The sequence below is a fragment of the Chelonia mydas genome, chromosome 13 (genome assembly GCF_015237465.2).
Source record: "Chelonia mydas isolate rCheMyd1 chromosome 13, rCheMyd1.pri.v2, whole genome shotgun sequence".
NCBI classification, from domain to species: Eukaryota; Metazoa; Chordata; order Testudines; family Cheloniidae; genus Chelonia; species Chelonia mydas.
The window spans coordinates 14736058-15024415 of NC_051253.2; the positions used below are offsets into that span (position 1 = coordinate 14736058).

The 288358-nt window shown below is 40.6% G+C and overlaps 1 protein-coding gene and 1 long non-coding RNA gene across 3 annotated transcripts; both read left to right on the forward strand.

Moving 5' to 3' along the window:
* Window positions 1-12383: 12383 nt before the first annotated feature.
* Window positions 12384-205402, forward strand: LOC122462650. Its single transcript, XR_006285343.1, has 5 exons — window positions 12384-12678; window positions 149292-149437; window positions 156748-156920; window positions 189065-189111; window positions 203790-205402. It is a non-coding gene; the product is annotated as an uncharacterized LOC122462650 (long non-coding RNA).
* A 23243-nt stretch (window positions 205403-228645) lies between these two features.
* On the forward strand, window positions 228646-243437 carry ZFP64 (ZFP64 zinc finger protein). Of its 2 annotated transcripts, none has more exons than XM_037915830.2 (6): window positions 228646-228829; window positions 230626-230862; window positions 232261-232422; window positions 233618-233680; window positions 234375-234626; window positions 239971-243437. In XM_037915830.2, exons 1-6 carry the CDS (start codon window positions 228781-228783, stop codon window positions 241269-241271), a joined length of 2064 nt encoding a protein of 687 aa, XP_037771758.1. In that variant the 5' UTR covers window positions 228646-228780; the 3' UTR covers window positions 241272-243437. The 2 variants fall into 2 exon arrangements, with proteins under 2 accessions (XP_037771758.1, XP_037771760.1); XM_037915832.2 differs by lacking the exon at window positions 228646-228829 and adding an exon at window positions 228851-230087.
* The last annotated feature ends 44921 nt before the right edge of the window (window positions 243438-288358 follow it).

Consider the following 288358-nt stretch of genomic DNA (forward strand, 5'->3'; position numbering starts at 1 on the left):
GCTGACCTTGTTAGTGAAAACAGAGGCAAAAAAAGCATTGAGTACATTAGCTTTTTCCACATCCTCTGTCACTAGGTTGCCTCCCTCATTCAGTAAGGGGCCCACACTTTCCTTGGCTTTCTTCTTGTTGCCAACATACCTGAAGAAACCCTTCTTGTTACTCTTGACATCTCTTGCTAGCTGCAGCTCCAGGTGCGATTTGGCCCTCCTCATATCTTTCCTACATGCCCGAGCAATATTTTTATACTCTTCCCTGGTCATATGTCCAACCTTCCACTTCTTGTAAGCTTCTTTTTTATGTTTAAGATCCGCTAGGAGTTCACCATTAAGCCAAGCTGGTCGCCTGCCATATTTACTATTCTTTCGACTCATCGGGATGGTTTGTCCCTGTAACCTCAACAGGGATTCCTTGAAATACAGCCAGCTCTCCTGGACTCCCTTCCCCTTCATGTTAGTCCCCCAGGGGATCCTGGCCATCTGTTCCCTGAGGGAGTCAAAGTCTGCTTTCCTGAAGTCCAGGGTCCGTATCCTGCTGCTTACCTTTCTTCCCTGCGTCAGGATCCTGAACTCAACCAACTCATGGTCACTGCCTCCCAGATTCCCATCCACTTTTGCTTCCCCCACTAATTCTACCTGGTTTGTAGCCTGAAAAGTGCTCTAATTTATGGTGTCTACTAACAGAATTGTTACAGCAGCCAGGGATCAACTAAGCATAGGGATGGCCAGCTATTTCCCATTTTCCATGGCCACATTTCCTATGTCTGTGGCTATGAACAGGTACAGCAGCAGTGCATCACCTAAGGATTTCCTAATACAAACTGGGGTGGGTCTCGGTGACAAGATTCTCTATAGTCCTAGCAGCATAAAGTAGCCCTGGTTATCAGAGAGTTGTGGTCTATGTCTTTTGGGGGGTTACTGAAATTAACTGCTGAATGTTGTTTGAATTATATTTTTTAAAAATTGGCTCTCTTCTAATTTTTTGTCTGCACGTGTAACTCACACATGTGTTCTGTCCCATCTAGTGGCACCGAGACCACTTAGAGAGAGAGAGAGAGATTAATGAGTCTGCTCTACAGCCTTAGCTAAGGATTTTATATGGATTTTAGCTTATGCAGTAGAGGCTCATGCACTAAGCTCCAGACCAGGGTCTGTTGGCGTTACAAGTGGGACCGAACCTAGGACCTCTGGATCTTGGTGCATGAGCCTCTATTGCATGAGCGAAAAGCCATATGGCCCTTAGCTAGCACTGTAGAGCAGACTCATTAATCTCTCTCTAAGTGGTCTTGATGCCACTAGATGGGACAGAACACCACACCCAACAGGTGTGTGGGTTACACGCATACGTGTGTGTGTGTGTGTGTGTGCGCGTAGGGAGAAGAAGGGTCAGACACTTTTTTACAAAGTAAACAACACATCCTCTCTGGAGTACAGCACTATTCAGGCTCTAACACTGGATACTGTGATTAGCGTCCCCGTTTTACACATTCTTACATCTCACAGCCTACATTTAGCCTAATTCAGTAAGTAGCCTTTTTGTGACGCTCCCCAAACTCTTTGATAGCTATGTGGGAATCACGATTAGCTCCCTTTAAAACTTAAATAGCTTCCCAAAGAGGCGAATGGGCCAGGGATGTGTCAATTGAGATTTTGATAAAAACCCAGTAGGAAATCTGTCTGTGAGTCAACTTATACGAGCTAGAAACACTGTAATGTGAACAAAGCTCAGCAAAGCTCCTCCGGTTGCCCTGAAGTATGAAGTGTTTCATTTGTGAAATCCCTAAAGCCTGCCAATACTTGAAGGCTTTGCATGATGCTGAAGGTGCACTGCAAAGTCAGGGTTAGTGCAGATGGATGCCAAAGGACCGAGATCATTTTTTGTATCCATCTGACAATTCTTAAAGCTTAATTTCCTATCTTACCGGCAGATTAAAAATAAGATACCAAGTGGTATGTTTAGGAAATTTAAAGCAACTGTACAATGTTTCTCTCCAGGAAGTTCATGTAACTCCAAAATGGTTAACTTTTCAGAAAGAAATCACTGGACCATATATCATATAACTCCATTATAGTCACCCTACAGCAAACTACTTTGGCTGCTGACGAGATACCCCAAGTCCCTGCTGGATATTGTGATGTACAGTAATGAAAGGCCACTCATGTTGTGTGCACTCCAGAACATATCACATAGATTGAATGATGTTCATGAGACAAAAAAACCAAGACACCAGTAAGGCATCCAGCTAAGCAGTATGGCTCTCAATTAGTTAAAATAGGAAACACCAAGAGGAAATATAGTTTGAAATGAACATGCTGAGTTTAAAAGCATGATGATTATTTCTCAAACAGAGAAAAACATGTTGTTTCAACATGTACAGTATCACTTTATTGGAGTCACAGAAAAATGTCTCCTTTTTAACATCAGCTGAGTTGTTATCTTTGTTAGAAAGAGTTTGAAAAGCTAGGGTGCCATCTATTTTGTGTGGGTGAGGTTTTTATATGTGGGAGAACCCCCAAAGTCTAATAAAAACCTTTTTAAGTAAATCTCACATAGCTCTAATCTCTCAAAAGCTCCCATGTTCTTCTCTGCTGTTCTTATTTAATTTTTAATAGGAACAATTCCATGCAGCTCTGAAGCATGGCTCAATTAAGAAATATTCCTACCAGGCAGCTTGTAAATCCTGGGAGGCTTTTTTTTTTCCCCCTACAACTCTCAATTTTGGTTTGTTCAGATTTAGAAAAGGAGTTTATTTTTAATTGCATGTTCCATTTCACGCTGTTATTTACAAGTAGACAAAACAGCTTTCAAAGGCTCATGTATTTTATGCTAGAAGGAGACCATAGACACCTTGCTATCATAGTCTGAAATTACAAAGGGGATCTTTGATCTAATTCCCCAGATATTAGCTGCCCACCAAGTATCTCTAGGTTTTGGGAAGTAATTAAAAAAAACCCCATGTCTGAATCAAAACTCCAAACCCAGGTATTTTAAAGTAATCAAACCTTAACTCCTTTATGATTCACTTTTATTCTTATAGTTTATGGCACTGTTCTTGCTGCTCTAGTTAAGTTGTATCAGCATTTCCATTATAAAATGCTGCTTTCAGGGGTTTATAACTTAACCGCAAAAATTTGCTCTAGGTTGAAGCTAGCATATAAAATTTGTGTCTGAAGGAGCCATCATGTCTTGCTTGGAAAATCATGTTTGTATCAGATATATATGATATATCTGTCAAAATGCAGCATTTTTGAGAATCCCATTGTGTGATCTTACAGTGGATCACAATGCTGTTGTTGTGTCTGAATGAATGTGTGCTGTTAATTAAGAGAGAAATAAATTGTACTTTCAGCTATACCACTTTGGACAGTGGTCACGGCAGATTTCATTTGCTGATCCAGAGTTTACTGCTGTCTATCAGAGTCTTTGCATTTACATCAGTGGATTTGGATCAGGTCCTAAGGAGGGCTGGGTCAGCATTTGGGTGGGAGACCTCCAAAGAAAACCCAGATTGCTAAAACAATGGTATTTGTAGGTCAGTAGATGGTGTTCTTCACTCTGAGTCCCTACTGAGCTAATGATATGGTGCTACTTGACATGCCATTTTAGATGGGATGTAAAACTGGACAGCTTGACTGCTTATACTTATTAAAATTCCCATCACGTTTGCGGTAGTTTTAGCCTAACTGGCTGGCCAAATTCCAACTTAGGTAATGATATTCTACCTACTTAAAGGTCCCCTGCTTTTTTCAATGGGATGTAATGTCTGCCTTCACTTCCTAAACTTTTGGGTGGATAAAGTTGAGACCAGTTGCTACTTTCCACACCACTTGTCTGTGTTGGCCCAATACCTATAAAAATGCCTCTCTCTATATAGAGAGATAGCTAATAAGGTATCCAACAATATTTACATATCGGTAAATATTAGAGCTGGCCAGAGGATGACAATTCCATTTCATGACAACTTCTGAGGTTCCAAAATTTGTTTTTGTTTTCGTTCCACATTAGAACAAAAACAAAACCTTTCAGATGTTTTCACAAAATGGAATTGTGTCAAAAAAGTTATGGCTGAGATGTCCATCATTATCTTTTATGGGACTCTCACCCATAACACTGAGTTAGGGGACTGAAGCATTGGTCTAAACTATGAAATTATTGGCTTTGGTTACTTGGTATCACATTATTTCACCATCATAGTTTTTATTTTCTGCTATTCTTGAGTACTTGAAGGCAAATGGCAAAAGGCCACCAACCAAACAGATTTATTTTTCTGCATTCCATTTTTATACACTTTTTGTATTTTAATGAAAAGCAGTTACACACATTATCTCCACAATCCTCGATCTTCTCAGAGACAAGATGTGCCAAACCTCATTCTTTCGATCAGATCCTTTGCTTACGTAACTCGGTGTCACTCCTTTGAAGGCAACTACCGGTTTACAATATCTGAGGACCTCACCCTTTTATTTTATATCCGACAAATCACCATGTGATAAGTGCCATTAAATAGCATCTATTGACTAAGAAAATTCAATGCATGTTTCAGGAGATTTCATACTGCAGACTGTGTGGCAATGGATCTGTGAATTGCTTACAAATTTCCAGAGTCATTATCAAGATCTGGCCAAATTCAAAACAGAATTGTTGTTTCCCAGCCAGACTTTGTATAAATCAATAGATTTACACCATATTTCCCCATCACTGGAAGCACATTTCCCCATCAAAGCACATTTCCCCAGTATGTAATAGGGCATCCCTAAAATGCTTTGGAATAATCACACTTCCCTCAAGATATGACTAGGAAACTATTTATACATGAAAAATATGCAATTTGAGAACTGCGAACCTCATGTTTTGCCATCTATTTCAATTTCCCTACCCACCAGCCACCCTTGCATGGATATGTCCAGGGAACAGGGCTGGAGGCATGGGGTCTTTTTTTTTTTTTAGGGACACCCCATCAGTTCCACCTTGTGAATCAATCTGTAGAGAATAATAGGTCCCCAGTCTCACCTCAATGATATTTTAGCCACCCTTGCTGAAGAAGCAGGAGTCAGTCACATGGTTATACACGAACCCAAGTTCTACATGCAGCAAGCACCCAGTTAGGCACATTTGGTAATTCTATCATTTTTCTTGCAATGTTAGTGCTGATGCCAGGTGCTGGACTGACAGCCCTGGTAAATGAAACCCTAACTTTATTCCAAACTAAGGGCAGTGATGGTGCAAGAATCCCCACACTGCCTAAGTGTGCTTCATGCCTAACCTGGAGAATCTGCCACCGCAGGGACAAGGAGAGCTGAGACTCCATCACCTGTTCAAACCTTAGTACCTCTTCTGAGACTGAGAACAAAGATTCCATTTGTGACTCTGGTTTCTATCTTCTGAACACTTCTTCACTAGGAGCTGGCCTGAAATCAAGTTCACTTCACATAGGCCCACCAGACAATAAACGTGGCTCCAAGGCTGGATTCTTCAGCCTTGACCCAGGAGGCATATTTGATTTATTGCCATTTCAAAAGGTTTGATTAAATTTAACTCTTACCATGCCACTAATACTAAGTTCAGTCTGTTATGGAAGGAACTGAAAATTGCTTACATTATTTTATATACTTAAAAAACAGTTTGTCCACTTTAAAATGATGCTTATTTACCAAGAAAGGAAGCCAGCAACTGTTCTGTCATTGGTGAATAACGCCATATGAGTCCCAATTATGCAATGCTAGGAAAATTATTGTCTCTAAATATAGCCTTGTTTGATATGGAAGTGTCTTTGGAATAACAAATTTTCTCTTATGGATGTTAATATTATACTTTAATAAAACCAAAATCACTGCTACAAATCTCAAATTTAGCTAAAGGGCATGCATTGTAAATTCAAATTTGTTACCCTCACTTTCATAATTCACAAGAGCCAGTCCACTTGGTGACTCTGATTTACTTATTCCTGTCTTACTAGAGGTGCTGGTAGAACAAATACATTGTAGTATTTTGTACTGAACTGACAGGAAAACCATGCTTAGCGCTGTGGAAAACCTTCCCATTGTTTAATGCTTTCTGTCATGCTATCACATTCTCTCTACATAATAGAAACAGCACCCACAGCTAGTGGGCTGCAAATTATAAAATAGTTCATCATTCAAGGCTCCCCAGCATATGATAGTATTGCAAATATTTATATTAGCAGCTTTTGTGCTTGACTGCAAGACTGGAGGTTTTTCTGAAAGTCTTATGGAGAATATAGTAATAACTACAACTCCGTGCACAAACACTGACCTCAAAAAACAGAGCGGGTGATGGAACTGCTGAAGTTCCAGCCTTTTACAAACTTGTTTTTCCTTTCAGGGCAGAAACGCAAGTCAGTATTTGCAAGTAGTTCCTACTACACAAATGCCCATGCTTCCTTGTGAAAATAGTGGATGATTTGCCCTGCAGTAAATTTACAGTCATGACAGATTAGGTGGATTTAGATGGAATTTAACAGAGTTTCTATACTTCAAAAGTTGTGTTTCCTGGCTAAAGTTTTGAATGTTGTCCTTGAATAAAATAGATGGAATTCCAGTGGGGAAAGAAATGGTGTTTTGTCACACATACACAAACAACTAATATCATCCACTATTGTCAGGACTAGAATGAAGATCTGTTTTCACCAGGGAGATAACCTAGCTTTAAAAGAACCACTTGGGCTCAGTTTTGCATTACCTTGACCACACCAGTGTGGGAAACTCTGGCAGGAATTCTGCCTCAGAAGTCAACCAACAGCTCCCAGCATACAGGAAGAACTCACCTGCTACTGCACCTCTTCAGGAGGGCAGGATACTCATTCCACAATCTGATGCAGAGAGCCCTAGACCATGGTCTCTGCTCTACCCTTCCTAGTCCCTTGAGGGATGTGTGTTCCTCTGACCAAATGGACTTCATTCATTTGTGACAGATCCTTATACGGGCCAGACAATGGGCTGGGCTCCTGCACATTCTCCCACGCTCACACTCCTGTCCACTCACAGAAATGTCTCTCACTACCTGAGATACAAGGTCTTACTATGGGAGAGACCAATGTATTTCCTTGCCCCATTTTGGGATGTTCCATTCATATGGATGCTTTTGTTATCAAAGTGCACAAAGAAGAGAAAAGGCTTCCTTTACATTTTCACAACTTGCCAATGATTGATTTTAAGAATGAAACACTGTGCTAAATTATGCAGAATGTTGGCCTTTTAATATCATATGTTTTTGGTGTGGTGTTTGAGAAAATACCAGAGTTACATCTGGAACTTACTACATCACAAGTACAGAAATGTTTTTTCTATTTCCTTGGTAATGCTCGCTTCCTCGTTGACATCATACAGGGGGTGCCTTGATTACAATACATACAAAACTGACTTTCAGTGGGACTTCCCCCTGCCCCCCAAAATCCATTAGGTACTTTTGAAAAATCTCTCCCATAATGTTCTAGGCGCCTCAAAAAATTGTAACTACTTGGCAGAATTGCACTGGCAAAATTTCAAAATAACACTCCCCCCACCCTCCGAAATCCCAACATCATCCTTTCAGTGATATAACCCAAACAGACAACACACACTGACATCAGGAGGGTTACATCTCCCTAAAAACTGGTAGGTGTCTGATAGGTAGCTCATGGTGGGTGTTGCAGTATCACAAGCCAATCAGACTCTGTCTGGGTTACTTGACTGGAATGGACTCTACTAAAAAGAATCAGAACTTTGACTGCAAGTATCCTGTCCTTATAATACGCTAATAGGCTTACACCTGGAAAGTGCAGTAAGAAAATTGCAAGTGTAAAATGTTATGCATGTACAAGTGGAAGCTGGACAGAAGCCTAGTTGAAAATATATCCTTTTATTTCACAGTATGGCCACAATCCTGCAGTCTTTAAAATAAATACCTTTTGAAAGGGAGAAGTCTATAGTCAGTTACTGTAGCCTTCTGTGTAATTATCACTTTAAACTAAACACCCTGGGTTTTTTTGTTTGTTTGTTTGTTTTTGTGAACCAAGCTGCATTTGGTCCTTTGAGAAAACATTTTGAGATGGATAAATGTTAGAGTGGAGCGGTGAGACGTCACTTCTGTCTGCAAATCTGGGGCTGTCATTGAATTCTTGACTTTGTACACTAGTTCATTTCTTATAGCCATTCATGAATCATTCGTTAGTGATACAATGGTTATCAGATGCCACAGGAGCATGAAAAATTTCCACTCTAATAAACGCTATCGTAACTATCACTTCTTTATGATGTGCAAGAGGATATGTACCTGGGATTGCCAACTTTTCATCAGCGCAAAGTCGGACACCTTTTCTTGGGAATTCAGTTCCTCATCAAACTGTCCTTCTCAGAAGTTAACTTGGTGTAGTCAAGACAGGTACAGCCTCCCATGTGCACACCTACATGCCTGCTTGCCCCTGCATCAGGGAAGTTGATCACGGATCAAGGATAACATGCTTGGGGCGGTGGGGGGAGGTTGATGATCACATCTAGGGCTTCTAAGAGAATAGGAGAGCAAATGAAGTTAGAAGAGAAAGAGACAAGCAAGGAGGATGTCATAGGACACAGGACAGGGGATGTAGGCAAGGACATAATCATGGTAAGCCATGAAGGTGAAAACAAGGAGGAAGTGACATGTTCATACTGATGGGACAGAAGATCTGTTTTAGTAGTAACACGCTGAATAGCCTGTTTTTCACTCCTGTGCTGACAGTAGTAGGCACAATGGGCCTGATTCAAGCCACTTTACAACGTCAGTAACATAAAGGGGCCTCCTTAAAATGGGCTTAAATGTAATTTACACTCATTTTAAGGTCTACCTAGACCAGTGAAAAAAGTAGCCTTAATGTAAATGAGAATCAGGCCCAGAACTTTTATTGTGTCAAATGTGTTTGAGTTCTTGCCCCACTATGTTCAAGGCTCCTGCTCCTCTCAGTACAGGGTTACCAATGACCGGATTTTGAAAGAATGCCTCCAATTTTCTCAGCACAAAATTATACCCACAACTTATTTACGGATGTAAATCAGAGGACGTGTAGGCAACTATCAGATTGTGCCCACCTACTGTGCAGCTGGACAGCTATGGTAAATACTGTCATTTGTGCTCACAATTAAATGAGGGTGCAGGGTCTAACCAGAAAAGAAAAGAAAAAGCCACGTTGAGGCCTCGTTAAACTTTGAACCTTAATTATACTTTGTAGAAATCCTCAATAATATATTGAAGGTTCTGAAGACTATAATGAGAGTTTAAAGGACTGAACAGTCCCTCATTTTATATTGTTCCATAATATGGGAACAACAAGGTGTCACTCCATATAGTGAATGGCAGGTAACAAAATACCAGAGTTGCCTATGTATCAAATGTTTCGCCAGTTTTCCAGATCAGCCTGAGGCCCAAGGGCAATCCCTACACTCTCATGACTGTTTCCCTCCTTCATCTGCCCTTTTCTTTATCACAACTGATCAATTCACTTCCCACCACCATCACCACCTCCCATAGAGTCATAGATTCAAAGGGGAGAGGGAGCCACTGTGACCATCTGTTTGAGTCTGACCTATATAACACGGGCCATAGAACTCCCCCCAAATAATTTCTTTTGAACTAGAGCATATCTTTAAAAAAAATCCAATCTTGATTTAAAAATTGCGAAACCACTTGAATCCCCTTGTTCAAGTGATTAATTACCCTCACAGTTACAAATCTATGCCTTATTTCCAGTCTGAATTTGTTTAGCTGTAGCCATTGGATCATGTTATACTGTACTTTTCTCTGCTATATTGAAGTGCCCACTGTCAAATATTTGTTCCTTATATAGGTAGTAGTAGACTGTAATCAAATCTCCCCTTAACCTTCTCCTTGGTTAGGCTAAATAGATTGGGAAATAGATTCCCATTTTTAATTGTTCTTGTGGCTCTTCTCTGATTCATCTCAAATTTATCAACATCCTTCTTTAATTGTGGACACCAAAACTGGACACAGGATTCCAGCAGCGGTTGCACCAGCGCCAAATACAAGGTTAAAATAACCTCTCTACTTCTAGTAGAGATTCCCCTTTTTATACATCCCAGGATCGCATCAGCCCTCTTGGCTACAGCATTCCACTGGGAGCTCATGTTCAGCTCATTATCCAGCCTGGCCCCCAAATCTTATTCAGAGACACTGCTTCGTGAGATAGTCCCCAGGCTGTCTTCTAACTGCCTCCATTCATCTCATCCATCTGGCTCCTTGCAGCTCCTTCTGTCCTTTCTCTATGACTTCTCTGCCCCCAGCACGTGAATGAGCCCCCTTTCCTACTCCCTACAAAGTGCCCTGGCACCTGCTGTTGCTGAGGAAAGATGAGCAGCTAAAGATCAGGGAAGAGAGGGGAAACTGACCTGCCAGGTGAGGAGCAGCTTAGAGAAGATGTAGCTGCTCCTCAGACTGGACTTTTGGAAACCTAGGCTTGTCACAGACAAACTGGAGCCATTGCCTTCTGTATTTCGTGATTCATTTCTGAATGCATATGATGAGCCTCAGGAAGGTCGGGCTTAAACACTGTGGGGAAGATCTTCAGCTGGTGTAAATCAGCTTAAGTCAGCTGTAGTCGTTGGAACTATGCTGATTTACACCAGCTGAAGATCTGGGCCAGAAGCTGGATATTAAAATTATGCCTGGTAACTTTACAACCTATAATAACTTCTGTAATTATGGACATTAAAATAGGGCAACCTCTTCCCATGCTTCTGAATGTTGGAAGGGCATCAGAGAGAAATTCTCTCCCCTTTCTATAGCATTGCATGCCTAGGTCCATTACATGGGGTTGGGGTGGTATCTTGCTACTATTGCCAAACTCAGTGTGATAGAGTGATGGTCTGATGCTATATAATAAGGGTAAGTGTCTGTATTAATGCATATGGCAGAGTATGCATCATATTAGATAAGAATGGCATTTCACCAGCCATATAGTTGTAAAGTAGAGCTGACTCTGAGCAATGGAGAGGTGAGGACTATTTTAGGTTATAATATAGTGTTCCAAGTGAATATGAAACTATTTGGGATTATCATTACATTTTTAATTTAAACAAATCAAATTATACCAAATTAAAGATGTATTTAGCCAACATTGTAATATTAAATGCTTAAAAATTTTAGCTGTCCGAGATAAACATAATAAAATGGCTCTTGTTTAATCTACAAATTAATCCCAAAAAATAAATTGCATTTTCATTACCTTGATAATGATCAAGCCAAAGCATGACTGGCATATCCCTTTCAAGAGACAGCCAAGCAGCAGAGAAAAGCAACCACTATGGGTCAGATTCAGCTGTCATTTACACCCTTGAAAATGTTGAGTAACTCCATTAAATTCAATGAGTTTATTCCAGTTTGCAATGGTCTAACTGAGAACAGAATTTGGCTCCGTACCTGAAGTTAGCCCAACACATTCCTACTCTGTAGATGGCTCTAGTAATGAAAACTTATCTTGCAAATGACTCATTGTGAGAAGACTGTGCTGAAGATGTTGAAAATCAGGATGATGCATTTGAAAATGAAATTAATCAATATGAAGATGAGGATCAGCAGTCTATCAGAGCAGAGCTGTTTGATAATAATGAAACCTGAGGAAACAGCCAGCACTAGGGAAACACATGAAATTGCAGGAAATGTCAGTGATAATAATGAATTAGTAACTATTTCAAGACACAGAAGAGACAGAGTTTGCAGACAAAGAAAGGTGAACTAGAAAGTTATGGCACTTGTGAGAGGCCAGATTTTTTGAAAACTTGGCTGTATAAATGTGTATGCAAAATATATGTCTAATTTCCTTCTGCAATTACCCTAATTGTGTATTCAAATTAAACAATTGTCCATGCAAATAAATTTTATTCATAATTTATATGCTGAGCTGCTCAATCTGCAATGCAATGGTGGGAGCTGCATGTGCAAACTGGGTTATTCAGTTACCCCAGTACTTCCCCTCCCCTGGGACAAAATGTTTATCCAAAATTAGGAAATAAATTGAAAGGATTAAAAGGTGGAACAAATGCTCATCAGTTAACATCACTAATTGGTTAAAACAACAAATTATTGACACAATCAGTAATCCTATCTTGCAAGATCTTCTTTCTTAGAAATAGGTTTCAGAGTAGCAACCATGTTAGTCTATATCAGCAAAAAGAAAAGGAGTACTTGTGGCACCTTAGAGACTAACAAATTTATTTGAGCATAAGCTTTCGTGGACTCCTGTTCTCTCAGAGATAGTGGCTACTCCCCAGCACATAGCAGCTTTAACAACCACCATCCCCATTAGTGCCTCTGGCCAGTACACAGCAGGTTGTCATGTGGCAGGTCTTGCTGCAGTCACATGATATCTATATTCATTGACTGCACTAGCTGGCTGGCTACTGACTTGCATGCAGAGTGTCAATTTTGACCTATAAAGCCCTAAATGGGTTGAGAGCTGCCTGTTTAAGTAGCTACTCTCCTTTTGGCATTCAGCAGCTGAGGTTAACAGAGATATTGGAGAACCCTGCTTTCGAAGAGAGCAAGAGAGAGCTGCTCTTGGAGAATTCACCTGGAAGGAGACCTTAACTTTGGAACTCGCTCCTCATGACTCCTTCTCAGTAGCCTAAATCTGTTGACCTACAGGATGCACTACAAACTTGTCTACTCCCCCACCGGTTCTGAGAGTGGGAAAGGTGAGTGGAGTCTTGATCTCTGTGCATCAATGGCTGGGATTTGTTAGTGTTTTAATTCCCCTTTGTGGATTTTGAGAAGGCTGCTTCACTTAGTTTTGTTGTATTGGTGGTGTTGTATTGTTTTGTGTATTTAATATATGGCACAGGCTCCTAGAGGCCCAGGATAGGCACTTTTTTATGCTTTGTATAAACCTAAAGAAATGTATATCATGAGGAGCACAGATAAGTAACTGATGGAAGGGCTCAGAGTTGAATTAAAATATGATTTCAACTGACATTCATCTGATAAACCTGCAAGGGAAAAAATCCCAAACAGGAATAAAAAGACAAATTATGAGACACAAATACTTGGAGAAGTAACCTAAGGTCACCACTCCATGTTCCAATCTTTCCACATGGCATGAAATCACTGTTTGTTTGTTTTTTAATCGACTGCTTTGAGGTAGATACAGTTAACTTAATAAATGACGGACGTTAGCAGCTCTAAGCTGATCTTAATCGCCACAACAGGCGCTAAGAGGGGGAATTCTCCATTGCCAGTGATGGTAAAGAAACTGGTAGTAAGAAGCATGAGATCTGTTTCCTGTCCTAAATGGCTGCCTATGTGGCAGCCATTACTGTAGTATCTGAGCGCCTTACAGTTGTTAACGTATTTATTCTCAGAGCAGCACTGTGAGGTAGGGAAGTGCTGTTATTCCTGTTTCAAAGTTGCGGAACTGAGGAAGAGAAAGACTAAGGCCCAGATTCTCAAAGGCCCTTAGGTGCCTAATTCCCTTTAGGTACCTAACTTCCACTGAAGTCACACTAGGTGCCTAGCTGCACCTTTACGCACCTAAGAACTTTTTAAAATCTGGCCCTAAGTGACTTGTGTGAAATCACATAAGAAGTTTGAGGTGAAGCAAGTAGCTGAACTCAGGTTCACTAAGTCCTACTCGAGCTGCCTAACAACTGGGCCAACCTTCCTTCTAGGGTCTTGTTGTTAGGGTGCAATATGTGATATGCTGTTCTGGGTGGCGGGGGCTTGGCCAAGAAAGGGGATCCACTTTTGGAGTATAGTAGGACTAGCTCTTGGTGTCAATGATTTCAGCAGGAGTTCTGACAACTAATACTTTAGGATTTGGCCATCATTTTGCAAGATGTTGGCTGGAAGTTTTTATTTATTTATTTTTAAACATTTAACAGTCAACAGTGGAGTTTGAAGGATACCCTTCAAAATGTAATCCTAGTCAGTTACTCTAGCGTAATATGTAAAATGCAGCAAGTTCATGGGAATTACACTGAGACTAACTGCCACAGAAGCCACAATCTAGATTTGGATAGATGTTTATTATATATTTATTAGATCATACTCCTAAATCAAGAAGTTAGACATCTTCATGGGAACTGATGCTCGTTTACGCTATTGGTATTGTAAAGGGGCCTTAAAGTGAATGTGTAACATTTTCAGAAGCACCTAAGTGAGCACTTTGACTTTCAGTGTAACTGAGGACCCGAAGTCCTATTCAGGCATTTTTGAAAATGTTACGTAGTGTAAATGTAATTTTCACACGCTTTAAAGCTACTTCATGTGCCAGGAAGGTACAAGTGGCCTTAGTGTAAAGGAAAATCAGGCCCCTAAATTTTAGTATTTTTGCTCACAGTTAATTGTTCCTTCAAAGACCTAGATCGCTTAGAGGCTCCTTTCAAAATCTTGCCTCTTAGGAACACAAGTGCATTAATTGGCTTTAAGTGTATCAGCCTCTGTGAAGGGGTTGATGAAATGACTAGTCCCAGCCTGTCTTATGCCTTTAGGTTGTTTGAGAGTTTAAAAAAAAATTCCTAATGATTATGTAATTTGAACAAAATAAAAAGTTCTCTGTGTGTTTTGATTTCCTAAATCTCTTTTGACTGCCTCATAGAGAACTAAAACAGTTTGTTTACCAAATCAGTGTCGCTGGAATATTTGCCTGTGAGATCAAGAAAAGAAACTCCACCACTATAAATTCTTTTTTGCCTTGATAATTCTTTAAATGATCTCCAACTTTTTCCTCGTTTGTTGCTTATCCAGTATCACAAAAACATAACTGCAAAAAGTGGACAATACAGATTAGACAGGCAGGATGAGATTCAAGCTCATGCTTTAAGTTAAACGTGCTTAAATATTGTCCTCGTAGGATAGACTTATCACAGTGCTTGGGGCCCTAGTCATTGATGGGGAGCCTATTGTGCTAGGTGCTGCACAAACAAAAATGGTTTGTGGTTCAAGGGTCTTACAATCTAAAACATACACTTAACTGTTGTTCTTGAATTAGAGCCTTGATTATTAATTAATGCATGTGAAGTATTTTGAGATCCTTGGATGAAAGCTGTTTTATGAATGTTAAGGTAAAGTGTGATTATAAGACACAATAGGACTTCTCAATGTATATTTTTCTGGTCTTTCTTCCTTTTAATCAATACATTGCATTTCTATTTGTTTAAAATAAGTAGCAAATAGTTTTAGTGACCACCATTGCATACTTATATTTCTAGAAAAATCCCTCACATTTTCTTTAAGGGAAAAAACTGCAGAAGTCATCCCCGTCCTCAGTTCACTAACATAGAACATTTTTCTTATTATATCTTAAAGTCAAGTTTTCAAAAATTATTTGCATGATCAAAAGTCCCCAAGTCAGTATGCAAACAGAATACATTTTAACTGCTTGTTTCCAAGTGCCAGTTGCACAAACATATTTGTGCTTTTGTATTCAGAAATGATTGTGCTTGCAGAACTGCAGGTTCAAATCTGCAGAGCAGTTTGTCCTTGAATTTGAAATAGAAAATATTTCTTGAGACATTTTTGAGGTATTTATCCAGATTTAATGTATCAAATAATTAACCATATGTTTAAATCACAACAACACTTTGGCCCCTCTCCTGCGAGCCTTTGCTCATGTGAATAACTTCACAAACAACTGGCTTCATTGGGACTGTTCTCATGTGGGTGTTTTCAGGATTAGGGGCTAACAGAATTTTAAGTAACATTTACTTGTATGATCTTTAAAATAGTGCTTCTAAAGATTAAATGAAATTCCGTGGAATTGTAATGCAACAGTGTTTACTGCTGCCCACGTTCTGGCAGCAGTATTGCCGATGCACAACTATATTGCAGAATCCTATTTTAATGTCCTAATAGCAGAATATTTTCCTGGTAAACTGGGATAACTGGGTATTGCCTTTTATCTTGGGTTTGTATTTAAAGGGTTAGTCTGAACTACACATCAAACTGAGAATGGGTTTTAAAACCCCTTTATTGGAAGAATTCAACCAATATAGCCTATTTATTTTTTTATATTTTTCATTTTTATTGAGTACTTTTAGCACCTCTGATGACAAAGGGGGGGAAACAAACAAAAATATTGCTTTCAGCCTATTGTAATAAATAATTTGCCTCAAGTTCCAAGTCTGTTGTTTAAATGAAATTTGAGGTAATCTTCTAAGCAGAGCTTCAGGGCACCTGTGACTTTTAAATGGAACAAATCTGTTGCTAGGGAAATACACAGTTTTAAAAATTAAGCTTGAGGCTAAAAGCCTCAAACAGTAAATCTCTTCCAGCACACTTCTCTGGGGATAAATGTACTATGCAATCTACAAGCAGGGCACCTGGCCTACCTTTGAGTCTCAGTGAAGCAAAAGTCCCTTTGTCCTTCCTTATAGTACGGATTCTAGCGGGAGATCCTCTGTGCCTTGTTGAGTTTTCAAAGACTCCAAAACATCTCCTGAAATTACTCCAACTGTTGAATTGGCAGATGATCTCTAAACAACTAGAGCGGGTTAGAAAAATTTTCATCCAAACACTTTTTGTCAGAAAATGCCATTTTTTTGAAACTTTTTTTTTTTAAAAAAAGTCAATTCCAAGAAAAATTTCTGTCGGGGAGAAAAGTATTTCAAAATGACACTCTTTCATTTATAAAGAAATAAAATTCCAAAATTTTCTGATTTGGGGGGAATTTTGTTTTGAATTTTATTGGGGTTTTTCACTTTTATATCTTTATATTATGACCTGCCAGGAACAGTAGTGCATACTACGCTCTACTACTGACATGTCATATTATGACATAACGTAACAGTTAAAATAGACTAGTTTAGTTTTACTTTAAAATCATTAAGGGCAATTTCTGCTTAGTACTGATTGGTCTAGAAAAGAAGAGATGATATTTCCAAGTGTCTTCTGTTTCTGTTTGTAATGAGGACATGTGATCTCATGGATAGAGCCCTGGCCTGGAACTTAATTGTGCGCACACTTTTGCACATGCAATTGCATGTACAATTTCCTGAGACTTAAAGCCACTGAGTTGAATAGAAACTCTGGTTAATTTGGGGCCATTTCAAATATATTACAGCAAATGTGACGGCTCATGTATCTAGAGCAATAGGTGCAGCATTACTAGATCTCTGTTATAGGTGACTTGTATCTTCACATATTCTTCAGGTTGTCTGACAGTCATTTAAAACTTTATGAAGTTTAATCATTTGGGCTGCAATTACCCATGCCAGGAGTGAGGTTAGGGAAAAATAAGGTGGGTTGGTTTGTCTTCCCAGTGTTAAAAAATAATTCTGCTCACCTTTCACTTGAGAAACTCTGGCACCCCCATGCATTGGGTAGGGACTTGAATTTTATCAATGAAGAGAGGAAACTGGAAGAGGAAAGGTACGGGAACTGGGAACTAGTTTGGAAGGGAGGAGGGATGGGTCTAACAAAGAAGCAGGGTGTGGAGAGAGAACTGGCACCGTCTAGGCAAAGACACTGGAACAAGGAACTAAACAAGGAGGCAACTGAGACAAGGAGCTGGTGAAAGGGTGGAGGGGAGATGGAGATCGGAACCCAAGCCAGGGATGGATATGGGGATTGGGAGCCAGTAGGAGTGGAGGGAGAGACTGATTGGATGAGTTGGGAGGGGGAAAATGAGGTTTGCTGGGCAAGGAGACTGAGATGGGGGGCGGGGCGGGGGTTGGAAGTCAGGGAGAATTTGGGACTCTTACAAGGAGCCCAGAAAGGGAGACTGCGGCTTGTTGGTCATAAAGACTGGGACTGGGATGAGAAGTAGAGACTGAGGCTAGTTGGCAAGGAGAATGGGACTGGCAAAAGGAGCTAGGGGTGGCAGAGGGACAAGAGTAGCACAAAGACTGGCTGGAGGCGATGGGGTAACAGACAGAAGGGTCTGTGACCATTAGACTGCTGTCCTCCAGAGTCTAGAATGGATCCCAAGAGTCCTGAGTCTTACCATTTCTCCGCTGACAGCAATTATCTGTGAAACCCACTGACAAAGCGTGCATGTTATCCTTCTGTCCTGCTGGTCCACGTAGCAATAGTAAGTTATCATCATCTATTACTTAGTCCGTTAACTCAACTGATAGAGATCTGTGTGGTGGATTTAAAGGTCCCAAGCCAACTGATGAACCATGTGGGTGTCAAAATGATGCCATATGAAGGAATTTGGGGGGGGTTTCAATTCGCTACAAAATTACACACAAAAACCACATTAAAAGAACATTGAGGTTTGAAAAAGAAGCACTCAAAAATAGGAATTAAAGTTGCCTGTGCAATGGGCCCCCAATAGGCATTATGATATAGTCTTTAATTACAAGGTCACATTTTTTCTGTGGGACCCCTGCCTCATTCACTGCACAAGATGGACCTGCTCTTTGAATGAATCAGGGTTCACAAGGGAAGGAGGGAGAGAAGGAAGGAATCTGTTGTCCATAGGACCCCTCCCTCATTTGTTGCGGAATTTTGAAGGTGTATGTAGTGAATGAGGCAGATGATTGCAGGAAGAGAAAGGATAATCTCACGTTTAAGGTACTTGAATGCTGCCCTGAAAAATTGGATTCTATCCCTGCCTCTGCCCACAGAGTTCATATGTGGTGCTGGGCAAGTCACTTTAACCAAATTTTCACTGGTAGTCACTAATTGTATGTTCCTCATTTGTTCTGATATCTGACTTGAGACCCTGGGGTATGAACTGCAGGAGTGCTGAGCACTCACAACTGTAGCTGAAATCGGTGGGAGCTGGGCTTGGATATACTAAGTACTTTTAAAAATCAAGTTCTAGACATCTCAGGTTAGACACCAAAATTAGTAGAGACTTCCAGGTAAATCTCTCTGTGCTTCAGTTTTTCTTCTTCTGTAAAATGGGGATGATGATATTCCCTCATCTGATTTGGATGTTGTACAGATAAAATTTGTCAAGCACTGAGATACTATCATGATGGCTGCCAGAAAAAAGCCCAAAAAGAAATGAATAATTCTGTCTTCAGAGCAAGGTCTGAATAGTGTGCAGTCAATATGGCAGGGGCCACACACTGAAGAAAGAATTAAACGAGTTATTGAATAGATGCTCATTAGTAAAGTACCATTCATTCTGAGCACTGTCTGAGGCAGAGGTCCTACAGGAAAAAATAGCTACCATGATGCATAGACACAAGGGGGGATGAATAAAGTTCCCCAGGCATCTGCATATAGGATATAGATTTTTTTTTTAATACACCCCATGATAGTGCAATCTTTCTATGAGGCCATTCTTATGATCTACTACCTTGTATTATGTTTCTGAATGTTACATATTAGAAACATAGAGTAATTATTTTTGCTCATGTATCATAAATGTTACAATAGCTGGCTAAATTGTAGTGTATTTTGCAGCATCCCCAGACAAATGAATAACACTTTGGTTTCTATCTCATTCTGTATTTATACATTATTGACTTACGTAGAGGCTGACTGATCTAGCTGTTCTCAGCTTACTTTCCAATGCATTATGACTTTGGTATTTTGGTCAATACGTTGATCATTTGTATGACGCCCCATCTTAAACTGTTTAATAAAATGTAAATAACAGGAAGGTATATCCAAAGTCAAAATAACTCATTATTGCTGGTTATACACTTGTCAAAATCCTAAAGGGGCCATGACCTGATTGTAATTTTCCCCTAGAGCCATACAATAATTTTAGCCGTGAAAGGAAATTTTATGGCATGTAAGATTAGCCCACACTAATGCAAGGTCAAAAATAATAGAATCAATAAGCAAACTCAATACTGCTAACATTTTGAGAAAATTACTACCAGAAAACAATGTCAACAATGGATTGAAACAGGTCTCCAAAGTTGTCTTATTGATTTCCTTTCAGTTTCATGACAATCCAACTCTTTTTTCCTTTGCAATATGGCATTCTTTTTTTCTGCCCCACCCCCAGATCTGCAAATTATAACTGTAGAATATTTTTTACAATGTTTACTATTATGAGTATGGCAAAATGAATGTGATTATGCCTACATTATGGAATAGGAGAGAGCCTCTGATGCCATCAGATACATGCCTAAAAAGCCATAGACTGGTTTTAACGGTTTCATTTTGTTTGTGATGAATGAAAACACCAGCACAAAATAGAAAATAAAGTGAAAGCAACTTTTGAGTTCTGTCTGGAACTGTCAGAATCAGGAATATTAAGATAGAGACAAATTCAGTGCTTAACGCATACTTGTTAAGTATTACATTTCATACAGTTAATACTTTATGCTATGGTACAACCCCAAACCGCACATGTTATGTCCATGAAATGAATGAGTTGCAGCCTTAACTTTAAAATGGAGAATGTGTGGTCTAGTGCTTTGAGCCAGGAGCTGACTTCCTGTTCTCCACACCAATCTGATGTGATTGTGAGCAAGCCGTGTAATTTCTGTGTGCGTGTGTTAGTCTAGCCTCCTTTAATAAGGGTATAATACATCTCTCCTGTAGGTTGTTTGCAATGTGTTAATGTTTGTACAGTGCTTTGAGATCTTGGATGAAAGGCTCCAAATAAAAACAAAGCAGTAGCATTATCACTCTTTTTTGCTTTAATTCTTATTAAAATCCACCCAAAGGTTGAGTACACCACTTCTACTCTTTCCCTTTACATGGGTGACTGGATGTTTCTGGTTGTTTGTATATTTCACGTGAAGCATGCCTGGTACATAGAGCTGAATGAATAGTGGGAGAAAATGCTGCGAATATTCACTTGAATTAAAAAGTGTATTTTGATTCAGCCCTTGTCCGTGACCCTTTCATGTTCCTTTTCAATGAACATTGGAGTATTTCAGCTTTGCTGACACACATACTCGTGGAAAAATATTTTAAGTTCAAATGCTTGAATATTCATCAAAAGCAAAATTGCAATTGGATTTTCAAATGTAGTAGAGAGACAGTAACATATGATCTGCATAACAAACCAACATATGGTGGGTGAACTGTGACTATTCACAATGAACTGTTCATAAACAATCTGCAGGGCAAAAATAAGGAGTAAACTTGAGAATTTTATGATATGTTTGCAGACCATTATAATCATGAAAAATAGAATTAATCCAATCTATTATTTATTGCTTATCATGTCTTCAGCTCTCCTTTAAAGTATCCTTCACTAAATTGGACAGCTTGCTTTTAGATGGCAAAAAGACAACATTTCCTCAGAGATCAAATTTCCACCATTCTACCAGTCTAGACTCCTCACCACTATGGTCTCGATTTAGGAGAGTCTCTGTACGCCCATGCTGAAATGATGCCTACCCTTGTAAAACAAAATGTCCTGTTTCAATGCAGGCTTCAGTGCATCAGGCCACTTGCTCTAAGGAATAGGAAACAACAATATAAGACTCTTCAGGCAGGTGATGTATTATAATTCTATGACCTCATCAGGCAGAACAGTACAAAAACTAATAGTCCAATAAGGTGAGTTGCACCACTGTTGATTTGTGTGCATTTAGGGCTAGTCGTTATAGTGTTTGTTTATAGGAGCCCAATCGAATTTTTTTTTTTGCTTTCCCTTCCTCCCCCATCCCCTCCTAGTTTAATACTTTGACCATGCAAATATATTTTCGGTTGAGGCTTAATAATCTTCACACCTACCTGAGATTTGGTGTAAGTAGGATCAACTCAGCTGATGTTGCTGGAGTTATGTCCTATGCACCATGTCATACCCTTAGCACTTGAGCAAAATTAATTTATATTTGTCAGTGGTCATTGTTGATGGGTTCAGCTGCATTTTCTTTTCTTTTAAAAAATGTATTTTGAGTGAGAGATGAATGGGTCACATTTGGTGTAACTCCACTGAAGTCTCTCTCAGGTATTTCTAGAGCACCCTTGTCCAAAATCGCTAAGTGCTATATACAGTAAATAGGGTTTCCATAGTGTTGTCCATAGTGGACTCTGCTCTGGGCTTCTCCAACATTCAGCAGCTTTGCATCTGTCTTGGGTACAACACAACTCCCTTCCTCCCCCAAACATAATGCTGCTTCTTGGCTTTCTTGTTGTAATAGTTATATCAATTATTATTAGGGGCAGATGTATTATGCAGTCCTGATGTAGTCATTGCTGTAGCAACATCTGTGTTTTGCAACAAAAGCAAGCGCTGTGTTCCTTATAAATAGGGCTTAGCTTGTCATAAGGGCAGGCTATCAAAAGTTCATTTGAACAAGATGATTTTCTGTGAGCCTGATGCCACCAGCAGGAACAGCTGTTTGGACAAAGCCAGTATTGGCGACTACTCGGTAGGCAAGATTTAGCCAACAAATAACGGTGGAGTTTGTGAATCTAATCAAACTTTGACAGTCACCCAGAACTTGTTTGGAATGCATTTGTCACTGTCATTTTAAAAAAGCCTCCAAAGGGAGTTGTCACATAAAAGTGTGTGGTATGAACTCAGGGACCTAAAAAATCAATCATGGCAATTATTTTACTAAATTATTTTAAACAGTAGTGTGTCCAGAAATCTCTCCGTTAAATGTCTGCTGTCACAGCAACAAGCTGTGCTGTTTCCATCTCTGACCTTTTTCATGTTAAAATGTGTGTCAGTATGTAAAACAGAAATGCTCCATAGGAAGATAACTGCAGCGCTGCTTTGCTTTCCTGAACCAAAGGTCCTGAAGATACATATTTTGCAGGAAATGAGTATAATGGGACAATTCACCATTTTGTAAGGGGCGGGGGGGGCAGAAAATCTCAACAACAAGCAAAGGTTGCTTTTTTTAATGGTTGTTTTGTCATGTTCATTTTCACTGTAATATGTTTGAGGGAACAGAATGAAAGACTTAAATGGCACATGTGGTGAACAGATGACTTGATGATCAAGTGTGAAATGACCATTAAAACACTGACTATTTATCCTTAATACTTCATTCAGACCCGAGATCCTAAGTGAAATGAGTTTAGTGGTTTCAGATCAGTACCAAGTGGACAGGAGTCCCTATGTCACAGAAATCTAAATCAGCCTGTGCAACTGAACATCAGTAAAGCATTGCCTTAGAACAGACACGGATCAGATTCATGGTTGATGACAATGAGGATGTGAGTAGTTCCCCCAAAGTGGGTTTTGAGAAACATTTTAGAATGTTTTGGAAATGTCCATAACTTTTTTGTAAAGGGTGTTTTAGGGTTGGTTGATTTGCTTGTATTGTTATGTTTTTGTGTTTCTCCTATGAGGAAATTATGGCCTAATAATTTTCCTAAAATTGGATGCAACCAACACCCTCCCCCGCAAAACATACAAACAAACAAAAAAACACTACCACACCAGCAGCTCACTGTGGACACTTGGGAATTGTGCCTTCATGTGACCACAACTAGTCATTTCAATGCAATTCCTGGATTCACCTGTGAAATTGTGGTAAGTGCACGTGCCATTTCCATGCACACAATTAACACACAACTTACTTCAAAATTAGGCCTCAATGTTTCATATCTACACAGTAGTCTTCAGGCTGAATAACACCAAAAGGAGGTGGTTGGTGTAAGTCACAATAACTTCATTTACTCTACTGAAGCTATGCCAATTTACACCAACTGAGAATCTGCCCCACCATTCCTTAGGGATTTCAGTCAATAGATGGAATCTGTGTGTCATAACAGGAGTGTTTTTAAAGCTACATTAAAATACATTTGTAAGGCACTTTGTCATGCCTGGATGAAGATGCTAAGTGTGAATTTATTATATTTATGTATTTATTTATATGTACTATGGCAATATCTGGTCATGATTGGGGTCCTACCGTGCAAGATGCTGTACAACCACAGAATGAAAAACTTGACAATGTAACTTAGATATTATTACGAACTTTATATACAGAAATCACATCCATCATCTTTGGCATGAAAGAAACCCACTCTTCTCTTCTTTGCCTAGGAAATCATAAGTGTATTTGGTTGATTAAATTTAACACACCAATAATATCTGCATACTGCTGTACCTCAGAACTTTATAAAATCAGCCTCTGGGATACCTATTACTGTAGTTCTCTGTAAATATATAAATCTGGTACAGACAAGTAAAGGAAATCTTCATCATCTGGACCCATGAAAAAGAAGCCCTTGAGGAATTCCACCATTAACCTCAGCCTGGACCAGTCCACACAAGAGATCCACTTCCTGGACATTACAGTGCTAATAAGCCATGGTTACATAAACACCACCCTATACCGGAAACCTACTGACCGCTATACTTACCTACATGCCTCCAGGTTTCATCCAGACCACACCACACAATCCATTGTCTACAGCCAAGCTCTATGATACAACCGCATTTGCTCCAACCCCTCAGACAGAGACAAACACCTACAAGATCTCTATCAAGCATTCTTACAACTACAATACCCACCTGCTGAAGTGAAGAAACAGATTGACAGAGCCAGAAGAGTACCCAGAAGTTACCTACTACAGGACAGGCCCAACAAAGAAAATAACAGAACGCCACTAGCCATCACCTTCCTCCCAACGAAAACCTCTCCAATGCATCATCAAGGATCTCCAACCTATCCTGAAGGATGACCCATCACTCTCACAGATCTTGGGAGACAGGCCAGTCCCCCAACCTGAAGCAAATACTCACCAGCAACCACACAACAAAAACACTAACCCAGGAGCCTATCCTTGCAACAAAGCCTGTTGCCAACTGTGTCCACATATCTATTCAGGGGACACCATCATAGGGCCTAATCACATCAGCCACACTATCAGAGGCTCGTTCACCTGCACATCTACCAATGTGATATATGCCATCATGTGCCAGCAATGCCCCTCTGCCATGTACATTGGCCAAACTGGACAGTCTCTACGTAAAAGAATAAATGGACACAAATCAGATGTGAAGAATTATAACATCCAAAAACCAGTCAGAGAACACTTCAATCTCTCTGGTCACTCGATTACAGACCTAAAAGTGGCAATTCTTCAACAGAAAAACTTCAAAAACAGAATCCAACGAGAGACTGCTGAATTGGAATTAATTTGCAAACTGGATACAATTAACTTAGGCTTGAATAAAGACTGGGAGTGGATGTGTCATTACACAAAGTAAAACTATTTTCCCCCCTCCCCCCCACTGTTCCTCAGACATTCTTGTCAACTGCTGGAAATTGCCCACCTTGATTATCTTGATTATCTCATCCCCTCCCCCTCCACCCCCCCTGCTCTCCTGCTGGTAATAGCTCATCTTGCCTGGTCATTCTCCTTACAGTGTGTATGGTAACACCCATTGTTTCATGTTCTCTGTGTATATAAATCTCCCCACTGTATTTTTCCACTGCATGCATTCGATGAAGTGAGCTGTAGCTCACGAAAGCTTATGCTCAAATAAATTTGTTAGTCTCTAAGGTGCCACAAGTCCTCCTTTTTCTTTTTGCGGATACAGACTAACATGGCTGCTACTCTGAAAACAGATCTAAGATTGTGTCGTTCAGCCAAGTAGTTATAGGAAGGAACTGAATCCTGAGTTTAAATGTGATCTAATTGCTAAGGCATGGAGACTGAATGTCAGGAAATCTGAGTTCTATCCCAACTCTACCCTCCGACTTCATTTCTGATCCCTTTTGTGACATTAAGTAAATTACTAAACTGTATATGTGTTATCATCTAGACTATAACGAGGAGTCCTTGTGGCACCTCAGAGACTCACAAATTTATTTGGACATAAGCTTTTTTGGGCTGAAACCCACTTCATCAGATGCATGGAGTGGAAAATACAGTAGGAAGATCGACCGACACACACACACACCATGAAAAGATGGGAGTTGCCTTACCAAGTGGGGGGGTCAGGTCTAATGAGACAATTCAATTAAAGTGGGCTATTCTCAACAGAAGGAAAAATCACTTTTGTAGTGGTAATCAGGGTGCCCCCTTTCAAACAGTTGACAAGAAAGTGTGAGTAACAGTAGGGGAAAATTAGCCTGGGGAAATTAGTTTTTGTAGTGACCCATCTAGACTATATCTTCCCCGAGGAACAGATAAGAACCACAGAAGAAAGAGGGCTATTTATGTTTAAACACAGAAAATGGTTCAATTTTTGTCAGCTACCCTTATGACTTAGTCTGATTACAACTGCAGCACAGTCCCAGACCAGATGTGAACTGTTAGCTCTTCATGCTCTAAGCCACAGTAGACAGCTCCTCCCATCTGACCAGCCACTGTAAATCTGCTCCATGGTTTGAAAATAGAACAACAATATTCTTTTCAGAGAAACTGTAACATATGGAAATGAGGCTTGGTGCTGTAGATTCTCCCATTTGAGATTATTTGACTTTGCTAAGTAATGAAGAATTGCAGGAAGGTTATATTCATTCTCTCCCAGAAGAGGGTAGTATGAGAATTTCCTGGAAAATAATAGAGCCCCACAGTGGGTGAGATAACATATTTTTTCTTATTGGACCAACTTCTCTTGAAGAAAGAGACAAGCCGTTGAGCTACACAGAGCTCTTCTTCAGGGCATTAATAGTATTGTATATCTGGCATAATACTGGCATTTTCTTCAGGACCAAAAGAAGAGCTCCGTGTAGCTCAAAAGCTTGCCTCTTTCACCAACAGCAGTTGGTCCGATAAAAGTTTTACTTCACCCACCTTCTCTCTCTAATACCTTTTTCCTGCGAGCTGAACCTTAACAACTGCCGACATGTATGCAGAAATAGGAGCCATTTTGTTCTCAAAGTTACTGTTGCGTTGTACATATACAAACTCGGAGTGCTCTCTCCTGGAGAATATTTTTTAACATGATTATTGTTGGCATTGGTTTATAAAATAATAGTAATTCTGACCCAGTGCTACAGTTGCAGTTGAAGTACAACAAAAGAAAATGTAGCTATAGTCTTCATGGGGGAGAGAGCATATGTATATTTCCTCTGTGCCAGCTGCAGTAACTTCCCCTCATGCCATAGCAGCTACCCCTGAAGACAGGCAGACTCTAGGGGGCCATATTTTCTGAAGAGCTCAGCTATCATTTAGGCACCTATATTAAGTGGCTGCGTTTTTCAAACGTGTTCACCCAGGAGCTACTGGGTACTGAGGGCTTATTAAAATCTGACTCTAGCATTTTAAATGTGCAGGAAAGAGGAAACAAAGCACAGCTGGTATAGAGTTACATACTTCCATTGTATTCTTGCCTGTGTTATATGCCAGATGTTTTATGTAGCTAAACTTGCAGCCAGCTTACTTCACTGGGGTTATGTGACATTTTAGATGACAGAAGTCCAAACTGGACCCTGAAATAGCAACTGCTATTTAGCTAACTGCGAACATGCTCTCAGGCTTTGAAGGGAAAAGACAAAAATTATTCTTCCAAAACATGATTCCATAATAGCTCCTGCACTGAAGATGGTGGAGGGTGGGAGATGGGGAATCTTCCTTCTAAACTAGTTTCTTCATATTAGCCATATACATATCAACTTGAAAAAAATAGTGCAATATGAGTAGTGATCACTGCTTATTTGGCACTCATCTTCTAAACCAAATGGCACATTGAAGCTATCACATGCATGATCAGTTTTGCATGTAGACTGAGCACATATGCTTCTTAGTAAAAATATATCATTTTTGTGATCATGCCATTCCATTATTCCCATTATGGGTCTTAATGTAATCACAAAGTTTTCAAGGAGATATTAATTCAAGGTGTTGGAGATGACATTTATTCCCTAAGTCCACAAATGCATATGCATGCATACTTTGCACTTGCAATATGGCTTACATGTATTCAAATTTCTCAAGTGCAATTACTGTATAGATGGCTAAATATGTGCAAAGTGGGGGTATCTGCCTCCATGCATGTGTAAGGTAGTTATACAGATTCACCGAGACCTCAGGGCCGAGAATCTGTTGTCCGACTGGGTTGTAAGGAAAGCAAACACTCAGCCCAAGCTTATGGGGATGATGCTGTGTTAAAGAGGGGGATGCAACCTTTGGTGCAAACTTAAGGAAACAATCTGAAGAAAGGTAGAGAATGAAGTAAAATTCAGTGCAAGCCTGGGGCAATGGTATTACTATATGAGGCAAAACCATGGATACTCAGTTTAAGAAAACATGGTGGGCACCATTCACCCCCTCTACTCTGCTAGTGGAAACCAGCAGAAACTTGGGTAAGGAGTCCCAGAGTCAAATGTCTACCCAAAGCAGGACTTAGAGCAGCACAAGGCATCCTCATTATGTTTGTGGGTTCCAGACATGGCTGATGCAGCCTGAAAGAAAGTAGGAGTGGCATTAAATTCACTAGGACAGGAAGTATGGTGCAGCGGTTAGGATACCAGCTTCGGCTGTGGGAAACGAGAGTTCAATTCTCTTCACCACCACAGATTTCCTGTGTGATGCTGGCAAATCACCTAGTCTCTCTGTCCCTGAGATCACCTTTTTTTAAAAAAAATGGGGATAGTGGTATTAACCTACCTCAAAGGGGTGTTGTCAGGATAAATACATTAAAAGATTGTGAGCCATTACACTAATGAGGGCCACATAAGTAACTAAAATAGATACATAATGACTCGAGGATCTGACACATGGCACATTGTTCTAATCTATTTTTTTTCTAGCTAGAAACACTTTCCCATAGGAAAAAGTCTGTGCATTTAACCTGCATGATCTGTAGCTATATAAGTAAAGGGTGTGTGTGTAATATCATAATGGGATACTGCCATGTGTGCCATAAAATCTAAAGTTAGTAATACATAATGCAAGAGCAGATTTTCTCACTTTATTTCTGTATCTGGAAAGTTTCAGCACTGACACCATATCAATATTTATTAATGCATTGTGAACTAGAACCTGTGATTATTACTCATACTATCTCTTACTTTACAAGCTTCAGCTCAGAAGAATAAAACCACATCTGCTTTTACTCTCCCCATATTTTATTCAATGTTTTAACAGCTTTGCCATAAATATCTTATCCATTATGATTCAGTTGTGACTGTATCAACGTCACATCTCCTGTTTTATTGCTGTCATTACAGTTAAACAACACACTTGTTAATTCTGTTAACTAAGTTCATTGTTCTCACTAGTCAGCAATCTCCATTTGTTGAGTCCACAGCATTATTGGTTGTAAATCAAAACCAGCAACTGATTGAAGCATTTTCCTTCATTGAAAAATGACAATAAGTTCTACATTAAGACTACTTAATAAAAAACCTATTTGAGAGGCCAGGTAATTACTGATTTAGTGAAAGCAGAAATACTGGTATTTGTTCTCTGCAAGTCCCATCACATCAACCAGATGAAAGAGGTATGAGTATACACTAAGTTGGGGTGAACTACTCAATACGTGTACTTGATACTATCAATAAAAACAAGATCAGTGAAATGAAGGGGAAGAAGAAATGTTAGAGAAACAGTCAGATGGAAAATATCTTGCTCAGTTTTATAACTGCTTACCTTCAGTACTAGTTTGAATGCTCACTACTTCTCCTTGAAGTGGGCAAGCCACATGACCCTTGTCATAATCCCTAAGCTTCCCTGCTCCCTCATGGTAATAGCTTCGTTTGGCAGGAAAGTGTTAGGTGAAACTGTCCTAAAGATGCCTTGACAAAACTCTCTTGCTCAGGACTTCTGAGTTCTGGGAAATATTCTTTGTGCCATAAGCAATAGTATTCAGAGAGCATTCGAATGTACTGAGATTAAACTGTGCTGTCCATTCCAAAATAATGTATCAAACTCTTCTCCCAACTACTTAGACACCAAGATCTCTCTCTCACATGCGTGCGCACCTATGACAGAGAATGGTTTGATCCATCCTTCCTGTGGGAAATATTTAGAAGAACTATTTTAACTTTGAAAACTCCACTGGGTCACTGCTTCTTGGATCCAAACTGCACCGGAGGGCTATGTGCCCACCCTGACCTCTGCCAGCTCTCACTTTGACAAAGTGCTAAGTGTGGTATCTTCTTTGTGTGTAATCACTTTCCCTTGGGAGCTCCCAGCAGTGATTGCCCTTTACCTAACGAGCACCATTTCCAATATTTTTAAACAAAACTGGGTTTATTTGACACTGAAAACAGGATAATCAAGAGTAAATCCAAGTTAAGGAAAACATAACATGCTCATCACAGAGTTATACTAACTATGAAGGAAACTACAGAGGCTAGATCATATAATTTAAAATCCATTCATTAATCAGGATTAAAAATCTGTACAATTAGTCTATTTGCCTCTGTACTAATCACAATCTTGCTCCCAGTCTCCTCACTGCAGCAGGGAGTAGTTCTGTACCTGTGGCTGCTAATGCTCCCTAGTGGACCAGATGGGTACATTGAAAGAGCAGAGTCAAGACTCCATTCACCTGCACAAGAGGGTATGTAGCAGTTCTGTGAAGCCTGCAACGTCCCACGCGCAGGAAGTGTCAGCATGGTAAGCTGGTGTAAGGGGTTAAAGAGGCATAAATCCCTTGTACTGGCACACAAATGGGTCACAACTTGGTCCTAAACAATTCCAAGTACAATTCCTTGGTCCTAAACAATTCCAAGTAAAAAATCAGTTCTCTTGCCTCCAGTAACTATGCACCTACATCTAGGATTGATAGAAACTGAGATTTGTTGAGCTGCTGTATCTTGGCCCGTTTCAAACTGACTTTTGTGCAAAAAATAGAATCTGCCCTTTTAAGGATATGTGAGTCAATTGATTTCACAACATGAGTAAGCCTGTCTTATTTTTCAAAATATGTAGTCATTAGATCTAATTTTTTTAAGTACAATTCCTAAAGGAAAATATACCTAGCTTATGATTTGAAAGCTGTCTCTTGAGAAATCTTCTATGCCTGGTGATCATTTGAATTCCTTGCAGTCCTTAACTTGCTGGCTGTGTGTTAGAAATCATTTTAAATGAATTGAATAGAATTCACAAGTGTTATGTGCCAGCATATGATGAACTCTCAGGAAATATGACTCAAATCTAGCTTTTCTTCTTTTTTATTGTAATAAATAGGAATGGACAAATATGATTTTAATGACACATGTCTGAGTGAGATCTTTTCTTGGCCTGTTATCAGTTGGAAGCATGTAATGTGTTTAAGTCAGCTGGTTCAAGATATTCACAAGATGGAAAATTTTTATTTTGCTATATTTCATTGACATTTCCTATAGATACATAATAGGATGGAACCTCTACGAACCAAATAGAGCCTGGGGTATGCATGGGTGCAGCTGCTATTGATGCTAATTAGGCCCAATTCTGTAAATTAAAATACAATTAAATGTTGTTGTTTTTTCCTGAGATATATGTATATTCCCATTTTTTTAACCTACAATAGCCATTTCCCCCTCCCCCCCCGTCCATAGATGAAAGGTTTGTTCACCCTAACGAACTGTTGAGGTCAGTACTAGGGTATACCAAGCAGGCAGCCCTGTCAATGGAACCAGCTCAGATTCAGAGTTCCAAAGATCAGGCAGTGTGGCATAGCAGAGCCGTATGGTCTACTAGAGGGACTAAGGAGACCTTGATTCTATTCCCAGCTTAACCATCAGACTGCTGGGTGATCTTGGGTAAGTCATTTTAACCTCTCCATGCCTCTGTTTCCTCATCTGTAGAATGGGGATAATGATACTTAACTATGCTGTAAAGTGCTTTGAGATCCATGGATGAAAAGCATTACATAAGACTAGAAATCCTAATTAAATCTGCCTGCCCACCTTTTGGGGGAATTTGAACTATAGGGGGCAGATTTTCAAGTGCTTTGGACCCACAGTCTGGATCAAATTTCCCAAAGGGCTCTCCTCCGATTTAGACAAACAAATAATTATCAAAAATGCTCAGCACCTAGCTGCTCCCTTTGTGACACTCCTGTCTAGATTTTTCAGAAGATGATACAAAATTGTTCAAAATAGTTAAGTCAAAGCAGACTGTGAAGAGTTACAAAGGGATCTCACAAAACTGGATGACTGGGCAACAAAATGGCAGATGAAATTCAGTGCTGATAAGTGCAAAGTAATGCACATGGGGGGGAAAAATAATCCCATTATACATATATAATGTTAGTTGTTAACTAGCCAAGAAAGAGATCTTAGAGTCAAGCGGTCAAAAAGGCTAACAATATGTTAGGAGAAAAGGAGTACTTGTGGCACCTTTAGAGACGAATAAATTTATTTGAGCACGAAAACTTATGCTCAAATAAATTTGTTAGTCTCTAAGGTGCCACAAGTACTCCTTTTCTTTTTGCGAATACAGACTAACACGGCTGCTACTCTGAACCCTGTCAATATGTTAGGGGCTATTAGAAAAGGGTTAGAAAATAAGATGGAAAATATCATAAAGCCAATATATAAATCCATGGTGCACCCACACATTGAATAGTTTCCAGTTCTGGTTGCCTCATCTCAGAAAGGGCATAATGGAACTGGAGAAGGACAACAAAGACGATCAAGGGTATGGAATGGTTGCCATTTGAGGAGAGACTACAAATATTAGGGCTGTTCAGTTTAGAAAAGAGACAACTTGTAAGGATTTGATAGAAGCCTGTAAAATCATGAAATGGTGTGTGGAAAAATTAACAGAGAAGTGTAATTTAGCCATTCACACAATTTAAAAAAAAAACTAGGGGTCACCCAATGAAGTAACATGCTGTAGCTTTAATACAAATAAGAGGAAGCACTTTTTCACACAACACACAGTTAACCTGTGGAACTTATTGCCATGGGATATTGTAATGGCCAAAAGTATAACTGGGTTCAAAAAAGAATTACATAAATTCCCAGGGGATAGGTCCATTAATGGCTATTAGCCAAGATGGTCAGGGATGCAACCCATGCTCGGGGTGACCTGAAACTTCTGACTACCAGAAGCTGGGAGTGAAAGACAGGGGTATGGATCACTCCATAATTGCCCTGTTCTGTCCATTCCTCCTGCAGCTCTGGTATGGGCCACCATTGGAAACAGGATACTGGGCAAGATGGACCATAGTTTGATCCAGTCTAGCAACTCTTATGTTCTTAAGAGCTCAACATCCCATGTGTGGGCTGAACGTCTGGCCACTTATGTTAGTACATCAATGGCAGCTGAACTCAGTCTATGTCTGTTTTGGCTAGAGTTACACTAGATGGTTGTGTTGAGCTCAGGTGCTTATAATTAGACACAGGCTTAAGTACCTTGCTGAATTGCATACAGAAAGATGCACCTCATCAGGGGCCCATGAAGGTAAGATACATCCCACCTACACTAGAGTAAGAGACTCCTAAGGCAGGGTAGTCTTTGTTTAAGCTAGGGTAGGATAGCTACAGTATCGATACAGTATGATCTTTCTTCATTCCCTGTAGCCTGACAGCATATTTTTGTATCACTTTTTTGCTTAACCACCTTTTGCTATGATCAGCCTCCACTCAGACAGCAGTAATGACTGAGATAAGCAATATGCTTAGTGTAGTAATGCACTGCATACTGTAAAGTAGTCAGTGGTAGAACAAATCCTAGTGAGGTACGAGAGTGGAAAGCGATCACAGGATGGGGTCTGCTTCTCCCCTCACCCATGATTGCCCTGTGGGATGGGCTGTTCTCCTGGACCCGTCCCTCCCTTACCGATCTTAGGTGACATCTCCATTTCAGTGCTGTGGTCCAATTCTAATGCCTCTGGTTGGGTCACATCCTTAGCCCCCTATTTCTTTTTTTTAGCCGTCATTCCGCTTGGGAGAGCCAACTTCTGAAACCGAGAACATGTGGGAGACACTCTCTCTGGTATCACTCCCATGTCTAGGGGGCAATAACAGAGACCACCTCTTGGGTGTGGTGCACAGTGGGGTAGTGCTGCTGTGGGGCAGTTGCCAAACTATGGCTGAGGAGAACCTCCCTGGTCAGCACTGGAGCAGCATTCAAAGGGAAGGGAGACAGGAGTCAGAGCCTGTCTGGGCAGTGAGGCTCTGGCAGGGTTCTGTGTCCCCACTGTGCCAAGTTCAGGGTTTGGCCCAGTGTTACGTCTATAAGCTTTGCCTCAAGAATGTATCAAGCTGAAAAGAAAACTGTTTCTTCAGTTGTAAAGAGCTGTGTGTATAAATGGGACACCACTCACATGACTGCACAAAATTATGCTTCAAATTATGTCACTTTAAACTGGGCATTGTTCTTATGCTGTTGCGTTGTGGCGGGTTGTTGTTTTTCTTTTAACAATCAATTATTAAATTTATTGACCAAGAAATGAAAGAACTTGAGGGTACAGTGGAAAAACAAAGGCCTGCTTTATTCTGAATATCCTCTCAACTATTAAGTCTGTTTGTTTATAAGAAGCCTGAGAGCGGCTGCTGTGTCCCTTTGCTGAGATGTTTGTGTTTCTGAAGAATTAGTAATTGGAGAGGGAGTGCCACTAATTCCCATTTCCCCATTTGAAACTTACTGCTAGGTAGTGTATCAAATTGAACACAATGTGTAGCTCAGCTCAGTGACAATCAGTTTACCCATTTGTTGGTATTTTTAATTGAATTTAATAATGGAACTAAAGCTGTGTGGAGCAGGGTGGCAATTGATTCACAGGGGCCTGTTGGAACCTGTTCTGCGCATGGGTTTTGTTTTGACATTCAGATCTGAATCAACTCCAAAATTACAAGTGAAACTCAGAGAAAACACAGCCCAAAAGCAACTTCAATCAGCCCAGGCTTGCTGTCATCTTGAAATTTGAGCCAGGATGGCTCAGAACTCGATTCAGTCTCTCTAAAAGGCTCTCGGACCTCAACTGACCTGGTTGCCCTATGATTAAGGCATAGGACTGAGAGATCTGGTTTCAGTTTCTCACTTGTGCGTAACCTTAGGCAAGTAATGTAATCTCAGTTTCCCTATTTGCAAAATGGAATGAATAGTACTTTCCTATAAGGGGTTATTTTTGAGCCTTTAATTCAATCATATTTATAATTTGTAAAGAACTGAGTTCCTCCGATGGAAGACGCTAAGGAGGGGCACTTTAAAGGAAAAAAAAAAAAGCTGGGCGTAATTCTGAAGGGGACTTCTTTACCCTAAACTTTGCTTTCAGCACTTTAACTATATTCCATATGGACCTTTAATTCAGCTTCGTTTCCTTTCTATAAAATTTTGTTCCAAGGAATTCTAGGGAGGACTGATCTTTTCAGTAGGAAGCATAGTTCTGAAAAGAAGTGATTAGAATGAGGGAGGGATTAAATAATACTTAGCATTTATATAGGGCTTTACAACACCAGAGTTTTCTACTGTACAAATATTAAGGGTTGTAACCCTGATCTTGAGAGGTACTCGGCTCTTATCAACTCACTGAAATCATTGTGTTTGTATCTCTTGATCACACAGGACCTGATTCTGCAAGCCTTGCTCACAATGAGTAGTACTTATGCATGCAAGTAATTCCATGGGTTCAATGGGGTTCATGTATTAATAGGCTGAAAGGTGAGAGAATTGGACTGTATCTCTCTACTTTACAGCACTTACTGATAAGGGCATTTGGTGATAACTGTGATACCCACTATGTTGGATGTTCTTGTTTTGATTTTGAGTGGTTGAAATCCATGGGATTACTCAGCATGAGTCCTACTGGAAGGGTTGCAGAACTGGAAGATGATGCACCATGGTGATCCTCAAAGGTTAATTCAAGTTGCCACTTCCCTTACTAGCTTTTGGGTACTGACAGTGGGTACAACATGGTGTGTTAACTTATATGCCATTTCCATGGCAGCGAGGAAAATAAATGTGCATCAGTCCTGAAGCTCAGGCCGACCTGAAAGAGAGGCTTCCTGACTGAAAATTTCAGTAGCCAAGTCTCCGTTCTAGACAGGCATTTGCCAGCTGGATGACCTCTAACTTGGCAACTGAATTTGTATTTGAGAATGTTATTAATCTGTGCCAAATATATGATCTCATGTGAAGCTTGTACTTGGTATTATTTAATTTCGTTCCAATTATTCCAGAAAAAACAATTAAGAAAATGAATAATTATAAAAGTAAGGTCAACTCAATTTTCTCTACTAATGTTTTTAGTTACTAAACTCATTATTGCTAATTCATTTCATAATCTTTGCCATCTAACCTAATTTGTTTCATTTATAAGTGGCAAGAAGGGAGCATCATAAAACTTCAGTGAAAACAAAGCAGCAAAACCATAAAAAGAAAGGGAGTATTTGTGGCACCTTAGAGACTAACAAATTTATTTGAGCATAAGCTTTCATGAGCTACAGCTCACTTCATCGGATGCATGCAGTGGAAAATACAGAGGGGAGATTGTTTCATGTTCTCTGTGTATATACAATGGGTGTTACCATACACACTGTAACAAGAGTGATCAGGTAAGGTGAGCTATTACCAGCAGGAGAGAGGGGGGAAAAAAAACCTTTTGTAGTATAATCAAGTGCCACACACTCTCTCAAAGAAACTGCGGAACCACCTGATCAACATCCTATACAGCAAACAGGGAAAGATTAAGAATGAGCTCTCAAAACTGGATACTCTCATAAAAACCAACCTTCTACACAAACTTCCTCGTGGCTGGACTTTACAAAAACTAGACAAGCCATTTACAACACACACTTTGCTTCTCTACAAAAGAAAAAGGACACTAAACTATCTAAACTACTACATGCCACAAGGGGCCACAACAGTGGTTCCTTTAACCCACCCAGCAATATTGTTAATCTATCCAGCTATACTCTTAAGACAGATTTTTCTGCTGGGCTATCTCGGGGCCTTTCCTTCTGCCCCTCCACCCCCACGAACATGAAACAGTTCTGTGGTGACTCAGAATCCTATTTTTGACATCTCTGACTCAAGGAATATTTCCAACACACCTCTGAACAACATACTAAACCCACAGAGACCTTCCTACCAAGACTACAGAAAGAAGGATTCTGGGTGGACTCCTCCTGAAGGTTGAAACAACAGACTGGACTTCTACATAGAGTGCTTCCGCCAATATGCACGGGCTGAAATTGTGGAAAAGCAGCATCACTTGCCCCATAACCTCAGCCGTGCAGAACACAATGCCATCCACAGCCTCAGAAACAACTCTGACATCGTAATCAAAAAGGCTGACAAAGGAGGTGCTGTCATAATCATGAATAGGTTGGAATATGAACAAGAGGCTGCTCGGCAGCTCTCCAACACCACATTCTACAAGCCATTACCCTCTGATCCCACTGAGGGTTACCAAAAGAAACTACACCATCTGCTCAAGAAACTCCCTGAAAAAGCACAAGAACAAATCCGCAAAGACACACCCCTAGAACTCCGACCAGGGGTATTCTATCTGCTACCCAAGATCCATAAACCTGGAAATCCTGGATGCCCCATCATCTCAGGCATTGGCAACCTGACAGCAGGATTGTCTGGCTATGTAGACTCCCGCTTCAGGCCCTACGCTATCAGCACTCCCAGCTATTTTCGAGACACCACTGACTTCCTGAGGAAACTACAATCCATCGGTGATCTTCCTGAAAACACCATCCTGGCCACTATAGATGTAGAAGCCCTGTACACCAACATTCCACACAAAGATGGACTACAAGTCATCAGGAACAGTATCCCCGATAATATCACGGCAAACCTGGTGGCTGAACTTTGTGACTTTGTCCTCACCCATAACTATTTCACATTTGGGGACAATGTATACCTTCAAATCAGCGGAACTGCTATGGGTACTCGCATGTATGCCAACATTTTTATGGCTGACTTCCTCAGCTCTCGCCTCCTAATGCCCCTACTCTACTTGTGCTACATTGACGACATCTTCATCATCTGGACCCATGGAAAAGAAGCCCTTGAGGAATTCCATCATCAACCTCAGCCTGGACCAGTCCACACAAGAGATCCACTTCCTGGACATTACAATGCTAATAAGCCGTGGTTACATAAACACCACCCTATACTGGAAACCTACTGACTGCTATACTTACCTACATGCCTCCAGCTTTCATCCAGACCACACCACACAATCCATTGTCTACAGCCAAGCTCTACGATACAACCGCATTTGCTCCAACCCCTCAGATAGAGACAAACTCCTACAAGATCTCATCAAGCGTTCTTACAACTACAATACCCAACTGCTGAAGTGAAGAAACACACTGACAGAGCCAGAAGAGTACCCAGAAATTACCTACTACAGGACAGGCCTAACAAAGAAAATAACAGAACGCCACTAGCCATCACCTTCAGCCCCCAACTAAAACCTCTCCAATGCATCATCAAGGATCTCCAACCTATCCTGAAGGACGACCCATCACTCTCACAGATCTTGGGAGACAGGCCAGTCCTTGCTTACAGACAGCCCCCCAACCTGAAGCAAATACTCACCAGCAACCACACAACAAAAACACTAACCCAGGAACCTATCCTTGCAACAAAGCCCGTTGCCAACTGTGCCCACATATCTATTCAGGGGACACCATCATAGGGCCTAATCACATCAGCCACCCTATCAGAGGCTCGTTCACCTGCACATTTACCAATGTGATATATGCCATCATGTGCCAGCAATACCCCTCTGCCATGTACATTGGCCAAACTGGACAGTCTCTACGTAAAAGAATAAATGGACACAAATCAGACGTGAAGAATTATAACATCCAAAAAACAGTCGGAGAACACTTCCATCTCTCTGGTCACTCGATTACAGACCTAAAAGTGGCAATTCTTCAACAGAAAAACTTCAGAAACAGAATCCAACGAGAGACTGCTGAATTGGAATTAATTTGCAAACTGGATACAATTAATTTAGGCTTGAATAAAGACTGGGAGTGGATGGGTCATTACACAAAGTAAAACTATTTCCCCCCTCCCCCCCACTACTGTTCCTCAGACATTCTTGTCAACTGCTGGAAATTGCCCACCTTGATTATCACTACAAAAGGTTCCCCCCCCTTCCCCCGCTCTCCTGGTGGTAATAGCTCACCTTACCTGATCACTCTCATTACAGTGTGTATGGTAACACCCATTGTTTCATGTTCTCTGTGTATATAAAATCTCCCCACTGTATTTTTCCACTGCATGCGTCCGATGAAGTGAGCTGTAGCTCACGAAAGCTTATGCTCAAATAAATTCGTTAGTCTCTAAGGTGCCACAAGTACTCCTTTTTCTTTTTGCAGATACAGACTAACATGGCTGGTACTCTGAAATCAGCAAAACCATGTCATTTTAGTGATTTCCTGAGCAAGTAATTATCCATTGTTAACCTTTATGGGAAGAACTTTTCTGATTCAACCACAATATAGTTGTTAAATTTATCAAACAGAAATTTCTCTCCTTCTATTTGTAACTGCAACTCCCTAAAGTAAAACAAAAATTTAATAATTGTATTATATATTTTATAAATGAAATATATATCTGTTTTCTAATGCTTAGAAGCAAGCCATTTTGCCACTTTACTACATAATCAAAACTAAGAACTTATAAGTGAATTTCAAGTAGTTTTTTGCTGAATCTGAATCCTGGGCCTGCAAATCTACCCTGGAAATCTTTTAAGAGCTGGTTCTCTCACAGTATGTAAGACCTGGGCTAAGATCCATTGAAATCAATGGGAGTCATTTTATTAATTTCACTGGACATCAGCTCAGGCCTTTTCACTTTAATCTTGCAAGATTAATGTATTGGCAGATCCCTGCACAGTTTACTCCTGGGGGAACTTTGTGCCACTGCGCATGCGCAGAATTCATTCCTTCCATGCAGAAAAATTGCTTTCTGACAGGGAAGCAAAGGGAAGCCTCAAGAGTGGTCACGCACCCCTCCCCAGCATAGCGGGTGCATTATTTCAGGCACCCAGAGCAACTGGCAGAGAGGTAAATCACAGCAGGGGGTGGGGCTGGGGATACTTCAGCCAGTGGCTACTTCCCTGTGCCAGGCCCAGCTGCTAATCCTGGCTGGACTGGGGATGGGGAAGGACGGGACCACCTCTTCCCCTAGGATTGGCAAGCGTCCGGTTTTCAACTGGAATGCCCAGTTGAAAAGGGACCCTTGTGGCTCTAGTCAGCACTGCTGACCAGGCAGCTAAAAGTCTCGTTGGCAGGGCTGGCAGGCTCCCTACCTGGCTCCGTGCCACTCCCAGGAAACAGTGACATGTTCCTAGGCGAAGGGACGACGATTGGGGCTCCGTGTGCTGACCCCGCCCCAAGCGCTGGCTCCGCAGTACCCATTGATCGAGAATTGTAGCCAGTGGGAGCTGCAGGGGTGGCATCTGCAGGCAGAGGCAGTGTGCAGAGCCGCCTGGCCACGCCTCCATCTAGGAGCAGAGCGACATGTCACTGTTTCCAGGGAGCTGCCCAAGGTGAGTGCCACTCGGAGCCCACTCCCCTCTCACATCACAACCCCTGCCCCAGCCCTGAGCCCTCTCTTGCATCTCAAACCCCACCATAGCTCAGAACCCCCCCTCCCGCACTCTGAACCCCTTGGTCCCAGCTGGAGCCCTCTCCTGCACCCCAAACCTCTCATTCCCAGCCCGGTGAAAATGAGCGAGTGAGTGAGGGTTGGGGAGAGTGAGCGACAGAGGGAGGGGATGCAGTGAGCAGGAGGATGGAGCCTTGGAGAAGGAGCAGGGCAAGGGATGGGGCCTTTTTGGCAGGGGTGGGGAAGGAGCGGGGCAAGGGTGTTCAGTTTTGTGCAATTAGAAAGTTGGCAACCCTATCTTCCACTGCAAGGAGCAGACCCAGGAAATCTTCCCAGGCTGCAGGATGCTCCACACCCTCCCCCTGCTTCCTGCCCCATTGCTCCTCAGCTGTGCGGGGAGGAGTCACTGTATGGGGAGCTGCTTCCTCTGTCTGCCACCCATGCATCTGGACCCCCCCATTGAACCTTCCTCCCGCCCCTGCACCCGGAACGTCCCCACTGAGCTCCCCACATCCTAACTCCCACTGCACTGAGCCTCCTGCATCCAGACCCCCACCCCTGCACCTACACTACCGCTTGCTGAGCCCCTGCACTTGAACCCGCACCCCAATGAGTCCCACCCCCTTGCACTTGGACCACACCTCATTGAACCCCTGCACACCCGACTCTCCCCCCTCCTCTGCTGAGCGCCATCCCCTCATATCCAGACCCCCTCCCGCTGAGCAACCCGCACCCCAATGAGTCCCACCCCCCTGCACTTGGACCACGCCTCACTGAACCCTTGCACACCCGACTCTCCCCCCCCCTCCACTGAGCGCCATCCCCTCATATCCAGACCCCCCTCCCACTGAGCCCCAACCACCTTCACCTGGACCCCTCTGCAGAATCCCATTACCCCTGCACCCAGAACCCCCAATGACCCCCTGTGCATCCAGATCTCCCCCCCGCCCCACTAAGCCGCTGTACACAGATTGCCCCACATAGAATCCTCATCCCACACCTGGATCCCTCTACACTTGGATCCTGCTGAGATGAACCTGCCTGTCCCACACCTGGTGCACCTGGCATGGAGGGGCAGGGCCCTGGGGTGTTTCTTGAGCAGGCCTGGCCCTTGCACTGTCAGGGTCAGGTGCAGCCAAGTTTGTGTCCTGGGGGTGGGTCACAGGGGGATCTCCCACGTCTGTGCAGCCAGTGGCCTGTGCTCCCCGCTGCTATGTTGGAGCCTCCGTATATATTTATTGACAAATAAAATTTGCCAAATTTTAAAATATTGTGTTCAGAAAAAAAATTTTGTGCAGAAATTTTAATTTTTTGGTGCAGAATTCCCTCAGGACTAACAGTTGTGATACCTGCTGACGTCAATGAGTCTCTATCTTCTTGCAAGAGGAGTGGGTCTCTTTTCTTGCGTTACTAGCCAAAACCAAAAAACAGGAGGAGGTGACTGTTTTTTTTTTTTTTTTTTTTTAAAATGCATATGGGAGAGAAGGTAAGGGTTGGGTTCTGATCCCAGTTATGCTAGCATTAATTAATCTATTAAAATGAGTGGAGTTGCCTCTTATTTACTGTACACTGGTTTAAGATCCAAAAATGGCCTTAATGGAACTTTTTTAAAACACTAAACATGGCTGTTTGCTTTGAGCTTTAGATGAAAGTTCTTATTTTATTTGAAGAGTGATCCCCCATTATGACAAATAATGAAATAATTGTACTAGCTATAGAAAAATACTCCTATTTCAAAATCAAACTTATAGTAAAATCCTTTGAGCTATATTGATATGTAGGGATAGTAAATTTAACAATGACATGTTGATGGGAGCCTTCATAATTCCTTAATTGTAGGGAAATCATTATACAAGAATGTTAAGGTGAAAAGGAAACCTTTGTAGATGTTTAAAGGAGCATATCCACTTCAAGAAGCCTAAATTAAAAGGGGGGGGACAAAGGTCATGGGCAGTCTTTCACTGGTGATGGGTTTATTGAGAGGGAAGCCAGTAGAAGAATAAACTGCTATGTAAATTTTCTCAGTATGATGTTACCAAGAAAAGGGAACATTTAAACTGAGAATTTGAAAAAAATAAATAAATGAAGATTGAGGTATTCCCCCCGCCCAGTAGGGCTTCTGCTGATATTTTGGTAGCAGCAGGATATCTTATTGTCTCTTCTTGAAGAGCTATCAGTGCTCTTTGTGAGAAGAGGAGTGGATACTGTGTAACTGCCACATCACAAGTGCAAGTGAAAACAAAGACAGACGATGTTATGAACCGCTTAATAGCATTACACATGGTGAGACTGGTAAGAAGAATTCTACAGATGAAAGCAGCTCATGTCTGGGGCTTGAGGTCTTCTATCTCTCTTTTCTTACCTTTCTCTCTATCATAGCATTCATTCTTTCATCCAGGCTCCTCTTTCCTTCTGATCTCCTCATTCTTTTTCCACCAATTCCGCTGGTAGCCCCAGTTGTCCCCCTGAGAAGAATCAACTCTCTAGATGACAGGTTTCAGAGTAACAGCCATGTTAGTCTGTATTCGCAAAAAGAAAAGGAGTACTTGTGGCACCTTAGAGACTAACCAATTTATAATCTCTAGATGATTTCCCACCACTCCTATATCAAAAGTGAGATCAGTGTGGATGTGGATGACCCAAACAAGCAGTAACAAATTAAGCCAATTGTTGTATTAGAAACCCTTAAAAGATCCTGATTTTCAGAGGGGGTCTGTTTAAAACTTTCTGAAAATTGGGTTCCTTAAGAGATTTCTCAAGTTGGGCATCTAAAATCCGTAGTCACTTTTGAAAATCGTGGCCTAAGTGACCAATGTGACACTAGCAGACCCGGTGCCAGCTCTTGCCAAGACTTGAGACATTCACTAAGAACTGACAAACTCACAACTGGAGACCAGACCAGTTTATATGTGTGTTAGATTTGCTGAAAATAGATATTAATCTTATAAGAATGTTTTTACTGTTTAGACTCTATGAAATGCTTGTAAATTGTTGCATGCATTAATCTCGCTTGTAATGTCTGTGTTTCATGCTATACAAAAATTACGTAGATTTTGCTTTATAACTTTGACAGTTTTTTGCACTGAAGTTGTGAACCCAGGGACAAGAATTGTCATTCCCACCCCCTGCCCACCCAGGAGGACTATCGATATTTAAGTGGGCTGTTATAAGACAAAAACGTTGTTAGTTGCCCCACCCGTGCAGGAGGCCTTGTCCCATTGCTTTGAAGGCTGGAACAGGGAAATGAAAAAAATCTTCACATCAACTATTTTTATCTCTTGACCCTGTGAGAATTCAAACAGCAAACATGCCAAACTAGACCTAGCGATCCCCAGTGGCTGCTTCCTGGATCCGGTCTGAAAGACGCTTTGAATTGATGGATCACTATAACTCTGTCACTCTTAGGGTTTAGATTGCAGCTCATTTGTTCAAATGTTTCCTTGCTTTAACCTGTAAACAACTCTCTTATTTCTCTTTCCTAGTTAATAAACCTTTAGATAGTTTATTACAGGATTGGTTATAGGTACTGTCTTTGGTGTAAGATCTGGGGTAGAGGGCTGGCCTCTTGGGATGGGAAGTAACCTAAGTGTTGTGTGATTATTATTTTTATTTTTGTGTAAGTGACCATTTATCACATAGTCAAGTTTGTCTCGTGGCAAGATAGACCTGTGCTTTTTAACCTCTGCAGTCTAAGGGGTCGATCTGTCTGACTCCATGGCAAGACCGTTATAATGATCCAGGAGTTCCCATTTGTTACTGACTTGGTAAAACCTAACTTCAAACGTACCACAACTTGGAGGGATCTACCCTGTTTCTGACAGTCTGTCCTGAGGTAGGAAGTCAGTTTTGTGAGCCACTCCAGACACTGTGACACTCTATAGGTATGTATCTTTTGGAGGAGGGGGCAGGAAATCTCACTGAAACATTATCTGAAATGAAACTACTCAGGTTGGCAACAACTGCATGTCTCTAGCACCTCTGTGGAAATTACACTAAACTAGACCCATAAAGCCTTGGATTACTTAGGTCACAAGATTATAACTGTTGAATTTATAAGCATAAATTTTAAAAAGTGCCAAAATGGTTGCTTTTTTTCCTCAAGTAAAATATTGTGAGACCTCCACAAGGATCTTTCTATTCAAACTTTTGGCTAAAACCGAGTGTGGGAACAGTTCAGTATTTGATATATCCTCTGCCAGAGATAATATCCTGCCTTGGAAGGGAGGTGGATTTGAAGAACTAATAGGTCTTTTCCATCTGTAACTACTGCCAGTATTCTCATATTTTTGATCAGGAAAATGTGTTGCTGAAAACTACAGAGAATAACCATCCCAATTGCCTGTACCAAAGGCAAATTTTGTTGGATGAGTAGAGATGTTGATGAATGACATGATTTGAAATGTTTTCATCCCAATGGCTTCCTCTGCTGGTGTGTTTTGTGTTTTTTGTCTTTGATTTTTCAGTTGCCAAAACACTTGATGAGCAGATTTGTGGATAATGACACTCTTACTTGGGGGTTTAAATAAAAATCTGTTCCATTTGCAACTGAAAAGACCTGGAATTAAATTTTAAGCAAACTGGGCTGGAATTTGATCTCACACCAGTAAAATAAATCAACTGAAGTCAATAGAGTTACACTATAAAAAGCTATAAAACTGTGTAGTAAGTGAGCTCCAAACCACAGGCCTGTTGTTTCTTCCTTGGGGAAGGTTAGGGTCAGAAATGACTGATATTGACAAAATATTATCTTGCAGTAAATTTTCACTATCCACTAGAATGGGCTTTTAATATGCAGAAGTTCCCACTTTCCTGGAGAGGAACCATTGGAAGAAAAAGCAAAATGAATTAAGCATTGCAAATTTCTTACTTTATAAAACAAATACCTACATTTTGTAATCAGTCCCTCTGTCTAGTATTCACTGTGAGTCATCACACTTGGGGGGGGAGAGGGGGGTCAGAAACAGGGCAAAAATGAAGACTTTTGTCCAGACAGACCTTGGGGTGGAGAGTCACACACAGGTTAGACTTGAGCAGAAATGAACTAGGGAAAAGGTTGTTTGGGAGTTGTTTGTTAGAAGTATTCTTATTCCTTGTGAACAATTAAACAAGAAGAGTGGAGAGCTGACTAGTTTATATTTCTTTTTTCACGTGTAACTAAGAGCAAATATTCAACATCTTTTAAATCCAACATTAGAACAGAAAGATGCAGGAACCTCTAGTTCATAAAAAGATTCATAGAGCCTTAGGCCAGATCCCCAGCTAATGTATATCTGCATAGTTTCATTGAAGTCACTGGAGGCTGTGCCACATCATATCACCCAAGGGTCTGGCCCTATATCTTTTATTTGTATAAATGTGTGAGCCTTGTTGATGTCACCTGTACAACTCAGTTGACAGTCCAGTGGAATGAAAACCTCTTTGTTAGGAGATTAAGTACTGAGAAATGAAATCTTATTCTGTAGAATAAACTGGAAACCTTAAAATGTAACGGTTCAATTTTCATCCTCCCAGTCAACATGCCACTGAAAATGCCCTGACATAGCTAAAGCACAACCATTGTGATGTGAAAAATCTACATTTTCACATGAAAAAAAAAAATTTATGCACGCAAGGCCTAGCGAGGGATTTTTGCAAGTCCACCCATTTTAGTGTGCAAGTATGGCATGTGCATCCAATGATACATCTACACTGCAAAAAAAGTGTTCTTATTTTGGGTTAGCTAATCCAGGTTAAAATAACAATGAAGACATGGCAACTCTGGCTGGCAGCTCATGTTCAACCCCAAACTCCCTTATAGGCTTTAACTCAAGCTACTAACATGTGTTAAAAGCCGAGTTGTATGTCTTCATGACTATTTTTTTTGTAGTGTAAACAAACCACTAGGAGGCCTTTAAAAACGTGGCCCATTATCGATCTTTCCAGCCAGCAGCATTTATGATGTATGGGATTTTTGCATGGCATGTTTCTACATGTAACTAGAAAAGGCCACTATCCTGGAAGCATGAACTTCTGTAATATCATGGGAATGTATTTGTATCATCTCCTAATAATACCAAAGTTAACTTTTATGTCTCACTTTTCAAGGAGATGCCCACAAAGCCCCCTTTGCTGTTTAATCCTTGTAGGATGTCCAGATCTCATTGCAAACATCTCTAGTAGGTGCTAAATATGCCAGCATCTGCCTCTTCAGAATGCTCCTCCAAAACCGTTATACAAAACATTGCAATATTTTAGTCTGTAAACACACATTTTCTTTTTCTTAAAAGTAGGTTGGAGAGAAGCGTAAATTAGAATCCTTAAATCATAAGGTGACATCCTGGCCTCATTTAAATCAGTGGCAAAACTCCAATTGACTTATAGAGCCAGCATTTCACCTATAATATTTAGGATATAAAAAAAGATCTTTAAGGTCCTACCTACACTATTATCAGGACAGTGAAAGGTTGTTTCCTGTAATATATTTTCTGGTGTTTGTTTTCCAGCCTGCTTTTAAACAATGGGGTTTCTACCACTTTCCTCAGGATATTATTCCACAATCTAATAGATCCTGTTCATGCTGGACTTCGAATCAGCTTTCAAATACCCAGTAGTTTCTTCAAAGCCTTCTGAAAAAGAATTGTTTTCAAGGATATATTTGCTTTGCCAGTATTATGATTTGTTGTTCATCTTGTGGATTTTTAAAGATCTCTGTACTTGGTTTTCAAATTAATGGCCTTGCTGTATTTGGCTGGATAAAACACGTTCAGTACAATGTACATAATACTTACATTTCTCTGATATGCATACTTGGTAAAAGCTTTCTCAGTTTCATCATTTAGACAGGTAGGATCCAATAAATCATGCACTGCACTCACAGTGGGATGACAGTGGGGTTGGGGGTAGAGGAAAATATCAGGCAACTGCTGCAGGAGACCTATCCAAAAGCCTTGAGCCAATGTTTAAACCTGAAAGGTGTGAAGTGGTTTGAAATGCATTAAACTGATATTCTTTTTCTTTCTCCACTTGCAAATGCCTTGTTAGATGTTTCAGTAGAAGCTTATGTTTCTTATATATGGTCTGCTCTTGTTTCCAAGCCCATATGTAACCAAAGTATCATTCTAAATGCATTCTGCCACTGGCCAGTTGTGCACCCTTGCACATAGCACTTAGTTCTAGATTTTCAAAAATGTCCGTAATTTCTCTGATTCCGTTTCTCAGTGTATAAAATGGGAAAGTGCCAATCTGGATTCAGCACTGTGCTATTCCAGCTCTTACAGAGGGATGTTGTGATGGTAACAGATCATCCATAGCCTCAGCTCCAGTGGGTCACCCCACCTCTTGCACATTTTTGAGCCTAGATTTATCAGGGAAGACCTCATTGCATGCTGCAGAAATCCATTTGTCCATTGTATGGTAGTGGCAGCAGCAAAGTAGAATGGGTCCCCTGGTAATCTGTCAGTAGAATAAAAATACATTCTTGATCTCAACAGTCTGGGAAGTCAATAGCTGAAGGAAAGTCTCTGAGCTTGATTCTCCTCTCACTTTTATACTAGTTTCAAACCCTGTCTTGGAAACTGACTATTCAGCAGTTAAAGTACAGTAGCTAGGGGACATCTCCTACAGTATATACAGTGGACAATGGAGAAATACTACCTGAGGGCCAAATTCTGTTCCCTTGGAGGGGTAAATTCAACATAACTCCATTGACTTACATCTAGTCAGTCCAGACTTGCACTGATGTAAATGAAAGAGGAATTTAGCCCTTGGCTAGAATTTCTCCACTTGAAACTCTCCATTCTCCACAGTATGCTATACAGATATATGCCCCCATTATAACTTTAGCAACTGTAAGCTTAACTGCTGAATAGTCAGTTTGCAATACAGGTTTTGCTATTCATAATTATTGTCTGGAGGAAAAACATCAGTAGACTGTGTGCATAAACAGGCCAAGTATCCTTGTTAGATGAATGCAATGGTAATTTAATGGAAAGGATCAACAGAAAGGCAAATCTATTGCATCTCATCATTTTCCCCTAAGCTTTCACTTAATTTCCTCCTAACACACATTGTCATGACTTTTTTTAATTTCACACCAGCTTTTGTGAAGGTTAGAACATCTAATCAGTGAGAACAGAACATTTGTCTTTTTTTTTTCTTTAATTTAAATTCACTGCTTGCTAGTCTACTCCCTTAAACGCACAAGAACACAAACTGTCTTCACAAACCTATATACACACTGTCTCTCATTATCTCACATCCTTGTGTATGTATGCACATGCTCTTTCTCTGCTTCTCTCACTCACGCACAATCACAGTTTTCTTCTTCAGCTTCTCCAGTTTTACTTCATAACTATAACGTCTCACTGGATCCCCCTTCCATGGCAATTATCCTGTTTTTTAAAAAATGAGGAAAATAAACCTTTTGCTTATCTTGAAGCCTAAAACAATAGGTGTTTAACTGAGTGTCAGAGAGAGAAAATTAAAAGAATCAATGTAATTTTCAGTCTAGTCAATGTAATTGGTATTAATTTACCACTCCTCTCAACTGATCAGAATCCTTTTACCCTTTCCGCTACTTGGTAGCGTCTCAGCAAAAATTACCAGCATCACCCCACTTCTTGCTGTAGGCTGTGAAAACGCAACCTACTATAGGTTTATCCATGCACATTTTAAAAGAAAAGGTCCTACATTTCTCCTTCAGATTTCTAAGCCTCGTGTTTGTGCTAGCCATATAAGTATTATGAATAAGAATATAAATTCCTGATTGTTTTCACCCAGACTTTAAAAATTCTAAGGTCTATTCCAGAAATACAATTTAGGTATTTTTCGCCTCACATTAATTGATGATCATGTTGCTGCCATAATGATGGAGTTTCCCAATAGCCTGGACATGTCTGTTCTTTAGCTGAGGTCATGATGATAACAAATTGCACATTTAATAGTCTAATGGGGGGCGGGGATGTCAGGTTATCTATCAAGGGATCACTTTGATCCATGACTTTTATGAAGCTCATATCCCCAAAAGAAATTCTCTTGTACCTGTCCCATTGGGATTGGAAGCTCTTATATATAAGGAGTCAAAGGTAATGGAGCCCCCACTAATCCACAATCCCATAATACTGGTCACCATGAAACATGGAGGTTTATGACCAAACTTGTTTTAATAACAAATCTTTCAAATTGGTTTTTAAAGGGATATGCTTCACTACCTTTACTAGTTGCTAATTCCATATTTATCTAGCCATTATTGGTAAAATCTGCTTAGCTTGAAAACATAAAGTTTTCCCCTGTTTTTTAATTCAGTGATTCCTGAGTTGTTTTTTTCCCTCCACTGGATTCCTAAAAGCAGCAAAACCAGAGTTCTTGTTTACTTCATTGTTTGTGCATTGGTATAATCAAACATCCATAAGAATGTGAACAGATCTGAGATGAGTTAATGCTTGTTCGCTTACAAAGTAGAACTGTACAAAACTAGAGGGTTTAAGATTTCATTATAAACCCCCAAACCTGGGTCAGACTCACTGAAATTATTTTTGGTAATCTTGGGTTGACTCTCCATGGTACCAAATCCATCCACTATCTAGTTATTTATACCATTCTTACTTTTATTATTTGTTGTTGTTTAAGTAATCCCTAGAGGCCCCAATCAAGATCAAGGGCACACTGTAGACACCTAGTAAGAGACCTTGTCTGCTCCAAAAAATTTACAATCTAAATAGGAAAGACATACAAAAGGTAGGAGACAAGAAGTATAATTAACTCCATTTTACAAAGGGTAAACTAAGGGTCTGTCTACACTTTGAGCTGGAGAAGTAACTTCTAACTTGAGGAGATATGCCCATGCTGCCTCTTGTGGAGCAAGTGTGCTAAAAATAGAAGTGTAGCTGCAGTGGCACGAGTGGCAGTGCAAGCAGTGGGGAGGGTGAGCTGCTCTGAGAATACACCTAGCACCATGGATGGGATTGTACTCATGGTGGCTAGCTCCTCCCACCATTCACATCACCATGGCTACACTTCTGTTTTTAGTACACTAGCTCTATCAGAGCTAGAGTGGGTATGTCTCCTTGAGCTGGAAGCTGTACCTCCAACTGAAAGTGTACACTTACGCTCAGATGCAGGGAGATTAAGTGAATTGTCCAAGGTCACATGGGAATCCTACATTAGAGACAAGCAATTAATGCAGCTCTCCCGATTCTCATCCTAGTTCAATAACCACAAAATCAATTATTCCATATTATTATGGCCAGATCTTGGGACAAGTTTCAAGCAAACCTGGGTTGACGGTGTTTGAGCCTGAAATCAGGTGAAACTTTTCAGTTATGGCTGAGTTTTGCTTTGAGCGTGGGGAGCGCTCACAGGGTATAAATGTATGCAAAGTTCATGAAATTTAAAAAGATGTTTGCAGGGAGAGGTGAGTCTCAGAGTCCAGGTTCCAGCCTGAGTAGGAATGCCTATGCTGCTATTTTTAGCCATGTAGTACAAGCAGGAGTCAATTGACCCAGGGTCTGAGAGTCACGGGAGGAAGGGAGGTTGTTTTGGTGGTTTTTGCCAGGTAGATGTTCCCATGGCTTATTGTGTTTCTTGCATAAATGGTGGCTATTTATTTTAAACTATTGCTTTCTATAAACAGGATAGGTTTTTGGAATCGGAAGAATAATCTCTACCAACGTATAGCCACTTCTTAATGTGATCAAGCATTAGGTCCTTTAACTGAGATTCTATCATTCTCTAAGGTCTTGATGCTATTAAGGACACTCACGTTACTGTATCTGCATCAGTCCAGTTACTATAGTCCATATTGCCCAGTACAATTTAGTTAGTGTCAGTGCAGTGGTATCATCTGGTGTAGCTACGTTAATGTAGTTACACCAGGTTGAATTTTCTTAATGGAGACCGCACCTGATGTTCACTTCCTGACAGTTTTCTGGGGCTTGGAATCTGCATTTCAGCCAAATCCTTGCCCTAGCATTTTCTGACGAAGGTACAGCACCCTACATTCCTTCTCTTTCATACATTTTAAATTCATGTCACTTGGCAATTCATATGAACAACCCTTTCCTTTATTTTTCATAATGTCTAAAGCACTAGGAGAAAAGCTTTGGGAGTGCACTAGGAGAAAGATGTAGATAATTATGGTTTTAAAGTTTTAAGAGGCTTTGTGCATCATATGAAGATTTATACTTCACCAATAACTTTAAAAAAATTAAATTGATTTATCTACAATTATGGTATATTTAAGACTTTTAAAACGCCATGGCACATGTGGCTTTCCCTGCATGATCTGAAGTATTTTCAAAATACTTTAGAATACGTTAATGTGTGACGTGTCTACAGGCTATTAAAAATTATCAGAGGCGTAATTAACTCTTTAGGTTGTCTGCTTAATGAACGCAGCAGATATACTAAGGCATTATATATCACTTAGTCTTAGTTGTGCTAAATTGCTCAGCCTTTAGTCACAACAATTGTAACGAAGCTTGGAATAAATCATGCGGAGTGTGCTCATAATGCTAAACCTATGGCTTTTTTTGTGCTTTTGCGAGCATGAATTCTTTCTCATTTCAACAATGCAATAGAAACAGGAAGAGTTTCTAGTTTATTCTTTTCATGTTTGATTTAAATCTGTGCTCGGGTGTAGATTCTCTTTATTGTTTCATAGTCAAACCCTTTTTGTTTTTGTTTTTCCTGTCTGCAATTAGTTTATATCAAAGAATTTCAGCCTCATTAATGAGTTACTTTGAATTATTTTACTGGTCACTAGCTGACTGACTAGCTAGAGTTTGTGATCACCTTTCAGCTCCCCCACCCCACCCCACCAACCTCTCCCCCTCATGGGGTGGGGAGGTCAAATTTACCTACCTGTTCATTAGAGATGGTCAAAACACAGAATTTCCAATCTGCACAGAAGGCCAACATTTTGAAACTTCCTTTCATCCTTAATCAGAACAAAAAAATTAAATTTCAAAATTTCTGGCAAAACAAAAATTCTGAAAAACATTGTTTTGGAAATATAGAAATGACCTTATTGAAGCACTTGGTTTCAGACCACAAGTCCTCAATATTTTGGTATCGCTTCTCCTGCCATGGAAGTGCAGCCACCACTTGGGATGCAGAAGCTGTTTCCTATCTCAGAGCAGTACTAAACATTGCACAAATAGGAAGATGAAGGAATACCACATCCAACAAAACTGCAGAGGACATTTATCAATCGAGGTACATATTTGGCCACATCCCTATAGTAGCTTGAGTGCCTGACAATCATTGAGTGAAATAATCATCACATGCCCTTGTGAATTAGGAAAATATTTCCATTTTGCAGATGAGGAACTGACATTGGATCCTAAGATCACAAGGGGAAGTGTGTGACAGAGGAACAGAATTGAGATCTGCTGAACCCTAATCCAGTAGCAAGACCATCTTTCCTTGCTCAAAGATAGGCAAGATGTTGGACATGGCTGTTAGGCTAGCACCCTTATTAATTTTTCATAGATCCAAAAATATTGCCCATCCTTTTAAAAAAAAAAAATGAATGCACTACAGCTTATTTCCTAAATGAACTGTACGCTGGAATTTTACCTTCACCCCTGAGTTGAGAGATCACATAATGCAACTGCAGTCAATATTTACATTTCATGTATTCATATTTAAAATAGAAAACAGGAAATTGTATGTAATAAAACTGACATTTGTGATGACCCCTTATCACTTTTTTTCAACCGTGGTTCTTTCACAGTCTGTACTCCCGGCAGGGTAGAACCTCATTCTGTCTTTGAAATAGCTTGAAACAGAATCTCCTCAGAGCACTTTTTCTAGCACATCAGAGGCACTTCACCCTTAACTTTTCAGTGATAGGTGAAAAGGGCCTTTTGTCCACTCACAAACGGAGCTGAAAATTATTTCTGCTTCTCTGATGACAGATCCTGTCTGTCAGAAATGATAGATGGGCATTTCCTTAAAGGAAAGGGGAAAAAAAAAACCACACTTGACATGAAATTTGAAAAATGGTGTGGTTGCTCCTGACCAGACTTTTTAAAGAAAAGTTGACAGAAAATTTGAAATATGGTGGCTAAGCCCATTCTATCATCTTTTTTTCCCGATAAAGAGTCAGCTGGTCTCCATTATCAGTATGCCATTTGGGCCAGTGACTTAAATATTAGGATCTAGCACTGCACAAAAGTCTGAATGTTTTTACCATATTTACATTGTATTGGCATTTTTCTGATGAGTTGAACATTTAGCCTCTCTTGGTTACTAAAGAGTGATAAGATCTTCCCAGATCTTCAGAATTGAATGTGTGTGCATTTGCACACCTAACATGCTTGCATATATATGACCCGGTCCATCTGTCACTGAAGTCCATAGGAGTATCTCCATTGACTCTAATGGGAGTTGATTTGGCCCTCACGGCACTGCATGTGTGTGTGCTTACCTGAAGGCAGAATTAATCCAATATGTATTCCCACTAGTGTAATGCTGTTAGGTACTGATTCCATTCTCGCTTCATGCTGGTGTAAATCAAGAGTAATTCCAAATGAAATCAGTGGCTAAAATGTTTTCCTGCTCCCAGATCCAATTTGAAAGGTGGGATGGGTCAGCCCTTTCCTTCTCAGGACCAATGTTTGTTGGCCCTGGTATAGATTAAAATAGCCTTGGGGCTGCTCTAACTTGTGACTGCTGGCAATGCAGTGCCTAAGGGATTATACGTCATATGGAGATGTCCAGATCACATTGTATTCAGGCTTTTCTCTTTCTCCATCTCTAGTAACATGAACACCTCTCTGCACACTGCTCATGAATGGCAGAGTGGCACAGAAGCTAGGTACATAGGCTCTGTAACAGATAAGAAATTCCCTGTGAAAGGGGAGTTCTCAGCTGACCAGATCCACTTCCTATCTTGAGTAGTGCAAAGAGGCTGGAATGCAGTAGAGATTCCAGCTCGGTGGTGTTATTCAGATGCAACACGTCTATGTGTGAGATCAGAATCATGTCATAGGTATCAAGGAAAATGAACATCTATAACAGGTCGTGTATGGCAAGTTAGAAAGGAACTGGGAAACTGCAAAGCAAAGGGGTAAAATTGCACTTAGCCCAAGTAAAAGTGGTGCACGTTCTTGGAAGCCCAAGTTCAGCATCTAAAGTTAATGAAGTTATAGTCTTAAGGGTTGAACCTTTGATAAAGCAAAACATTTTGTAACACACACACTGTGCAAGTGCTATTGCCATTTAAAACTTGCTCGTATCTTTTGCTGCATTAAAGTAATGGTTCCTCCAAGATATCCAAAGGCCCCAGTCCACCTGAAGGAGGGACGTGTCTTCAGGACTCAATACATTTAGTGATGACAGGCCTTTTTGTTTCTTTTGAAAATAATAGTGGGAGTAAAAAGCTATTTAACTAACAAACGTTGTTACCTTCCTCTAACAGAAATAAATTCCCAAACTGACTGTCTTCATATTTTCTAGGGCAAAATGTGTTGCCATATAAAACCTCTGTGAGTGCCAATTTCTAGTCTAGAATGAAAATTTCACCACAATGTAAGCCTCTGATAGTAGGAATTTATACTAGACATAAGTTATTGAATGTAAAATTGATACAGAAAAGGTTTAAAAGCAACTGCCAAAAGAGGTTGGTTGGTTGTTTTTTTTACATTGGTTTGCAAAGAATATACAATATTGATTTATTTTTTAAATGTAAAACAAAGCCTTAACTGTCATGGAAGGCTCCTAAATAACAGGTGATAAGCATAGTATACATGCTTAGATTGTTGGTTAGGAATGTTTGTTTAGCTAAAATAAATCAATCCCATCACCCCAACTTTCTTGAGCAACCCTTCAATAACAAACCATTGCATAACATTGTAGTGTTCCTGAGCAACAGGAAAGTGAGGCCAGTGTGCAGAGTCCAGTACCTATAAGCAATATTACAATAACGAAGAAGGTTGGAGCAATCCAGTATCCATACCCAGTGCTTATGAATAGCATTACTGTTAACAATCCATTGTGTCTAAAACACAACAGTCCTAAATACCTTTATAAATATGAACCAACAAGTATGTGAAATACAGGGAGGGGGGAATTTGCAAAGGAACAGATTTCTGCTTCAATTTTCCAATGGTTTTTATTTTAAACTACACTGAGGGGAAAAAAATTGTTAGAACTTATGAAAAATAACTTGACATTGCCTTTTTAAATTGTCTATTGATATCCTAACGCATACTGGCATTTGTTCATCCAGATCTCTCTACACACATATATTCATAATGATCCATCCTTCAAATGGCACAGTTCTTCTGTGGTTGCTACCTGTCAGTGCTTGTACTCGAAAACCTTGAATATCAGTGACTCACTAATGTTTTATGATATTTTACCTTACTTTATGGTAGTCATTTATGACAAGACCAAAATGACATAAACTGCCATAAAGCAAAGCAGTGCAATCATACAAATGACCATAAATCAAGGTAGCAACAGAAAAAGGTCATAAAAAGAAAGAAAATGGAAGAAAACAACATTTGAGCTTAGATTCAGAAGTCTGGAGTTAGCAGCCCCAAAGTTGAGGACAGATGGATGTGAATAAAAGCAAATTCAGTGTCCCAGTGTTACTAATAATTTCGTGTGTGCATGGATGCATCGACAGATTGATACATTGTTAAATCTTCTTTACTTGTAAGACTGTTATGATGCATATATTAGTCTACGTACAGTGTGCCCAGTTCTTTCTGGTGACACCGTAGCTTCTGTTTGTCTCAGTTTGCTCTTGAAGTTGTCCCCAGTGCAAATAACTTTTAAGGAAGTTTCCCCATAGCCTTTACATATTTGTTCAGAGACCATTTTACTGTCCTATTGCATTGTAAAATAGTCAGGATAGGTATAGAGCCTTCCTAGAAAGATGATACATCTTTTGGCTGGGGACGAGGCTGCCTAGTCTGATCAAGAGAGAAAACTGGATGTTGCTTGGAAAGAGGATAAAAATGGAGCTCCAGGCAGTTGTGAACTGGGGTGGGTGGATCAGGTTGGAAGTAGTAGTTTATTCCTCTGTATGAGGTCAGAAATAATTGAAGGGCTCTGTCCTGTGTGGAGGTCGGTGTGCCATGGGAAGGAGTGAATCAATCGGAATGGAGGCCCCAGCATCTCACCATATTGGAGGCTAAAAGGGAGAAGGGGGAACTATATGGAATGAAGTAGAACTGTATGTACACCATACCTTAAAGTTATACTATCATAAAAATGAGAAACTGCTAGTTGTAGAGATAACAGCATTTATGAGGAGGATTTATGGGCAGTTCATGGGATATGAATATATACAGTACAAAACACCAGTGGGGATAAATTCCAGTGGACAACTCTCTGTTGTTTTAACAGTAACCTTGAAAGTATTGTTGCGATCATCATTTGACTAAAGAAAGTGTTAATGGAATAATATATATTTCACCTCTTTTTCCACCCTGTGCCAATCACCTCTATATTAACAGCTACTGGTGCTTAACAAAAATGTGTACTGAGATAAACATTGAAGTTTAATTACATTTATTTTAACACCGCATCCTTGCTCATCCTTGTACCCCCCACCCTACTTGCAAAGCTATTTTCAGTGGAGTCTGTTTTCTTTTAACATTATAAATAAATATTTGTATTCCCATTCTTTAAGTCCTCTGCTTATCACCCTATAACTCTGCTTCTCCGTTTCTAAAAGCCAGTCTCTTTCCCCTTTTGTTGGTACAGTGGTAGCGTTTGCATTAGTTACTGATGTAAACTATGCCAATCATATTTTATACATGTATGGCCATTTCATTCCAAAGCACTTAATAAATTTATGTACATCCAACCCTTTGAAATGTAACTGGTTCTGGGGTGGAGGGTGGCAGCCAAGCAGGCAACTGTTCCTGGGAGGTGCTGAGCATTCACAACTCCCATTGTCTTCAGCTCGTGCTGTATAAAATTCCTGAGTCAAGAAATTAGACGGGATAAACTGATCAGGTATTCTAGTGCATCCCTATTTAGTGCCGGATTGCTCGCTATGATACATTTTCTACAGTAGATTGTAAGGATGGGAATGAAAGTGATGGTAAAGAACATCCTGACTAGTGCTGGGTGACATTTTTCGTACAAAACTTTTTTCACCAAAAATTACAGATTCAGGTTGACCCAAACACTTCACAGATTTGTGTTGAACGTGTCAAATTGTTTTGGTTGAAAACAACAAAAACAAATTCAGAAAAAAATCAGTGTTTCATTTTGACTTTTTTGAAATGAAACATTTTTATTTTTTAATTTGAAATGGCTTTTTTCCAAAATTTCACTTTATTTTTATTTAAAAAATCTAGAAAACAAAACCAAGTTTGACCAGACCAGAAAATCAGTTATTCTCACAGCTCTAATCCTGACTTCCCCAAAACACAACAAGGAGGCCTTATGGACTAGAGTAAACGAGCTAGAAAAACACTTGAACTCCCAGGAAGCCCATGTGAATGGAAAACTACTAGGATCTGTTCTTTTTAAATGATATAAGGCTTGATCTACTGCCACTGGCTCAGACGGATTAGGGAATGGGGGATGAAAATGCAAGTAAGGAGAGGTCTTTGTACCATGGGGAAAGACAGGCAGAATTTGCATCCAACTTCCTGGGGGTTCTGCCAGTTCTACTGGGGCGTCACTGAAATGCTGCCTGTGGAAGCTGCCCAAGGATGCCCTGAATCAGTGAATCCCACAGTCCCCATGGCCAGTAACCCCACTTTGGGGGTTGTGCAGACCTCTGTTTCCTCCGTCCAATGAAGAAAGAGATTTGGGGTGCCTTGCACAACTGCAGTCTACTTCTGGATGAACTTTATGCAGTTTGGGGCTCTATGGGCTGGGAGTCCTAGGATATTAATCCATGGGAAGAGCAGTGGACAAGCCTTTTAAATATCTTAAAAGTGAAATGAGCTCAATAAAGAAGGGTGATCTTGTGGAGTAGGAGCTAGGAGTTCATTTCCTGGCTCTGCCATAGACTAATTGTGTGACCTTGGGCAAGCAATTTAATCTTTCTATGCCTCAGCTCATGCCCTGTAAAATGGGGAGGATGCTACTTCCATATCTAACTGGGGGCATTTTGAACATAAATTAATGAATGTCTATGAAAAGCTCAGAAACTGTGTGGTAATGGGGAGCATATAAGTACTTAGATAAATGAAATAATTATAGGCATTCCATTACCCACATATCACAGTTGTGACCAGACACCGTGGCAACTGGATGCTTTATTGATGGGTCATATTAATACAAGATTATTAGATATGCCCTCCTTCATTGCATCTGTATGTCCTACAGTAAGAGCAATGATTAAATTAATCCAATTCAATCTGAACAGGCATAGGGCCTGCTTTTGTTCCTATTCTAGTCAATGACAAAACTCGCATTGAGTTCAGTGGGGTAGGAATGCCTTTGTTCCTTGTGGGTCATCAGCATTCTCTTGCACTTAAAGATCAGGACCAGACACCAAGAGCAGAATACAGTGCTTCTTACTTGCAAGAGCAATGTAATCTGCACAGAAATCAGCAGGATAACTCACATGAGGAAATGGTTTGCAGAATCAGTGCCCTAGATCCAATTCTTCAGCCATGCCACATATACCAAGAGAAATTTCATTTGCCTTTAAAAAGACTTTTTGCAGGACTGAGTAACCCTGCTCAAAGGAGCACTCTTTTACCTCTTTTCACTGACATAGAACTTTTATTTATTACAATGGAGCTTCTGCTGTTACTCTACTCAAGAAAATAAAACAGGACAAATTAACAGAGGGAGCCAAGAGTAAAAAAGAAGCTGGTATCTGCATTTTTGATGCAGTCTATGCATTCTCATTATTACATTGTCTTTTTGTATTACTTTTGATTTATAATGTAATTGGGGAACTATGGAAATGTTAATGGGAATGATGCTGTTTTGAAAATGACAAAGTTGTTTACTAATTAGTGCCTTTAACTTAGGCTAATTTTTGTAGTATTAAAACACTTTAGAAATACCCTTTTTTGAGGGTTGCCTTGAAATTGTTGTCTAGTTTGAACTCCGTCTTCAGTTAACTGAGTTTTCCCCCTTAAAACTAAGGACACGTAAATTAAAAATTTGCTACACTGGAGTTCAATCTCAAACCTATTCATTTAGTTAAATATTTAGATGAGAAATTGTTGCTTGTATGTTTATTTATTTATTTTTGTAACATCCAGTGTGCTGCTCATTATCTTAGGGGAGATGGAGAATATTGCAATGATTATTAGTGAGCTTGGTAATGAGATTACTGAACCATTTGGAGTTGACTTTTTTGTGATGCATAATTACAGGGGTTTATTTACAGTGTGATTTTTTTTTTAAATGATTCACATTTGTATTCTTTGTTCTTTGTCTGAAGGATTCAGTTCTTTAACTCTGTGGATGCTTTGTAATTCCCCTGAAATGGAAATGGAAAAAGAATGTTAAACAATAAAATATAAACAAAGATTTTAAACAGCTCTGTAGGCCTGATCCTTCAAACTCATGTATATAAGAGTAGTTTCACTGAGGTCAAATGGGACTATGCATGTAGGTAAAGTTACACCAAAGAGTAAGCATTTGGTCTAGGTTACTGTTCCAGTGTCCATTGAAGTCAATGAAAAGATTCATACTGATTTCCATTGGCACTGACTGGGACCCTAAATATATGATATTCTGATAGCGTATGAACAGAAAGGAAAAGCCACCATGCAGGTTCAGATATCTAGCAAACATAATATGGACATTTATATTGTTTTATTTCTTGCTTCTCTGTATGACCTGGTCCGAAGCCCATCAAAGTTGATATAAAGACTCTCATTGACTTCAGTGGACTTCCTCCTGTCTTCCTCCTTTTCCCGCAGTGCTGTTAATATGTACTTTCATATGCTTCCTTTAAACCAGGGATAGTTGATAGGCAGACCAAGGGCCAAATCTAGACCACCAGATGCTTTTGAATGAACCCCAAAATCGTATTTACTTATTATTAGTATCGTTATTGTTGTTTTCTCTGGAGTCTGAACCTTGTCTATACCTTGACCAAGAAATTTGGACATTGACAAAAAATAATTGACTACCCCTGCTTTAAACCAAGGCTCATGTGATCCAACGGATATACCTGTTGCACTGTATTTTTCCTTTAAAGGAAATGAGTTCTTACATCATAAACACTTGTGTGCTATGAAAAGCAGTGGCAGACATCATAAATACAGCACATTTCTGAGACTACACAGCAAAGTTGTTCCTTCTCATCACAGAGTGACAGAGAACCTGATTAGAGTATCCCTGCCATGAGGAAAAAAACAGACAAAAGATATTGTATGTTCTGGGTAAATTTTACTCTTCAAATTACAGATTCAGCTAAACTGCTATCCCCCTCATTGTGATAACTCGTCACACTGTCAGAATTTAAGCACCTTACCGATCTTCTGGGAGTAAATGTCCTTATGTATATGTCTTAGAAACCCCAGGGTAGCTATCTTTTATCAAGCTTACATGACCATATATTGATGCTAGGCTTATTTATTTCAGTGGTTCCGAAGTACAGTTAATCATTTTACTAAGGTGTCCTGTGTGGTACATAATTAATAAAACATGTTGGCTTTGGAAGAGAGCTGTGCGTGAGATTCAGGTGAACCAAGAGAAATATTGTAGCTTCTTTATATTCAACAGAGATCCTAGACTGTAAAGGTTGAGATCCTCCATCGACAGAAATGAGGAACAATGTTAATTTTTTTTCATATACCCCCCCTTCCCATATCACTTTCCACAATCACTCAACTTAAACACTGATCAACTGCTAAATGTTTGCCGAGAGAGAGAGAGAGTAAAATCATTAATTCAACTTCTCACTGTTTTGCCTCTGGTGATTGCTGTCACTTCAGGTAATAGCTTGTCTGTGGTTCTGACCCAATTCCAAAACCTGTTTTACCATACTCAACCAATTAATCTAATGGTTCGTTAATTGCAAACATCTGAAATCATTAGAACCTGATTGAGCACAAAAGCATCAAACCCTGGGAAGCTGTGACTGCTTAGCCAGCAAATGGTCTCATTGCAAAGGAATGTCAATGTTTATAGTAAATGTAACCTAAACTGGGGTGTTCATTGACATATCCCTCCATTTGTATACAACGACTCTGACATCTATCAGTTCAAGAGTGCATGATTTATCCACTGCTATATCCTGGAACTGACAAGCCAAAGATTACAGCTTAACCTACATGAAAGCAGAGGCTGTATGTGTTCCTAAAATAAATATTTAGTAACTGACAAGCTCTGGTTAATATTAATTCATGATAGAAAGCAGTCAATTTAAGCTTACTTCATGCCAAAATCTATTTGTATTTTGTAAATCATTTTTCATGGATGTGGTCTAGAGAGGTTCAAGAAAATATTGGAGGGGGTGGGGTTACCCAGCTGTATTAAAAGAGAACCTTCCACTGATACATTCTTTTCCAGTTCTAAATAGTAATTTTCATCTAAACAGCACTATGAGAGTAACTAGTGATGTAGTTTATTTTTTTAAGTGAATTTAGTGTGTGTGTGTGTGTGTGAAAGATCTCAAATGGACAGCATCAGAGAACGAAACCCTGTATTTACGCAGAGAATGTATACAGCATGGATAGTCGTACTGCTAGCACACAGCTCCTTCTTCACTGTGCCTCAACCGTGAACCTGAGGGTGAACTCCAAGAATGAGATGGGAGGTCCGTCTCTCTGACCTGGACAATCTTTGACTTTCTGTTTTTAAAAGAGTCTGTAAATGGTGCCAATTGTGCTGATGTTTTTGACAATGGGTAAAAATGGGGGGGAAAGGAATGGGGGTGGGGATTCCACAAAAATGTTTCCGAATTTTCACATTTTCTGACATAGTTTTTGAGAAGTTTTGTTGACATAGTCTTCTCCACTATAGTATAACAGTCTAAGACCATAAATTAATGTTCTACTGGCCAAGGTTAATTTATGCATAGAAAGAAAGGGAGATATTGAGCTTGTTAGTTCAAAGTTACTGAGAAGAAAGATTTGAATATGTGTGCAATAGGAAAAATAATGTTGTTGCCCTTTTTGACCTGAGCAGTTAGCCAATATTCATGGTCTTCCAGGTTGTTTCTGTTAGAAGCAGATGATAGTCGGGTATTTCTTTGATGCAATCCTGTATATTTAGAAGAATTTACATAAAGTACTCTTTCCCTGAACACAGCAGGACTCAAACAGCAAGACGCAGTTTCTTTGTACACAGTTCCCAGCCTCTTTCCAGCCAACACTCTACCCAAAAAGCTCTCTCACCTACCTTTTTCCCAAAGTCACACTACAGGTGCTTCCCTGGCAGCCTCTGGGGCTACTTTGCTGCCTCGACTGCAAGCTTTTGTCATGTTCCTTGGCCGCTTTACTCACTCACTCACGCCTCCATCCAACAATACACAGCCTCTTGCACTTCCATTCAGTTCACAGCAACCCTCTGTCCACGTAGCTCAGATTTCTGACCAGTATTGCATGTGGCCTGTGATTCGGGCAGTGGCTCCAATTGTTTTAGCTGTCTTAGCCCATAAACGAGTATGACCACTTCTTACATTTATTCTGAATGAAGAGTGGCTGTTACACCCACCAGATTCAACCAGGTTTCACCCAACGCTCGGCAAAATAATATTGCCCCTTTTTGATCTGAGTGGCTAGTCAAAAGTTTGGGGTCCTGGGGATGCTCCAGATGGAAGTAGAAATTGGTGGTCTTTCTTTTTTTAATGCAATCTTGTTTATTTACAAGGAAGGTACGAAGTCCTGCTCCTCTGAACACAGGAGGAACCGAGAACTAGAGGATATTAGCTTAGAACACCACGCTCTTTAGCCAACAGACCAAGAAGCTCTCTTTGGCTTTTTCCAGAATCTCACTGGCTCGCCAGCTACTGCTTGACTTTCTTAATTTTTGCTTCTGCGTCTTTTCCTGTTCTTGTCTGTTCTCTAGTCCTCTGTGTTCTGCCTATGTGTGCGCGCGCGCGCTCGCGCTCTGCTCTCAACATTCAAAACTGCTGGGTGGATTCACCTAACTCTGTTGTCTTAGGCTGGGGCTTGTGATTAATTTGTCCTTACAGTTATGAGAACAGAAGGGTAAGTTCACACCCATTAATCTCAGTGAGATTTTTAACTCGACCCATAACAAGGTTGTAGCTAGTTCATAACAATAACACTGTAGGCATAATAGGCCTGAACCAAAATTTCCTATTCAAAAACCATCCAAATTTTGGAGGTGGCTTGTAATCTGACCTTTATGCTCATCTTTTTATTTTCTGCTCAGTCCCATCTCGTGTGTGTGTGTGTGTGTACATATGCGCAATCTAGTATTGTAATCAGACCTGGGTGAATTGTGGGGGGCAAAAGATCTGGCTAGTGGAGGGGACTATCACCCACTTCAACATCCATCCAATAAAGGGCTCCATAATCACTAAAGTACAGGAAAAAGAAGGGCTGAAAAGGGGCCCAAGAGAGAGCCAGCACTTGGCAGTGGAAGCAGACAGCTGGAGACAGCAGCTTAGGAGTTGGCTGTGGAGATGCCTGTGGAGACTCTGGGGGTATTTTTACATTGCATAGTAAATTTTGGGTCTGTGGGACTCATGCCTGCAGGTCCATTCTTTCCCAACTCACGCTTGAGCATCCCCACACTGCATTGCTATGCAAGCCTCGTACCCATGCCGTCACGTCCATACTGCGCTACCAGACCTGAGTCAGATGATGATGGCTCTGTATGTTATCTCAGGGTTCTTAGTGCCCTTGTTAGCTTTAGCCACTCTAGAACTTGGTTCATGATGTACTGTGGGAGAGCTTGTCTGTCCATCCCATGGCACTTGACCAGAAGTGATTTTAGCCCCCGAACAAATCCAGCCAAGCTATTTTTGAGTCTGCACGCTCCCTACAACTGAACACGTATCCTGCACTGGCAGATGAATTTCTCCTGCTCACGCTTTCACTCCTGTTTAATGTTTCAGGCAGACATCTTTGAGATGCTGGGGGGATATTTTGGTGGCAGAATTTTTCCTATTGAAGACACCTCCTAAATGGAGGTACAGATATGGACAGCCGTGACCCACCTGATGCTTCTCATGCCTGTTGAGATAACTGCAGATTCCCCATATATAGATTGGTGCTTCTGGAACAGGGCCATGATCACAGACCAGTGGAATCACACTGTCATGCAGACTTGGGATGACCAGCAGTGGCTGCAGAATTTTCACATGAAGAGGTAGATGTTCCTGGAGCTGTGTGAACAGCTTGCTTGGATCCTCCAGCATCAGGACACAAGCCTGAGGGAGGGCATGCTGGTCTGGAATCTGGTCGCTGTAGTCATCTGATAGCTTACTAAAGGTTCCTGGCTAACCAGTTTGATGCCTGGAAGTGAACTGTGGGGGTGGAGTTTTGTGAGGAAATCAGCACTGTGATTTATCTGAAGGTGGTAGGCATAAGCAATGTTCCTGAAATAACTGCTGGCTTTGAGAGAAAGGGCTTTCTGAACTGCTTTGGATCTATCAGTGGTACTCATGTGCCTATAGTTTGACCTCCACTAGGAGCATATGAGTACATAAACCACAGACTCCATCATTCTGCAAGCCCTGGTTGACTAAAAGGCAGGTTCATAGGTACCAGCATGGGGTGTACTGGTGAGATGCATGATGCTAGGGTTTTCTGGAAATTGGGACCTCTTCATGGACTGCCTTTTGGGACTGAGTGAGGATCCGTTGGTTTGATCTTCTGTATTGTTCCTAGGGCAGGGATTCTCAAACTGGGGGGTCGTGACCCTTCAGGGGGTCACGAGCTGTCAGCCTCCATCCCAAACCCCATTTTGCATTTATAATAGTGCTAAATGTTTTAAAAAGTGTTTTTTTTTCAATTGTAAGGGGGGGGTTGCACTCAGAGGCTTGCTGCATGAAAGGGGTCACCAATACAAAAGTTTGACAACCACCGAGGGTAATTGCATCTTTTGCATTTCAGGCAGTCGTAGTAAAGCAATTCTCTGTTTGAGTGTGGGAATGTTTATGGGAATTCACTACGGGATAGATCTTAGTGCTTGGAGCACCAATAGTCCTTGACCCTGAGCATATGGTATATGGACCTCGCTACCAAACATCTAGCAAGGACGTATATACACATATAAGCACTCACAATGACACACTGCATTGTGATCAGTGATGATGTAAATATCATTATAAACCAGATTTTCAAAAGAGCTTAGCATCCATGATTGGTGTGTACCCAGTGCATATATGTGTTCATAAATATATGTGTATATATACTTAATATCTCCTATATACAGTTGCGATTTCTGGCATATTACAATTCTATTGTTCAGTAGATTAAATTATTCTGGAGTGACATTTTAAATTCCTTGGCAATTTTTTTTAATGGAAATATGGTTCACAATATTCAATGAAAACATTACATTCCTCTGTCATTAGGGTGGATTTTGTTTGCATGCTCTCTTCCTGGAATACTGATGTTAATTTTTACTTCACTTTAACCTTGCAAGGTATGAAGCAATTTAACTGACTAAGTAACCTTTCATTAAAGTTCAGTGCAGTACTTAGGGGTGTTGGGTGCATTAATTGTTAGCTGACAGCTATTATTTCTGTGAAACCTTTTTATAGTAAAATTTCTGTTTGATGAATTGGAATTTACCAAATTTGCATTTCACTGAGCCACACTCAACTTGTGCTTTGAGTTACTGTAGATATTTAACTGGAAAACCAATAATTCTATAAAGTATTAAATATTTATTCAAAAATTTAAAAAAACCTTTCACTTAGATAGAGTTCATTAAAGATTGAACTTGGATCTTGACAGTGTTGACTTTGTATGCAGGGAATCATAATAGTACATTATTAGAATAAGAGCACTTTTTCATATAGACATGATTTAATATCCAAGGCCAAATCCGGGACTGGACCCTGCTGTGTGTGTGGCATGAAGCCTACTGGAGCTGTACTGACCAGCCTGGCTCCACAGCTGCAGAGGCTTAATGGAAACCTGAGGGAGAAATGCTCACCAAAAGGGTTGTGACTTGCTAAGCCTCTGCTGTGCCTAGGGATGAAGTCACAGACTCTGCCCCACCCAGGCAATGGGGGATGTTATTGGATCTCATAGTGCGTGGGCAGAAATTCCATGGGATTCCTCCTGCTAGTAGACTTAGAAAGGTTAAATTAAGCAAACCCTGTTCTTCTGGCTGAGGCCCCTTTCAGCCCTTAAGCTGAACCAAATACCTGTCCCCTTCTTTCCCCCACACCCCAATACTATAACAATCAAAGAGAAGGGCAGCAGTGCTGATGGTGGCAGGGAGGGCAGAGAAAGAAAGCGAGATAGGAGTTGAGAACTACACCAAGGTTGTGAGCCTGAAGAGGAATAAGCATGGTGGCATTACCAACAGTGACAGAGAAGGTGGATTTTGAAGGTAATTAGAAGTTTGAATTATAGTCAGTTGGTGGGAAAACATCCTGGAAGTGATGTGAGTCTGAATGAAGGGTGAAAGCTAACGGGCAGAGAGAGAAATCTGAGAGCATTAGAGATGGTAGCTGAAGCTGTGTAACAGACTGAATGTGGTTGTCCAGGGAGGAGGTGTAGATGGAGAAGGGGAGAGGACCAATGGTAAAACCCTGAGGGATGACATTAGGAAGGAAAAAGGAGCAGCAGGAGGAGAAACCAAAGGAGAGAGGAGTTGTAGCAGTAGAATGAGAACCAAGAGAGTACCAAGTCTTTGAAATCCAGAACACTAAGAGTGCCCCAGGGGAAGGGGATGGTCAGCCGTGTTGACAGTGGCAGAAAGGGCGAGGATTGAAAACAGGCCACGTGACTTTTATGCCCTTTATGTGCTTTGGACTTGTCAATAGCATGACCAGATGTCCTGATTTTATAGGGACAGTCCCAATTTTGGGGTCTTTTTCTTATATAGGCTCCTATTACCCCCCCCCACCCCCTGTCCTGATTTTTCACACTTGCTGTCTGGTCACCCTGCTTGTCAATGATACACTACGACTATGACTGGTCAGAGCTTGATTTAAAGGGAAACCACTCAAACTTCTCTTTCAGACTTCCTTATGTAAGCCTTTCCTTGCTCACTGACCATGACTCTCTCTGCTTTCACCCTTGTTCCTCATCCTTAGATTGCTTATACTGCAACCATCCAGTGTGAGCTTACTGGGACAGGGACCGGTGTATGTGTTTCTGTGAAATGTTGCACATTATCAGTATATAAATAATAATGAAAATATCCTGTACGTGTTTCTCTCTCATTCAGTAATTTAAAATGAAGCACTATTGACTTATTGGTTGATGGCAGACTGGAATCCCATCTCTAAAGCAATCAAAGAGGTGAACCGAAGTTGAAATATGCGTCATCGGTAACAACAACTGGCCTAACCTGACAATTACCTGCAAAATGTTGGGTTCAGCGTTGCTTACTTATGAACTACATAGAATCATAGAATATCAGGGTTGGAAGGGACCCCAGAAGGTCATCTAGTCCAACCCCCTGCTCGAAGCAGGACCAATTCCCAGTTAAATCATCCCAGCCAGGGCTTTGTCAAGCCTGACCTTAAAAACCTCTAAGGAAGGAGATTCTACCACCTCCCTAGGTAACGCATTCCAGTGTTTCACCACCCTCTTAGTGAAAAAGTTTTTCCTAATATCCAATCTAAACCTCCCCCATTGCAACTTGAGACCATTACTCCTCGTTCTGTCATCTACTACCATTGAGAACAGTCTAGAGCCATCCTCTTTGGAACCCCCTTTCAGGTAGTTGAAAGCAGCTATCAAATCCCCCCTCATTCTTCTCTTCTGCAGACTAAACAATCCCAGCTCCCTCAGCCTCTCCTCATAAGTCATGTGTTCTAGACCCCTAATCATTTTTGTTGCCCTTCGCTGGACTCTCTCCAATTTATCCACATCCTTCTTGTAGTGTGGGGCCCAAAACTGGACACAGTACTCCAGATGAGGCCTCACCAGTGTCGAATAGAGGGGAACGATCACGTCCCTCGATCTGCTCGCTATGCCCCTACTTATACATCCCAAAATGCCATTGGCCTTCTTGGCAACAAGGGCACACTGCTGACTCATATCCAGCTTCTCGTCCACTGTCACCCCTAGGTCCTTTTCCGCAGAACTGCTGCCTAGCCATTCGGTCCCTAGTCTGTAGCGGTGCATTGGATTCTTCCGTCCTAAGTGCAGGACCCTGCACTTATCCTTATTGAACCTCATCAGATTTCTTTTGGCCCAATCCTCCAATTTGTCTAGGTCCTTCTGTATCCTATCCCTCCCCTCCAGCGTATCTACCACTCCTCCCAGTTTAGTATCATCCGCAAATTTGCTGAGAGTGCAATCCACACCATCCTCCAGATCATTTATGAAGATATTGAACAAAACCGGCCCCAGGACCGACCCCAATTTGATCTCAATCAGTCAAAAAATGACTGATTGAGAACTCATGGTGTATTGTCTCATCGGCAGTGGGAGGGAAATACTGTGTGATTCAGCCCTCCCATATCCCAGAAACATGACCAGGAGAGAAGAAAACAGAGCGGTGAGGAGAAATGCATGTCTTCTAATTGTGATGAGGACTACTTCTCTATAGAATCCATCTCCTGACTCACTCTGTCGAAGATCGGTTTAATTAAATAGTGAAAAAACATTAAGTGTAAAATTATTGGATTAATCACACTTAAGAGACAAACAGAAGAAATGCAGAACCTCGGGTGTGGGAACAGCCTTTTCCAGAAGAAAGGATGGAGGAGAAATGGAGTTGTCTACGGTATATGCCCTAGTCAGAAACCTAATAGAATTCATAGTAGTTAGTGACCAGACTGCTCTGGGAACCTTGAACGTTTTCAAAGATACTAATTGAAATTCCCCATGTTTGCACTTCACGCAGAGGTGATCCACATAGGGAAAAAGACTTTCCAATACATAAGCTATATGAGGCTCTGAAATAAGTAAGAGCAGAGCGCAGCACCATTATGGAAAACGTCAGTGTCCCACTATGTGGGGTACCTCATCCAGTGCATAAATGCCGCAATAACTATATAGGTGAAACCAGACAATCACTACAATCTCCGGTGAATTCACACAGAAAAATGATAAAAGAAAAAACACGCGATCACCTGTGGGTGAACACTTTTTACAAAGAGGTCAGATATGGAGTGATCAATCAGTCCTCGTGCTCAAAGGAAACCTGCACAATACCTTCAAAAGACAAGCATGGGAACTTAAGTGCATAACTCTGTTAGACACTTAAAATAATGGGTTCAGAGACACTGGTTTTATGACTTTTTACAACAGTTTGTAACTACGAACAGTACAACAGAAGAAGAGACAAACATTCAGTTTGTTGGAAGCAGAGAAATGGACATAGGACATTCTTTTAACAAGAACTAGTCATGAATGTGTTCTAATGGTTCCACAAAGAAGAAAAAAGATTTAAATAGATTGGGGGAGACATCTCAATGGGATGTCAATGCTAAGCAGAGTACATTAGAAATTGACAGCGGGATGTTTGAAATATACCAAGCTAAGAGCAAAGGCAGGCTGACAGCTGGTGTGCTGCTGCATGTCCCTGGTGTGTGGGACAAACAACATTTCAGGTTAGGCCCATGTTCAAGATAGCACATTTTAAAATAACTACACAGAAATGCCACATCACGGCCTCTACACAGAAGCTTCTACCAAAAAAACAGTAGTGAAGGATTTTGAGAGAGTGAGTGCTAATCAGACAGCAGGAAAAATTGTTCACAGAAATTTTCAGTTTTTCTGTTTCCGTTAGAAACCATTTTGATAGAAATTTTCTGACTTTTTGTTCTCATATTGAGGTGAAATGGCTAGTGAATCTGAAAAAGTTCTGTTTGAGAAGATGAAAAAAATTCTTCTGGAAGAGACTTGAGTTCATGTTGGGGACATTTCGGAAAGTGCCTATGCTGAACCTGCCGCCAAGTTCCACATCCTCCTCCCCAAAACGTCCTATGAGGCGGTGGGGAGTTTGGTATCCCTTGTACTCAGCACCAGTGGAGGGTACAAGGACCAGAAGGCGCCCATTCCCACACCTTTGATTTTTACTGCAGTGTAGTTGTAAGCAAGCTGTCCTCGTTGCTCTTCTCTTCTTCACCCCCGCCCCCCCGCCCCGGGTTGTTAGTCCTTCTGCCCCAGCTAATCTTACTTTTCATTGCTGTTTGTGTGCATAAGAAAACGTTATGGATTGAGGAGAAAAGGCTCTTTATTCATTCAGCCCACTGTGGCTAGTGGGGTGTGGAGTTTACAGGAGAGAAAATGCAATGAAAGGGACAGCTTGGTAAGGAACAATACAGATAACTGTCACATTACTGTGGATCATTGCTAAAACTGGTCTTCAAAGACTCATGAAGACACACAGCCCCTCGATGTGCTCTTCTTATTGCCCTGGTGTCTGCCTGGCAGCCAGTTTTGTGCAGCCAATTTGCCTCAACCCCCCACCCCACCAGAAACTTTTCTCTCTTTGTTTCACAGATAGTATGAAGCATATAGCAGGCAGCAATAACAATGGGGATATTGATTTCACTGAGGTCTAACCTAGTAAGCAAACAACACCAGCGGCCTTTTAAACATCCAAAGGCACATTCCACCACCATTCTGCACTTGCTTAGCTTATAGTTGAACTGGTCCTTACTGCTGTCCAGGCTGCCTGTGTACGGCTTCATGAGCCATGGGACCAAGGGGTAGGCTAGGTCTCCCAGGATCATGATTCGCATTTCAACATCACCAGGGATTATTTTGCAGTCTGAAAAGAAAGTCCCTGTTTGCAGCTTTCTGAACAAACCGGAGTTCCTAAAGATGCTCGTGTCATGCACCTTTCCCAACCATCCCACGCTGATGCCGGTGAAATGGTCCCTGTGATCCACCAGCGCTTGCAACACCCTTGAGAAGTACCCCTTTCAGTTTATGTACTCTTTGGCAAGGTGGTCTCGTGCTAAGATAGGGATATGCATTCCCTCTGTAGTCCCACCACAGTTAGGGAACCCCATCCTGGCAAAATCATCCACTGGGCATGTTGCCCAGAGTCACTTCCTTCTTAGCAGAAGTCTGATTGCCCTTCAAACTTGGATGACAGAAGATCCCATAGTTGATTTACTCACTCCGAATTGATTCCCCACTGACCGGTAGCAGTCTGGCGTTGTGAGCTTCCACTCGCTTCTCCACTGTCAGAGCGGCTCTCATTTTAGTATTGCTGCACTTCCAGGCTGGGGAAAGCTTTTCACACAGTTCCTGGAAAGTTGCCTTATGTATTCGAAAGTTCTGCAGTCACTGCTCATCATCCCATAGCTGCATAATAAGGTGGTCCCACCAGTAAGTTCTTGTTTCCCAGGCCCAGAAATGGCACTCACCCATGTCAAGGTGATGCGTGACTGTCACCATAAACTGCAAATTGTTCTGCTCCATGGCTTCCAGCAGGGCTGCTTGCGGGGCATCACATAGTTCTGTGCAGCGGCTCCTGTATCGGCTGAGTAAATACTGCAGGATAATGTGTGAAGTGTTTGTAATACTAACAACAACAGTGTACAGCTGAGTGGGGTCTATGCTTACCATGCTATGGCATCTGAGTGGGTAACCCAGGCTTACAAAAAAGACTTAATTTGTTTTTCGTTGATTGGAGGGAGGGAGGTAAGTGCATCATGGGAGGCTAACGCCATGTTCCCTTAACCACCCGCACAATTGTTTTGGTACCATAAGGCATTGCAAGCCCAACCCAAAATTCCACTCAGCTACATGCACTGTGGGACAGCTACCCATAGTGCAGCACTCCATGCGTTGATGCAAGCCCTGCTAGTGGGGATGCACTCCGCCAACACAATGAACATAGTGGGAACACGCAAGACCGACTTGCTTAAATCGGAAGCTCGATGTCAACATACATAAAATCAACTTAACTTTGTAGTGTAGATAGGACCTTAGTCTACCGCCTTGTGAATAAAGTCATTGGAGTCAATTTGCATCAGTGACATTCTAGGCCATGTTGTCACAATCATTTAACTCTGCTACTGTTTTGATAACATGGGGCAAGTTTTCAAACCAACCTCCCAAATTATGCCTGAAAATTTTCCATTCCTATTGGTTTCCCCCAATAAAAAAAATTAATATTTACATACTCGGGCAGTTACCCAAACGAATTACATTGGTAAGTACAAAATTCATTTTCTAAGTTGCATGAATAAATGGCCTTTCTGCATGCAAAAAGATGCGCAGGCAAGATTTGCATAGTCCTCTTCTGAAGTTGTGTTTGGAAATTTTGATCATTCCTTTTTAAATTCTCTCTGGCTTCAGAAAACCAAACTTATGTATTTACATGTGTTTTGGGCTTGTGGAAGGGTTTGAGGGGTTTTTTTTTCCTCCTCCATCTTTTTTCTTGAGATTACATTCTTGTCTCCTTTATTTGAAAATGATCTCTGCATGTGTGTTTTCTATTGAAACAGTGAATCTTAAGTATGTCAACAGCTGCTATAGTGAGCAACTTCTTTGTGATGTATGCTAAAAAGAATCTTTCGTGGAAAGACGTATTTGGCACAGAGTGATAACTTCAGCGGTGGAAACAAACCTGACTGTTGCTTAGTTTCTAGCAACTAGGTCACAGCATTCTTGACTGTTAGCATCATTCATTGGCAAGGATAATGCACTTCCTGCTTTCCTAACTGAACAGGATATTTTTAATTTTGCACAAAAAGAAAATCAGTGAGATAGAGAGGGAAAGGACAATGTGTTTACAGTGTCCTAAGGGAAGGTTTCTCTGTGGGGTAAGTTTTCTAAGGGGCTGACCCAACCTCACCTGTTTTTGGTGCAGCTTACACCTGCAAAAATTGCACCTGCAGTTTTGTACATGCAAAATGAATTACAGGTGCAAATCAGAGCACTTGGACATCTAACCATATAATTTACACTTGTAATCACAAAGTTAGAGGTGCAGAGCTGTTCTGTAATTCAGGTGCAGGTGCAAACATATGGGTGCAACTGAGCCTACAAAAAGAAGGCTGCCTTTCTGAAAATCCTGTCCCATATTATCCTTTGAGATCTGATTCCAGTACAGGATAGCATGAGTTGAGACCTATGTGACAGTCTTTATTCAGAATGTTCTTGTTAGATGTGTTTAGTTTTACAATGAACATTAGTGCTGCTTATTGCACCTATTATGTACACACTGATTGAACTAGGATCCTTGCTTTTCTAGGCAATGTGATCTGCTTTGCTATAACTGGACAGCAAGAATTCAATTGCCTTAACCCATTTTAGAGCTGATTGAAAATGTCCTATCTTAAGCAGTTTTGAACAGAAAATGGTATCTCAATGTTGCCTCTGGAAAAGGTTAAAAAATATGGAAGCAAATGGGAAAGAAAAGGAAACAAAAACCGGGGAGGGGAAAAAGGTAGAGAAAAGGGGGAAATTTAAAAAAAAAAAAAAAGAAAGCAATTTTAAAAATCCAAAACCGAATGTTTATTGGGTTTTGGTTTTGTGGTGACTACAGCAATGTTAAAGCAAATTAACTTCCCAGACCTTAGGATGTGTGATGGCCAGATATATTGATACAAAATGTTATGAAGTTGCCATTAAGGTTTTGTGTTAGAATTTGATAAAGCTGGGGGGTGTATTGCTTTATGGTATGTGTTGGAGATGGAAGCCAAAGCCTCATGGAGTTTTGGTATCTGCAGGTTGCAAAGAATGCAGAAGACTTCTTGCTTCATTTGAGATTTTTATGTTTTTGACACTTTGAGTGACTGCGGCTTATCTTGATGCAACCTTAACTGTCACTCAATATAGGTTTTTTGTTTTTTATTAATATAATTGTATCTACATACATTAATAGTATGGCTAGATTTTCAAACATGGCAGGCATGCATGGACATACATCATTGGCACATGCAATTGTGACAAGTGGATATCGGGTAATGGCTTGCAAAAATGACAGTAAACAGTCATTTGCATGCACTATTTAACATTTTGTATGTGTAATTGTGATACTTGTGCACTTGATCTAGGCATCCAAGTGCACGTCTAATGTGTTAGAAAATCTGTTTCACAATCTGTATATTAATATAACACTTTGGGATACCCTGTGAGAACAGGTGTTATATAAAATTTAAGAGTATAATTGCTGTCATATGCAAAATGCTCTTAATAGAATGATGCCTTCATGTCAAGAAGCAAGCAAACTTGAATGTTTATCAAATGTAGCAGATATGGCTATTTTAGAGAAATGGAAAGGGGGAAGAGGGAGAGAGAGGCTGTGTTTAAAGTTTGTATTTTTTATTTTTTTTTTACAAAAATCAGAGCTTTCTCGGCAGCAAGGAAACAAGTGTCTGAATCCTTTCGCGCTAATTTTTCATCTACCTCAAAGTCAAAACAACACTACAACCTTCCATTTCTTCTTTTATAAGTGAGCTCATAATAAGTCACTCAGAGATGAATGTAATCATACTACAATGCACAGTTAGGATAATGTACAACTGAGACTCTCTAAAATATATGCATCTTGAGGAATCATGGTATGCCTTGGAGGAATGCATTAAATGTTATGGTTAATTAACTAATTTACTTAATCAAGTTTAACTGTGGTTTTAACTTTAATGGCACCATTACATTTTAATATGAAAATAACAGGCTGTATTCCTAGCGTTCCCTCCAGTCCGCCTCCTCTTTACCATCCACTTTACAGTTTGATTCTGATTTGTGAAGCCTTATACCTGTTTATAACATCAAGCATGTGTAACACAATATGTCTGGTGTACATTACACATACACACCTCACAAAAAGGATTGCTGAAGTTGTATCTTCTGACAGACACAACGTGCATTCTTCAGGAATTGCACAGATTTTACATGTCCTTCTAGGGTAACCAGATAGCAAGTGTAAAAAAATCGGGACGGGGGTTGGAGTTGGCGGGGGGGGGGGGGCGGGGGTAATAGGTGCCTATATAAGAGAGAGCCCCAAAATCAGGACTGTCCCTATAAAATCAGGACATCTGGTCACCCTATGGCCTTCATGCATGTAAACATTTGAATGAAAATACAATGCAAGGACACTTAGGGCCCAATCCAGCAAAATTTTAAGCACATGCATAAATTTAAGCCATTGAAGTCAAGTGAGACATGAGGCATGTGTACCACTTAAGTCCAACTTAAGCCCTCTTGCACAAAGGATTTACTTTTTTGGAGAACTTTTACTTTCAAAGGTACAGGAGACTACTGTAGAGATTAAACTAGGAAAAGTTGTACAAGACAGTGGAGATAATGAATCATGAATTCTGTAAGGGTGAACCTACCATGCTGAATCAAAGTACAGCTGTCTCAAATTTGCTCTGTGTGCATTTTGCAACCAGTAATTTTGTCATCAATTTTCATATTTTTTGTTTAAACATATTTGTCTTTTGGACAAGATAGGTCATATTTCATACATTTGATGAATTTTCTCCTTGGTCCAGTTTTACAGAATTTGCACTTAATTAATTGCACAACCTTTAATTCTACAGACTGTTTTTAATGTCCATGTAGTTTCAAATGCACATACATAAAACAATTTCCAGAAGTAATTGTTTTTGTCACTGCCATTGAAAGTGCACTTATTAAAATGTATAGAAAATGGCACACATTTCCACAGTCGTCTGCACTAAATTGCATGTATGTTGTTTGCATGTCCTTTGCAGTGCCTGTGTTGAAGTTGGAATAGGTACATGCATATACAATGACTGACTTCTGAGAGTGCATTGAGCATTGCCTGTGTACAGTTCTGGGCTTGCCAGAAACGCCCACTGTTTTGCACGTGCGCTTTTGCAAATGTGGGTCATTTTTCATGTGTGTACTAATTAGAAAGAAATCCAATTATATGTTGATGTATCATTTCAATTTGGCATTCACTAGAAATATTTCATTTTTAAAATGCAGAAGAAATCCTGTGCGTCCAAATGTTATATAAGCCTGGCTATGAAAAAAACTGCTTTTCATTATTACAAGAGCTAAGCACTGAAGGCTGAGGCAGTTTTAAAAGCCTCCTTAGTTCTTAGCAGATTCACAAAGTACAACTTCTTCACCCATCCAGACAGTACACTGTCTGGAAATGTGCCCATCAAATCTGTCTGTCAAGCCACCAGGCTTTTCCATGCCTGGTAAAAGGCAGACAGGAAAGAGAAGACAAAGGTCAATCCTTGTCAGTTTCTTTGTAAATGTAATTGTGCTGCCAGTTTGCAAAGCACTGGCTTGTATCCTAGCAACTTTGTGTATATGCGGAAGAGTTAAATACATATTTTTGCTTGTGTTATTTTCACCAGGGTGGTTTTGTATTGTGGTGTTTTTTGCTTTGCGTAGTTTTGTTTTTTGTGTGTACATATAAAATGCAACCTGACATAAGCAGTCATGCTGGGCACTGAAAAAAAATATTTTACTTAATAATAATGGTACAGGGGAACTATACTCATCAGGCCTGATTCTGATTCCATTTAAACAGACATGAAACTGGAGTAACTCCATGGAATTAAAGAGATTTGCTTCAGATTGATATTAGTGAACTGAGATCAGAATCTCTGTATATTTAGGGATGCTTTGGAGTAGTCTCTTATAATGGGAGATGTTTTACAAGGATTTTTTTCAAGTATAGTTTTCACTGTTTCATAAGTTACTCCTGTTTTGGACAAAGACTAATAGAAAGGACAATTATTTTATTGGTGAGTTTGGTGTGGATTTGAGGTTTGGGAGAAGATTCATATTTGTAGGGACAAATTCAGTCCTTGAGTAACGGAGTACAACTTCCCGGTATTAGTGGAAGTTACACCCACTTACACCAAAGATAAATTAGGCACAGTCAAAGCATTCAAACTTCAGACAAAACTGTGGGGCCCAAATTCTCTGCTGGTGTACATTTGCATAGTTCCATTGACTCTTTGAATGAGTTGGCCCAGAACACACATTTGATGTTGAGAGAGACATTTTTTGCAGGAGCAATTTGTGCCTATAAAATTGGTGCCAGCAATTCTGATTCCCCAAAATAAATTACAGGTGGACATGTGCCTTTAACTATCTGAGCAGCACCTGCAGTCAGATAGCTAGAGGTATAAGTACCCTGGTTGGTGCCCTCAACTCAACTGCAAGTGCAAATATGTGGGTGCAAATTTTGCAAGTCCAAACAATACTCACAAAAAGAGAAACCTATCTTTTTTGAAAATTTTTGCCCTGATTACAATCAGAGATGCTACAATTGGAGATGGAGATGGTGCCATAATACTATAAAAGAAAAGGAGGACTTGTGGCACCTTAGAGCATAAGCTTTCGTGAGCTACAGCTCACTAATAAATTTGTTAGTCTCCAAGGTGCCACAAGTACTCCTTTTCTTTTTGTGAATACAGACTAACACAGCTGCTACTCTGAAACCTGCCATAATACTATGTTAATCCAGTTTTAATTTAATGGACCAAATTCTCTGCTGATGTAATTCTTTTGATTTCAGTGAAGTTACACCAGCAGAAAATTTGGTCCAATGATCTTTATAGTTGTACTGACTCTTGGGAATTTATCATTATAGACATGTACCACCTTAACTGATTAAAAACTACGAAGAAGGATGTCTTGGTGTGACTTGCTCTCTCTCAGCATAGATAGTAATGACTCATGCTTTGCACATAGTGTTTTTCCCCCCTCATCTGTAGATCTCAAAGTGCTTTATAAATGTAGCGCCCAAGCTGTGCCTGTTAAGGCAATCGGACATTTTAGGGTTCCAGAAGAAGCCTCCTGGAACACTGTGGTGCATGGGGGGGGGGGTGTACTTGTGGTGATGCCTCCTTAGTAGGTTGTAGCATGCATTGCCTTCTGTGGCTGGCCAGTTCTGCCAGCCCTACATGGTGGGGGCAAGGGTAAGCCACGTCCTGCTCTAACTCTTCCTCACCCCAGTTCCTGCATGGGGAGCCAAAAGGGGGGGGGCAGTTGCCAGGGAGCTTCTTTTGCTCTCTTCCCTCTCCAATTCCCTTTACACCTCTTGCAATGTGAGGAACAGTCTGCTTGTTAGCTAATAATTCTCCTTATAGGAAAACTAAGGCACTCAGAGGTTAAAGGGTAAGTTTTTAAAAGGTTTGGTCTCCCTTTCTATGAGCAGGTAATGCACCTGAAAAATGTGTATTTTTGCACCTGGAAAATGAATAATGGTCACACATCTGGGTTCTGGCTCCTAAAGTACCAGATCTGGATGTGTAGTGAGAGGCTCAACTAGTTAGGTTGATGCCCACGGTTGAATCTCAGCCATTAAAATGCAAGTGCAATTTTTGCCTTTTGAAATATGGTCATAAGTGATTTGGCCACACAAGGAGTTTGTGGTAGTCAGGAGCAGAGGTCTCCTCACTCTCATCCATACCATAGCCACTGAATGCCACTACCTCTCTGCATACGAACCGGATAACTGGGCAATATTAGGTAGCTGACATTTTAGGCTGACAGGTTTTTCATTTCATACTGGCATCAGCATGTGCCAACGTCAGCTAGGTCATTTGCTGCTGCTGCTGTTTTATTATTTGCTCATTTGAAACAGCTCCATATTGTCACATTAGAATCTTGGCTCATTTGTAACAGTTTCATTTTGCATCATACTGAGGTTTCTCCTACTTGTTCATTGCAGTTTCTAAATCACTGCTGGACATAAAGCTCTTCTCAGAGAGGTGGTTTCTTTTGGCATGGAAGGATAATTGCCGGAAATTACCTGTTAATGCCTCCTTTTTTTGGACAGGCCAGACATGCATACTACACTCCTCCTCCCTGCGCTCCAACAGGTATCAGCTGTACTAATTGAAACATTAGAACTGGTTTTAAATCTAGGTTCCAATCCTGCAGCCAGATTCTCAGCCCTTCTGTGGCACCCTTGTTCCTTTCCAGCAGCACAAAGAGACCATCAAGCCAATTTAACTGGCTAGCTGGGATTCCCTCATGGGGAGAATTCTTGTGTGGTAGCATGACCAGGGAAAGGGGACACACCTGGATCACCCTCCCCCCATGTTTCAGGGATCATTGGCTGAAGGTATTATTGGCCCCTTGATATTCTAGACAGCGGGCACAATTTAGAGTGGTCCTGCTGGCCTAATAAAAACTGGTAAAATCCAGGATATTCAAGGGGTAAGACTGCCAGTCCACCCATATCTCACCCTGTGGGCCTCCAGCGTTGAAGGAGTCAGATCACTGCTAATGATTGCTCTTTAAATAAATAAATAAAATGGAAAAAATCCAGGTTTGTGGGGCAAAGAAGCTGACTGAACTAACTAGAAACAAATAAGAAAGGTCTGACCAGGCTGTTATAATAAATCACAAACAACTTGTTCTTTGTTTTTTAATGTTCCTGGTTGTAATGGGGTCAGCTGCATCCTGAGCACCCCTTCCTGGCCAGAGGTCACTCTGCAACACCCTGCCTCTGTTTCCCCCACTTCTGACACCCCCCCCAAGAACTTCACACAGGATTTCCTGTGCGCTCCCACCCTCATTGCCCCCCGCACCCCTGATTGGGGTTGATTTGATAACAGAAACTGTTCAAAATAATCCTTAGGATCCCAAAATAGAGCCCGTTACCACAACACAAACATTCATACTTAGCTCTAACATCACAAGTGTCCCAGTCTGTTCTCACAGCCAGTCTTCCTCCCTGGAGCTTAGCCTTTTGACTCTGACCTCCAGGCCCAAACCCAGTGAGGGTTTCCTACAAGAGCCTCTTACTCGTTGGACTTTGACCTCCAAACTCCCCTGAGGTCCGGATTTTTCCTGCAGCAGCCTTTCCCACTTCCTCTTGCTCTTGATAGTGGACTCACCTGATCCAACTCAGGTGTGCCTCTTCAGGGTTGGCTAGGGTGATGCCCTCTAGCCTTTAAGAGGCAAGCTACTTGGTTACACTGAACTAATAGGGTCTTAGCGTAGTGAGAAAGGTGTGGAGGTTCCTTTTGATTTTTATTCACCTGTAACTTTTCTAATTAACATTGTAATTGCTCCTTAGAAGCAGACACAAAAGCTCTCAGTGCAAAGGAATAATGTTCTTACACTCATGTTATTTTCGGTTCCAGTGGTTCTTTGGACATTATTATTATTATTTATTATGTTATATTGTTTTATGTATTTCAGCTGGTGACAGGAGATTGTCCATAGTTTTGAATTGAGGTTGGGAGAAGTTTCGATGCTGAACTGAACTATGCAGCCACCTTGTCTGTTTGGTTAGAAATGGCATAAAATCAGGTTCTCTCAGGTATTTCCTTCTGCTTCCTCCAGCCTGAACCAGAAATCTTGACATAATGCAAAGTGGTGGGGAAATAAAAAGGTTACTGAATATTTCTGACCATTGGAAAGGTTCAACGTGGGTGTTGTAACATACTAGTGAATGCATCCAATGAAGTGAGCTGTAGCTCACGAAAGCTTATGCTCAAATAAATTTGTTAGTCTCTAAGGTGCCACAAGTCCTCCTTTTCTTTATACTAGTGAAGGACTCTTATAGTGCAGATAACAAGGCTGTGAAAAATGCAGTGGGTGTATATGGGAGGCTCTACTGTCTAGGTAGGAAGGACTGGCTCTGGCATTCAAGTCTCGGGCACTTGCCATTGGTAAGTCACCTGTCAGTCCTTTTGTTTTTTCATTCTGCTCAATATGTAATACTTAGCTTTCCCCCTGAAAGGCTAAGTCTGATCCAAGATCCACTGAAGTCAACGGGAGTCTTTCAATGGACTGTAGTTCAGGCCCTTAATGAATTAGTATTTACGAAACACTGTGAGACCCTTGCTGGCTCTACACTAATAATACATAATGTCAATAGTAATTATGGATGGCAGTGATGGGGACCTCAAAAATACCTAAAGTAGGTAGACCTTATATCTTACGGACATAAGAGCTATGTGTTCTTGTTATTTTGTTACATAAACAATAGCTGCCATTCAGTCTTAAAATATCTTACTTTACTTTGCTGCTTAATACCTAAAGACAAGGACAGATCCTCAGCAGGTGTAAATTGGCATAAACCCATCTAGCACCATCGTCTACACGATCCACAAGGTTCCTGCAAAATTAAGCCATTTTTAGTTAGATAAGAGCAGGTGTGTGGGGAGGAATACAGAAAATTACTTTAAAAACCCTTGTCTTTGAGCTGTTTTACTTTATTGCTTTTAAAGTAATCTTTTAGTCAAAACAATTGTATCCAAGCTAAAAATTCACATGCCATGTTACACCCTCATGAAATGCAAACTGATTGAATTATAAACCTATAGAAAACTGATTTTTATTATGGAAATGTAAACTGTCCCCTAAGCATAGTATGGGGAGATGATGCTATAACAACATTCCAGTAAGTAATAAACAACCCCCAATATTACATCGTGTGACTGCATACAGCTAGAAATGTATCTGTTTGGGTGTTGAATTATCCCCAAATTTGAATTATGGGTATAAAATTCAAATTATCCCTTTCTAGTAGTATAAAGCCTGACAGACATATTTTTTTAATAAACCTCTTGTGCTGCTTTGCATTATGTCGCATCCTCCTGAGTTAAAGCCACAGTTTTCCTACCATGATTCATCAGAAATCAAGGGGTGGGGGGGGGAAGTAGTTGAGATCTGATATACTGAGCACTCTTAAATTACATAGCAGCTTCAAGTATAGTGTCTGAGGAGACAGAAGCAGAGTGAATAAGTACGTCTCAGGCTGTCATGTCCATGAACTGGGAAACTCACTGGCTCATTTAATCATTTTCTGGTACTTCGGCTCATCCATCGATACAGTAGGCAACCAGACCAGGTTTACAGAGATGAAAGCTAGAGTAATTCACAGCCAGCTGTAATTCTTTATAAAACATACAGTAAGTATTTTTGTTGACTCCTACACGACATTTCCAAGGTGGTTGGGAAACCAGGCCATTTGTTACATGGCATCCAGATCAATAGAAAGCACAGAGGAAAGCAAGTAAAGTTAAAATCCAGTGGAAAGAAGGGCAGAACAACTTCGAAGCTTGAACACATATGGTTTAAATGGAGAGTTCACAAATGCATCCAATTTCTTCAGCAGGTGATACGGGGCCTAAGGATGATATTCAACAATATGCGGTGTCTCGAAAATCTACTCTGGGATCACTACGTGCAGTTCTTGCATGCTTCTGTACCTGAGTGTAAAATAAGTGCATTCGCACAGTTATCCAGTTTGTGTGCAACTGCAGTAATTGCATATGCCCATTTATACTCACGTGTGTACTCATTCTTTGCACACTCTTGCATGAGTGAATCTCGGTTCGGTTACACTAATTTTACACTAATGAATCTCTATGGATGTCACTGCAAGTTACATATTTCTATCAGCATAAGTGAGATTAAAATCAGTCTCCTAATGTTTTGGTAAATATGTGTTTTCCTAGAGTTAATCTATAAAAGATGCAAATAAAAAAATCATACTAATCATGCTTGTTATACAATATGGATATCAAAGGGCCTAATCCAAAGCCCACAGGAAGGACTCCCTCCCCTTGATTTCACTGGTCTTTGTTAGATAATTCTTATTATTTCCACTTTTATAGGGGAAGAAACTGAGGCAAGGAATGGTTCAATGACTCACCCAAGGTCAGAGGAAGTTTGTACCTGAGCTGGGTCATAGTCTTACACTTTAAACACAAGAGCATCCTTCCTTAACCTTTAGATTTTGTAAACAAGTTATACTATATAGAGAAGGGGCTTGTTCTTTGAAAATCTGGATCTGAATGCAAATTTTGAACATCCCTAGTTTGGACTCAGGGTTTCCTTCATAACATTATAAAGATTGGGCCTATTTCAGCTTATGTTTTGAATGCTCATTATTCAGGAGCGTTTGCTTCCAGGTTTTTTGTTGGTGTGTTTCCCCTCCCTTACAATATGGAAACAAATCCATGATTTTCTTCCTCTTAGGGTTTCTAGTCTCTAGTCACACCTCAGTGTCTGAAAAATTAACACATCACCTGGACTTTACATGTAGAGATTTAACTTTTGATAAACAACAAAGTCAGCTACTGCTGCGCTAGCTATTTTTAACCCACCTTGTGAGTGTGCTTTTTTTATTGCTTTATACAGCATATCTGATTCTCTCTAAAGCACAAACTAAAAAATCTATCCGGCTGTCATTTGCTGCATAGTGCCATCTATCATCATGCAGCTTGGCAGCTCTAGTGCATGACAGAGAGAGAGAGAGAGGGGAGCTAAAACAGGAGGCATAGTCAAGGACTTTCACATGTAACAAAAAAAAACTTGTCACAGTTATTTATGACTCTTGCTAGGGCACATAATAGGACACATAAAACCTCTGTTTCAGTTTCAAGCACCTTCACATCCCTGCTCCCTTGTCGAAGTTGGTCGCAGGCAGTTTTGCTTTACACATACAATTTCCTGAACAATGCCGAGCACTTGTGAAGTGACAGTGACAAATACTAGAGATGCTGGCTGCAGCTCTGCAGGCAGCTACAGGAGCAGCGGTGTCAATAATCCAGCCCGGCTGCCAACGATACCAAAACACCAATGTGAAATTCTGCTTCTCTGGCTAACTGCCTTTAATGTTATTGTTCTGAAGTTGTAAGAAGCTTCCTATGGCCCTATGTGATCCCAAACCCTATAGGAAACAGAGTGACTCCTGTCTTAATTTGTCAGAGGAAACTGCCAGGAATCAGATTCTCTGATCTTCAGTGTAGTTTGGTTTTGTGATGGCTGAATATCCCTGTTCCAGAATGAATGGTTCAATTAGTTTGTTTTACCTCTTTGCTGGCCTAGAGTAAGGTCATTTTTGTCAGGTTCTATCATCTCAGCCTTGTGCTGTGGTATTCTTGACTTTGCTGATCATAAAGTAACCTTTGCTTCAGGTCCCAGCTGAGGAATTTCACAGACACTCTGTCTACGAGCTCTCTAGATGACAGGCTATGCAGAGCTGTGCTGCTAAGGGTACCTTGCTAATTAAACATCAAACTTGGGTCCAGTCCAATAAATGATCTTTTCTGAAGTCCGGAGTAAGAGCACAGATAGATATTAACCTTGATGTCCCCATTAAAGTCCTCTGATGCACTTTTTTGTTTCCCTTATCTCTTTAGTGTTTCTGAGCTCCAGTGTTAAATAGCAGACTATACATATCTTTAATCAAATTAGCAATAGAGGGCCAGGATATACTTGCTGCCATGAAGCAACTCAAGTTGAATATAAGGTCCACAAAAATGCCAGGAATAGGAACTAAGCAGAAACAGTTGAAAACTAAACATACTAACTTTGAACTTAACTAAAACAAACCAGAATTTCTCTGCTCCTAAGACAACTGCAAACTAGCTCCAGTATGAAAACCCTCATTCCATCTCTATACTTCTGCTAATACCTTTTAGTATTACCAATGCAAGACCATGTTTATCCAACCAGAATGCATGTGAACTCTTCCTTAACCTACCATAACAAAAAACATGCAGGCCTGGTAGGAAAACAGCTAGAACTAATTCAAGTACAATATTTCTAGAAAGGAATTTTGAGGTTTTTCACTGTTTTGAAAGAGCAGTTTAAAAAAAAAAAAAAAGCACACCAGGCCATGACCTCAAGATCTTTTCTTGTACCTGCCAGTTGATTCTCTGGTATGTTGTTTCCTTGTTTCAGGTATGTTGGAATGAGTGTGCAGGCTACATGCTGAGTGGTGCATTTCAACTTGGTTCTGCCGCAATTATAACCATCTTGTCATGACCGTTCCAACAGGTTAGAAGAGTGGAAAGAAGTGTTTAGAGGGTGTTCTGACTTGGTCCTGATATATTAGTGATAGTCATTTTTCAACCTACTTATCACCGATAAGAGGAAGAGCTATGAGAAATGTATTTTACATATGGTAAAATCTGTCTCTGCCCGTTTCTCAGCAGTCCACCTCCCAAACCTCTCTGCAATTCAATAAGAGACTTCCTAGCAAACAGGACTTACTGCCGGCTAGTTGCATAAAAACTTGTTTGCCAATACATTTTGTTTACCAACTCATAAATGTTAGGCATAGCATACACACCATTAATGGATATTACATGCGCTGTGTGTGTGTGTGTGTGTGTGTGTTGGGAAGCTATGTTAACCTTTTCCCACAATTCTGTTCAGCCATGTCAAGTATCCCTCAGCACATTGCATAGTTGAAGTTGACTTTGGCATTAGAAAATGGGAAGAATGCAAAAGTCAAGATACATGAATGGTATGTCCTAGCTCAGGTTTGGATGTACTTCTGTGCCTAAATGGTTTGGAATGTAGCATCCAAAACAGAGATAGGAAAAGTACAGAACAAAACAAGAAGTTAAGGAACTGTTATGAACTGGTGCTGGATGTTAGTGATGTGCAAAGAGTTCTGTAACTTGTAGAATTATGCTACAAATGCTCCTAGCTGCAATGCATACCTTGGAAGTACACCTTCTGTGCAAGGTGAACATGCTGTGAGAATATGCTTCCCAGCAGGAAGGTATGTGTATGTCTCCTTTTCATATTGTGCTGCTTTGTCTTCAGAGAATAAATTTGGCTAATTTCAGGTCTTTGGTCTATTGAACATTTAAGAACAAACTGTAAGTGTAGTCACTACAAATATAAACTGAAGCAGCTGTTTGTTCTTCACTACATCTGGACTGGAAATCACATGCTGTTTTCTGTTTGCTTCCTTCTTCCCAGTCTTTCCAGGTTAAATACATACAGACACACACACTTCTATAACTTTCATTTTATTTCCTCTCTTTATGTTTTGGATTCTTTTTTTTCCACCTTAGTGAAAATAGTAGAGGGATCAAACTTTAAGAAGAAATAGTACCTGTTTCCACCAACACTAATAATTGAGGATGTTTTCTTTACATAGCAAGTATCTAGTTGGCAGTACCTGCTTTAGTTGGATAGTAACTGGTTCTTGTAGAAGGTACTTGGACAGGTCATTTATGTGGATGTCCATAACTATCCTTAAAACAACAACAAAGGTGAATCTTCTTACTTTAACTGATATTTTGGCATGTTCTTTACCTGCTGCATGTGAGCCAGGGCTTTTGTTGACTTTACTAAGCAAAGCGGCTACAGTGAATTGCAGTGTTGTAGCCATGTTCGTCCCAGGATATTAGAGAGACAAGGTGGGTGAGGTAATTTGATGTGGACACAGTGGCAAAATGAGGCCAGACACGTGCGTGGAATTAAGTGGTGGGTCACAATCTTTATTAAACTTCAGCACAGGAGAGGGGAACTACCCACCCATCACCCATATTCTCCTATACCAGGCATTTAATTGGTTCTGGTGTGGAGATTACAGGGCACATTACCATATAAACCTGACTCAGTTCTTTCTGAGTCCTAGCACCTCTGAGTCCAAACCCCCTGTGTGGGGCACAGAGGGTGCATAAAAGTGGGGACCTTGGCCTATGAGGTCTGATCGTGGCCTGTGAAGGCCACAAGGTCTCACCTTCTCCCATGAGCCCAAGGCCCATCACCAAAATCCCATGTCTGTTACCTCTCCTTAAGCACTGGGATCTTACAGACCCCCTTTTTTATACTGCCCTGTTGGAACAGTGCTTTACTCCCATAACAGTGCATTATGCTGACCCTCCTAAATTGCTGTTTATACCTGCATTGGGAGTGAAAACATTTCCCATCAATAAATGCAAAGCACACATTGGCGCTTTTTTTTTTTTAATGAGGTTTTGGCACTGGCAACCTGCTGTCTGTGAATGCTTGCTGGGCAGGCCGATAAGGAGTCATGCACTCGAGCCAAGTTCCTGGTCTATTTTACCTCAGGGTAAATCAGGTTGCTGTGCTGCCCTCTGTCTAAATTCTCTGTCAACCTTATGACCTAGGGCCTGACTCCTGCCGCCTCGCCCTAAGGCAGCAGGAGGACTGAGCATTCTGCCCTGATCCCTCAGAGTGGCTCCTGGAGTTGGCACCTGCAGGCCATATCCCTGGCTGAAGCCCCCAAGCCATTCCCTGCCACCCACCAGAAGCCTGAAGTGGGGAGAGGCATAGCAGGACACAAGGAGCAGTGCATTCCTGAGGCTTCTGCAGCGTGCCCCTGGCCTCTCCCCTGCATGCAACAGAGGCAGTGGGGGCCAAGGCAACAAACCTGGCTCCAACAGTGCCACTGAGATACACGCCCCCCCACCCCAGCTGCTGTAGTGACACTATATACCCTCCTCCCCCATCCCCAGCAAGTAGTGGGGGGAGGGGGTGCAGCAACAAATCCAGCTCCACCAGGGCCACCGCTGGTCCCATCAAGTTTCCCCACCAGTTGAGGCAGGTGAGTCGCATATCTTTTATTGAACCTGAAAAAGAGCTCTGTGCAAGCTTGATCGCTTGTCTCTTTCACCAACAAAAGTTGGTCCACCCGCCTCATCCCCTTGTCTAGCTAAAGTGAACATTATTATGTATCATGTAATAGTTCAACACACTGTGCAAATGTGTTCCCTGATACAAAGTCTGGGACTATGGTGTTCAAGCACGGTTGTTTTTTCCTATAGCTGCTCACTTAAAGTGATGTCAAAAATCATAAGGGAGATTGAACATAGCTGACTTACATAGTTCTAACAATATGTTTGCAAAGTGTTTTTCCTTTCCAAGTCATTAATAGAGAGTGCATTAGTTCTTTCACCACAGCCTTGGATATGGTAGTTGAAATGTTTGACTTACGTATTGCCCAGTGGTACCGTTATGACTGTATGAATTACTCTTGCACTGTTGACCCATGTGCAATGAATGATGAGAATCTGTTGTCCTCTTGTTAATTTCTGTCGTCCTCGTACTTTTCCTACATACTTACAGCATCTTCTAACTGTGCAACATTCTGTGGAGTGGAAAAACATTTCTGATAGGAGTATGAAGCCTTCGATTTAGGACTGGCATGAATTTCTGGAAAAATCTGCAAGGAACCACTACCAGTGGTAACTATATAATCCATGCAGTGGAAGTTTTATATGGTTTTACGCTTTAATGCTCTACATTTTACTTTGGGTTTGCTGCTCAGGTAGATACAAGTTTACATTTTCATATGTGATTTCAAGTGTTTTGGGAAGCTGTGGAATTGTAAATCCTTGGAGATAGGGGCTGTTTCTTCTTTAAATTTAGAAAGAATGTGGCATATTTTGGATGCTACCACAATGTAAATAATGAATAATGATATGAATGCCTGGCTATGTGACTGCAAAATTCAGAGGTCATTGCAATTTAATTAGCTTCATTTTTTGCTTCTTTTTTGGTCCTTTCTTACTCCAAATTGTATTTATTTTGAATACAAAGATATTCGCTCTCCCTCCTCGTGCTATATTTTTACAAGGCTATAGAAATGCTGCAATAAAGTCGGTTGCCATAGTCTGGGTGTGTTGAACCTGAGCCTTGATGAGGCAAAATAATTACCCAGAAAGTGGGTGAATGTAAAAATTTTTGATTGGTGTGTGTTTTTAGAATTGGAGTATGACTAAGAATAACTGTAGGACAGATGTTGGTATTCCTCACTCCTTTGTTTACATTTTTCAGCTCTCTCCTTCTCATATAAAATGAAGGTTTCAACTTGTTCCTCAGTAGTATCCATTGGATTTGTTTAATAATCAAACATATCTGATTTGCTTGGCTGACGCTTTGGAAATATAAACTCCAATTAAAAGAGTAAAGGTATGTGCTAAATTCAATGGCCTTTGCACATGAAAATTAACCACATTTTGTAATCTTTCCCCCTTAAAAATAAAATCTGGCCCAGAATGTCCTTATCTTGGGCCAGTTTTTTTAAAAAATTGGCATTGCAAACATATGCCTAATTGGAAAGGGGAGGCTGTAGACACAGATGAGCATAAATGATGGGGTCTAAATTAGCTGTTACCAACTCAAGGAAGATCTTGGAGTCAGTGTGAATAGTTCTCTGAAAACATCCACTTAATGTGCAGCAGCAGTCAAAAAAGCGAACAGAATGCTGGGACTAATTAAGAAAGGGATAGATAATAGGATAGAAAAATATCATGTTGCCTCTATATAAATCCATGGTATGCCCACATCTGGAATACTGTGTGCAGATGTGGTCGCCCCATCTCAAAACAGGTATATTAGAATTGGGAAAGGCTCAGAAAAGGGCAACAAAAAATAATTAGGGATATGGAAAGGCTTCCATATGAGGAGGGATTAATAAGACTGGGACTTTTCAGCTTGGAAAAGAGATGGCTAAGGGGAGATATGATTGAGGTCTATAAAATCATGACTGGTGTAGAGAAAGTAGATAAGGAAGTGTTGGTTACTGCTTCTCAGAACACAAGAACTAAGGGTCACCAAATGAAATTAATAGGCAGTAGGTTTAAAACAAATAAAAGGAAGTATTTCTTCACACAATGCACAGTCAATCTGTGTCAGAGGATGTTGTGAAGGTGAAGACCATAACAGGGTTCAAAAAAAGAACTAGATAAATTCATGGAGGATAGGTCCATCAATGGCTATTAGCCAGAATGGGCAGGCATGGTGTCCCTAGCCTCTGTTTGCCAGAAGCTGGGAATGAGCGACAGAGGATGGATCACTTGATTACCTGTTCTGTTCATTCCCTCTGGGGCACGTGGCACTGGCCACTGTCAGAAGACAGCATACTGGGCTAGATTCATATTGGTCTGACTCAGTAGGGCCATTCTTATGTTCTTACGTTGTGCACACAATTATCTGATTTGCCCACACAAACCTGGGAAATTGTGCACAAAAACTAGGGATGCAGTTACATGCACATTTTGTGTGTGCATTTGCATGCCTAACATTTTTTAAAATCTCTGCTCATAATACGTTTTCCCCTACATTGTAGATTAACATATAGTGAAAGATCAACAAGCAGAAATAAGACATGCCTTTTATCCTAATAGAAAAAGGAAATCCCACCACCATATTCCCTGTCTCATAGTCATTTACGCAAACCATGTTGTCTGTCACATGAGTGCATTGAGACACATTTCCAACGTGGAAAAAGTGGACTATTGTTCAAGGGTGCCTATCCAAGTTTTAGATATGGCTTTAGAGATGTTTCTGCACTAAAAAATGTACCAAATTTACACATTCTTTATTAAGTTTTAGAGTAGCAGCCGTGCTAGTCTATATTCTCAAAAAGAAAAGGAGTACTTGTGGCACCTTAGAGGCTAACAAATTTATTGAAAGCTTATGCTCAAATAAATTTGTCATTCTTTATTAGGCAGCCAATGAACCATTGTTCCAAGGTAAAAGGGTTTAAAGGATTTTTTTTTTAAATCAAGCTCTTAATTGAGTTCAGAATTTTAAATTATTAAATATTTAGCCCTATTTGGGATTTTATTTCCTCTGATGGCACACTGCATTGTTCTTTACTTGAGATTCTGACACCAATTTAGCAAGATGTGGCAAACATACAGCTACCAAGGAAATAGTTTCCTTAGCAACAAGGAACCTATTGACAACTCTCAACACAGAACCCACTTTAGCCCCAATCTGTGGTGTTTCTATTTTTCTGTTTTCTACTGTTCTTTGCAGCAAATGTGACTTTAGAGGATCAAATTCTGCTCTCCATATACACACAGGCAACATCGGATCCAATGGCAATTGCACATGTGTGTAAAAGAAGGAGTTGGTGAGCTGTGGTTTGTGCCATTAAAACCTGCATATTTATCCCCGCATATTAATACTTACCTCAAATGGCATGCAGGTTTTATTTCCCATTCTAAGTAAGACTGCAGTAAAATCCAGGGGTAAGCTAAGTATCACGTTTTCACTAATACCCATTGTAAAGTAGGAGAAATAGGAACATGACTTTTGCTAACTATAGCCAGAAGACATTCTGGACAATGAATATTTACATGTAGTCAATGCAAGAAACCTGCGTAAATACAACATTAAGTGTAAGACTGAAAACCAAAAACATTCAGGAAATTCAAGATAAAAGAGAGAGAAACGGTTAACCAATATAAGACTTGAGAACTGGCCCCTGGCCGCACTTATAATGTCAAAAATAGAATAATGTATTTTCCTCTTTTGATACTAATCAAAGAAAGGAACTGATCCTGCTTTCATGGAAGTGTGGTTACTAATTTTGATGGGAGAAGATCCAATACACCTAGAGGGTTACCTATTCATTACAAGGCTCCCGCATTACTCCAAACCACTTCCTTATTGATTCTATCAGTGTATTTAGACACGTGTCTCCCATTTAGATCGCAATCCTGCAGGTGATTCCATAGAGAAGAAAGATCGGCCAGTGGTTCAGGCAATAGCCGAGGAGTTGGTTGGGAGATCTGGGTTAAAGTTCCTGCTCTGTTTAACCTTTGGAAAATCACTTAGGCTTAAGATTTTCAGAAGTGATTTAATGATTTGGAGCATTTCAGTCTTTGGATGCCCAACTTGAGACGCATTAAAGGGACCTGACTTTCAAAAAGTGCTGGGCATCTACCCTCAGAAAAACAAGCCTCTCCAAATTGCCTCAAGGGGAGGACCCCAAAATTGAGGCACTCGATCTGTCATGGAACATTTCTGAAAATCTTGGCCTCAGTCTCTGTACCTCAATTTCCCTCTGTAAAATAGTCCCTTACAGAGGGATTGTGCCGATAAATACATAGAAGGTATGCACATACTATAGTAATGCATAGATTCATAGATTCCAATGCCAGAAGGAACCATTATCTGTCATCTAGTCTGATCTCCGGTATAAGACAGTCCAAAGAACATCCCCAAAATAATTCTTAAGTGTATTTTTTTAGAACGCCATCCAACCTTGATTTTAAAATTGTCAGAGAATCCACCACGCTCCTTAGTAAATTGTTCCAATTGTTAATTACCCTCAATGGCAAAAATTTACACCTCATTTTCAGACTGAATTTGTCTCGCTTTAACTTCCAGCCATTGGATCCTGTTATAACATTCTGTGCTAGACTGAATAGCCAATTATTAAATATTTGTTTCCCATGTGGATATTTATAAACTGTAATCAAGTTACCCCAAACCTTCTCTTTGTTAAATTGAAAGATCTCCATCTTTTTAGCTTATCACTATAAGGCAGGTTTTCTAATCCTTTAATCATTCTTGTGACTTTTCCCTGAACCCTGTCTAATTTATTAACATCCTTCTTGAATTGTGGGCAACAAAATGGGACACAGCATTCCAGCAGTGGCCCAGTGATAAATACAGAGGTAAAATTGGCTCTGTACTACTCGAGATTCCCCTGTTTATGCATGCCAGGATCACATTAGATCTTTTGAGCAGAGCTTCACATTGGGAGCTCATGTTCAGCTGGTTATCCACCATGACTCCCATATGTTTCTCAGAGACACTACTTACCAGGATGAAGTCCCCCATTCTGTAAGTATGTCCCACAGTATTTGTTCCTAGATGTCTACATTTATGTATAGCCATATTAAAATGCATATTGTTTACTTGCGCCCAATCTACCAAGTGATTCAAATTACTCTGAATCAGTTACCTATCCTCTTTATTATTTACCAGCACCACCCCAATTTTTGTGTCATCTGCAAACTTCATCAGAGATTATTTTATGGTTTCTTCCAGGTCATTGCTCAAAATGTCAAATAGCACAGGGCCAAAAACCAGTCCCTGCAGAACTCCACGAGAAACACACCTTCTTGCTGACAATTCTCCATTTGCAATTACATTTTGAGACCTATCATTAAGCCAGCTTTTAATCCATTCAATGTGTGCCATGTTAATTTTATATTGTTCGAGTTTTTAAATCAAAATGTCGGGCAATATCAAGTCAATGCCTTACAGTAGTTTATTATGTGAGCACTATGACCTTTAACAAACCAACTTGTAATCTCATCAAAAAAGGGTATCAAGTTAATTTTGGGGACCATAGTAATGGAGTACCTAAGATACTCGTTGACTTTAGCGGGCCTCAGTGTAGACACAGAGGCTGGCTGCATGGAGCAGTTTGCAGCACCAGATCCTCAAATTGTAATCTCCTTGGGTTAAGGAAAGTCTTTTTGCACCTTGTGTAGCACCAAGCATGTCACTGGCACACAGCAAATAACAAACTATTGTTATTGATTTAATTAATACTGAAGTGATAATCCTTCCTTCAAAAATGAAACTGGGAATGAATTAGTTAAATTTTATGCCATGCTTTGGAATTACAAAGCACTATATAAATGTTAAGTATTAACATTATTATTATATCCAGCCAGCTGCTATTTGGAACTCAGTGTTTTGTTTCTGTCAGCGTTAAGGACTTGGGGCCAAATTTTCAATAAGGTCTCCAAAGCCTACAAAGTGTGCAATCACAACCATGTGCTCATACAAGAACATGTGTCATATTCATTTTCACCCTAACTGTTGCACAATCTTAACACTGTATACAATTAAAGGAGAAGGAGGCAGAGAATGATGAAGATACATCATTTGGGCTGAGAGACAAAGAGCCTGATTCAAACCCCTTTTAAGTCAATAAGAGTCTTTCAGTTGACTTTGGTGGGATTATGAGTCTGGCTCTTGGAGAGACCTATTTCTCCTGAGTGCAAATGAATACAGAAATTGTGACCTAGTATATTTTGGGGGAGCATCTTGTAACCCCATATTCCTCATCTGTATATAATTGTGATATTGCGTATAAAGCATGCCATGTGAGGTATCCGGGAAAAGGTTATGATAGTCTGAAAGATACTGTTCTATTTAAATATGTATATCTTTTGTGCATATGAAGTTATGAGATTGTGTTGCATGGTTATCACTAAAACATGCTGTAAGTTGGGGAATCAGCCAGATATTAGTTCCCCACAGACAGCAGCAAGGAAAGTAACCAATGCCCGGGTGGGGTGTCCAACAGCCATTGTCCAGCAAGGGAGCTACAATTCAATGACTCACCGGCATAAGGTCACACCAGGGGAATTGCTCAACCTTGCCTGGGGACTCAACAACGCCTACCAGATATGCCGGGACTTGTGTTCTCCGAGCACATGGGACTGAGGGTATAAAACAGAACACGGAGGCCCCATGGTTGGCCTTTCTCCTGCCCCCACCTATGCTGCAAGCAACAAGGACAGTAAGAAGATTTAAGACTCCAGCAGAGAAGACTGGGCCAGGTTTCAAGGGTGAAATCTGTGTACTATGAACTGCAATATCCAATGGGGTGAGAAAAACTGCTTAATCTAGATGTTGCCCAGTCTAATAGGGTTGAGAGTTTAGACTGCATGCTTACATTTTCCTTTCGTAACTAACTTATAATCACTTAAAATCTATCTTTTGTATTCAATAATTTTGTTTAATTGTTTATCTTTACCAGTGAGTTTGCCTGAAGTGTTTGGTAAGGATGCTTGCTCAGGTTGCAAAGGCTGGTGTATATCCACTTTCCATTGATGGAAGTGGTGAACCAGTTAATACATTTGCACTGCCCATCTTGAGCAGTGCAAGACAGTATATTCCTGCGGTACAAGTCTGGGAGCTGGGGAGATTTGGCTGGTGCCTTTCTTTCTGATTCAAGAGTGGGTCTGGGAGTATTCATGCAACCTAGCTGAGTGTGGGGCTCCACATGTGGTTGTGCTGAGTGATAACAGGGCCTGGAGGGGTTTGCTGCTTGTCACTAGCAAAGCATTGTGAGAGACAGCCCAGGCTGGAGAGTTGAGGAGGCACAGCAGTTCCCTCAACTCTCACCCCGGGGATCCAGTCACAGAAATAACTTCAGAAATCCCTCCAGAAGCAAGTATGTGAGGAGAAAATGAGCTAAGTGTAGTGCACCATTTTGCAGTCACTACTACTGTCTTGATTTTTTTCAGCTGAAACTATTTGCCAAATTTGCCCTATATTCATGAATAGTTTCCATTGACCCAAAACTATATATTTTTGGCTAATAAACGATTCATCTGAAAAATTTCGCCCATCTCTAGTAGATTGTGCTGCTGAATAGAACTTATGTCAATTATTTTTCCCTACCCAGACCTGAATGACCCAATTCACTTCTTTTGTTTGCACTCTTTTCTTGTAGAAAAAGATCACAAATGTTCAAATTCTTGAACCTGTGGCAGCTCTTTAAGAACTCTACTTTCTTGCTGCTAAACTGCTTTAATTAAATTGCTGTATCAGCAATTCCACATTGAACAATTCTTTTATTCTGAATGGTTGTGATTTGATTATCTCTTCCATGAACCCTTGCAATTGTGTGGATATGCTTTTGTATAATTAGATGAAGTGTGTTCTGAACACCAACAATATTTCCTAGCCATTGGTTTTAGAAAACCTTGCCAGAGAACATGCTAGTAATAAACTGAAGGTTTTTTTATTTTTATGCAAATAGAAGTATTATAATCACCATATACTTTAGCATTACTTGTTCTCCAATCTGAGGAAATGCTAATTTAAAACATAACTTGATACAAATTATTCAGTGGAGCATAATAAAAAAACATGAAACTTCCTTCCATAAAATTTTTACAGGCATTTGGGCAAGGACAGTAATAGTCTAGTAGAATTTTTGTTAAAAACTGCTAGCTAAGATGCTCTTGTAAGAAGTCTAATGCAGTGTGCAAGCATGCACCCGTGTAAACATACACAGTATGGGGCCAAACAATTGGATTATGCAGGCATAATGGAGAGCATAATTTGGTCCATAATCTTTAACTAATTTCTCTGAAACTGTACTCTGAAATATCTCCTCAAAAGTGCAAGGTGTGCAGTTGATTGCCGTCTGACAGTTGAAGGTAATAGTGATTGCAATGGGCAGACTGGCGTCATCTCGACTTATCTATAGAACATGTACAGGAGATAGAGCTGAGCAAATCATTGATTTTTTTTTTTTTGGTTCAGTGGCCAAACTGGAAAAAAATTCATTTCATGTTAAGCAAAACATTTTGTTCAACTCAAAATATCTTTTTAAATTTGGTTTGGGGGTGTTTTTTTCTTTTGTTAATTAAAAAAAAATCTAGCTAAATTTCAGAATTTCAAAATGAAAAGCTGAAATGTTCCAGGAGAGGCATCACAACATTCTCCAAACTATCCTGTAAACTTGCTTCAATCCTTTGGCTCATCCACTTTTAGGGATGAGATGGAAGTCCAGTTTCTAGTCCCATGTAATCCTTGGCCTCACCCCAGAGACTGCCAGCCCAGATACAGGGTATGATGAATCTGAGCACTCAGGTGGTGATCTTGCTGATGAGGCTGCCTCAAAATGGCTTTGCAAGCTGTGTGTCTGATAAGAAGACCATTACTCATGGATTGCCCAATGTATCATGTCTTCTTTATCTCTCTCCCTTTTAGACTGTAAGCACTAAGGAGTGGGGTCTCTCTTTATTTTGTGTGTGGTACAGTGCTGGCCACAGTGTCAATGCTAGACATACTAAATAACAATGTGGACACTTCTCATGAACCAACAACTTACTTTGTTGGCAATTCATTTCCAGAGGCAACTAAAAGCCTGTTTGAAAATGTATCCCTCTGTGTATATTAAATAGTGATGATTTTCTGTTGACCTCTCCTGGATTTGAGCAAGTGACCTGGAAGAGATTTAACCTCTATATCTTAATGCCAGCTCCCTGAGCCATCCAGTCCCTCACACTCAACGTAGATGTAATTTTTGTTTTTGTGTGCGGGAACAGACATTTCTTGCTTTCATCTCTGGTGCATAATGATGCCAAAGAGTAACATTAGGGATATGCTATTGCTTCCGTTTTTCTGACACTTATAAAAACTCCATATGAATACACCGCCTGTTGAGGTCACTCATGCTGAAACTCCGTGTTACATAGATATTGAATGCTGTGGATTTACCATTGCTGAACTTATGTAACCAGCCCCCTATGCCTCTTTGGCTATAGATTATCCAGAATTATGCCAGGGGAGGCAGGATCTTGAGAGTGGAGATTCCCCAGGGCAAGAAATAGTGGCTGCAAACTCCAGTCTGCGAGCAGCAAGTGCAGCCCAAGAAAGGCCAGGTGTGGGAAGTGTATTGTCATGACATCTAATCAGCTTCAGAGCTTTTGTGAAGCCCTGCTGAAAACTAGAGTTATCTTAATTCCCCTCCTCCTGGGGTTCACAGGAAGTAGTTGGTCTCTGCCCAGCCATCAATGAATCTGGCCCACGTAGCTTGGGCTGTATTTTGTGTGTTTAAAAAAAATAAGTGTGAGGCTGTGAGAGCTGTGAGTTTATCAAAAAGAATTTAGTGAGTCCAGAGAGTTCAGAAATAGACTGAGCCAATTCTGTACTGTCGCTGCTCAGTGGCCTGTATGTCATCTTGAGAGTCTTCATGTTTTTACAGATGGCTGCATTGAGTTAGAGGCTCATAGGAAAAGGAGCTGGAAAGGTTGTCTGCAAGATGTCAAACACCACATTTCTTTTTGAATTTTCATGACCCTGGATTTATATTTGCTGTAATAAATATAATGCATATACCAGCAAATCTCTCTGTAAATATACAAATTATTCCATATCTAAAAATGAAGAAAAAATCTGACAGAATAAGAATTTCATGGGTTTGTTTTTGTTTATTGTTATGTAGAGTTTCGTTATACTCACTAAGATGATTTATAGTTCATTCAGACCTGAAACTTTCAAATTCCACCACCAGTTCTGGATGAAGGGAACAGGGGTTTGTTTGTTTGAACAGGAACACAATGATGTTCCAGCAAATTCACATGGGAAAGGTGGAATTTAAAGGCCCTGCATATGAAATATACAGAAACAGTAGATAATAGAGACGAACAGTACAGAGGTCAACTAAATATGTATAGGTAATCATGCTATTCAATTACATTATATAGTACCTAGAGAAACTACCATTGGCAATAACAAGGAATTGGATCACGCATTCCCCTATCAACACTGGGCATCACTGGCATATCATAAAGAGGCTGAAACATGGGAACATGACTAAGTTAACAGAACAGAGATACCAAGAAACAACACAAATATCCATGATCAGGCTGTGGAAAATGAATATGTAGGAGGACTCAATGACACAGTGGGGCCTGGCAGGTAGTGAGTGTGGAGGAGACTGGGACTTTCTGAGCAAGGAGCTGTGGGGTCAGTGAGACCAAAAATCTGGGGAGTCCAACCTTAATTCACCACCCCTTGTGTGTATGCACAGTCATTTATTCCATGATCACATATTATTTTTTACTTAGGACCCTGGCCACATTCAGTACATAGGATTGACCTGCTTTGGGGATGAATCAGGGCTGGGTACTGATGGATCTGACAGACAATTGTCTCCCTGCTTCATTTGTTGCAGAAGTTGAAAGGTGTGTAGTAAATGAGGCAGGGGTTGCAAAAGACAGGAGATTTAATCAGAATGCCACTCTGGAGGACTGAATTCTATACCTGCCTCAGCCACAGAGTTTTTATATGTGGTGCCAGAGAAGTCACTAAAACCAAACTTTTCACAGATGGTCACTATTGTATGTTCCTCACATTATGGGTGTCCAACATGAGACCCTGGGCTAATCAGTCACAGCTGTAACTGAAGTCAATGGGAACTCAGCTCTGAAAATATAAACTGATATGTAATATTAGGTACTCTGAAAAATCAGGTCCCAGGTGTCTCAAATTGGGCACCCAAAATTTGTGGATACTTTTGATCTTTATCTCTGCCTCAGTTTCCCATCTGTAAAATGGAGATAATAGCCTCTCATCTCAGAGGGGTGTTGTGAAAATTAATTAATTAATGTTTGGGAAGCACTGTAGGGCCAGATTTTTAAAGATATGGAAGTACATAAAGATTAGTGTTGGGCAACCTTTTTTTGGGGGGGGGGGGGGGGAGGGGGGTCAAAACTTTTCTGCAAAAAATGCAAATTTGGTGGCATGAAACATTTTATGAATTCATGTCAGTTTTGCCAAATAATTCATCTAAAAAAACTCAGAAAACTCCACAAAATTCTGAAAAATCAAAACAACAGTTTGCATTGAAATTAACTTTTTTTCTTTTTCTTTTCTTTAAATGCAAACACAGAAAAGAAAAGTGCTTGAAATTGAAATGAACTGTTTGGTTCCAGGTCAAATTAAATGTTTTGTTCAATCTGAAATTAATTTTTCTTTTTATTTTCACTGAAAATTTTTAAAATATTTCACCTTCTGGTCAATCCAAAACCATTTTTTTTTCCAGAATTGCCAGTGAATCAGAAATGCTGCTGTTTGTGCAGCTCTACTAAAGATGCAGACAGGTGCTTGGTGGGCTTTGAAAAAGCACTTAGTTACCTAAATTCTATTGATTTCACTTTGGAAAATCCCATTAGGCATCATTCAGCACCTTTAGCTACCTAAATACTTTTAAAAATCTGGCTCTCAGATACTATAGTGATAAATGCCATGGAAAGCACCAGGAGAAAATTAATTATTCTGTATTCAGAACAAGGTTTGACTAGTGTGCAGTAAATAAAGCATGAGGCCACATTAAACAATAAGAATAAAAAATAATGTTGAAGAGCTTCTCATTCAGTGAGCACTGTCCAGCCTGTGCACTGAATGAGGCTAGGGTCCGGTGAGAAAATAGTATGTGACCATGTAATTAAAGACACATGCACAAGGGGAGTGAATTAAGGTTGCACATATAACCGTAATTTTGGCATTTCCTAATGTTTGGAGTGTTTGACTTTGCAACCTTAATATTTTTAGCATATTTTTGTTTGTAATATATACAAGCTGACATTTTTTTCAAAGCCACCTTGAAGAGTTGGTGTCCAAATTCATACTAACGTCAATGGGAATTGTTTGTCCAGATCCCTTAAGTGTCTTTGAAAATCTCATCCACAGTAGATAGTTCAATTTGTTGGCAGTTCCAAAAAGAAAAACCTGTTTGACCCAAAACAAAACAGAAAATTCTGAAAAATGTCAGTGAATCATTTCAGGGCACTTTTTAAAAATAAAAGCAAAGGAAATGAAGGGCTAGATTCACAAACGAGCTGGAGGAGGAGTGGCAATAGTGGTGCTGCCCACCTTATCACTTTAAGGGTTTGTCTGTTCAGTAGCTGGGAGCATGTTGCCTCGCAGGGATAGGCAGACGTGCTAGCGTTACTCAAGCTAGCTCCATAAAAATAGCAGCGTGACCACAACTGCCCAAGTACGTGCCCAGGCCAGGTAGGATTGTACTCAGGCAGTTAGCCCAACCCACCACAACCACAATGCTATTTTTAGCATGCTAATTGGAGCAGGGCTAATGGGTGTCTTGTCTACCCATGCTGCAATATACCCTTGCAGTGGTTGTGTAGCCATACTTTCAGTCCAGTGGTAAAAGCACTCACATGGAGACATGGGTTCAATTTCCCACCTCTTCCTGATGTGAACTTGAGTCTCCAGCAATGCAGGAGGGTGCCCTGGGCTATGGGATATTTTGCTGGGGGTGTCCCTCTATCGCTTTCCCCCACTGCCTTCATTTTTGTGACTAGCACCTAAATCCCAAGAAAAAAAAAGAATTGGCCAAAACTGTTTGGTGAATTTGTGTCATATTTGTGAATCGTTTCAGGTCAATCAAAACTGCACTTCCGGGTGAATAAACGATCTGTCCAAAAAATATTGCCCAGTGCTCATCCACAGTATTTGATTAGCAAACAAGAGGGTAACAACCTTTGGCTAAATTACAGTGCTAATTTCCAATATTCTATTATTCAGAAAAGTCATGCAGAATATACTGGGAGGTTTTCTTCATGGACCTTCAATACACATCTTTGTAACTTTCTATTTCCCTGGTAAAAATATCCAAATACAAGTGTTCTGCTGTAAAACTGCAAATATATAAACACTTCAATAATGAAAATGTAGCCAAATCAGCAAATGATGCTACACAAGCTACCTTTTAGATCTCTCTGTGAATACACTGGGGACACACAATCCAAAAGTTTTGGTGACCGTCAGATTTTGGGCATTCGGTATTGGACTAAGCTACCAATTTTTACTAATGATTTGAAAGGCAGAGAAATAATCCAGTAACTATGTAGAAGGCTGAATTGACTACAAATTACTACATGTTTCGAAGGTTAATGAGAGAGGAATTGAACACGTTCATACACGTGGATAGCTCTGTTTCTGTAAGAGCTGTTAATTTAGGATAGCAGTAATAAACCTATAAATTAAAGGTTCTTAATTGTCACTAGAAAATATTGCTATCTTTAAATGCAAATGTAAACTGGGGGGGGGGACCTTTCTTTTTTTAAAATGAGCATGAGTTAAGCAAAAAAAAACAACAACTAGGATTTTATTTTCCTTTTAGCTTTAACTGGGGAAATGCTGAATATGCAGTGAATTTTTTGTTTCATTAATAATAATAGGAAATGGTAGATAGTGGCATCTCAGCACAATTCTAATTTAATGAGAAACAATAAAATAGTTTTCCAAAGGGGCCTATTTAGGCCCAAGAAAAGGGGATATTAAAGTTTCAAGATTTATTTTACTTTCATTAAGGTATGCTGATGTGCATTTTCTATGGCTATATTCTATCTGTTGATTAGATCTTTTATAATTTCCTTATTTGGGAGAGAACTGGACTGGTATTCTTCAGACCAGATCATTTAGAAAAGTTGTTCAACCAGGTCATTTTATTATAGTTAACAGTTGTTGATCTACATTGCAAAACATTTGCTTTTGCATATGTATAAGACAGTTTTGTGCAATAAAAAGAAGTGCAGATTCCAAATTCAGTTGCACAAATCTGGATCTTAAATGTTTGGGAAATTGAGGAGATAATTACTGATCAAAGCCTGGGGAAATGCTATGGAAGCCTCTCTAAGCAACTGTGCCTGTGCAAATCGGTTATGTGCAACGACCCTACTTTAGGGTCAGAGTCCTACATCTCTCTGCAATAAACAGGGCAAACATGGTGGTGGTTTGTGGTGTGGATGAATATCTGGTAGAAACCGGAGAGAATCCACTTAATGTCAATGAGTATTGTACAAATATATCCAAAGGAGAAATTTGGTCCATAGCTTTAGCTACTTGCTAAAGCTGGTCAAAAATATTTTTCCACCACAGGAAATTAAACTTTTCGTCTGAAAAGCTAAATTTTAAATCCAAAAATGATGACTTGGTGCATGGAGTTGAAGTTAGTACACCTTTTGTCCCCATTCTCCACGAGAGACTGGGCTCACTGCCCTGGACTACATTTCCCATGATGTACTATGGTCTCCTCTCTAACTGAGCCATGGTAGTTCATAATGGGAGATCGTAAGAAAGATGTTGCCAGACTGGGGAACCCATCACTAATGGATGAAAATATGGGCACAAGGGATCTGACTGACAGCTCCCATGATGCACGATGGTGGCATTTCTAGATGGATTTTTTTCTTTTTAGTTTTTACTAGGGCTGTCAATCACAGTTAACTAACATGATTAACAAAAAATTAATCGCGATTAATCGCACGGTTAAACAATAGAATACCAATTGAAATTTATTAAATATTTTGGATGTTTTTTCTACATTTCCAAACATCTTGATTTCTATTACAACACCGAATACAAAGTGTACAGTGTTCACTTTATATTTTTTATTACAAATATTTGCACTGTAAAAATGATACATTTTTCAATTCACATCGTACAAGTGCAATCTCTTGAAATCATGAAAATGTAACTTAAATTACATTTTTCAACCAGCCTTGCTACTTGCCTATACCATCTTGGACTCAGCCAAGCAGTAGGCCACATTTTCACATGGAGTACACCATCAAAAATGGACACGCATCTGAAAAAGAACCATATCTGTGCATGCAAATCTGATAGGCTAAAAAAATTCCATGTACAGGTAAAAATGTCTATCTGAACATTACAGTGTTGAGTCACAATTGTGTTGTCATGCATTTTTGTGAGTGCATCTGTAGCATTTAGGAATAGCATAGTATCCTTTTAAATATTTTGTGAGTACTGTTTGCTGTGTTCCATGTTTCAGAAGCTGTCAGATAACAGCAGGCGGTATGTAGCTAGGCCTTACGTGTTTGTGTATACTTCGTAAAACTGGTTATTTGGGGACCAACTGTGCCCATGTGTTTTCTTAATATTATTTTTGTCGTGTGAAAAGACACAACACCACCTTTGGCTGGAAATGTATTTCTCTTTGTCTTAAGGATAAGTTAAAGGTGACCTGCAAAAGGTCTTGCATCATTTATCCATTATACTTATCCAGATCTGCAGCCCTTCTTAAGTCCCCTTTATGCTGTACTATTGGTTAAAAGAGGTCTTAAAATTGTCTTTAGGTAGCACATGTGGATTTCCTTAGCACATGGGAACCTTCATCTATTGTAGGGTTGACATATAACCAGCCCTACACAAGTTCTTCTGGGATCATTTGTACTAAGGAGTAATCTGGGACAGAGAGAGGGAGAGGAACAGAATGTGATGTAACACATTTCGTAACATGGTTGGGTTCTTTTATTGAAAACAAAACAAAAAATCATGTGAACTTAGTGCTGGTAAAAGGCAAATATCCTAAAAACTATAATGACATTAAGGATTGGATTCTACCATTAGTAAATATGTATAGATGGGAAAGGAGGACTTGTGGCACCTGAGAGACTAACAAATTTATTAGAGCATAAGCTTTCGTGAGCTACAGCTCAGTTCATCGGGTGCATACAGTGGAAAATACAGTGGGGAGATTTTATATACACAGAGAACATGAAACAATGGGTGTTACCATACACACTGTAACAAGAGTGATCAGGTAAGGTGAGCTATTACCAGCTGGGGGAGAACCTTTTGTAGTGATAATCAAGGTGGGCCATTTCCAGCACTTTACAAGAACAGTAGGAGGGGAAATAAACAAGGGGAAATAGTTTTATTTTGTGTAATGACCCATCCACTCCCAGTCTTTATTCAAGCCTAAATTAATTGTATCCAGTTTGCAAATTAATTCCAGTTCATCAGTGTCTAGTTGGATTCTGTTTTTGAAGTTTTTTTGTTGAAGAATTGCCACTTTTAGGTCTGTAATCGAGTGACCAGAGAGATTGAAGTGTTCTCCGACTGGTTTTTGAATGTTATAATTCTTCACGTCTGATTTGGGTCCATTTATTCTTTTACGTAGAGACTGTCCAGTATGGCGAATGTACATGGCAGAGGGGTATTGCTGGCACATGATGGCATATATCACATTGGTAGATGTGCAGGTGAATGAGCCTCTGATAGTGTGGCTGATGTGATTAGGCCCTATGATGGTGTCCCCTGAATAGATATGTGGACACAGTTGGCAATGGGCTTTGTTGCAAGGATAGGTTCCTGGGTTAGTGTTTTTGTTGTGCGGTGTGTGGTTGCTGGAGAGTATTTGCTTCAGGTTGGGGGGCTGTCTCTAAGCAAGGACTGGCCTGTCTCCCAAGATCTGTGAGAGTGATGGGTTGTCCTTCAGGATAGGTTGGAGATCCTTGATGATGCGTTGGAGAGGTTTTAGTTGGGGGCTGAAGGTGATGGCTAGTGGCGTTCTGTTATTTTCTTTGTTGGGCCTGTCCTGTAGTAGGTAATTTCTGGGTACCCTTCTGGCTCTGTCAGTGTGTTTCTTCACTTCAGCAGGTGGGTATTGTAGTTGTAAGAATGCTTGATAGAGATCTTGTAGGTATTTGTCTCTGTCTGAGGGGTTGGAGCAAATGCGGTTGTATCGTAGAGCTTGGCTGTAGACAATGGATTGTGTGGTGTGGTCTGGATGAAAGCTGGAGGCATGTAGGTAAGTATAGCGGTCAGTAGGTTTCCGGTATAGGGTGGTGTTTATGTGACCATCGCTTATTAGCACTGTAGCGTCCAGGAAGTGGATCTCTTGTGTGGACTGGTCTAGGCTGAGGTTGATGGTGGGATGGAAATTGTTGAAATCAAGGTGGAATTCCTCAAGGGCTTCTTTTCCATGGGTCCAGATGATGATGATGTCATCAGTGTAGTGCAAGTAGAGTAGGGGCATTAGGGGACGAGAGCTGAGGAAGCGTTCTTCTAAGTCAGCCATAAAAATGTTGGCATACTGTGGGGCCATGCGAGTACCCATAGCAGTTCCACTAATTTGAAGGTATACATTGTCCCCAAATGTGAAATAGTTATGGGTGAGGACAAAGTCACAAAGTTCAGCCACCAGGTTTGCCGTGACATTATCGGGGATACTGTTCCTGATGGCTTGTAGTCCATCTTTGTGTGGAATGTTGGTGTAGAGGGCTTCTACATCCATAGTGGCCAGGATGGTGTTTTCAGGAAGATCACCGATGGATTGTAGTTTCCTCAGGAAGTCAGTGGTGTCTCGAAGATTGCTGGGAGTGCTGGTAGCGTAGGGCCTGATGAGGGAGTCTACATAGCCAGACAATCCTGCTGTTAGGGTGCCAATGGCTGAGATGATGGGGCGTCCAGAATTTCCAGGTTTATGGATCTTGGGTAGCAGGTAGAATACCCCTGGTCGGGGTTTTAGGGGTGTGTCTGTGTGGATTTGTTCTTGTGCTTTTTCAGGGAGTTTCTTGAGCAGATGGTGTAGTTTCTTTTGGTAACCCTCAGTGGGATCAGAGGGTAATGGCTTGTAGAATGTGGTGTTGGAGAGCTGCTGAGCAGCCTCTTGTTCATATTCCAACCTATTCATGATTATGACAGCACCTCCTTTGTCAGCCTTTCTGATTACGATGTCAGAGTTGTTTCTGAGGCTGTGGATGGCATTGTGTTCTGCACGGCTGAGGTTATGGGGCAAGTGATGCTGCTTTTCCACAATTTCAGCCCGTGCACGTTGGTGGAAGCGCTCTATGTAGAAATCCAGTCTGTTTTGACCTTCAGGAGGAGTCCACCCAGAATCCTTCTTTTTGTAGTGTTGGTAGGAAGAATGGGAGTAACTGGGGGAGATGTACTTTTCAGAACAATTCTCTGTTACAGAACTATTCTCTTCTTTAGTTGATCTTTCACTTATCTCTGAATTTCTTCATATTTGATTTGTGAATTATAGATTTTCTGGGCTAATTTACCTTCCTCATGCTAAATTGACTGTGTCTTGATGATAGGAAGAGCTTTAGTTTCTGATCATACAACCCCATCCATTTTCAGCTGTTATGTTCTATGTAACATCACAGTATCCTCTCTTCAGTCCATTACAATTATTTTTCTATAATTGGGCTTCAAAACTTGTTGTTTCTCCTTCCTTTAAAAATGTACATGAGTATAGTCCTAGGATATTTGACTAGTCTAAGACAATAAAGAAAATAAAGAAAGTGACATTTTCAGAACAGTAACAATTTAGCTTTTAGAACATCCATCCACTGCTTTGTTTTAGGTGCTCATTTCTAACCCAGATGTCTTGAGACACCTTCTTGGGCAAATTTCAGTAGATACCAATATGATCATGAGTGACAGTATATTTGCATTATAGTCCCATAATTAAGTGTTGGGATGTGGATTTAAAACATCATTTACTAGTTCCTCACTCTATAATAGCTGTTTGGAAATTGGTAGGAGTAAACTCTGTCTCCTTTTCATTACAAACTTCTATGCTTAAAAAAAAAGTCTCTTTTCTGAAGGACACTTCCTGTATAATCACCGTATCATAGACTTTAAGGTCAGAAGGGACCATTATGATAGTCTAGTCTGACCTCCTGCACAACGAAGGCCACGGAATTTCACCCACCAACTCCTGTAACAAACCCCTAATTTCTGTCTGAGCTATTGAAGTAAAAACCGCAATTTGAGGACTTAAACGTGCAGAGAATCCTCCAGCAAGCGACCTGTGCCCCATGCTGCAGAGGAAGGCAAAAAAACCCCAGGGCCTCTGCCAATCTGCCCTGGGGGGAAATTCTTTCACTACCCCAAATATGGTGATCAGCTAAACCCTGAGTATGTGGGCAAGACTCACCAGCCAGACACCCAGGAAAGAATTCTCTGTAGTAACTTGGATCTCACCCCATCTAACATCCCATCACAGGCCATTGGGCATATCTACCGCTAGTAGGTGAAGATCAATTAATTGCCAAAATTAGGCTATCCCATCATATCATCTCCTCTATAAACTTATCAAGATTTGTTTTAAAGCCAGATATGTCTTTTGCCTGCACTGCTTCCCTTGGAAGGCTGTTCCAGAACTTCACTCCTCTGATGGTTAGAAACCTTTGTCTAATTTCAAGTCTAAACTTCCTGATGGCCAGTTTATATCCATTTGTTCTTGTGTCCACATTGGTACTGAGCTTAAATAATTCTTCTCCCTCCGTGGTATTTATTCCTCTTATATATTTATAGATAGCAATTATATCTCCTCTCAGCCTTCTTTTAGTTAGGCTAAACAAGCCAAGCTCATTGAGTCTCCTTTCATAAGACAGGTTTTCCATTCCTCCGATCATCCTAGTAGGCCTTCTCTGTACCTGTTCCGGTTTGAATTCATCCTCCTTAAACATGGGAGACAAGAACTGCACACAATATTCCAGATGAGGTCTCACCAGTGCCTTGTATAACGGTACTAACACCTCCTTATATCTCTTGGTAATACCTTGCCTGATGCATCCCAAGACCACATTAGCTTTTTTGACGGCCATATCGCATTGGTGGCTCATAGTCATCCTGTGATCAACCAATACTCCGAGGTCCTTCTCCTCCTCTGTTACTTCCAAGTAATGCGTCTCCAGTTTATAACAGAAATTCTTGTTGTTAATCCCTAAATGCATGACCTTGCATTTTCAAAATTAAATTTTTTCACTTTTCACTATTAAATTTCATCCTATTATTATTACTCCAGTTTACAAGGTCATCCAGATCTTCCTGAATGATATCCCGGTCCTTCTCTGTTTTGGCAATACTTCCCAGCTTTGTGTCATCCACAAACTTTATTAGCACATTCCTGCTTTTTGTGCCAAGGCCAGTAATAAAAAGATTGGTCCCCAAACCGATCCCTGAGGAACTCCACTAATAACCTTCTTCCAATCTGACAGTTCACCTTTCAGTGTGACCCGCTGTAGTCTCTCCTTTAACTTACAAAATACCCAGAAGCATGAAGTACTGCATGCCATTTTAAAATCCAGCCCCCTTTGTACTAATCTATCTGTCGGCTTAGCATAGATTTTCCTGATAACTACGATCCTGCAGTTCTCACTCAGGCAAAACTCATGATGACTTCAGTGGGGGTTTTGACTGATGAAATGTTAAAGTTTCAGTGCCAGGTCTATGCAGCTTCAGTTGAGGTTTAACAATAGGGTCCATGGGTCAGTCCCAAGAGCTTTATGTTTTGCAGTAAGTGTTCTCAGACGATCAAAATTCACTGTTCGCCATTAAAAGAAAAAGGCCAACCAATTCATAATTTTAAGGAAAGCTGGTTTTAACAGCTCTATTGGTTTTATAGTTCAGACCTTTTGCAAGCTTCTATTTGTTATGTTTAAGTCATTTGATTGCGAGAGTTTAAGGTCTAAAATTCTATAGGCCTAACCCTTCACTTGTGCAACCTTTACAACCATGTGAAGTGGATGTAAAATGCAACCAAAGTAGAATGGTAGCATTTTACATTCGCTTCCAACTCATTTTGCATAGGTCTAAATGATGACACCAGGCAGTGGAGACTCATGCCCCATTTTTCCAAGCAGGGTTTTTACTGGGAGAAGGTACCAGTGCAGTTCATTCATTGAATATCAGCTACACAGTAGGGAGAGAAGTAAGGGTGCTTAAAGTTGTAGCAAGTAAAGGTAAACACCACAGGGTGCAAGAAGATGTAAAATGAAGTAAGAAGCAGCCAGTGTTCTATTACAGATTCTTACACCTTCAGCTGGTTACTTTTCCTGCTACAATCTTGCTCTTCCACCCCTTCAGCAGATCATTTAAACCTTACCCCCACCATACAGGGAGGTGAAGATTTCCCCTTCCTTTCTCAGGGAATCAGAGATGCTTACGCTGCATGTAGGGATATCACTGTAACATTCGCACCAGGTCTGAACCTGCTGTCTAGTATTTATTCCCACAGATCCAGAATAACTGACCAAATGCCTATGAAAATATTCATCTGTCAACCATTTTATATAATATTCTTTTCAATGTTGTTGTTTGTTATTATTTGTGTTATAACAACACCTAGGAGCCCCCTCTTCAGGACCCCAGAACCTGTACAAACACAGAACAAAAAGATGGTCCCTGCCCACAAGACCTTGCAGTTCATTCCATCCAGCATCTCAGACCTGAATATATCACTAACTAACTGATGAGCCAGGTTCTATTCTTAGTTGCACTGTAACTGAGAATGGAAACTGGCCCTTTGATGGTGGTGTTCCCCTGTTTAGATGTGTGATAACTGGTGGATCTCCTTGTATAAGATGACGTAGGCCCTCCATGATATTATCAAATGTCATTTGGAGTAGAAATGACTTTTCCTTTCTGTTAATTTCTTTGGCTGTTTTGTTTGGCAGTTGCTATAATTTAACCACAACGCCTCTTCTTTCCCCCCAGCTGCATTGTATATACCTGCCTGTTTCTTCTCATATCATCTTTTGCTGCAACCCCCAGTTCTCCTACACAAGAATTAACATAGTATTTTGAGGTGTAACATGGTATTATGTTACACCCCAATACTATGATCCCTCTGATCATTTCTTGGATATTATTCCTATCTGAAGCATCTCACTGATGAGCTGGCGAGATGTCGAAGACCGTATTGTCCGTACTAATTCCATCCCTCACTGCATTTGGCAATTGTCAGTGAGAACAATGTTCACTGAATTAAACTTGTTCCTAGTCATCAAATTATTATAACTTAGTTTCAGCAAATACAGTAGCTGCTCAAAAAACACATTACTTTGTGGAGCTGGGTGAAATATCTTGCACATATAGCAAATGCGGCAAAATTTGCCAGTTCACTGATTTTGCAAAAAGGCCAATAACTAAATAAAAAAGAGAGTGAGAGCAAAAAATCTCCATTTTTTTCCTACTGTAATATCACTAATTACCACATTAGCAAAAAAGATCATTTCATCAACAAAAAAGTGGTATTTGTACATTTCATGTAAGTGATACTGGAAGTGGTAAACAGGAACAGAGAGTTTGTCATGCTCGTTCAGACCAATACTGGCAAGTACTTGACAGCATGGGGGGGCGGCCGCAGCGAAACAAGCTAGGACAAGGTCCTGGGCAGGAGCATTGCCTAGTGGATAGGGCACTGAATTGGCCTCAGATGAATTCCTGTCTCTGCCACAGCTGTGTGCCTTTGGGCAAGTCATTCCAGGTCTCTGTAACTCTGTTTCTTCTGCCATATTTTGCTTGTCTTGTCTAGTTAGACTATGAGCTCTTCGAGACCGGGACTGTCTTCCGCTATGTACAATGCCTGGCACATTGGGTCCCAATCTTAGGTGGAGCATCTCGGCACGACAGCAGTGGTTCCCAAACTCTGGTCCATGAGCTTCAGGGTCGTCCTTAGGCATCTGCAGCGTACGCGGCTGCGTAGGGCACCTGAAAATTTGGAGCACCACCGGGACTGTTCTGCTTGTGCTGCGCTCTGACTCCACTGTCCCTACCCATAGGCAGGCTGGCCGGGTTGTGTGCAGTGTGCACCCGGCGTCTTCCTAGCTGTACATGTGCAGAGTGAATTAGGACAACCAATCAGCAGCAGCTGTGGGAAATTTTTTTTAAAAAAAGGGGGGGGGGAGTGGAAGAAGCCCCTGACTCCTCCCCCTCGCCCACTGCTCACTCCCTTCAGCCCGCCTGGTGGCCAGAGGGCTTCTCTCCACCCCTGGGAGATCAACAAGGTAGGAGCTGGCGTGGGGCTGCGGGTGCCGGGACGGAGCTGTGTGCACTGGAGAGCAGAATCTCCTCTCAAAGCTGGGTGTGTGTGAGGGGCCACTGGCCAGAGCTTCCATCATTCCCTCATGCAGATTAACACATAGGCCAACAGGGCCCGAGCCCAACCCCCCCACCCCCAGACAATATGGGACCCCCAGAAAAAAGGGCACCCAAGCAGACAGCCCAAGCCATGGGGTGGAAGAAGCCCCAAGTTCACCTGGGTGCCCTGGCAGAAGCCATGCCAGGTGGGGGGCAGCAGAGGGAAGCCCCAAGCCGCAGCAGAAGCCGCACTGGGTGGGCAGCAGAGGGAAGGGCGGTGCCAGGTGGGGGAGGGTTCTGGGGGCTTGTGGGGGGTGGGGTGGCTGTGCCCCCTCAACAAACTGGGGTCAGCACCACCGGCTGGGGACTGCCTTCAGTGGAGCCCCCGCCTTCCCCTCCCCCATCCCTCAATATCCCCCTTCAGGAAACTTGCGTAGGGCCTCATAAATCCTAAGGATGGACCTGATGAGCTTGATGATCCATCAATTAATTTCATAATATTTTTTAAGATGGTGGTACGTGAATCAGTAAAGTTTGGAAATTGCTGCTTGATAGTAATAAAAATAATAATAATAATAATAAAGATCCTTGGCTAGCGTGAAGCAGCATAGCCTCCTGAAGTCAGGGTAGCTACACTGATTCACACCAGCTGAGGATCTGACCACGACTATGTAATGCTGCACATAGGGAAAGCTTTCCTTCCTGATCTCTGTAGTCATCAGCTTATGTCCTGAAGCATGACATTTGATTAACCTAAATTCGGCATCTGTACGTGTAAATGTTGATGCTGGTGATAGTGGAGGCATATTGGGAAAATTACAACTCTCAGTTTCACAAAACATCTCCAGCTTCTTTGCTGAAGCAAACAAATATAATCGTTTTTACTCACTCCCACCGCTACATTGTTGTCCAGAGCATAGACATGTAGGATATAATCTTAATATCATTCATGCTTTTTTGCCACAAAATAAATGAGTATTTTAGGTTTATAATGCCACATATTATAATACCGGATACTATGAAAAGCAGTAGCTGATTTACAGGCAAATGTTCTGACTGTAAATATCTAAAATACTTTACACGGGATGTGGTTATCTGTCCCTTTGTAGATACATCATGAGTATACATATACTGTAGACTAGAAAATTAATAAGCTACTCAGAAGTTTAGTTGTGTTCATTTGTTTCTCAGCAGTTTGACTGGGCTCAGCCCTTGAAAACACAACCCACATATTGATATACCTTTTGTAAATGTCAAGAGAGGATGTACTTATTCCTTTGGATAAGAGGTGGCAAGCTACTGAATGCAGTATGACTTTCCTGTTGTATTCATCCTGTCCTCCCAAACAAAAAAATCATTTCTCCTAAAAGCTGTAGTCAGGATGTTTTCTGTTCACATGGGTAAAGAAAATACATAGAGCTTCAGAACCAATCTATGCCTGCTGTCTGAAGCTCTACTGGGGCTAAGGAAGGAAATGAAGAAAAGATAGAAATCAGTCCCAAATAAATAGTAGAGAGAACGTGACATTCTTCCGCTGTTGAGAGGACCCTTGGATAATTTGGGAAGATAGAAACATAGAACATTGGATTGAAAGGGACCCCTTGGGTCACTGATTCCAGTTCCCTGCTATCACAGGCATCTCTGTCCTATAATCCCATTCATAAACTTTTCAGTTATCATTTATTGTAAGGTTTTCTGTAGATAAGCAGGAAGGGAATTCCTCTTCAGGTTTACCACACTAGGAGTGAAATCCTAGACCCATGGAAGTCAATCACAAAAGTCCCATTGTCGCCAGTTGATTTCACCCCTTAGAAGGGCCTTTTTCTTCTAACACTTGTCAGGAAGCAAGCACTGTTTTAGAATCCTGCACTGAGGATCAAAAATGTGCCAACCTATCCTTTGCTGTGGGTTCTGATCACAAGGATTCTTAATTTTATTCTATATTAGGTTTTATACAGTGTTCATTACTGTGGTAGTAGTGCACCTTCCATTAGTGCATTACGCCATATGACTACACAGCTGTCATGTGTTGTTTGTTCTCTTGTACTTTCCACACACAGTGAAATATGTGCCAGGCGGGATCTTGTTTTGATAGTGTCTCTCTTTTTGGATGGATAGACAGACAAACAGATATGTTGCTATGTGTTTATATTAGACAGAGCAAGGTTAAAGAAATGTGCCTTGTACTTGGAGCAGAAAGTAGTGAAGTTTGTAATGGTCCTTAGTCCCTGGGGGAATTTGTTCCTCAGTCTCAGACCACGCCTAGAGAAGGTTCAGTCACCTGCACAGATGAGATTTACTCTTCTTGCTGAGAGTTCTATTGTGCCAGATGTGTGTAGTTGTCAGCCACGGTCTTTATCATGGAACTTAAGATGATCTTTTAGAGATGCTGAGCCCAGGCCATGGAGAGCTTTGAACATAAAGAATGAGACCTTGAACTTGATTCAGAATTCTACCAGAAGCCAATATAGAGAGTAGAGGATAGGTCTGATATGTTCATGGTAGCCTGTGTTGCTGAGGAGATGAACTGTGATGTTCTGTACTATTTGGCATTTCCTAAAGGCTGAAGGCTTCACACCCAGGTATATTGCATTTTTTGTAGCCCAGCTGAGAGGTGATGAAGGCATGATTAACTGAGGCCAGGCCTTCGTCTGCCAGGATGACATGGTGTTTCCTAGCCAGGCACAGATAGTAGAAAGTGTTATTTGTGGATACTTCTATTTGAGAGCTCAGCATCAGTGAGGAATCCAGGAGTCCTCCTAGACTGCAGCTACCAGTTCTTCAAAATACCATCCTCTGCCCACCAGTATCACCTCTGCCTTGCTTCCAGCAGCTGTTTTTAACCCAAGAGCTGATCTCATCTAAGCACTAGGCCATCCTAGTAGTAATGGTATGGTCATATGTTATGAAGGATAGGTACAGCTGTTCGTTATCTGCATATTGCTGACACTTGAGTCCATGTTCTCTGACCCGCTCACCTTGTGGTTGCATGCAGATGTTGAAAAGGAATGCAGAGAGAATTGACCCTTGTGGAATTCCATAAGTCAGGGGATCTAGTGGTGGAGGTGCAGTTCCCCTCCACTACTCATTGGGAGCATCCTTCCAAGAAGGACTGAAATCATTTTAGCACGTGCCCTGGACCCTTGCCACTTCTCTCAGGTGAGACAGCAGAATATCATGGTCAACAGAGTTGACTGCTGCAGAGATATCCAGGAGGATGAAAATGTATGTCTGTCCTCTATCCATTGACATTAGGAGATCATCAGTGCCACTAAAGTGGTTTTGGTTCTGTATCCTGGCCTGAATCCAGATTGTGCCAGGTCTATAATGTTAGCTTCAGTTAGATGAGCTTCTAGTTGGCTTTCTGTATGAGCTTGCTCAGGAGTGGAAGATTTGGCACTGGGTAGTGGTTTGTTTGGGCTAAAATATCAAGGGTAGGTTTCTTCAGTTTTGGTTAGACTATTGCGTGTTTAAAGAAGGAAGGGAAGATTCCTTCTCTGAATGAGGCACAACAACCTACACAAAGGAAGGTATCCGAGGGAATGTCTATATAGGGACATTCAGGTAAACCAGATTAACATTGCCAGTGATGACGTGCCCTCAAGTTGTGAGTTTAAATTCACACTTTTAGTTAATTTGGTTTACCTTTTCTGAGTGTCCCTTGTAGATGTTCACTAAGTGGTATCTTTTTTGTAATTTCATATTGAATATAAGAGGCCACGTTCTGCTCTCATTTACACTGGAGTAAATTCAGGATAACTACTTTGAAGTCAATGAAGTTATCCTGGATTTACCACAATTTAATTTAGAGCACAATTTGGCACAAGACTGAAGTTTCTTCTCCCTCGCCATAGTGTAGTTTCTGCATATTGGTGCTTTTAAACCTCAATGGCAAAGATTCTCACTAGGTTGTGGAAAGAAATTTCCTCCCCATAATACAGCTAGCAACAACAGGACAACAATCTTACCTTTGCCACATTTCCTGTGCAAAATGTCTCCAGGCTCAACTGACAGATATGGGTAAAGAAAAATGATTGCAGGCAGCAAAACTCATCCTTCCAGCATAAGATCTATGCATTTGAATAGAGTTTATAAAGTTTTTACTTAGAAGCATTTAACAATAGGAGCAACTTATGTGAACAATTCCTTTTTTGCTCCTAAGTCCAGAGTTTGCAAGGCTTTCCTTTTCAAAACAGTCATCTTTGCAAAGCACTTTCATATTGTCAGACTTGCTGGGGAAGAAATTCAGTCAGCCATTAAAAGGTGGGAAAGCTTCCTGCTGTTATGTATATGAGAGCAGGGCATTCTCTTGTCACATGTCAGATACGCAGCAGTAGAGGGAGAGAAAATCCTATTGGTATATGATGGAGTTTGCGAGATCTCCAAACCGTAATTATTGGAATGCGTCCTGGGATAAGTGATGCTGTCACTGAACCCTGATTAGTTCTGAGGCAGGGTGGATGCAAGAAGGAGGAAAAATAATGTCAAACTTGTTCATTAGCAGCTAGTAAAAGCTACCAAAATTGTACATTCTGAAGAGCAATTTGTCATCCACTTCCTTTAAATTAGAAACTTGGTAACACTATGCACTTATGTTGCACCTTTTGTTTCCGGACCTCAACACACTTTATATACATTAACTAAACCTCAGAATGTCTCTGTGAGGTGGGCAAGTATTAGCATGCCCATTTTAAGATGGGATAAACAGAGGCACAGAAAGGGTAAGTGACTTCCCCGAAAGTCACACAGCAAGATCAGTAGCCAAGCCAGGAATAGAATTCAGGAGTCTTAAGTTCCAGACATGTTCTCTAACCATGAGACAAATGCTCCCTCCAACTGATTTAGAGAAAAGAAATATGTAGCTGGAAAAATAGTTCATGACAGATGCATCAATAAGATCAATGAGCATGTAAAATACATTTCTGAGCCTGCATCTTGAACGCCACATATGGGACATGAGTTTTAGATTACTCAGCTCTCAGCATGATCAAGAATTCTGCCCATTTACCATGTTTAATAGACATGACCATTCTCAAGACCAGAATATTGGCCCCACTAAATCTGTTCTGTCTACCAGCTGGGTGGTATAAAGCAGGCTTAAAGTTGGTTTTAACCAACAAGTGGAGGATTCCCCCACAGGTAAAGAAACTCTTCAGTGTTGTAGGGCTACCCTAATGCTTCTATGTCACTTCTTCCCCCAGCATAGGGAGCCTGGCTCAGGAAAAGAAAGCATGGAGAGAGTACTGTAGTGACCCCCAAATGCCAGAATAGCCCTTGGGGGGTCATAGGCAGCCAGGTGCAACTTAGAGCAGCCCAAAGCTTCTTTGTTACTCCAGGAGTCAGACCAGCTCAAAATCAGGGGAACACAAAGGAGGCTTCTCCCTTTTCCACCGCTCAAGCCCCAGACTAAAACCCAGCTGCTGCTCAGGATTTAGCCAATAGGTCTGTGAGCTCAAAACTTTTTGTGTACATCTGAGCCATTCTTCTTGATAGGTTTCAGAGTAGCAGCCATGTTAATCTGTATCCGCAAAAAGAAAAGGAGGACTTGTGGCACCTTAGAGACTAACCAATTTATTTGAGCATAAGCTTTCGTGAGCTACAGCTCACTTCATCCGATGAAGTGAGCTGTAGCTCTCGAAAGCTTATGCTCAAATAAATTGGTCATTCTTCTTGATGTTACTTGTTTGAACATTTCACAAAAGTAAACCTAGCTTTCAGCAGACTTTTGAATGCTTTATAAAAAAAAAAAAACTCAGTAAACATTACTCATTAAATTGTGGAAAGATAGTCATCCAAAAAATATGCCTTGGGACTTGTGCAGCAAAAGGAAACAAAACAACAACAAGTCCACCACCTTGTTTCTTTGGAGAGAAACTTTTTTTTTTTAAACAATCTACCGATATGGAATATTTTCAGCATTTCGTGGATGACTTTCTAAAGACTTAAAACACCTAAAGGCATTCCTGAGTGCTGTTCTTGGGAAGAAAGCTTTAGTTTAAAGACTGGACAAACGATGCACAAACACTTTGTAATAGTGCCTCTAAGCTGGCTATTACCACAGTGGGTTTATACATGCATAGGATTGGACAGTTACTACTTCCAGTCAATGCTAAAGAGGTAACTAGTACTAGAGGGTTCTCTCTCTGTAGAAGTTAGGAGAGGACTAAAGGGGACTCCCAACTGTAAAACAAAACATGTCAGGAGGGAAGGGATTGTCTCAGAGTGACACTAACAGCTATGTGGCTCTGTGAGGAGGGAAATACGAGAAGGCTTTGTGTATATTTATAGAGCACTAGAGAATTGTATATTTAGAGCCCCCAGGTGAACTCAACCATACTAAAAGAACAACAGTCAGTGGTGTAGGGATCTTGGCAAACAGGTTCCTGTGACATTTCCTGGACATATTCCAAAGGGTTCAATAGCTCCTTCCTACAGCACGTTTTCCAGCTTAGTAATGAAATTCAGATAATCCTGCCAGTAATTTATTATAATTATCAGGGAAATTTGTTTTTTCTTTCAATAATTTTAACCTGGTGCTATGTGACTGATAGACAGAGGGACACTGGGCCAAATTCTGCACAGATTTACACCACCTGCAACCCCATTGAAGTCCTCTGGAATACCGGGATTTGGTCTAGAAAGATGGTCAAATTCAGGGCTGATGTTTAAAGGGGTAAGGGGAGTGGGGAACAGGTTGCATTCCCACCTTGTTCCAAATAGTTGACACTTGCCATATATGGTCAGTTTAGCCTTTCTTTGGATTTAACTTTATTGGTAACTCAAATAACAACAGACCATAACCTGCAGACAGAGCTTTCTCCCAACTCTGTCTTCCTCTAGTTTCCTTGGATAGGATCATGCCATCTATCCCAGTGGAGTTAACAAACCACATCCAATACAATCAGGCACCAAAATGTACTCAGCATCACCCTTATGCAGGGTTCTAACTCCCACTGACAGGGAAGTCAACAGTCTGACATCTCTGTATGGCTGTAGGACCTGCCATCCCGTTACAAGGGATAAGGGCCAGATTTTCAAAGGTATTTGGTGCCTAAAGGTGCAGATGGGCATCTGGACACTTTTTTTTCAAAATCCCACTAAGTGCCCATCTGCACCTTTATGCACCTAAATACCTTTCGAAATCTGGCCTTAAGTTACTTTTTGGTATGTTGGCCTATATAAGTCTGGATCCTGAGGGACTGAAAGAAGGTACAAGTGACAATAGCTTCCACAAAATGATGCAGTGGTTAAAATTCCAATGATGAATGATTGCCTTTTCCACACTTGCACTCCGACTATTGGAAATGCAGAGCTGCAATCCTGGTAGGGAAAAGAAATAGAATGTAGACACAGCCTTAGACTCATGTCTGAATTTATCTCAGAAAATAGCTTGAGCCACAAAATTCAGATCGAGATCCAAATCTGGATCCAAACTTACCAGGGCATCTACTGTCTTTATAGAAATGTGTGTGAGTTACAACTGAGCTGAACGTCCCCAAATTTCAAGGAGGTTCAGATCTAGGCTTCAGCACCTTGCACAAATTGTATCCTGGCAGCTCATATAAATACACCTGAAGGGCAAGCATTTTGCCTTTGGAATAGATTGTGTCAGGTGGTTTTGTTTTGTTTAAAACTCTCAGACTCTCAGATCCTTTTCAGACTCTGAGACTCTCAGATTCTTGTATAAGGCCTTTGTGCCCTATTCTAATACCCCATCCCATTTCAAAGTATGCAAGATGAGCCCTTTCCTATATGCTGAGAGCTATATTGATAGTATCTTTTCAGAATACAATGTAAATATTTCCAGTGACATGAACAGAACAGTCCAGATCAGTAGTTCTCAACCTATCTAACATTGTGGGCCCCATATGCGGCCCACAATGTGTTACCTAGGCAACAGGTTGAGAACCACTGTGGCCCCCCCAACCCCTCCCGCCAGAGACCCCTATGCCCAGCTCCTGCCCCTGCCCAGAGACCCCTCCACAGAGTGAGACCACGAGCAGACCCCACTACTGGGCTGCAAGGCAGCGCAGCCCCCCACAGCATGGAGCAAGGCAGCTCCGGACCCCACAGCGTGGGACAGGGCAGCCCCGAACCCCACAGTGCGGAACAGAGAAGGGTAGGGCAGTCCCGCGGCTCCGGGCCCTGCTGTGCAGGGGTGGGAAGGGCAAGTCAGCCCAGCCCCAGACCCTGCCGTGCCTGGCGGCAGGGTGGCCCCGGACCACGCCACATTGGGAAGCAGGGCAGCTGGGGCCCCGGACCCCACCGCACCGGCGGGACAGCCAGGCCGCCCAGACCCCAGCCACGCAGGCCCTGCGGCTTTAGCACACAGCTGGGCCGCAGCTGTGTGCTAATTGGGCCACGCATTGAGAACTGCTGGTCCAGGTTCTCCACTACATTCAGCTTAAAGCTGAGCAAGGGCCTATCAAGGAACCGGTTCTGGCTCCCTGGTTCTCTGCTTCGCCCACAGCATAGTTTACAGTGTAATTTATAGACTACAGGGCTGGCTGCTTCAAAGCACACCAGCCAGCAGTTTTTCCCCAGGGACCATATTTCAGCCCTGGAATGCCAATGTGTACACTCCAGCCACTCCTTTTTACCTGACCCGCCCCACCCTGGGGAGTTATTACAGCCTGATAGGAAACTGTTGCATGGGAGCCTTTTCCTAAAATAGCAGCAGCACATCGCCCATTGCTGTGGGATACTGCTAAATGTGGGTGGTTGAAAATAATTACTGTTTGATCATTCAGTGCCTAGCCTTTTTCCTGCTCTCTTTTGAAATTAGACTGTTCCACTTCTAGCCCTGCCCTCCAGCTGCTGAAGCAGAATTATCTGTCTCTAATGTTCAAAACAAAGGATTCCTTTCAAATATAAGGGTGTGGACTTGGATTGCTTGCCAACTGGTATAGAAATCAAGAATTCGGTCCTGTGAGGAGCTAAGAATCCTCAACTTCAGTGGGAGTTATCATAGAATATCAGGGTTAGAAGGGTCCTCAGGAGGTCATCTAGTCCAACCCCCTGCTTAAAGCAGGTCCAATCCCCAATTTTTTGCCCCCAATCTCTAAATGGCCCCCTCAAGGATTGAACTCACAACCCTGGGTTTAGCAGGCCAATGCTCAAACCACTGAGCTATCCCTCTGAGGATATTAATGACCTTGTTCCAAATCCCTTTCAAATATTGCTTCAGTTTGGAGAATCGTGACAGTTCTGTTGTATCAAATGCGGATTGCATCATATGTCCTTGGCTTTACTTGGGATGAGATGCACTATGGGTAGGGTCCTACCAAATTCATGGTCCATTTTCATCAATTTCACGGTCGTAGCATTTTTTTAAATCCAGAATTTCACAGTTTCAGGTATTTAAATCTTAAATTACATGGCTTTGTAACAAATCATGAATACATATTTTAAAATGGCAAAATATAAACATGTAAAGCCCGTAAGACTTAGCGTTTCTCAAACTGGAGATCCTGACCAAAAAGGGGGTCGCAATCACAAAGCTATTGTAGGGGAATTGCACTATTGCAACTGCTACTTTTGCGCTGTCTTCAGAGCTGGGCAGCTGAAGAGTGGCAGGGGTGCCCGGCTCTGAAGGCAGGGCCCCTTCCAGCCACAGTGCAGAAGTAAGGGTGGCACGGTTTGGTGGCAGTAGCATTGCCATGATTACTGCTGCGCAGTTGCTGGCGGTGGTGCTGCCTTCAGAGCTGGGTGCCTAGCCAGCAGCCGCTGCTCTCCAGCCGCCCAACTCTGAAGGATAGGGTAAAAGTATCCAAAAGACCAGATTTCACAAGGGAGACCAGATTTCATGGTCTGTGAGGTGTTTTTACTGCTATGAATTTGGTAGGGCCCTAATTATGGCATGGTCAGATTTAATCTGATGCAATGTTGTACAATCACTTTGATTGTTTTAAATTATTTCAAGTCAGTCACTTATTATCATTTTGGCTCGCAAATATTGACATATCAGTATTCTATCCATGGCTGAACTGACATGAGCATATAAATACAAAGTGAAGCAAGCTGGCAAGTACTTTTTGTTACAGCTACTCAAATTAAAGACAGGTACTTTGGTGTGTCTTCTACCAGAAACAAACTGTGAAAATTCATTTCCCAGTGCTAACTGAGTGGTTTTGGGGTTTTGTTTTTTTTTGTTTTCTTTTTTTTTTTTTGTAATTCACCGTGATCATACTATATATGCAGATAGAAGGTAAAAATAAGCTTTTCAACTCTTCCTTGTTTATACAATATTAGCAGCAGTTTATAGAAGTGGGTGCTAATTAAATGCTGTATTTTAATGGAATTCCTATGAATTTGTAGAGTACATGCCGGAGAGACATTCAAAATAATTTACTTTTAAAACAAGTGGGATTATCAAGATCAAAATAATTCAAATATTATGTTTTGATTCCCACTACCTTTATCACCAAACCTATTATGCTTAAATGCCTCACATGCAGAAAAGAGTGGGGGAAAGAGGATCAAAGGAATTTTTTGCTCACTTAATTTTTCAAGCGTGGCTATTTAAATAAAGGTTTCCCCCCATTTTGATCAACCTGAGACAGCTAGTTATAGGCCAGATTTTTAAAGTGTTCAGCCATGAATTTGCACACAGAAATCAAGTAATTGTGCATTTGAATCGCTAATTACGCACATCTGCACACACAAGTACCAGTGTAATTTGCATATGCAATCGCAGGAGTTGTAAGTGCATGTTAAGCACATATATTTTTGCCCACACAGTTGCACTTTTTTGAAAATCTTGCCCTGAAATATTTCAGAAAGAGATTTTTGTGTTTTTTCAGAAGATTTTGTGGAAATTTTTGAGGTTTGTTTGCTACTTAAACCACAGTATGAAATCTCAAACCCCATCATTTTGATTTATGGCATTTTCCTGAGAACTAAGTGGAGAGCTCTCCAGTATGAAGTGTTAAATTGTAATTTACAGGGCTACAAGCTGCTGTTCAGGATAGTGAAAGCTAAGGGCTACATTCTGTGCTGTGACTCCCAAAAGAGAGAATCCAGGGGAAAGGGTGTGACCTTTTCACCACCTGGATCCCAGGGTGGACCCTGGAACTACTGTAACTTCTGCCAGCCTCCCCAAGGCTGCCTTTGGGATGCACTGCAGCCCAGAATTTCTGTAACTCTGAGGAATAACAACCTCCTATCTCTGCATCTGACAAAGTGGGTATTCACCCACAAAAGCTTATGCTCCAATACGTCTGTTAGTCTATGAGGTGCCACAGGACTCTTTGCCGCTTTTACAGATCCAGACTAACAGGCTACCCCTCTCATACTTAACCTCCTATCTCTGACACACTGCCTACACTGCTCTTGCACTCAGAGAATTCCCTGCCAATCCCTTGTGGATCATTTATGGCCCTTATATGATGTCAGAGACACATCTACAGACCAGAGTGGAGGGCAGAATCACCACTCCTCCAGAGTCTTGAAGATATTGAAAACAGGTCAAGGACCATGGGCCTAATCCTACAAAATGCTCAGCCCATTTGGCAGGGTGCTGAGTTCCCTCAACGCCAATCAAAAGTCAAAGGGAGTTAAGGATGTTCAGTCCTTTGGAGTAGTTGTTCGGTAGTTTGAACAAGTCCTATGTCTAAACTCAAGGGCATCAGTCAGAGGCACCACTCTTTGCCCTTGATATTAGGGACAGGTGCATCGGTTTGGATGAAGTAAGAAGTGGCCCACGTTTTCATGGGGACTGATCCTTTCTGGAGGTTCAGAAATCTGTGTTAACTTCATTCTTGCACTTCTCTGCGCTTCTGAGTCATAGATCAGGTTGGAAGTTGAAATGACAAAATATTTTGAAAGTAGCTGTTTTTGTGTCTGGAAATGTAGAAAGGCAGAGCAATTCTATGCCTTCTAGATACATCAAAAATTCAATGTATACCTTATTTGTTTGAGTGAATTATTCAACCTAATTCAAACATAATGTGCCTAATTCACCTTGTGCTTGCAACAGTTTTACATTGACTCCATACGTTATCTCCTAACAAATAAGAAGAGAACCAGACCCCCAGGTACAAATACAGATCATAGTAGTTTGGTATTCCTGCTTCACAAGAGCATAGAAAAAAATTCCCCATTTATCTATCTGGCCAGTTGCAGACGCACAAATAGCTTTCATTTTTGCCTTCCAGAACATTGGAAAAAACATCTCATAATAGAGACCTCCATCCAGCCTAAGTAGGTTTTGAAAATACAAAGAGGGGATAGGGACACTTCAAGCAAAGTTAATAAAAATGGCAAAACAACATTGTCAGAGTTATTAAGAAATTGCATACTCCATGAAAAAGTGATTGCAAATGCAGAGACAATAAAATCTGAAAGTTGTTAAACTCTAGATTGATTACACATATGATTTTCCATTTATTATATTTCATTATTTTAAAATGGATACTGAGTCATAAACATGGCTGCCAATAAGTCCACCTGGGTCCTATGAAAAAGATAATAAATACTCCTCCCTGACTTTTTTCTGTCATATTACAGATATTGCAGAGATTGCTTTGGGGCTTTCAACCAGGGCCCTAGAAACCTCGTCCCCTGTGCTTTTCTCTACTCCATAAGTCGTGGTTATAAAACATTTTCATCTGTGTTCCGTATCAGAAAGCATCTGCATTATATTATATTTCATCTTTGAGCCAAGCAAGGACTATATTTTTGGAATTTCTGAATACGGTCAAATAGTTTTCATTGCTAAAAAAGTGGGGGAGGGGGGGAATCCCACCATACTGTCTTGCAATGACCTTACATAGAAAGAAGACCTGCAAGAAACTTTACGAGGATAAAGGATATTGACTGACAGGGCCCAGTTTATCGCTGGTGTAAGCCCCTTTAACTTACATGGTGAATGAATTAAGTTTACTTATTATCAATAGCATTTTTCAGTTGAAAAGAAAGAGAGGGAGAAATTGGTTATTAATAGTAAGTGACATTTCAGTATTCTGTAACAGCAATAAATTAGCAGAGCTTAAATATGTTTTGCAAAGTAGATAACAACAATAAAATAATCATGAATATTTCACGTATAAAAACTAGATTCACAAAAAAGCAAATCCCTTGGAGCATTTTTTTATCATTATTTCTAGAGTAATTAATTTTCAAGTAATATAATGTCAGCGTGGACTACACTAAGCACGTCTATTTTGCTAAAAAGATAGAGAGGCATGATCTTGTGGTCAGTACATAGTACTGAGAGCCAAGAATATCTGGGATCTAATGCCAGAGTTGACATTCATTCCCTGTGTAACTTTGGGAAACTTAGCCTCTCTACCTCCTCTTCACAACATGTAACATGGAGAAAATAATATTTAACTCCACAGGACTCTTATGAGGGCAGATAAGCCAATATATGTACAGCAATTTGAAGATGGAAACAGCTATGTCAATGCAAATTGTTAATTCCTTTTTTTAGGAAACCTACATAGTTAACACTTTAGCAATCATTTTTTGCCTTTTTGCCCTGTTTTAAATTATTATCTTGAAAACACACAATAGCAACTTTTTGCTGAACTTTAGCCAATCAGGATCATCCCTCCGAAATAATGTAAATACAATTAGTTGATTTAAAGCATATTTCATGTTATGCTTATCTGCTAAGTGTTTCAGTTATGGCGTTCATACAGCATGAGTCACTCATACATATTCCTCAAGGAAGAGCCAAAAGATGGAAGGAAAATGCAGCCTGAGGAAAAAGTCTATAAAGATTTCTCGCTTTTCTAATCCCTTCTCTCTAATGTTTCTTTGTAAATTTGTCAGATGGGAATGAAATTGCCTCATAACTCTCCAGACGTGAAGAGCATCACTGCACAAAATTACGTACTTGTCAAAGCAAGGGGGAATTTATGTTGGTGTTCCTGAGATGTGATTTTATTCAGTCTATTTCCTTTGTGCACATCATAGCAACTAGAGAGACAAAAACAACTAGTTTATGTATGTTCTTTTTTCCTTTGGTTTCTTTTCTTTTCTTTTTTTTTTCACTCTGGTGAATTTTTTTTCTATTTTCCCTGTTTGTTTCTTCCCCCCACCCCACCTTTTATCTACTGCTTATTGCTAGTGACAGTAAACTTCCACCCAACAATACAGTGATGATAGCAGCTATGATTCTACCAGCACTAGGCAGTTCAAACAAATACTAAGATAATTTCCCTATGGAGCATGCAGGAAGGTGTGGGTTCTTTTCCGGAGCCATGACAAAACCTGCTCAGGACAGATTTTGGTTCAAAAACCTTTAACATGTCTTCCAGACAGCAGAAACTTTATTTCAATTAGTTCTTTCCCCTGGGTTTTTGTATTTTAATTTGAACTCCGTGCATTTCCCATCTGAAGGCTCTGCCTTTGTATCTAGCTACTATGGCTAAATTTGCCATAAGCCTTTTCCCAGTATGTTTAGGTCCAGCCCCTTGGCACTATTTTAAAATTGTGTGGATCTTGGATTTTGTATGTTTTTTTTGTTCCTTTCTCTTTAGGGCTGGAATCTGCATAGGAGATGAAGGGATTTGGGCACCTAAATCCCATTGAATTTCAATGATACTTGGGTGCCTAGTCCCCTTAAGCATCTTTAAGAATTCCAGCCTTAAATATTATGTGTACGTGTATTTGTCTGTGTCCACATTGTTAGTTTCTTTTTGAAAAATATACAAAATAGGTAGGTAAAAGCTCAGTCCTTTATCTATCAGAGCAAATTAATGTACCTAATTGATCTCTGGTTCTTTACAACACGTATAACTATAGTATCCAGATTGAACCAGAAAAGCATTGTCCATAATGGACTTCATAGTGAACTCTGCTCTTCACCTCTCCCAGACGCTGAGTTCTTCTCGGCTTGTTTTGTTTGTTTGTTTGTTTTTCTTGACTTCTGTCATAATAGCTGGATTTCCCAACGTGTTTTGAAAATAGCTAGTCTCTGGGTTAGTCTTGCCTTATTCATGCAGGTACTCCCACTGAATCCTTACTTATATGAGCTAGTTATATTTGGGGAGCTAGTCACAGCTTGAGTTGGGCTCAAGTTACAAAGTTCATACATGGGTGCAGATCTGGACTTGTAGGCAGCGGAGGTCATTTCCATGGTGTGGTCTCAAGACCATCTATGTTGCTAGCATCACACATGGTAGACTAACCAAATGAACATGCAAAACTAAAAGTACAGTTGTGTGAAGTAGTTTACAGTATGAATAGAATGACTCTAAAGCAGGGGTGGGCAAACTTTTTGGGCCTAGGGCCATATCTAGGTGGGGAAATTGTATGCAGGGCCGGGGCAGGGGGTTGGGGTGCAGGAGGGAGTGCGGGGTGTGGGAGGGGGTGTGGTGTGCAGGAATAGGCTCAGGGCAAGGGATTGGGGCAGAGGAGGGGTGCGGCGTTGGGGCGGCAGCGGCACACACCGGGGCCAGGGCAGGCTCCCTGCCTGCCTGTCCTGGTCCCATGCCGCTCTGCTCCGGGAAGCGGCTGGAACCACGTCCCTGCGCGGCCCCTGGGGGAGGGGGGACACAGGGCTCCGCGCACTACCCTTGCTACGCCTCCAGGTACCTCCCCCAAAGCTCCCATTGGCCGCGATTCCCCGTTCCTGGCCAATGGGAACCTGGAGGCAAGAACAATGCACAGAGCCCTCTGCCCCTCCCCCCCAGGGGTGTGGTGCTGGCCTTTCTGAGAGCGGTGCGGGGTCTGCAGGACCATGGGGCAATCCTGCGGGCCGGATCCAAAGCCCTAAGGGTCCAGATCCGGCCCCCAGGCCATAGTTTGCCCACCCCTGCTCTAAAGGAATAAATGCATTAGGGAAATCTGACAAAATACTAGTCAGATGCATGTCCAGAGCAAACAGCTTTTCTTCAGAAGGAAATGAATTATTGGTTTTTTTTATCAATATCATGAATATGATTATGGGGTGGAGCCGAATTTATGTTAGGGCTGCTATGTTGTGACAATTTTACAAAGCGATATTAGAATAGATAATTTACTTAGCTTGTAAACTACCTAGAGAAGGGATTGCCTTTTTGTTCTGTGTTTGTACAGCACCTAGCACAATGGGGTTCTTATTCATGAGTGGGACTCCTGGATGCTACTCCAGTACAAATAATAATAATAAAACTACTTAGATGGCAAATCTAAATCCTGCTTTCTCCTTACTCCAAAGATAAGTGATATTTGAAATAAATGAAATACTCTTGTGAGCAAAATTTGGCTCTACAATCATAATTAGATTGCGTGCTCCCCCGAATGGACCCAATCACCCATTCCTGCATAAAAAACACAGAGACTCAGGCTAAGGCTAAGGAAAACTGTGTGTGATCCTCTTCGTATAAACATAGAGCCAGGTTACTTGATTGACCACTTTCTATGTAACAATATAGGCAAAACTGGCCTTATCCTATGTGTGTTCCTAAAATAAAATGTATGTGTATTCTCTGCAGTTGCAACCCTAAAAAAAATGGAAATAAATGCTGCATTATAGTCACATCTTTAGGAATACACAAGGTAGCAGGACCTAAGTCATGGTTCCAAACAACCAACAGTAGAGTGTATAACTGTACAGAGATGTTATGTATTCCTTCTTTAAACAAAAGATAAGAGGGGAAGAGTTCTCTCCGTTGAGTGCCTAAATATAGAATCAGAGAGTTTAAGGCCAGAGAAGACCAGGAGATCATCTAGTCTGACTTCCTGTAAATCACAGGCCACCAACACCACCCAGCACCTGCACACTAAACCCAACAACTGAAGTTAGACCAAAGTATTACAGCCCACAGGCGCCTACACTATTATGTGCCACAGGCAGAGAATAGGAGGACCAAGGTGCACGAGTGCCTGTGAACCCCACAACGACAGGGAAATGATTAAGTGAGATATACCCAGTTAAGCCTGGCAAGTGACCCATAGCAACATGCTAAAAAGAAAGGAGGGAAAAACCCAAGGCACTGCCAATCTGACCTGGGGGAAAATTCCTTCCTGACTCCACATATGGTGATCAATTAAACCCTGAGCAGCCAGCCAAACGCCTGAAGAAAGAATGCTCTGTGTCACCTCAAAGCCCTGGCCCTCCCCATCCAATACCCCCTCTCCAGCCATGGCCATCTCTGATGCTCCAGAGAAAGGAGATTTTTTAAAAAAAACACACAGAATACATTGTAAGGGGAGAGGAATCCCTTCCTGACCCCTGCAGGTACCTGGCTGAAACCCTGAAGCATGAGCTTTTAGGAACATAAGACATAGACCAGAAGTGAGCCTCCGAGCTGTTGAGCCTTGCCCCCTACCATCACAAGTAGCCCTGTTGTATAAGTGCACTCATTTATTTGTCCAGTCCTCTCTCAAAACCAAATAAGTTGTTTGTCCCTACAACACCTACTGGGAGGCTGTTCCAGAACCTCACCTCTCCAATGGTTAGAAACCTTCTAATTTCCAGCCTGAATTTGTTCACAGCCAGCGTATATCCAGTTTTTCTTGTGCCAACATTGTCCTTTACCTTAAATAGCTTTTTCACCTTCCCTGATATTTACCCGTTAATGTATTTCTAGAGAGGAATCATATCTCCTCTCAGCCTTCTTTTCGTTAGTGTAAATAAGCCTCCTCTCATAAGATATGGCCACCGTTCCACAGAGCATCCTACTAGCTTTTCTGTGCACCTGTTCCAGTTTAAATTCATCTTTCTGGAACATGGGTGACCAGAATTGCACACAGTATTCCAAATGAGGTCTTACCAGTGCCTTGTACAATGACAATAAGACTTCTCTTTGGAAATATATATTTATTTTGCCTGTATTATGGTTTGATCCTACAAGCAATGTATGTGCAACTACCATTGAATTCAATGAGCCATTAATATTTGTCTGTTAATGTTAGATATTGATCAATGTTTTGTCTAGAAGAGAATATAGCCCAGTGGTTCTCAAACTGTGGGTTGGGACTCCAAAGTGGGTTGTGACCCCGCTTTCATGGGGTTGCCAGGGCTGACGTTAGATTTGCTGGGGCTCGGGCCCAACCCCTCCACCCGGGGTAGCAGGGCTTGAGCTTCAGGTTCAGCCCCAGGGAAGTGAGGCTCGGGCTTTGGGCAGGCTCAGGCTTTGATCTCCCCTCCTGGGCTCATGGAGTAATTTTTGTTGTTAGATGGGGGTCGTGGTGCAGTGAAGTTTGAGTACCCCTGGAGAACAATGAGCTAGCAGTCAGGACTACTGGGTTCTGTTTCCTGCACTGCCACAGCCCTGTTCTCTGACATTTCAGAGAAGCAGTTTATCCATCTATATATTGGGTATAATAACATTTACCTCCATATAGGTGGAATTGCAAGGCTAGTTTTAATAATGCTGATGAAGTGTTTTGAGAGCCATCTAAGAAAGATGGTGTGTAAAGGCCAAGCCACATATTGTACTAAAGTAAATTAACAAGCTTCATGGCAGAATTTTCTACTATTACTCCTTTTTTTACCCTTTTATATTTTCTCTGCTGTTTTGATCAGAACATTCATTGTTTATAACCCCTAGTTTACTGGCCCCAAATATCATTACAACGTCTGCACTATGATATATGTTTGGTTGTTACCCTTTTAATGGATAAAAAAAGATTTAAGTACTTCATTCTGTTGCATTTTGACAGCTGTTAGCCATCATTTTTCCATTCACCTGCATTTAGCAATCCCATAAAGGGAGGCAATCTTAGAACTAACAAGAGCTGGGCACTGCAAGGTGATAATTCTGTATCACTTTGGCCTATAAATACCTGACAGGCTTTGCGCTGAGTCAGCAGTCTGTAACAAAGTGGCAGCCATGCCCTTTTATCTGTGTGAGTGTTTCACAGCAATTGGACTATCAGCCCCTGCAGTGAAAATCTATAGTATCGATCAGGCCATTTCTCCACTGTAATTCTTTTGTAGGAAATCCCTGATGACAAATTTTATCTGCACCACTTTTTGATCGCTGGTTTGATGTAAGCGATCTCCAAGGGCAGAGTTAAGCTCTTGGCCGTTCCACATTATCAAGCACTAGCTTTATTTACTGAAACTACACTTGTGGTCACCAAAGAAAATAAAAAGAGAGACCGGGGGGGCTGAAAATTAGGAATGAAATAATATTTCAAAGAAGCAGGAGTGGGGGAAAAACAGGTGCATTAGCTACTTGACTCTGTGTAGGTTATAAAAGCAGGTGCCACATTTATAAACACACAAATAGTAGAAATATATTTTGGTAAGAATGCCTACATAATGCAGCATGGTATATTGAAATTGAAGTGTTTGTGGACTTGATCCTGCAAGCCCTTGTTTTTGTGATTGGTCCTGCTGGTTTCAATAGGACAACACTGTTGAAAAAAGACAGGTCACATGAGTAAAGGGTGAAGAATTAGATTTGACTCCATTTTCAGATTTATAAATCTTCCTTTTAAGCTGTTTCCCTAACACACATGTAAGGGTGCCTGACACAGTGAAGTTTGCTGTCCTGTTAAGTCTTCCCCCTTCCCATGCCCCCCATTATCTCAGGAGGTTTGGAATCTGGGTCCAGTTCTGATACTAATTCAAAAGATCAGATGCTTATACAAAACTTGCACACAATTAATTCCTGGTAGAAATCTGTCAGTATTTGGAAGTGGTAAACCAAGGATTCACTTTTAGGCCCTTTAGTCTCTGGTTTGAACATGAAAATCCTACAAAAACAGGCTTGTGAGATTCTAGCCCTTCTATTTCTGCTCAAACCCAGGAGCAGAGAGAAACTATAAAACACTAAAGAACAAAGGAAAGGTGTCAGAGTAGCAGCCGTGTTAGCCTGTATCCGCAAAAAGAAAAGGAGTACTTGTGGCACCTTAGAGACTAGCCCACGAAAGCTTATGCTCAAATAAATTTGTTAGTCTCTAAAGTGCCACAAGTACTCCTTTTCTTTTTTAAAAGGAAAGGTGCAGTTCTAGAAGAGGACCCAGGTTTAGGGATGTCCTATTTTTAATTATCTTGCTTGGTCTTTCCTAGTCTTGTACCAGTGACATTTCCCCACACAAGTCCTATTGAAGCTAATGGAATGTGTGCATGTGTGTCCCCCAGTTAGCTCAATTGCCACAAATGCAGCACTACAGATTCCAAAATTTAGTCAGTCTTTGTTTGGCTTCAATGAAGAGGTATAGCAAGCTCAGTAGAGGCATGGTACTGCATTCCTTGGACCCTTCTCCCTTCCCCCAAATATTCCAATTGACTTTTGAGTGCACAATGAATGTAGACTTGGGGACTATAGTTGCATCCCTACTAATAATATAGACTTATTTCTCTCAGATGCGGATAAAAGCTTTATCTGTACACTAGCCATACTCGGTTAGTATTATATACCCTTGCTTACATATTTCCTCTTTATCCAACTACTTCAACAAGAAATACTGAAAGGGTGTCCATGTTTCCCAAAAATTGTACCAGCAGATATTCAGATGTTTTTATTTATTCATAGCCCTGAATCTTCAACATATCCCAAACATGGTAAAGAACAGAACTACTTAGAGAGTGCTCTGCTTTCCCACCCCTCTCCCCCCGATAGGTTAGGTATAAAAACGAAATAGGTTGCACAGCAATGAATTCCTGATTATGAAAATGTCTTTCTGTTTCCATGGTTGTGCTTCTGCATGGAATTATGTCACTCCAGTGAAATTCAATCTTATATCCACAGCTACATATTGGGTAGGTAAAGATTAAGAAACTGGAACTGGATGACCAGGGATAGATCACTCGATAAATTGCCCTGCTCGGTTCACTCTCTGTGAATAATCTGGCACAGACCACTGTCAGAAGACAGGATACTGGACTAGATGGACCATTGGTCTGAGCCCGTATGGCCATTCTTATGTTAAGGATGATCTCAGTTTGATAGAGATACTAATCCTAATTTACAAAGGGTTTTAAGTGCACAAGTGTGCGTGCAGAAGAGGCATTTGCAAGCACAATATCACAACAATCAATTTGCACGTGCAATTAGAGTTTTCAATTATGGTCCTTGCAGGCATAAATCAGGCATGCATTTATGTGAACATTTTTCACTTCTAGTTCCTTACCTAATTCATTGAAAATTTGGCTTGTTATTACTGGAGCACTGAAAGGCATAATAGTTTGAGATGAGTAGTAAAATTATCCATTTTTGACTTGCTTTTCTTACAATATTTGATTCATTCTGGATGCTATCCCAAAGAGGTTGCTTTTCTCATCCCTTACTTCAGCAAACTGACTTAAGTTAAGGGAATCAACAGTCATTAGGTTGGAGAACTTTGGGGAAACCTTCTTAATTATACATATAGTTGAATTAATTCAAAATTTACCATGTGGGTTCTTACTATGTAGACTTATAAGCATGGAGACAAATAATTGAAGTTTTGTTGGGCATTCACAACACATTTAGAAGGCAATAAGAAATATTCATAGTTTGTTTATTTAGATGTTTAGTGACCAAGTATCTTATGTTCAAGATGTTATGTTATGTTACGAGCAAGAGAGTGAGTTTGTCTGTGGGGGGGCGGAGGGTGAGAAAACCTGGATTTGTGCTGGAAATGGCCCAACTTAATGATCACTTTAGATAAGCTATTACCAGCAGGAGAGTGGGGTGGGAGGAGGTATTGTTTCATGGTGTCTGTGTATATAATGTCTTCTGCAATTTCCACAGTATGCATCCGATGAAGTGAGCTGTAGCTCACGAAAGCTCATGCTCAAATAAATTGGTTAGTCTCTAAGGTGCCACAAGTCCTCCTTTTCTTTTTGCGAATACAGACTAACACGGCTGTTACTCTGAAACCTATGTTCAAGGTGCCTCCCATAAAATAATGGACAGTATTCAGTACGAACAGTTGAGACCTTAAAGTAATTATACAGTTACCATTACAGTATTACCACATCCCCAGAAAATAATCCTTAATGCATATCACCTTTTTTTAAAAAAAATATCCAATTATTTAATTGGATTTATTTACTTAATTGCTCACTCCCTTTCCAAATGCCTGGGGGAAAAGGCATGTCCTTGGAAGGTTAGCAAATGCCCTGCCACAGCTAAATCACATTGATAAAGAGGCAGCTCCAGCTCAAATGCCCCTGAGGATCATTACAGTACCATGGGAATGCAGAGGCGGTCTTTTGGTAACCAGGTACTAAACCACCCAGGAACCTGCTGGCAGCCAGTGCAGATCCCAGTAGTTGTAGGGTTTGTACTCTTTTGTGATTCAATCAGCCCTCAGGGTTTCTTTTGTTTGTTTTAAATCTTTCAAATAAATTCAGCACTGGTGAAATGTACCAGCTTGACAGCTTAGGCAGTTGATTTTGTGTGTGATACACACACCTGTTCACTAGGAACTGTATTCGGACCACCAATGCATTTTACTTGAGCTACTGAACAGCCATCAAGTGGTAATGACTTTCAATTGCTACTAACCTGGGCTGGAGTTGAACCAGTGACCTTGAAACAGTCTCTAGCCCATTAACAATCCCCTAATGTTTGAGTGTTCTGAATACTGCATAGGGGCTTTTCCTCTTTTCTCTTTATTTCAGTTTTTAAAAGCATTAGCATTGGTGGGGGGGGGGAATTGAAATACTCAATTTGAAATTTCTCTGTATCTCTACTATCACATCCAGAAGAACAACTTTCATTTTCACTGAGGATGACTCCTGCTGAAATCAAATTCTTTTTTTCTCAGTGCTCGATATGCTGTCTGTCTCTGATACCTTTTGCACACCTAGATTTCAAGAATCATTAGAGGCTGCTTCAATTTTCTTTAAATTACAGATGTGAACCTCTGAATCCCACTGTGAACCCTGGGATCTCCTGATTACTAGCTGAGTATGTGGAAGGGCTGAGCAAATAACGCTCAGTGAGTAACGTACAGCATCTAACTAATTTAGCCCCTGTTTTTCAGCTTGTGGAATATACACCAACAGAGCTCACTTTCCTCAAATTAATTGGTTATTTTCATTATTTGATTTTTTTCCCAAAATTTTTTGCTCTGTGGATTGATCACGAACTGATCTCTGCAAATATTAGATATTTGAGCGATGTTGGTTAGTTGTGCTTAGTCAGATAAGTCACATAGTATTGATTCTGTTCCCTGAATGGATGAACCAGGCCTGGAGTCTTTAAAATGAAGACTTCTCCCTACAAATACGGTCTGTGAGGTCAGACATTAAACTTAGTTACGCATGACTGAAGGCTACTGACACTCTCACCACATAACTGCAGATTGTCACTCACATGGAAGAAAGGTCTAAGTTCTCCTCGAAGGTTTTGAGAATGTGTGAGTCCATTGCAAACAGGTTTCTGAGATATTTCCAAATATCATTCCCCCTCCTCTTGCTGGATTTGTGCGTGTGTATATTGGGGCCGGGGGGGAATGACTTTCCTGACCATAAATAGTCTTGAAATAGGCTTTTAAAATGTGGCATCATGGTAGATCCTATTTGGCCATTTCTGGGTAAACAATCTTATCAAAGGTGATCGGCTTTCAGTCATGTCACATTAGCTTGTAGGTTATATACACTAAGGTTAATATGGTAAGTGGAAGGGTGCTTATCTAAGGCAAGGACAAAGTGTAATGTTCCAAATGCAGTATTAAAATCAAAAATACAAATGAATTAGGAAGGTTCTCCCACAAATACATATGATGGCATTCGTTATAATCCTACATTGTGAACCAGACCTGGTGTTCCAGATATGGAAGATCTGATATTAACTTACCTGACTCAACCAGCTGCCTGAGATTCCACCCCTGCCCCCAGATATTTGCCTTACCACACAATCCAAGGAAAGGGTCATGTTTTTGCAACACTCCTAACAATGCTATCACTAAAAGTCATGTCATAGCCTCAATCCACATCAATAAATCAGAATTGGCTAAAAGTTTGGTAGCCTACCCAGAAATACCACTTACTCAGATTATACTTCAAAAAATAACATATTTCAAGCATGGTGACAGCAAAACCCAAGGATTTTATAGAAAGATCAGGTACCCAGAAACCCTTTTCCTAGAAAAAAGAACAGGAGTACTTGTGGCACCTTAGAGACTAACAAATTTATTTGAGCATAAGCTTTCGTGAGCTACAGCTCACTTCATCGGATGCATGCAGTGGAAAATACAATGGGGAGATTTATATACACAGAGAACATGAAACAATGGGTGTTACCATACACACTGTAACAAGAGTGATCAGGTAAGGTGAGCTATTACCAGCAGGAGAGCGGGGGTGGGGGGCGGAGGACTTTTTGTAGTGATAATCAAGGTGGCCCATTTCCAGCAGTTGACAAGAACGTCTGAGGAAGGGGGGCGGGGGGAATAAACATGGGGAAATAGTTTTACTTCGTGTAATGACACATCCACTCCCAGTCTTTATTCAAGCCTAAGTTAATTGAATCCAGTTTGCAAATTAATACCAATTCAGCAGCCTCTCGTTGGAGTCAAACACATAGCTGGAATCCATCTGGTTCTACCTGTGTGTTAGAATTGGTAAAATAGGTATTAGAGTTACAAAAATGTGCTCAGTGTTTAGGCTGTATTGAATGCTTGTAAGTTGCTGCCTGCATTAATGTCACTTATAACATCTGTATCCCATATTGTAAGGTAATGTTTGAGCATTTGCATTGTAAGTCTCTGAAAGTGTGCAAACCATCAGACAGGAGGAAGCATTAACGAGTGTGAAATACTAGGCTATGTGTATGCTACCACTTTTGTCGATATAACTTATGTCGCTCAGGGGTATGAATAAGCCACCCCCTGAGCGATATAAGTGGTGCCATCCTAAGCACCAATGCGGACAGTGCTATGTTGGCCAGAGAGCTTCTCCTGATGCAGCTGTGCCACTGTAAGCTCTTTAGTGTAGCTAGGGTGACCAGACAGCAAGTATGAAAAATCGGGACGGGGGTGGGGGATAATAGGAGCCTATATAAGAAAAAGCCCCCAAAATTGGGACTGTCCCTATAAAATCGGGACATCTGGTCACTCTAAGTGTAACCATAGCCAAAGTCTCCAACAGGTGTTATGTCCTGCCTGACAAAGAAGGCCCATTGACACCAGATGAACTATTGTGCAACAGCTGCGGACAAAAGACTTTGTTGATTGCTTCCCCCTCCCCCTATGAAGAAGAGATGTGCAAGTGAATTCGTCCCATCAGCTGAGTTTGCAGAAGGGGGGAAGGAGTAAAAAGTCCTAACAAGGAGGAACTGCTTGGACTCTGAGGGGCAAGGATTACTAAGCATAAGCAAAAGATCCCCATTGCTTAGCTTGGGTTAGCCCTTAAGGACATAGAGTTATTGGCTTATCATAGAACCTTCTATTAGATTTTGAAACTTAAGATTGGAACTCATTTGTGTGTATATATGTTTACCTGCTTTAACCTTGTAAATAACTCTCATTTCTTTTTCCTATATAATACATCTTTAGTTTTGCTACAAACATTGTCATTGGTGTGAGATCTAAGGTGCAATTGACCTGGGGAAAGTGACCAGTCCTTTAGAACTGCGAGTAACCTGAATATTGCTGTGATTTTTGGTGTAAGGGACCATCTATAACAAAGACAGCTTATCTGGGTGGCAAGATAGATCGGAGTACCCAAGAGAACTGTCTGTGACTCCATGTTAAGGCTGTTACAGTGCCTGAGGAGTTCACACTTGATAACTCGTTGGTGACACCTAACTATAAAACTCACAAGCAATTTGGGGTTTCTGCCCTGTTTCCTAACAGTCTTCCTTGAGTATGCTACACTCTTAAGCCAATACAAGAGAGCTTGAGGGGGCCATTTCCAGAATTTAGGTAATTTTATGCATGTAATATCCTGGTGACCACCAGTTATGTATCGTAACATCACACAAAAGTGAGCTAGACAGCTCACAATAGTCATATGATGACAGTGAAGAGGATTAGAAACCAGGGAGGACAGAGGAGGCAGAGGAAGCATGAGCCAGTTTACAGCTAGAATATTATGTGCTGCTCAGTAGAGACCAGGGCACAGCATTGTAAAGCAAATAAAATAATTATATATACATAGTGGATTGAATCCTCAGTTGTGCCATGATCAGGCTTGATAGTAGCTGAAGTGGGAGAGGGAAAGATGGCTCTAAGCCACTTTTCTGCCCTCCCTATGATCCTAGAGGAAGGGAGTGGCTTAAAGCAGGAATTCTCAACTGCTCAGTTATGGTTTAAGTATGAGCACCAGAATAAGTGTCCCCACACGGGGTCCTATACTGAAATAACTATTCCAAAATCATTGTAATATTCCAGATTAGCTCTTTTGGTAAATTTCCAGGTGTAGACAAGCCCTTATTAATTTTCTTCCTATAGTACTCATTTGCTCCAGCACCAAAAATAATACAAATAATGGTGTGGGGGTGTGTGTGTGTGTGTGTGTGTGTGTGTAAAAGTGTAAGTAAAATGCCTGATATGCAATTTATTTTTTGGTCTAGCATGGAGCAAAGTTGCAGGTGTGGTAATTGCATCTACAAATGTATGTACATAACTGTGCATGAATTGACACGCTAAATCATCTGGAAATCTAGAAAAATCATTTTCTTACTATTCCGTGTCTCATTCTGGAAGAACAAGATATCACTGACACAAAGGGTCAGTTCTTTAACAATGGAATTTTATACTATCACCAAAGAAAAAGTAATCATCCTAAATTTATGTGTGTGTCCCTTTTCTTTCCTATAGGGTCATATTCAGGTTCCCACTACTGCTGAAGAGAAAAATTCTCTCCTGGTAGAAATGGGAAATACTACATTGAAATCATGGAGCTACATCTATTTAGACCAGCAGACAATTTGGCCTGTAAGTTTTAGCACAGTCCTTTCTTCAACGGGATAATTTAAAAACATATGGGTCTGCCAGTCAGAATGTAATAAAATGCAGAATATACTTGTAAAAAGAAATTTGATATTTACTGTTCAGCCATGTAATATCCTCCACTTATACAACTCCCTCAAGGATAACTTTATGTAGTGACGCTCTTATATTATCCAAAGTGCAGTCCTTTTACAGATGCTCCATTTTTCATCTTTCAAACTCTCTTGCTCCTTTTCGACATTCTCTCTTCTCTTCTCTTCTCATCTTTCTTTAGGAAGTGCCGGTCCAGCAAAGTGTGGTACTGTGGTAGCAGACAACGGCAGCCCAAGACAATCTGCTGCCTTAGGCAAAACTTCAGTGTGCCACTCATCTTTTGCTCCCTAAAACAGAGGGTCTCAACCAGGGATGTGCGTTGGACTTTCAAGGGGGAGAGGGTGTGATGAACCTTCTGATGGTTCGGTGGTTATGGTAGGCATGGGGAGGCCAAGCACCAGGTTGCAATATCGCTCACTCAGATTTGACCCAGCCACACCTCTCTCATTACATGGGGGTGACCAGGCCAAATTTGAGTGAATGGCTCTGCGACCTAGTGTGCAGAGTCACAGCAGCACTTAGGTTTGGCCTGGCCACCTCGCCATCACAACAGTCAGGCGGCTGGGCCAAATTTGAGTGAGTGATGTTGCGCCCAGCACAGGGGGTCGCAGCACCACTAAGGTTTGGCCCTGTCACCCTAGGAAGAATCTGCCACCCTAAGCATCTGCTTAGTTTGCCTATAGCTAGAGTGGCCCCTGGTTGTAGAGATGAGTAGCCACTACAGACAGAACATCATAATGATTTCACAATACAATTGTGGGTAATGGTATAAGCTGAGTATATTTTAACTCCATGGAAGATCTAGGCTCTGGTTCTTATTTACACCAGAGTACATCTTGACTGATTCCATAAAAGTAAATGGACTTATCACTGTCAAACAGTATAAGCGAGACCAGAATCAAGCCCTGGGAATAATGAACAATGAGGTTACCCTTCAAGAGAGCTGATTTACACTAGCTGAGGATTTGGCCCTTTCTCTCACTAAACTTTGCAGCCATATTCCAGTCTCTAATAGAGTGGGTGTCAGGTACCTGGATCCAAAACTAGAATATGGTCCTGTGTATAAAATCCTCCTAGATTGCATCCTAATCTTTCACTGTTACACTAGACAGACAGAGGGATGTTATACTGAACAGGAAGCATATAGTATTTGCACATCTGCTACACCGAGCATCTCAATCTGGTAAGGGGAGTGCTGAAAGGCTAGCGCTCATACCGGGCATAGAATTAAGACCTGTGCTGTGTGTTTTGTGTGTGTAGTTGTGGAAGTGGTAAGGTATGTTCCTGTGGATGGAGGAGTGGAGAATATATACTGTACATTTCCTTGCTCTTTGGCTTTGAGTCGGGAATGTTACATGTGGAGTGCAGCAACGTGTGACTATTATACTTATTCTCATAGAGAGGATGATCATGTTGAAAGCCCAGCCAAGGAGCCCCAGATTTCACTGTGATGGAAATTCAGCGTGAAAGGCCAGTACAAGTCCCTCTGTACCAATTAAGCCCCCGTTGGGTCTGTGCATGAGGTCAGCAAGCTACCGAGCTGTAGAGGGCTGTTGTCTTCCCCACTTTGTACTGTGGAACTAGTCTCCATGTATCATCTATGTATGGGGGCAACATGGGGAAGGGCCAAGAGAGAGGCTATGGATCTACATGCACACAGATGCAGTTCCCTAGTATCCCATGCAGTAAATGTGGAGGGGCTGCAGCCATTGTTCTGGCATATAGAAAGTCCTGCATCCTTACCCTAAGTTAGTGCAGTCAATTTTCTTCACCAAGCTCTGTTCACATTGAGTACAAATACAAATGCCTTACGCAGGTGGTGTGAATTTCACCCTTTATTAGCCGTGCTTTTCTGTACAGTATTTTTGCAGTGTGCTGGGCTGAAATGACTGCTTTCACCAAAGATGCTGCAGCCAGTACCATCCCCCTGTGAGCCAGAAAGGGAATGCTACGGCCGAATGCATCCCCTGATGGGATTTAGTCAATCACGTCTACAATATCTCCTGACCTCAGCTTTCATATAGGTCAAGAACCCAAGTCTGCTTCTGGTCCCAGGTCACTGCACAATGAGCTGCTGCCATGCTCTGGGTGATAATAAGCTCTTGGTTTTCAGCTGGGGTTAGAGTGATGTAAAAAAAAAAAAAATACCCCCAAACAACCCAGATCTCTGTTCGGACTCTAATGCAAGGGAGAGATGCATGCCTGCTCTGCAGGAATTTAGACTATTAATTAAGCTGCACTCTTTGATATTTACCTTTGAAAGCAGTGCATCAAACAACACAGTGCATTGCACATCACTTTAACATTGCGCATGGCATGGCGCATAGGCTTCTGCCATGTGTAATGGAAGTTGACAGAAATTTAGAAAAAGTTGACTTTAGATTGAGAGGCAGTGATCAATTCTGACAGCATCTTGCTCAACTAGATATTATTTCTGAACTGCCTAGAACCAAATGCCAGTGAGCAGTGCATGTCTTTCCAAAGTTCAAGAGGGTAGATGCAAACACAGGCCGTAAAAGACCTGCATGTCTTGAGCTTGTAGGGGTCATAATTCTTTCCAGCAAAGTTACCTTTCCTGTTTCTATGAATTACTCTTACATTCTTGTACGAGATATGGTTTGAGGTATTTATGGTGCATTCAATTCTGCTATCATTGATTTACTGGACTAAACCTGCTCCAGGATATGATGTAAAGCCCCTAATTCCAAAAAAAACCTCTTACATCTTGGTGAGAACAGCATTTTCTGCCCTGTTGCCCTCAAGCAGATGACCAATGGAGATAAACAGAGGGCACTCCACTCTCGGTTGCAATGTGCTTGGTGATGTGAAGGAATCAATCAGACAAAAGCAGATTATTAGAGTGTCTGAGAGAGATCAAACATTGTTGGCATCTTCACCCACACACGGTTGATTTACAGGCAAGCTGATAAAGTGCTGCAGCTCACTGTCAGAAGTACATGACAGCTCCTCTAGCTCTATGGATAAATTATTGCTGAAGCCCATGATAACATTTCTCCACCTAGCAACCAAACATAACAGGATGTGGCTTTTCGTACTAGAAGCCAAAATGATACAAAGAGAAACATAGGAACTCTTCAAGCAGGAAAGTAGTGCACTAAGAGAGAAATGGCTTAAGGGAATCACACACACATGCATGCACACATACTTTATGTATCTACATAGAGTGGGGTGTAAGTAACAGGAAAATTTTTAGAATTGCAAACTTGGAAATACATATGCAAAATAATCCTGCACAATTTGGGTACGCAAATACTGCAACAGCGTGCCCGTTCATGGTAATCATGCAGTGGTATGTGCATACAAATTATGGCACACAGTTTCAGACTTCAGGGCCATTGTCTGAGTTTTTGAGTCTGTTTTTATGTCTCTCACACAGTAATTTTTAGAGCTGTACCTTTACCGTCACTCCTCTTTCAACTTCACAAATATGCACAAGCACGCAGAAAAAACAAGCAGTTCAATTAGGTTTGTGCTGCTGACTGGAGAAGATAGCAGTGATATGGAGATAAGCCAGTGATCTTGCTGGATGTAGCAGCCTCACAGTGCTTTTAAAAACAATGATCTGGAAGACAACATTAAACAAAAATATAGTTCAAATCATTCAAAGGCCTAGATACTATTTTACTTTTATCTAATATCTTATGTTGTTAATTCTAATGCATATTATTTTATATTATTACATTGTAGATTTAGTCAATTGGATTTTGCTCTAAAATTAAACTGGGTTAATAGCATTATTGGTTATTAGAGCAGTAAGTGTTGAAATTTATGCCCTAAAGGGGGTAAATTAAACTCTGACTCAGGAGTTCAACTTTCTCAAAGATTAAAGGGACACTTGTCAACTTAAAATCTACACAGTTTCAAACACTGAGTTAAAAGTAGTTTCAAGTCCTATCCTGACTCAAAATCACCTTGACAGTTTTTGTTGTTTTAATATACATCTTTATATTGTTTTTTTTAAAAAATAGTTTTTTCTTATCTCTGTTGCTGTATGAAATATCCATACACACAGAAGAGTCGGAAAAAGAGCATGAAAATAAGTATATAAAGGATACTGTTTGTACACAATATGTTGCCTAGTGAAAAAAATTAAAACACGGAATTTTTTCTCTCTCTGAACTCCTCCAGTTTATAGAAGTCATAGATATTACTTGGAAAACCATAACTATCATTTTTTGATCTGATAGCGTTCCTTTAATAATTCCTTGCATTGTACTATCAATTTGTTCCAGTTCTCCTTATACAGACAGAACTCCCATTGGCTTTAGTCAGAGTTCTGTTTGCCTGGATCTAGTATTCTGGGCCCTGGTGAGCCCAAATTTCAAGAACTGCATTTGCACATCTAATGTGTACCTATACAATTATTGCTGGGATTGAGTGCAGTCACTGAGTGCAAGAGGACTCACAAATCTGCCTGATTAACCATTTACACATGCTGTTGGCTGCTTTGTGTGCACAACTGCAATAACTACATGTGCAATTTTGAATATGTGGGCCTAACTAGAGAGTTTTCTCTATGATTAATATCATCGTTCTCTCTGGATTATTTGAAGTGCGTTCCTCTCTACTTTGGTTCTCTGCATTGGGATATCAGAGAAGGGGTTCTGTGGTTGCTAGTCATATTTTAAAATATCAATATACTGTTTAGCCTAATCCTACACACACACACACACACATACACTGTGGGTCGGTTTTCAGTGGACTGCATGGGAAGGATTTAGCTGTGTGACTCCTGTAAGTGGCTTAATCCTTGCTACATTGAAAAATTACCCATAAATATTTCACCATTATATTTTTTTATTACAGTCAAATGTGTTTGATGTACTTATTATTTAAGGATAATAGGGCAGGTGTCCCATTTTATGAGGCAATAATCTGGTTTGCTTTGGCTCCATAGTTTATCCCTACCAATGAGCTTCATTATTGCTAGGAAAATGGGGAGCTTGTCCGATTGTAGTAATAACATCCTATACTTCTATAACACCTTTCATCTCAGAAGAATCTTAAAGCCCTTTACAAATCCTACCAAGAATGATATCAACAGCACCAGTTTTGAAATCAGGACCAGAACCAGAGTTTAGACTGATTGTGCCTCCTCTCCTGAGTCTCCTTTCGTGTACACCGTTGTAACTCAACCGACTTGTGTAAGCATGTGGAGAACGAGGCCCAAGATGCTGATGGATGTCACTCACTCTGAGACCCCATACTGTAGCATATGAACATGATGCCCTTCTTCTCAGACATCTTGCAAACACAACTTTGTAAAAGTATGAAACAGATCTCTGGGTATGTCTACACTACGAAATTAGGTCGAATTTATAGAAGTCGGTTTTGTAGAAATCGGTTTTTATATATTCGAGTGTGTGTGTCCCCACAGAAAATGCTCTAAGTGCATTAAGTGCATTAACTCGGCGGAGTGCTTCCACAGTACCGAGGCAAGCGTCGACTTCCGGAGTGTTGCACTGTGGGTAGCTATCCCACAGTTCCCGCAGTCTCCGCTGCCCACTGGAATTCTGGGTTGAGATCCCAATGCCTGATGGGGCTAAAACATTGTCGCGGGTGGTTCTGGGTACATATCGTCAGGCCCCCGTTCCCTCCCTCCCTCCGTGAAAGCAGCAGCAGACAATCGTTTCTGCCTTTTTTCTTGAGTTACCTGTGCTGACGCCATACCACGGCAAGCATGGAGCCCGCTCAGGTAACCGTCACCGTATGTCTCCTGGGTGCTGGCAGACGTGGTACTGCATTGCTACACAGCAGCAGCAACCCATTGCCTTGTGGCAGCAGATGGTGCAGTAGGACTGGTAGCCGTCATGCCCTCCCCAGAAACCTTTTGCAAAGGCTTTGGGAGTACATCCAGGAGAGCAGCAAATGCCAGGGCAAATTAATCCTTTGACATGCTTGCTTTTAAACCATGTATAGTATTTTAAAAGGTACACTCACCGGAGATCCCTTCTCCGCCTGCTGGGTCCAGGAGGCAGCCTTGGGTGGGTTCGGGGGTCCAGGCCCAGGGTGAGAAACAGTTCCTGGCTGTCGGGAAAACCGGTTTCTCCGCTTGCTTGCTGTGAGCTATCTACAACCTCATCATCATCATCTTCTTCTTCTTCTTCTTCTTCTTCTTCTTCTTCGTCCCCAAAACCTGCTTCCGTGTTGCCTCCATCTCCATTGAAGGAGTCAAACAACACGGCTGGGGTAGTGGTGGCTGAACCCCCTAAAATGGCATGCAGCTCATCATAGAAGCGGCATGTTTGGGGCTCTGACCCCGAGCGGCCGTTCGCCTCTCTGGTTTTCTGGTAGGCTTGCCTCAGCTCCTTAAGTTTCACGCGGCACTGCTTCAGGTCCCTGTTATGGTCTCTGTCCTTCATGCCCTGGGAGATTTTGACAAAGGTTTTGGCATTTTGAAAACTGGAATGGAGTTCTGATAGCATGCATTCCTCTCCCCATACAGCAATCAGATCCCGTACCTCCCGTTCAATCCATGCTGGAGCTCTTTTGCGATTCTGGGACTCCATCATGGTCACCTGCAGCTTGCCACGCTGGCCAAACAGGAAATGAGATTCAAAAGTTCGCGGTTCTTTTCCTGTCTACCTGGCCAGTGCATCTGAGTTGAGAGTGCTGTCCAGAGCAGTCACAATGGAGCACTCTGGGATAGCTCCCGGAGGCCAATACCGTCGAATTGTGTCCACAGTACCCCAAATTCGACCCGGCAAGGCCGATTTAAGCGCTAATCCACTTGTCAGGGGTGGAGTAAGGAAATCAATTTTAAGAGCCCTTTAAATCGAAATTAAGGGCATCATCGTGTGGACGGGTGCAGGTTTACATCGATTTAACGCTGCTAAATTCGACCTAAAGTCCTAGTGTAGGCCAGGGCTCTGTGGAGAATAATGTCTTGAGATAGATAGTTGCAGTGCAGAGCCAACCTTTATATTTATTGGAAGGCTGGCTAGAAACCACATCAAACAGAAATGATTCCAGCACTCCATTAGACAATTTTCTTATTACAGATGATTTACAGTGTATTTCCTCTACACGGTCACAAAGTTAGGCAGCATTAGTGGCCTTTTGCTAGATACTAGTGCTGTTTCCAGATATATATATTCTATGTTCCATGTAGTTTGGTTTTGCACTGCGTCAGTGGTGAAAAGAGCATTTAAGTCTAGGCTGGGCTGTTGTCCCTGTGCTATTTTTACAGGCAGTCAGTGGGTGAGGAGGAGATTCAGATTGCCTTATAGCCTCAAGTACCTAGGTATGCCAATTCCCAGCAGCCATTTTATGGGCTTGTCCCACTTGAGTTCTCGGTTAGTCTCTAAATAATGCTCTATAACACATGTGCCCCCAAGCATCCACCCCTTCAGCTGGTTCTGGTGTGGCTATATAACAAAATACCTCATCGCTCAATATTTCTAGGGCTACAGACACCTCCAGAACTTGTGATTACAATGTTTTTTGTCAGTTGTAGTCTGTTCTGGGGGAAAGAGTTGCCAAATTGAGGTTAGGCTGATAATGTATGTTATCAGAGGAAAAAGAAGGATTTACCCACAATCTGCTGTTTCTTCTGCCTCTTCATTCTCTCTGTCTCATTCATTTTCTCTTCCTTCTTTTTCTTTCTCCTTATCTAGCTGAGGAGCCAGAAAGGCAAAGTAACTTTATTATTTTATGGCAAAAGTGTAATTTTAAATAGTAAATATTGTTTTATTTGTACTTGTACCTGAAAGTGGAAACTGGGGTATTGAGGACGGTGCCTTTAAGGTCTAGGGTGACCAGATAGCAAGTGTAAAAAATCGGGAAGGGGGTGGGGGTAACAGGTGCCTATATAAGAAAAAGGCCCCAAAATCAGGATTGTCCCTATAAAATTAGGACATCTGGTCACCCTATTAGAGTCTGAGTTTTTCAGACAGACAGAGTGGGCAGGACACTGTGAATGTCATCTTGTCATGCACAGCTATTTGGAACCCAGCACCAAATAAAGCAGATCTCTTGCTAGAACCTTAGGCACTGAGGGAACATCACAGAAGTCAGCCCTGGTTAAGCTGTGTCATCTTTGATTAAGGAAGATAGGCAGATCAGACTGTGTATGCTCTTTTCACAACAAGGGGCCCTGTTCCTCCCCTTTGCAGGACGTAAGTGACTCCCATTGATTTCAGTGGAAAATACATGTGTCCTTCAGAGTGAGTGCATATGCAGGGGTCCATACAGCCCCCGTTTGGGTGGACAGAGTCAATGGACTCCTTCCATAAACTATAAAGCTTATGCTAGAAAATCTGGAATCTCTTGTGACCTTTACTTTTCTGGGAAAATACTACCAAGTTATTAGGTCCCAGTTTAGCAGGGTACTTAATCAGAGGCTTAAAATCACCCCTACTCAGCACAGTACGTAAGTAGTCAATAGTTATTGAAGCAGCAAAACACTGAAGTCAGTGAGAATTAAGTACATGCTTTAAACTAAGTATGGGTTTAAGTGTTTTGCAGAATTGGGGCTCTCAGCTAGTAAGTTGCAAACCAGGCTGCATGGATACGCTGCACTGTACAGCATCTGGTACTTTGGAAATTACCTTAGGTGGATGGGTGGAGACCAGAGAAAAAAGCAGCCAGACAAATCCAGTAATCTGGCAGTGAAATGCCTCTAGAAAATCTTGCATTTCTTAACAACTTTTTAAAATTATCATCATGATAAACTTGTGAAAGAAGATGGAGAGACAAAACCACTCACAAAACCTACCCAGAGACATACCCTGGTGTATCTCATGTGGAAAAGTGGCTTCTTTATTGCTGGCGATGGGCTCAAGTCTCAAAATTTCCAAACACAGCAAAGGCTGGCAGTGCACGGAGCCAAGGGATAAGCTCAAGTCTATCTCTGCTTTCAGTGTACTCAAGTTCTATGCTCTATAAATCTTGTGTAAATCAGGATACTCAAAATATACTTACTTTTCAGTAAGTACTGATGCAAACAGGGCCAAATCCTGCAGTTTTCAAAGAGAGTTAAGGGCTACAGGTCAGATTTTAAAGGTTTTTCATAGATTCATAGCTTTCAGAGCCAAAAGGGACAATTGTTATCATCTAGTCTGACCTGCTGTATAACACAGGCCATAGAACTTCTCCAGAATAATTCCTAGAGCATATTTTTAGAAAAATATCCAATCTTGGCTTAAAAATTTTCAGTGATTGACAATCCACTATGACTGTTGGTAAATTAAGAATCTAAGACCGGATGTACTGGGTCAAACAAATGGTCCATCTAGCCCAGTACCCTATCTTTTGACAGAGACCAGTGCCAGATGGAATGAACAGAACAGTGTAATTATCTAGTGATCCATTTCCTATCATGCAGACCCAGCTTTCAGTTGTCAGAAATTTAGGGACACCCAGAGCATGGGATTGCATCCCTGATGATTTTGGCTAATAATCATTCATGGACCTATCTTCCATGAACTTACCTAATTCTTTTTTGAACCCAGTTATACTTTTGCCCTTCACAACATCCCCTGGGAATGAGTTCCAGAGATTGTGTATTCTGTGAAGAAGTTATTTTAAACTTGCTGCCTATTAATTTCGTTGGGTCACCCCTGTTTCTTGTGTTACATGAAGGTATGAATAACACTTCCCTATTCACTTTCTCCATACCATTTATGATTTTATAGACTTCTAGCATATCCCCTCTCTTTTCTAAGACAAGCAGTTCCAGTCTTTTTAATCTCTCCCCATATGGAAGCTGTTCTATACCCCTAATCATTTTTGTTGCCTTTCTCTGTACCTTTTTCCAATTCGAATATCTTTTTTGAGATGGGGTAATCAGAACTGCACTCAGTATTCAAGGTGCGGGCGTACCATGGATTTATATAGTGGCTTTATTGTATTTTTGGTCTTTTGGCCCCGGTAAATTAGACAGAATGAAAAGGTCTGTGATGAAGGCAAAGCATAAAGACATTTTATCTGAAAGCCCCTTTGGAGCTCCTTAGAATTTGTCTTGGAATGTACGGTAGATTTGAGAAAATTGGCTCATGTATGCCATCCATTACAAGGTGCAAGCCACTTAGAACTGCACCCTACAGTATATGGCAGAATTGGGCCCAATCAGTCTATACTAAAGAACATATAGCAGCTTTTATGTTGATAGCAAAATTCATCTTCAAGCCGTACAGGGTGTAAGATCATGTTCTGTGCTGCTGACTGTTAGTTATTTAAGACAATTGTAATTCCACTTGAAACAATAGCAGAGCTGGAGCCTGGAGGGCACATTCTCACAGACACAAGCACTACAATATTTTACTAATTCCTAAAGGTCTGTTTCTTTCTTTGTCCGTGGGACTGCAAGAAGGAACTGCGGGAGAAAAAGAGGGAGGGAGGCTCCATGCTAACTCCAGATGTTCAAAATATGTTAGTACCCAATTACTGCTACTGCACACACACATTGCGAAATTGTTCAGGCAAATGCATATCCACTTCTGCTTATTCACACAACAGTTAGTGTATGTACAGTGATCGTGAAACCTCGTCCACACTACCCTATTCCACTTCATGAGTCTCCCCCAGCTGCTTGCTGGAGTGATCACACCTAAAAGTGAAAGGGTATTTCCATCACTGAACACCTCTCAAACCTTAGCCTCTTTGCCAGTAAGGGTGCCAGTTGTGCCTGTGCTGTTTTTGGAGGACAGATATCTGTCTACTGAAAAATGGACTTAGGCCAACAACTCACTTCACAACCAGCCTGTCTTCAAAAAGGACCCTAAAAATGCAGTTCCGATTTGTAAATGTACTGTGAATGCAACAGGAGCAGTTATAACTCAAGACTTACTTATGCAACGCTGCTGTTGAAGCCAATGAGAGATGTCAAAGAAGTAAATATATGTTGCCTGGCATCTAGAAACTATGCTGATTTGCACTAAGGATAAATGGACCGACAGTCTTGAGTTAGGACTGAAAGCTTTTGCTGATCATGTTTAACAAAATCTGCCATGGTTTCCCCCTCCACCGCATAAATGAGTTCCCAAATTGTGTGGGATATAATTGCCTCCTGCTTTTTTTAAATGAAAGCCGGTAGCAGCAGGGAGCTTCTACAACTCTGTGAGTATTCAGACAATTTGAAATGCAATAAAGAAAATATTTTTTGGTGGCATCAGTTTTGAAGCTGCGGATAGTAGGACATAGAGGTGTGATGCTTGTGTGATCAGCAATAAAATTCTATATTGATGAGAAAGTTAAATATGAAATAGTTTAAGTAGCTATTTCTTTAGTACTTTATCTTTTGCCAGTGACTGAACAGCTGCTAAGCACTGAATGCTGCAGAAAAAAGTATACACGTCTCTGGTACCCTGTTATTCTGTATCTATCCATCCTAGTTTTTGAGATCCCTTTGTAACTAATCTTGAAAGATTTGAGTGAACTTTTTCTGGGCAAATAAGGTTTTGTTATATTATCTATTATTATTATTATTACTCGTTTTATTATTAAAATCATATAATATTTTAACAAAATAAATGTTAATTATTATTTTTCCCATTTTCATGCACTGCTGCACTTCCTGCTTCAAATACACCAGAAGTACTAAAAATTCCTTGTTTTCTCCTCAACTGCAGGACCCATTCTATAAGTTGGTGAGAGTTTGTGTGAGCCTCTGAGCTTCTTCAACTCCAATTAATATGGAGTCTGAGATGGCCTTGCAGATCACTGGCACCTCACAAGATCAGGCCTACTAACAAGACATACCACAAGCATAAGGAAAGTAAGTGATTTTCACCCTATTTCTTCAGACCGAATAGTTTGACATAAGCTAGATGAGGTGTATAGGAATCTAAAATGTGATGCTTGTTCCAGTTGGACTTCTAAAACTATCACAAGTTGGCTTTGTTATCTGCAACATTTCCAGGAGATGTGAGTAGTCTACATTTAGCTATATGTTGTAAAGTATATGAATTTCTAGCAAAAATTATAAAAAGTCCTGTAATTAAATGATTAGAGCTGCAGTTTTCCAGGCCAGTGAAGGCACCTAGGGTTATGGCACTTGGCTTGACAGAAGACCAGTCTGTTCAGTGGAAATACTGGCCTGCTTCCTTCCTGTATCAAAATTCCAACACTAATATAAAGTGAAAATTTTTTGTATTCAAACATCCTTAATTGCTTTCAAATAGAGCACTTCTGTTACTATCAGATTTCTACCATATCCCATGGTAACGAGTAAAGCTAGGCAAATAACTCAAAATATTTTCCACAAATACTCCCTTGAATAAAACGTTGAATTCCCTTCAGCAGTGTTCACACCCTTTTAGTATTTGCTTTCTGTGAATATTAGAGTGAGTGATTTATGGGCAGGAATAGTCCCTGAAACAGTGAATTTTAAGAGAATGTTACATAGTATTTGTGGAAAGTGAATTTTGAACTCAATAATATGGGTCTCTTTGCCAGAAACTATCCAATCAGGGAACAGAAACATCACCATGTGAGTTCACTTGGAGCTAATCAACTCACCTTGATATTCAATACTCCATAGTCCAAAAAACCCCTGCTTCTGAACAATATAAAGGCCAAAATTTAGGGTCAGATTTACAAAGGAAATTAGGCGCCTAAAGACTCAGATAGGTGCGAGTGACTCCTATGGACTTCAAGGGAGTCATGAAGTCAATGGAAGTTATGAACCAAACCTGCCTTGGCACTTTTGTAAATCCCACCAGGTGTCTATCTGCATCTGTAGGTTCCTAAATACCTTTGTCAGTCTGGCCCTTATCAAAGAAAATATTCTGAAAATGTCAAATACTGAATAAATCTGACAAAACGATAAGCAACACACAGCCAATCTGTGAAGAGAAAAAGAAGCTATTTCATTGACTAAATTGTTTGCTATAAATTATTCACCAAACCCTAGTAGTAAATGCAGCACATACTTCCCCCGCTTTTTCGAGGGCTTCCTCTTCAAGACTTACTCTTCAACATTCATTTTATTTTGGATGATGAGCTGGTAAGGCCTCATGTTTCAAAAATGCACGCATATTGTGTGCCAAATTTGCGTGTGCAATTACTGCCGCTGCATGCATAAATCAGGGAAGAGTGCACACAACTAGCAGTGGTCATTTCCATCTGCAGTTACCCAGTGTGACGGCTTAAAGATGAAAAGTGCATGCACAAACTAGGTATTCAGTTACACTAATGAACACAGTTTTTAAAATGTAGACTTAAATATTTGCTATTGAAGTTCTTATTCTAGTCCCTAGGCAGTTCCAGTGTACCACAGGAAGGGCTGTATTGTTCCCTTTAAGCTCAAAAGTATCCTCATGACATCTTTGAAAAACTTATTTTAACTGCTCTGTTAACACAACCCTTTCAAGAAGCCAGAATGCAGTCATGTATTTTGGATGATCTTCAGCTAGAACACTGTCCCATTAATGCACCAACCCTACCATGTAAAAGATTTTTGCGAGGGAGGGGGGAATAAATGGGAGATAAGCCAAAAAAGTCAGACTAAAGTCTATAATCTAAATTCATACTTCTAAATAAAGATGGACTGAGTGTGTTCTTATTACCCAATTCTACCAGCAGTTAGTCTTTCTTTATAATGAAGAGCTAGAGCACTTGCTTATGGTTACTTATGCTACACCATATGTCTGCAGCCTTTCACGCATTGCAAAATATCACAATGGGAGAGCTGTTTTACATCTAGCAGAATTAATAGCATGCAGTCTAAGGATAGGAAATGTGACTGAATATAGTATGTGCATTTCCTAAGAACTGGAAGAGTTTGCGCTGAGCCCAGATAAAGAGATATTAAGCATATTTTCAAGGACTACCATAGCGCCATGCTTTTTTATGAATTAAATCCAAGATGTGTGAGCACTTGGTAATTTCCCCCATCCAGTTTGCTTATCTCATGCCGCCCCCTTCTCCCCCCACTAGTTAAATGAAGTCACATCTTTCTTTTATTAATCAGGCACTTTGTTTCACTGTTTCTTTAATTTCCTGTATTTTCCTACCACAGAATTAATTCACTTTATTTCTTATCCCAAGAATGATAACAGGGTTTCTATAAAAATGAGCATTCATGATCAAAGAGCAGCTCTGTATCACAAACAAATTACAACAACTGGGCATGCTTTTAAATAGCTTAACCTAATTAAGCTCAAACACTTTTGGCAAAAGCTTAAAAAAACTGGGAGTAATTGGAGCTCCATTCAAGTTCCTGACTTAGTGTATTTTAGTTTTATTTTTGGGGTTGTTTTGTTTTTCCTATTTCTTTTAGAGGTTTGCATAAACAAACTATTTTGACAGTGGTGCCTTCTTGGGAGAGAGAAAAATTGTTGATACTGAAAACTCTGGCAACTTTTCCAAATTAAATTTAATTCAAACTGCTCATACGTGGGCTTGATTTTTAATCACTTTGGTGCACAGCTGCACATACAAAATGCAAACTGCACACCTACTTTGCATGTGCTAAGATTATGATCATATTCAGACATCAGGTAATTGTGCAGACAAATAACCATAATAAGGAATTTGTGCATTTGATTACCCAACATATTAATGGAATCATGGTAAATGTATATGCATATTTGACATGCAAATGAACTCATTCTTCACACCAAACTTCTTTACAACTCAAGTCTTTTTATTCTAGTAAATAAAATCAAATGCACTTTCTAACTGCACAGACTATCATTGCCAATAAAAATCTCAGTAGAATCACATTTTTAGTGAATGCTGAAGGGTGTTATACTGTAATACCTCATGCCACTGCAGAGGTGATGCATGGAGGAGGTCCGTGGGGGTCACGTGCCACCCCAGATTTCTGCCTTCCATTTAGTACAGAGGTTTTCAAACTCTTGAAACAGTGTGAAAACCATCTCCTCCAGCCAGGAGCCAGTAGATTGGAAGCTGATGGGAGCCGCCTGGCCAACTCAGGCATCTGGCTCTCCGCGCTGTGGGAAAAGGCACACCGGCTGGCTACCCGGCAGCCCTCCCTGCCTGGCTCCCCGAACCAGGCTGTCTCTGCATGGCCAGGCACTCTCCAGGTAGGGCAGGTGGCACAGCTCCAAACTGTGCCCCTGACGCGCTCTTGCTTCTCCCCCAAAGGAGCTTGGTGCTGACCACCGATGCCCTCTGGAATCAGCCCCTGCCTGCGGAGTCTGGCTGCTGTGAGATGCTCCCCGAGGTGCTTGCTAACTGCTGCCCTGGCGCTCCTGGCTCTGCTACTGCTCCTGAGCCAATGCCATGGGGCAGTCACAAGCCCCTCCTCCCCCCTCCCCCCCCCCGAAAATTTAAATTGTGTCCCCCACCATCAAGAGTTACGTATCATCTCTGTGCCCCTGCCTGGTACTGAATGGAATATCAGAGCAGTTCAAGTGTGTGTCACAACACTGCTTCTGTGAAAGGAGATTCTCATTAGTTTGAGTGGTAGTAGCCTATGCTTTTGGAATATGGAGGCTTAGGAAGGGATTTTAAAAGAAACATAAGCAATTTAGGAGACCAGTTCTAATGGGATTTAGGCACGTAACTCCCTTCGGCACTTTGAAAATTCCACCCTGAAGTTCTGTCTCCAAAAGAAAAAATATTAAATCCTGGGTGGCCATAGTGCATAAATATTTTTTTTCCAATGAAGGACTCATAAGACCACAGCTTAAAAAACAATGCTGCTTAAAAAACAATGCTGATCAATAGATAAAAAATATTGGCCTGGAACAAAGAACTCTAAGCAGTGAGAAGGCATTTCACTTTTAGGAGAGCTCATCAACAAAGTCTATTTGTTTCTTCTTCCTGAGTTCAACCCTAAGCAAGTTTACAACAGTATACTGCAGAACTTGACCTTCTTTCATTGAAGTCAATAGTAAAGCCTCCAGTGACTTTAATGGTGCAGGATCAGTGCCCCTATGAAAGAAAATTATTTCTCTGTTGAAGAGTTAACTTATTTTAGAACTCAGTCGGTAATTCTATTCTGTTCAGGTTCTTATATTGCCTTCCTCACCATAGTATCTGAGAACCGTCCCACAGTGCATTAAGCAAATATCATCTGTCTTGTGAGGTTTGTTCTTTCTCTCATCCTCTCCGCAGCGGGGAAGAATTGTGTGTGGAGTATGGTGTTTTGTTTTGGTAGGGTTTTGTTTTGGTTGATTTTTAATTATGCATTTATGGCAAATAAGTGATTAAATCAATTGTGAGTCTTTTTCTGCCTATAGAATGTCTGCGAGTAGATAGTGATTTTCTAAAGTTTATTCTTTTGCGTGTGCGTGTGTGTGTGTGTGTGTGTGTGTGACTTTCATTTAATCTACAGCTTTGTATTTGAATATTCAGACTCTAGAATCCAAGCTGGGTTGCTTACTTGTGATTGGTCACAGAAGTCACATTGTATCAGTTTTGCTCACTGATTGGATGAGCATATCTCTTGTAATCAATTTCCAGCATGAATGCTTATGGAAAAAGAATTTCAAATGTGCTTTCTATTCTGTGAGTATTCATGCATAACATCTTAATACTCTCTGTGTTCAGTGAGTATTCATGCTTGTAAAAACTAACTGCACCAGTGATTGGAGATGAACCCAAAGAGGCCACAAACATGGCCAATGCAAATGTATATTTACATTTGAACAAATATTTTTTGTTTGCATGGTTTACCCATCTCTATTGATTTCATTTTTTAATAAAAAGCACAAATTTTTAAACTAATAAAATTTCTTTCATTAATTGGAAAATAGAAGAAGCGCTAAACCAAATTACCTGTAATTATATAACCTTCTGATTCTTACTGAGTTTAACAGATTAAATGTTCCATTTTTACAACTTTCAAGGTTAAGTGCCCATAATGGGGCATGCTGGTGAGTAAGTCATATAATCCACAGCAAGTGGCACTCAGTAAACTAAATAGAAGATAGTTATTAAAGTCTACAACATACAACTTTAATCTAATGCTTAAATTATAAGGGAGCCACTTGGCAAGAGCTAAAGGCTGTTTGCAGGTTCAAAATGTTCATGGTGCTCTCAATAGCAATCTAAGACTGGTACTTCATGTCTCGGGCTGGTGTGAGGGCCAATTCAGAAGAATTGCAAAAATTCTTCTGTTATATCTCCAAGCTACAGTAACTCATAACTGGAATCTTTTATCTTTGAATAAGCAGTTGTTTGTAGTATGTAGCTTTCAATCAGTATTACATCATTGCTTTCATAAGGGTTAAAAGTTAGTGGACATCGAGGCCATGAATACAGAAGCTAAGATAAATTCAACCCATATCTTATCAGAAGTCTTCAACTTGATGTAGTCAGGCTTTCATTGGTAAGTATCACTACTGAAACCCACAGCCGCCTTTGCCATAAATTTCAGACATACAGCTGCTATCAAATGCTCCCTGTATATTAGCTCCTGGATTTTCTGACTCATGTACTTCCTTTTTTAAAAATTTGAGTTTTTCCCTATTCTATTGATGTTTTCTTTGTACAATCTACCTTGAAAACTATATAGTAGTTGTAAAGTTAGCTCCAAAACCTCTTTAGACCTGTGAGCTAACCTACATCATTAGAAAAGGAGTTAATTTTTCAAAAGGCTGCCTATATTTGTTTTAAAATTGTAGTAACAGTCCTCTACCCAAAACCACTACACCACCTTCGCACTGCTGTTTTTTCCCTGACAGTCCTTGAAATGACCTTGGTTTAATTACCTGCATCTCAATGAGTGAATCTACATAGAAAGTGAAGGTTAATTAATGAAGGATCGTTTCTTACTCTAAACCCATCAGGCACTGGCTGACAGCAAGTCTGGTCCATGCAGTATTATCCTATATCTCATTGCAAATGGTCAGATTGATGGGTTAGCTTTCGTCTAAAGAGAAGAAAGAGGACAGTTTATTAATGATGAGCAGTGATGGTGCTGTTGTACAAAAGTTCCCAAATATGGTATTGGAGTCTATTATCATCAGTGTTATTGAGTTTCAACTTTTTCCAGTGAATGGTTATTTTCAATAGTTTTATTTATCTCCTAAACTATTCTCGGTACAAAGTTGGCATCAAGTTTTTCAAACCAAAACTTATAATGTTAATTTAGTCATGTGATAAGTGACCAAAAGGCAAAATAATTAGAGATCTCTGATGGCGTGACTTAATATAGCTCATTCAAGTAAATGGACTTAAATCAGTTTACAGCAGCTGAGATTCTGGCTCCATGGTTTATTCTGTTGACTTGTAGTCTTAGATCTCAAAAGATATATATTTGCACAAGATTCAAATAATTACACTGCAGAGCTCACCTATATTAACAATCAATGTGGTGTCCAGCAAATTATTCATAGACATGGCTGAACAGTTCCTCCCCTTACCATGTGCCTTTTCAAACATTCAAGAAAGCTATTTCACAGCTCAAAAAAGGCATGAGCAGAAGAGTAATGAAGCAAACTGAGAAGGGTCTTACTGTCATTCTGTCATCCCCATAGGTAGATCACTGGTTAAATAATGGCTACCATGTCATTTACAGCACATTGAGCAATATGCTAGGATATCTGCCCTACTAATCTACTATCACTGCTGTGCCTACAGCAAGGCAAACATTATTATCATGAAAGTCCAACTTTGTTCGTTAAAGGTTATTGAAAAACACCAACATGAATCCACTGAAGGTGACAATGAGATGAACCTCAGACATGGGCTATGGCTTATGACTTTGAGCATTACATTCATTATTGTAGAAGAGTTATTGGTATCACTGGTATCAAAAAAACCTGGGGTTTGCAAAAGAGTCCTGACTGTGAGTCCATAATGCACCTGGCTTTTCACACTGCTTAAATTTACTATTAAACTGTAAAGTGGTAGAAGTTTTATTGCTTGAGAATTGGCCACGCACAAGAAAATATTCTGAATAGTAAACAATGGTAAATGTGTGGACCAGATTTTTTTTTTATTATTATTATTTTATTTATTTATTTAGTATCTTTGAGGGCTATGATCCCATTATTCACTTGTTAAATAACAATTTCCTGAGTGACAATGTACTGAAAATGTTATTGGTGTGAGATAAGAACTGTGAAAGGCACCTAGGGCCAAAAATAAAATCCCATCAAATAACCACAGGAAGAAGACAGCTTCTTGAAACTAGTAGCTGAAAACAAAGGTGCAAATCTGTTTGGCTGACACATTCTTCTGAGGTCCCTAAAAGCGACACATATCTATGTTGGCAAGAAGGAGATCTGAAAGGCAGACACATTTCTCATTCCTACCCACTCGACTGGTACTGCAACTGTAAGGTAAGGTCTTCCTTCTTTTTTAAATAGTTTTTCAGAAAGTCAGTGACAAGTTGCCTGTTGTGTGCATATTTTGGTGAGGAAGAATGAAATCAAGGTACTGTCACCAGTGAGGCCAAAGGATACTAAGCTATGGTGAAATTCACGCCTGTGGAAAGGAGGGACACAAGGCCCATGCACCACTTAAATCCAAATTAAGCCAAGTTTAAGTCTCAAAAAGTAAGACTTAAGTGCTGGATTTCTGCAAAGGGGTGAAATACATCTATAGAGATTGGTCACATTCATTTTTTTAAAAAAAGCTAGTCTCTAGAGCCTCTAATTCAAAACCCACTGAACTCAACGGAAACCTTTTGATCAGGCTCATAATGTTCGCTGGGATATCACAATCAGTAGACCAAATAACATAAAAAATTCTCCTTATCAACATATCCTGATCAATGTCTAAAGGGCAAAACAGAATACTTTCACCCCATACAGATACCTGTGAGACTTCACTATAAGTCAATTGCCAATCCTTCCCTCATTGAGGTCAGTGGAAATCTTTTCCATGTATTTGAATGGGAACTGGATTGTCTCCTGAGTGAACTAGGAGACTGATCCTTTCGACCAGTTTTTTCAATTTTTCCATGTTGATGACCTCTTATTCAAAGTCAAAAATTTTCAAAGTAAGATATGATAACAATAAGCGTTTATAACTTATTTGTATGTGTATGTTTCAACTACATTGGACCTCACAAACTCTGAATGTTTTGGCTGCCCCAAAGTTATTCTGGAAAATGCATTGTTTTTAAGATTGTAATAACATTTTCAATGCCTCACAACCACCACCACCACCACCCAACTCCCAGATTGTTTTTTGTTTTGATTGTTTTTTAGGTCATGAACCACAGGTTAAGAAGCACTTCTTTAGACAAGGAAGGGCTGGAAAAAAGTTAATCTTTTACTTTTCATCTCCTTTAAAGCTTCAGGTGAAAGAAGGTCGGACTGAGCTTAAGCCGTCACACTGAATGCTTTTTTTCATCCACTAGACAAATCTAGTTCTTTGGAAGCTTCCAAGTGTACATCCAAACCTTTCAATGGGAATGTCACCCTCCTTTTCTTAGGGAGAAAATATCCTGTGTGATCATGAATCTGTCTGCCTTTAAAAATGTGTTTTTTTCTGTATCCAAAAATATTAGGAATTATATCTGTTTTGGAGATGCGCCAGAATTTAACTCGTTATGCTTTTCCATTTTCGAGTACTAAGAAAAAATGAGATATAAAAAGTTTTCTATAACCATGAAACCGAACTCATTTACCTTTGTAATTTCTATTAATCTACTACTAGAATTCATTTTTCATTTAATTCGGGTCTCTAATGGTTTAAAACTATGTCTTTGGTCTTTACATGTTTGTGGTCCCAGGCTTGTCAAGCTTTTTCATCTTCTTTATGTTCATTTATTTTAACTTTTAGTGGTCTTCTAGCCAATCCTTTATCCTTTTTATTACAAGAGCATGAAATTTTATCATCCCCTAGAGCTTTGTTAGTCAGCTGCTACCAGGTTCTTAACCTTAGTTAATTTATTCTTTCATTTTTGACTTTCAGATATGGAGCATGCTTTAATATTTTGTTTTTGAATATGAAAGCAACTCTTACTAAGTAGTTTTATTGCATTAATAGATTTTTATTTCATCTTTTATGGTTGTGTTTAGGTTTTCTGCTAGTTATATTGCATATCATTTTGCATAACAATTTCTAATTTTGCATAATATAATTTCAATTTTAATATAAGAAAGCATGGGTAATATAATAACAATGACAATAAACTTTAGATAATTTTACTAAAGACTCATTTTAAACAAAGATGCCATTTTTAAATTATTATTATTACTTTAGAACCAAAAGTTTTATTGGTGTTTGTTAGCAACTTCCTGAACTAGAGCAGCTAGCCTCTATTGAGAAGATAAAGATTAAGCCACCAAAAATGTATACATTTTGATTACTATGTCTGGGGATGTTTTTTAATGAAAGGTGAGATTTGCAGGCAATCTCTTGATTTCAACAACTGGGTCTTAAAAAGTTCCAAAACAACTGCATCAAAGGTTGCTAGACTCATGATCAGATGATGAGAATTAGCACTACTGAGTTCCAGGCATTAAGGAAAAATACGTAGAGGTGGGCATGGGCAAAGAAGACAAAGGGGCATAGACAATTGACTAGAGCTGATCAAATTGAGTGAATGGGGAGCAAAGGGAGACAAGACTAGACAGATAAAAGGAGCTAAGGAATTTGGAAGGGGCTTCAAGCTGAGAACAAGGAGGGTGAATTTGGTGTCTGATGCAATAAGAAGCTAGTTGAAGGGATTTGGAGAAGGGTAAAGTTGACCAAGGGTTTGGGCCAGGAAATAATTTTTGCATCTGAGTTTTGAATTGATTGGAGAGGAAAAGAGGTGATTGTCAAGAACACCAGAGAGATGTTCCTGTCAAGGCTCAAGAAGCTCAAATTCTGAACGAAGGCCTTTGTTGTTGGGAATGGGCAGGAATGGATGGTTTCTGGAAAAGTTGTGAGAGAAAACCAGTAGGATTTAGTGATGGTGTCGGGGCGGGGCGGCGGGAAGAGGGAAAGAGAGAGAGGAAGCGGAGTTGTTGACAACAATAGAAAAAAGTAAAGGAAAGTTGCTCAGGAAAGAGAGGAATTCTGTGTTTGACTTTTTGCGTTTAAGTTGAGGCAAGACATCCAGGACGAAAGGTCAAAGAGTCAGCCTTCTCATTCAGTACCTGCTTTCCTCTTCCCAAGCACGCGCAGGCGCACACACACACACACACACACACACACACATGCTCATGCACCAAGTAATATTAGCAGGGAATGAGGCATTAACATTCCATAAGACAGGAATCAAAATTCTGCTTTCTTTGCACCAAAATGTCAGTTGATAGAATAGAATCATTAAAAAGCAGATGAACAAAGAGTTAACACAAGCTACATCACAATACTCAAGACGTTGGCTAGTTGCCCAGTAGCTGAAGTATAAGTTGCTTGTTTGAGGTATTACTTTTTTTTTCTGTTTCAGTTTACATGATTTTCTATTACTCTTGAATGCTAATAAAAGGATATTTTCATTTTAGAACAGGTAAGTGTGCCTATGATTTCCATTCTGTAATGTGATATATGTGCTATTCCACCAGTATTTATTTCTGTGTGTGTGAGAGAGAGAAAGAGAGAGAGATTCCAATCCCCTCAGAGTTTTGCTTCTGGCCCACGGGGAGCTAACATTTAACATGATTAATTTTCTTTTTTAAAGAAATGAACATTTCTTTGTCAGGTAGAAGCTTTTACTCATTCTGACATGAGGCTTTCATACAGCAAAAATATTACTAATACTATTTTGCCTCTAAAGTGCATTTGTTATCAATATGCACTTAAACTAGTGATCAAGAGTTGGTGGGAGAGACACCTGCTCTGCATTTCTTATCTGTTTAATACCTTAGGGATACATCACTTAATAATTTAGTGCTAAACCATTTAGCATTTTAGCCCATCATCTCTTATATTACACACAGGATTTCAGTAATGTCTGATAAAATTATGTGTTAGCTGCCTTATGTGTGTGTAAAACTTAATAAGTCTTCTTCTCCCCCCTCCCCCTCAAGTTTAATAACTGATTTCTTACATTTATGGATGTGAAATTTTATTGCTCATGGATATAGTTTGAGCCTAAATCTTCATATCTTATAAATTGATTTTTAGTTTCCTTTTTGACCTTATGAATTTCAATCAGACATTGACCTCTTGTTGCTCATGAATCTGACTGATTTAATGCCATATAACAATAATACTATAGAAAAGCATTATCATAAGAGCCCACAGGGTTTGCTGAAACCCATAACTAGATTTTGGAGGCCTCTAGCAATAATAATTCTTGACCCAAGACTATTCTTTAATGCCTTCATTCTTTACTATTCTGGACTGTCCAATCCTTGTTTTAGCACAGTCAAGAAAAGCAGTGGACATTCCCAGGAGGTTATGAGCTAACATTGTATATAAAAGATGGTGCTCAATATACTCCAGTAATGAGAAGCATATAAAAGGCTAATTTTATCTGGATTTGTCATGTTTAGAAGTGAAAGGGAAAGAGTACATAGGAGTCTTTTGTAGTAAAAGTACTATTTTTGAGTGCTTAAGCTCTCTAAAAATAAAAACATAATATTAATTGTCTTTATAGATTGTATTGTTACTCTTCAGTCTATTATTGTGACTACAGCCTAAGTAGAGGACTTGAACAATTGTGCCTTTGTTTGCTTGGCTGTGCTAATTTAATTTAATGTAATTTAATTGCTGATGTGCTTTACTGAATAACTGTGTGTTGATCATTATTCCTATACGAAGGACTCTTAAAGCAAAAATAAAAGTGTGAAGGATGTGGGGGATGCTTGGTATTAATTTATGAATAATGTATGTTACTGGGCTATGGGAAATGTTTACTGTATGACTGTGCTGGAATGTTTACCATATGCATATGAGGGGGTAGTTTAATAGCATGGTTGTTGGGAAACAAACAGGAGGGCAACACAATGGATCAAGATAAAACACCTCCTAGTAAACAATTAAGAGCTATTAGCTGTGAAGATTCTACTTCCAGGCTTCAGCCAAAGATACATAGCTGTTTTGCCAAGGCTGGGAAATGACAGATAAAAGGGACCACAAACAGTTAAAACCTCTTTCCTTGCCCGGAGGTGGGGGAGGGCAGTTGTCAGGGAGCTGTTTAGGAGGAGCAGACTGACAGACAGACAGAGTTGCTTGGGGGTCTGAAGAAGCTAGGACTAGGATGGTAAGCCTTAAGTAAGATGCATATAGATTGTTCCTGTTAAAAAACCTTTTCTCATATGCTTTTCTATGTTCCTACTCTTAATATTAAATATTAATACTTTGTTTTATGAAAGTTGATGGTTGCTGGTTGCTCCTGAAAGGAAGACTTGCAGGTGCCATACTCAACTGAGCCTGCTGCGTAATCACGGTTGGTTACATGGGGTGCTGTAAACCAGGCCCCAGTCTGAGAGTGGTTGAATCACAGGATTCCATCCCAGAGAAGATAAGGGCACAAGACATATACCTGAGGGGGTACACGGCTTATTAAGTGTTCTGCTCATCTCAAATGATTGATAGCTGAAGCCTGGATCCAGAACTCATTTGGCTCCTGGAAGCATAAAATCTGCCTGACATGATGCACATAGACTCATAAACGTTAAGGTCAAAAAGGACCATCATGAACATCTAGTCTGGCCTCCTGCACACTAGAGCCCACAGAGCCTCACCCACCCACTCCTGTAATAGACCCCTAACCTCTGGCTGAGTTACAAGTTTAAACCTACAAGTGACCCATGCCCTGTGATGCAGAGGAAGGTGAAAAAACACCCAGGGTCTCTGCCAATCTGACCCAGGGGAAAATTCCTTCCCGACCCCAAATATGGCGATCAGTTAGACCCTGAGCACGTGGGCAAGACCCACCAGCCAGACACCCGGGAAAGAATTCTCTGTAGTATCTGAGAGTTTTCCCCATCTGGTGTTTCAATAGCAGACCAAAGCTGTGAGCTTTATGGTGGTGATGTGTCTGTCCACCATGTATTCCTATAGTCATAATGGCTGTCTCCAGAACATATGCAGAACTGTCATATCTGCACCCTTTGCACCCACTAAGTGTATATTCTTTAAAAAGTTTTACAGTTAAACTAGCCCTTTGTGTGAAAAACCATCAGGAGGACAGACTGGTACCTGCTACTCAAACTCCTGGAAACTATTGCTTCATCCTGCCAAGACCAAGGAAGCAGGAATTGTCACTCTCACTTCTTATTAAGGATGCCATGTCCTTGATGCCTGGTATTTAAAAATTAATTTAAAAAGACCTCTTTAATGCTGTCCAAATTTACACTGACACAGAGTCTTTCCTTGGAGAGCCCTTCCCTGCATACTGATACCATATAGTGCAACCATGCTGGGTTTCACTGAACTTAATGGGACTCCACCAGACACAAGGATTCGCCTCTGTAGATCTGCCTGAGGGATCAGGGCTCATATTGGTCTTTTTGGAGAGAAGTCAGGGTTCAAATAATCATTTAAGGTCCAAAAATTAAAACTAGGTTAACTCCCTAATGAAATCAATCCCAATTCCTTTCTTTTAACAAACCCCACACTGACCTTTTTCTAAACACCACCGTACCCCTAGTCTCTGTGATAGGTAGTATTTTTAAAGTGCTACATTTTGAAAATGAATGTCAAGGTGTATCCAAGAAATGGTAATTTACACTCTGACAGGCCTGTAGTCTGAAATCTAAACATACCAGCAGAACTGCTCCATATTACTTTACCAAGATTAGAGTAGACCACTAAGCATTATTGAAAAATAAAAACCCTGCCAAGTCATTCCACCTTCTATGAGCTATTTAAATTATTTAATGTTATTTAAGGTTACCAATTTTGTGTAGGTACTTGAGGTTATGTTGTTATATAATATGAATGAGGCTGTTTAGACTTTGCCTTTTTTATCCAGTTTTCTCATTGTTTGCAGAAGTTTTGCTTTTTTCAATACCTGATCTTAGTCACCTGCTGTTAAATGTACTTCTCATTTTGAAATTACAAACCCAGCATCAGCATTATTGCAATTAGTGATTACAAAATATCAAAAGTTTTAGGGATTCAGTTCAGAGGAGCATACAAAGATTTGGGATCCAAATTTTCAACATTGCATGCATTCAATCATTTCCCTAAAATCTGCTCATATAGTTAACAAAATTGTTCATGCAAATGAGCAGTTCTGTTTGTCTGCACAGGAAGTTATCTGATCTGTGTGCTCAATCACAGTAAATTCACGTTTAAATTTGGAACATTACAATATGAGAGTTTTGCTCATGCAATTGCATGCCTAATCTCTTTTTTTTTTTTTTTTTTATTAAAAAAAAATCTGCCATCAAATGCTTTTCTGATGCTCGTTGAAATGTGTCTGACACATATGATTTCAGGTACTTCCTTGACTGAGCTGGAAATGTGACAAGACTAGCTTTTCTCCTCATATTTATTATGGCTACTGCTGATTTGGGTTCAAAACAAGAGATAAAAACATGCCTGATTCTTTTTATTTAATTTAATTTTATTAAGTTTACCAAACTTCTTTGACCCTCCAAAAATGTTGGCTTTCCTTTGATTCAGTGTTTGGTCAATTCCTGAACCACTTTGCCGATCAAAAATTCCCTTCAAATAGGCTATGAATTTATAAAGTAGTAAATGCTTTGGATCCTGGCACTGTATCTAAAAGACCATTTTCTCCCTTGTATGATATGAATGCAGCTGAGATCAGCAAAGGCATTGGAATTATACATCCCTATGTTAGAGCTGTGCAGATAACTGGCTTTTCAGTTCTCTGGCAATTCTGAAAAATCAGGGAAGAAACTGTTTTGATTTTGAGCATTTAACTTTGTATCTTTTTAATAAAATTGAAGGACATTTCAAAACAAAAAGTTGCTTTTAATTGGAAAATTAAAATATTTTGTTTCAAAATGTTGAAATGAAAATGTTTTGATTTTTTCAGACTTTCTGGTTTTTGGTTTTTGTTATTTTAAGGAAACAACTTGGCAAACCAACATAAATTCACAAAATGTTTCTGTCTCCCCAAATCTGCAGTTTTTGCTGAGAAAAAGTTCTGGCCAAAAACTTTCACCCAGCACTACCCTAGGTTTGATATTAGAAAACGTAAAGGCAGAGTGTTTTCAGGGAGGACTCCTCAGTGCTGGAATTGGACTTGGTTTGAAAGAACTTGAATTTGTTATATGTGGTGGTTCTAATCTTTCTGTTGAAGTAGCCCACATCACTATAGTAGCTAATCTTCCTCTTCTGCCTAGGGGTGCAAGGAGGATTAAGTGGGAGGGAGACTATGCAGGGAGAGTGAGTCTGTATATGTGAACATTGGTTCAGTTTGTATTTTGAAGGTATCATTTTAACAGATGTACCTGCTCCTTTAGTAGATGGAGTTAGCATATTTTAAATAAACCAGTACAATGAATGGATTTTAAAAAATGCAGAGGGGGGGGAAAAAAGAAATATTTTCTCATTGCTGTTCCTAGTCCGTGGCTTGATATAGTACTGAACAATCAGATTTGCCAGGGATCATCAGATCTTCCTTCTTCTTTTTTGGTTCTTCAGCAACAAGAATCTATGTTGATTTCCTGGTGTCCTTTTTAGTTATGCTGTATTACTCATAACAGCAGGGCAGTGGTAGCTGCCAATACAAATTTAATCTTTTCTGTTTATTTTGTAGTGTCCTGTCAAAGCAGATAAGTCTGCTTTGCATTAGAGCTCAAAATTTAATTGTGGGAAAATGATGAGTCACTCCAGTTAAGGTAAACCAGTGTCTGTGTCAGAGGGTTTTCTTCTGATGTGCAAAGCAATGAAATGACATTATAACCACAGGCCAAATTCACTGCTACTAACACAGGGAGGTGTAATTTAAACTTTTGTGTGCCAGCAAATCTTCTTGTGCCAGGGAAGAGATTCACTCAGGGATCAAATTAGAAGAAATAAAACAAAAAAACAGTAGTACTAATCTCTCAGGCTTTGCTCATCAACCAACTTCTACCCACTACACCAAAATGAGAAGTCAAAACAAGATGCCACTCACAATAGATTGTACAAGATATTGCCCATATGATCATCTTACCCCTTTTTTACCTGTTTTTGCCAGCAATTAAATAGTAAATAACATTGACATTGAGTGATCATCCTTAGGCATCAGGATTAACACCAGTTTTAGAATAATAGAGGCAGTTCACATTTCTCGGAGGGTTAGTGGCACTCGAATTTAAACCATCTTCAGAAGGACATCTTTCTGTTTCTCTTTCGTCCTTTCCTCATTAGCATTAACCATACCTCCACAAGAGTTCTATGCAGTTGTACTGGTCCCTGTGCAATCAAGCCAATGTCCTCTTCTGGTGCCAGTTTAAAAGCTCAGTTCGTGTTTGCCAAATGCGCCTTTATCCCTTGAAGAGAGAAGACCGAGTGAGACATCTATTTAAGAACATGAATGTTAGCCTCCAGGTAACAGAATTTCAGATTAGCTAGGTGCTATATTTTCTGACGTAAATTCTCCATTCAGCTGTGCTGTTGCAATGATAATGACTTCAGGAGGGTGCATCCGTGTAACTACATTGTGAATTAGGCCCAAGGGATCAGAACCTATTTCATACAGTTCTGGCAGCACAAAGCAGCCAGAGACTGGTGCTGCTACTTAGCTCAAGGTTCCCCAGGTTGGGTAGAGCTGATGTAGCTGACTTTATGCATCCCTCTCCTTCCCAATCCCCGGCATAGGAAACAGTCTAGGAGTTAAAAGTAGTGTGACCAGAGAACCATTCTGCTCCACCGGTCTCTGGATGTGGGAATGGCCCGTTGGAGCTGTGGGCCGTTAAGTGTGATTTACAGCAGGCCAGAGACCTCTCTAACTTGCACTGAGGGTCAGCCCCAGGACAAGGAAGCTAGAAAATCCTCTTAAAGCTACTTTCTTGCCCTGCCTCCATGAACATATCTCATCTGCAGCTGAGAAGCTAGCCCATTATGTCCAGGGCCAGTTTTCTTCACTATTTTTTATTTTTGCTCTTTAAGTGCCTTTCTCACCTTTTCTTTGCATCCTCTCTTCCATGGTGCACATGAAACAGAAGAACAAATCTGACAGCAAAGCAATTTGTCTGGTGAAAAATCTTTTCATATATTTCTGTATCTGTCCCATCTGATACGCGTTGTAGGTCAGAACATGCCCCATGTTTCTGCATTAACAAGAGTCTTGGTTGTAATACCCCTGTATGTGCTTTACAGTCACCTCATTCAAAATAAATCTATGTCTTATCAACATGTCCGTACACCCAGCTGTTCATCTGTTCTCTAGAGAAAGTTCAAAAGACAAAGGCCTTTGCTGAACTCGGTAGGAGGCCCAAGTAAGGAAGCAGAATGCTCTCATCCCAGATGTCCAAGATAATTACCAGACTTGTCTGGTTCTTATTTTTTTTTTTTTAAACAAAACCATGCAAGAATTACCTATTTTTGTGTTTGTTTCAAACTCCAAACTCATAGCAGTTTTGTCCGAAGGTTATCTAAGTGGAGAAAGGATGGTCTTGTATTTAAGGGCCTGTTCTCAGCTTTGCCACTGACTTCTGTGCCCCTATAGGTAAGTCTTTTTACCTGTCTGTGCTTCAGTTCCACATCTGTAAAATGAGGTTTAAAAAATGTAACTTCCTTGTGTCCTCAGATCAATAGTTACGTACACTTCTGAGAACTTTTGCCATTGATTTGCAACTCCTAAAGGGTTCGTTATTCCTGGGAAATTCTGTTTGGAGCAATAACTTCTTGGGCCTCTTTGCCTGTGATAAAAGTAGTACCCAAGTGTATGGGAGAAGCCAAGGGATTCCTAACTGGACTTGATTTGAGTGTGACATGTGCAAAATTAGTTCTACAGCAAAATTTTCAAAACTGCCTAAGTCCCATTTTCAAAAGTGACAGTCACTCAGGAGCCTAAATCTCACTGAAATTCAGTGGAACTTGGCTCCTAAGGTCCAGATTGACAAAGGTATTGAGATGTCTAAATACTTAGGTGCTAAGTGACTAAGTCACTTTTGAAAATGAAACTTAAGCTCCTAAATTGCTTGGACACTTTTGCAAATTTTACCCCTAATCATTATTTTGTTAAGGAATGCTCTAATGTGGCCGCTGTTGAGTGGTTGTGTTCATATACAAATTGACTATTGTAAAAATAGAGAGTACCCCTTACACACCTTTGAAAATTCCAGGCCTAATTTCTACGTGTGGACTCTTGTTACATAAAGTCTGAATCATCTCTTCTTAACGGGTGCTAGTGGGATGAAGAGCTAATAAGTAAAAGGGGTCAGAAAAGGAAGAGGTGGTTTGATGGTAACTTGGTTTTCTTTCAGAAAACCATGAGACCCCTTCATGGTGGTTTTGCCAAACCCTGAGGATGTTGCTGCTGCTGCTCTTTGTCCATATTGTACAATGGGCTATTCTTGTAGAGGACTGAATTCTGACTTCTCTGGGAGTGAGCTTAGCAATGTTTGATATTATGGCCTTGCTGCATTGCTTGAAAATCATTTTAAAGTTAGATTTCACATCCTACATCTTGCATTTCCAGCACCTTGTGATATCAGTTGTTGCTGCTCTTGGAAAGTGTTAACTGGATAGTCCGCCCCTTTAAGGACCAGAGGGCCTGGGGCCAGTCAGCCCTATTCAATTATTAGACCCACCTGAGAAGGGGTCAGATGTTTGCTATAAAAGGCTGACAGAAGTGAGTTGGAAGGAGTTGCAGGAGGGACAGCAGCTCCTGAAGTAGGCCCTGAAGAAGGGTGATTGAAGGGAAGGCAAAGGCAGAGTGTCCTTTCAGCACAGAGAGGCACGGGGGGAAGGCTCTGGGAATTGTAGGCCATGGTGGACAGAGGATCTGCTTTGTTTTGCTCTTTTGACTAAGGTTAGTGTTTGAGTTAATAAACAGTGCCCTGAGGGGAGGGTCTTGAAAGAGACTTGGTCATGGCAGTGAGTCCTTCCTGAGTTGGGAAGACAGGCCAGCAACCTACAGAAAGCCTGTCTGGAAACATCCCCAGATGACTGCTTTAGGAAAGGTTGAGTTAACTGTTCTTTTAGTGGTGGACATCAAACAAGGGTTGAAGTATCATGATTGTCCATCCTTCACTGAGGCTAGTGAAATAGTAGCTGTTAATGTCTGATCTGTTTATGATATGTTAGCAAATGTATGCATCTCTGATCTTCATCCACATTGCTTTATATTCTGGTAAGATGGCCAACTTTCTGTTTGAAAGGCAGCCCGTTTCAAGTGTAAAAAAACTTACACTGGTGAGATGAAGTGAATGAGTGTCTATGGGATATTAAAATGAAAAAAGAATGCCTCAAGTTTTCTTGAGAGATGATAATGCCAGAGAAAATGCCATAAACTGATCAGAAGGAAGGGCTGAAATGAGAAGTCAAAAGCTTTGGTTTAGGCATAGGTTGGACAAATGTAAATTAGAATGAAGAGGAAATAATGGTATTACATAAATGGTGACACAACATTTGTTTAATTCATATTTCCTGTAACAGCTTTAGGGTGAAACTCACCCTCGTGAAAGGGTCCTCACAGTCCCAAGGACCTCTGTAACACTTATGCTCTACTTATACTACTTATTACATGTGAAATTCACCCCAGTGTGGAGGATCAGCCCAAGATCTATGCACCAACTAAGTCCCACTTAAGACCTTCTTTGACTTAACAAGGGACTAAGTGGTACACAGAACAGGACTAGTTCTCTGCAGAGAAGTGAATTTGATCCCCAGTAAATTTAATGTGTGCTTATAAGCAGACCTTTGCTTAAAATAACCCCTAAAATTCTCTTTCATACATAACTCATGAGAGTAAAAGGCTGCTTGACCAGCTCCTTAGAACAGGAATTTCAATACTTAAAAACTATTTTAGAGCCTTAAGCATCGTTTATTTCAGTGATTTTTCCATTTGATCAAACAACATGGTTGAATTAATAGAGCCCATTAATCATGAAATGTTAAAAAGCGTGTAGCTTTTTGGATGCTTTTTTTTGGATGGATTCTTATTTTACTTTTAAACTTTTGAGGAAAATCAGTAAAGGGGATTTATGTAGTTCAGTGATACCACCCAGACAGATAAAATGTGTAATACTTTGCAGAGACCATAGAGCAAGGGGAATATGGTTAGCAGTGTGAAATGCTTGTACCAAAATACAAAATTTCAGATATTTTGCAATTTTTCACAAAGTCAAAAACAGGCCCAATTTCATGGACAATTTCCCTATGATACCTTAAATTTGTTAACTTATAAACAGACCCATTTTTGTTAAATTGCTTCCACTTTCCACGCAAATATGGAGCTCAAGTTTTTGCATGTCGGTGGTGTAAATATAGATTTTCTGTTGAAACTGTAACTAGAATGAAAACTGAGGATATCAGAAACCACAAGAAACAAAAAATTCCATATGAAATTCCATTAAACAGATATTGAAGCTCTAGTTATAACTTGAGTGGTACTGAATCTCTGACAGGACAGCTGAGCACTTCACAGATATCTTGGAAGCTACAGTTCCATTATAAAACATGCCATGTACCTGTAGACCATTGGAAAGATGTGCGTTGGTTTGGATGCTTTACATCATGTCTGGCAAACTTTAGACGTGTGTGCCCAAAGCAGCATGCCAGCTCATTTCTGCTGTCTCTCCGACACCCTAGATTGTAGTTGTAGCTTTGTCGATACCAGGATATTAGAGAGACAAGGTGGGTGAGGTAAAATCTTTTATTGGACCAACTTCTGTTGGTGAGGGAGAGAGAAGCTTTGGAAGGTTTGTCTTTTTCACCAACAGAAGTTGGTCCAATAAAAGATATTACCTCACCCACCTTGTCAACCCAGATTATTGAACTGTGGGGCCAGCTCTAGGGGTAGCTGGAAATAAAACATGGCATGTAATTTCCAAATTGATTTCAGAAGGTAGAGTGAGCACCGAAGAGTGCTGATGTAATTAGCATGCTTTGGGGTGAACCACCATTAACAAAGAACTTTGGAGTGGGCAGGTCCAGTCTGCATGATGCAACTTTCCAATTCCAAGTGAGAATGCAAAATAGGGTGCGATGATGGAACCGAAAAGGTGACTCTAGAAGAGATTATTATGATTCATAATTAATCATGTTAAAGAGAGTAAATTGATAGTTGCTGTATGCAACATAATTTCTCTTGTAAAAGTATACAAACAACATTTTCCAATGCTGTGAAAGCCAACAGTGATAAATTCACTCAAAGTCTGAATAATCCGAATTCTTTCAGAGCCTAATTTTTCAAGAGGCTTGTACAAAGGTGCCCCCCAAATTGAGCTCTTAAACTGTGCTCTGAAATTTGCAAGTGCTTGTGTTTGCAGGCACAGAAAACTTGCATTTATGCATGTAAATTAGGTAACTTCACAAGCCAAGAAGTCATTAGGAAGCTTGATTAAAAAAAAAATACATTGGAAATCTCTTGTACATGCAGCCTTGTGCCTACTCTTCTATGTACAATTTGTCACTTGTGCATTCAAATTGGAAGAGTTCACATGCAAGTGTTTTAGACCCATTTTTACAAGCACATACCCAGTTGCATGTGCACAAGCAAACGTACTGTGAGAATGCAGATGCACACAGAGGCACAAAATGCAAAGAGCTCCCTGACTTCTGATTTCAAAATTGAGTGCTGGTGCACAAATGCCCATTTGAGCAGGCAAAGTATCTCTGTGGCTCAAATGCATGTTTTTATATGCAGAAATGTGTACTGTGGAAATTTCAGTCACAATTAAACACTTAATGTAACGATTGAACCTGTCTCTTACCTCACTTATGACAGATTTAAACTAGGGTAATTCTATTAATTTGTTGAATTGCTCCTAATTTTACATGAATATAAAAAAGATGAGAGGTGGGTCCATTAATTTAATATACCAAAAAGAATAGAAAATATCAAATTCTAAAAATTCCATTTTTTCTCATTGGTTACAAAGAGAGAGACCCATTGTCTCTCTCACCTTTAAACCACAGTGCATTTACAGTTCTTACTACCTCTTCTCTAACACCCTGACTTTGTTCAAGTGTAAATTAGGAATAACTCTATTGAAATCAATGGAATTACACCAGTGTAAAACTAGGGTGCATGAGAGCATAATCAAGTCTGTTCCGTCTGATTCTTATGCTATGGCTCTTCTGCGCAGTTACTTTAGTCTTGTTACTTTCTGCTGACTAACTTAAATTTTGTCTCTGTATCGCCAGTAGACTCTCTTTGTGAATTCTGAATCTGGAGTCCAGTGAACTTTACCCCAAAGAGACCTTGCTTTTTTACAGTGGGGAAAGGAAAAAGCCTCAAAAATACTTTATTAAACCTGATGTGCATTTTGGTTTTCCATGTTATGACTTACAATGAAGTAATACACCATAAATTCACAGCATTTATGTCCGTGTGACTGAGGACAAATGCCAGAATGGACATGTTCATTGGGAAATTCAAGGCACCTGTTCCTGTGGGAAAACTTTTTACCAGTACTTTTGTCAGCTAGTCCTAAATACATGCAAAATTGAATGAATGAAGTGCCAGGCAATATATGTCATGTAACATGGACCCTAGTGACACACATGAGGCTGCCTGTGACACATTTTGCACTGAAATCCTGACTAGTGAAAGAATCATAGAATCATAGGTAGGACTGGAAGGGCTAAGTATTATCTAAACCATCCCTGACAAGTGTTTGTCTAACCTGCTCTTAAAAATCTTCAATGATGGAGATTCCACAACCTCCCTAGGCAATTTATTCCAGTGCTTAACCACCCTGATAAGTTTTTCCTAATGTTCAATGAACCTAAATTACCCCTGCTGCAATTTAAGCCCAGGGCTTCTTGTCATATCCTCAGAGGTTAAGGAGAATAATTTTTCTCCCTCCTCCTTGTAAAAGCCTTTTATGTACTTGAAAACTGTTATCATGTTGCCCCTTGGTCTTCTCTTCTCCAAACTAAACAAACACAGTTTTTTCAATCTTACCTCATAGGTCAAGTTTTCTAGAGCTATAATCATTTTTGTTGCTCTTCTCTGGACTTTCTCCAATTTGTGCACATCTTTCCTGAAGTGTGGCACCCAGAACTGGACACACCACTCCAGTTGAGGCCATAAAGAATGGAAGAATTACTTCTTGTGTCTTGCTCACAGCATCCCAGAATGATGTTTGCTTTTTTTATTTGTTTGCAACAATGTTACACTGTTGACTCATATTTAGCTTGTGATCCACTGTGACCCCCCAGATCCCTTTCCACAGTACTTCTTCCTACACAGTCATTTTCCATTTTGTATGTGTGCAATTTATTGTTCCTTCCTAAGTGGAGTACTTTCCATTTGTCCTTATTGAATTTCATCCTATTTACTTCAGACCATTTCTCCAGTTTGTCCAAATCATTTTGAATTTTAATCCTGTCATCCAAAGCATTTACAACCCCTCCCAACTTAGTATCATCCGCAAATTTTATAAGTGTACTCTCTATGCCATTATATAAAATCATTTATGAAGATATTGAACAGAACTGGACCCAGAACTGATCCCTGCTGGACCTCCCTTGATATGCCCTTCCAGCTTGACTGTGGACCACTGATAACTACTCTCTTGGAACAGTTTTCCAACCTGTTATGCACCCCTTATAGTAGCTCCATCTAGGTTGTATTTCCCTAATTTATTTATGAGAAGGTCATATGAAACAGTATCAAAAGTCTTCCTAAAGTCAAGATATACCATGTCTCCACTGCCTCCCTATCCACAAAGCTTGTTACCATGTCAAAGAAAGCTATTAGGTTGGTTTTGTCACTGCTTGTCCTGTTACCCTGCGTGCCTTAAAATGTTCTGTTGCTGTAGTTCTCTGTCTAGACATTCCCAGTCAACATACAAGCATGCACCGGGTGTCTTTGTATTGAGCAGCCTTGGTTCAGCAACTGACTCCAGTAGTCTTGGTTCCAGCTTCTTACATCATAGTCACACTGGTCTCCACCAGCCTTGGTTACGATTAGGCAAATGACCCCAACACACTCCCAGTTCCAATTTTCCTCCAAATCATCTGCCCTGAAGTATCCTGCCCTCTCCTGGAACATTCAGAGAAGTAATAAGGTTCGGTGCTCCTTTAAAGAGACAGAAGCACAGCTGATTACTTTAACTGGAATTAACAATCACTTCAATTCAAACACAGCTTTGGGTTGGTTTAGATTCAAACTAAAACAAGTTTACTGACAAAAAGACAGGTTTTAAGTGAGTTCAAGTACAAAGTATAAAGACAAAATGGTTACAAACAAAAGTAAAAAAGACTTTCTAGTGGCTAAGAACTCAAGAACAGTCTTGGTTCAAGGTAAAGTTCTTACCAGTCTTTCTTCTTTCCAGCCATGGCTGACTTTTTTTTCTCAGTCAGAGCTGGTTTCTCTTGTCTTCCTCTCTTGCAGAAGTTCTTTATCTAAGCAGTATTTTCACTTGTATTCAATTCCCAGAGACTTTAACTCCCTTGACTGAAGGGCTCATCCTTCTCAGCTTGCAAGCTCTGGTCCCGTTTTCCTGTCCATTGATTCATGCCAAGATATCATCTTCTCTCTCGTTATGTCTTCCCAAACTTGTTGTTTTGTCCCCAGACTCTGGATGGCCTCATGCTGTTCTTTCTTTCCTGTGGACTTCTCATTCCCCTGCTGAGTCGTATGTAAATCGGGCTTCCGTTGTTCTGATTCCACCATGCTTAATTTACATAGACAAAGAATAGATAGCTGCCTTCCTTCCTGTCTGGGGGAAAAAACCTGTTTCTCTCCCTTTGTTTGGTCAGAGACTCGAAAGCATAATATTAGTGAGTAGCCATAATTCCTTATATAGTGTTGATGCAAACATTTCACAGTGATATTAATCATCAGTGTGTCACCTCTTCACATGTGATACCTTGCATGACCCATTTTAGATACAGATTATGAAGTTTGCCAGAACTGGGGTATGCTGGGCTGGTCAGGCCAGCTGAAACTCACTGCTACATACCAGGGAGTCCCTTGTCATCTGGGGGTCACACCTCCCCATTTACAAAACTGCGGGAGGGTTAGCTACTGGTTAGCCACTGACAAAGGTCAGAACTCTCTTTTCTGAACAGGGCATCTCCCACCATGTTTTCTTTTGCCTTTATATGGAAAAAGCTTGTGTTGTCTCCTTTGTCCGTTTATGGTCTCTAAGACAAAATATCCATAATTTCACCTACAAATATTTCATAGTGACATTAATGACCAGTGTCTTATTAGATTTCAAATATACTACATCACCTTTTAAATAAATACCATGACACCAGTGTGTGAGGTGTAGTGAGTATGTCAGACCTGACATGAGTTGTGACACAAAGTCATGAACCACCAGTAGGCCTTTTTGTCAGAGCCTGAAAATGTTAATTTGGGCTGACCTATACCAGGTTAATGCTATGGACTTTGTTGCAGTCTTTCATAATTTAAGTGAGGTCAGAATACAGCCCTGAGTGCAGAGGAGTAACACTGTTAGTCTCAGCTGGACTGGAATGATGCTCGTGGCATGGCTCTTAAGGGTACCTCCTGTCAGTCAAGTCACGGGGCAGATGTCCCTTATGAAGGCATTGGGTAACGCTTTCCCCTGTATTCTGAACCTGATTGAAAAGGCAAAAATGAGAGTTAGGAAAGAAAAGTGAAATATCAGGAAAATAGAGGCAAAATAAGGGGATTAAAAGGAAAAATTAAAAGGGAGAATGGAAGAAAGTGAAGCCCACAACCAATCACATCGGTTTAGCATAGAGTCAGGTGGTTATCTCAGATTTGAACAGGACACCAAATTGCACAGATATATTCCAGTGGTCAGACCCTGGTTCATTCTCTCAAGGATTGTGCATGACTTCTCCAAAAAGTGCTATGTTTTTGACAGCCTGGGGGAGCGAGAGTTCCAAGGCTTCTCAGTGTCCCCGGGCTAAACTGAGCAAAGGCCATCTTATAAAGTTGTGTCAAATATGAGTAAAAAAGTGAACAGCTGCATTTAGATAGCACTTTTCATGAACTATGGTAAATTAGTAAACTAAAGTGCAGCCAGCAAAATCTTGAATGGGATACTGTTCCCCTTTGGACAGCCTGGACGTGCTTCCAATGTGCCCATCCCTACAAATTCTTCTTCTTCAATATTTCTATTGTGGTAGTAAATCGGGGGATCATGGCCCTAGTGTGCTAGATGCTGTTTACAAACATATGAAGGCAAAATCCTTGCCATGAAAAACAAAGAGAACCCCGGTCTCCTAATTCTTAGTACACCACCCTATTCTTCACTGGCTCTTGCTGCTTCCCTGTGTCTGAGTGCAGGCCCCATTTTGAGAGGTGCTGAGCATTTTTATTTCCCACCGACTTTAAGAGTAATAAGTTGAATTCTCAGTTCTGACCTTGAGCAAGTCACTTAGGCCTAAATTTTCAAGTGACCATAAATATGGCGTGCCTCCATTTTTGGGCACGCAACTTGAGATGCCATTCCCTAGGGACAGTTTTTCAGAGGAGCTCAGCTACAATTGCAGTTGAAGTCAGTGGGTGCTACGGTTGCTCCATGCCTCTGAAAACGAGGCCACAAGTGTTTTAAGTTGGCCACCCTAAAAACTGCGATACCAAAAAGGTAATGGATACCGTTGAAAAGTTAAACTGAGGGTAATAGTTCTTTGTAAAGCACTTTTACATCTGTGGATGACAAGTACTATGTAAATGCTAATATTGCTGTTGGCACTTTCCCGGATGGTGCATGGAGTGGAAATCAGTTCACTAATTGGTATTACTATCTCCAGAATTCATTTCAAATAATTTCCATGAAGCAAAATTTATACCCAGGTCTCAGAGGTGAACCCACTTGACCAGAGCCTCCAGTTTGGGATGTTATGCGTTCAGAAGCAGTGTGCACATTCCCAAATCTCTCTATCTCTCTCTCTCTCATGCTTATTAAAACTAAAAGCATGACCTGCCACATTACGTTACATTAAAACATGATGTAACGTCTTAATTTTTTTTAAACCATTTGTTTTAATTTATGGTGTTGCATTATGCCACAAAAAGCTTTTGTTTTCCCTGAGTAACTATAAATTTTGACAGTGACTGTTTATCCAGAATCTTTGGCAGACTGAAACAGAGCAAGCACTGGCAAAAAGCAGATATTTAACAGCTCCAGACTAACAGCTTATGAATCACCAAGCTTGAGTCCTGGCATGCATGTCCCTGCAGGTATCCTACAGAAATCACCCATCTTCCCTTCATCTCCCACTAATGGCAGTAAGGTTGAGTAGCTGACTGACTCAGAACTACTGAAAACTTGGCCTGCTTTTATCCTTTCAGTACAGTTGTGTTCTTGGAGGAAAGTACTGTCTGGGCAAATGATATTGAACGAATATTCTGGGAGCAAGAATGTCCAATAGGGGCTTGATCCTGAAAGGAGCTGAGCACCTGTAACTCCCCCAACTCATTACCACATGGAGAAGGATTTAAATCATAATAGTACTCCATATTTATATAGCTCTTTTCATCCATAGCTCTCAAAGTGCTTTTGCACAGGTAAGGAATCTGAAGCACAGAGCGGTAAAGTAATTTGCTCAAGGTTATGCAACAGCTCAGTGATAGAACCAGGAATAGAACCCAGGTGTCTTGATTCTCAGTCTACAGTCCTCTAATTTCCCCCTGCTGATACTCTCACCTTCTTGTCAATTGTTTGAAATGGGCCACCTTGATTACATTGGCCTCATTAGCACTACAAAAGTGATTTTTTTCCCTCCCTTGTATTCACCCGTTCTAGTCAACTGTTGAGAATAGCCCACTTCCACCTTAATTGAATTGTCTCGTTAGCACTGATCCCCCACTTGGTAAGGCAATTCCCATCTTTTCATGTGCTGTGTATTTATACCAGCCTCTATATTTTCCACTCCATGCATCTGATGAAGTGGGTTTTAGCCCATGAAAGCTTATGCCCAGATAAATTTGTTAGTCTCTAAAATGCCACAAGGACTCCTCATTGTTTTTACTGTCTCTCAGATGATCTCTCCCATGGGTGGATTGATTGGTTTATTATTTTAACATTCTGGACGTTCAAGTTGTCACAGTACCAAAAAACCTATATTTTGACTGAGGATGGATCTCACACACCCTACTCCCATGTATAGTGCTTATTCATGTGATTGCTCCACTACACTCAGTGGAGCTACTCATGTGAACAAGGTTTGCAGGCCCTTGATTTTTAAACAACTGCTTTACAGGGTGGACTGTGTTCCATAAATCCATAGCACAGGAGTATGGTCCTATTGGTTTAACTGGGCTATAATCCTCTACTAAGACTTGCACTTATTTCTCACACAATTGATAAAAGTCATAACGCTGTCACTCTCTGGTATACTAGCTGTGCTCAACTTTTATTGCTTCCTACACCCATGATCCATAGTGCACACATGAAGTATAAAACCTTCCTAAAATCATAGCCCCTTAGCTAAAAGCTTTTTTTCTGAGACACAGTCTGTTGTGAATTATACTGTGGACCACAAATGGCAATTGCTCTTGGGCTGCTGCCTCCAAAGTAGATCTATTTTAGTTGGATAACCTTTTTTTGAAGGGGTACTTCTAAGACACCCATATTTATGGGCTCACTGATATACCAAACCACCTAACAGGGAGGAAAAAGCTACTTGAAACCTACAATGCAAACTTCCCATGTCTTTTTTTTCATCACATATGAAGTGCTGGTTGTCACAGTTCAGGACAAATGTACCCAGATTCCCCTTCCATGGTCCACCAGGGCCACCCACTCTAGGCACCTGGCTACTTAGCCATCATCTCTCTTGGGCGGAGAGCGGGGGTCTCTCCCTCCTGACCTAGGTTTTTCCAGGCTGTACAGTTCCCTGCCTATAATGTGATATTTCCAGCAAGTCAGACTGCCTAAACAGACCAGCACTGCACTTTGCTTTCTTTCCAAAGCTTTTGAATAGCATTATTGCCAGCAGTCACAAGTTACCACACAGCTCTTCACAGGCAAGCATATTTATTCGTAAGGCAAAAGCATTACAGAGAAAAAATTTAAAAATGCAAGCTCCTATGCGCATGCTAAAAGCTTACCAGAGGTCACCCATTAGTCTTATCAAGCCTCAGTAGACCAAAATCCTTCCAACCCTTCCCAGAAAGGACAGGGGCTTCCCTTGGACAGAAGGTTCTGTCCTGTTTTGTCTGTTGGTCTCTGGAGAATCCAGTTTGAACTAGTATACATGAGCTTGTCCAGGTGTTGGTTACTTCTCTGGAGGTGTTACAACCTGAGTGAATTTGTTTAACCTTCCCCCCGACACACACACTGTTCTTAGTTCCTGGAGCGGCTGTGGTCACCCTCCCCCATGGAATTACATGCAGTCCCAGGCCCATAATGGTACATAAAATTAATACAGTAAGCTCTCAAAGATATGGCAGGAGATTGCCATATCTACACATTGTTTATAAAGGATACCACTGGCTATAAAGTACTCCCTACTTTTTGTCCATTATGTAATAAGCTCCTCCTATATTAAGAGAAGACAGAGAACATGAATGCAAGAAGTATAGGCTGTAGGTGAAAATCTGTTGGAAAAATCTGAGATTAGTCCAAAAACTGTCTTGCAAGTCTGGTTCTTCATCTTATGTGATTGTTTAAATTCATTTTACAGTGAAGCAATACAATACTTTTTAAACACCAGATGCCAAGACTCCTAGAGAGCAAGGACATAGATTCAAGGTTGAATAACTTACAGAATAATTATTTAAATAGATTCAAGCGTGAGCTCTTTAGGTCCCTAAATTTAGTATTCCTTTGAAAAATAAACAAACAAAACCCTTACAATAAAAACTAACCCACTTCTCATTGTATTCAAGTTTTCCATTTGTCTCATTTTAAAAATGTTATGTGCTAGCAATTTATTAAAAATTCTCCACTGGTATTTCTGCCTCAGACATTCATTTGTGGGCATACTACTCTGACTCATTGACTGTGCCAGAGTGAATGATCTTGAAAACCTGCTGGAACACCCCCCCTTTAGCACATACCCTCAAAATTTGGAATTCCATCAAATTATGTGTTTAATGTGAGCAACTGGGCATCCAGCCCTCTGAGCTTCACCTACAAATGCAAGTTTTCAATGTGTAAAATGGGCACATATAAGATGCACATATAGAAGTAGGATAAGAAAAGTTTGAGGCTGGATGAAAATAAGGACGGCCACACTGGGTCAGACCAAAGGTCCATCTAGCCCAGTGTCCTGTCTTCCGACAGTGGCCAATGGCAGGTGCCCCACAGGGAATGCGCAGAACAGGTAATCGTCAAGTGATCCATGCCCAGTCTTGCTCCACTTGAAATTAGGGGGAAATTCCCATTTCACGGGTGTATCAATGGGACCTGATTTATACAATCTACCAGTTATGGGGTGACACAAGGATCTTGTGTTACTGTAACATGCCTCAAAGTGTAAGGCTGTGCAGGTTCAGCACAACAGCGTGTGCGACACGCCATACCCGCTGTCATTTGAAAAAATACCAGCTTCTTAGAGCCCTCTTTCTGAAATAAGTCTGCTAGGACACCAGCATTTTTGACACTGAACTTACCACTTTAGAAACACTGCCTTCTGCAACCTACTTCTAAGACAAATATTCCATTGAAAGAAATGACGTGGCATCAGATGGGTAATGGAGAAAGCAAAGGTCAATAGTTTTAAAGGCATCCATTAATTTTGGCTGCCTGAATTGCTGAGTGTCTTTCTTCAGATATCTAGAGTCTGATTTTTTCAGAAGCACTGAGCGTGTGCGCACCCCCACCCCCACCACCCCAACTCTCAAATGATGTCACAACGTCCCGTCATACAAAACAAAAGCTGGCTCTCACCTTACCAAGCACAGGTGGAAAATCGTGCGCTTCCACAGACCTGCTACCTGGCCATCCAGTAACAGCCTCAAGTCTAATAATCTCCCTAAATTTCAAACTTAAATCTCAAACAATGGATGCACATCATTAATTAATGGTGCTGTTATAATTCGAGACAACTCTTCTGGATGCATTTCCCCTCTATCAACATTATCTGTCTCATGCAGATTGAGCCTCAGTCTGCTGGATCTCATGCAAGCCCCTATCTCTTGTAGACACAGGGTCATCTGTTCCACTAATCCAGCAGGATTGGTGTAATGCAAATATATAGCTGGATGTTGTCTGTAGCCTGCAGACACTGTACCCCTCATAGAATCATAGAATATCAGGGTTGGAAGGGACCTCAGGAGGTCATCTAGTCCAACCCCCTGCTCAAAGCAGGACCAATCCCCAACTAAATCATTCCAGCCAGGGCTTTGTCAAGCCTGACCTTAAAAACTTCTAAGGAAGGAGATTCCATCACCTCCCTAGGTAACGCATTCCAGTGTTTCACCACCCTCCTAGTGAAAAAGTTTTTCCTAATATCCAATCTAAACCTCCCCCACTGCAACTTGAGACCATTACTCCTCGTTCTGTCATCTGCTACCACTGAGAACAGTCTAGATCCATCCTCTTTGAAACCCCCTTTCAGGTAGGTGAAAGCAGCTATCAAATCCCCCCTCATTCTTCTCTTTCGCAGACTAAACAATCCCAGTTCCCTCAGCGTCTCCTCATAAGTCATGTGTTCCAGTCCCCTAATCATTTTTGTTGCCCTCTCCTGGACGTTTTCCAGTTTTTCCACATCCTTCTTGTAGTGTGGGGCCCAAAACTGGACACAGTACTCCAGATGAGGCCTCACCAATGTCGAATAGAGGGGAACGATCACATCCCTCGATCTGCTGGCAATGCACCTACTTATACATCCCAAAATGCCATTGGCCTTCTTGGCAACAACGGCACACTGTTGACTCATATCCAGCTTCTCGTCCACTGTAACCCCTAGGTCCTTTTCTGCAGAACTGCTGCCGAGCCAACTAGGACCAATTCGGTCCCTAGTCTGTAGCGGTGCATGGGATTCTTCCGTCCTAAGTGCAGGACTCTGCACTTGTCCTTGTTGAACCTCATCAGATTTCTTTTGGCCCAATCCTCTAATTTGTCTAGGTCCCTCTGTATCCTATCCCTACCCTCCAGTGTATCTACCTCTCCTTCCAGTTTAGTGTAATCTACAAACTTGCTGAGGGTGCAGTCCACACCATCCTCCAGATCATTTATGAAGATATTGAACAAAACCGGCCCCAGGACTGACCCTTGGGGCACTCGACTTGATACCGGCTGCCAACTAGACATGGAGCCATTGATCACACCCGTTGAGCCCGACAATCTAGCCACCTTATAGTCCATTCATCCAGCCCATACTTCTTTAACTTACTGGCAAGAATACTGTGGGAGACCGTGTCAAAAGCTTTGCTAAAGTCAAGGAACAACACGTCCTCTGCTTTCCCCTCATCCACAGAGCCAGTTATCTCATCATAGAAGGCAATTAGATTAGTCAGGCATGACTTGCTCTTGGTGAATCCATGCTGACTGTTCCTGATCACTTTCCTCTCCTCCAGGTGCTTCAGAAATGATTCCTTGGGGACCTGCTCCATGATTTTTCCAGGGACTGAGGTGAGGCTGACTGGCCTGTAGTTTCCAGGATCCTCCTTCTTCCCTTTTTTAAAGATGGGCACTACATTAGCCTTTTTCCAGTCGTCCGGGAGCTCCCCCAATCACCATGAGTTTTCAAAGATAATGGCCAGTGGCTCTGCAACCACATCCGCCAACTCCTTTAGCACTCTCGGATGCAGTGCATCCAGCCCCATGGACTTGTGCTCGTCCAGCTTTTCTAAATAGTCCCGAACCACTTCTTTCTTCACAGATATCTCCTCGTCTCCTTACTAGCCATCTTACGGCCTCATATACATTTTGGACATAAGTGGGGAGAGGACCAGAGCAGAAACCTGAAGTACCTCACATGAGAGAGCTCTTGGAAGATTGCCATAAACATTTTGTGGGTCTTTCCACATCAAAAGAACTGACATCACAGCAATAGAGGTGCCCAGGGGACAATTCCATTTTGCGACAATTTTTGAGGGTTAGACATTTGTTTTTGTCCTGCATTGGAATGAAAACTAAACCCTGCAACTGTTTTCATGAAATAGCATTTGGACACACACACACACACACACACACACACCCCTTCCCATTGAAAGTATCATTGGATCGATACGCCCCTATGAAATGTTTCAGCTTCAACCAAAAAAACATATTTTGATGAAAACACAATTAGTTATAAATGTGCCGAACAGCTCTACACTGTAATTCGATCCATTCCTACTAATTCAACCTCTGCAATACCACCTTAGGGACATCAAAAGTAACTTTTACTGTTCTGATAAAATCAGCCTGGGCTTGTACTTTTGTCCACAGCCAGGCACCACTCAATGGCCAATGCCACTTAGCAGAATAACTCTTCCTGTTGAAGGTTCGAAGTTGGGCAGCTGCTCCAGTGCCGCAGACTGTATAGTTTGTACCATTTTAATAGGGGGCTTCTACACAGCCACGGCAGGCTCTGTTGAAACCCCAGATAGCCATAGCAGACCACTGAAGGTTACTTCCATAAGTACTCTTAATTAATGAAAACATATGCTGCTAAGTTTCAGAGTAGCAGCTGTGTTAGTCTGTATCCGCAAAAAGAAAAGGAGTACTTGTGGCACCTTACAGACTAACCAATTTATTTGAGCATAAGCTTTCGTGAGCTACAGCTGAAGTGAGCTGTAGCTCACGAAAGCTTATGTTCAAATAAATTGGTTAGTCTCTAAGGTGCCACAAGTACTCCTTTTCTATATGCTGCTAAGGTAAGTTACAGGGCCCCATCAAATATATTGACCTAGAGCTGTCACTGTACCCAAATTCACAGAGGGTCATTCCAGCTGGTCTTGAAAATACACATATAAGGCCCCATTCTGCCACCCTTTTTCATACTGAGTACTACCTCACTCTTCAAATAATAATGGGGATCATGAGACTAACCTCCTTTGTAAAGTTCTTTGAGATCTACCCAGGGAAAGTGCTATATAAGAACAAGATATTATCATCTATTGTGACAGGGTCGGGCCAGATGGCTACAGGAGAGTGGTAGAAGGCAGATATATTAGCCCCAGGTTGAGTAGGTCCCTTTTCCCTGGGTAAGGTAACAGGGAAGGTTCCAGAACAATCAGGAACTTTCTGGAAACAATTAAGACAGACAGGCTGATTAGAACACCTGCAGCCAATCAAGAAGCTGCTAGAATCAATTAAGGCTGGCTAATCAGGGCACCTGAGTTCAAAAAGGACCTCACTTCAGTTTGTGGCGCATGTGTGAGGAGCTGGGAGCAGGAAGCACTAGGAGCTAAGAGTGAGAACGTCTACTGTTGGAGGACTGAGGAGTACAAGCATTATCAGACACCAGGAGGAAGGTCCTATGGTGAGGATAAAGAAGGTGTTGGGAGGAGGCCATGGGGAAGTAGCCCAGGGAGTTGTAGCTGTTGCACAGCTGTTCCAGGAGGCACTCTAGACAGCTGCATTCCACAGGACCCTGGGCTGGAACCCGGAGTAGAGGGCAGGCCCGGGTTCCCCCCAAACCTCCCAACTCCTGATCAGACACAGGAGGAGTTGACCTGGACTGTGGGTTCATGAAAACGGCCAAACTTAGGGCTGCTGTGAATCTCCGAGGCAAGCAAATTCGCCAATAAGCGCAAGACCCACCAAGGTAGAGGAGGAACTTTGTCACACTATGTGTTTTTCAGGTGCAGTCTGGCAGCTGTCTAATTCCTCTCATTTGTGCTCGCAAAATTAGAGGCCATTTTTCTTAGCAAACGTATCACATTGTTTTCTCCAGCTCAGTTTGTCTCATATCCACTTTGCTGTGTTATTTCTATAAACCCATGCCTTACTGCATATGTTTTGCTCTGCTTTCTGATAACCTAAAATGCACACCCCTCTTGGTAGACATTCCGATGTAACTAGAGAAGGCTCAAAATTGTTACATTTGGATTCAGATCTAGATTTTGATTCCCAAAAGTTCAGGATCTTTCATTCCCATATTAGAGAGAGGGGCCATCTATGAAATTCAAATCTCAGTCCTCATCCAGTTTTTGCACGCCAGCATGGTTCAGGGGAATACGGATGCAGGATTTCAGTTCAGGACCCTCTCTAATTTTAACTCTTGTTCAAATGTGGCCATCCAATGCAGTTAGATCTATTGAATTAATTGGATCTCCGTTAACAAAAAGGCTCTCTGCTTCGCCACGTTTTACTTGCTCCTGGTTAACCACATGCTCCTTACCTTTATATCAAGTTTAAAAGCAAAGTTCATTCAGTAAATTTAGAATTAAAATGTGCAATATCAGGCTGGGTGATGTTATGAGAAGGAACAGTATACAGTATGCTTTATGTGCTTTTGGCTGTTCCACCCTACATTGCAACATGTGCACCCACTCTTGTAACCTTTAATGCTGTGCAAAGATGATCTGTCATTTCTAAAAAAATATTGAAGCAGCTTTGAATCCTTACTGCCCCCTAGAGAAATTCTGGTAGAAAAGCTCAAACTGACAGAGTCAGCAAAACAAAAAACTGCAATACTGAACTGAACTCCACTGTTGTATACCAACCACATACGTATAGTGTCAGTTGCAAAATCCGTAGAAGCACAAAACATCTAGAAGAGCCTCGTTCGGTGTCATTTAGTGACATGATCAAACTTGTACAGACTCCAGTTCAGTGTTTTTAAGCGCTATACCAGAGTTAGTAAAAATAGGTGTGTAAAACCACCAGTTTTTATTTTACAAGTGTTTCAGTGTGAACAAGAGAAACTGCATTATTTTTGTAGCAGAATGATGAATGCAAAAGCTGCCTTTCATTTCATCCCAAAAACACGAGGCCCATGTTTTTCAGAACTGCATGGATGCAACTGTGTGTACACAAGTTCATGTGCTTTTGTATGCGTGCATTTGCAATGACTATGTTGTGCATGCTATTATGGTAAGTGTGGATGAAATTCAGCCCTGTGCAGAGGGTATGCCCAAGGCTGTAGTCACATTTAAGTGTTGCATAGGGCTTGAGCTGGCCCTCTGCCCAGCAGTGAATTTCACTTTCTGTATATAAGTGATTGTTAGACATCTAAGTCACTGTTTGCATGCACAATTATTACAATTGCAAGGGCAATTAGAGTGGTTTATTGTGAAATTCACCTGTTCCCATGTTTGCACATTTTTACAGACAGCTGTGTGTGTATAATTCTAAAAATCTAGCTTGAAGAATGTAATGTAAAAAATGAAAAATGGGTTATCTTTTTACAATCATGTGGAAATGTGATTTAATATGTTAACGCTTTCGTTGTGCCAGCAGAGACAATATTAGCAGTGTCAGCAATGAATGATAGTAAAGCAGGGAGGAGTATTTGCTTCTAAAGTATATTCTGTAAAACTGGACCCATTGTTTTACATTCATATCAAGAACAGTATAAACATTTTAAAAACTATATAGTTTAAAACAAATTCTCCACATCCTACTGTCACATATCTAACAAACGGAGAGGGTTTGTTTTATTGCCCAATCATCTTTACAAGGTCAACACATGCCTAACAGAGTTTGATCTGTACCAGACAAATCCTGTTAAACATGGCAGAGTAACAGATGATATTACAGGATAGTGCAAGCAGTTTTGACTGCCCTCTAAAGGCATGTGTGTCATGAGCAAACACCTGAATTCCTGAGGGATACCAGAATAGGTGCCAGAGGGTTATAAATGGTTAGTTCAGGACTACATCCCCTTGTTCATTTTGACAGAAATTTTCAAATCCAGAGCACAGATGAGAATTTCATATTGTATATTCAGTTTTTCAGACTAGCCAGTTAGGATAGAAGTAACAAATACAACCAACAAGTAGTCTCAACACAGAGCTGGAGGTGCACAGTCTATCAATGAAACACACTACAGGGACTGCTTATTTGGAAACAAAAAATCAGTCAGTGTATGACTAACAAATTGCTGTGCCTTGCAGCTGATCTGTCAAAGGATAAACATAAATATTGAATGGGGGGGAGGATTTTGTAATTTCTTCTTTCTCGTGTCAAAGCTTAAAAGGTTTAGAGGTTTCGTTTGACTAAAACTCAACTCTGAATGTGTCTCTTATCCAGACCTCATCAGCCAGATTTTTGTAACTGTGCATGTATCTGTGCGTCTCATTTGTGTTTGTTAGTAGATACCACAAAAGCACAGGTAACCACATTTGCATGGGCAGTTGAATAAATGCAAAGGCCACTGCATGCACGAAGTCATCGAAATCTGGCCCAAGCTTGAGTAAGTAGAACCAGGCTGAAGGCACCCCAAAAAAGCTTCTTTCTTTGTTATTAAAGTATTATTTGTATTACAGTACCAGATGTCCCAATGTGCTAGGTGCTGTACAAACACTTAGTAAGAGACAGTCTCTGCCCCAGAGGCCTTACAATCTAAATAGAAAGGATTGGTACAAAGAATGAAGAAACTTGCTCATTGTCTCACAGCAAGGTAGTTTTAAAGCTCAAATTGAACACAGGACATCTGAATCCAAATCTAGTGCTATCTGCACTGGAATTCCCTACCACCGCATGTTCTCTATTTTTTGCAATGTTTTGTTTGTCACATCTGTTTTCAGTCTCATGTGGAGTCATGAAGCAGAACAAAAATTTAAAACAGTTGAGGGGAAAGTTATTCAAACTTTTTTGATCCTCAAAAAAAGGTTCAGCACCGTTTGGAGCAAAGTTTCAGGTGGAATCTTGTTTTATCCAAACCTGCTCTGCCACATATGTCTAGTTTTCATCAACCAGATCAATTCGGTTAATTATCCATCTCTTGCTGGTTTTCTCTCTCTTTCTCTGTCCTGGAGGCAAACCTGCCATTGAAATAACTGGGAGTTTTGTCCAAGTATGGCCTGCAGGATCAGAATACACATGCAACTGCCACTATCATTTGCGCCGTTCTCTCTAAATGGAGGTTTGTCAGTCCTCTGACTCGTTAATGTCATTCCTGTTTATAGCATTTCTGGTGCTTAAACATTGATTCTGGAAATCTCCCTGTGTGAGGAAATGTTTCTCCATGTCATAGTGATGACCCACCAGTAAGTAGTGGGGTGCTGATTAGTTAAGTACATAGTCTACCCACAGATCAACAGGTACCCCTTTTCCACGGAGCATAACACTTCATGGGGGTAACTGTGATAGTGTGACACTTTGGGGATTTACCCAGACCACTAAGGGGTTCTGTCACTACCTATCCTGCAGCTCTGGGTGCTTCTGTGCTGTGTAGCTTTGGCTCAGAGCCATGACACCAGCAGCCTGCTCACAGAACAATGGTCTCACCCTGGCTTCCACCAGCCCAGTTATTCCTTTATTTTGCTTAAAACCGTTTCTGACTTTCATGCCTTGTTACTTGTATCCATTTAAAATCTCTCTGTAGTTAATAAACTTGTTTTATCTGATCCAATGTGGTTAAATTGAAGTGTCTGGGAACCTCCATTTGGGATATCAAAACGTGAGCATATTATTTCCGTTGATAAAATAAGGGACCTATATAAATTTGAATTGTCCAGGAGAGGACTGGTCAGTACAGGACATACATTCCTGGGGGCAAAATCTGGGACTGGGACTGTGTTGGGGTCACCCTGCAGTATAATTCAGGCTGGTAAGAGCCTAGGTGTGGCTGGCAGGCTGCAGCACACACAAAGACATAACCGCGAGTGACCTGCATGCTGGAGGTTTTGTGTGACCAATCCAAGCTACAGCAGTAAGCATTGTAAAGGACACCCCCGTTTAAAGGGCAGGGCTGATACACTACTCATTAATCTGGATTGTACCCTGCATATGTCACAGGCTTGTTTGACTTTTTTTAAAATGCAAATCAGTTTATCATGGGTCTGTAATATTTTCCTAGCAACTTTATAGTGTTAGTAATTTCCTTTTGTGACCTGGTTAATAGCAGAAGCAACAGTTCTTGTCTCTCTGACGGCAGAATCCAACTTTCTGGCAAATCAAACAACCTTTCTGTGGTGAATTTCATCATTCTAACAGTGGCAGCCTGTCCTCCTCATCTGAATGCCTGTATTATTCTTGGAGATGTACTAGACTAAACCGGAGATTATTTTGGGGTGGGGCCAACAAAGAACATCTTTTCTTCACAAGTGTCAACTGCATTATTTAAAACAACTTAATATCTTTTGACTCTATGTTCTTGCACAGAAATTTAACAGGCTGTTAATATCAAACCACTTTTTGCCTCTAACCATTATTGTAATTCTGTCCTCTAGCTCTTTTCACTCTACTAGGCTATCAAAAAACACCTTCCTAATCAGCAGTATACACGATATGATAATAGATGGCACCAGAGCGAATACAAGGCTGTACTGTAATTCACTCTAGGGCGCAGCCTAAACCTCAAGATCATCTTTATGAGCAATGGCAAAACCTAGACAGTGAATACAGTTTATTCACTCTGGGAAAATTCTGTTTTGTTTTGTTTTTTAATATAAATATATTTATGTGCATCTGTTTCTTTGTGAAAAATAATAATTGATTTCATTCTAATTTTCTTTCATTTGCAGCTGTCCTGGTGCCTGATGATTCTGAGGTGCAATACCCCAGGAGCAATGTAAGAAAACAATTGTGCCTTTGAGGGGCACAATTTTCTCCCTGCTTCTCCCTTTCTGTAGAGCAATAATAATTTACTGCTGGCTTCTACCAGCAAACTACAACCTGGGCAGGTAGTCATACCTATGCTTAAAGTTTACCAACACTTTCCATTATAAGATTCTGTTTTCAGTTGCTTATAATTTTGCCAAAATTAAATTGTTTGGGCTGAAATTTTTCATGCTGAGTGTCTGCATGACGATGATTTTTTTAAATGGTTCAGCTGTTTCAGTGTTGACTTCAGTGGAGTTACTTGTGGAGCAAGGCACTATTCAGTGTGAGTAAAGATATTAGAACCTGGCTCAAGGCATGGGTATAGATCAAGCATCAGCAACCTTTGGCATGCGGCACATCAGGGAAATCCACTGGTGGGCCAGGACGGTTTGTTTACCTGCAGTGTCCACAGCTTCAGCCAATCACAGCTCCCACTGGCTGTGGTTCGCTGTTCCAGGCCAATGGGGGCTGCAGAAAGCTAAGGGTTAAGGGATGTGCTGGCTGCCGCTCCCCGCAGCCCCCATTGGCCTGGAACGGTGAACCGCAGCCAGTTGGAGCTGCGATCGGCTGAACCTGCGGACGCTGCAGGTAAACAAGCCATCTTGGCCTGCCAGCGGATTTCCCTGACGGGCCACGTACCAAAGGTTACCGATTCGTGGTATAGATAGAGATCTCTCTACAGATAGCTAGACATTGAATCATAGAATCATAGAATATCAGGGTTGGAAGGGACTTCAGGAGGTCATCTAGTCCAACCCCCTGCTCAAAACAGGACCAATCCCCAACTAAATCATCCCAGCCAGGGCTTTGTCAAGCCTGACCTTTAAAAATATCTAAGGAAGGAGATTCCACCACCTCCCTAGGTAACACATTCCAGTGTTTCACCACCCTCCTAGTGAAAAAGTTTTTCCTAATATCCAACCTAAACCTCCCCCACTGCAACTTGAGACCATTACTCCTTGTTCTGTCATCAGCTACGACTGAGAACAGTCTAGATCCATCCTCTTTGAAACCCCCTTTCAGGGGGTTCAGTTGAAAGCAGTTATCAAATTCCCCCTCATTCTTCTCTTCTGCAGACTAAACAATCCCAGTTCCCTCAGCCTCTCCTCATAAGTCATGTGTTCCAGTCCCCTAATCATTTTTGTTGCCCTCCGCTGGACTCTTTCCAATTTTTCCACATCCTTCTTGTACCTTGGGGCCCAAAACTGGACACAGGACACTGGACACAGTACTCCAGGTGAAGCGTCACCAATGTCGAATAGAGGGGAATGATCACATCCCTCGATCTGCTGACAATGCCCCTACCTATACATCCCAAAATGCCATTGGCCTTCTTGGCAACAACGGCACACTGCTGACTCATATCCAGCTTCTCGTCCACTGTAACCCCTAGGTCCTTTTCTGCAGAACTGCTGCCGAGCCATTCGGTCCCTAGTCTGTAGCGGTGCATGGGATTCTTCCATCCTAAGTGCAGGACTCTGCACTTGTCCTTGTTGAACCTCATCATTGTGTACACAGTTTTTATCTTTTAAACATCCAAATATTTAATTGTTCCTGAAAATCAGGTACTTAGAAGACAAGTGTCAGAAATTGCACCCACAAACTGTGGGCAAAAGACTTTACCCAGAATTATTAGCACCTGCAGTTTATAGGTGTAAAGAAAAAAGCAACCTTGTAAAAATCTGCTCATTTGTTTTTATCGTTATAAAAGATTTTTTGAGTTCTCAACACGGGGTCACGACCACCTGACCTTCCCCTATTGCTAAACAAGAGGGGAATCCGGGGTAGATCCCTGCTAAATAGGAGGTGGGTCCCATGGTGGTCCTGATATAGAAAAAATGGTTATGGGAAAGTGGGTCATAGTGTGGAAGTTGTTGAGAACCATTTTTTGAAACACTTTATAATAAATGGAAAGGCTTATAAAACAGAGTAACAGATTAACTTCCCCTTTCAGTCACATCAGTGAAATTGAATTATTGTCCTCACTATAACTGATGTCTAGGGTTGACACTCATCCATCAATGATCGTCTAGGGATAAACATATCAATCCTGCCATGATGCTGAAAGGAAGAACTACAGAAGATAGCCATCATCAGGTGTCCTTTCCCACCCAAAGGGTTCTGAGAGTCTAGGTCAAGGAAAGTCCATTTGTCTTGAGTTCTCTGCACAGTATATGTGGAATACAGAGGGGAAAACAAAATATGCATCTGATCATATGTACGTGTGCAGTTGCCTGCTATGTTATCACCTCATGGTGGAGAGTGGCTGTTTTCCAGGAACTCAAGCCAGTATAATAAGTGTCTGCTTTCCATGGAAAATTGGTGGGGGGGGGGGGGGGGGGAGTTGTCACACAACTGTATGCTGGAAACCAAAATTTTGGCTGAAACCAAAATTCTGCTATTCAAATTTCTGCCAAAATTGAAATTTTATGTTGGAAAATATAGATGAGGACAACCATGTTTTCCTTTTTGTCAAAACTTTCTGTAGGAAAAAAAAATTCAGCCAGGTCTGTCTAAAAGTGGATGACCCCAGTTCATACAATACATTACTGTAGGTATGAGTAACTTATTCTATGAATCATTGAAAACAAACGTTATATCCGAGAAAGGTTCTCCTACCCTTATTCACACTGAGTAGCACCTGACCCCATGACTGGTTCAAGTTAAATCAATGGAACAGTTCAATGGTAGGCTATTGCACAATCCTTACTTGGTCACACAGTGGAACAGGGAAAGTAAGTGCAGCAAACACATTGTGTGCTAACTACCCTATGTAGGCCCTGCTGGCATGCTCTAAAACAGGGATCAGCAACCTTTGGCATGCGGCCCATCAGGGAAATCCGCTGACGGGCCAGGACAGTTTGTTTACCTGCAGCGTCCGCAGCTCCAGCCGATCGCAGCTCCCACTGGCTGCGGTTCACCGTTCCAGGCCAATGGGGGCTGCGGGAAGTGGCGGCTAGCACATTCCTCGGCCCACGCCGCTTCCTGCAGACCCCATTGGCCTGGAATGGCGAACCGCGGCCAGTGGGAACTGCAATCAGCCAAAACTGTGGACGCTGCAGGTAAACAAACTGTCCTGGCCCGCCAGCAGCTTTTCCTGACGGGCCGCGTGCCAAAGGTTGCTGATCCCTGCTCTGAAAAGTACCTAGTTTGCATTAACAAAGTCCTCAAAGGTACTTAATTTGTGTTCATGTAGCTCTGTTTCAAACAGAACTGTGCTAATGAGAACTAGACACCTTTTAGAGCATGCCAGCAGGATATACAGCAGGGGCAGTTAGAGCACAAGAAGTTAGTGCTTTACAAATCATATCCTTCTAATGCGCTTTGCCACACCATGTAGACAAGCCCTAAGGAATACATAGGTTATTTTTTGAAAGCATTCAGCGTAGGCCTACCTTCTCCCTTTGCAAGTTCAAATCCATGACATGAAGCAATATTTTAATTTAAATTGTACGGTGCGCTGGCCAAATCTCAGTAACAAAATGAACTTTCAGAATAAGGCTGAGCAAAGTTTTGAACACAACTTCACCAAATGACCCATTTTCACAATTTCATTCTAGGCAATTTTGGGGGGTTACAGAAGATGGATTTTTTGCATAATTCCAGGAAGTAGGGTTTTCGCACTAAAAATCTGAGAGAATGTGCATTGTTGCCTTTTATTTTATTTCATTTTAAGTTCACTTTTGCTGGAAATGTTACCTATTATCAGGTAATTCTTTGCTTGTTCCAGCTCAAAAATAGGTCACAGACAGCAGACCATTTTTGTGTGGGCAAAATGCACTAATATATTAAAAAGGAATTTTTTTGTTTTTTTTCATTGACATGTAAAAACATGCATTTCAAGTATTGTCCAGATTTTAAAATTTTTACAAAGATCAGCTTATCAAACAGCTGTGGGTTTTATTTGGGCAAAATTCAGTGGAAATTTGCTTGAATAATTGTGTCTGAGTAAGGCTACTTTAATTTGCACTGGGACTGAATTGTCCCCTGGCTGTCCCCAGCATCAGGTAGTGAAATAAAAGGGTTGTAAAACCACCTTTGACCCCCTTCTCATACCCACGCACCCAGGGTTGTGCACTGACCAGAATTCAAGGATCAAGCCCATATTGACAAAACACTCCCAGAATCACAACCTCTACAAAATCAACAGTGTTCAATGCTATGGCTACTTGGAGGTAAAAGTAACATCTTGGGAGCAGCACCTCTGGGAAAGACATTCTCATGGCAACCTCCAGCTGAGGCCTCAGTTGGGCAGACACCTTCCTGACAGCCTCTGAACAACCCTGTGCACTGGAGTCATTTACAAAATTGGCTTAGCTTGATTCTAGGATTGATCCTGCGAGGTGAAGAATGTGTCCAGTAATGTGCTAAAAATCTTCACCTCACTGGGTCGCAGTTGAAGATGCTCGGAAGCTTGCAGGATCAGGCCTCTAGGGCAGATCTTCTAAGACATTTGGGTGCCCAAATCTAATTAAAAATCAATTGGAATTGGGCACCTAACTCCCATCTGCACCTTTGAAAATGTCTCCTATAATGTACAGCATAACTATACTGTGCTGAAGAGCAGGTGCCTAAAAATGTATTCTACATCTATTTATTTTAGGGGCCGGAGAAACTTAAGAGAGCATCCTATAAAAATACTTAGCATTTACAATACATAGCAATATATATCTTCAAAATGTTGTGCAACATAATTATCTTATGGCAAATTAAGATTTGAATATTTCGAATATATATGATTTTTATGTATAGTATGTATGTTTTATACACTGTACCAGGCTGTGACTTATCTATAAAGAACAGGTAAAAGTGACCAGTAAAACACAGCTCTGCAGATGACATGTGTATGAATATCTTTTTAAGAGAATTAACAGGGACAGGAACTATAGTGGGGATCATAAATGATGACAATAGAAAATTCTTTAGGGAAAATAGTCTGACACTGCAAAAATTCATTGACATATGTAGGGCAGCTGAAATAGCCCAAGAGCAGATACAAATCCTATCTGATGATCATGTGGTGAAATGTATTAGAAAGAAATTACAGGAGATGAAAACGCATAGGTGAAATGAGACAGAACTGGATGCACCCTGCTGCAAAGAAAAGGAAAATCCTGTCTGAAAGAAGCCATGAACTGCTAGAAGCAGTACTGGAATTAGAGAGGCCAAAACCAGAACTTCAAATCCAGACTCCTTTGAATTTAGTGGAAAGTCAGATTCATGTGACTGGATCAGAACCTGTCCCTAAGGATTTGAATCTGAGGTGGATTCAAACCTGGAAGGAGCTTATTTTCTGCTTCTGGCTTGGATGTGGCTGAAATCTCACGAGAACAGCTAGTGAGACTTCTGCTGTTTGGGGCTGAAAGATTGAGGGAACAGCTCATGAGATTTCTGTGCCTTTAAATATGAACTCTTTGTTTTACATGCCAATGTGTATATCCGAAAGTGTGCTGCTGACATTTTAGTAAGAAGTCCATGTTTGAAAATTAGCTAGATTTGAAAAGCATTTGTAATTCTGCTTTTCCTGATCAGTTATTTAAGTATGCTTTATGTAATCTATCTCGTCCAGTAAGCGTGGTTCATCTATTGCAAATTGGAAGTAGGTCAATCTGAGAGCTGAGAGCTTCTTTAGTTATCTCACTCATGGATGTTGTCATGTGAAACTGCTAAAGGTTAATTCTTCATGGGGCTTGAGTGGTTTTATGTGTTGTTTGAACCTGCAGATACACTAGCTGCAGACAGATTGTACCCTGGGATTTTAGAACAGAACACTAATTATAAGGGAAATTATTTGAATCCTTGAAGTGTGATCTCACTGGTTGTCCTTTGGCCAGTAGCACTTTTAGATTCCAACAGTAGGAGAAAGAGATCAAACTCTCCAGAGCCACAAGTTTGAAGAATTCTATCTGCAAAGTCCAGTCCTGGCTTTAGTTATGGTGGATCCTGTGCAATGAGGAGCTCTATAAATAAGTGCATTGAACACTTAATTCACAGTTAACACTAACCAACCTCTCCCTTTAGGACCAACATGAGCAAGCATTTATTAATTCTGCTACCCAATCACTGGCAAACAGGGAGGCCAAAGGAATATGAAGTGCTGCTGTGGAAATTGACAAAATTAACAAAAGAGCAATAGGTAGAGTTGATTGAGAACAGAGTTACTTATTCCACCCTCCCCACACACACACAAAAAAAATCAGAATTTCAATATTGTTTCTATTTAACAGGGTACAAACTGGACCCATTTTGCACAATATTTTACTGAAATTTTTCATTTGCTGAAAACCTGATATTCGCTAAGAAAAGAACTGTTTTGGAAAACAAAGAATTTTGATAATGGTTTGGAGACTGACTCTGATTTAAAAGGTTCAGTTAACAAAAATCAGAATTTTTCAAAAAGTGGAAAATTTCAATCATGTTCACAATTTTTCACAGAACTGTTTGTTTTTGAATAGAGGCCTGAAACAAAAAACAAAACAACATGCCAACAAACAAAACTCAGTCTTTTTGTGTGAAAAGTTTTGAGCCCCTCTAGTAGCAGATATTAAATTTATTGGGAGGAAGGTTATTCTGACATCAAGTAGATTATTTTCACTCCACATAGGTCTTGTCTATACTTGTGGGAGCATGTGAGGTACATGTAGTTACACACAACAACGAAAGGCATCCACACTGCATTGTATAACTACATGTGGCAGGGAAAGGCAGCGGCAGCTCTACCCCGCTGCCTCCTTCTGCTGGAGCCTTTCCCTGCTGCCTGAATCTTTCACTCCAGTGGGGAAAGGCTTAGGTAGTAGAACACTACATTGCTAAAAATAGCAATGTAGACATGATAGGCACTACTTGGGCATGTAGAGAGCTGTGTAGGTTCTGAACACTAGGATTCTGGCATATCTGTACTCTACTTGCCTAAGCAATGCTTCACTGTCTACACTGTTAGCTGCGTGTGCCATGTCTGTACTCTATATACTGCCCTAAGTGTAGACCTACCCATAGAGACCATAATTCAGAAAAATAGACCAGGATGTGACTGTCCCTTGCATGGTGGGAGTGGGAAGCAAGGTGCCTTTATGTACGTAAATCAGGTAGCTGTACATTCAGATATGATCATAGTTACCCTTGTGTGTACAACTTCAGTAGCTACACTCACCAATTAGGCACATTATTTTTGTGTGCACAGTTGCACGCCCAACTTTTCTGAAAATCTGGACCTCCACCTAAGCCTCTGGAAATGGTTTCCCCACTCATAAAATGACTACGAAGCACATTATACACTATCACTGCAAAGTGACGAAACTGAGGGCAAGATCAAGTTAATACTGATGAAAAAGGCTAAAAAATTTACAAAATAAATAAAACACTGAAGTGTTATGATATATAACCACCCGTCAAGCTTTTAGTCGATATTTCAAAATTAAGACTTGTGACAGTTACTAGAAAATGATTCACTGGTAGCTTATGCATCACACTTCATGAATAATTATGCACATATTGAGAGAGGGGGAAATGGCAACAGTATTCCTCATATAACTGGATACCAAAGATTTCAACAGTTAATCTCTGGCATAGTAACAAAGACAGAAAATTGTAACAACTAGAGACAACGGTAAGAATAATATTCCTGTGTTTCTCTATCCAAGGTGAGTTAGCACACTATGGGTTTGATTCTACTCCCATTGAAATCAATGGAATAACTCTCATTGACTTGAATGATGCAGGATCAAGCCCTGATGGGCTGTCTCTGAACCTCTTACTAACAATGGTGACCAATTATTCCAAAAAGCAATCCCATTGGCTGATTTTTTTCCAAGGTGAGTAGGGGGTTGGCAATGTGGTCCTAAAGCTTCAACTTTACCAGCTGTATTTCATAGGCAGCCTAGGCTGATAATCTTTCTGTGGCATGTTTGAAGACCTCCCACAGCCAATGATACTGAAATGAAAAGAGGTGAAATAAATATATATGAAGATTCAGCCTACTTGCAGCCCCATAGAAAATGAGAAAACAGCATAAACAGAAAGAACAGGATGAAGAAAAGTAATGAGGGTGTGGGTGTACAAATAGTTAAATCTTCCTGCTACTGTTTGAAAACAGATTACCTACAAAAAAATTTATTACTTTTTTTGAGGCAGAGAGACTGGTCTGGCCTCAGTTGAGGGTGCTCCGTACTTTGAAAATCTGTCTCACTGCGGCTTGGAGAGCTGATTTTCAACAAGTCTGTGGAAATGCACTTACAAAATTTGTAATGACTATCTATTTGCATATGGAGAACCCCACTTTTGCAGGATCAAAGAGGCACAGCAGCAAATTTGCCAGGTGCCTATCATTTGTAATTGAAGTTTTGCAATTTACTCTTTTAAGGAATACCTCCTCACTGTTTACTCTGTTGAACTTGAATTTTTGTCCTTCAACAGGGGACTAGTGGTGGCAGGGTATGATTTTATAGGCTACTATCGCTCTTATGGGTCCGATCATGTGTGTCCTTGAAGTTTGTTCAAAAGTTTAAACACACAAGCCCAAACCCATAAATCGAACTCCTCTCGTTCAGATTCCTTTTCACACATCCGCAGTTCATCCCCACATGCATTTATGCATTTGCTTTACATTTTTTATGATCGTGTTTTTACCTAGTAACATTGTAAATGTTTAAGCAGGTGAACATTTTACAGCTAAAAGAAATTTAAAGATGCCATGCATTTGCCAAACAAAGTTACCATGGCAAGGCATTGAGACACCTTCAAAAGAGCCTCTCTCGCTCACTTTTTCTCTTACTCAAAATACAGGCTTTACAAAATTGACATCTTAAAATTAAAATGTTTTTTCTGAAAGTAATAGCCAAGATTGTAGAATATTTATGTGATCATTAATATTTGAATTTTGAATAATGTATACATATATATTTCCACAAAATAATATGATGCTTGTTATATTCCAAAGTCATATTTTTCCCCCATAACAAGTACAGAAGCAGTTTTATTTGCATTACTCACTGCAGGTATGTAATATCAAATTACACCACTAATTCTCTTTGTTTCCTGAAAAATATATCTGTGTGAGACATTTTTACTCTGCATACATAAAAGAACTATACTAATAAACATCTTTTATAAATGCAGAAATCTTCTATGCACTTATCATTTAACCAAATTTGGATACTTTCCCTGTGTTTATTTTAAAATCATACCATTTTCTTTCTTGTTAATTGCACCTGGTCCATACCAAAAGTTTTGTCACTAGAATATCTAAACTAGAGCTTTCTATTTTATCAGCAATGGCATATACGTATGTGCAAGGGCATACAGCTGCATATCAAATAGCACTTGCATGCTCTGCCATTCACCATCACTCTTCAGGATGCTGATGAATGTGCTGACAGACAAAGGCTAATTGGCAGACTGTACGGAGTCAGTTTTTGATGACACAGTAGAAATAATAGGAGACAGAGAAGGTAACAAAGAAAGTTTAGAGGGAATAATAAAGGAAATATAGTCTGAGAATATTTCACATGAGGAGAGAGGGCAATCTGAAATACAGTGGCAGGGAACCAAAGGATTACACAAAAGAATGAAAGGGAAAAATGAAGAGGGGGGGTAACAAGTCCTCCATGTAGTCCTGGTGTGACAGACAGACATGATGATGTGAATATTTACAGCCATGTGAAACTTGGTTTGGGGTTTCCTTACAATCTCAAAACCCAGAGCTGGTTCAACAAATGACTGACCTGTTTAATGCCTATTTTGCATCAGTCCTCACTAAAAAGGTAAATTGTGACCAGATATTTAATACAGTATTAACAACAAGGAGGAAAGGACACAAGCCAAAATAAGGACACAACAGGTAAAAGACTCTTTAGATAAGGTAGATGCATTCAAGCCTGCAGGGCCTGATGAAATTCATCTTAGGGTGCTTAAGGAACTAGCTGAAGAAATCTTGGACCCATTAGTGATGATTATCTTTGAGAACCCGTGGAGGATGAGTGAGGTCCCAGAGGACTGGAGAAGGGTAAAGATAGTACCTATCTTTAAAAGGGGGAACAAAAAGGAGCTGAGGAATTATACATCAGTCAGCCTCATTTTTGATCTCTGGAAAGATATGAGAACAAATTATTGTGCAATCAGTCTGTAAGCACCTAGAGGATAATAGGGTTATAAGTAATAGTCATCATGGATTTGTCAAGAACAAACCATGCCAGACCAGGGGTCGGCAAACTGCAGCTCTGGAACCGCATGCGGCTCTTTGACTGCCCCCTTGCGAGCAGCCGGTTTTTGTGGGGGTGCAAGGTGGAGGCTCTGGCCGGGAGGTGCTTACCACACGCAGCTCCCAGCCGGCAGCACAGCAGGCTGCCTACCTGCCTGGCCCCATGCCGCTCCCAGAAGTGGCTAGCTGCTGGCACATCTCTGTGCGCCCCTTGAGGGGGAGGTGGGCAGCGGGTCTCTGTGCGCTGCCCGTGCCTGCAAGCCCCACCCCCACAGCTCCCATGGGCCAGTTCCTGGCCCATGGGAGCTTTGAGGATGGTGCTGGGGGCAGGGGCAAAGTGCGGAGCCACTTCCCCCCACCCCGCCAGGGGCATGCAGAGACATGCCAGCAGCTAGCCACTTCCGGGAACAGCGTGGGGCCAGGGCAGGCAGGCAGCCTGCCAGCCGGGAGCCATCTGTAGTAACCACCTCCCAGCCAGAGCCTCCACCTCGCACCCCAACCCCCTGCCCCACGTCAGAACTCCCTCCTGCACCCATACTCCCTCCCAGACCCTGCACCCCCTCCTGTACCCCAATTCGCTGCCCCAGCCCGGAGCCCCCTCCTGTTCATATTCAAATTCAAATGGCTCATTACCAAGGCAACTGAATTTCTTGTGAAAAGGAAGCGGATGTGCTCTGTCTTTACTAGTATATTCCAACGTCCAACAGTTTGAAAAAGTCTAAAGTTAGAAATAAAATAGATCGGATAATCAATCAAAACAAAGTATTGGTGAGTAGTAATAACTTTAATATGTTCAACTATTATTAGTTGATAAATTCTTAACTCTGCAAGTAGCTTTGTGTGTGATGTGGCTCTCGAAATATTTTGGTCAAAGACAAAAACCAAAAAATGGGTCTTCTTTGAAAGGTTGCCAACCCCTGTGCCGGACCAGCCTAACTTCCTTTTTTGAAAGGATAACTGGCCTATTGAATGGGAGGTGGGAGATGTAGACATAATATATATTGATTTTAGTAAGGCTTCTGACACAGTCCCGCATGACATTCTCATAAGCAAAGTAGGGAAATGTGGTCTAGATGAACTTATTATAAGGTGGGTTCAAAACTGGTTGAAAGACTGTACTCAAAGAGTAGTTATCAATGATTTGCAGTCAAACTGGGAGGAAAGTATCTAGTGGGATCCCACAAGGGTCTGTCCTTGGCCCAGTACTATTCAATATTTTCATTAATGACTTGGATAATGGAGTGGAGAATATGCTTATAAAATTTGCAGATGACCCCAAACTGGGAAGAGTTATCTCTTTGGGAAACAGGATTAGAATTCAAAATGACCTTTAGGAAAGATATGGGCAAACTGGAGAGAGTCCAGAGGACAGTAACAAAAATGATAAAAGGTTTAGGAATTCTGACCTATAAGGAAAGATTTAAAAAACTGAGTATGTTTAGCTTGAGAAAAGAAGACTAAGGAGGGACCTGCTAACAGGTTTCAAATATGTTAACGGTTGTTATAAACAGGATGGTCATCAATTGTTCTCCATATCCACTGAAGATAAAACAAGAAGTAATCATCTTAATCTGCACCAAGGTAGATTTACATTAGATATTAGGAAAACCTTTCTAACTCTAAGGATAGTTAAGCACTGGAACAGACTTCCAAAGGAGGTTGTGGAATCCCAGTCATTGGAGGTTTTTAAGAACAGGTTAGACAAACACCTGTCAAGAATGGTCTAGGTTTACTTGGTCTTGTCTCAGTGCAGGGTGCTGGATTACATGACCTCTCAAAGTCCGTTCCAGCCCTACATTTCTATGATAGTATGATTCTGTCAGCTTCCACACATGGTTTTCAGCACGGGGCTTCATTAATGGAGATACAAGTCAGGCTGGGAGAACTTGTGTATTTGAAAATATTTGCACCCACCCACAGTTCAGACCACTTTGATGTTAAATGCTTCAGTCCTGCAAAAGGGTCTGGCACATTTGAAATCTTCTACCCAGGCATGGGCCCACTGGGACTTGGCAGGATCAGTGCCTAAGTTGCTGATTGCCAACTTCAATCCAGGATTTAGACATCCAAGTGGTCTAAACACTACATGTCAATAACTGAAGAGCCAGTTCTGCATCCATCATTATTTTCTTCTCACAAAAATGAAGACCTCTTAAGGCTTGGCTGACATTTGACCATTTGCTTTTAATTTTTCAGTCAAAAAATATAAACTTGAAAACCCCACCATCACACATATCACTGTGCAAAAACGCATTATAACTTTTAAGTCTCAAAGAAATGCTCAGCCCATGTAAATGACCTAATTACTTTATCTACAGCTGGTGTGTCCCAGGTCAGTGTACAGATATATGCAAAAGCCAATGGCAGCTTTGGGAAATTAGCTTTTTGATTATAAAAGAGCAATACATGTGTTCTCTCACGTGTAAAGTGTGCCACTCACTGAAAAATAATCACATAACATTGCTGAATAGGTAACAGAATGGACAGGAAATGTACTTCTGACTAGGGGGTGCTCTTATTAGTCATGTGCTCAAGGGGACTGGAGCACATGGCTTATGAGGAGAGGCTGAGGGAACGGGGATTATTTAGTCTGCAGAAGAGAAGAATAAGGGGGGATTTGATAGCTGCTTTCAACTACCTGAAAGGGGGTTCCAAAGAGGATGGATCTAGACTGTTCTCAGTGGTAGCAGATGACAGAACAAGGAGTAATGGTCTCAAGTTGCAGTGGGGGAGGTTTAGGTTGGATATTAGGAAAAACTTTTTCACTAGGAGGGTGGTGAATCACTGGAATGGGTTACCTAGGGAGGTGGTGAAATCTCCTTCCTTAGAAGTTTTTAAGGTCAGGCTTGACAAAGCCCTGGCTGGGATGATTTAGTTGGGGATTGGTCCTGCTTTGAGTAGGGGGTTGGACTAGATGACCTCCTGAGGTCCCTTCCAACCCTGATATTCTATGATTCTAATATTATGTGTAATATATATGTTATGTTATTATATGGCTATTAGATATTTTTAATGGTAACTTCACATGAGAGCTGGTCAGCTAATATCCTCTGATAATCTTTTTGAATTTCACAAAAATTTTCATATAAAATATTCTGTGCCTATTTTTTCTTTATTTACCCAGCTTTTCTCTGGATGGTCATAGCTACAGGGATCATTATTAAAAAGTTAACGCTTACCTCTGCTACAGTGAAGTAACTGAGGTGTCATGACTCTTTCCTGTTCCCATGGCATATGAATCAGTGTTCTAAAAATTCACTGTAGTAATCACAAAATTCTGCTGGAAAGAATCACTCAGTAAAATCTATTGAGATTTCAGCCTACCACCTCCCTTTGTTTCATAACTAGGAGGTGTCTAATAAATGCAAAATCTCAGTGAATAGAGCTCAGTGGGGCCTATTTTTTTCTCCTGACTCCCGTGATTATTATAATTTGATTTTATAGGTGTCTATCCTAAGACCCCAGCTAGGGAGTAATCTTTACTGAGTCATGAACTTTCACATCATTAAATCTCTCTACATTTATTTTAAACATATCAGAAGTGTCAAGTAACTTTAGATGTACAAAATTTTATTTGCATTGGGAAAAGTGAAATTTAACCACTTGGGAAAATAAATGAAATAGTTTCCTGAACAGTCAGGAAAGCAGTGAGGCTCCTGAGTCTGTGATTCTATTCATATGGCTATATAGCATATCTCTTGCATAGGCCACGACACGTGTTTACAAGGACAAGAATCTGAGTAATTTCCTACTAGTTTGAAGGGAATATTAAACTCTTCTGTCATTAGGAGGTATATTATTTATGTTCCCTTTTTTATTGTTGTTGTTGTTGTCTATTTTTTAAAATATTTCATTGTTGGCTCAATGCTGACTCCTGATAGAAAGTGATGAAATGCCCAATATGTTAAGAAACTTTATCACTAAATCAGGAGCAAAACTATAAATTTTGGCTTTTGAAACCAAACTGACTGTTGAGGATCATTTTGCTCCTGAAATATTACAGCAGCGATCAATTTGCTGTAAAATCAAACAGTTTACCTTGGCAATCTATAGATGGAAAATATGTTGTTCTTGAGCAAAGTTTATGCCTTGCCTAAAGGATAAATTAAATTTTATGGGAAAGATATGCATTATTATCTGCTTATCTGCTTAACATATTCTTTTCCACATCATTATAAATATTTTAATCATACCTTTGATCTTATGTATATTAATATGGTAATATTTTCCCATATAGGACCAAACACAGTTAATTCCGTACAGAACAGGGGAGAATAGTCCAATCTTCACCAAAAAAAAAAAGAAAGATAAAAATTTTAGCAGAGACAGGTAAAGATGGGGCTAGTTCGTGATCCTCTTGTGAAATGAAATGTTCCTGAAGCGAGGGGAGGAGTCAATTAAGTCATTATTATTAATTATTATTGTTTTATTATTTCACATTTATATTACAGGTGAATCAAGATTGGAGTCATGTTACATTAGGCACCGCAGTGCCTTGAAAGGGTTCATAATCTAAGACAAGCAATGTCTGAAAAGTGTGGGGAGACCATCAAATATATACGTACTTATATACATTTGCTATTGATTTTTAATTGCATAAAGGAATAAACAGGAATCAACTTTCCCCAGCTGCCCCTCTGCCTAATCTTCATATGCTGGATGATTTCCTCTGGAAGTTACCATTAAAGTGGGTATTCAGAAAGGATTTGATGGAGAAGAGAGGACTAAGGAAGGCCTTCTATGCATAAGGGACAGCATAGAAGAAATCCTCAAGATATTCATGGGAGGAGTGAGAAAGAGCATGGCATTATTGGTGGGGTAGAAAGTCGATGTGATAAGAGGCAAGAGTGGATAAGTAAAGAGAAGCAAAAACCAATGGACTACTGACCTGTAACGGTATTACTCAACAAGAGTAAGGAGGCAGACTCAAGCCCTCTATGAGTAGTTTATCTGGCCATCTTTAAGAGTAGAACAAACAGCAAAGAAGGAGGCCAAATGCCTCATCTGTAGTCTTCAGTGTCTGTCATCTCAGTCTCATGTTATTCACTTGGAATACTCAACGTGATCCTGTGTTGGTCAAATGTGGAGTTATGAGTTGGGATTTTCAAAGATTTAGACATGCAAATCCTACTAATTTCAATAGGAGCTGTGTGGTTTAACAGTCACTTTTGAAAGTCTCAGATATAGGTCGTGGTAATGTCATTTTCCTGCTTGACAACCCTTTTCCACTCTAAACACTCACTAGTTTTCTTTCTGTCACACAAGTTATCCATCTTCTATTTTTTTGGTGATATGGGTACTCTTGACATATTTAATTTATAGTCACCTTAATCAGTACTTGCTTCTCCTCTTTGTTTTCCATAAGTACTTTTTCCCATCATTTTTTCTTATCCTAAATAAGTACCTAAAATAGCTACGTTTAGCCTATACCATGGCCTCACAACAGGGAATATCTCTGTGCCAAGAGCCTTTCCCTACTTTTAAGGAAAGGAAAATTTAAGATGAATAGCAGGAAAGGGAAATCCCTCAAGATGATATCTATTCAACTGTGGAGAAAGCACTGGGTGATGTACAGTATGGGACCATCTTGCATTGTCAGGAAGATGAACTTGATAACCTACTAGGTAACTTAACTTACTCACTGGGGTGCTGTGAGGATTAATCAGTTAATGTTTTACAGCCCTATGAAACTGCAAAGTGCTATGTAAGTGCTAAATATTATTATTTTTTATTACATCCTTTGCACTTTACATGCAAGAGTGAACCATTTTGAGAAGACAATGCAAGTGTGTCTATTATTATCCATGTTCTCAATCATCGTGAGCAAGTTCTGCAACTCAAATTTTCATCTCAAGAGTATGCTGCTGAAATGTAATTATTGGAGGTGTATAAATGGTCTGCTGTCTCAGATCTTTTGTAAATGTTAATCCTATTCTTATAAAAACCAACTCTAAAATGTAGCTGTTTGGAGTTGTTCTGTGTTTCTACAGCACAGTGGGGGTCCTGGTTGATGGCTGGAGCTCATAGATGCTACTCTAATACAAATAAATAATAATAGTCAACCAGAGGTAATGGTGTCACACAAAAGATCCAAAGCATACAATAACCTGAAAATTATAATGATGATGCAAATAGTCAAATTCTCCCAAGAAATTGTGACTCACATAATATGTAATATGGGAAACCAGATAGCAAGTGTGAAAAATCAGGACACTTTTTTGGGGGGGGACAGGGGTATAGTTGCATATATTTAAAAAACCCCTAATATCAGGATGGTCCCAATAATATTGGGACATCTGGTCACCCTAGTGTTATAAATGCTGAGACGTAATCACTTTATGAACATGGTTTATGACCTGGTCAGTGATGGGAAGTTATAGTATACTGGGTCATCAGACTTTCCTGTACAAATGCATTGATCCAGCTTAATATGGGCAGTGGGAAGAATAAATAGGAAGGCAACACAGTGGTCCCAGATAGCAACCTCCCAGAAAACATCAGGAGGAATTACAAGACAATGGCACGTTTCCAGGCTATAGGCCACAATGACACAGCTGTTTTGCCAGGCTGGGAGGCTAGAGATCAAAAGAACACTTAGTTAAAGGCCTTGCCAGCAAAAGAAGTGAGGAGAGGCTGAGGGTGGCGGGGAGACAAGCTGACAGAAGAAAAGCTCTGTGGAAGAGTCTATAGGGAATTAGTCCTACCAAGGTCCCCATGGGGAGGATGGTTAAACACCTGGTAAACTATGCATGCATATAATCTGTTTTATTGTTTTTTAATATGTTTTCATTAAATTGCTTTTGTTCTGAATAAATTATAATTGGCTTTAAGGAGGCTGTCTGGGGACTGCAACCAAAGGCCTGAGTCCTGAGTGGTAATAGGAAACTGTGAATTTAATGATAGTTTTGCCACTTTCTTCAGTGGAAATAAGATTGGGCCCAGTGGAGGGACAAGGATATACATATGATATTTACTATTCCTTATCTTTTGGAAATGAATGGCACAATGGAGGTGGTTCCAGTAATCATGGTATCTATCTCTCACAACTCTACTATATTTGATTATTATTTGATTCTTGCATCCTGAGCAGAAACCTACCAGATTTGTCTGTCTCAATCCTGCTAAAGCTGAATATTTTCATACATATGTATGTATATCAAGTTTTTATGAGTATAATTTGGGCTTTTCAAAATAGTGACACAATAACAAAGCAAAATTGAGACATGCATGTAATTTAAATAATGATTCGGTTTTCTCTCTCCCTGGTGCTGGCACTTTGATGGTATTTTCCCTTCCATCTTCCTTCTGCTGTTCGTTCCCAATGAATGGATGTAGCTATGAGGCGACCACACCTAATGCAAACGGTGTTTGCTACTTCTGCCAACCACATATCAAACCTGAGGGACTTGGACGGTTGTGCATTTGGTGCTCCTGCTGAGTTTGCTAAAGGTTACTATAGAAGTGCTCTAGAAACAGCTTAAGATGGGAAGATACGCTACAGGAACTGTCAGGTGGCAGCTGCCGTTTACCTCTGGACACCATTTTTCACTGTCATAGACCTAGATCTTCAGCTACAGCCAAGCAGCACATCTCACAGGGGAGTGTGCAAAACTGGCCTTCACATTTCTTTTCAGCTCAAATACACTCAATGAACTGTTCACATCAGCTTACAGACATAGGGCATGATTTTCTCCTGTGGCAGATCTCTGCTCCATGCAAGAAAGAGTGGGGAGCATCAGGTAGCCAGTTACAGCTCCATGATTATCAGGGCTACATTCAGTCCTGACAATGCTTAGAGCTGCTGCTGGGTTATGCTACTGGCATAGAGTTAGTGGAGGATAAACTGAGGGGAGTGGAGCTCTGCCACATTCACCCCACCAGACATGTCCCCTGTGCAGGGGGTGGGGAAGCAGTAAGCACAGACCCAGATCTGGCATATTTACACCTAGCAGAGAGCCAGAGGAATGATCCTGCTGGGCATTTGCAGCCTGATCTGAGCAGTGCAAAGAGACTTTAGCATTGAGAAACTGCTGAATTGGAATTCATTTGCAAATTGGATACTATTAATTTGGGCTTGAATAGAGACTGGGAGTGGCGAAGTCATTATGCAAGGTAGCCTATCTCCCCTTGTTTTTTTCCTACAACCCCCCCCCCCCCCAAGACATTCTGGTTAAACTTGGATTATTGCTGTGCACATTGTAAGATGAGCTATTGCCAGCAGGAGAGTGAGTTTGTGTGTGTGGTTTTTGGAGGGGGGTGTGGGGGGGGGGGTGAGAAAACCTGGATTAGTGCTGGAAATGACCCACCTTGATTATCATGCGCATTATAAAGAGAGGTTTCAAAGAGGGATGGGCTATTACCAGCAGGAGAGTAAGTTTGTATGTGTGGGGGGGGGGGGGGGGGGAAGGGTGAGAAAACCTGGATTTGTGCTGGAAATGGCTCTACCTGATGATCACTTTAGATAAGCTGTTACCAGCAGGAGAGTGGGGTGGGAGGAAGTTTTGTTTCATGGTCTCTGTGTGTATATAATGTCTTCTGCAGTTTCCACGATATGCTATGCATCCGATGAAGTGAGCTGTAGCTCACGAAAGCTCATGCTCAAATAAACTGGTTAGTCTCTAAGGTGCCACAAGTACTCCTTTTCTTTTTAGCTTAAAGAATTATTCACAGAAAACACTCTGTGAATAATTTTAAAGAAAAGAAAATTAAAAAGTGCTCAGGGGCAATTTGTGAACAGAAAAAAGTGGTTAAATTTACCTAATAAATTATTTACAAGGTGAATAATTCATAGCAGATACAGGACAAGTTTAGAAGAGTGTGGTTCAGAGTCAGTAGGAAACTACTGTAGTAAATGAAGTTGACATAGAAAACTTTGCACTTTGTAAGACACAGTTTACTAGGCTGCAACATAGGAATTTCCATATAGAATCAGAAGAGTGGTCCATCTAAAGCTGCAAGAAACCCTGTAGTGGACAGTTATGAAATAACGTGCCCTAAAGAAAGTTTCTTTTTAACCATGGCCCCAATCCTGCAAACACATTCATATGCTTTAACTTTAAGTGTTGGAGCAGAAGAGCTGATCAGGACATCTTTTGATAAAGTGTTTTTTTTCCCACCAAAAATGCCAATTCATCAAAACCAAACCTGTTCACTGGACAGGGTCAGTTTCAACAAATTTCCTGACTTCAAAAAGTTGAGAAAAAGTTTCAAAATTATCAAATGTCCAGTTTTGACATTTTCTAAATGAAAAGTTTCAGTTCTTTTTGGTTCAAAATGACTTTTCATTTGGAAATTTAACTTACTTTATACTAAAAAAGGATGGTTAGGGCACTTGCGTGGGAAGGTCAGTTCCCTGCACTGCCACAGACTTTCTGTATGGCCCTGGCAAATTACTTGGTCTCTCTATGCCTCACTTTCCCAGCTGTAAAATAGGGATTATAGTACTTCCCAGGAGTGTTTGTGAAGATAAATACATTAAAGATTATGAAATGTTGAGATACTATGGTAATGGAGGTCAGATAAGCACTTAAAACAGATAAAATTACTGCCCTGCTTAGCTAACGAGATCTGCTGAGATCACAGCCCAAAGGGAATTTCGTAAGTCCAGTAGCCGTTGATTATGTGAGGTACTATGTTTTGAGCCCTGCTGCTGCAGAACCAGCAGGAGTTACAAACACTACTCTCAAGAACAGTGATATCAGTGTGGTGTGAAGAAGAATGCAGATGCTCCATGCTCGGTTTGTTTTATGCTCCATAAGAAATTTTCTAAAATTGAAGAGACCAGTCTGACAGACATTTTCTCTCTTGTGCTGATTGGCTGGTTGCTCCAATGCCCTCCCACACAAGCAATTCACTTCAACCTCACTCCACTTGTCCTCCATGCTCCTCTCCTTTCTTCCCTTCCCTGTCTCTGTTTCTTTCCTTCCCCTTTTCACTTTGGCTCCCACCCCTGTATATCCGCTGCTCTTTCTTTTGCCTTTTCTTTTAGCAATTCTCATCCTTACAAAACCAAATCTGATTTTTTGTAAGGAGGAGAACCACCATGATGTTGACAAACCATCACATGGATCACTATGCTTGAATGTTGTATCCCTTTTTCCCCAACTGCTCATCTATTTTTTCTAATTAGATTGTAAGCTGTTAGGGCAGGAAATGTTTCCTACTATGTTTGTACAGTGCTGTGCACAATGGGTTTCAAATCTTAGTTGAAGCCTTTAAGCATAACTGCTATACAAATAATAAATAGGTAGTTATATAAGATAAATAATTTTTTTCTGGGCCAAATTCCAGATTGTGCCCATAATTATGCAACATCCCTGTGCCAATAAATAATGCAAGTGCTCCTACAAATTGGATAATTCCTGTGCAAATGTGTACCAGGAGTGGCCACTTCTACTGCAGCTACCTCACTTGTGTCCATAATAGTGAATGCAAATTAGGCATTCAATGGCACATGTACTTTGCACACCTAAATTCTTTGGAAATCTGATACTTTATTTTCATATTTCAAAGGAGTTTTTGCAAATGATAACTTTTATGTTTTTAAACCACTATCATACAGTTTTGCTGGTCCATCCTTAACCAACTTTATATTTTGCTTAGCTTTTCCTTCTTGTGCACATTTATAATTTTATGTATAACCTATTTGTAGTTTTTTATTTATTATCCGCATATATGCTCACACAAAGTTGTGAATTCATTGGTTTCAGTTACACACTTAATGTTATTTTAACATAGGGATTTTTTTAATGTAACGATATTTAATTTGCATTAGCACAAGTGACATACAATGGATCATGCTATTACCATGATTTATATCAGATGAACTGGCATAAATTCAACATTATAAATTGAGCCTATAAATGAAACTATTATTTTACAGGCATTACTGTAGTAGAAAGGCTAAGGACCCTCAAGTCAACCTTAGTCAAACCCACTCTTTAGAGTTTTATATTTTATGCCTGCAATAAATGCTTTTGTGAAAGCCCATAACCCACTAAAAAAAAAGTCATTCGAAGTCTATTAATTATAATAATACTATCCAAAAAGCTGTGAGGGCTTATTTTTGTGACATCACTCTGATTTCTTACTGCCTTAAATTATCCCTTTGTTGGCTTGCTGAGATTAACAGTCATACTTTTGTCATTAAATATAAGGAGTTTTAAAGCCTGATCCACCTTAGCTCTAATTGATATTGCTTTCATTTGGCAGATAGTGACCTGATTTATAATTTAAATATGCATCATTATATGCATCTCTTCTGTATAATGAAAAAGCAAAGTTACTCTCATCTTTTTCTGCAATGTTAACATCAAGGAAAAGTATCTTTCTTTTCTCCCTTTTATACTCTGAGCCTAATTGAAAACTGTTCATTGAATTTCAACATGATAGAAAAGTCTTTTTATCTCTCAATTTGTCCATTAGCTATTATAATTGAAGTATCTGCTACACAGCTGAATTGATATTGTTCTTGTTTAAATTCTGGATTTCTCTAAATCTTCCATGAGGCATCAACTAAAAAAAAATATGGGCTAGGAGACATTAGCTAGCAATAATGCCTAAATGGGACATTAGACTAGCACTCCACATGTATAAAGCTTCAGAAAGTAGGAAGTCATCTAATTTTGCTGGAGAACGTGTTGCATAATAATCTTAACAGCATGACCGTAAGGATTGCTAATTGCCACATCTGTTTAACATCTGTCAGATGTTTGCCATATGTTGCCATCAATATTCCAACTGAGTACATTACAGGGAGTTTGATTGTCTTCAACTGTTATTTATTTGCCACAGACATTACTAAAGCCAGTGAGTCTATTTATGTTAGATGACTAATTATATTTTAAAAGCTTAATGCAATGTCCAGTTTTTCAGGTTCTCTAGACCCCATTTTTGGGATGTAACCATTAACTTTGCTTTTCTGCAACTTTCTGAACTCATTATGAAACTTCAACTTTATGATAGTAAATAATTTTTCCACAAAATAGCTTATTCATGTTATTTTATGCTTTAATAGTGAAGTTTTTAAGATCTGTTAAATATACCACTCATTTACAAAACCCTCTTAATAAAAAAAAGAATAATAATTAACATTCTACCTAGATCTTATGTAGTGCTGTTCAGCAGTAGATGTCAAAGGGCTTTACAAAGGAGGTCAGTATTACTATCCTTTGCTGATTTATTAGCTATCATGTCCATAGTTCAGGGATGGAGATAGTTTCATTGTCAAAAAAGAGGATTTGGTGGTTGGACTCCTGAGTTCTATTCCCATCCCTGAAACTGACTTTTTCTTCTGGAAAGCCTCACAATGACCTTGGATAAATCATGTAACCTCAATTTACCCATCTTTAGGAAAAGTTAACACCTACCTACTCCACAGATGTGACATCAGGACTAATTCATTAATGCTTAACCAGATCCTTGAGTAAAGGGTAACATAGTGCAAAGTGTTATTCATATATTTATATAAAAAGACCAATATGCTTGGTCTTTTAGTGATAATTTAAATTTTTTAAATCTATATATTTTACTGGACTATGCTAAGCAACACAATACTTTTTTGTTAAATGTTACTATTAACTAGAAAGCAGAGATTGACAGACTGCAAACAAGGCAAAATATGTATGATCTGATTTAATGTGAGTTGATAGATGTCACTGATCTTCATTATAAATAGTGTGTGTAAATTCCATATGATGTATTATTTATCCATAGTAGCTGCCTTTTTGTTTCATTAATAAACCTGGAAATCACAGATATACAGTTCTGATGATGAGATTTTGGCAATACGAGACATTCTGGTATTTGTCTGCAATTGCTCAATTATTTGCTGATTTTTTTCTTTCTATATAAATTATTTAAAAATGGGATATTTGTTCAAGACTCTTTTGATTTTAGCTCATTTGTCCAGCTGAATTCTTTTTTCTTCTTTAATAAAAAAAGATAGTGCAGTGTAAGGATTTCCACTTTGACCTAAACCATAGCTCCTTTTAAAATTTCCATTCCGTTGCACAACATGGGCTATGTTAAACTTGTTTGCATTAGGCTATGAAAGGTCTGATAATCTTAACCAAAGCTCACAGTACAATGAGTCATCAGCTGAAAATAAATCATCTTTTGGTCAAAAGCACCCAGATGCTACTATACTACCCATAATTAGAAATAGGTAGTAGGATTCCACTAAGGCAGTGTTTACTGATATGCACATTTTGTCCTGTCTGAGGATATTAAAAAAGATACAGATGTCAAACTCTAGAGGGCACCAACAGTAGCAAATGGACATAGTGCACTATCTTAAATCTCATTTTGAAAACTAATCGTTAAACCTAATCTCTGATCTTCACATTTTTAACCCAAATTAATCTGAGAGGAAAGTATGTCTAATATGTTAAAACGTTAAGGGAAATCTTAATAAAGTTGACATAACTGGAGTAACAAAAGCTTTGGATAAAGTCCCTGATTAGATGGATCACTTGATGATTACCTGTTCTGTTCATTCCCTCTGGGGCACCTGGCATTGGCCTCTGTCGGAAGACAGGATACTGGAATAGATGGATCTTTGGTCTGGCCCAGTATGGCCGTTCTTATGTACTGATCCTATGGGAACTTGCCACTTTCCAGGTAGATATTACCTGGGAGACAGTATATTTCTAAGCTTTTTAATGGACATTGTGCTGGACTCTGGAAATCTGACAGACATGAATTATTGGAATTTCCTTCCCTTGAAGGAAAACAATTTGGGGGGGGCGGGTTTATGATAAATAGCTCAGTAAAGTTGTCTGTCCAGTCACAATGTCTGTCCAGCACACCAGTAGTTTAAAAAGTTAATAGGATGCTTGCATGCATTAAAAAAAGGATAGAGTAAAATAACATTTTTAAGTGAATGCAGTGGCATAATATTGAAAATAGGAGGCCTTCTTCTTGAGTTCTCTGGCCATTTTGTGGCTGCCCCACTTAAGGAAGAAACAGTAGACACTGACCGAAAGAAGGCCATTGAAGATGGTTAAGGATATATTGGGGTTTTCTTATGACAAGATATTTAAAATACTCGGGCCAAGATTTTCATAGTAACCTCCCAGTTCCCAAGTCAGTGGGAGCTGTGGGGGTGCTCAACACCTCTGAAAATCCTGCCGCTTTTCATGAGCTGTTGAAGAACCTGATTTTTAGAAGCACTGACTACCAGAAGCGGCTGTTGGGAGTTAATGGCAGTTGTGGATCCTGAGTACCTCTGAAAATCAGGCTTTCTGTATACTTAACTCTTTGCCTCCAAGTGAGAAAATTTTGGCCTAAATTTATTCAACTGACTGAGGTTTTCAAACGTAAAAAGTGATCAGTACCTTCCATTTAGCCCTTCCCATAAAAGGCAAGCAAAGGAACCCTTGAAGAAATGAAAGGGCAAAACATTTAGAAAAGGCAGGGATGAGGCTGCTTTAGGAGCCATCTGATCAAGCTATGTAATCCAATGACCTGGGTGAGGTGGTCAAGACTTTGCTTACACCAGTGAGTTCAGGCAGACCTTTAAAGGGAAAATTTCAAAGACACAGAGAAGAGTTAGGTGCCGACCTGCCATTGAAATCCTATGGGAACTGGGTACCAAGCTTTCCTGTGTGCCTTTGGAAATCTTCAATCTTAATCATCTAAAATTGATCCATGTTCTCCAGGCAATCTCCTTATTTTCTTCTTACGTGCATTTCTAATGCTGTTTCTAGACAATTCAATTGTGATTTTCTTATCTGTATACCATGGAGAATACCATACAAGACTTTATAAATAGCCATTAAGTTTATCTGCCTGTCACTTGGTTTTCATTATGCCAGATGACAAATGTTCTTGTTAAGGTTCCTTCCCCACTCTGAACTCTAGGGTACAGATGTGGGGACCTGCATGAAAGACCCCCTAAGCTTATTCTTACCAGCTTAGGTTAAAAACTTCCCCAAGGTACAAACTTTGCCTTGTCCTTGAACCCTATGCTGCCACCACCAAGCATGTTAAACAAAGAACAGGGAAAGAGCCCACTTGGAGATGTCTTCCCCCAAAATATCCCCCCAAGCCCTACACCCCCTTTCCTGGGGAAGGCTTGATAAAAATCCTCACCAATTTGTACAGGTGACCACAGACCCAAACCCCTGGATCCTAAGAACAATGAAAAATCAATCAGGTTCTTAAAAGAAGAATTTTAATTAAAGAAAAGGTAAAAGAATCACCTCGGTAAAATCAGGATGGTAATACCTTACAGGGTAATCAGATTCAAAACATAGAGAATCCCTCTAGGCAAAACCTTAAGTTACAAAAAGACACAAAAACAGGAATATATATTCCATTCCGCACAACTTATTTTACCAGCCATTAAACAAAAGGAAATCTAACGCATTTCTAGCTAGATTACTTACTGACTTTACAGAAGTTTTTGAGACTGCATTCCTGATCTGTTCCCAGCAAAAGCATCACACAGGCAGATAGACACCCCCCCAGCTTTGAAAGTATCTTGTCTCCTCATTGGTCATTTTGGTCAGGTGCCAGCCAAGTTATCTTAGCTTCTTAACCCTTTACAGGTGAAAGGGTTCTGCCTCTGACCAGGAGGGATTTTATAGCACTGTATACAGACAGGTGGTTACCCTTCCCTTTATACTTATGACAGTTCTCATATATTATGAGAAGACATCATCATTGTTTTGAAAAAGGAAAAAAAATACTTGTCGGCATTGTACTTAGCCTTGTAGTGGGTGTAACCTCAATAATGCCAGCACAATCTCCATCCTTTTTCCTCCCTGAGGTCCAGGAAGAATGATCTCTATAGCTTTTGGGTGCTTCTTGCTATCCATTCTATTGTGGACAGTGGTGAGCTCCTTATCTGGATTATGGTTATGTGGCCAAAGCATTGCCTCATCTTCAGTTTGATCATTCCTAACCATTCCATGGAGCTTATACACTGAAAAAAGGGATGAGAGGCAATTGTCAACAGTTTGCTCTTTTAAATATGGATAGATATTACTCATGTAATTTGACAGTTCTTGACTCTCAGCTGTATAATGTCAGTGAAATGGTAGGAATTTCAGCAGCCTAACTTCTGTCTTACTTCAAGATAAGTTTATCAACTGTAGCCCGAATCCATGCAATGCATGAGCAAATCAAAACTCATGTCATGTTGAACTGCTGTACTGATGCCTGCTTCTTACTATTGCTTGACATGTCCGTATGGTCTTAGTTGTGTGGCGGTTTGTAAGTTCATAATTACATTGTAAAGCTTTTGGGGCAGGGATTGGCTCTGATTATGTGTTTATACAATGCATCGTGCAATGAAGCCTTGATCCTGACTAGGGTCTCTGAGTGCTAACGTAGTACACATAGTGTGTAATAAACATGATGACAGGTGATGGTCAATCTTCGTAGTCCTACTTTCATCAGTTATGCACTTTGTCTACAATGTGGAGACTCTTTGTAGCATTAAAAGGCTTGTCAAATAACGTGAAAATGATAACTGACATTTATATTATGCTTTTCATTACAGAGATTCTCAAAGAGATATACAAGAATCACTTCACCTTGCCCACATAGGCAACCACCTCTGGAGAGTGCTGTGGCAGCTGTTTTCCAGTGTATAGCAACGCTACAAAACTGTTTAAGGTAAGTTATGTGTCATTGACCACATTTTCATACATTTTAGTTGCTTGACTGAATGTCTGATTTGTGCATCTGATGTGATGATTGCTATTGCACATCCAAGTTGAGGAATGTTATGCAAAAATTACTGATTTTTCTGTTTAATTTTAAAAAATAACATTCTGAGGAAGAAAACACTTAATATTCTAAGACAGTGGTTCCCAAACTGGTTCCGCCGCTTGTGCAGGGAAAGCCCCTGGCGGCGCAGGCCGGTTTGTTTATGTGCCGCTTCCGCAGTTTCGGCCGATCGCAGCTCCCAGTGGCCACGGTTTGCTGCTCCAGGCCAATGGGAGCTGCTGGAAGCGGCAGCCAGTACATCCCTCGGCCTGCGCTGCTTCCAGCAACTCCCATTGGCCTGGAGCAGCAAACCACGGCCACTGGGAGCCGCGATCGGCCGAACCTGTGGACGTGGCAGGTAAACAAACCGGCCCGGCCCGCCAGAGGCTTTCCCTGAACAAGCAGCAGAACAAGTTTGGGAACCACTGTTCTAAGCTGACACCTCTTCTTGGGGTCTCCAAATTCATCTTATCTGTGTCTATCTTGTAAACTCCTCAAAGAGTTTTGTGTCTGTCCAGTGATAAGCACATTGTTGGCACTTAGTAAATAATAATAAATATTAATTAATAAAATGTGTGTACATAAATCAGGTGTGCAGTTGTGTCTTAACAATATGAAAATCTGGACCTATATTCCTTTTCCTCATGTATCATTTTCAATATAAATACAAATAATTTTAGATTTCAAGAATATGAAATGTGTACATAAGCTTGTATTATTACCCTATGTATAAATTTTGATGTAGGTATTTATCGAGTTAAATAAATGTAATTAGAGCCATATTCTCTTAATAGGCAGAGCTGTGCTTGGTACAGGACCAAGTGGGTGGGAGGCAACAGTAGCTTTCAACTACCCTTTTGCCACAATCTTGGGGACAATCTGGGCCTTGTCTGGCCTCCAACATAGGTTTAAACTTACACTAGGCTGCCCAAGACTCCATAGGTTTGTTCTGAGAGCTGGGAATTGCTGGGGCTTAGGCAAGGAGTGGTGCAAAATAAGGTTGAGAATCAGCTTCTTATTTTTTAAAGTGCAGTAATTATATATCCAAGGGCAGAGTTTGAGCCAAAATGTATGATGTGTACTAGCAAAATCTTTTTTGATTGTTTTGCCATCTTTAGAGTTGGTCAGAAAATGGGCTTTTTCAATAGAAAACTTCAATGTTTCATCAAAAAACTAAAAAAAAACAAACCCCCGAACCTAACACCTTTCAGTTTTCAAAAACCAAAAACTGTAAACATTCACAGAAAACCTGAAAGTGTTTGGCTGAAACCTGCCAAAAACTGAAAAAAATTCTGCTGAAAACTAAACCTTTTTCAGTTTTTGGCCAAAAAAAATTGATGTTTAGATTTTCAGTTTTCCAACAAGAAATAAAAAATTTCGGAGTAAAGCAGACTCTTTTCATAAACATTTTTGTTTTGTTGAAAATGCAGTTTTACAACAGAAACAAATTTCAGTGGAAAATTTTCAACCAGCCCTTACCACCATCGAATGCCAGGATGCAAATAGCTTTGCAGCCTCTGACATTTAGCCTCCAAACTTCTGATACTTTTCAACAAGACAGAACTGGCATCACAGAAATGGCAATTTTAATTCAAACTTTCTCATTCACATACAGTACTGCATATCAGCAACATACCTGAGAAAACAAATACTACTCAGCATATACAAGTTCAGCAGTTTTGCTGAACACAAATAGGTGATGCTTTATAATAAAGGTGAGTTCCACATAGATCCATTTACCCCCAACAAATTCTATCAAATTTTGATTGCTTCTCAGCTTTTTCCTATGGTAGCAAAGAATTTCCTGGTGCATTCCAAGACATGATTTTCAAAGTGTGTGAGGTGAGGAAAAAAATCAAATTAATTTTTCCCCACAAGTAAAAGACCTCCGACTACTACCTTAAGTAGCTCAGGTACATGTGCTGCTGGGCTATGCTGTTTCTCATGTGTCAGTGCTATGTACAATTAAATAAATAATCCACAGAGGTCACTGAAACTAATTCAGTAATAGCAAATTATAAACACAGGTCTGGAGACCAGGCTTTCCAAATACAATAATACTCATAAAGTGGGCAAGAGCAATCTACAAAAACTCTTCCTAATCCTGGTCCAGATTTGGGGCTGAGATTTTTAAAGATGCTGAAGGAATTTAGATGCCTAGCTCTTATGGAATTTTAATGGAATTTCTAGTCTTAATTATTTTAGGAGATTTTTTAAATTTAACTGTAAGCTTTTTGTTTGAAATTATTGTTTTCTTATTATTTTTAAAGCTGTCTTTGCTACCTCTTCTAATGCCCATAAAAATACCTTGTATTTCAGTAGCACCTTCCATCTGATGATCTTCAAGTTCCTTGCATATTAGTAACTAAGACCTGTGTGAAAAGATACATTATTATCCCCGTTTTACAAATAGGGAAACTGAGGTACAAAAAGCTGCATATAAAATCTATACCTCTTAACTCCCACTCCTATCCCTAAGCCACAAGACCATCCCATCTGCCATTCATTATGGCCATCTACTGATTTCCCAACTGCTCTTTTTTCTACTTCACCTCTCTATTGGACACTTAACCCTACATTTCCAAAGTGGTGCATGTAGTCTTTCAACTCCCATTTATATCGATCGGAGTTAAGATGCTAACTCAGTGCACAATTCACCCTTGGGCAGAGAGGGGCCAGCACAAGAAGTGGTGCACTGTGTTGACCCGCTACACAGGGTGAAATTTCACCCTCAGTTCATGACAATTTGAAAATGTAAGACATGGGCTGAGTCTGTCTAGATGTGTATGATGTGACTGGTGCAGAAGTACCTGCATCTTCCGCAGCAAAGAAATGCATGTGTCATGCTGAAAATGTGTTTCCTGTGGCAAATCTTTGGAAGATCCTAATCTGCTGTAGTCTTTGAGTCTCAAGACACTTCTTAGAATTATCTGAGTAATTTACTAGAAAAGGCATGGCATTAGTGGCATGAGCAGAGAACTGGGAACCTGATATACCTTCCCTTCAAAATTTGACAGTGACTCCCACTGTGGTCGTGAGCAAGTCCCCTTAACCTCTCTCCCTCATTTTCCGCCAATCTGTGACATGGAGATAAAAAAATATTCACCTCCTATGGATCCTATGGGTGCTATGAGGACCAATTAGTTAATGTTTGTCTAGTTCTTTGGAAATAAAAACAGCTAAGTATGATTATTTGTAGCATATTCTTATTTCTTTGTTTGATTTGGGGGTGGGGAGGAGAGAGGAGACAGAAACAGCCTCATGAGACGTACATCTTATTTTCATGAGAGTCCCCAGGGATAGCAGTTATATTACTCAAAAGTTAACTTTATGTTGTAAAATACAGGTAGCAACCAGTCAAAAGACACAAAGTGTCTCTAGAATTTAAACTTGAGAGTTTTGCTTAATACAGCTGAGCAGAAATTTGTGCTGTCAGTGAAGTTTTCAGAGTCAGGCTATGCTATTTAAAATGGAATTTCACACTAACGAGACTAAAATAAAATAATGTCTGGAAGGAGATTTCAAAGTACACTCAATTGTATCAGTCATGGCATATAAACAGCGAAAATTGCATCCGTAACCAAACAGCATCCTCTGCTGGACAATAACATTTATTCAAATGGCTTTTACCGAAATGTTGACATTGTGTTTTGAAGACAATGTTTGGAGTCATACTGGTCCTGAAGGAAAAGGGGAGAAAGTACGGTGCTATAGATTATACATTTGGCATAAAGAACTACTCTAAACATTAGTCTTTAAAATGGTGCTTCATGTTAAATCTCTAAATCTGGATAGAAAGTTAGACTCCATTTACTCCAAGAGTAGATCTTAGAAGCACAGAATCGTAGGACTGGAAGGGACCTCGAGAAGTCTTCTAGTCCAGTCCCCGGCACTCAAGGAAGGACTAAATATTCTCTAGACCATCCCTGACAGGTGTTTGTCTAATCTGCTCTTAAAAATCTCTAATGACTGAGATTTCACAGCTGCCCGAGACAATTTATTCCAGGGCTTAACTACCCTGACAGGAAGTTTTTCCAATGTCCAGCCTAAACTGCCCTTGCTGCAATTTAAACCCACTGCTTCTTGTCCTATTCATTTTTAGCACATTTTGACTTTATCCTTTCATGTTTTATCATTAATATAATTCCTTTGTGTGTGTGTGTGGAGGGGGGGATATTTATCAGACATGGGTTAATAATTTGTAACAAATAACATTCAACAAATGCACTCGCTCTCTCTGAATAGACTGTAAACAATTTACAATTTTCTCCACTGTATTTTTTTATATAAAAATTTTTGGGAAGGAATTTCTGTAGCTAATTTTTAGTCCATGGTTCTTTAATAAGCAGTTTGTTGCCAGTATTCGATACTCCGTCTGTTCTGAGTAGATGCACTTGGTATGTTTCTGTTCCTTGGATAATCCTAACTCTCATGATCAGGTTTCCAGTGCAAATCTGAAATTAGCTATCAATGTCTATTCTACAATATTCCCTTAAAATTCACTATTCTTGCCAGTAAACTCATTTGCTACAAGGTTCACAGAAAGCAAACACCGAGGGGAGTGTGACCACAGTCAGAAAGAATTAGTTTTAAAATTCAAATGAATATTAGCTGCATTTTTGCACAGTATTTGCCCAGCTCTAATATTTAACCACAGAAATGCTCTAAAGGAACGTAAGACATTACCCTGCCATATTTGCTATCCTTTAACAATTTCATGCTCCTTTCAACACCTGGACAAATAGACTACTGACAATTTCTTGTGACATGATGTAAACCTTTAGGAAGGATTATTAACTTCGGAGTGCATGGGTGATGCAGAGTTCAAGAACATCCCTGGTGCGGTGCAAAAGCAAAAGAGGCCTTAGGTTAGGACTGAATAAACCAGATGTCCCAGTAATTTAGAGGTTTGTAATTGAAATTGCTCAGCATGAATGTCAGCTGGGTGTTTTGTAAAACAATCACTATAAACAATTAAAAATGTGTTATCAATAGGGCTCTTTGCAAACCAAACCTGGCAAAAAAGATTTGTACATTGTAAGGCCAAAAGGGACCATAAGACCTCCTGTGTAAAAGGCCAAAATGAGAATCCCATGCAAAGGAGGCTTAGCCTAAATGGCCAGTATGGGATCAAACCTTTGACCTCAGTGTTAGTAGCACTACAGTTTAACCAAATAAGCGAGCCAGCCCACAACAAAAAGCTTTCTCAAAACCAGAGAATGAATGAGAGGCCTTTATATAGTCAGTCTAATGCTCTCCCAGCTGACCTATTTTTTGTCAGGTGAGGAGGGTCAGTCTATACTGGGATTTATTCCTTAAGGGTTATATTGAGTTTTTAAATTCAGTCCTGGAGGCTGGGGCGGTGCATAGCTGCACTGTTCCTTCCAACTCTGAGACACAATTCCTTCGCTGCTCCACACTTGCTCCAAGGATGAAATGTGCTACTGCAGCCTTTAAGAGAGTCCTGCTTCCTTCACCCCTTGCAGTCAGTCAGCACCACTGGCTGTCACACTGGGAAAATGGGAAGAACCATCATTGCACCAATTTTCTTGTCCATTAAATGTCCATTCTTGTCTGTCATATTAAACATCACAGGTACTAATAACATATAAAGGAGCCTTTACACACATGAATCATCCTATTGAACTCAGTGGGAGCATTTGTATGATTAAGGAATATGGGCATGTGGTTAGGATTTGCAGGTCCAGGCGCTAAGAATGCAGTATACTCCCCACTAGTTTCATAAATGCTTCAAAATTATACAACACAAAATGCATTTTTCCCCAGTCTTATCCATCATCACTATGTCAAGTTGAAGACATCTTTTAATTAAAAAGGTGGGAAGGCTTGATCTCCTATGGCTAATATAGAAGCAGTGATCATTTTTACAGTCATCAGACATAGTGAAACACTCTTAATTCCTTTTATTGCTATTTGCACAAATTGGGGTTGGAAGGGGGGCGGAGGAGCCAGAGAGAGTTTTTATTTTATTTTATATATTTTGTGGAGAGATCAATAGGCATTACCAGTACTGAAATTATGTGGCCTTATCTATATGCTTGGACTTTATGAAAGATGATAAGATTTGTAGAGAAAAACCTCAAAGAAGAGTATTATTCTTGGTAAGCTTTGGTGTGTATGAGTTAATAAATTATAGTAGTCCTGGTCCTTAGGAATTCTGTTCTGTCTAAATTTCAGTTTTGTTTTCCACTTTCCCTCCCTGGCGGAGTTGAACCTGGGAATAGCATCACTCAATGGCTCATTAGTTTGATAAACTGGCATAACTGACTATAGCTACAATAGGTACCTCTAGAACAGAAGCATTTATAGGGCTCACGGGAATTCTGAAAAACACCAGAAAGTCTTTAGGTACTGAATCACAGCCAAGTATTCTGAATCTTTAATTTTTTTATTTTTTTTCTGCAAGAATGTCAGCACTAAAATATGGAATATGCTTTTCCCGCTTGGTTTCTATTACTTGTAAAGCATTCAAAAGCTTCTAGAATAGAATTATCTCTGTACCATGCTAGAGAGCAAGCAAAACTCCTCCGAGTATTAAAGGAGTCCCTCTGCTGGGGTTGCTTTCCATTTTCGACCCAATAATATCATAAAAATGACTAAATATTAGTCTTGAGCTGTGCAATTTTGAATCCATCATATATTTGTTCGTTATCATGTTTATCCTAGCAGTGTTTCACCATGCTGCTTTATTTATACAACACATGGCTAAATAAATTTCACAAGATAACTAGTTTATTTTCAGAAGTGACATATCCATCAAAATAACCTGTTAATTATGACATAGCCAACCTTCAGTATAAATTGTTTGTTTTAAAGGTTGTTCAGGTTATGATAGCAGCCAACCAGTATCTAGGAAAAAAAGAGAATTTTAAAAAGAAGCACAAAGCAATAAGAGGAGAAAGAAGGAGTGACAACCACAACAGAGACAGGGCTGGCAAAGATGAAAAGTAAGATGCAGATGCCTTTTTTTAAAAAATCCAACCACTTTAGAATTCTTTGTTGTGGCTCTGATGAAGCACATACTAAGCTTAAGCATGAATGGGAGTTATGTATGTATTTAAAGTTAGGCATGCAAGTATGTGTTTTGCTGAATAGAGATATATTTAAGCATATGCTTAAAACTAAGCGTGTGCTTAAATGATTGCTGAATCAGGGCCTGACTGTCCCAAATAGCAAGAGGGAAATTAGCATTCATGCATCACTAGTGGGACTCTGGGTTTTCCCAAAGCTACAGACAGCAGATCTAGGCTGCAGAACCAGGGCCAGCTCTAGGTTTTTTGCCACTCCGAGAGCGCAACTGCCCAAGCAAAAAAAAAAAAAAAAAGGGGGGGTGGTCGGAATGCTTGCTTTGCTGGTGCCTAGAGCCGGTCCTGTGCAGAACCTGTTGAAGAAAATATTGTGAGGATCAATTAATTTGAAGTTTTAGGACCCAGTTTAACTCCCACTGAAGTCGCTGACCACAAGATGCTAGGTACTCAGCACTTTGGAAAATAGGCCACTCATTGAAGTACCTAAATATGAATTTCACCATTTCATTTTACAAAGCTTGGCCTGTATCCTGTAAATGCAAAATATTTTTCCAAGTTAAATGAAGGTATAAATGGTTTGATATTAGGCCTAGATCTTCAGAATTATATGTTTGTGCACTTAAAACCTAAATCAGGTTGTACATTTACCACAGCTCTGCATACAATTGGTGCATATGCAAACAGACAGCATATGTGCACGCAAATGATGCAGCTGGTCATTTGTTTGTTCAGCTTCACACACACTGTAATTTAACATGTAAATTCCAAAAAGTGAGGCTGATGAACATTAGTAATAAATCACTGATGTGTGGAAATAAATACGTATAATCAGAAGCTTACCTGGAAACTGAGTTTAATCCAGGATACTTACCCCTAAAATTTCCTAATCATGGCCCTGCATTTTTTATTTTGTGATGGACAACGAAGCTTGATTGCTGCACAAAACCCTGAAAATTTACCCAGCATAGTTTTTAAACCAACTTTCTAACAATGAATAATTAGATATATTACAAGGAAGCAAATTGTTGTTTGGTTATATTATTCATTTGAGGTATATTCTCTGTTGTCAGTGTGTTATGTGTTAGCACAGTGAATAATATTCACACCGAATTATTTTAGGGTTCATAGAGCAGTAAGAGATATCTTCATTTAATCCGATCGCTTAATCTGAGAAGCACACTTATATTGAAAATATTGTATAAACAGAGAATGTATTTGATGTCAAACTACCTACCTTGCATTATGAATTGAAATGACATTATTTTAAAACATTTGAAAAAGAATTATCGTAATTATACGTTATCATCATGGAGACAGATTACCTATTCTTTTAACATAATTAATTTGATGCACAATGAATTTATGTTGCTGCATATGTCATTATCCATCAATATAATGATGAATTACTAAGAATTATTTTCTAGAATCTTTATTTTAATTGCCCTGTTTATTTTTCTATAAATCCATCCTTCATTTGTCTCTTTCTCCTATCTCTGAAAATTTTAATTACGATTTACATTTATTTTCCTTTTCCCGCACCCACTGGACCTGATTCTCATTTCACATGCACTGGTTTTACCCCACTGTAAATACACTGGGTACAGGGGAATAAATCCTGATTTACATCAGTGCCTGCAAACTTAGAATGAGGCCATATGCCTTTTTTAATTCCAATAATTTTTATCTTTGTACTTTTCGTAATATTTCTCTTCTCCTACACCCATTCCTTTAACATTCCTTTAATCTGATTTTTTTCTCTTCCCTGTTAAACCTTTCCCACTCTATCTGGTTTGCAAGACAAATACAACAATAAAAGGTATAATATTTTAGGGGTTTGTCTCACTTTTAGAGCTTTATCTATAGTTCATATAAATTAAAAGGTATCTTTCGGTTTACTTCAGGGGATTTTGGATCAGCTCTCTGGTTTTTCTAAGATGGCAAGCTTGGATAACACTGCCCCTGTGTGATCTCAAATGACATAGGGATGTCTGGAATTTCTGTATAAAGGTAATAGTATATGCAGTTCTTGCTGTGCATAAATCCCTTTCCTTGGGAAACGAGTTAGGCCATGATTGTCCAATGCAGTGCTCTGAAATGGCTGTTTAGAATTCCCTGTTTAGGGAACCGTTTACACCCATATGTTTTTTAAATTCTTCTTTCATGATTGACATTTGTCTTTTTTGGGCCTAGTTCACTTGCACAGCACTTGGAGAGGGTCTGCAGCAGTGTGATATTTTCATTTCAGTCAGGTTAAGGGTGAAAAAGATTACACATGCATACTGATTTATGCCTTATAGATTGGAAATAGCGTCAAGTGTGAGCTCCACAGAGTCTGCTCGGCGGTTCAAGCTCTCAGTCTAGTATTATACTGGCAAAAGTCAATCCTCATAGAGCAAGGTGCTTTATTTATTATTTATGTAGCGCCAAATGTTCAGTAGGCCCTATAAAGTCAGATATGAAAACCCGGTCTCTGTCCAAAACAGCTTTCAATATAAATAAAGCCCTAATCCTGCAAACATTATGCACTTGATAAAATTTACTTCTGTGAGTCAAGTTATGCTATGCTTAGTGTTTATAAGAATATTTCTGTACAAACATCTCATGAACTGGGTGATTCTTTTGAAAGTTAAACATTGTTTAGTGTGGTTAAATATGGATCTTCTGAAATGATCTTCAGCGGTGCTGTGACTCAGAACTGCTTTCTAACATTGTGTGTGAAGTTCCACAGATTAAAGAGTAAAAGAGTGCAGCTTCACCCCTTTTTCATTTCAGGAGGTGTTGGCAAATGTCTTTCCTCAGAGTGCCCTCAGTTCTTTCCTTGCAAGCACAGGGAGCTAAGAAGCTCAGGCTGCTATTGACATGCTGGACTGGCCCCAAAATGCTTGTTAGTAGAGAAATGGCAGGAATAAGGGGAAATAAATTCCTTTATGAACTGCCAGCTGTAGGAGTGATGTTTGCCTGCATCTAATGCTATGTCTACACTATGAGTTAGGGATGTAGTTCCCAGCTCACATACACATAGTTGCACTAGTTTGATGAGAGCTACCACAAGTATAAATATAGTAGCGTAGCCACAGTAGCATAGCTTAGCCGTGACAAGTACAAACCTGCCTGAACCCCATAAGTAAGTACTCGACAGCTGCACTATTTTATGCCTGTACTTCCTATGAGTTAATGTAAGTCTTCTTTTTAATCCTATTCAGCTGACTGAGTATCAAGAGTAATAGTGATTGTTGGGGAACTGGATGGTTCCAAAGACTGGTAATGCATTGGCTACTGTGCCTTTCACCTCCGTCCAGTGGCACTGGAACAGTTTTTCGGGGGGGGGGGGTCTGAAAGTCATTGAACAAAACTGTAAACCCTGTATATGATGGAAACCACTTCAAGCCAGGGGGTGCTGCTGCATCCCCAGCACTCGTAGTTCCAGTGCCTCGGTCTCATTGGTTCAACTCCAGTCTTCACTGGTATCAATTAAAAGTTGTTACCCAAGTGTCTCTGGACATCCAGTCCAAAAGAGAAGGCACATTAGTGAGTAAATTTTCAATTCTGTTGCCTATGCTGTATCTGTTGTGTGGATAAAGGAAGGACTTCAGTCTTCCTGGGTGTCATTCTAGCCCCTTCCACAGGTAATAAATTCAGTGAAAACAAACAAAAACCCAAAACAAATAATGTCTGAGATCTGTAGTATTTTCTACTTGGGCCAGGCTGATGTTCTGATGGAAGGACAATAACACAGTGAAAACTTACTAAAACAAATTATTCTACACTCCAAAGTACAACTACAGCTGAAATGAAGTATAGTACTATTGCAGAAAAAAACAATTTGGTTATATCTACCTTGGATAAAAGTAAATATGCTGGAAAAAATAGTAAAAAGGGTGAGAGCTGATGTTTCAACGATGAAGCCTTCTCTAAACTATGGAAAAATAGATTAAGGTTGATTGTTATAACTATCCTCACCATGATATATTTTGGACACACTCCAAAGAAAGCGTCATTAGCACTTACTATATTTTCTATTTCTAGGTTGTTTTCATAAACCCATTTTATAGGCAATAACTATATATTTATGCTGACACAACAGAAGGTGTGTTTCCAGAGTTTCAATGGAAATTCTGTAAGTCTAATCTAGTGTGATTTGAGAATCCTAAATGCATTTCTAAAACCATATCAATGTTCACAATGTCCACTGTGGCTTAATTCAAATTTGGGGATTATTCTAAATCATTTTATGGTATTATTTAGACATCATATCTAGAACTAGGATTAAAATTTACCTGTAGTCTCAAAGGGGGATATATCTAGTGTTTTCAATCATCATCTTCCTGTACCTACCATGTGTTATTCAACACATTTATTCAGCAGGCTCTGCTCTGGAGACCAGAACTAGGATTTTCCCTTCCTGCATCCTAGTCGGTCCTATGTCTGTAGCATATTGTTTTGGCAAAATAAATCACCAGAGATATAATATGGATGCCACTTTCCCAGGGGAGTAAAACTCCAATTGTAACATAAGCTGTAATTTGAAACTATCTGTTTAGCGTATACACTAACACCATATATAACACCGTATACACCAGCATTTATAATTGACTACACACAAAGGACTAGGTGAAAAGAATATTCAGAGTGCAAAGTCAAGCACTTTGAGGAAATATCAGAATTAAATTTGCCTGTCCAACCGTAATTTGCCCCCTTTGTGCAACTGCATTAGGATATAGTCTTTAATCACATAATACTTTTCCAATCTGCTCCCCCTATGGCCTTCTCCCCTCTGCCTTTGAGGGAAACTGTTTTCCCTTCTATTCTGCCTTGGAACTAGCAGAGGAATCAGTGAGAGCACAGCAAAGAGATTATTCCTCCTTTTACAGTTGATACCTAGTACGCAGTAGCCTACGGAGTAGAGGCACTTAAAAACGAGGAGTCCGGTGGCACCTTAAAGACTAACATTTATTTGGGCATAAGCTTTCGAGGGTAAAAAAATTCCATACATCTGAAGAAATGGGTTTGTTACCCATGAAAGCTTATGCCCAAATAAATGTTAGTCTTTAAAGTGCCCCTGGACTCCTTTTTTTTTTGTAGACACAGACTAACAGGGCTACCCCTCTGATACTTGGAGGCAATTAATTTGCCTTGCTGTGCTTGCAAATACCCGAGCTGTGCGAGCAGTCCCGGGTGCGCCGTGTGTAGGATGGGTAAACACGAGCACCCTCTTGTGCAGAGCTGGGGAGAGACAGGCAACAAGCAGCGTGGAGCTGGATGGCGAATAACCAGCAAGCCGTAGCTTGCAGAGACACACACACACAGCAGCAGCCTGCACCGAGTGCCTATAGAATCCGCAGCAGGCTGCCTGGCGCTGTACAGAGACCCGGCTGCAGCCTGCCCAGCGTAGAGAGACTCTAAACAGGCACCTGCCGAGAGCCGCACAGAGAGGCGGGGGGCAGCAGCCGCCCCGCTCCCCTGTGTCCCCACGTGCCGTCCCAGAACGAGCAGGTGGGTTCCGGGCCCCGTGAGGGCAGCGGCCTCCGCGGCTGTCACTGAGCATGCTCACAGCGCGCGGGCACGCTCGGCTTGGGCTTCTCCACGTCCGTCCCTGCCCGGGGCGCGGGGGTCCCCGCCGCCGCCAGTGAGCCTCTTGCCGGGGGGCGGAGCTCCCGGGCCAGCCGTGCCGCGCGCCATGAACCCGGGCGGCGGGAGGGCGCCGGGCTTCCCGGGCCCCGTGCCGTGTAAGTGCCGAGCGGGCAATGCGCGCTCCGGGGCCCGCGCTGGGGAAGCCGAGCCGAGCCGGGGCCCGGGCAGGCCCCGAAACCTGAGTAGCGCAAGAAGCGGGCGGGAGCCAAGCCCGGGAACGTGGCTCGGGCAGGAACGCGGGGGAGAGCAGCCAGCGGGCTGGGCGGGCTGCCCCGCCGCGCAGCGGGGGCTGGGGGCGGCCGCGGAGAGAGGCTCCCCGGGCGGCCCCGCTTCGGAGTTCCCCCGTCGGGCCGGGGCCGGGGCCTGGGCGAGCAGCAGGTGCCGCCGCCCGAGGCGCGGAGCCGGGCGCAGCGAGGGGCCGGTCCTCGGGGAGAAGGCGGGTGGCGGCCAGAGCCATCAGCCGCCGCTCAGCGCGGGAGGGCGGACCGCAGCCGGTCCCGGGCTCCGACGCCCCGCCCAGGAAGAAGCCCCTTAGTCCCGGCAGCGGGCGAGAGGCGCTGCCCGGCGGAGGTCGACTCTGGTCTGCTGCCGCCCGTCCCCAGCTCTCCTCCTCCGGCCACGGGCTCGCGGAGGAGACGGACAAGGGGGGTGGGGAGATCGGGGGTCAGGGAGAAAGAGGGATCTGGGGGGTGAGGGGCGGGGACCGTTCTAGCCCCCCCACTGGGGAGGGGGCGTGAGACGCTTGGGGGCGTTGGGGGCGGGCAGAAGGCTGGGGGCGGCAGGAGTAGGGCACAGAGGTGTGGGGGCAGACAGGGCTGTTAAGGAACAGTAACGGTAAGAAGGAGGAGCTGTGAGTGGGGGAGAAGGCAGGGGCAACAGGTTGGGGACTTAGGGATAGGCCACATGGGGCAGTTAGGGATAGGGGAGGCAGGGGAAGAAGTTGGATGTTAAGCAGTAAGGGCAAGGGAGGAGGCGGGGCAGAAGGCGGTGGGAGGAAAGGGCAGAGGGGAAAAGGCCGTCTTGCTTCTTGGGCTCTGCTGGGCAGCACAGAGGATGCCTGCAGGGGAGGCAAGCAAGATTTACCCTGACACCTCACTCCGTTCTGCCTCCAGGACTATCCATGTTCATTAAGGACCCATCCACCCACAATTGGAGCACTGGGCAAGGGGCTACATTTTCTGGGAAAGCTCCCCAGGTGCATAGGGCAAGGCCCCTGGGCTTAATGCAAGGAGCAATGGTGTAGGTCCTTTGGTCCAATTCACAAAGGCATTTTGCAGTAGTGTAAGCCTCCTGGCTGTGAGAGTGTCACTGCGCAGCATGCAAAGATGCAAGTTCCCAGAGCGCAACTGTCATGTAAGCCCCTATAGCCTAGTGAGTAACATGGAAACAGAATGTAACCTTATCAGCAACCTAAGGTTCAGCATTGCAGGCATTCAAGTTTCACGAATCAAGTTTCCCAGGAATCTTAGTGTAACTTTTTTTTTAGGTTGGCTATGATCGAATGGCTTTGCACTTCAGGCTGCTCAGCACACTCTGCTCCTACTGAAGTCAGTGCCCAGAAGCTTCATATACCACTAAATATGTTTAGTTCTTCATTGATTGTAACACCCATGTGCCATCATCTGCTGAATGCTATGCCTCTTCACATAAAAGAAGACAGTATTTATAGAGTTCAGCATCTTGGTTTCACAGATCCTATTATAGCTCTCCCAATAGTAGGTGAAAGGGAAATGTTGCAGTTATTCAATGAGAAATTGGAATGCATGATATTCTAATTGAGGCGTTGATCCATTTGATAATCTTATTGGAGTCTCTCTTTGCTTTTGTGTAGGAATGTTTTATGTTTTGATTTCATCAGTGTAAATTATTTGATCTCCTTCCATTTTTGTAGTTCCAGGAGGCACCACTGTCCTAGTGGAGCTCACCCCAGATATCCACATTTGTGGCATTTGCAAGCAGCAGTTCAATAACCTCGATGCCTTCGTTGCTCACAAGCAAAGCGGCTGCCAGCTGATCAGTGCAAATGGAACCACTAGTACAGTCCAGTTTGTTTCAGAAGAAACTGTGCCATCAACACAGGCTCAAACCGCAACCAGAACAATCACTTCAGAGACTCAGACCATCACAGGTATTGCTTAGGAATTTGAAAGCACACATCCTATAGAAAATAGAAATGTAAATCCATGTACCCCATCACTTTACGTTAAAACACCAATTTGCACACAAGTATTCACATATGATTTGGTGAGGGAAGGAGAAGCAATCTGACTACTTTGTTAGCTTTGGTATAACACTATGCACTTAATTTGACAATTAAAACTGTGAATCTGTTTATAGACTGATACAACATGCAGCCAGCACTTAATGAAAGGGAAACTGTAATCAGTGGCAGTATTTATGAAAAATACTTAAATTACAGGACATTTTTATTGGTGCCCTTGTTAACAAACACAGGCTTAGAGTTTTTGTTGGTCTTCAGTCCAGGTCCTTCTTATAAGAGAACACTGCACTGGAACAACTGCTCTCACAATTAGTTAGCTAGAAGTATTTACTCAGTATTCCTACCTCTGCAGAGGTTTAAGTTAGGCTGAACCATATGCAGACCTTTACTTGCATAAAGTTACATGCATGCATGTTTTCAGGCTCAGGGCCTCATTTAGTTTGAATTAATTTGAACAGACACATTAATTTTCAGAGAGATTTGCAGAAACGTTTTGGGATAAAGAATCTGATATACAAAAGCCTTAAAACTAGTGAAAAGATAGGATAGTCAAGTGGACTGAATTCAGGGCTGGCTGCCAGGAATTTTTGAGTTCTAATCCCTGCCCATGATTCACTGGATTTTGGATGAATTTCTTAAATTATCTGCCTCTTATTTACTCACCTGTAAAACAAAGGCAATAATACCAACCTATTTGATGTAGGAAAGCGGTGAGATTTAATCAACTTAAAAGTCATTAATTAGTCTGCGTTAAAATGTTTTTTCTTACTGTGTTTACAGTTGACACCTAAAATTCCTATAACTGAAAGAGATTAGATATTTTTTAAAAAAAAAACCTATTTTTCAGTTTGTTTACTTCATACTTTTGACAGCATTTTGTATAAAGCCAGTTTTGCTGTTTCCCCTGAATACTGATTTAGGGCTTCGATCCTGCTAACATTTAACAACATGTATAACTGTATTTATATAAGTAATCCGTCCCCACACAAACAGCAGAAGAAACTGACTCAGCCCTGAGTCCTGTAATTGGATCCACACCATCACACCCTTGTGCCCGTGCAAAATCCCACGGGTTTCAGTGCAATTTTGTACTGGTGCAAAGGACTTGCAGGATAGGGTCCTTCGTCAGTTTCTTTTTTTTGTTTACCTGGGGCTTTCACTTGTAATAGGTAGAGAAAAACATTTTATAAAAGACTAGGCAAATGTGATTGTAAAACTAGAACTAGGTACAGGTGGTGCTTAATAGAATTTGATATGAATTGGAGATGTTTATACTAAGAAAGTGGGCCATTTTTATGTTTTTAGTTTCTGCTCCAGAGTTTGTTTTTGAGCATGGCTACCAAACGTATCTGCCCAGTGAGAGCCGTGAACCTCAGACTGCTGCTGTTGTCTCTCCATCATCAAAAACGCGTTCCAGAAAATCCACTACTGCAGTTGTCCAAAAGAAATTGAACTGCTGCTATCCAGGTTAGGTATTGGCTACGTCGTCTTTTTTTTCTTTCATTTTTGCAATTGGTGGGCTTAGTATAGTTATAAATATGCTAGGCTTGCCTAATTTCATGAAGTTAATCTGCACAGAATCTAGAAGACAGCTCCTTTAGGCCTGATCCTACACAATTAAAGTCAGTGGGAGTTTTGCCATTGACTTCAGAGAGTGTTGAATCAAGCCCTCAGACTCTGATCTTGCTCTAATGATGTGTGCTGGCCAGGGTCACTGGGGCTCTGCCTGGCTTCCAGGTGTGCTGACACACATCGCTGTAAAAGTATGTCCTGATTTGTATCTTCCTAACTGTGTTCCCAATCTTGCAACTCATGTGAAGAATCCTGAAAGTTATTTGCACTGTATCCCCAGCTCTGATGAACCAAAATGTTTGAAAGGATGGACTGATTTTAAATATTGTCAATATTTAAATCATATTAATCAGTGAAGTTACTGTATAAATTCCTGAAAAACAGATGCTTAATTCTTTCATATAGGATTCAGTGCTGCAAGCCTTGGAAGTTAAACTTTCCTCACATAAGTAGTCTTGTTTATTTAAATAGAGTTTACAGTATTGTTTCAAGTCTTTCCTTTACTTGAGAATCTTATTTCACACGCACAGTCTTAGTTTGCACACACACAAACTTTCAGGGCCCTACCCAGTATTCTGGACTCAGGCAAAACTCCTGAGAATGAAGGCCCCAGTGTGTTAGCTAGGCGCCCACTATCTCTAATCTGAGACTATATGTGAAATTAATTAGTCTCCCTGTGTCCCCTGTGTACTGTAGAGTGCATCTCAAAACCCAGGCAGAGATTCCACACAATTTGTTTTAGAGATTACCACGAAAAATTCCAGAATGAGTTAATGCAGAGAATGAATTATCTTCTAGGGAAGCACTAGAAGACTAAAGTTTATAGGTAAGTATAGCTACTTACTTATTGTAAGTAAGTATATGCAAACAAGATGTGGACTTCATTTTCCGGCAATGTTGAATTCCTTCTCTTTATTTTTATACAAACACAGAGCCTTTATATATTTGACAAAGAAATGTTACAAATACATGCCGAGAAAGGCAACATCCTGAATCTGTCAAAGTACATGTCCCCTGTCCCGTTGTCTTGTTAGTTTTTCTTAAATTTAAAAATCTCATTTTTTGTTTGTGGTATCTAATTTATTTTCAGGTTGCCAATTCAAGACATCCTATGGTATGAAAGATGTGGAACGTCATTTAAGAACACACACAGGTAAAATCTAAAGCCATCACCTTCTATTTTTCCTTCTTGTTATTGTCAGTAGATTTTCCAGCAAAATAAGCATCTAGTTTTAGGAGGTACAACCTACATGTTCAAGAGGCACAGTCCCTCCCCTAGCTTCTTGGAATGCAAGGACTGTCTTTTTGCATGCCAGGTCTCTCATTATGGTACAAACTACTTTAGTGTAGGCCAGTTTGTAACTTAGTCATCTGGCCTTCAGAGTTCAGAACATTAAAAATGATGTATGCTTCACTCATCACTGACACACTAGAACCTCTGTGGCATGAATGGGAAGCTGTTTTTCAGTGCATCACCGCATTGTACTATAGATTAGGACAAGAAGTTAAAGAAAATCTAGTTTGACACAATAATTCTAGAAAAATATACAAATCATTTTCAAATGAACTTTCAAAAGCTAGTGTAAGGGGACAATTTTTTCAAAGGGTCTTCTGAATTGTAATTGCAGTGTTTGCATTCCTTACCATCTTTTCTCTGCAGATTAGGAAGAATGGTTAATCTGGAGGTGTTTGAAGGCATAAACATTGGAGTTTAATTAAAGGAGGCCTTTGGAAAATTCAGGCTATTGCGATTTGAAAATTCTATATAGTTTCTTTTTGTTTTGTTAAGTTCCAAGATTGTGTCATTACAAAAATTGTTATTTTGACGCTCTTTTGTTGGTTTTCAGGAGATAAGCCCCATAAATGTGAGGTGTGTAGCAAGTGCTTCAGTCGCAAAGATAAGCTGAAGATGCACATGCGTTCCCATACTGGGGTGAAACCTTACAAGTGTAAACACTGTGACTATGCAGCTGCTGACAACAGCAGTCTCAACAAGCACCAGCGCATCCACTCAAATGAGCGTCCTTTTAAATGCCAGATCTGTCCTTATGCAAGCCGCAACTCTAGCCAGCTTACTGTCCATCTCAGATCCCATACTGGTAAGTCTAGACTGTAAGACTTCAAAACATGTTGGGCCATATTTGAGGTATTTTAATGCTAAAGATGTAGATAGGTGCCCAGTGGGATTTTCAGAAGTGCAGAGATGTCTGACTCCCAATCTGGAGTCAGTTATAGAACAGTTGCAACAGTTTAACTAAATTGATTGAGATATTGAACTAGTTAAACCAGTACAGACTCCAAATGTAGACACCCTAGAACTATTTTAATTTCTCCATAATTCATCTAGTTTACATCTGCAAATGACCAAATTCAGCTAAACCTCCATAGACCATTGCTAGTGGGTCCCCTCTAGATCAAGGCTGAGGCATGTTAGCAAGACAATAAGAGGAAACTGGCCTTGCTGCTGCCCATGCTATACTTGTTCTGTGAATAGATGATTTCAGTCTCCAGGGTTGTCAGCCCACACACCTTTTGCAAACACTAAATCCGTAACTTCTTATAGTTAAGTTATTTTCCTAAATTCTCTTTTAATCAGATTTTCTCTTGTAGTTTGTATGCAATTTGCTGTAAAGATACTGATCTTTTTTGTGACTGTACAGTTATCTCTGACATATGATGCTTTTCACTTTTTCTGTGGTATTAGATTGGTTTCCATGCTTTTTACGGGTTTGATAAATTCTGTGAATGTTAGCTGCAAAGCGATTACTATTCAGGGTTTACTATATTAGCTTTGAACCTGCTCTAGGTTCTGATTTTGAATTGAGGTATTACACTGTACATTAGTTCAGATGTAGGCAGTGTGGAATTTATTTCCAGCAGATAAAAGAAATAAATCACATGTGAAATATGGAGGAGCGGCGGGTCAGACCAATCTGTCCTGAGCAGAAGAGTCTTTTATGCTTCACAAATCTGCTGTGATGCCACAGGCAGGACAACTAGGGAGTTGTTTTACAAGGTTCACCTGTTTCTGCTGCTACATAACAGGATGTGATGGGCAGTAGGAATTGTACATGGGGGAGTCAGATAGTAATGATAGCTAGAGTCCAGAGAACACCTGATGTAGATTTACCTCCTCTAATGCAAGTGTGCGCAGGTAAGCTGTAGCAGTTGTGCCTCTCGAAGGATTAATCCATGGAAGAAGGAAAACAGTAGTTTTGTTTTATTCTTCTCTGCTTTTCCACCAGAGTAAGGTAGATTTTTCACTGCCATCTGTGAAGACTGGTTTCAGAGTAACAGCCGTGTTAGTCTGTATTCGCAAAAAGAAAAGGAGTACTTGTGGCGCCTTAGAGACTAACCAATTTATTTGAGCATAAGCTTTCATGAGCTACAGCTCACTTCGTCGGATGCATCCGATGAAGTGAGCTGTGAAGACTGATGAATTGGCACTTATATACTTTCTGCCAATGGGAGGCCAAGTGGCCCTGATTCGGAAGGGTTCAGCCAGTGAAGAACAAAGAGTGAATAAGCACTTTGTGATTTTTAGCAGATAAATAGGGTGACATGGGCATGAGAACGCAGGCTTGCTTTGCCAGTTTAAAATCACAGCCTTTGTGTCAAGTTACCCTTTCAGGGCCACATGCTCCCCTCTTCCAAATAAATAAATTGACTTCTTATACTAGAACTTGTGGAATTAAAGTGGTCTCTTCCCTGCTGTTCCAGGGTGGATGAGGGAAAGAGGCATGTGCCAGGAGCAGATTCTCTAGGGTCTGAGAAGTCAGCATAGTTCCCAGTTTATCCACATAGAAAAGTTACCCTTCACTTTAGGTTTCATGACTCTTCACTTCATTAGTAGCACAGCTCACTTTGAAACCATGCTGCATTTGCCTTTGCCCTTCCAGGCTTGAAACGAAGATGAATTGCAAACAAAGAGGGGAGTTCTTCAAGTAAGTCTTGTATGGATTACCTCTGGGAACACCTCATTCTGTAGTGGGGATCAGATTTCGTCCCTCCCTCCTATCTATCTCTGGAATGCCTATTCTTGCAGATGTCTTGTGGAACGACTTCCATGGTGGCTAGGAGGCAAGAGGGAATGTGTTTAAGTGTGAGCTGTGTTCCTGTTTCCACAGATGTGAGGTCTTTTCTGACCCCATTACTACTTCCCTTCACTGCTCAGTATGCGATGTCAAGTCTTTAGAGTTTAGTTTTTTGCTCTATCTTTCCCAAGTAAATCTTTTTAGATATGAAGAACTTGTAGGTGTAATTTGTTGCATATAAATACAAAGCTTTAAAAAATGATTACATCCCTATTATTGTTCACTAAGAAATTAAATGGACTGGATTGGGTTAAAAGAAAAATTCAGACAGGTATTCAGGATGCAGGTCCTAATGGTACTGATCAACCATTCTTTGTACTGCAGGAAATCTGTTAGAAATTCATAGAGGTAAATGTCTTTGTGACCTAAAGTAGAACCTCAGAGTTACGAACATCTCAGGAATGGAGGTTATTCATAACTCTAAAATGTTTATAACTGAACAAAACCTTATGGTTGTTCTTTCAAAAGTTTACAACTGAACATTGACTTAACACAGTTTTGAAACTTTACTATACAGAAGAAAAATGCTGCTTTCCCTTTATTTTTTTTAGTAGTTTACGTTTAACACTACTGTACTGTATTTGCTTTATTTTTATTTATTTATTTATGCTCTGCTGCCTGATTGCATACTCCTGGTTCCAAATGAAGTGTGTGGTTGACAGGTCAGTTCGTAACTCTGAGGTTCTACTGTGTATAATTTGGAGTCAGATTTTATAAACCCTTGCTAATTTGATTAATCCTTTCGTTCTCTTAATTTCAGTGGAACAATTCACAGGAGTATTAGTTTTCAGGATCAAGGCCCTGAAGTTCTTTGGTACCTCTGCCAGTGTCAAATTATGCAAGGCCAGTAGTGTAAATATGTATAATAGATCAATCTGCAATTTAAAAAACACATGTATTTGCAGAATTTGAGTACAAAAGTAACACTGTCAGTCCAGTATATGAAAATTGAGCTATTGAAATATGCACTATGCCTTCATCAGTAAACTAGGTAAAAATTCAATAACGGAATCTTACAATTCAACTAGAAGAGTATGCAGCTGTGACTGTAAAATAAATAAGCTACACTAGCAACCAGTGTATCTTCGTTAATAAAAATCTTTATCACAAACATAATACGCTATATATCTCAATTATTAAACAGATGTGAGATTTGCACAGTATGCCACAACTTGATTTGAAAAATAAGCAGCTAAATCAATGACATGTAGCTGGATAAACAAATTATGCAAAATTATACAAATATTACAAAGATCTATAAAATATTAACTATTAAAATAAATTAGCCATATACAGTTTGATTATTAATGAACAAAGCATTGACTGAACTTAGTACATTCCTGCATTTTATTTGTCTTACATAGCACTCAATAGTTCTTTCACTTTTCTCCTTCCATGGCGTGACAGAGTAATAACAAAATGATGTCTTACTGTTCAAGTGGATCAGAGAAGAACTGTTAAGAATGAATAGTATTGTTTTGAAAATGCTATTTACTACAGTCAGCTTCTTCTTTTGTTTTTTAAATCATATTCGGAACGGAGTCATTGTCTTGTAAGTCCATGCCCTGGATTTGATCCAGTGATTATGAATTAAATATATGTGGTTATTTTGGCTGCACATATTGTGACAACCCTACAAATGCAAGGAAATGCAAAGAACAGAGGTTTAGGCCCTGAAGATGCAAATGCTTATACATGTAACTAACTTTACCCATGTGAGTAGTTCCCTGGAAGGAAATGGATTATTCCTGAGGTTAAAGTTGAGTAAATACAAAAACGTTTGCAAGATCTAGCATTTGAATCCTTTGACACAGATTTTCAGCTGCAGCTGTTTTTAGTCTTCATGTGTATGCCCATAAAAAATTGTGCATGTATATGTACTGTGCAGGCACACATCTCTACGTGCATACTAATTTTAAAAAAATCTTTAACTGTAGTTTGTGGAAAGTTGGTTGGTAACGTCATGCAGAATCCTCCATTTCCAACAGTTGAATTGTATTACAAATTGCAAGACAAAACTATACACTAAATAGTTCCCTAATGTTACATTTCTATATAAGTAAACTCATATGAACCCACACATCATTATTTATCTTTTGCATGTTTCACTCTTTTAATTTTTCTTTTCCAATTATTGTGCCCCACTACAATTAAATTTTTCCCCAATACAAACTGTAGGAACATCCTATAAATCTGGAGTAACCACTGTATTTTCTGTGCATCCAAGTACATGATACTAAGTGTTGTCCTTCCCTATCACCTTCCCTCTTTGCTTTTTCAACATTTGCTTCAAAAACTGAAAATCTAGCTCAGGGATCGGCAACCTTTGGCACGCGGCTTTGGCAGTTCCCACTGGCCACAGTTCGCCGCTCCAGGCCAATGGGGGCTGCGGGAAGCAGCAGCCAGCACATCCCTCGGCCCGTGCGGCTTCCTGCAGCCCCCATTGGCCTGGAATGGCAAACCGCGGCCAATGGGAGCTGCGAGCAGCCGAACCTGCGGACGCGGTAGGTAAACAAACCGGCCTGGCCCACCAGGGGGCTTATTTGAAAAATAAAGGTGCAGATTCTACAAATGTCAGAAATTTGAGCCAAATATCCTATGGTAAATGTGGCATAGAAGAATAGGAATAGACATGTGTACATTATTTTGGAGGATGATTTTTAATTTGGGTCTTCAGTGGTAAATATTATATGATCAAAATATTTTAAAAAGATGATTAGTAATTTAATTCTACATAGTTTGGAACTGATTTAATACTCCATCATGCTTAAGTTCTCAGCATGACTACAGTTATGTGTATATGCTAACGTATATGTTTAGGAAAGGTTTATAATGCATCAAAATCTAGCAAAGAGACAACTTTTTTGTTTTTTAATGTTTATCTCAATTAGTTAAAAGCATTAGTTGAGATGTTCAATCTTATTAATGAAGGAGGATTGAGAATCTTCAGTAGCTTATTTTGGAACAGTGTTCCACCATTTATACCACTAAAATGAACTAGAAATGGAGAACATCTGGAATACAAATACCAAGAAACTGCAGGGTCTGCAAGCATGCCCACATATTCTCTCTACCCACAAGCGCTCTGTGCCAGGAGTGGCTACTATGTTTCCCACACAAAAGTGTCTCTGATCAGCTACAGATGAAACAAGAGAATGCAACGTTTGAATTTCAGCTCATTAAAGAATTTAGTGCATTGTGGAAATATGATGGGAAATTTTAACTGGAACAAATTGAGTTTACGTACCAGTTTAAGTTTATGCAGTTAATTGCAACTTTCAGTCTATCCCGGAAGTACTGTAGATTCATGGCTTGACTCCTCTAATTTAAATGCGTGTTTTGTTGACAGGAGATGCTCCGTTTCAGTGTCGGATGTGTAGTGCTAAATTTAAAATCAACTCGGACTTGAAGAGGCACATGCGTGTGCACTCTGGAGAGAAGCCTTACAAATGTGAGTTCTGTGATGTCCGCTGTGCCATGAAAGGGAACCTGAAATCGCACATCCGTATCAAGCACAGCATGGAGAACACACTCAAGTGTCCAGAGTGCGAGTTCCAGTGCGGAAACAAAACAACCCTTCGGCATCACTTAAGAACCCATCAGCCTGAGCAGCCAGTGAAGTGCTCAAAATGCAACTACTCTTGCTCTAACAAGGCAGCTCTCAAGGTGCACGAGAGAATTCACTGCGAGGATCGCCCTTTCAAATGTGACTTTTGTAGCTTTGATACCAAGCAGCGGAGCAATCTGACCACGCACGTGAAGAAAGCCCATGGAGACAAAGTCAAGATCAAAAAGCAAACTACTGAGAAGAAAGAGGGAGATAAGTTAAAGCAGGGCAGCTCCAGGCAAGTAGCCAAATTGGATGCTAAGAAAGCATTTAAATGTTGCCTGTGTGAGGCTTCCTTTGTCCGAGAAGATTCTCTTAGGAGCCATAAGAAACAGCACAGAGAGTATAATGGGACCAAAAGTACTGAACTGGCTGTATTGCAGTTGCACATGGACCCCAGTAGGCAGACCAGTGCCCCGATCACTGTAAGTCACCTTCAAGTTCCAATTCAAGCCACTCAGGTTTCTCCTTACAGTGAAGGAAGGGTCAAGATCATTGCTGGCCATCAAGTGCCTCAAGCTAATGGAACAGTTCAGGCTGCTTCAGTGAATGTTATGTCTCCCACATTAGTTGGCGAGAATCAGGAGGAACTATCTGCGAGTAGCCAGTTGCAAATACTGCGCCAAGTCAGTCTGCTGGCACCGCCTCATCCCCCTGTTTCTCAAAGCGAAGCTGTGTCAGTGGGGCAGCCGGCCGTTCTTCTCACTGCCCAGGACCAAAGTGACAGCAATGCTCTCCACCAGACTTTGATTTCTGCTGCTTCAGTCAGTAGTCACAGGGCTTCAGCAAGCCAGACTTTCATCAATGATTCTGGAATCAGCTGCTCTGACTTGGAAGGGCTCAATGCTTTGATTCAAGAAGGGGCAACGGAGGTGGCTGTGGTTAGTGATGAAGGTCAGAGTATCTCTGTGTCCACTTCAGCTCCCCCTCCTCCCATCTTTTCCTCATCCTCTCACACACAAGCACCTAAGCAGACCTACTCCATCATTCAAAGTGAAGCCCATACAGCTTCGCTGTGTCCTGCAGACTCCATACCGGATTAGTTTTAAAAAACTAGCACAAATTCCACCCTGGATTGCCTTGTCAAGCCTTGGAGTCAGTGGGATTTTCATGACACTTAGTGAGGGCCAGTTTTTCAGGAGTCCTGAGATTGGCCTCTAAAGTTCCATTTGCACCACTTTGCACATGTAATCGTATGTTGCATTCTCACATACTCATACAGTGACTTGCACATGAGGGTGTGCACAATTACATGTGTTGGAAACTAGAGGCTTCAGTCTTTGAAAAATGTGAACCTGAATATCAAAGCAACTGTTTAAAATTTCACATTTTAAAAAAACTTCCCAGAGCAGGATTTACTTTGCGCAGCAAATGTCTTATTTAAACAAAATAGCTTTTTTTTATCAGATGCAAAGAACATCTCGCCTTAAGATACCATCCCCTGTGAAAAATCTGAGGGCAGGTCTATATTACGGGGGAAAGTCGATCTAAGCTATGCAATTTGAGTTACGTTAGTAGCGTAACTCAAGTCGACACGTAGCTCAGATCTGCTTTCACGGGGTGGGGGTCCAAACTACGCTATGTCATCAGGAGAGCGTCTCCTGTTGACATTACGTAGTTTGGACCCCCACCCCTACTCTTTGGACTTCCCCTACTCTTTTCCATCTGGTGCAGTACTGGAGTCGACAGGAGAGCAATCTGCGGTCAATTTAGCGGGTCTTCACAAGACCCGCTAAATTGACCCCTGATGTATCGATTGCCACAGCGTGGATCCACTGGTAAGTGGAGACAAGCCCTGAGCAAGGTGGCTTTGTACAATGAACCAAAACAGTTGTTCAGAGACCCATTAACACCGATCCAGCCTGTCCCAAACCTCCTCTTGCAGGTTACTATAGGACCTACCCTGTAGCTGTGCTTTACTGCATATAAGCCCTGATCAGGCAAAGTATTTAAACATATGAGTAGCCCCATTGTTTTAAGTGGAACTACTCTCATGCTTAAAATTGAACACGTGTTGGGTGCTTTGCTGGATTGGGGCTGTAATGGGAGCACCCTCTGTGGTTAATCTGTCTGTTGCTAACATAGTACAGCAGTGGTTTTACTTTTTGGACTTTGTACATGGTACCAATAATTTCCCCAAAACAAACATCTGTTCATTTTTTTTATTACTTATTAGACAATTCAAACTGCTGGACATAATTCTAATAGAATTTCATATTATCTAGGTGCTACTATTTAGATGATAAAAAATTAACAGTATATTAAACAACATTAAGAATTAAGGGCCCTAGTCCTTCAACTGCTTATGGATTTGCTTAACTTCACTTGAATAGCCCCACTGAAGTGTTTGCAGGATTGGGGTCTAAATTTGTAAATGTTGATTTTTTTTTTTTTCTTCATTTAGATTCAGAACCAGACTAATCAGGATGAATTGGAGCCAGATTTTCAAAAGTGCTCAGCACACAGCAGCTCCTAATGTGACAATTCTCACCAGACTTTTCCAAAATGCTCAGAGCCCTTCTGGCTGAGTTTTTAAAAAAAACATCTGGGCATTGATTTCGGTGCATAAATAGGAGCTGAGATCTTTTCAATATCTGGCCAGTAGAAGCTAAATGGAGCATTGACAAAGAACCTGAGGTCTGATCTGGTGTCCATTGAAGCTGATTGAAAGAGCTTCATTGAGTTCAGTAGGAATTGGGTCAGACCCTTGGCAGGCTGTTTAGCTAATAGGCTGTATTGCTCTCTGTATTCCCAGAACTGTGTACACATCATAATGGCATCACAACATGTACATTCAAAAAGGCGGAAGACGAACCATAAACCCCTTAGAGGTATACTAAAAATTGTATCCCTGATAATTGTGCTAACCTGTCATGAGCCCATTAGCTGGTCCTGGCTCATTTTTCGTCCCCAAGAAATGCCCTGCACTGCAAAAGTGATTTTGGGATTCTATCTACAGATTTATGGTAATTGCTAATTACAGGAAAAGTCTATTGAAGTCAGTAGGAATTGGGGGCACTTAGCACCTTGGTTGAGACACTCATGCAGAATCAGGCCCCAAAGTATTTCTGTTAAAATAATAGACTGTTGTCTGTGTGTTGGTGATATTTTGTGTCATAACAGACTTTTTATGCAAATCATGTATACAGCACAATGCTCTGTATCAGAAGGGTCCTTTAAAAAAAATACAATATATTTTTCCAAATACAGTGCTGTAATTTTATGTCATTTGTTTTGGTGCTGAATTATTTGTTTTCAGTTGTGTGATTGAAAACAAATGTATTTTGCATTTCCATCTCTGTTCTTTATATGTAAGAATGCAGCTTAAAGAGAGGAAAAAGAAAATGTACTCAACCTGTTGCAGTACAAAATCTAATCATAGATTCTGTTTTGGGAATCAAAAAGCTAGTTAATTTAAAATATATATATAACTACATTAATATTAGTACAGAACAAGATAGAGGTGGTTATTTGTGTGCTTAACATCACCATGCAATTAATGTATATTTATATAAAGAAGAAATATGTACATGTCAGTATTTGGCTTCAGCCATAAAAAATCAGTGGATCTGATTTAGTTTAGTTAGGTCAGTGGTTCCCAAACTTGTTCCGCCGCTTGTGCAGGGAAAGCCCCTGGCGGGCCGGGCTGGTTTGTTTACCTGCCACATGCGCAGGTTAGGCCGATCGCGGCTCCCAGTGGCCGCGGTTTGCTGTTCCAGGACAATGGGAGCTGCTGGAAGCGGTGCGGGCTGAGGGATATACTGGCCGCCACTTCCAGCAGCTCCCATTGGCCTAGAACAGCGAACCGCAGCCACTGGGAGCTGCGATCGGCCTAACCTGCGGACGCGGCACGTAAACAAACCAGCCCGGCCCGCCAGGGGCTTTCCCTGCACAAGCGGTGGAACAGGTTTGGGAACCACTGAGTTAGGTATATAATATGTGCCTTTTTAGAGAGAGAGAGAGAGTGTTTCTCCATGGGTATGAAAACATGTTTTGATAGGATACATAAGTAGGGCCATATTTGAAATTAGTTTTATAGTATCTCTTTAAAAAAAGTCCATTTGCACATGCATTTTCTTCCAGCCATACTTATGTTTGCTTTCACAAATCTGAATCATATCCTTAAAAATGACATGGGAAAATGCAGACACGAATTATAGGTACAGTTTTAGAACCCTTCACTTTTGTTGACAGAGGAGTTGATTAGATGCATTCTGTATGCATGAATCCACCAGCAATGCCAACTTATTCCATGAAAGCCCTCAATGTAGTTTTTGTTTAGGCCTTAAAATCATGTTCCTTTTAAGAAAGCAGTTCAGAATAATAATCTTGATGCCTGAATCCTGGCTTTGGTTTGATTAGAACAAATTAGCAATATATACCCTCCAACCTTCTGGACGGGAGAAAAGGCTGTTGTTTAGTTATAAAATAAATTTTGAGAATGTTAAACAGGGAACTAATTTATTAGTAAAGAAGATGGCTTCTTAGCTCCCAAGCTGCACTGCTGTTTAAAGGAGAAATTTGTGGATATCTACATTAAAAATATTATCAGCACTCCATACTCTAATATAGTGATTCTTGTTCTCAGCCTTCCATATGATGGTTCCATTTGCAGCTGCTTCTCTTCATAGCTGTCTGAGAGTCATCTGTGCCAATTCCTAAAGTGCTATGGATAGAGGCATGCTGATTTATGGTGAGCTCACATCTGAGGAGGACTAGTTGCAAGTCATTGAGCAAACCCGCTGTAATGTAAGATCAGAAACGGAATGGGAAGGGAGGTTGCTGTACCCAAAGCGAAGAAGAGGTAAAGTATAGCCTGAGCAATTAATTGGGAGCCTGGAAATTTTGAGTTACAATCCTGACATACTTGGGTTCCCCAACTGTAGAATGGACATAATACTTACCCTCTCAAGCATGTTGAAAATTTAATGATGTTTGTAAAGCACTTTGAAGATGAAATAGCACTTAGTGCTCATATTATTTGTGGTCACTAATCTTCAGGGTGTGAACTATTGCTTTAGCTGATAGCATAATATTTTACCTATGTTTTGAATTAAAGTGCACAGTAAAATATATGATGATGTATTAGATCAAGACACATTGGGACTTTTACCGCACTCGAGCAGTATCGCATGTGTCCTTATTGTGTGGCAAACTGGGGTGCTGTAGATTCACGCCTTGGGTTGGCGAGTAGTCAGTTGTCAGGTAGACAGACCCTTAGTGTTCTCTGTTCCTCCCATCATCTATAAATGCTTCCGGGTATGTAGTCACTGTGCACATTCTAACTTGTGAGATTGAGACTGGGGAAATGGTATGTAGTTTGAATATAGTTACAGTGGGCAGGCTGTAGGGAAGAGCAAGCAATAGGTAAAAGAAGACATTAAACAAAACAAGCAAACATTATAAATCTTTTAACAGCAAACAACATTTTCTCCCCTCTCAAGACAAAACTTCATTGAGCTTCTAAAACCCTAATGCTGTAAGGGAGGGTATTCGGTTTGATCCGTCATTAGTGGAACGACATGGCAAAGCCCTTATTGACTTCTGTGTTAAAGGAACCAGCCCCTTTGTCGTACGCAATGATAGGCAATTGGAGAACAACTTTGAAAGCAAACTCAATAAACCAAGCACCAAAGGCTTATGCCCACTTTAGGCAAATATATATTTTCAAAATAAACGGGAGAAAAAAGACGAACAAAAAAAGTAAAGGAATGGGAGAGGAAAGGAGGATGACATCTTGGTTTCCATCTGCTAGAGAAAAATAATCAAAGGTTTCTAAAAAGTTAGACCCAATCTTTTCAAATTTGTCAGAGGTCCCCCTTTTCCAAAAGGTTACTTGCTCTTTAGCTGCCAGGTCAGCCAACTTGCTGTGCCAAGCTTCTGTTCCTGGAGGCAGTCTGTTCTTCCACCTAAGCAATATAAGTCATTTGGCTACAAGCACTGCTTTAGAGAACGAAGTTTTCTATGAGTTGGAGAGGTTAAGATGATGGGAGGTATCTGTTATCATATTAATCCTCCTACCTACTTCTAGCCAAAAGTATTATTGCATGGGATAGTCCCAAAACATGTGAGCCAGTTTGGTCTGGGAGACTCACATTTCCAGCAGCAGTCTGTTTTGGCAAGGTCAGTGCACTGTAATCTATGTGGGGACCAGTGTCAACAAAAACAGCAGAAGATCATTGTTTATCCTTGCAATGTTCTTGTGTCTAAACCTGAAAATCCTGCTCCTAATCTATTTAAATAATGCATTCGGACACCTCTTGGACTATAAAATCAACTGGGCAAAGTCAAATTCTGGGCATAAAAGCAAATTTGCTCATAGGGGAATCTATGATAATTGGAATTTTAGGTGGCAACTCAAACATATGAAATATTTAGGAATCCTCAGCCCCAGTGAGCTGGAGAATCTGTTCAAAATTAATTTAGAGCCCATTTTAGTTCATTGAGATATTCGGGCAGAGGGCGAATCCTTACTCTTAGCCTTTGGGCCAAAATTTATATTATCAAAATGAATATGCTTCCCAAAATGTATACCCTGTGAGTTCTCCCAGTTACTATTCCTCCATTTTATTTTAGGAAAATTAACAATTTTTTTAAAATACTTCTCTGTGGGTAGGTAGGAGGCCAAGACTGGCTTTATTTGATTATAACAGGGTTCAAAAAAGAACTAAATAAGTTCATGGAGGATAGGTTCATCAATGGCTATTAACCAGGATATACAGGGATGGTGTCCCTACCTTGTGTTTGTCAGAAGCTGGGAATGGGCGACGGGATGGATCACTTGATGATGATCTGTTCATTCCCTGTGGGGCACCTGACATTGGCCACTGTCCACTGAATGCATCCGATGAAGTGAGCTATAGCTCACGAAAGCTTATGCTCAAATAAATGTGTTAGTCTCTAAGGTGCCACAAGTCCTCCTATCGGAAGACAGGATACCAGGCTAGATGGACCTTTGGTCTGACCCAGTATGGCCATTCTTATGTTCTTAAGTAAATTACAATTCCCAATCACAGCTGGAGGCTTCTGTTTCCCCAACTTTCATTATCATGCAGACTTTATCATCAGCGAGACAGCCCTCTGACTCCAGAGCATAATAGTGCTGCCTAGCTGCTAGTGGAACAAGAGTTGGTCCATCGCCTCCAGTTGGCAGGAATGCTGGGTTCAATTTATTATGGTTTTGATTTTAGAATGTCCTCTACAGCATTGGCTACCAGAGACTCACGGGCTAGTTTGGCTAGAAAATTTAAATTCCATCTCATCTCACACGATGATGCTGTACTTCGAGGCAACCATTTGTTGAAAATTGACAAGATACCATTTAGTGTGGAAAGTAGAAGGATAAGAGGATAATTTGGTCTGTTTATTACAGTTTTTCCAATATAAATGCACAAACCTTTAGCTGCTGGAAAGCAAGATTCGGTAGTTTTCATATCTCTGTATGCAGCTATTACTGTATATTGGATTTCAGATTGTCTTTAAAGTGATGATGAAATATTTTATATCATCTATAGGTGGTGCCAGAGATTCAGATAAAATTTGAGCTTAGCCAGTTACTTGAAGTACATATATTTCCTGTGAAACAGAAACTTTGTGATTTTTCTGTCTTCAACTCTTTGCTAGTTACAAATGAAAAAACATCTCTATAGCTACTTCCATAAGAAGTTGCAGGACACTTAACAGCAAAAATTGTCAGCATGTTAAGAGCAACTAAAAGAACAAACTATGACAATCAGTAAAGATCTGTGTTGTCCCACTCAAAGTAGATTTCTAGATAGATAATGTAAGTGTACAGAGAATTAATTTTAAAAACTCCCTCTCAATTTAGTTTTAATCTGCAAACAGTTTGCAGTCTGTAGTAGAGCAGCTGAGTAAGTAGTGTAAAATAAGCAAAGTCTGCACAAGTGTTATTGATCAAAATTGGCTGAATTTACACTTGTGCAGCTCCTCTGTGTGTGCACTACTGTATCAGAGTTCCCAGGAGCCTTATATTAACTCCACTGTCACCATTAGACAATTCTGTTATCTGCATTTCACTTTCTCGAAACAGAGTTGTTTACCTTTTAAAATAGGAAACCAGTAGATTGATGTATTATGAAGGCTAGCCCTTTATGCTAGTCCTATGTATAGTTCTAAGATAAACAGGAAAGATAAAAAGGTGAGAATGAATAGACAATGGCATACTACTTCTGTCTTCAGCAGTTCAGCGGTTTGCATTACACTTGAGGAAATAATCTATAGAGTTAGGTTTTTCCCCCCTCCATACTACAAAAATAGGGTAGCCTGAAATAAAGTTGATTTTTTTTTTCTTCCACAGAACACTAACACAAACATGCAGTGCTGACCATTGTGTATTAGAGCTGATAGAGCGTGTTGCTTTAATATCTGATACTTGTTTAGTATGTTCGTGCTGCTATCAACTGAATTATTGTTTCCTTGTTAATTCATAACAAGTCCCTCTCTCTTATGGAGCTTGTTTGTTTTTCTTGAGTGCCGTGGAATTCATAGATCCTCCTGGAATTCCACCACAGTCATCAGGTTCTTAAGCAATTTGTCTGTCTTTTCCGGTGAAAATAATATGTGTACATATATAGTGTACATATATAGTGTCCGTCATCTGAGGATTTGAAATATGAGGATCCTTGAAGTTTGAGTGCAGATATTTACATAAGCCTCACAACATCCCTGTGGTAAGTATTTACAGCTATTTTACAGTTGGGTAAATTAAGGCATAGAGTTTGTGGTTTGGCCAAAATGTAACCTTATCAGTTAGTGGCAGAGTCCAGAACAGAATTCAGGAGTCCTGGCTACTAGACAGAAGTACCTTCCACTCTACACAAAATAGATCATGCTTAGTTTCCGCTGCAGTAAATTCTGCTCACCGTAAGAGGAACATATCAAATATAGGGTAAATTTTTCAAAAATGCTTAAACGGTGTGTGAAACTAACTTCCATTGACTTTCTTTGGGACTTAGAAGCATAAGTCACATAGGCATTTATGAACATTTTACCCACTGAGCCCAAGGCATGAGTGCTATATCAGTTACAGTCCTGACTTTTTAATAATGATGTTTTCATCCTGGACTATTTTCAGTAATAATAACAATAACTCACTAGCTATTAGCAACAACACTAAGAAATCATTGATTCTTAGTATACATATTTCAAGTAAAATATTTTTCCCACACTTAAGGCTTTTGTTTACTATGTGACATTGATTGTAAAAATAGGCCTTAGTTTCATAGACGATGAACTGTCATTTGTAAGAGTGACTGTACTATATTATTAGTCTTAATGTTTTATGTAATTTTTTCCTGTGTTTTCTTGTAATGTAACAGGTGGAAGCACACAAAACAAAAAGAATCAGAAGTTCAGAGGGAAATGTCCGTAACATGTTTCATTTTGTGTCAGTATTGCAGTTATCTGTGTGATCTCAAGTGTCATGTGCTGCAATATCTATGCGAGCGCAGCGGGGTGGATTATGGGCTTAGTTTCAGGGCTGTATGCTATTTTCCTCAATCAGTGACACTACTCTCCCCGTCTCTGGGGGACTTAGTCTGTGACTTATACCAATACAGTTTACCTGTGCATAAAACCACCGTAAACACTAATGCACATTGAAGCTTGATTTATCAACTCTGCCAGAGGTTGGCATTCGTGGAGCTACACCAGTCGTCACTTACACTGGCTGAAATCAGACCAAATCCCCACTGTAGATGAGCCCTTAAGATGAGTATGATTTTGCCCAAAGTTAAGTCACGGCTGGTCTAGGCTTGGAAATATGAGTTGAAACCCTAGCCCCAGTTGAAGTCGATGGGACTTTGACCCATGGAAGTATCACATTTTGGCCTTCATTCCACATACAGTCTCAGTGACTCTGGCAGAACCAATAGTAGTGTAGGGTACCATTCAGTGTGAATAAGAATATCACACTCTGAGCCTTAGGGTTTTTTTATTATTAATCTTTATGAGAAAAAGATGAAAATGTTAGAAAAATGCAGAGACACTTTCTCTGAGTTACAAGCAATTATAAAATGCCTTTTTGTGTTTTAAAAAAGAAATGTTGCACAATATTTTTCTGTAGCTCTCTCTCATCTGACCTTTTTCCATGTTGGCAGCCAGCTTGCATTCAGTGTCTGTCCTTGCAATTGATGTTCTACTATCAATACAATATTTGATATGTCCTCTGTGGAGAGGCCTGCGTCCTGTAATTTCAGGGGTATTGATTTGATGATCTAATAGCCTTTTGCATCTCCAGTTAGAAAATCTTTAATCTTTTTTATTTAAATTTTAAGACAAGAAACCAACTTTACAAGTAACTAATGTCCTTCATCAATTATCCAGCTAACCTTTCATAAGATAATGGTTTCTATAGTGACCTCTAGGAAATAATGTCTCAGATATAACTGTGAATTAGAAGTCTTTAATAGGGAAAGACTTATTTTCTCTCCCAGATATCTAGTTCTGCCTTGGCATTAAGTGTGGTTTGGCTGAAATTTTTCTTGGTTAATGGCAAAAGAAAGGTGAATTTTATGGAAAAAAGAATCAAGTGAATATGATAAAGTAGTATTTTAAAGTTTTACAAAAGAAATTAGATTTTCTTTCAGTATATTCTTGCATCTGTTTGCCCACCTAACTGAAAGACTCTGTTCTTAAACATCTTTCATTCTACCAGGACCCCAGAAGGATAGAGAAATGAGGGACACAAAATCATTATTCCTTCACTGTAGACTGGAGAACTCTTTCTGCGGCCTCAGATGCAGGATTCTCTATTTCTGATGTAAATTTTCAACAGTGAAAGAGAGGGATCTTTGCAACTAAAATGAGTGATAGTCTTCAGAATGAGGGACATTTAAGAAGTATTTACAAAGTTTAGCTCCACTAGGATAAGCAGCATTGCAGGCATAGGCCAGGTCTCTGCTACAATCTTTTGCCATCATAGCTATGTTGGTCAAGAGCGTGATGAAGTATGATATGCAAGTGACATCCCTCTGCAGGCTAAGGCCTTGTCTACGCTGCCACTTTACAGCACTGCAACTTTCTCGCTCAGAGATGTGAAAAAACATACCCCTGAGCGCTGCAAGTTTCAGCGCTGTGAAATGGCAGTGTAGACAGTGCACCAGCACTGGTAGTTACCCCCCTCGCAGGGGTGGGTGTTTTACAGCGCTGGGAGAGCTCTCTCCCAGTGCTGGTGCCGTGACTACACAGCCACGTTAAAGCACTGCCACAGCAGAGCTTTAACGTTACTAGTGAAGACATACCCTAAAGCTCCTGATGTAGGCGCGCTTATACCAGCAAAAAAATGAGCTTTGGGGATTATAGCTTATTTCACTTATGGACGGGCCAAAATAAGCTATTCAGCAAAAGCACTCCCTTGGTCAGACTGAGGTCACATCTTCAATGTTTTCTTCGCAGGCAGGAGAGCTAGAAGCTTAGGCCAGTATTCTCTAATCCACTAAGGCTACTTTGCATCACATCATATAATCAGTACAGAGTGACAATAAAATGGCTAGAGACAGCCTGTGGAAGTTCCCCTTGTGTAAAAGAGCTCTCCATTGGCCAAGGTAGGTTGTTGTGCCAGCCACACCCCGTTTCTTGAAAAGTGGCGGGAAAGGGGCATGACAGGCAAATGGTGGAACACAGCTGCACTACATCTGCTCTTCCACTGGAGTAAGCTCTGTTATATCAGCAGTAAAAGTTAAAACTGGCCCCTTACTGCTCCACCTTTCACTGTGGCCCAAACAGCCAAGAATCAGGGACTGCTACTTCTCCATCACCTTTTTGCTTGTAGTGTATCCTTAGGTAACTCACTCGCAGATTTCAGTTTTTAAAACGTAAAATATTCCCAATTCCTTTTGAGAATAGACCAGGGCAGGAGTGTTGCAACATTAAGTCCCTCTGAACTAAGTTGCCATATTATAAATGTGAAGTATTAATATAGGCCAAGATTTAAAAAAAAAAAAAAAAAAAAACCCTCTAAAGTTAGGTTGCTAAAATCCTATTCAGGCGCCTAGATCAGTGGCTTGATTTCCAGAAGTGCTGCTGACCCTGTAACACTTCTGGAAATCAAGCCACTGATGTAAGTTTCTAATTTCATAATTGACACCTATTTTCTTTTAAATCTTCGCCTTAATGCTACTGGAAACCCACTTTAAGTGGGTCACAGAAAATATACTTGCTGCTGGATGAGATACCACAGTGATGAGCAAGGTATAAATACCTAGATAGATACTCTAGATAATCACATTTGAGGGCTGCATAATGGCCTGAAGGAGAATGTGAAAGAACAGGAATGTATAAACCTTAAACTGTATAATGCATAGCAGGCAAATAATTAAAGTTTCTGGGAAATGCCTTTCCTTAACATTCATGGAGGGTTTTTTGTCTGTCCTTTTGCTAAAACTGTACAGCAACATGAGATGCCTCTGCAGAGAGATGTAAAATGAAATGGATAAATAGCGGGTTTTTAAAATTTTATAAGCCTGATTCAAAGCCTGTTAATGTCAATAGAAAACTTTCCATTGACCTCCCAGGACTTTGGATCAGACTCTGCATACAATGTGGCTAGGAGAAAATGAACAAGTTGCAAACTTTTGCTTTTTTCCGTTCCTTTAAAAGTGTTCAAAATTTATCATACAAAAATCAATTTTTAAACAATAGTAAATGCTGCCTGCTTTGTAAATCCATGTAGATCAGCAGACGGTATTACTTTTAATAGTGATATTCATGATGGGGGGAAGGGGATTGCCAGCAAAATTGCTTTTTGGTTGACTCTGCTTGAGAAGTGCTCTGCAGGGACCCATTCCCAATTGATTATCTTTCACTGCTAATAGCTTCAAAGACTATGTGGTGGACAGTCCACTTTTACATTTAAATGTAAATCATGATAGCCTTGACAGACTGATGATCAAGGAAAAAAAGGGAAGAAAAAACAATAAAATAGATGTACAGCTGATATAAGTTTCACCACCTCCTCCAGGGCAGTTGTAATAAAACTAAGATGTTTACAGTTTGATAAAGCTCTTTATAATGGATTGTGAGTGAAGGCTCTCCCCAAAAGATCTACAATTGATGGTCTCCAAATAGCATGTCAGCATTAAAAGTTCAGTACAGTGTCAATGACTCCCATTTACACCTTGTTTGAAATTGAGAATAAAGTTCTAAGCATTAAAACAACTAATGTGGGCTGGTCTCAGCTAAGTGTATATAATTCAGTACTTTGATGAAACTACAGCAAAAGAGAGATCTGGTCAATCAGCAAGGAGTCTGGTGGCACCTTAAACACTAACAGATTTATTTGAGCATAAGCTTTCGTGGATAAAAACCCCACTTCTTCAGATGCACGGAGTGAAAATTACAGATGCAGACATAAATATACTGATACATGAAGAGAAGGGAGTTAATCTGGTAAATCATCTGGTAAATCAGATTATTGTTTGCAGTGGAATCATACTAATAAACCCAACCTACTAATATTGTCTTTGATGTGGCATCATCTACAAAATACATGTTTAGAAATATGTAGCTGCATATATAACACACAAGATCCTTATACGGGGCCTGATCTAAAGCCCCTTGAAGTCAATAGGATTCTTGCCATGGACTTCAGTGGGCTCTGGATCAGGCTCCTAGTCAGAATGCACTCAGTGATATTCCTCGATACAAAAAATTGCATAACTTTTCCATAGGAAAAGACCAAATTTTAATTAGGAAAAGACCAAATAAAGCAAATCAGTTTGTGCTACTTGCCCGTTTATCTTTCTGACATGTCAATAATCTATTAATATTCTGTGCCAGATGTTTAACATTGGATAGTTGCATACCTATATTGCTGCATTTGCATATTTAAATCCAATAATTACATGCACAAAATTCATAATTTAGCCATTTAGCTACACAATTATACAAGTTCTGTGTGACATCCAAGTATTTACATGCACAATTAGCCTGTTCTTTAAGAAAACCATGAGTTTTACATGACATAGTGAAGACTGACTAGGAAACAATAAAACCTAAAGAAAAAAGGTTGCCAGGCAAACACAATGCAGCATCAATATGAAGTGTCTAGTACATCAAACAAAAAGTTGATTCCTTCTATATCACAGGAGATCAGAGCTGTTTTCAAAGTTAAAATATTAAATATCATTATACAAATATAAGTAGAGAAAGAACTTCGATTTGAACAAACCCAAAGCATATTGCTTGAGGGAACCCTCACAACTGAGCCCCCTGTATTCCTAATTTAAAGCTATGCTGCTTTAAAACTGTTACTAACAGCAGATGTATTTTGCTGTGGATCATTCTTCTTGGTGAAGTAGGGAATTCAGCAGTGGAAAACTTTCAGTGAAACCTGTCATGCTTACCCTTCCAGCTGACTTATCTGATGTAAGTAGGTATCACTATCATAATACAAAATAGTTTGGCAGCAAGGAGGTAGTTAGAATGGCTGATGAGCTGAGCCGTCGGTAGCAAATGGATTTCTATTAGATAAATGCAACCCTGAGGCATAATGAAGCACAAGTTATGGCCAAGTGTCAGTGATCATCTTATAGTAATAATACCCTTGGAGTTGTTTTTTTTCATGATCATGAATCATTTATTGCAGTTTAAGAAAGAGGGCAAAGTTAGAAATGCAGAACAATTATATCCGCTAAATTCAGCAATCCAGGAATTGACCTAATTTAATATTTTAGAAAGCTGGTTAATCACAGTTAAATGAGCCCAAGGAATTTTAAAACAAATTGTTTGGTAGAGAAGCAAATAAAGTGTTGCTGCAATTGCTGAAACAGAGGTCAAAGCCCCTACATGAACATACTCACTTTATACCTACAACCTGTTGATAATGATATCAATGCAAAGTTGCCTGTTAAAGCTGCATTTAAAAGCAAGTCTCCTTTCTACTCCATGGAAATCTGCTATAAAATCTGCTATAAATACCCACTTTATAACAATGGCCCAATATATAAGTTACTTAGTTCAAAAGAAGAGCTTTTGGTGGGAGGGGGAGGAGTAGAGTAACAGTAATGTGTTGTAAAAGGTAAGTGGTTTTATTGGCACTTTAAAATACCCTTTTATGCTGAACACTGTTGGCTCTGCATATATACAACAGTAGTTATGTATTAAAAATGTGTGTCAATAGTTCCACTGGCATTGGGTACTTTGGGTGCCAGATGTTCCCGGAAAGCTTGATTCACTACCCAGGCTGGATTTTACCAAATACTGGGGAATCCTGGTTATCCTCAGTTAAAGCACTTCATCTATCAACCACAAAAAGCATTTTACAAATTGTGCACTGTCATACACCCAATGCAACTGTTTGGGAATGTCCAGGTGTACATCATAACAGTGGAATATCTACTCTGGAAACCTCAGGTGGTTCAGAACAAGTTCTAAAGACAGCGTAATGGATAATTATAGAATACGCTACCCATTGAGTAGGTCTCTCCCGAGCAAATGGCACAGAGTGTGACATAATATCCAAGATACTAAATATGTAAACCTTAAAAGGACAGATTTTCATACAGATTAGCCAGGTAACTGTTCCCACAATCACCATAACTGTGCATGTAAATCTGTTAGGTAATCTGTTTAAGATATTTCTAGAGTGATCACTGTAGTCTGATGAGCTGTTTTCATGTGCAGTTAGCACGTTTGCCTTTGCAAAGGCAGTAACTGCACATGGAGTTGTGCACACATTTGAACTATATGGAAATCTGATTTAATCTAACAAAAATAGCATTATAAACTGTGGTGCTCTTCAGCAAATAGGATCCAATCGTTCTTCTCTAGCATCTTCCACCTGAAGATCTCAAAGCACTCTACAGATACTACTTAACTACACCTCACTATACCTCTAAGCTAGGTAAGTAATATCTCATTTTACAAACTGAGATTTTCTAGAATTTGAGGCCAGACGGGACCATTAGAAAAATTTTGTATGACCTGTCCATCTCAGGCCATTAAATTTCAATTTGTATTGGCTAAAGCATGATTTGTTTAGCTAAAGCATAGCTTCCAGAAAGGTATTCAGTCTTAATTTGAAGACATCAAGAGATGGAGAATTCACCAGTTCTGTTGGTAGTTTGTTCCAATGGTTAATTACCCTCATTGCTAAATATTTGTGCCTTAATTCTAATCTGAATTTGTCAGGTTTCACCCATTCTTGCTATGTGTTAATAAAAAGCCCTTTAGTACCTATGTTTGCTCCTACTGAAGGCATTTATATACTAATCAAATCTGTCTTCTTTTATAAGCTAAATAGACTTGGCTCCTTAAATATCTCACTGTAATGCATTTTCTCCAACTCCTCTAATCATTTGTGGCTCTTTACTGCATCCTCTCCTATTTTTAAGATGTGGACACCAAACCTGATGCAGTATTCCAATTTGGTCTCACTACTGCTATATACAGAGGCATGGGCAGCACGTCTAATAGGCAAGGGAAGGCTGTGCCTCCCCAAACAGCCCCTTGTGGCCCCACCTATGTTGTAGCTGGAGGCCCCTTCCCTTCTTGCTGCTTTTTGGCCCCAGCTCAGGCAGGCTGCTCCTCTTCCAGGAAGGGAAGCTGGCTGGGGCTAGGGCAGCTGTCTCCGCCAGATTGGAAGGTTAACTGGAGAAGGTGGTCAGCTGAAGAGAACTGGCAAAACCCTTACAGCTGATTATTCTGAGGCAAGAGACCTGAGATACAAACCCAGCTCCAGGAGGGTGGTCCCCTTCTTCCAACCCCTTCCCAGTTGATTGGGTGAGAGGGGAGCCTTGCCCTACCCTCTCTTCAAGGCTTTGGGGCCTTAAACATACAGTGTCAGGATTCTTTCCCCCAAGTACCATTCATTGGTGGGACCCTTGCGTCTCTCCCTATATCTGTTCAACTCTTCCAGACCCTTAAAGGTCCATGCTAGAAGGTAATGTGTGCTGACGGCTAGATGCTACTGCCTTCCATGCACACTACCCCATCACAGTATATTTAAACCATTACTGCACATGAAGTTACGGAATAAAGTTTCATTGTATTTGTCAAAAATTCAGCCATCCTCATGCGGCATGTAGAGAGGCTGTTTTGTTGCCAGAGAGCAACCTTTTTTTTTTAACAAGCTTTTTTCACTGTGTCTGTGTAACAGGCTGTGAAATAAAATACTCTCAGAGCAGCACTCTTTGAATCCTCTTCTTCCGCTACACTGTATGTGAATCATTGTCTGAAGATGGAAGAGGCAGCTTACTGCTGGGGGGCGGTTCAACAGTTTTCTTTTATGGAGACCTCCTGTGACAAGTACAGCAATGACTTTACACTGAAATTAATATTAGGAAAGTATTTCTAGCTGTCTTTTAGTGAGTTTTGCCAGCTAAAAACCAGGAGGAGCCAACCCCGCAGAACCAGCCAGCTCTTTACGCCACCAGCAAATGCTTTGGACACCACAGCTGGACTGTGTCTCTGGTTTAGTGGTCTATAAGTATTCTAAGTATAGTGGTCTTTGAAATAGCTTCGTGGAGCCACATTTTCAAGTCCCAGCCAGGTCTACTCATGTAGCTTAAGTTGGAAGGATGAAAAGCTAAGTTAAGTACCAAGTAGTTTACTGCGTGTAAGTCAATGAGAGTTTAACAGCTACTGTCTGGACATTACAGGCAATTGACATTAATGGGACTACCTGTGTGAAAAAGTTTCAGAGTAGCAGCCGTGTTAGTCTGTATTCGCAAAAAGAAAAGGAGTACTTGTGGCACCTTAGAGACTAACAAATTTATTTAAGCATAAGCTTTCGTGAGCTACAGCTCACTTCATCATGCATCCGATGAAGTGAGCTGTAGCTCACGAAAGCTTATGCTTAAATAAATTCGTTAGTCTCTAAGGTGCCACAGGTACTCCTTTTCTTTGTGTGAATAAGGAATACTTGAGTGAGTAAAGTTTGCAGGATTAGGCCTTTAATACTGTAAACTCCTTGGAGTAGAGTGGACCTTGTTCTCTTATTTGCTTGTGAAAAACCTAACATGCTTTTGGTGGCATATAAGTCATTAATAAAAGATAAAATGATTTCAAAATATTTTGTTTTTAAATTGTATTTGTAACTTTTAAGCTTCCCCTATCTAATCTAATCATGACTTGAGATCATAAACAGTGGTTCCCTTCCTCCATCCATAATTATTTTAAAGCATTTCTGTTCACTTTTACAGTGAGAAGCATTTTAATTAAAATGTCAATTTTAATTTATTTTAAAATAGCTGAATTCTCTTTTTACAAGCTGCATGCATCAATTATCAGCTCAGTGGAGCCCATGCATTATTCTAATGATGTTCAGATACATCAGATTGGAAATACTCTCTTCCAGTATTTTAATATACTTGGCTCTGCTACTGTGTACAAAGTGTGTCAACAAAATTATCCTGCCAGTTCTGTTATTAGCCTTAAGATGTCACTAACTGACTTGGCCTTGGCTTTCTCTGCTGGTTTGTAGTACAGCTGGGAGGTTGGGACGGGGAAAGCGGAAATGGCCTGTTATTCTTAACACATCTCCTACTTCCTACAGTGACTGACAGACAAGGTGCTGATGTCAATTGTCTGGCCTTACAGGCATTCATTAAACCTACTTATTTCACCATCCTTTTAGTTTCTTTTTCTTCCTTCGGGTGCAGTTAAACTAAAGAAATGTGAAGTAATTTACTAACTAACTGCTTTTTCCTCATCCTGGCTTGCCCCAACCCACCTCAACTTTTGGGCACGCACTCATTTTATCATGTCTGAACTAGGGCCTCGTCTACACAGTTTTGGTGTTGGTATAATAATTTTGATTAGGGGGTGTAGGGTTTTTTTTTAACTGAAATATTTATACTGGTACAACTCCTAGTCCTTGTCTACACTGGCAAGTTTCTCCGCAGTAAAGCAGCTTTCTGAGTTGTAACTCCCGAGGTGTACACGCTGCCAAACCACTTAGTGCGCAGAAACTGCGCAGTTAAAAATAACCATCCCGACGAGAGGCGTAGAGCTTTCTGCACCAGGGGTATAGCGCCCTGGTGCCAGTGTAGACACCCTGGTCAGTTACGGCACTACAGTTGGCCTCCGGAGGGTGCCTGTTCTTGCCTCTCTGGTCATCAGTTTGAACTCTACTGTCCTGCCCTCAGGTGACCAACCGTCATCCTCACCCTATAAATTCCTTTGGAATTTTGAAAGTCCTCTTCCTGTTTGCTCAGTGATGCGTGAAGTGGTCTCAGCGCATCTTTCCAGGTGGCCAGGCCTGCTCCATGCACCAGGCGATGCCCCCGCTTGGAGCAGTGCTGAGCTGCTGGACCTCATCGCCATTTGGGGAGAGGAGGCTGTCCCGTCCCAGCTGCGCTCCAGCCAGAGGCATTATACACCTACGGACAGATTTCACAATGCATGATAGAAAGGGGCCATGACCGGGACACACTGCAGTGCAGGATCAAAGTGAAGGAGCTGTGGAACATCTACAACAAGGCACTGGAGGCAAACCACTAGTCCAGTGCTGTGCCCACGAGCTGCCAGTTCTACAGAGAGCTGGACTGATACTCCGCAGTGACCCCATTTCCACTGCGAAGGCCACTGTGGATATTTCGGTGGCTCGCATGCCAGTTGAGAGTGGGCCGAGCCATGAGGAGGAAATCTTGGATGAGGAGGAGGAGCGGGACCCAGAGGCAGAGGATGACCCGGAGGAGGCTAGCCAGTCACAGCTGTCAGATCTTGGCAAAGCACAAACAGGAGAGGAGGCCCCTGGTAAGTGGCTTTGATTTTGGGAATCACTGAAGCGAGTTGTTGGGGGAAGGAGGCTTGTGTCTGTATGATGCGCGTACCACCACAGGCCGAGTCTGAGCAGCGGAACAGGGTGTTGATTGGCTCCCTCACTTCACGGGAATCTGCCTCAGAAATCTCCAGGAAACTCTCATGGAGATACTGGGCAATCCTCTGCCACAGGTTCTTTGGCAGAGCTGTTTTGTTTCTTGCCCCATTAGGGGTAACTTTCCCGCGCCACTCTGCCTTCACTGGGGAGGGGTGGGGGGATCATTGCAGCACCTGCCCTGACCCCTATGGGGCTCATCTGTAACCCACAGGCTTGCAGGATTCCCTACTCACCCTCAGCAGCGAGATATCTTCCATAATGAACACAGCCTTTGGAAAATGTGGGACAGTAGGGTCCGGGAACACGGATGTCCCCTACCCCTGCAGCTACTCACCATTTTGGGGGTCTTGTGGCTCATGTGTGCTTGCCTGGGGTCAGCCAGTTAGCGACAGGTATGTGAATAGTGGCTGTGTTTTAAATCACTGAATCAATTTTCTCTGTGTTGCAAACAATACTGCTTCTGTAAAACGTTGCGTTTTGGCTTCACAGAGATGACCTTGGGAGCCCAGCCTCTCTCTTTGTTATCGCCGGCTGAATGGTTGCGCAGAATTAGAAAACAGCCATGAAAAACTAAGGAGGACTTTCTGCTTGAGGTTATGATGCACTCCACAGCCGAAAAACAGGAATTGAAGGAGTGGCGGGACAGTGAGAAGAGGGACTGAAAGGAGAATGCGGCGCACCAGAATGAAGCCACGGAGCGGCTCTTAAACATTATGGAGCGCCAAGCAGACACGCTCCAGATGATACTACCTCTTCAAACTGAGCAGCTCCGTGCCCGCCCTCCTCTGCAGCTGCTGTCGCAAAACTCATTCCCATGTACCCCTCAGACACTGCCAACACACTCTTATCAACCTCCTAGCTCCAGTCTGTACCCCCGGCATTCCACTCCTTCCCCCGTCACAGTCCAGCACTGCGGACTCCCAGTACCCACTGCCCTCAACACCTATCCCTTTGCAGTTTAGTCCTGCTGAAATATAGTACCCGCTGCACTGAACTCCAAAGGAGAAGGTTGGATATGATCCCTGGACATACACAAATCTTTAACCATCCTGGGACTCCACCTCCTCCTGGGACCCTCCCTTCCCCCATCCCCTCATTGCTGATGTGTTTTGTTTTTTTTTTTGTCTGTCTGTCTCCTCCATTTGTTGTTTTTTAAGAAAAGAATTGTGTTGGTTTGAAAACAATCTTTATTCTATTAATTGAAAGCAAACAGAGCTCTGCAAAGAAACAGACAGTTATCTTGAACCTTCATAGTGCATCATCTGCACCAATCACAATCACCTCCAGGCATTACAAGCACTGCAGTCTCGAGCATAGCAACAAATATTAGTGGCTTTCAGCTTCAAATTGATGCCTCAAGGCATCCCTAATACTTATGGCCCCGCGCTGCGCCCCTCTAATAGCCCTGGTCTCTGGCTGTTCAAATTAAGCCTCCAGGCACTGAACTTCAGCGGTCCAGCCCTGAGTGAAGCTTTTACCCTTCCCTTCACAAATATTATGGAGTGTACAGTATGCGGCTATAAGCATAGGAATATTGTCATCAGCCAGGTCCAGCTTCCCATATAGGCAGCGCCAGTGGGCCTTTAAATACCCAAAAGCCCACTCAACAGTCATTCTGCACTTGCTCAGCCGGTTGTTGAACCGCTCCTTGCTGCTGTCAAGATGCCCCGTGTATGGCTTCATAAGCCACAGCATTAAGGGGTAAGCAGGGTCTCCCAGAATCACAAGGGGCATTTCGACTTCCCCTACGGTGATCTTCTGGTCTGGGAAGAAAGTTCCTGCTTGCAGCTTCCTGAACAGGTCAGTGTTCCAAAACATGCGTGCGTCATGCACCATTCCAGACCAGCCTGCATTAATGTCCGTGAAACGCCCACGGTGATCCACAAGCGCCTGGAGATCCAAAGAGAAATACTCCTTCCGATTAATGTACTCGGTGGCTAGATGGTCTGGTGCCAGAATTGAATATATGTACCATCTATTGCCCCTCCGCAGTTAGGGAACCCCATTTGTGCAAAGCCATCCACAATGTCAGGCATGTTGCCCAGAGTCATGGTATTTCGGAGCAGGATGCGATTAATGGCCCTGCACACTTCCGTCTACACAAGTCCAACGGATGACTTTCCCACTCAAAACTGGTTAGCCACCGATCTGTAGCGGTCTGGAGTAGCCAGCTTCCACAGTGCAATCACCACATGCTTCTCCGACGGCAGGGCAGCTCTCATTCTCGTGTCCTTGTGCCACAGGGCTGTGGCGAGCTCATCACACAGTCCCATGAATGTGGCTTTCCTCATCCAAAAGTTCTGCAGCCACTGCTCGTCATCCCAGACGTGCATGACGATGTGATCCCACCAGTCAGTGACTGTTTCCTGAGCCCAAAAGCAGCGTTCCATTGTGGTCAGCACCTCCGTGAATGCCACAAGCAATCTCGGGTCGTAGCTACTACGCGTGACAAGGTCAATGTTGCACTCCTCTTGCCTTCATGGTTTAAGGAATAACTCGACTACCACTCATGATGTTTTAGTGAGAGCGAGCAGCATATTGGTCAATAGTGCAGGATCCATTCCTGCAGACCGAAGAGGCAGAGCGTGCAGTACACAAACCATTGAAAAATGGTGCCAAATGCGGATGGAAATACAAGGATTGCTGGGATGCAAAGTAATGCATCACGGAGCATTGGGACAGGACCCTGGATGCCCCGTGACCTCCTCCGCCTTCCCACAACTCTTAGCGGCAGAAGAGGAAGAGATGCTCGGTGGGATAGCTGCCCAGAGTGCACCGTTCCGAATAGTGCTGCAAGTGTGAACACGCTATTGCGCAGGCAGCTGACAGCGTGAACACACAACAGCGGTTTCCCTTCAGCGCTCTCTAAGCGGCGCTGTAACTGCCGGTGCTATAAGTCTGCCAGTGTAGACATACCCCTAGTATGAGCACATTTATACCAGTATTAAAGTATCTTATATTGGTACAGTTTATTCTCCTCCCCATGCAAGAATAAGCTATAGGTATAACTGGTATAACTGCATCCACAATGGGGGGGAGATAATACAACTTTTGAGTGTAGGCAAGACCCAGCTTATACTTTGTTATCCTGTTCAGTTTAGGTTTGTATAGGGTTTGATCCAAAGCCCATTATAATCAAAGATTCCTGTTGACTTCACTGGACTTTAAAGCAGACCTATACAGCACCCATCACCTTGGTATCTGTACATCTGGGATCCGGATCAGTGACCATGTCTTTCTTTGTCTTCTCTGAAGCATCTCTTTGGGCACTACAAAATAATGACAATAGCAAGGGGCCTCTTAGCCCAGTGTTGAAACAAGACTGCAATATTTACAATAGATAACTAGTGTGGATTCCAAACAATTTAGTTTGACATCACATTTACAGATTCAGTCACCTTACAAAGACCTGTATAGCACCTCTTCTCAGCATTTTGCCAGGATCAAGGATCAGACTGGCAAAAATGTTGTGACATTCTCATTTATGCACACATCAGCCATTTTAACCATATTTACATTTTCTAAACAGATCTAATATCATTGTTTTTATATGAACACTGGTTTTTAATTAGGCCTAAAACGTAGCATCAGACTTTTATTCATAGATCTTTATTGCTTCAGCAACCACTACAACACAATGTCACTAATTGTATATCTATCTTTGTTTCACACCTACAAATCAAATTGCAAGCACTGTCCTAGATTATAGGGCTTTTTCCCACTTATTTCATTTGTTTCTCTGTTTTGTCTCACAGAAACATATTCCTGATCTTATTTTCAATTCACACTGTAGATGTTTTCCTAGCTCTGGCCTGATCTACAAAGAGGTTTTTTACTGATATAATTATAGTAAAAAATTACTATAGTGGATTGTCTACTAAAACAGTTATAGCAGTCACTACTGGTACCATACCAGTATAGCTTATTCCCCTTCCCTGATGGGAATAAGCTATACCTATATAACTGTGTCCACTCTAAGTGTGTTTTACCATTTTAACTGTACCCATATAAAATGATACAACTTGTGTGTGTAGAAAAGGCCTTAGTTTTAGACCACAAGCCTTGCCTGCCCTGTCATTCACTGACGATTGCACAGCTGTGCTTGTGTACATATGTCAACACGGGAAAATATGAGGATCTTTAAAAGCATATTGACAGTCAGCAGAGAAAATCAGTATCCTGTAAATCAGGAAAGACGGTTTCTTTGTAATATCACTCATTAATTTAAGGGACTAATTAAATACAATGAGAATCATCTGGTTACCAAGATGGCATTAGTTAACTGATGTTAAATGTTTAGTTTCAATTCTATGGGGAACAACGAATTTTCAGCCTTCTATGGTTCACTGATGTCAAAAATAAAAGAAGCAATAAATTGTAAAGCAGTAGACTATACTGAGCTATGCCATAAGAGAACAAAATCTAGTGCTTAGATCATCGGTCTGTTTGCCACTGCTCTACCCTGCATTCAAACTCCCTTTCTGATCTTGGGCAACTCCATCTCTCTGTTCCTCAATTTCCTCTTCTGTAAAATGAGGATAATACTTATGCAGCTGCACAAGTGTGTTGTGTGGGACTAAATGAATGTTTGTAAAGCTCTTATGGAGATTCTTAACTGGAAGGTACAAAATGATTCCAGTTCTTCTGACTGTTTAGTCTAATGTTAACATAGGAGGTATTGTTTTTTTAACAGTCTTTTACATTGGATGTCCCTTCCAATTGTACAAAATGCAACAGTTTAAGTTCTTATGGGTTTTGGCAATTCATTTTTATTTTTATTTTTATTTTTTTAGTTCTCATTAAATTTTGCTTTGATTTCAAATGACCTAAAATACTCAAAATGAAGTCATAGAAAGCCATTGACATGTGGGTCACCATGATTCAACTCTGTCTCTGACAGCTGTGACAAATAAAACCTGGCATATGTGCAATTGAAAGCTTTGTCAGTATCTCACTTTAGTCAATATCTGGCTTGAGTTTTGGAATCACAGTAAAACCTGATCTCACACTTTGTTCTGAATGGTTAGCAGAGCTCTACAGCTCCCCTACTGAGGGATTCCTATTGCTGTCACTAGAGCTGACTGGTACATTTCAAAACATTAGAAATATCAATGTCCGCAAATTTTTTGCTGAAAATTTGCCATTGTTTTCCAGCTCTAGCTGTCACTTTCCACAAGATGGCTGTTGCCAGCAATAACAATAGAAGCATGATAGACCCTAACATTGCCCCCTTTTCCTGGCCAAAAGAAGATGAATAAGCTTTACATAAATAAAAATCAGGAGAGTTTTTTTTTTTTTTTAATCCTGGTTTAGTTTAAACCATCAGGGTCTGGTTTTCAGAAAATTAGGCTTGGAAATGCATGTTCAAAATGTGAATTCAATTTGCATGAACAATCAATAGGTCTGTGTGTGAAAACTTTGCAACTGTGAGTGCAAACTGGGGAGTTTCAAGTGCAAAGATCGTTAATTGGCCATTTTGTGCACTATGGCCTCAATCCAGCAATGCACTCAAAACCACTGGGATTATTCATGTGGTTAAAGTTATGCCCATACCTAAATGTTGTGCTGAATCAGGACTCGGTGACTTGAGTTGCATGCCTCAGAGTTTGGGAGTCTCATTTTAAAATTACTGCTACCCTCCCATAAACAAAAAATAGTCATTCTCAGTCCTTGTAATAAAAACCTTGATAAATTTTCATAGAAAAGGGGATCTTTCAGTAAATAAAAGCAGAATAGAAGTAACTTCAAAAAGTTCTCTGAAATCTTCATCAGTAGAGAAAGCTCCAAGCAGCTCTCCAAAAGCTAAGCACTTGATGTTCTTATTTTCTTCTGGATTCATATTCACCTTCCTGCCAGATCAAAGAACCTGAATCTTCAGATATGAATATTGCCCATTTTCAAACTTGCACTTAATTCTTCTAATACATGACTTGCAGTGAGTTTTTATGAGGAAGTTTTATAGGCCAGGTCTTATATTCACCACAGTTTGTATCACTGTTGAATAATAGCTGACTGTGTCTCCAAATATAATAAGTATGTAGGCAATGAGTCAGATTTAATAGTCTTCATTGGATTCTGATATTTATTGCAAAGTTGAACTAAGTGCTTTGACAAAGCAGTTTTTACAAGCACTAGTATGAATTGAAGCTAGCAGTTACATTAATTTAATCTCTGTTCTGTGGATATGATGAAAAGCTTGGCAAGAATTTAGACAGTAGCCATGGCAAATGTTACAGAACACCATTGTGGTTAAGGGATTATATAACTATTGCCAGTGGCTGTACAAAAGAAATGATGTTTTAACAGTTAGCCAGTGAGAAACCATAGTATTTCCATTATTATACAAACAGGTCTTAAAGTCATTGCCTTTCTTCCTGATGTGTTAAAAGCAATTACATTGGTTAATAAAATTCAAAGACCAGTTTTGTTTTTCCTATTCACAAAGTGTAAAGAACAGATCCTCTTTAGAATGCTTGGTGATATAGTCTTGCCATTATCTCTCCAGCTATTTTTCTAAGTAAAATAAGTTACATATTTAACCCTGTCTGAGACAGAGAGACAGATTAACATTAATAGATAATATAGGCTTTAAAAATAGAACTATAAACTGGAGAAAATGAGGCAAAAATAGGAAGGAAACGTAGAGGAGAGGATTTTGCTCGGGGAACAACAGCTATTATTTAGAACATACGGACAGGCAACTGGCAAATATTTCATTTTCTCCTACTTAGGCTTGGGCTATACTTAAAAGTTAGAGCAGTGTAGCTGCAGTGCATGCCAACCTAACCCCTGATGTAAACATGGCTATTTCGATGGAAGGCTTTAATTTGATTCCGTCATCTCCCATTTACTCCCAAGCCAAATCTGCATCTCCTGCTCATGATATCAACTGCAGAAGAAATAGATAACCAATGGGAGTCAGCGTGATGAGACAGAAGCAGTGCTGAAAGTGGTGGGATTTATGGGTAGTCAAGATAGGCAGATATATTGCACCATAGGCAACTATACTGCACACATTGCTGTTTCTATACCAATCATAGGCTGGGAACATGGATGACTATAATGTAACTATGGTCTCAAAACAATTAGGGAGAGATTCTCACAGTCATTTTTGTTCTTACTCCTTGGATTTCTTGAGTTATAGAAATTGCAGAAATTATCACCTACTGTCATATGTCCCTGCAATATGAATAAGTTTGTGTGTTTGAAAACAATCCTCATACACTTCAATAAAGAGCCTATTTTTAGAGCTGTGCAAAATGTCCTCAATGAAACACAAACCCATGTCAAATTTTTCTGGATTTGGATTCCAAAATACAAGCTCAAACCCAGTTCTGAGAGGTTTGCTAAAGTTCACAAACCTTCTGGCTGAACCTGGGTCTAGTTTCAAATGAACCTGGGCCTATTTTCTGTTTTTGCATCAGCACTACAAGATATTTTGTTTAGCAACACAGCACCAAGTGAAACTCTATAGTTTCCACTGAATTTCTGTTTGAGATTTTGGCTTCATTCATATGTGTAATTGAGGCTGTTCATATCCCACACATGTTGAAGCTAAAGAAAATATTCACAAGATCTCTGAATCAAAATTGCAACGTTTCATGCAGCACTTGCAATAACAACCTGCTTCTTTCAATTTATTTATGACTTGAGACTATCCTGAGCTCTGGATGCATGCAAGAGCCTCAAAGAGATCATTGTCTGTTCTTTAATTCACTATAAAATTCAGTAAAATTAGCTGATATATTAGATGTGGTTGCTCATTTGGAAAGTCCAATTCAAAACCTAGCCCTGATCTTCAGATCCAGCTTCTGTCACAATTTTGCACTGTCAGGTGCTGGAGCCTAATCCCTGCTCATGTTGATATTAGAATTTGCATTGTCATAACCTACATTCTCATACCTACTTGCTTATGTGTTTGACCTTTCAGAAATAGGTACTGTACATATGTATTCATGCAAAAATTGTGCCAACTTGGGGCTGCAGTGAAAAATCAGGTTCTCAAAATTTGTTTATCTTATTTCACTTACACAGACAAAGATGTATTTTACAGTTGTTTACAATTGAATTATAAGTTCAGAGTTGTTCAGAACTGCTACAAACTGAAGTTACATTTTTACAATCCTTATTCATAATTATATGTAAATTGGGAACATGTTTTTCAAAGGTAGGTGCAATGACTGTGTTGCCCAGTGCTTGTATCTGTACTATGGGTAATTATATGCTGAAAGGACCATTTTGGCACTTTCATTCAGATTTTTTCAGATGCATTAAGTGTATTTGCATTTTTGCGGATCCACTAACTGGGCCAAGATTTTGAAATTTTGTCTTTAATGTCTGCTTTTAGTTGCTCACATTAAATATTTTTACTGTATTTCCCCTACTACCTATTGTGTTCCCAATAACTTTTCTTCTGTGGAGGGAGGTGGGTGACAGGCAAAATGCTGTCTTTGCCCCTCAAGGATTGCTTCTTGGTTAATTGGAATATTTGGCTCTTTACCCTGATGATTAAATGCACAGCTGACTGGAATTCAGAATTAATTTACATACCTGAGCCACCCAATTCATGATATTTTGCAGATAGCCAGCTGAGCATGACAATGCTTTTAAAACCCCATTTATGGTTTAAAGTTTTTTCTGCAAAATAGCAATTTGTGGTAGAGTATCTAGATTTTATGAAATGAAAAATATAATTTAAGGAAGCTGACTTTATATTGGGATAAGAGAAAAACATCAGTTACTGATTACATGCTTCAATCAAGGTAAGCATGTTTGTCTAAAGTATTACTACAACTTGAGTTTTAAACACTTCAGGATTGTTTGCCATTTTTCCATGTATCAGCTAGCCTACGGCATTTCCTTTATCAAAACTTTGGCAAATCTTTAACCCAATCAGAGAATCTTGCCTAATTTATGCAACTATCTATTTTTTTCCAGTGGCTCACTCAATAATATGTTTACCTCTTAGGTCTGTGAAGACCTAGAATTAAAACTGAAGAGTTTGTTTTATGCCTATAGTTGCTCGGGAGAAAAAAAAGATGGTTTCAACATCCTGTAAATTATACCAGTTTTAAGCAATAGAAATTTGCATGCAACAGAAGATATATTGACATTTTGTTTTATTGTTTATTTTTAGAAGCTACTTTTAATGGTCCCACGCACACACCCTGGGAAATCAAATAATTACAATTGAACCAACCAACACCTCAGTTATTTGAATTGATACCACGTTGGGGACACTGTCCATACTTCAAAACCAGACTGAAGAGATCAACCATTGATAATTTAAATCTTCACTACTTTATCTCTTTGTTTGCTGCTTGGAATGCTATTGATATCTTCTTTGTCTCTGTAATTGTTTTAATTAGCCACCCAGCATGGGCCCCTGACAGTGCTTGTGATAGAGTATTATAGTCAACACAGCAGGATAGTGCAGCCTGTTAACATGAAACACAGACTTTATGGCAGGCTTAATTTCTTTTATTTGTGGCAATTTTATTTTTTCTGTGTTCTTCCTTTTTGTGTGTGTGCATTATTCCTTGAGGGATGAAAATAACTTCCCAAGAAGCTTTGTTTTTAAAGACTGAAAAGTGTGAAAGCCTTTATCACAAATATTTATCAGGGAAACTCCAAGTGCTCTGATTAGCATGCCACAGCTCAAGAAGCAAATTAAAAATATAGGCTGGCTGAATTACCTAACATTATTGTGCCTAACTGTTACAAGAGAATAAAAGCCCTTGTGAATGTGGGTGGAGGGGAAATATTCACATACCAAACATCATCATGTCTTCAGCCATTAGGCTGAAATTTCTGTCAGTGACTGTACTTTTTTTGTTGGCGCTTCTTTGTTTGGCCCTACGTTTTGTTTGTTCTTATTGAGCACATCCTTCTTTTGTAAATGGAAATCTGGATGTTCAATTATGATGCAGAGCTGCAACTCATTAGCAGTACATTTTCGTACTGTTGCCATTTCCAGACAATTCTGTCACTTAATGTGGGGGCTTTTGGGAATGTTTGTATTCTTTTGACAGGTTTCAGAGTAGCAGCCCTGTTAGTCTGTATTCGCAAAAAGAAAAGGAGTACTTGTGGCACCTTAGAGACTAACAAATTTATTTGAGCATAAGCTTTCGTGAGCTACAGCTCTTTGTTAGTCTCTAAGGTGCCACAAGTACTCCTTTTCTTTTTGTATTCTTTTGGATTTTTTTAAGGTGTTTTTGCTAATGTGAAAAATGAACCTGATGGCAGATACAGTATTTCTGTATCTAGGAGCAGAGGTGTGTGGAGAGGCGCTTCGTAAAAGTAAAGGGTTTCCTTTGAGTCTGGATTGTTCAAATTAGCCCAAGGTCAGTCCCTGCCAATTATTACCTCACTTCAGCTGTTCTCTGGACATTAATAAAAGCATTTGCTTTATTAATGTGGAATCCAGTTAACTGTTTAGCACTTACAAAGCAAAGTATGTTGTTTTTCATTGTGCTGAGCATATTTGCTTCATTTTCTTGGACTTTTAGAAGATGGCTTATGATGTAAATATTAGTTTCATAACTTGATAATGGATTGAAATTGCTCTCTTTCATAGTTCAATACAAAATCAGAATCTCTATTTTACGTTTCCAATCCATCAGTAGTTAAAAATAACTTATGCTTAAATGTTCAGTGTTGCCAATTCTGTTGACTTTTATAATAACTTACATGATATTTGGTATCTGCAATGTAGTTGTAGCCATATCAGTGCCAGGATATTAGAGAGACAAGGTAAGTGAGGTAGTATCTTTTTATACGACCAGTATCTGTTGGGAGAGAGACAAGCTTTCAAGCCACACAGAGCTCTTCTTCAGGTCTGGGAAAGGTACTATTTGGTGTCTTTCTTAAAGCTCTAGCTCCAGGAGTCAAGTGATAATGTGAGAATCTCAGTGTTCATTTATTTTAAAAGTATGTTTAGAATCCTTATGATTGTGGAGGAAAACTTGAAAATGTGATTGTTCAAAAGGACAATAAAAGACTTGGGGGCTTTTAAAAAGAAATTGGCTTAAAATAAATCTCATGATTGGGGGTGGGGGAGTGCCTAAATCATGATTTTGAATGGTTGGGTTTGGCAGCACTGTTACTTTCAGCATAGAATTGATAAATGCATCCATGCAGAAAGGACTATAACCCATATTATAAAAAGAATAAAGAAGAAATAGAAAAGATGTAATTTTAATGATTGTTAGAGAGGAAAACCAAGTCACACTTTCATACCTTACTAAATTTAAAAACTGACTTCTTCCTATCAATAGAAAACAAAAAGTATTCTTACTGATAGAATATTTAAGGGGTAAAAGTATGCTCTACATTGGACAAAACAAGCACAGTGTTTGGGAAAATGAATTTCTAGTGTTCTGACACATTTCAGTGTTTCAGGTGGATCAAATTTTGGCTCTGTGCCAGTGCCTCCTTAAATATATTTTAAAATGTAATTATTTTATTATGTATTTATTTATATAGTGCCCACGTTGCGTAAGCAGCTTAACAGTCATGAAAGGGCAGGGATCAACATTTTCATTAGCACAAAGGGAGTGGAAATTGCCCTTATATTTCCTACTGAGGATTCTACTGTCATATTAGTATCCCTCAGCAGGCAAAGGGCTGGCATACCTACGCTCTGGTGCCACCCCCCTCCCATCCCCATGGTGGAGGGTCCATTGGCGGTAGCAAAGGGGCATGGCAGAAATACAATTCTCAGCTGGTGAACAGTCCTTTGGGGACCAGCTAGTGGAGTGAAGAGAAGCCCTCAGGTGCAGAACCAGCCCCAGAATCAGGGAATTATAACTAGATACCTGAAAGCTTTCCCCCCCCCCCCGCCCCCGGTGCTGAACTGAGTGTATCTTGGCCATTGCAGAGAATCTGGCCCATAATCCCTTCTCCAAGCATCTGACTTTAGGCCCCCTGAAGTCAATGGGTAGGGCTCAGTCTGATGCATGGTGGCTGCATCCTGCAAGGTGCTCAGGGCTAGATCTGCAATGGGGAATTAGACGAAGTGTTGCAACTAATGTTACGGCCCCAAGTTCGGTGCCCAGGCTCTCTATACAATGCATGGGGAGAGTTAAGTGCCTCAGAAGGGGATTCACAAAAATAAGCAAACTGAGCAGGGAGCTCAGTAGGTAAGGTAACTAATAGGAAATGTCGAGGAGAAGGGTGAGACCTAAGCCCCACCCCTCAACCGGTGCCTCCCTCTGCTCAGGATTCATAGCTGTGAACCCTTTTATGGAGTTTGGCACCTAAGCCCTTTCTTACATAAAGGTGGTGGGATAACCTTTATCCCAACGATTAGAGCACTCACCCACAGGTGTGGGAGACCCAGTTTCAAATCCCCTCCTCTGCTTGCTGTGGAGCAGGGATTTGAACTCCCAGGTGTGTCCTTGCCTCTGTGCAATGGGGGTGGGTCTCGCCCAATCTCTCCTTTTGAAGCTGTTCCACTTTGTATAAATAATCTAATAGTCATTGGGCCAAAGGGAATACAAGTGATTCTATAGCTCCAGGGTCAGGCAGCTCACCTGGGATGTGGGAGGTTCAAGTCCCTGTACCTGATCCAATGACCTATTTAATTATTCACATGCCAATGGTATTTATACATAGTTTGAGTACATTCATGCTTACATATGCAAATGACAGAATTTTCATGGGCAGATTAATGTGTCCAAATATTAGTGTACCTAACATACACACACAATTAGAGTCTGTTTTTTTGTTTTGTTTTGTTTTGGGATTTTGTTTTTTTCAATTTTGGTGCATAGATCTTAGCATTACAAGTATTTAATAATAGATATACCTAATAAAACTGCAAACAGTTATTCTTTCTACCAGAGGTTGCACTTTCAGTGAGCAATGACAACAAGGATCATACAGGAAAATAAAAACGTTAGGAAAAAAACCAACTATGGCTAAATACTTACTCAGTTTTTATTCAGGAAAATCTCAGTGGCAATTTTTAGTGAGTAAAGTTGAATGTATAAAATCTAACATGACAATAAACATGAGGAATTAATTTGTAATTCTTGAAGGAGATTTTTAAAAGTTATGAATGGCTGATATCTTTCATATAACATCTTTCATCTTCAAGAATCCCAAAATACTCTGCAAATTACAGGCAAAAATTTAATTGGGCACATCCAAAATTCCATGGATGCTTTTGTATGTGCACACATAAGCCGGTGGATACATCAGTAACTAAACACATTTAGATTTCTAATTTGACTCTCAGAATGAACAAACTTCTTCACTAAGTTGAAAGGAAATTCATGAAAAACTTTTATATTACAAACAGTTAAAATCACTTCTTTGGGAAACTTTCACAACGTGTATCCTCTATCTGGCTCGTGCTATTATTTGTATTATGGTTATGCCTAAGGGACAATTGAGAATGGAACCCTATTGTGCTAGGCACAAACACAGAGTAATAAACACTCCCTGCTCTGAACAGCTTGATTAGTTTTTACCTAGTATTTGGTGGGCAAATTTCAGACACCAAATGGTCCAATCCAACACCAGTTGAAGCCAATGGGAGTCTCCAACGGATGCTGGCTCAGGCTTCAAAAACTAAACAAGTTAGTTTTAGACAAGTAGAACTTTGCACATGGGAAGACTGGAGCAGGAAACCTGTCTAAGTTATCTGAGTCTTGCACGTGCTAGACTTCAGCGCAGGAAAAATAAGGGCTGAATCATCTCTGCTACTCCTTTTACCAGACAAAACCAAGTCTTTTAAAACTCGAAAAGTGCACTACTGTATTTGTTGCTTAGTAGCTACCATGGGTCAGAGTTAAAGTTCTGATTGGAATGCCTAATATGAAAGGGATACTAGAATCTTTTTTTCACCTTAGCTGATCAGTTCCATATTTTTTAATGCTTAAGTTTTTTTATTAGCTATACCATTCTTCACATTTCTCTAAGTTGTGGCCCAGCATGCAGCCATTACCACGTTGTGGGAGTGCAGATGCAACCTTTGTACACGCATGTGTACACACACACCAAGCTGTGCTGGGAACTCCTCACCTGAGTGCATGGTGGAGGTGTGTGCACACACATGTACTGTGATGTGTATGTGAAAAAAGGCAGTGCGCGTCTTCTCCCCACTCTTTAAAATAAATGATTGACTTCATTTTATCACACAATACCTAGACAGCAAGTAACACAAGCGACAAACAAAAATGTGGCATAATGATGGGATAATTTAATTCACTGCTATAGTTACAAATGTTTTATTTCCATTCTGGCTGTGAGAATGGGTGAGTTTCTGAAATGGAAGAATGCATAATGTGGCTTGAAAAACTATTAATTTGTTGCTCAAGAATTCCTGTAGTAATGCATTTACCAAAAGCCATCTGAGTGTAAACAACTAATTGTAAAGGTCGGGTGATTATTTTCTAGTTTTCATTTTGAACTAGATGGTGAAATGTTTACATTTCCTATAGATATGATTGATGCCAATAGCAAACAAGAAAAAAAATTTTAGTGGGTCAATAGGTTACTCACAAATGTGTGGACAGGTTAATCCCAAAGCTCCTGTCCTTCTTAAGTGACCATTGTTATTTATGTATTCATAACCCTGGAAAAATCATAAAGACCTTTCCCCCCACTCCAGGAAGTTAAACAGATGCATTTACCTGTTACAAATGACTAACTAAAAGTAATCCTCAATTTTTATGACCTCTCACTGCACTTCCGAATGAGGTTTTTCTGTCAAGGCACTGGAAAGTATTACTTTCTGCTCAGGTGTAACTGAAATCCTGAGTCATCTATTCAAGAATGTTGTTGCTTGAAAGATATTAATTGCTTCTCAAACCTTAGAACTAGTCTAACTTCCAGAGTTTAATGGAGCAGATAGATTTAGGTTCTTAATCACACTGATTATCCTCCCGTCCAGAAATATGACACTCTCTGGAATGGATCATTCATTTTTACTGTTTTAGGATGTAATGATGCATGGCATTTATCATCAACTAGTTGGGAGCATTTTATTGTTTGAAAAGGAGGAATCAACATGCAGCATTTTAACTGCACATCCATGCCTGTCTTTGTTCTTTTCCTTTAACAACTGTGACCACAAAGACCCACATTTTAGAGAGAGCACCTGCTCATCATTACAGTATAGCCCCAATCTATCCAACACTGGCTAACCAAAGCTCCCAACTGACTTCTATGTATTTGGTTCCACCCTGGGATTTTTCTGAGTCTCTTCATTATTGCCTGGCTGCCTGACACTAACCAGCATCCATTCAACACTGTGCCAAGATTCACTGTGATATGCTAACCAGTCAGGTCTAAAGGGGCCATGATTCCTGGAGCACACAGTCCCAGATCCACAAAAGGATTGCTGACTTTTAGCTGCCTAGCAAGTCACTGGAATCTACAAACCCTGGGTTAGGCACCTAGGCTCCCTGTACAATGCATTGGGGGAGAGAGACATCTGAAAATGGGATTCACACAAGCCAGAACACCAGGTGCGGAGCTGCCCAAGCTAGCCAATGGGAGATGCTGACTTGAGAGGTGTGTCCAAAATCCCACTCCTCTCATAGAGTTGGGCACCTCCGTCTTGGCTGCAGGCAGGCACCTATCTCTGCTTATCATCCCCCTCTCCTGGAGTCAGGCACCTAACCCATTTTTCCAAGAACGGCGTTGGTGCCTGCCTAACTCCACACACAATGGCTGGGGAGGAGGGAGCTGTCCCTCATAACCTTTCGCTAAGTGGTTAGGGTACTTACCCAGGAAGTGGGACACGCTTCTCCGGTGAGTGCGCTAAGCAGTGGGCAATAGAGTCATTCTCATTCCTTCTCTGAACAAATCAATATGTAATTATTTAATACAAAGTGGAACAGCTTCTCCAAAAGAGACTCAAAATTATCCCATAGTCGGTGGCTAGGGCACTCATCTGGGAAGTGGAAAACTTCTGTTCAAATCCCTTCTTCGAGTTGTTGTCCATATGGGTGCTCTGAGGATATGCACACACCTGTTGTAACTGTTCTCAGGATGCCCAGGACTGTCAATCAGCTTGTTATCCCCTGCCTCCAGCATGAAGGAGTCTTGACTCTGGTAACTGACTCTGGTGTTGACGCTGACACTACCAGCCTTTCAGCCTCTCGGGTACGCTTCACCAGCCCTGACCTCGCCTTATAGGTTATCAGTAGCAGCACCCCAGTCCCCACATCCCTTTGAATTGTTCCCCTTTGATATCCAGCCCCTGATACAGACTGCTCATTCAAATCCCTAATCCTAATCCCAAGCCTTCATGCAAGAGGACACACCAAGATTTTCTGCCACCAACACCTCAGGACCTTCCTTGTCTTCCTCAAGAAGACCCACTAGAGGAACAGGAGCAGAGAATAGAAGAGGAGACTTCAACCTCCTTTTCCTCCCCAGATGAGGCAACTGTGCCCCCTCCAACATCTTACATGGATGACTTCAAGGTCTTTCAGGACCTGCTGAAGTGCATAGTAGAGTGTTTACAGATTCCTCTGGAAAAGTCCAAGAACAGCAGCACTGCTTGGTGGACATCCTTCACACCTCTCCTCTTATATAGTCCTGCCTTTCAACAATGCCCTACTGACACAGCATGGAAAACTCCAGCTACCATCCCACTCACCTGATTAAAAAATGTGTCCCAGCCACAGGCTCAGATTATCCATTCTCCCATCACACCTCTCACTCTGGCATTGATAACCAGAATGAGAGAAATAGGCAGCATCGCTTCACTTCAACACCATCTGATAAGGAGCTTAAATGACTGGACCTTCTAGGCCATAAGAGCAGGTAGGCAGCCTCCCTTAATTCAGAATCACGAACTATCAGGCCCTGATAGTGAAATCTGAAACCTTTTCCTTTTTTTTTTGTTTTTGTTTTTTGTTGCCTGGCTTTTTTGTCTCCTCCACTGAGAGGATGAGGGGCCATTCTATTCCACCCAGCGACTATCTAAATGGGTTTTGGTGTGTGTCCTGGCATGCTATGAGTTCTCCGAAATAAACCCCACCCCCACTAGGCTCAATCCATTTCCACAGCCCTCCCTCCAAAGGTGCCCTTTAAGGACATTTGTAAGGCAGCCACCTAGTCCTCCAGACACAAAGTCTCACAGCATAATGCCTCAGTGCATGCCTTCAGAGTAGATGTGGCATTTGATTAAGCTGTTCTGTACTGAATTTGCTGCCTCTGCACCCTCCTCCACAGGGAGGTGGTACTAGGGAGCCTTCTCATGTGGAGCACCCATAGGGACAATAACTCAAAGGGGGCAGTACTTACCTTGTAGAATAACTGGTTTAGGTCCTCTCCTCTCTATGTGACCTTGTACTAGAGCATGAGGAGGTGTACAGTGCAGGTGAGGACCTGTGGGCACTGATAACAAAAAAGAAAATCTTTGGGCAAGAGTGCATGAGCCACGTACATCCTCACCTGGGGAACCATAGAGACAAGACATCGCAAAGAACTCCAGTTCCTCTACAAGGTAAGGAGCCTCTCCTTCTCATCAGACAGGAAGGAATTGAACAGACATTCTCTCTTGCTGAGTGAGAACCCTAACCACAGTACTAAAATGCTATGGGAGGCCACCACCACTGCTGCCTCCTCCCCTGGCGGTTTTCTGTGGAGTTAGGCGCGCTCTGAGCACACCTACCAGATTGGGCCCCCAGGCAAGATAAGTGGGGTTTCATCTATCATTACCTGGTTTGAAGATCATACTGGGGCTTAGGCCTGAGAGAGGCATCAGGACTAGGGTGACCACCTTTCAAAAGGCAAAAGCAGGACATATGCAGGAGTCCTGCCCCTTCCATGGCCCGGCTCCTCCTCCTCTTCCCCACAAGTCCTGCCTCCTGGCCAGGCTGGAAGCCAGAGCTGGGTCATGGTAAGAGCCGTCCAGAGAGCCTGGGCTGCTATGGGGAACCTCGGATCCTCCACCTGTCCTGGGCAAAGAACCGAGGTACCCAAGAGCAGCCCCTGGCCCGGATCCCCATCCAACCGGGACTTGAACTCTTCATTTCAAGACTCTCCCATCCAATTGGGAAAGGGTGGTCACCCTACTCAGGACACCTGCCTGGGATAGCAGTGCACATGCTCAGAGGTAGTAACACAGGTGCCTAGGGAACTTTTTACAGTGAAAATGTAGGCACAGTGAGTTTAGACATCTACAAGTTTAGGCAGCTGCTAAATGCAGGGCTCTACAGATTGCAGTGGTGCTCAAATCTGGGACTTAGGTGCCTTTATGAATCTGGACCATAGCCCCTATAAAGCCAGGTGATTTGCAAAGATAGCCAGCATTCCAGATGCTGGGCTTCTGATGCAGAGAACCCAGAAATAATAAAGTGAATAATGCATGCAACCTGGCTGGCATCCTTTAAAATCAATTGGGTCAGCCCTGCAGGTTTAGAATATGGTGTTTCAGGGTTGAAGTTCTTAGAGCTTACTCCAAGTCTTTTTGGGCTAGCTCCTCCAATCATAAATGTTTCAGATGTTCCCTAACTGGCTTTGTCTGCATTTTGTTTAGAAGAAAACATGCTCACTTTCTTCTGATGTAAATACACTTGGCTGAAGTGTGAAGTGGAATCTTGGTTCTTTAAATCTTAGCAGGCCAAGAACCTTTTAATTCTGGGCCAACGTGGACTCTTAAAGTAACAATGTTAATTCCTCATGTGAACTTCATTAGTGGCCCTTAATTTTGAGAGGTTATCTAAATTTTATCTACAGTAAGCCCTCGGCAACACAAATGCTTGATTTTGATAAATACTTGTTAAGACTCAGGATTTACAAATAAGAATCATGAGGGTTTTTTGCTCTGGAACTTTTAAAATATTCTTATTGGCTATGTGCGAGTTGGGTTTCTGAGCACATAGCCATCAATAGCTTAGGCATCTCCAGCTCCTTGTTGCTAATTTACACAAGCTTATGTAATAGTTCTGCTTGCAAATTACATAGTTAGCCACTGGATTCAGAGAGAGTAATTATTTTTGCATCTATATAGAGAAGACGAGCTACATCCATTTACTCCAGCGGAGGATCCGGCCAAGTAATGTAAACCATGTTCTATATAGAAGAATGGAAACTTTTTTCTTGTCTTACATCTTGTCTCAGTAATACATTTTACTTTAATAGGTTAAAATGTTTTAAAGTAAATATTTTCAGCCTGATATTGTTCACGTAAATTTTTTTGATGAACCGTGCTGAAGTAATAAAATGAAACTTTCTGAAAATATTTCTCAGCTGCACAGAAGAGAATTCTGAGTACTTCATGGTCCCAGTCCTGCAAAAAGAACCTCATGGGAGGAGCCCTGCACCCACTTGGAATTCCATTGCAATCAGTGGGACTCTGTGCAGGTGCAGAGATCTACCTGCATGATTCTCTGTGTAGCTTCATTGACTTTATTCCATACAGCTAAATTCTGCGCCCAGCTGTGCGCAGGGAGGAATTCCCACTGGTTTCCCTGGGAACTGAGGGCAAACTGTGGACTGATAGGCCTTGATTCTTCAAAAGAATCCACTGGGTAGACTTCCATGATTGCAGAACCCTCATGAAATCAGCAGGGCTGCATGCAGGCACAAAATGATTGTCGTTATTTGGGTTTTAATTTGTAAAGGTTCACCTTTTGCAAAAGTTACTAGGCATATTAAAAGACCCAACCCCATCACATTAAGTTAAAGTCTCTCTCTGTCTAAGGTAGACTAACTTTTGACCATAACAATCACATCATTTAGTCAAAAGCCTGAGAAAATAAGACCTTGCCCTGTAACCTAAAGGACAATAGACTTGTGTTCTGTTGGACTAGAGAAGGCCAAGGGCCTCTGTTGAGACTGTCTTACCACCATCCATAGAAGCTATCACTCTGAACACTTCAGCTGATCTCCGCTGTCCTGGAGGTGGCTGTGGAGAAAGGAAGTCCTTATTAGGCTTTACAGATCAATGACAACACCATCTTCATGTAAATTCACCACCAGAATGCAAAGTGAACACTGCACTATGAAAAATAAATCGGGTAAATCCAAATCAAACAACATTTAGGTGAGCCCTTTGAACAAATGTTCCTCCCAACATCATGATATTTGGGATGGAAGGATTTCAAAATCTGGAACAAATAGGGACTGGAAGGTCAGTAGGTGAAAAGATCAAGAATAACCCAAAGTCCAGCACATCACATTGTAGAGCCAGGAATATAGGGGAAGGGAGAAGAATGAGATGTTCACTAAATCCCTATATGCCAGCAGCTGCATTTGCAGCATCTTAGAATATAATCAAATCATCCTGGTAGTAGAGGGCCTGACATTTTACAAGAAGCCAATGTGTGGGTTATAGTACTGGGTCAATGCATGGAGAACAGACAGAATCCTCACCACTGCATGTTGGATTGATTGAATCCTATGCAATGCCTTATCAGGAAGAGCTGTCAACAAAGAATTCCAATAATCCAATCGGGAGGTCACGAGTGCAAGAATAAGCACCTACAAATCGGATTGAGAGAGCAAAAGCTGAAGCCAAGCAATAGTTGAGAGATGACAGAATGGACTGTTTCCCCACGCTGCTAATATAATTAATCGAGATTGATTAGCTCATCATTATGCCCACTTTTGTTTGTTTTACTGTAGAAAGGAGACAAGCTAAGATCATGAGAAAAGTGCAGCCAAAGAAAGAGAGAAATAACAAATCAAACCCAGCTCCACCATGTTCGGGGTTAACCATGGAATATTGTGAATCTCATAATAAAGAAAAAGAAAAACAGCTACAGCTTGGTCAACTCAATGGGAAATATAAAGCCATTTGCTATCAGTAGGGCAGTGTTGTCCCAGTCCTGGAACATAGATTGTGAAGAACAAATTCTTGAAAACTATGGGCACTTTACACTTATTAAGGAAACCTGATTAAACTGGTAATATTGACTACACCAAACAGATCCTCTGGTGAAAGAAAAGACTTGGGCTGAAGAATAAAAAAAGACCTTTCAAAAACAGGATAGTCCTAGGTATGTTAGCTGAATCTGTGTGGTTCTTAAGTCTGTTTCAATGTGTTCCTCATTGTATCACATCTAACAGATAAGCCACTATGCCTAAACTATTTTCCTTAAAAATGATGTAATTCATAGAGGTGAATGAAAGCTAGAAGGGCACGGCTCTTGTCCTGGTTTGGCACATCTCTATTGCTAGTGCTGTTGTGGCTTTGAAGTAGGAGAGGGTTTTGTTTTTAAAAAGAGAGTGCTGCTTTATGAGTTAAGGACTTTGGCCTTGATTCAGGAAAGCATAGCTATTTGAGACTGCATTTAAGCACATGCACAACTTTAAGCATGAAAACTACCTCTTATTTGTGCTTGTTCTTCCTTAAACTTTAAATCTTTCTTCTTGCTACCTTCATATTTAATCATTCTCTCTCATTACAAAGACAGGAGGGATCACTGCAATAACTTCAGCTTGATCAGTTACTGATCCACATGAACTCCATGCAGTCAGAATGCAACCACTTGTCTCCGTAAATTCTATGGGTACTTTGCACTTAGACAGCAGCTGCTGGTCTGTATAAATGCCATAGAACATGTAATCAAATGGCTACTGAGGGCCCCATTAGCTAAATGGACCTCTTGGGCATGTCAGTTAACCTTCCTTCAGGGAAAGATATAATGTTTCCACCTAGTTGCAGCCATGGGACACCACACTTGACATGCCAAGTGCACCTCATCCAAAGTGGAGTCATGAATATAACCATGGTGATTAGGCTTTTGACAAATACATGAAGGGTGTGGGGGTTGGTCTACCTCAATGTTTAAGAAGCCCCTGAGATTCCATAGAAATATTTGTAAAATATTGTGTAAAATTGCACCAAGATGGTATGATCAGTTGTGCTTATTCATCCATCCAATGAAAAAGGGGCCACTTGATGGAATTAAAAAGCAACCAAATTAAAATCCATAATAGAAAATAATCTTGGACGCAGTATATGATTAACCTGTGGAATTTACTGCAGCAGGATATTACTGAGACAAATAGTTTTGTAGGATTTAAGGATTAGACACATGAATAAGAATAGCATTTGCTGGTTACACTAGTTAGTCCCTCCCCCAGCCCCTCTTAATCCTATCAGTCCATCCGTGAGGTCATAAATTGATCACCAGCCCAGGGAGGAGGACAATCCTGCCTGCACTCCCCCAGCCTGTGATACAGTGTTGACCAGGTGCATTAGTCCATAGTTTCTCCTTCCCTGTGAAATATTGAGTACTGGTATAGACCACTTTAGCAGGCATAGCAGGTACCATACTGCATGAACCATTGCTCATTTCTGCTCTGGCAATACCTGTGTCTATATGGGTTGAGCCACCATTATTAGCCTTCTACACTCACAGCTGTTTTTTAAATAATTTTAAAAAATCTGGCAGCATGGCCAAATGCCTCGAGACAATCTCTTTTAAGTAATGGAGATGATATTCTTGTTGCTGACTCTCTTAAATTAAAACACAGGGATGCTGGAACAAGGAGTACTGGGGGGTGCAGCAGCTTAAAGTGCCCCCTCCGGCTTAAAGTGGTTTCCATCGTATACAGGGTTTAAAGTTTTGTTCAATGACTTTCAGCACCCCCAACACCACTGTTAAAGCACATCACTTTTTTTTTTTTCTATTGACTACAGAAAATCATTTTCACTCAGTAACCTGCCTGCGGGCAGAATTGCACGCTTAAACTTTTTTTAAAAAAAGGTATTGAGAAACCATTATTTTTAAGGCAGTATAAACCTCACAGGCCAGATCCTCGGCTAGTGTAAATTAGCATAGCTCTGATGTCAGGGGAGCTATGCTAGTTTACACTAGCTGAGGATCTGGCCCTTTATCTGTAAAGTAAGTTCAAATGAGCATTTCTACATTGGAGAATGATGTGCTATGAGTATGGACACCAGATGAATCAGTACGCTTGTAGGACAAACAAACAACATTCAAGGGTCAATATTATATAGAGAAAGCTTTTCTTTAAAAATCTTATTAAAGCTGATTTATGATTCTTAGAAAACAAATGTCCAGGTGGCAACTGACTGATGTATATCTTTATTTAGTTTGATGTAGTCCAGTGTTTTTGTTTTGGACTGGGAGATATAATACTTCAGTTTTAAGGTCAGAGTCTAATTTGAGATGTCACATGCATTGCCATGTACTTTTAAACACACTGCTGCAATGGTCTAAGCATGCACAGGAGTAGATATTTTGCAATATTGGGCTCTTCTCCGGGGTCACTACTTGGCTAAAAACTGGAGTGTCAACGTTTAAAAATAATTAAAATCAACAAGTTACAAAATGCTTTATAAACCATATTGCTATACCACCCAGTTTTCAGCCCAGCTTCCAATATGGCCTAACTACTTTTGCCTTTTTTTTTTTTTTAAACTGCTTGTGCCCAAAAAGCTGAGTGTGAAAATGTAGGGTATGCACAAGCAAAATGGATATGCATCCAACTTTCTGGGAGCTGCAATCACTTGCATTTGCAAAATCTGAAGTTGGATTAAGCCAGAACAGCTGGATTTGTATTAAGGAGTGAATGTTAAAATTCTACATTTTAAATACAGAATCCTAACTATCCTCCTCTAAAATGAAGGATGAAAGAGCTGCAAATATTGGCATAGTTATTTTTGTTTTTCTAGTGCAGCCTCTTTTTAGTTACCTGTTGATGTAGTCCTGTATCTTAACTATACTATGGTTGATGATAATGCTTAGGGTGACCAGACGTCCCGTTTTTAAAGGGACAGTCTCGTATTTAAGCCCTCCTGCAGGTGTCCCGACTTTTTCTGGAAAACGGCAAATTGTCATGGTATTTTCTGTCTCTCCCCTCATTAGCCAAAGCCCCACACAGCGCTGGCACAGGGAAGCCTCTCCGCCCCTCAGCTAAGCTCTGGAGTGGTGTGCGGGGGGAGCGATTTCCAGCCTGTTCATGCCCCAAACCTGCAGACTCCACAGCAGTCCCCAAGGCAGGGACTTAGTAACTTCTTCACTCACACCCCCCTTCACCTTGTGTCCTGCCCCCAGGGAGCGAGGGGCTGCTCCATCTCCTCCATCCCCCTGCTGAGCCACCTCTCTGTCCAGGTTCACTGAAGTCCCTGCAGTCAGGTTCCCTGGGCCCTGGTGCACAATGCATCTTTAAGGCTTAACCCCTTCCTGCCCACGCTATAACCGGGGACAGGAGGCGGCTGGGTTACGTTGGTGGCCAGCAGCAGCCTTGAGGTGCTAGCTTCCTTTGGACACAGTGCAGGCAGGAAGGGACAAGCTGCTTCCAGCCACACAGAAGCGGGGGGAGGGAAGAAGAACTTTGCAAAGACACAGGCCACACAGGCCAGGTCATCCCTTCCCGCCAGGGGTTCCCAAACTTGGTTCGTGGCTTGTTCAGGGTAAGCCCCCGGCAGACCGTGAGACACTTTGTTTACCTGAGCGTCCACAGGTATGGCCGCTTGCAGCTCCCAGTGGCCGCCGTTCGCCGTTCCCAGCGACCACTTCCCCCCACCCCCTCTAGGGCCTTCTGCCTGCCTGCGGGCCTCGCAGATCAGCACCTCCCCATCCTCCCTCCCCGCACCTCCCACCCACTGCAATCAGCTGTTTCACAGCATGCAGGAGGCTGAGGGGGAAGAGGGAGGTGGAGCAAGGATGTGGCGCACTTGAGGGAGGGGGCGGAACTGGGTGAGAAGAGGTGATGTGGGCATGGAGCCGGGGTGGGAAGAGGCGAGGCGGGGTGGGGTGGGGCCGTGGGGGAAGGGGTAGAGTGGGGGTGGGGCCTGGGGCAGAGCCAAGGGTCGAGCACCCCCCGGCACTTTGGAAAGTCGGTGTCTGTGCCAACTACACAGTATTTCTTTTTAACGGGCTCAGTCAACTTGATGTTAATTTAAATGTTTGTACAATTGAGTGCCATTGAACTCGCTTGAATACGAGTAATTTTACCAGGTGTCCCATATTCAGCATAGGGAAATATGCTAATAAATGCTGTGCCTACAGACACCTCAAAAAAAAGTTTGCTTTCTTCTGCACCTTTCAAGAACATTGCCTTTTAATCTCCTTAGATTGTTATGTCCACAACAACCACTTATAAATATAGTTAGTTTGATATAAATAGAACAATAGGAGGGAAGATACTTTTTCTTTTTTAAAATGTTGTCACTTACCAACCGGGAGGAGAGAGGAGGGAGTAATTAGGATGTTTTATAATAAAAGACCATTTAAAGGAATAAATGACCTGAATCAAAGGTCAAAGCCTGTAGCCAGTGTTCTTCGGGAGATATTTTTTCAGTGTAAAATGATTTAGAAAAAAAATGAGTGAAAAGCTGAATAAAATAGAAGGCATTTTATGTGCATGTTCAGACAAAAACAATTTTTAAAGTATTTTTAAAGTTTCTCATTTAAATGTCTTTCTTTTTACTTACCTTTGCAAATATCAACAACATTCCTGCACACTGTAATCAAATACTTTCCCCCAAAAGCCATGGAATGTGCCATAATTTGTCAAAGATCCTTACTGACAAGTTTTTAGTAAAGTCCACTACAGCAAACCTTCTTGGGCCCCCTTGACCCACGTAGCAGATGACCTTTGACCTTATTTGGGCCTCTTTTATGAGCTTCTTTCACTCTGACCAGATGGCTAAACTATCAAAGGTTTTTATGAGTAAAAACTGCTTTTCAAACTCACAAGTTGTATATTTCTCTCCATGTTAATGTGAACTATCAACCCAAAGGCTTTAAATTGAAAACACAAAAGGTGCTCTGCAGCTGCCCTGGTCTGAAATGGAGTACCTTGCATTGTGTGGACTGGGTGGGGATGTTTGCAGAGTAAACAGCTGATATCCAGATGAAGACAGTTTAAGGCCAAATATTTAAAACCCCCATCAAACTAATAATTGATTTTTTTCCTCCATGACCTTGTATTAAGACACACAGAAAATGTGTTTTGCAGAGCCATTCCAAATTATATTTTTCTCACTAGCCCCCCACCCTCTCTTCTAATTATAACCTACCAGGCTGAGTGGCAAATTAGGACTAATTAGATCAAATTGTGTCAGAAACAGAAATAGCAAGAATACAGCCTTCTCACTCAGTTTGAATTTCAAGACAAACATCTCTGAACACCTGGGAATCACTTTCTTAGAAACTTGGCAATTGAACTGTCTTGTCCCTTTAAACAGTCTTCCTTAAAATTACCAATGGGTATGTAGCTTTTTAAGAAAAAAATGTACTAACCTATGTTTGTTGATGATGATTATACTTGCAAGTGCCTAGGCAATTCTTAAATGTAGTGAACATAAATATTTCTAGCGGTGTCATTCAATGACAGTAGTATTTGGACTTCCTGTATTTAATAATAATTTAAATTTTAATAATAAAAATCCAAGTTGGGGAAATGGTAAAGCAAAAAGGAAAAAGTCTTACTATCTTTTCTGAGACAATTGGGTAAAAATATAACCTGCTTTTCCTCCTTTTCTCACAGATTTCCTGAAGCTCTGTTTCCAAACTGTTGGTTTTAACCCTTTAGCTTCTGGGATGAAATCACTCTTGCTGTGACTTGTTTTTGGCTTTAGGGGAAGGTCAAACATTGTTGATGAGCAGAAATATATGTTGCTGAGTTACATAAGTAACATGTTTTGGAATCTGTCTTCAGTCTAACACACTTAATCAGAAGGCCAAAAACATATCCACGCCACAAAACAAACTTAAAAATAATTACAGGTTTCAGAGTAGCAGCCATGTTAGTCTATAGTCGCAAAAAGAAAAGGAGTACTTGTGGCACTTTAGAGACTAACAAATTTATTTGAGAAAGATGACACAACTCACTCTGAAATATAGCCTCTTAATGAACATGTATTTCAAAGAGAAATATCCACAGGCTTTTCTGAATTTAATTAATGAGATTTTTTTTTCAGTTCAGATAAGAAATACATATTGGCAAAAAAGCCTATAGACTGGTGAAGTTGCCATGTCTGGTAGCATTGCAAAATAAAGGTCAATAAGTCATGTTTGCATTCCAAGAGCACATAGGATTACTCTCTTTTTAAAATTTGGCAGTAAATCAGAACTACTGTATCTATAGCTGTCAATCATGAAAGAAAAATCCAATAGAGATAATAATGTAGGAAAAGTAGATATAAAATATATTAAATCTTCCCTCCCAGAAAATTTTTCCAGCTTATCCTTACCTTCTGTCCAAAGCTTTTCACTTTCTCAAGTTTCTTTACATGTGACTTGTTAATCCATCAGCCTTGTTTATCCAACCAGGTTTATTAATGACAAATGTTTCTGGCCTTGTTGAGTTATGACTGTAAACTGAAAGAATATGAGAGCCAAGGTGAAAAGGTGATTTCTTTATAACAGCTGTAATTTATCCTGGGCTTTGGCCAGGCCTTTGATTTTGGACTGGCTCTGGATATAGTATTCCTACTGATTGCATTAGAATAGCCCTTAGGGGTCATGCTGAATTCCAGGGCCCTGGAACCAGTTAGAAGAATGGAAGATGACCATATGTGCAGGGTTAGAGAATGATAATAAGGTGCAGCACAATAAAGCACAATACAAGCCTGGGTGTTTTGGAAATCCTCTGCCATGCCTTGTGCATGCTGTCATTCATACAGGCATTACGCAAGAAATGCTACTTAGCTTGTTCATGGGGGAGAAAAGAAAGCAAGAGAAAAGAAATTAAGTATCTTAGTTAGATCCTGGGTTCATTAAACATCTCTTGTCATGAGAAGTTTAAGTGTATCATATTACTACTGTTTAGATTTCAAAAGGACACGGCAGGCCCAATGCCATCTAAAGCAGCTTCATAAATTGCTATTCTGAATGTAATGCTTGTTGTACAAAAAGCTAAACATTCTCTGAGTCTCATTAGGTAGGAGGAAATGTAGAACATGAGATCCCCGTCTCTGATTTTAACCTTATCTTTTATAGACCTGAAAATTAGATTCTTGAGAAAGGCAGATGTTCCACTACATTGCCATTTCTCCTTAGGGAAATTTATTGTTATAGGCAATTTAAATGTAGTGTTGTGGCATTTTTGTGATTTTTGTATTCTTTATTTGTATTCCTTTAAAACAAATAATTTTACAGTTATACAAGATTCCATGTTGGATGCAGGGCATTCTATAAAGGGGACTGAAGTGTACAAACTGAGCAATGTAGATGTATCCTCACCCAAAAACGTAGCAAATACTGATAACATTTTGGTGCATGTATCTGACCCTGTCTTACACTCATACTTCCAGATTTACCAAATCATCATCAAACTCTCGTTCACAGCATGTGAACAGAACTCAGTGCAAGCTGAGCAATCAGTGATTTCCGCCCCCCA

Excerpts from the sequence above, each read along its gene's own strand:
- ZFP64 (XM_037915830.2), top strand. The coding sequence starts at position 228,781 with ATGAACCCGGGCGGCGGGAGGGCGCCGGGCTTCCCGGGCCCCGTGCCG. Across the intron at positions 228,830-230,625 it reads CTTCCCGGGCCCCGTGCCGT|TTCCAGGAGGCACCACTGTC; the intron begins GTAAGTGCCGAG and ends CCATTTTTGTAG. Across the intron at positions 233,681-234,374 it reads TCATTTAAGAACACACACAG|GAGATAAGCCCCATAAATGT; the intron begins GTAAAATCTAAA and ends GTTGGTTTTCAG.